Source organism: Malaya genurostris, chromosome 2, assembly GCF_030247185.1.
Source record: "Malaya genurostris strain Urasoe2022 chromosome 2, Malgen_1.1, whole genome shotgun sequence".
Classification (NCBI taxonomy): Eukaryota; Metazoa; Arthropoda; class Insecta; order Diptera; family Culicidae; genus Malaya; species Malaya genurostris.
The window spans coordinates 40,359,654-40,648,011 of NC_080571.1; the positions used below are offsets into that span (position 1 = coordinate 40,359,654).

The 288,358-nt window shown below is 37.9% G+C and overlaps 9 protein-coding genes across 14 annotated transcripts in view; 2 read left to right on the forward strand and 7 right to left on the reverse strand.

Annotated features, from left to right (window-relative positions):
- Nucleotides 1-2,659: 2,659 nt before the first annotated feature.
- LOC131431193 (unconventional myosin-IXAb-like) lies at nucleotides 2,660-172,650 on the reverse strand. 5 transcript variants are annotated; one of them, XM_058596758.1, is made up of 19 exons: nucleotides 171,951-172,650; nucleotides 119,914-121,202; nucleotides 80,448-80,558; nucleotides 76,038-76,159; nucleotides 63,852-63,988; nucleotides 63,520-63,755; nucleotides 39,553-40,506; nucleotides 39,350-39,492; nucleotides 39,154-39,289; nucleotides 38,822-39,087; nucleotides 38,530-38,577; nucleotides 31,811-32,251; nucleotides 27,536-27,725; nucleotides 27,387-27,470; nucleotides 12,658-13,191; nucleotides 11,230-12,589; nucleotides 10,139-11,158; nucleotides 9,946-10,034; nucleotides 2,660-5,259 (listed from the first exon to the last, which is right to left on the reverse strand). In XM_058596758.1, the coding sequence occupies exons 2-19, from the start codon at nucleotides 119,959-119,961 to the stop codon at nucleotides 3,355-3,357; spliced, it is 7,824 nt and encodes a 2,607-aa protein (XP_058452741.1). In that variant the 5' UTR covers nucleotides 119,962-121,202; nucleotides 171,951-172,650; the 3' UTR covers nucleotides 2,660-3,354. The 5 variants fall into 5 exon arrangements, with proteins under 5 accessions (XP_058452741.1, XP_058452739.1, XP_058452740.1 ...); XM_058596756.1 differs by lacking the exons at nucleotides 119,914-121,202; nucleotides 171,951-172,650 and adding an exon at nucleotides 95,587-96,119; XM_058596757.1 differs by lacking the exons at nucleotides 38,530-38,577; nucleotides 119,914-121,202; nucleotides 171,951-172,650 and adding an exon at nucleotides 95,587-96,117.
- On the reverse strand, nucleotides 163,004-185,364 carry LOC131428591 (uncharacterized). The gene is made up of 3 exons (XM_058592637.1): nucleotides 185,249-185,364; nucleotides 184,131-185,194; nucleotides 163,004-163,080 (listed from the first exon to the last, which is right to left on the reverse strand). Exons 1-3 carry the CDS (start codon nucleotides 185,362-185,364, stop codon nucleotides 163,004-163,006), a joined length of 1,257 nt encoding a protein of 418 aa, XP_058448620.1.
- A 7,456-nt stretch (nucleotides 185,365-192,820) lies between these two features.
- On the reverse strand, nucleotides 192,821-196,680 carry LOC131428500 (heat shock protein 60A). Its single transcript, XM_058592489.1, has 4 exons — nucleotides 196,540-196,680; nucleotides 195,461-195,626; nucleotides 194,544-195,401; nucleotides 192,821-194,478 (listed from the first exon to the last, which is right to left on the reverse strand). Exons 2-4 carry the CDS (start codon nucleotides 195,623-195,625, stop codon nucleotides 193,777-193,779), a joined length of 1,725 nt encoding a protein of 574 aa, XP_058448472.1. The 5' UTR covers nucleotide 195,626; nucleotides 196,540-196,680; the 3' UTR covers nucleotides 192,821-193,776.
- On the reverse strand, nucleotides 195,670-196,679 carry LOC131428501 (uncharacterized). The gene is made up of 2 exons (XM_058592490.1): nucleotides 196,540-196,679; nucleotides 195,670-196,149 (listed from the first exon to the last, which is right to left on the reverse strand). Exon 2 carries the CDS (start codon nucleotides 196,131-196,133, stop codon nucleotides 195,735-195,737), a length of 399 nt encoding a protein of 132 aa, XP_058448473.1. The 5' UTR covers nucleotides 196,134-196,149; nucleotides 196,540-196,679; the 3' UTR covers nucleotides 195,670-195,734.
- An 8,888-nt stretch (nucleotides 196,681-205,568) lies between the features above and the next one.
- LOC131432619 (nanos homolog 2-like) lies at nucleotides 205,569-206,958 on the forward strand. Its single transcript, XM_058598995.1, has 3 exons — nucleotides 205,569-206,113; nucleotides 206,188-206,292; nucleotides 206,756-206,958. Exons 1-3 carry the CDS (start codon nucleotides 205,725-205,727, stop codon nucleotides 206,823-206,825), a joined length of 564 nt encoding a protein of 187 aa, XP_058454978.1. The 5' UTR covers nucleotides 205,569-205,724; the 3' UTR covers nucleotides 206,826-206,958.
- Nucleotides 206,959-207,134: 176 nt separating this feature from the next.
- LOC131428592 (uncharacterized) lies at nucleotides 207,135-207,944 on the reverse strand. The gene is made up of 2 exons (XM_058592638.1): nucleotides 207,499-207,944; nucleotides 207,135-207,429 (listed from the first exon to the last, which is right to left on the reverse strand). Exons 1-2 carry the CDS (start codon nucleotides 207,942-207,944, stop codon nucleotides 207,135-207,137), a joined length of 741 nt encoding a protein of 246 aa, XP_058448621.1.
- A 424-nt stretch (nucleotides 207,945-208,368) lies between these two features.
- On the forward strand, nucleotides 208,369-222,843 carry LOC131428594 (uncharacterized). Its single transcript, XM_058592639.1, has 7 exons — nucleotides 208,369-208,475; nucleotides 208,539-208,777; nucleotides 208,836-208,946; nucleotides 221,912-222,065; nucleotides 222,127-222,374; nucleotides 222,440-222,550; nucleotides 222,608-222,843. Exons 1-7 carry the CDS (start codon nucleotides 208,458-208,460, stop codon nucleotides 222,741-222,743), a joined length of 1,017 nt encoding a protein of 338 aa, XP_058448622.1. The 5' UTR covers nucleotides 208,369-208,457; the 3' UTR covers nucleotides 222,744-222,843.
- Nucleotides 214,704-215,920, reverse strand: LOC131429326 (uncharacterized). Its single transcript, XM_058593393.1, has 2 exons — nucleotides 215,163-215,920; nucleotides 214,704-215,105 (listed from the first exon to the last, which is right to left on the reverse strand). The coding sequence occupies exons 1-2, from the start codon at nucleotides 215,879-215,881 to the stop codon at nucleotides 214,898-214,900; spliced, it is 927 nt and encodes a 308-aa protein (XP_058449376.1). The 5' UTR covers nucleotides 215,882-215,920; the 3' UTR covers nucleotides 214,704-214,897.
- LOC131429325 (uncharacterized) overlaps nucleotides 222,807-288,358 on the reverse strand; it is an 83,953-nt gene continuing 18,401 nt past the window's right edge. The window contains exons 2-5 of one of the 2 annotated variants that reach the window (XM_058593392.1): nucleotides 234,885-236,697; nucleotides 231,792-234,822; nucleotides 223,540-223,694; nucleotides 222,807-223,471 (exon numbers count right to left, since the gene is read on the reverse strand). In XM_058593392.1, coding sequence (XP_058449375.1) covers nucleotides 223,145-223,471; nucleotides 223,540-223,694; nucleotides 231,792-234,822; nucleotides 234,885-236,697 — 5,326 coding nt within the window. In that variant the 3' untranslated portion in view covers nucleotides 222,807-223,144. Of the gene's footprint in view, nucleotides 223,472-223,539; nucleotides 223,695-231,791; nucleotides 234,823-234,884; nucleotides 236,736-288,358 lie in introns of those variants that run through there. The other variant, XM_058593391.1, reaches the window with a different exon arrangement.

Consider the following 288,358-nt stretch of genomic DNA (forward strand, 5'->3'; position numbering starts at 1 on the left):
TGAGTAGAGATTTCATTCGTGTGATGTCTAGACTCATGTCCAATCACTACACGTTAGATGCACATCTCCTTCGAATTGGGCTCTCCGAGACTAATCATTGTGCTTGTGGCGAAGGTTATCGAGATATTGATCATGTCGTTTGGACATGCGTGGAGTATCGTGATGTCAGATCTCAACTAATAAATTCTTTGCGTACCCAAGGTAGACTATCCAATATCCCAGTTCGAGACATTCTTGCTTGTCGTGACCTTTCATACATGAAACTTATTTATCATTTCATAAAGAAAACTGGAGTTTCAATTTAATAAAGGCCCCTTTCAAGACTTAGTTCTGATCCCAGCTGCGTCCATGAGTTCAACCAATAGCTAAATTAGAATAAAAATAATGTAATGATACAAACAAACTCGAAACAGTTTATGAAATTATTAACAAAATGTCTGAAAATAACAGCTTATTTTATAATTTATAGAAGTTAATCGTTTGGTTCAAATAATATTTCCGAGTAGATTTCATAATTAATGACGAGTTACCTAAGATGATATTTAAGTAATAAGAGAATATGTTTTAATAAATGCAAAACGTTGTGACTATGTTAGAATTAAATTAGGATAAGAATATTATGTAAAAGTGATGCTACGGCGAAGAAAAACTTATGTAAACTGCCTTAAGAAATAAACGTATTTATGAAAAAAAAAATGTCCACTTCTGCGGAAACGTTTTCTCAAAGATAAACTCAAAATTACAATGTCCCATAGGATTCATTGAAAAATGTTGGGTCAGTAATCGTGAACCAGTTGGTTTAGTAATAATGTAATTTTATTGACCTTCCGTTAATAAGCGTCGACTAGTTCCGACAAACTGTCATGGAAACAATACAAGTTAGAAAGAAAGCAAACATATGTTTACATTCAGAACATAATGATTTCTTGCCACAACTGACTTTAATGCTTCATGGGATGAGGCAATAACAAAGTACATAAATTATACGCAATGGTTCTATTCTAAGTAGTTTCTACTTTCTTATGTTGTTTTCGCTTGATGCCAAACCTAACCCAGTTTCCACCCTAACTGCTGTCAAACCGTTTGTTTGAAGTCAGTTTCGAACCTAGTTTCAACGTTGTTGAACTGAAAATCGAGTCAGTTTCCAACCTGGTTTTTAAATCAGTTTTACTCAAACCCCCGTTGCTAAGTGCGAAATCAACACAGTTTCGTGAAAAGTGTTTGTTTGATGAAACTACCCTGGGTCAGTTTCAGTTTTCTCAAGCGAAAACGACATTATTGTAAGAATCACTGGACATAAACAATCATTGTCATAGTTACGACGCATCTAGCGATCAGACGCCTGTTGTTTTGCTTCAATAGACTGAAACTGACAGTGAACCGAGCTCATCGAGGGGTCCTACTCAAATGATACATAAGAAATCGCAGACTACTCTATCTTGAGTTTTTCTTTGGTTTTCTCACCTACAGATGAGCAATATGAAATTTCAAACTTCGACATTGCAATCAATGGGGAAGAAAATATTGCGATGGATGAACTCAAACACATTTTATGTATGGGTATTTGCCAAATGACGACTTAAGCTAATTTTTGTCACATTTTGCAGTGCAAAATCAAGGAATACACATTTCCAAGATAGAAAAGCGTAATCAATGAATGAAAAGTTGTATTTATTTGGAAAATCCAAGAATTTTTAAATTGATTTTTAATTTTAATTTCAACCAAAACAAAAACAAATTACCGAGCCGTCCGTTAGTTGACATCACTGAATTTACTGAATGTTCGGTAGTTGTTTGACAGGTCAACATTTTTTCCCAGCCCCTGCTATGACGTCATGAAACTGTGGCCAGCATCATTCTGCAAAAACCAAAACAATGAAGAAGAATGACTAACAAAAAATTGGATATTACAAACTACTTGTATATTCAAGAAATACAAGATATCAAAAATTTTTAAAATTTTTAGCAGTAGAAAAACATTTCGGTCAGCTTGGGACAGCGTCTATTCTTTTCTCCGAAATATTTGCAATGATAGCAAAAAATGAACCAGCTGCACTGTAAGGTTTTACACGAATATGACATAACCTCACAAAGTTAGCTGAATGAACATCATTTGACTGCTAACAGTGTTTTTTTTACTACACTCATGTCGTTTTCGCTTGAGAAAACTGAACCTGACCCAGGACAGATTCATCAAACAAACAATTTTCACGAAACTGTGTTTGTTTCGCACTTAGCAACGGGGGTTTGAGCAAACCTGATATAAAAACCAGGTTCGAAACTGAGTCGATTTTCAGTTCAACGACATTAAAACTAGGTTCGAAACTAGCTTCGAACAAACAGTTTGACAGCAGTTAGAGTGAAAACTGGGTTAGGTTTGACATCAAGCGAAAACGACATTATTGTGCACTTCGATCGAATGTAAACATTTGCATACTTCATAGAATGATGCCCTTGTATGGAAAATTCGAACTCGGTTGATATACTCCTGTTATTGGAAAGTCACTCGCGGGTTTGCTTGTTTAAAAAGTGAACCCGCTTCACCATATTTGAAAGCTTGCTGTCAATTTGCCAAAGCCGTGTACCAATATGAAGCAGAACAAAAAAAACGAAAAAGTGAAATGGAACGCAAATTCGGAATGAAAAGAAAACAAAAGCATTTATCTAAACTTTAAATTCGTTTTCAAATATTTTTCTTGCTTAATCATTCGTTCGAGTAGCGTGATTATCATATATATATATATATAGTTTTCCTTGAATTTTTGTTATAATGATTCCTTCTGCACTATCTAAATATGTGAATTTATATGCGCTTGTATGTTATCATTCTTGTTGTTTCATTTTATAAGAGTAATGAGTTTTTTTTAACATATATATATATTTGACCTACATTTTACATTGTCACATCCGTTCGTATACATACATACGCACACATACACAACAAACCAAGCGCGCACGCAAGTTAACGTTTGAACACCGCCGCAGTTACACCACCTCCACTCACGCTTAGCTTTGTTTTTGCTCTATATATGATCACTTTTTAAATGTTACAAGTTCTTTTTTTCTGCGATTTGCGTTATAAATAAGATTATTATTAGTAGTAAATCATTATAATTCTATTACACATAAAAACTGAATGCGACTTATTTCTCTCTCGTCTGGTTTGCCTTCAACAATTAGGTTGTTTTTTTTTGTTTTGCATTGAGAAAAAAGAGGGGTATTTTGTTCGTTTAACATTTTTCCTAACTATCAACAGAATCGCTTTCTTTCTGTTTGAAGAAAACACAATTTAATTCGAACGAAAAAAAAACAAAAGAAAATAAACAATATAACTGAACTAGTCTCACGCGAGATTTAAACCATTATTGGTTCATCATCGCCGCCACTGCCAGGCGCGGCTCCGCCCGCACCTGCTCCTGATGAAGGCGGTGGAGGAGGTCCGCCGCTGCTGTTCTGCCGTCGACTGCCGGATATTCGTCGACTCATTTTCGGATCCTTGCTGTCTTTCGTCGCACTACCACCAGTGCTGTTGACGTTACCCAACGATGACGAACAGGACGACGAAGAAATTGGAATCGAGGCAGACTGTTGAATCAGAATTTTCTGAGGATTGTTTCCTCCGGCGCCACTACTAATGGCGGACGCAGATTCGTAACCGCCGGATATGCTACGCATAATGATGGGCTTCTGCCGCTGAAGATCCGACGTAGATGACGAGGAGGTGTTTCCGATTGCACCACCACTAACACCGGTCGAAAGGGTGACCATCGAATGGCTGAGATTCAACTGTTGACTGTCGGAACGTTTGCTCGAAGTGCTGTTGTTGCTAACACTGCTGGTGCTGCCGTTCTGAGATTTGATCATCGACGGTGCCGAGGAGGACGATGGGGACGAAGATGAAGCGGTGATGGTAGCCGTAGGTGACTGAGGAGTCGTTGCGGAGCCACTCAGCGAGCCGCTTTTCAGGAATGCTTCCCGATCCAGCAGCGTCTGGTGGGACTGAGATTTCGTTTTGCCTACCTTATGGAAATAGTCGATGCTTTGATCTCGTAGATTATAGCTCACAGCCATTGGTACGTCATTGTTAAGACTAACATTACTGCTACCGTGATCTGACGGTGGCTGGTAGCGAATCGAAATACCGCTATCACTTATCACGTTGTTGTAGCTACTCTCCATATCTCGGTCTTTACTGCTACTCAAATCGTCCAAACTGCCACCCTCGCCATCAAGATCCGTCGATAGCAGATCATCGTCCGAGCTTGCTCGAGCAAGACTCGGTAAAGTAGAGGTAAGAAGAGCTTTCTCCTTCTTGATCTCCTGAATGTGACCCTCTAGCAGCATTTCTTCGGTCTCCGTTTCTAAACTCGCTACACCGCTTCTGGAATTAGCAGCCATTTCTTCCTGGGTGAACACCTTACTGCTTCGCAGTGTGCTTAATCTCGTTGTAGCCGTGTGTGCCGCCGTGTCCAGTGTATCAATGTCCGCTAAAGTACTTTTCACGTTCAGCATCTTCTGCGTTATTAGAGTCTCCATGCACTTGGTCTGTCGACCGATATCGTTCAAACTGTCCTGCGCGGGAACGTATCGATTCGTTCGTAGCACACAGGGTGCAAAAACGATTGCCAACGAACTGGCCGACATTCGGTTGTACTGTTCCAGCTTGGCCACCAGTGCCAGGTGGAAAATCAATCTCTCGAGCAGACAATGATGCGCCGGTGGAATCTTCTTTATCAGAGACATCAGCGTCTGTACACGATCATTCCCATCGGATAGATCGGCTGCCCTTAGGAAATCATCGTACCTATCGAACGTCAGCAGCGGTTCCGGCATCTCCCTCAGGAACGATTTCAAAACATTCGTCAACACATGCACATTATAGCTTTCGTAGTCCATTTCGTCGGAACTGCCCATCCCTCGGTCCATCTTGACCTTCAATTCCTTAATCTTGGAACTCACACCACTCTTCCGGTAGATACCCTCCGAGTACAGTCCGTGCATTTCAATCATCATGATCAGACTGTAAATCTGGGCCGGAATCTTAATACCATCACTGCCGGCACACAGTGCAGTCAGTGGCACACCGAACAGCTTCGTCGGTTGTCCGCTGGCATCACACATGGCTCCACTACCGACCACTCCGGCACCACCGACGCCGGTCATACCCTGAACCAGCGGACCGGAGTTCGCAATCTTGCTGCACCCGGCCGACTTCAGGTAGCATCGCTTGTGGCACGTCAGTCGACAGTTTTGGCAGACCTGGAAGAAAAAAAAACAGACAAAATGAATTTCCATTGAATTTAGATAAATGGTCATCGATAACTGAACAGAAGTACATTATTTTGTACCTAAGAGCGAGGTTAGGTCGTATGAACAACATGATCATCCAAAGAGATTTATTTATTTACTTCTGTATGATCAACAGACACAATATTGATTTGATGATAATTACTAATAATATGGTAGGTGCCCGTCATATTTGTTGTGTATCGAGAGCGATTACTAGCCCGCGATATCCATAGCTTGGTAGTTGCGGGGGATTGTTCCTTGGCAAACGTCATAGAACGAAGAGAATGAATCTACGTTTCATCGGCTCGATTTTGTTTCCAAACTACAGAACAGTTACGCTCAAGGGTTGAATAAACAAGTAAACAGTTAACTGGATTCAGTGTAAGTCCCAATCTGCGAGAAGTCCCAATCTGCGAGAAGCTTGAGAAACGTTGTCCTACCTATTATGGACAGGGCCACCGAGAGAAAATTCGGGTTCGGGGGACTGCAATATTACGGCCCCCTAAACATGATCATATGAAAAAAAACATTATGAGCATGGGAACGACGACACGACCAGACACTCCGAAGAAAAATCAGAATAAAAAGTGTTCGTGAGCGATTTACCACCAGTTACCATAAATATAGCGACCCCTTGAAAATGACAAAAACTAACTATTCGAGCAACACTGTTTAAGTTGCTATGAACTAGTTACCATGGAGCACCAGAATAAATAAACGAATAGTTTGAAACAGTTGTGGAATAATTCCACATTTCATGGTTATTAAAAATCTTTTACAAAAAACTGCAAAAAATAACAATAATTCATTCGAGAGCTGAATTGTATATAAAGTTTGTCAAACACCGATGCTTGGTGAGTGTAAATGATATTCTAATTCGTATAAATGAATTTCTAATCGCTTTGTGTTTTTCTCGAAAAAAGTTGTCTGGAACCAAACACTTAGGCTGTAAACCATTTCACGGTTAATTTTAACTTTTGGTTAAAATCTGACACTTGAGTGGTTATTTGGTGTCGAGTAGTTAAATTTGACTAAAACTGTGGCCCATTTCAAAATTTGACGGACGGAAAGTTATTTGGGTTTATTTTCCACTGGAAATAATTTCAACTAAAGAATTAGTATTAGAATTTTCATTGCGAGATTTTTTTCAGTGTTGGAAAATAACTATCGATCTGTCAAAAATAACCATGCTCTCGAGCAGGGTTATTTTTGACAACATCAAATTAACCACTCGAGTGTCAGATTTTAACCAAATGTTAAAATTAACCGCGAAATGGTTCACAGCCTTAGGAAGCGAAGCTAAAAACTTTAAATGAGTTGATTGAAAAGTCCCGATTGAGTACGCAAATGCAGGAAATTCTTGGGACATATTTACTTTTAGAGCGTTATTTCATGGAAGAAAGCGTCCTGAAAGCGATAATTTTGTACAGCATTTAAACGGGGCAGCAATGCTCCAGCATGTTGGATGATGTATTTTCATTATTCGGAAGTGCATTCGACGTTCAAATGGAACGCAATCGCTAGACGGAGTGTGTGCTGTTGTTAATAACGCTGCTAGTTGCTTGGAACAAGATTTCATATATGCTTTGAAATCACCTCTGAAATCTGGTAACCCTACCGGTTACATAGATCTAGCCCAATCGGCACTTCAAAGTTCAATCCAGCAAGGGCGATTAGAAACTAGTGACGTTGAACAGGCACGTGCAAAACTTTTTTAAACCTCGTTTGCATCCATGGGTTGGCCAATCACAATCACAACCTCGCTGAGGAAGAGTTGGCATCGTATGAAGCTGGGGAAACATTTATACAATTCCTGATAGTGCAAGTCGACACCTTATTAACGGCGTTCAAAACTGCCCTCACACCAAGAAATTATGATGGATTATGATTATTCGGTTAGTATCATTACTAGTGAAGTCGCCTGAAGCGAGTTATCAAAAAATCTACATTCAATCGGCTTGGTGGACTAGTTTCAGTTTTTTTGCTTAGTTAGATGAATATATTTCTCCTGAAGATAACACCCGAGAAGTTTTTTATTGCCTTAAACAACCGAAATTAAATTTTTGGTACTGAATAATTTGCGTTTCCGGTACGGTACGCCACTACGAATTACATATTCGTTATGAGACAAGTACTCCAAAAGTGTCGAGAATACAACGCGTCATTGACTTCAAAGCGGCATACGACACAATCCCTATGGCAGATTATGCAGTTATGGCAGATCTCTGAAAGAATAAATTTAATACCTGCCAGCGGGCCAACTTCACTCAGTGGTTTCGTTTTAAGTGAGAATCTCTTGTTTTTGTTTACATTCCTTTTGTGGTTACCAAGGCTACTGATAACTGTTTTTCAAAATCAATAATTCACCAACTTGTGTTGCCAGTTCCAACATTTTTTCAAGCGATTCCATTTTGACATTACCAGTTACTGAGGAGTAGTTAAATTTGCGATACAGTTTTGATAGTCGAGTGGCAGGTCGTGTCGTCGATGGGAATATCATCGAATCAAGAGATTTTTGAATCTATTATTTTAACAAAATAATTCGCAAGCCAAATTTGTTTCGATTGAAATCTTCGAATTTCCGGGCCCCTTGAAAAAGTCCGGACCCGGGGGAATGCCTTCCGTTCCCCCTCCCCTTTACTCTGTTCTCGTGAACATACGGTTCACTTTATATCGCTCTGCGAATATAAACAACTACACTGAGGATAACACTGAGGATACTGCAATTAAGAATATCATAAGTCAAATCATATGATTGTATCAATTTTCATATTTTTGACTATTTCATTGCTGGCGTATGTAATTCATGACGAAGCAATGAATTTCATTTAACAGCTTTATGACCTGTATACGATACACGTGTACATATCATACGTCAACGCAATAAAATTCAAAATCTCGGTTAATTTTTCAAAAGGGCGTATAAGCAAGTGACAGTTTCTCTTTAATCACTCTCTCTTTCGATTATTGTGATGTGATTAAAAAGATTTTCTTTGATATCACTATTCTGTTTGAAAGTCGAAAGTTTCGGGTATCATTTCATGCAAAGAGTTGAGTGATAAACGTGGAAACCGCTTGGTAATTAATAGAAGAGAAAGTAAACAAAGAGAAACTGTCACTTCCCTATACGCCCTTTTGAAAAATCAACCGAGAAATAACATCTTGTGTGAAAAATCATAGTTGGCGATCAAATATAGTGAAAACATAACTTCCGCTGATGATTTGCTTCAGGATCTTTCGATTCCGGCTAGAATGTGGTTAGTATTTGGAGGTAGTTTTACCCAGTCTATATAATGTGTGTTGCTGTGTACTTATTTTATCTTTTTATGTTCAGAGTGCGGAGTGGATATAACCGCCATAATTTGTAGGACGAAAACTAAAATTATCGATACTATTTCTTCTGCCCAAGTAATATGGAATTACAATTTGTTTTGAGAATGCATTTCTAACTAGCGGAATTCATAAAACTAGATTCCATTGATGCCAACCTTTCACAGTACACTGTTGATAATAAGCATTTATTTAGATATAAAAAGTTTAGTTAGTTTTCTTTAAATAAGAGCTAATATAGGAGAAGGTATTCATTTAAGAAAATTAAATAGTAACTTGAAAATGTTAATAAATTCATTAAAGAAAGGAATGAAATGCTTTTATTAAAAAAAATCATTTTTTCCTACATTATTTATGTCATATAAAACACTTATGAATTTTCTAAGAAAATTTCTATGGCTTTCATTGTAAAATAATGGGCCGTATGAATAAAATGTACCACAGTACCATTCATTTGAACCTAAGTTTGTGAAAATCGGTCGCGCCATCTATGAGAAAAGTTAGAACACATATTTTGATTTTTTGCACATTTTACCCCATAACTACCGAACCTGAGGTCGGATCCAAATAATATTCAGGAATTTTGTATGGGATCACAAGACCTTTCATTTGAATCTAAGTTTGTGAAAATCGTTTCAGCCATCTCCGAGAAAAGTAAGTGCAAAAAAACGTGACACACACACACACACACACACACACACACACACACACACACACACACACACACACACACACACACACACACACACACACAGAGAGAGAGAGAGAGAGAGAGAGAGAGAGAGAGAGAGAGAGAGAGAGAGAGAGAGAGAGAGAGAGAGAGAGAGAGAGAGAGAGAGAGAGAGAGAGAGAGAGAGAGAGAGAGAGAGAGAGAGAGAGAGAGAGAGAGAGAGAGAGAGAGAGAGAGAGAGAGAGAGAGAGAGAGAGAGAGACATTTTGCGTACTCGACGAACTGAGTTGAATGGTATATGACACTCGGTTCAAAAGTCGGTTTTCACAGTGATTGCATTACCTTTCTATATGAGAAAGGCAAAACATAAATATAAAATACATACATTATTCCGCTCTTGAGCGATAGAATCGATTTTCCATCACTGCTTGGGAGAATCAATTTCGCGACATCGCTTTCTTTCGTTAGCTTACATGTGCGGTGCACCAATTATGGGGATTTGAATTTTATTGGTCGCGCAATAGAATTAAATCTAGCTTTCAAAATTTTATTAGAAACTATCCTGAGAACCATACTGTGTCACATGATTTTTAAGTAACAAATAAATAAACAAACAACGAATCACTAAGAATAACTGATGAAACAATATAACTTACCAATCCACGTTCGATTGGCCAAAGGAGAAACTGTTGGCAGATTTCGCAAGCCGTCGCGATGTTGATGATTGTCAGTTGGAATGTGTGACCTGTGAAAGGTGGAACAAGGAAACAAACCGGTTTGGCGAAGGTTAATCATCATCATCATCGTCGTCGTTAAAGTTACCACCGTCATCGTGGCATGCGCACTTACCGTTGTACGTGGTGTGCTCGTCGTGTTTCCGTTTCTTGTCTTTTTTCCGCTTTGTCTTCGGTTTTTCGGTTTCACGGGAATTCATAAACTCGTTCATGAAACCACGGAACGCATTCACTCCCATCGTCAGCGGGAAATCGTTTTTCTTGCCCGACGTTGTTTCAATGACCTGCTCGAAGTTGGCGATCAGATCCCGATATTTGATGTTCAGCAGATCGGAGTTTTGCTTGTGCGCTACACTGTACTGGGCCACCAGATTGTCCTTGAATTCCCTCAGGGCTTGCTTGAAAACCCGATCCACCTCGGACGGTTTTCCGCAAACGCTTTCCATCTTGCAGATCTTCTGCGTGATGAAGTCCTGCATCAACTGCAGCTCTTTGGCATCACTTATAATCTTATCCGTCGAATCGGTGTATTCTCTCGTGGCGGAAAATTTCGAATTGGGAGTGCTGGTACTTCCCATACCGATCGGAGCATGCTTGTCGTGCTTACCCGTTCGTATCCGTTTGGACCGCTTGGCCGCACACTGCAACGATTTGATCCCACCATTCTGAATACATTTGGTGTGCACCAGCACCTTACAGTCGAGACATCGATAGCCCTCGTTCACGAACGAATCGCTTTCCTGACAGCTGGCACACTTCTCCGCCTTGTTGATTCGCTGCACCTTCCGGAACTGATGCCCGGCAATGTTTATCCGCGTACTGGACTGGTACATGTCATTTCCCCGGTTCACTTCCAGCAACGGAATCTTGTTGGTCGGATCGGAGTTCCGTCGTTTCAGTGTGTCCGCACCACTGATGGCACCCCGCCGGCTCAGTGCCGTCTGACCCGAATTCCCGTTTCCACTGGTTATTGCTCCGGAAAAGTCATCACTGAGATTCGTTTTAATGCGACGCGATTTACTGGGAGCGACCGGTCCGGAGGGGGTCACCGTCGCACTCGATAGCGTCAAATCGATATCCTTACTGGGGTATTTGGAGTCTTCCGACTTGGTACCGAGCAGGGCTGCCGCTTTGCCTGTGTTGAAAGACGGAATTTATACGTTTAGTCTAGATTTCGTTTTTATAGAAAGCCATTACGGAACTTACCCTTCGGTGTCGTAGTGTTGTAGTAGTTTTGGACGAAATCGTCCGGATAGTTGCTCAATCCTCGCTGTAACAGAGACTGGTTACTCTGCGAACCGGCAACGCTACTAGGTGGGATATATTGCTGTTGTTGTGGTTGCTGCTGAGTAACGTAGTTGTACAGACTATTGGAACTGCCACTCATGCTGTTGGAACTGGAAGTGCTGGTGTGTTTTAATGTGTTATTGTTGTTATTGTTATAGCTATGCGGTTGTTGCTGTTGCTGATGTTGTTGCTGTTGCTGATGTTGCTGCTGCTGCTGATGGTAGGCAGTCGTTGGGGTCGAAGTGTACTGGACGTTCTGGTAGTTAGCGGACGACATTGACGACGTCAGTGGCGATGACTGAAGATGTTGCAGGTGATAGTTGGAGTTGATTTCGTCCCCTTGACTGCGACATAGCAGCTCCCGGCGACTGAGAGTGGTGGTACTGGATTGTTGTTGCGTTTGCGTTTGGCTTATCGAGTTACGGTTGAGATTCCGCTGAAGAGGATGTTTCTGCGGTTGGTCAGATGCGATAGCAGGGTTGAGTGAGCTGCTAGCGCTACTGCTACCGAGACCGCTATTGGCAATTCCGGAATTGGCCACTGAAGAAGAGAGACTATCTAAACCGGTATGTACAAGAACGATTTCAACGTTACTGGAACTAAAACTATTATTGCTGTGGTTTTGATTTCGAATCATTCCACTACTGAGGCCGGCGTTGCCACTGTTGTATCCTTCATACCGCAAGCGATTGCCCGGCGACGGACCGGAATCGACGCGTCGCACCGGCAATTTCCCACTGGCGCTCCGCGAACTTAATCGGTATTTAGCCAATTCGGCATCGTCAAATGTGCTCTTGCTCGCTCTTTCGATTTCGTATTTCCGTATTGGTCGATCCAACACGTCGTCCTGCCGATTGAGTGGCATTTTCACATGCTGCTGAGTGCCACTGTATCCATCCAGCAGACCACTATCCGCACTACCGCTGCTGGTGTTCTTCTCGAGCAGCAGTTCGCGTCTTAACGCCGATGACGCCCCATAACTTGGTTCATCTACCAGACCCATATCCTCGTAACAGTCATCATCGTCTTCGTCGTCGTCATCATCGTCATCGTCAATGAAATCCGCACTGCTCAGACTGTTATCGCTGAACAGGGCTTGATTTTTGTTGACTATATCGATGGCTGACTCGAAACTGATGCCAGCCGTAGAGGTTGGTTGCTTTTTACTGACACCGACAACCCTCAGTTGGAGAATCTCCGGTGTATCGAAGGAGCTCTCGAGGGGCCGTTCAGATGCGGGAAGGCTTTGGGTAGAGCGCAATTTGGCACGTTGTAGTTTCTGAAAAGCAAAAATAAAAACGGATTTAATACGACGAACAACAACATTTAATAAGTTCTTCTCCTTACCTTACTCAAATTGTATCGCTCCCGGGCCTGATTGCCCCGAATTCGGGCCTGTATCACCAGAACGCCACTCTTCAGCTTGTTGTACCAGCTGCGCACCGTGTAGCCCCGCCAGGCGCTCTGTATGATGGTGGCCGCCTCCGTTCGAAGTTTTTTCAGAAATTTGGCCTTCAGGTACAACCGCCAGTACGACTGGATCGTGCAGGCCGCCGAACGATACTGGCAGTACTTTTTGCGCTGCAGGATCGACCGAAACCAGCGCTGAATCGTGATGATACTGTCGATGATACGCGTGTGCAAACAGATGTCGAGCCGCATCTTCTGCGACTCCCGCATGTAGATCTTGGTCAGCCCGAGCTGGTAGTGCTGCTTGTTCAGGTCCATCGTGTTCATGAAGTCGCGTACGTCCTTCTGCGAACTGACCAACCCCTTCGGCAGCAGGATCCGGTACAGCTGGATAAATTCTTCGTACGTGAGCCGCACATTGTATCCCGCCCGGCGAATTCGTACCGTTTCCAACATTCCCGTATAACGGAGCTGTGGGTGAGCAAAATAAAAAGAAATCGGTTAAAAACCGTTTACCTTGAACATTTTGCCTGACAGATCGGCGGGTGTTTCCCCAACAGTTTGTTGTTGTTGGAAGATGTCTCCTTCCATAAAAAAACGTAGACAGTTTCCAATGAAAGACAAGTGCGGACAGAAACAAATTTTCCCACAGTTTCCAAAGCGACAAACTCTTAGGAACGGAAAAAAATTAGCATTAACCAGCACCATAAACAGACTAGTTTTATTGCAATTTCGCCATAAACAGTTGCCTTTCCTTTTTTTTCTTTGGTTGCAATATTTTACTGGTGCGTGGGGTCTGCACTTTTATAACCTTCTAATTTACAACCCCGCTGATTGGACACTCCTGTCCTTCTTCCGGTATTTCCTGCCTAACTTTTTTTTTCATTTTTGCTTGCTTGCCATTTCGGTCTTGCCGTCAACGTCAGACGGTAAGTATGGGCAATAAAGCCAGGAAGAACCCCGGAGGAGGTAGGCCCGATAAGAGGATAAGAAAATCAACAAACATTTCAATCCGTGTCATCATTTCCTCTTCTTATTCGGCACTGATCTGCTAATGCATTTTGTCGGTACTCTGCGTTTTTAGAATGCGCACGATTCGTCAGGTTAATTTTTTTGTTGTTTTTGTTGTTGACCTAAGTGTTTTTTTTTTGTCGGAATTCGGTTTCAATGCTGGATAACAAATATCAGCAACCGAGTGGAAAAGAAAAAAAGGTAAAGGGATGATAATCTATGCCTAGGATCGGTACCCTTTTCCGCGTTGGTAAAGAGGTCAAATTACAAAACCTCGGCAAGATTGGATCACACCGGACGGATTATTATGCTGATGGTCTGGTCAGGTGCCGAACAGACACTGTGATGTATGCCAAAGTTTTAACCGAAAGTCGATAGGTTGGCAAGGTTGGCTAATCCCACAGGCGAAAAAAACTCGAGGTTCGACACACAACAATTTCTGATAGTGACCATGGATTTTTTTAATGTGGAACACATTTTTGTTTTCTATATAGGGGTGCAAATTGAAAAATTCAAGAAAAATACACGTAGAAATGTGGTCAGGTTTTGAACAATTACAGCTCAGTCAATTTTGTATCAATTATTAATATTATGTCACCATTTGATTGGAAATATTTCTACGTATTGATTTGAATGTTCATAGCCATGTATTTTTAATTGTATATCATTGAAATGTTGATTAATAGCTAGCAGTGTCCTATTTTGTCTGCAAAAAATCTCCGGCATACCGGATTTCCCTGCCATAGTCGACGGTTTTGAAGGAGTAAGCGATATATCTAGGGAAAACATCGCTCTGATTGGTCAATCGATGCAAAAGCGAAGCTGTTGGAAGCACGCGAATCTATAAATAGAAGCGAAATTATAGCTAACGTTTCAGTCCTACGCGTAGCATGCTAGAGGTAGGTTGTTGCTAGACAGCAAGACAAAAAGTGCCATAAAACGATTTGAAGCTTTCATTGGTATGCTCTGATCTTGAGTCATGCAAGATCGGATGAAATTCCATGTTATGTCGTTTCGCCTGAGAAATTGACAACTATCCCAGGGTAAATTTTGAGTGCATAAGATTAATTTCTAATTTATATAAGATGAACTCGATTGATAATGGGAAAAAGTTTATCGCTCTTCCGAAATCGCAGAATGGTAGTAATGGTAGAGAAACGCTATAAAAATAACTGCTTGCATATAAATTTTGAACACAAGCTTGGCGAAGAGAAGCTTAAATATCGATATCCGAATCGGAAGCATGTACAAACATATAATTGCATACATTTGTGCTATTGATGAAATTTCGTCGGCTACAAAACAAATACAAATCACGACAAATAGAGTCTATTTTCTGGGTTCGCGTATTCGGTGTTGGTTCCTAATAAAGATCAATCTAAGAAGACTCTCGTACATTTACCGATTCAAAAGTGTAACGATTAATTGAAAATGTCGATCATTAGAAATTTTTGGTTGCTTGTTCCACATTAATGGCTCGAACAACCTCATGGGGCTGATCCTTGTTGTTTTTCCGTGAAGTCGAAGCGAGCTAGAAAACACTACAATGTTACGGCTCTTACTCGAGACAACACCATTCGAAAGTTGGCAATGGTATAGTAATTTTTTTTGAGACATTTTTTTTTCGAAACTCGTCAAAGTACAACAGACGCTAGAAACATTGAGAAAAGATTTAAAGGCACACATCAAAAAATTTTCTCTCGGACGACAAAATGTTAGGGGATTGATGAGGGAATATGATTTTAAGCAAATATGTTCCGTTACATGACTAAAAGTATTTTCAATACTTCTCGTAGGGGCCACTCATACATTCAAATAAAAATAACCACGTTTGAATTACTTGAAATTTCACGTCAACTCGCTTGTAACATCGCATTGTAAAACATTGACTTACAACATTTGGTAAATGGGCTCTGGTAAAGTTGGATAAGGATACATTTTTTTATTGTGTATTTTTCATTTCTAGAATGGATACTTCAACAAGCAAAATTGCCGCATCTGGAGTGAAAACACCCAGAAGCATTGCAAGAAAGTCACTCGGGCCGTACTTCTTCAAAAGCGATGGGCGGAAAGTTACTGTAAATGGCGAGCGCTGCCGTGTGTTGATTGACGATTTTTTTTTTGCCGTGAATACGACTTACTTTACTATGGAGCGCCTATTCAAAATGTACCCTGTTCAAGAATTGGCAGAACTTTATCGCGAATATATCTTGATGTACTTAACCCTACAACATATTTTTTTTCTACAAGCTATGGGAAATATGATCAGGAATTTGTGAATAAATTTTCAAAGGTAGATAACCTTAATAATTTAAAAACAACAGCGGCTGTTGAACAGTCGTTCGCACCGCACGCGTATAGCTCTTGGCTCCTGGAATTTTTTCTGGCTACCTAGAGTTTCATTGGTTCAAGGCTTCAGTCTTTTTCAAGGCTACCTGAATAACTAACAGTCTTTTTAAAGACAAACAATTAGTCAGCCTTTCTCAAGGCTATGCAACGAGTGATATTCTAATATAATCAGTCTTTTTCAAGACTAAGAAATTATTCAGCCTTTTTTAAGGCTAACTATTCAAAGAACTATTCTTCGAACTAATCAGTCTTTATTAGGACTACCACAAAACCAGTCTTTATTAAGACTTTTCCAAACTAGGAGTCTAATCGAAGACTAATTTAGCCTAGTTAAACTAATTTCAAATTTCATTCATTTCAAAAATGCCTGCGTCCAACTGGAAAGGCAACAAGCCTAAGGCTAAAAATAATTCAATACGGAATAAATCACAATCCGTTATTCAACATTTTTCTAATAACATTCACGATCTTATAGAATCTGAATGTAAAAATAAAAGACAACGGACGGATTTCCCTTCCGTTGATCCTATGCCGTCTAACAATATTTACGAGATTCTTCCTGAATCCGATTGTAGCGACATAGAAGAAAATTCTTCAAAAATTCTCAAAATGGACGCTTGTCGTTCTGGGAGAAAAACAACAATCTATGCCACCAGTGACGGTGATGATTTCCGACTTCAAAGCATTCCGGATTGAGCTTTCTACTTTTCTCCCGGAAGTAAAAGTCTCATTTCAAATCGGACGAAGAGGAGAATGTCGAGTCTTGGTTGATGGATTGAAAGATTACGAACGTCTTATTCGATATTTGTCCGAGAAACTTCATAAATTTTTGTTCATATGATATAAAATCAGACAGACCTTTCAAGGCTGTCTTGAAAAGCTTATCAAATGATCAAAGTACTGATGAAATTAAAAAAGAACTAGAAGAATTGCTTGGTTTTGCCCCTTTCCAAGTGATACTTATAAAAAAAAGAGCGAATGGTATTTCTAAACCACGCTCTGGAATTTCCCATGAACTTTACCTAATACACTTCAATCGAAGTGATGTAAACAATTTGAAAACTTTAGAAAAAGTACGTTTCATTTTCCACATTAAAATACATTGGGAACATTATAAACGGCATAATCTTATTGCAAACTTAACGCAATGTCGTCGTTACCAAGGCTTCGGCCATGGAACCAAAAATTGTCATATGGATATACGGTGTTTGAATTGTGGTAAATCGCATTCGAAAGACGTTTGTCCAATGAATGAAACCACTGATAAATTTTCATGTTCAAATTGCAATGGAAATCATAAATCCAATTATTTGAAATGTCCTGTCAGTGGAAAAATTTTAAACGCTCGTTCGCTTCGACAACAAGTCAAATCAACGACCTTAAATTTACAGAACATACCTGAAAATCAGAAAACCGTTACAAATGCCACGCCTAATTCGGCACTGATTTCTTCGAAACAAAAAACAGGTACGCCTGCCAATTCGTCTTCTAACGAAAACAATTTATTGACAGGTAGATCGACATCGTCATCATCTTCTTCTAATGTCAGTTATGCTAGTATAACAGCTAGAAATCTACCACTTAATTCTTCTAATGTAAATAATCAAAACACAGGACCGCCTTGCAGTTCATCTTCTAACGAAAACAATGTATTAATAGGTCGATCGGCCATATCATCTTCTTCTAATGGCAGCTATATTTGCAGTCTACCTACAAATATTCCTTCAATGCCATTCGCTTCTTCAAATGAAGTTGATTTAGGCGATATAACTTAAAATAAAATGATCTACCTACAAGATCAACTTTTTCAAATGATCATCCGAATGAATTCGATGTCATAACTTTTTGAAGCATTTCAAATCGGATGGCAATTTGCAAATAATATTATAATGAATTTAAAATTTAACACTGATGTTAAATAATTATTTGAATATTTTAAATTGGAATGCTCGATCTTTGAAATCGAGTGAAGATGAATTTTATAATTTTCTCAAAGTTCACAAAATTCATATTGCCATTGTGACAGAAACTTTTCTTAAACCAAATGTCAAATTGAAAAGTAATCCACATTATGTGGTTCATCGATTTGACAGGTTTACTGGAATGGGTGGTGGAGTTGCCATTTTTGTCCAACGGCAAATTAAACATCGAATTTTACCTTCTTTCAATACTAAAGTTATTGAAAGCTTGGGAATCGAAGTAGAAACCATTCATAGAATTTATTTCATCGCTGGAGCATATTTGCCATTCCAATGTACCGGCGAACAATTAAATTTCTTTAAAGGCGATTTGCAAAAACTTACAAGATATCGATCGAAATTTTTCGTAATAGAGGACTTAAATGCTTAGCATGTCCAGGGGAATTGTAAACAAAATAACAGTAATGGTAAAATACTTCATAATCAACTCTCAGCTGGTTACTTCACAGTTCTTCATCCCAGTAATCCTACTTGTTTCTCTTCCGTGAAAACCCCTTCTACAATTGATCTGGTTCTAACAGATCAAAATCACATTTGTTGTGAACCGATTACACATGCTGACTTTGACTCGTATCATCTTCCTGTAACATTCAGACTTTCCAACGAAGCTATGATTAATCCAATTAGTTCTATATTCAACTATCATAGAGCTAATTGGTTGGATTACAGATCTCACATTGAAAATCATGTGGATATTCTAGAAAATTCTGCGGACATCGACACAGCAATTGATAATTTGAATTACTACATTATCGAAGCTAGAAATCTTTCAGTTTCCAAAGCTCAAACTAAATTAAATTCTCCTATCATCGATGGCAATCTTCAACTGCTCATTCGGTTGAAGAATGTTCGTCGACGAGAATATCAACGTTCTCGTGATCTTGCTATGAAAAACATAGTTAAGGATTTACAAAAAGAAATTAAACATAGATTTACTCTTTTGCGAAATGAAAATTTCGCTAAAGTAATTGAACAAATTAAACCATATTCTAAACCTTTCTGGAAATTTTCTAAGGTTCTCAAGAAAGCTCAGAAACCAATTCCTGCTCTCAAAGAAGGAAATCATATACTTCTTACAAATGGCAAAAAGCTCAAAAACTTGCTCAGCAGTTCGAGAGTGTTCACAATTTTTATTTGAACGTTGTGAGTCCTATTGAAAATAAAGTCTCACTGAAATATGACCATATTTCAACCCAAGTGTCACAAGATGACATTATTGAGACGAATTTTGATGAAATTAAGTCAATCATTAGGAAACTTAAAAACATGAAGGCTCCTGGTAATGATGGAATTTGTAATATTCTTATTAAAAATCTTCCCGATGTTGCTTTGAGACTCCTGGTTAAAATTTTCAACATGTGTTTTTGATTAGCTTACTTCCCAAAAAGATGGAAAAACGCTAAAGTAATTCCTATCCTGAAACCTGATAAAAATCCAGCAGAAACATCAAGTTGTCGACCAATTAGCTTACTTTCTTCTATCAGTAAACTTTTTGAAAAAATTATCTTGTTGAGAATGATGTCATATAAATGAGAATTCAATTTTTTTACAAGAGCAGTTTGGATTTCGTCATGAACATTCAACTACTCATCAACTTGTAAGAGTCACGAACATGATAAAATCAAATAAATCTTCTGGGTTATCCACTGGAGTTGCTCTTCTAGACATAGAAAAAGCATTCGACCGTGTTTGGTACAAAGGTTTAATAGCAAAAATGTCTGATTTCCAGTTTCCTGTTTATTTGATCAAAATGATTCAAAATTATTTAACTGATCGTACTCTTCAGGTTAGCTATCAGAATTGTAAATCTGAATTGCTACCCGTACGAGCCGATGTTCTGCAGGGTTCGAGCATAGCTCCAATCTTGTATGATATTTTCACTTCTAATCTTCCAAATCTACCCGTTGGTTGTCCGAAATCGCTATTCTGTGACTACACAAGTCTGTTAGTCACAGGTAGAAATCTAAGAGTGATCTGCAGTCGCCTACAAAGAAGTTTAAATATTTTCAGTGATTATCTGTCAAAATGGAAAATTAAACCAAATGCAGTAAAAACGCAATTAATTATCTTTCCTCATAAGCCAAGAGCTTCTTTTCTTAACCCAAACTATAATCACATTCTCAAATTGACTGGCTTGGAATTGACATGGTCTGATCAAGCAAAATACTTAGATTTGACGTATGACAAAAAACTCACTTTCAAGGATCACTTTAAAGGAATTCAGACAAAGTGTAATAAATATATTAAATGTTTATATCCTCTTATAAACAGAAATTCTAAGCTCTGTCTAAAAAACAAATTGTTAATTTATAAACAAATTTTCAGACCAGCCATGCTTTATGCAGTACCAATTTGGTCATGTTGTTGTTCCACCAGGAAGAAAACGCTTCAAAGGATTCAGAATAAAATCTAGCTATGGGTAATTCGAACTGAACGAGTAAACCTTTACAGATGTGTTGTCTAGCAGTCAGTAAAATTCGTGTTTTGTACAATATTCTCAACCGTTGATCGTTGTTGATTTGAGAACTCAATCCCTCCGAGACCTTCACCGGCAAAAGTACACACTTAAACCCAATTCTCGAGCTCGGTAAAGTAAAATGCCGAGACAGATCGGCAACACACAATTTTACTGATTGATCAGTAATCAATATTAAGTTTTCCGAGATTTAGAAAAATCTTGTGCTGAACGATGAGTTCAGGTGATTAACAATTTTCCCGAGATCAACAAATGCGTTTGCCAAAATTTCGAAATATGTGTTAGCTTTTGCCGAAATTCGGCTAGACATTCATGTTTACATTTTCAATTGTCAACCAACATATTCGGGGCTTAGTCCTCGTTCATAAGTAATGTAATGTATATGTTTTGTATGTTTCTACGGAAATAAAGTGAAATCTTGAACCCCAATCGAATGTTTACAATATAAAAACGAATTCGAATTGCTGAAGGCTCAGTAGTTAGTAAATCTCCCTCCTTTGCTTTTTCCAATGGTTATGCCGAACTGACAGTAAATTTTTTGCTTACAATTTCGGTAAGAACTGACGTTTGTCATATTTCAGATGGCCAAGGTGATTACCGCGTACTTGGCGGTGCAAATCTCGGCAATTATTTTGCCAAGATTCAGTAAAAATAAATTAGTGTGTAATATGAAGATTCGCAAGCAAATCATTCGAATAAATGAAAATGTAAGGAACTACATTCTATTACAAAGGAACACGACGCATCCATCGGGTAACGATGTTCGAGTCCAGTCTTCTTACAAAAAAAAGCTGTACTGGTATATTGTTTGTTGTTTATATGACCAATTGCTCGAATGAGTCTACAGCGTAAGGGGCAAATACTGGATGACTACGCTTCAAATTCGTCGAATGATCGAGTCTCAATTCTCATCGATTCAAACGTTTCAGTATCATTAGCGGCCCTTACACGAACATTATTTTTGTCATTTTGAATGATGACTAAGTAATGATGTATTTCAAATTTGATAGAAATCTCGTCATTACTGCACTATTACACGTTCATTAAAATTATATTATTTTTAGTAATGACTCGTGTAATGGCCGCTATTGGTTGTACTTCCAGTTGAAACAATTGATCTGTTAGGGCGTCTACTGTCATAGCTAGGTATGTAGCAGAAGGTCAAAATATGGTCTTCTATGAAGACTAATGATAATTGTAAACGACAATTGTAAACAAAACAATGAATAAATAAATAAAATTATTTCAATTTCAAGTACGTTTACAATTGCCGGAGCAAAAACGAATAGTATTATTGCAAGTGCTCGAACCGATGGCTGTTTAGAATAGTATTACTGTCTTTTTAAGTTGATCCTATATGCCACTCTTGGCAGCCGACTGCCTTGAGTTTAAAACATTCGTATATTAGATATCAAATGTCTAACACGAATAAGTTATTGTTTTCATTCTTGTGGATTATTCTTGAAAATGAGAATTTGAACTTTACATTGTGTTTTTCATCGAAGTGGATATAAGACTAAAAATATTGCGCTTCGTTGCGTTGTGAATTTCGTGCATTTTTTAATCGTCACCAGTTAGTAGTCTTCCTCTATAAGAAAGTTATACAAGTTACACAAAATTTTATGAGTAATACATAGATGAGAAAAAGGAATACATCGAATTTCAATTATGAAATAATTCATGTTCCAGCATTCGACTTTTAGTTAATAGATCAGAAACTACCGGAAGAAGCACCAAAAGGGGTAGATGTCATTTTTGCCGTATGCTAAATCTAACGCAGTTTCAACCCAACCGCTTTTCCATTTATTTGTTTTTTTTATTAACCCTCCACTCTCCCCCACACCAAAAGGCTCGCATTTGAGCCCCCTGGTAATGGGCACCATTTTCAGCCATTGGCAACAACAATTATAAAACAAATATTGAATTACTATTATACTATATCTAAAATGGCTGAAAATATTAAATTTCTTGAAGTAACATTAATGATTAGAGAGATATGATAAATATGACAAAAACTAAAAGTGTGCTTCTAGTGGATTATTTGTCCTTTTAAAGAAGCACATATATTAACAAGAATAGTTACAATTTAGGTGATTCTAACGCGTTGAATTAATAATTACATTTAGCTGTTTGTAGACGGTTTACATATAACACATAGGAATAAAAGACACAAATACATAATTAATAACTTAGATTAGTAATTGGCGTATACGAGTTCTTAAGTAGTTTTTGATGCTGGATTTGAACAAGTGACGATGTGTAATGTTCTGTATTTCTCTTGGCAGTTTATTATATATTGCTGGACCAATGAATGTAATTCGTTTCTGACCAAAATTTGAAAATGCACGAGATTGCGAAAGATGATTAACTTGCCTTGTGTTGTGAATTCGAGGTGTTGTATTTATTGTTATATTGTGAAAAGTGTCCGGATTATGTATTATGTTGTGGATTAAGATTAATGTTTGTTCATCGCAGATAGCTAGAATGGGTAAGATTTTATGAGGAAGATCTGTATAAAGCTGAACTGTAGGAAATAGAAAGGGTAGATCGAATATTATTCTGATACAACGATTTTGCAATATTTGCAATCTCTTCAATTTTGACTTGCAGGCTCTACCCCAGACAACGATGAGGTAACTCAAGCGAGGATGAATATGAGCGAAATAGAACAGAATAAGTGTCTTCCGTGGTAGAAAATGGCTTACACGTTTTAAAATTCCGCACAATGATGAGATTTTTTTTTCGATTTCCTTTATGTGATGTTCCCAAGACAACGTAGAGTCCAGATGGATTCCCAAATATTTAAAAACTTCCACTCTTTCTATAACATTTCCTTCCATAATTAAGTTGGGAAGAGTGGGAAGAACTTTCCTAGGTGATCGGAACATTACACATTTTGTTTTTTGTAGATTCAAAGAGAGCAGATTTTTAGAGAAGTATTCTTTTAAAATCAGCAAGTCGTTATTCATGTTTGTTATAATAGAACTTGTATTGGCATTCGGATAAAACAAGGCCGTATCATCCGCAAATAACCTTGGAGTACCAGAGAGATTAATCTTGCATATATCGTTAACATATAGCAAGAACAGTAAGGGCCCGATATTACTTCCCTGTGGTACGCCAATGCTTACTAGTTTTGAAGAACTTGTTTCTCCATCGATTGAAACATATTGGATTCTGTTTTCTAAATAGCTTCGGATTATGTTATTAGCAATTCCTCTAATTCCATACTTGTCCAGTTTACGGAGCAGTATTTCATGATTCAGAGTGTCGAAGGCCTTTTTTAAGTCTAAAAATAAAGCACCCACATATCTGTTGGAATCCGTTATTTCTAGAATATCCGCTTCGGAAACCATATTGCATGCTGTAGAGTATTCTGTGATCAGCAATTTTTCGAATATTTTGTTAAAGACTGAAAGTGTCGCTATAGATCGGTAATTATCGGGTATTGCAGAGTCACCTGATTTTAAAATTGGAACAACTTTAGCAACTTTAAGGCAGTCTGGATAGAATCCTCCTTGTATCATCAAGTTGAATGAGTCAGATAAGATCCGAGAAAAGGATTCGGCATTGTTTTTTATTATTTTTGCTGGAATAAGATCAGGGCCAGGACTTTTGTTCGTTTTCAGTTCACTGATGAGAAGTATAATCTCATTTACCGACGATGGTTGGATGAAAATTGAATTTGGAATTGGATCGATGTGTTGCAGTGGACAAGAGCTATTTGGGGTTATATTCTCTGCTAACTTGGATCCAACTGTAACAAAGTTCTTGTTGAATGCTTCACAAATTAGTTTCTTGTCAGTAATACAATTTCCGTTGACGATCAAAGATGGAGTTGATTTGGTTTGCTTTTTACCTAGTAATAGGTTTATGTTTTTCCACATTCTTGAGTGCGGTGTGTTGTTCAATAGCCTCTCAAAATAACTCCTTTTTGCTCGCTTTTTAGCTAAGTCCAGTTTTCTAGAAATATGCTTCAGCAAGCCCGCTAAGCGAACATCGTTGGGATCTCGACGACATCGTTTTAGGTAGTTGTTTTTAATTTTTATTAATGTCCACACATCAAAGTTTATCCATGGACATTGTGTGTCTTTGATGTTAGCATGCTTCGTGACTACCCTGGTGCAATCTTTTAATATATTGTTATATTTTGCTATAATGTTTTGTAGGCAGGTGTTCACATCCTGCACATGTTCGATAGCATCAACGTAACTTTTGAAATCATTGTTAAGTTTATCGTGATCAATAACTCTTTTGGATATCTCAACCAGATTTTTGCCGAGCTGTAACTTAGAAAATGTCAGAACCATGCTATGATCGCTTAGATCACTAAAAATAGTATGATTTTTTAAACGATGAGCATCGGACATGGTACATACAACATGATCCAAAATGTTTCACTGCAAAAGATATTTATATTTCAAGACAACATTGTTATTAGATAAGTTGATTGGGACATTCATGTCTCCGAAAATCAAACAGGGACGATTACTACAACTGTTGTTTAGCCACCTTTCGATATTGTCGTGAAACATGTAAAAATCATAAGACGGTGGACGATAGACACCATGAACATCAATCACTTCCCCGGACAGTTTTAGTTCTGTATTTATATGATGGAAACCATCACTGCAGGTGTTTTCAACGACGTTGTATTCAATTGTATTTCTAATATACATCACTAAACCACCGGAGGAGTTTTCTCGACAGGAAAAAATACAATTATAGCCATTCATATTGTATAATGCAGTATTTTTACTTTTTAGCCTTTTTGCAACCAGTTTCAGCACAATTGAACTGTAAGTCGAGTCAGTTTAGAACCTAAATCTTTTATCGGTTAGAAGATACTCGGAAAATTTCAGCAGCATCTCCTAAAGTAGATGGAAATGCTGCTTAGTAAAATGAAAATAGACAAATAAGATACCATTTTCAAATATGCAAACAGTATCTTTGAAGAAAATTCAATCAGGATTATTGAATGTCAATATGATTGCTACTGATATTTTCATTCATAATATATTCGAACGTTTCAATTTCCTTGAAAGGAAATTGTACCAATGGCCATCTCATCAGTGAAGCTACCCTATCATTTTGCTGACTAATCAGCCTAAAAACATTACCATTACATTACCGAAAAAAATGATGTCTTTAATGCCTTTAATAGTGACGTGAAAACTCGAAGCGAATGTTCCAATTTACATCTTATCCTTTGAGCCAATGTCTTAAACAGAGAAATCAGATCTCATTCTAACTGGTGGTTTCAATAAATAATTGTAATGGTTGAACTGAGATGAAAATTACTCCAATAGTGTAAGACTTGATGCTGAAATATATAACCAATGCGTTGTACACCGATCGCGAAATGTATCACAGATAGATCGATGTGTTTCTTGTGCCTGAAAGAATTCTGTATCCTGGAAATTCCTGAATTTGATTAATTGAATCGTCCTTTCCATTGGACCAAATGCCTACCACTCCGATGGTGACGATCACTTTCAGCTTCAGCATCATTCCGGTAACGAGCAGCAGAGCAATCATCAAACTGTTAACCGCAAACAGTATCAACACAAATGCCACTCTAACACTAACGGGCGTGAACATTATAAACCGGAACTGAACACTCATGGCTCATGGTGCATTGAATTAAAACACGTTTGCCTTACTGACATCACTTACTGTTCCATTGATCGATCGATTCACAATCGCTACGAAAGCCGGAAAAGCCTGATTTTCAACTTTAACCGTCTCAGTCTTTGCAACATGTATTAGGAAATAGCGATAGTTTTGGAAAAGATTTGCAACCGAACCGAACCGTTCCGGGATAGAATAATAACTGAAGAGGGGTGTAGAAAATGTGCTAGGTAAAAGGTTGTCAGATCAGCGAAGAGGTCAAAATTTCTACGGCATTTGTTTTGCTGTTGTGCGAGGTAAGTAATTTAAGTGAACAAATGACAGCTGAATTCGTGCGTTTATGACTTCTTCCTGTGCTAGGGTATGTCATGATATTACGAGCTTCAGTCGTGGTTTCGAAACTGGGTGAAATTTACACTTTCAATAAAACAGAGCTTTTCAAACTAGCATTAATTGTTAAAAAACGATTGTCTTATTGTTTTCGTAAGAACATTTTAAGTCGTGTGGCAAGGCACCAATCATAATCGAAGGTCTCAACTCTCAAGACAAAACTATATACCCGTACCCTAGCGAAGCTGTCTTTTTGCCGTTTCTTCTTCGATCATATGTTTTGGATTACCTCAACTGCCAAAGCCAAGAGCGGTAGAAATATTTCCTACACATTTCTCTGTGTTTCCAAATCCAAAACTGCACAAATACCTTCGTGGTTAGGTAGACAAAAGTGCAATTGAAATTGTCGGTACTCCAGCTGCGACCGTACATCCAATAAATACAATACGTGAGAGAAATCATAACTCTTTTCTTATAGCATGGTAATGAGTAGCCCACTTGAGAACGATTTATGCAGGCAGTGCCTTAGCAAAGTCCAGCACAATCTAGACTTTTGGAAAAGGATTACCAATTTCCCATGGAGATTATGTCACGTGTCGAATCAGTGATGTTTAGAAGATTTGAGCTAAGCTTTTACCAACAACTTCAAAGATGCTATTAAACTTAAGTAACATTTTTTCATAACTTGGAATGCGTATGACAAAAAAAAACACCTCAATTGAAGCTTCCAGCTGCTTTCGAAGATAAAGGCAACCAATTCACAAGGAAATAATAAATTACGAACAATTCCCACAAAGCTGCAGCGTTGATTTCTTCATTCATATAAGAATTTCCCCTCAAAACGTTCGACCGTACCGCTGGAAAACGGTCAACGATGTCGCTTCGCTTACCTGCCTAGTGATGGTGGCATCATCGAATTGGTTCGGTACTTTATTCGGGTTTGACTTGATGCACCGAATGAAGAATGGATTCGCCTGCAACGGATAGATATATTAGTTTGTGTTGTCACTACAACGAAGAAAACAAAATCGAAACTTACCTGGTTCAGCGTTTCCATCAGCGCTATCAACGAGATCTGAAACTGGGCTGTCACCGTTAGTGGTTGTTTGCGAGTTTTCACTGCGGTCTGGTTGTTGCTGAGATTCTGTCCGGCGGAAAGGGTCTTCACCGATTGGAGGTTTTTCAGGCCCTTCTTCGGACGCTCACGAGGTCGAAAAGATTTGTTCTTCCTTCAAGGTGGGGAGGAAAAGGAGTACAACAATCGAAATGGTTAGTGTCAAATTTTTACAGCAATCAGATTTGTTGAATGTAGTTTTTTTTATGAAATATGTTAGAACTTTTTCATAAGCTATGATAGGATATGTTTCATTCAGTGAGCACAATATAATTTATATTCATTGAACAACTGGAACAATGATAGATATTGTTTGCACAGATACAAATTTCACTAATATTAAAGTCAAAACATATCACTTCATAAATAGAGCGATTCAAAACCGATAACGCTCGTATAAATAAAAATCGAAACAACAAATTATCAGTGGTGTCTGACCAAAGATTGAGTTTTATTCTTTGTAAAAGTTGATCGCACCAAGATCTGGTAGCACACTTTCAGATTTAAATGAAACTTTCTGGACATGTAGACTCTATCACAAAAAGCCACTTTTCATACTTCGTTTTACCAGAATTTGTCTAGACTGTCCTTTGGAAAGGGACAAACATTTTTAACCATTTTTTTTCAAATAATTCTAGTGGGAAAACGGTAAATACTACAAAAAACTATTGTGATTTACGCAAAATCATCCAAATATTCGTGCAAAAAAACTGAAAAAATTTCTTAATGAGTTCTACACTGAAAAAATTGACTTTCAAAATTTAAAAACGATTGCCAAAATAAAATGTTTGATTTTGATAAAATTTGGTCACAAGATAACCGATTATGTTCCCTACCATCCATTGCATGGTGGGCACTTTAAAGAAAAACAAATCTAACAAAAACTATTTCGTGTCAAAACTGAAGTTTTTATCTGGTAAAAAATAATAAATGATATTTTCAGAAAAACTGGAATATTAACAGGGAACATAATTATCTATGTTCGGACAAATTTTCATTCAAATAAAATAAATGTATTTTTTAAATTTGACTTCAAATTTTTAAGATTGAGTTTTTTACTGTAGGATTCGATAAGTATTTTTTTTCAGGACAATTTTTTGTAGGATATGTCATTTTTCGACTATTATTTTTTGTAAAAAATAAGTTAAAAAGGTTCGGCCCTATTCGAAAGACCTTCAAGATAAATTTTTGAAAAACCAAAGTAAGCCAAGTGGCTTTTTGTAATAGAGTCTACATGTCGAGAAAGTTTCATTCAAATCTGAGAGAAATCCGAATACGATTTGGCGCGAAATTCGTCTATTCGAATCCTATACGGGAAAAAACGATTTCCAAAATTTAAAGTCGATTTAAAAAATAACAACACCAGTTCGAATTCAATGAAATTTCGTTCCGAGGTAAGTCAATATGTTCCCTTTCAACCGTCCATGTGTTGTAAGACGGGAATTTTTGAAAAAAATGTGTTCGCAACTAAACTTTTTTCTTGTCCATTACTGATACTTTTTGCAACTAGAGATAGACTCCAAAAGTAGAGCTCACTTCGATTTCTCAGCGATGCTTGAACCGATTTTCACAAATCCTAATTTAAATTAAAGCTCATATATGTCTGAAAAGCTACTGTGAAATTTCATCCGAATCCGACTGCCGGTTCCGCTGAGTGTTTTAAACCACCATATAAAATGATGATACAAACCAGCACGCGTTGGCACGGAATAAGAAAACACAACACGCTATTACAAACTATGCACACAGTGTGCTTTGTTCAATTTCGTGCACGCTATGAAGAAAACGAAAATCAACACCGAAGCTGATTACTTACTCTCTTTACTCAGATATAACGTATCCGATTTTCAAAAACTTAGATTCAAAAAAAAAGTTCTTTTGGTCCCATACAACTTTCGGTTCCGGAATTACGGGGTGAAGAGTATTAAAAATGTATAGCGTCACTTCAAGCGGCAAAACCAAAATCGTGAAAAAATTCTAAACTGGGCTCGAAACTATTCCAACCGTTAGTCATAGCCTATCATATTGATTCCGGCTATCCTGGGTCCCGACATCCGATTCCGAAAATAGTGTTGAAACACTCCAAAATAAAACACAGACTATTTTCTCCGAGATGGTTTGGCCGATTTTCACGAACTTGGGTTCAAGTAGAAGGTCTTACAATCCCATCCCAAAATTGTTCCCGAATTTCATCTGGATAAGGAGTGTATCGAATATAAGCTATCCACATACATTTGTGTTGTACTCATGTATTTGTGATGGGTTTTTATGCTCAGATCACAGCATGCTGTGTGATTGGCGGTCAGTTTACGTTTGGTTACTTGTTTGTGCGGTTGAAATTCTGCGTTTTCAAAATGTCGCGTATTGAAAAGGAAGTGAAAATCAAGGTTCTGGACACATGGCTAAGTGAGAAGGGTATTACTATGCGAAAATTGGCGAAGCGGCTTGCCATTCATCATGCCAGTGTTAAAACAATTATTAATAAGTTTGGGGATTTACACAATACAAGTAGGTTTAGAATTTTCCCTACACAAAAATCTCAGAATTGCGGAAGCAAATGATGTCTTCATGGTAATAACCAAATCATATATATATATATAACAGGGCTGAAAAGTCACCACTTGTGGCTGAACACCCAATTTAAATCTTAATAATTTAATTTTAACTCATATTCCAATAAATAGTTATTAAAAAAAAAAAAAAAAAAAAAAAATAAGTTTGGGGAACACTATTCTTCGGATGAGCCACCAGGAAGAGGCAGAAAACCCGGTTCTTCCAATTCGAAACTGGACCAGAAACTGGACTCTCTAATCATGAAGAACAAATCAATGTCAATGCGTGATTTGGCCAACGTGTGGAACGTGTGTCGGAATGATCCAGCGTATCAACAGGCGAAATCACCTGATGATCTACAAGAAGCAGAAAATCTCGAAACAAAGTGTAGAACAGAAGAAGCGAGCAGCAACAGCCCGGAAATTGTATTCGCGTCCTTTGCAGTGTCCGGATGCATGCGTTTTGATGGACGATGAGACGATGACGATGAGGAGGACTCAAAAACCCATCCAGGTTCATAATACTTTAGGCTGTGAGTAACCCTATAGCCAACGTTTCGTGATAGATTAAAGTCAAATGAATTGGAACAGTGGTTGAATATTCGGCACATGCTGGCAAAAGGCTCGTTATACCCATAATTAGTTCTAGCATAGGGGGTCCTAAGAAATGAATAGTTTCTAAGATTACGGCGATGGATATCTATTTGTAAAAGCTGCAAGAGCTCGGAGCTGTGTATTCTTGATTGGAGGAGATCAGCCACAAAAGTTGTCGCGACGGACAGATAACGAATCGAGGTCAATCAGCATCTGGCATGGTAACTTGGGAGGTTCCAAGGGTTTCTCCAAGGAAGCCGACGCAGAGCAAATCAAACAAATTTTTGTTGAATTGCTTCAATGCGTTGAATATCGTTTTGGTAGTACGGTGACCAGACAACCGAGCGTATTCGAGCATAGAGCGAACTAAGACACAATATAATGCTTTCAAGCATTATTACGGCCGCAATGCCATGGGAATGATTCAGAAACAACCTGGCTCAACATGATGCATGAGATGTGGAACAACGTGTATTTACTTGCAAGCAACAATTTCGTGCTTCATTCTTAATGGAGAACTTGAGTCCGCAGACCTATTTTCAAGTTTACAGACTTTTACGACTCTGCTTGAAGATATTTGAAATTTTTACCTGTCATCTCTGCTTCAGTATGACAATGCCCTACCTTCACATTCAAAAAATGAATAAAAAAATTACGTCTGTGGACACTCCGCAAATATATCATTTTTATACATTCAAACTTAAATACTTTTATAAAAAACACATTGCTACTACATTGAAAATTAGAAAATTTTATATTCATTGCTCCGCAATACGATAACAGCAAAACCATGCATAGAACTAGAATGACACAAAGAATACAATTTTACGAACGGAAACAAATAGTTTTCGTACAAGAAATTCGATTAGAACAAAAGCTCTTGAAAAGCATACACACTACTGATTATACAATTAGAGCAAACGATTGATTCGGCGAGTGATCAATGAGCGGGTGAGTGAGTTTGTCCAATCGAAAAGAAGCGTGTGAGATTGTGGTGGAAAACCCTATAGATAATGATTTGAAAGAAAATAAAAAATAAATTAAAAAATCTTACATCACAATTTGCGAAGCGCGTGCCATCACGTCTTGCGTCGAGCGTTCGAATCGATTCCGCGCGGCCAGCGATGAGTTGTAGCCCATCTTGCCGCCCCCGGTCACGTTCCCCGTCTGTTGCTTACCACTATTACTATGTACAGAGGACAGGGAACCGGAACCTTGATGTTGGTGGTGCTGGTGCTGTTGCTGCTGTTGGCACTCGTAGCTGAGCTTACCGTCCGGGAAATTTTTATTACTAAAGGCGTAACTGGACCAGGATCGCCGGGGTGCACCGCCATTATTGCCACCACCGGTCACACCGAAATTGTTGTTGAGCGTTGAGGTTGAGGTCATCCCGGAGCCCAGCGACTGTCGGTAGCTGACCCCACTGGCACTTCCACTATGGCTGTTGTTCGTTACATTTGAGGTAATATCGTGCATGGCATTACTGATTCGCTTACTGTGCTCGCAGGACCGCAAAACATTCGTTAGGATAGTAAGTGCGGTGTTTTGTTGTTGTTGTTGTTCATGATGATGATGGTGCGAATTTTATAGGTGTTTGTGGTGGTGGTGTTGATAGGATCAGTTTTTTTACACAATGAAATCAGACAGTATGGAGCGTGATGAAAAGATGAAATAGAACCAAGAAAATAAAACAAAACACATAAAGTAAGGAAGTGAACATTCATATAAAAATATTTAGGCAAGAAACAGAATACACAAAAAACACACACATATTTATAAATATAATGATCCCAGTAAAACGCTATGGTTATATATGGTAGACATAAAGTTCAACTAGTAAAACATCACATGTTTGCAAAACTAAAATAATAAATCAAAAAATAAACTTAGAATGAGCTCACAATCGTAAATAATATTATCACTCAAGACCGTTTCAACTTTCGAATCGAGCTGGTCTTGGTATACTTTAATGAAAGAATTTGTTGTGTAAGTTTAATATATTTACATAATTTTGGATAAAGAAACGATAGCTTATGTATGAACAGCATGAGCAGAGCAATAAAGCCGGAAGCTTCTTTTTTTTGCTTTTTGATTTTTTTCATAGAAGAAAGTACTCGTTTGTTAGCACTAATCTCAAGTTTTTTAACATACGCATACGAACAAGCAACCCGCGAAAATTTTATTTTTCCTAACTTATCCTAGAAAAGGTGTATCAAACAATGCTTCTTGCATCACTGTTTACTACCACATTTTTTGTGATGTCTCTGACGAAACAAAATGACAACTTACTAGTGATGATACATGGGTTCCTGGCAGCAACTAATTGTATTGTACTAAATATATAAAATCATTTTTGTTTTTTATACGTTTCACCTAACAACTGCAACTGCAACTTGGCAAATCAATTTGCCAAGTACAAAACGATTAGTTGCTTACAAAAAACCCATATATCATCACAATCTGACTAGCAAAAGAAAGCTGTCATTTTGTTTCTTTCGAGATATCGGAAAACACAGCATATATTGGAAAAGTTTTCGAAATTTTGATACATAAAAAGAGTTAATTTATACGAGAGTTACTCGATAATGTTTGAAATATGACAACACCTATTCCTACACGCCGAATCTGACATCATCATCGTATAGTTGAGTGTTTTGAATGGTATGGGTGCTCAGAACACTTTGTCATTCAAGCCTATTCCAACGTAAATATTTTAAAAAGGGCACACAAGCAATTGACAGATTCTCTTTGTTTGCTTTGGAAATATTGGCTTTCATTCTACACGAATATTTAGTAAATAAACGTGAAAATTAGGGAGTTATCAGCAGAAAAAAAGTAAACAAAGAGAAACTCTCATTGTTTCACGTCAACCTGTGCTAATTACTAATTGCTAATTAATTCTGGCTGACCGTCAACGAAATTACAGTTTCCAATGGTTTATATCAACAGAAGTATGTCACGATGTTTCGTGATGTTGATGCTGTGCGTTATTTGATTTTGAAAGTTCGAAATATGATTTACCGTGAGATTCAGACATTCATTGACATCAACTTCACTTCCATACATTAAAAACCGCATTACCATTTGGCCTAGTTTTGCACTGACTGAGTGGAAACATATATTAAAGAAGCCAAATGAATGAGAACATTTGGCCGTTGAACAGATTTGTTTTGCGTTCAATACTACATAATTTGAATAACGGTCGTCAAAAGGTGAGATACCTAAGTGCTCACAGGTTCCTATCTCATGCCGCCCCGTGAGTCTATGATGACATTTGGTCAATAGAACGGCGTTGATTGGGTGCTATCGCTTTCTGCGTTAGTAGCAAAATGAGAGGGTGTGAATTGGTTTTTATGTAATAATTCATTCAGAAGACTGAAGGTTTGGAAGATTTAGATACGGTATGAAATGTAATATTGAATGCAAGAACTCGAGTATTGATAAGATCGAAAAATGTTAATTTTTCATACAAAACTGAAGAACATAAACTAAATATGCGTCGATTGCTTGCCAATTGCAAAGGATCAACAGTCTTTCTGCAATGTTTGAATCCATTTGATGCAAACACCTCATTAAGGCGGGGCTGGCACGATGGAACGGTGACCTCGGAACATGTTTTACACTGTATACGAAATGGGCCATCGGAATTCGATTGAGTCAACACCTCCCTGAGTCCTGAGCTAAAGTTATTTGCATGTATAAACAAAACACATGGAAACATCTTTTTTCTGTAAACCGCTGCCAGACAGTGGGGCTTAGGATAGGTTAACCACACACACGCACAGAGCCGAAATTTTTCAAAATATTTTTTTTAGAAATAACAGAAAATCTCGACGTTTCATGTAATTCTAAGTCATTTGGCATAAAAACATCGATTTCGGAAAGGTCAAATACCTGAGAGTCCCATTTAAAATTTCGAGATGACACTAGATATCGACGTTTCAGATAATTCTATTTCTTCGATTTCGAAAACCTCGAAAAAAAAATGTATGTCCCAGAGTCGAGTTTTCTCAAAAAAACTTTTTTCGAGATGATACTAAATCTCGACGTTTTATGCAATTCTAAGACATTACAAACAAATTTTTCAAGATCGAACATTTCCAAACTTTGACCGCCTGGCGGCGCCCCTTACTCATATCTGATTGAGCTTAAATAGTTCATAAGGACTTTTTTGAGGTGCATAACCGTTTGAGCACTACCGCTTAACGAAATTAGAGATGACCCTAGAATATGGGCACCCTACTGTGTAGTGTCGATATGCAACCGAAGATTCGAGAATCGATAATGACAGAGAACGTTTCATATTGATTCTTACCTGTTGGCGCTAGTATCTATAGTCGTTTTTGTTTCCAAAGAAGTTCTGAGATGTAATTACTTCGATCTATCATATTTTAGACACTCTTTAAAGCCAAATGCCACATATTTTCATTATATCGATGAAAGAATGAGAATTGAAATTCGACCAATTCTCCTTGCAGACGTTATTTTGATTTCGTCTTGTATTTATGGAAAAAAAAAAAAAAAATTTCGTCTTGTAGTGGAACGAGTAACGCAGGTAATGATACTCTCTTTTGGGAGCGGCCCGTTTGGCATAATACCGTTTGGCATAATGGTTATTTGGCATAATGGCCATTTGGCACAATGACATTTGTCATAATAATAATTGGATTCGTAATATTTTAATCTAATGTAAATTTTCGTTTATTTTTCGATCGAGTGATGTTTTGCAAGGAAAACTCGAACGAAATGTGTTTATCGATATATTCGGTCCGAATATTTCGATAATATTACGTGAAATAGCATTATTATTTTTTATTTCTATAATTCTGTAGTAAATAGCAGACTGTCATTTTATATAAGCAACTCACTTAGTGCTAGCACAATCTTCTGTTCGTCATAGGTGATTCAGGTCGAGACGGCTGAAGGCCGCGAGTGCACGGGCGACCCGCCGTCGGAAGCGCCGGCCCCTGCGGGGGGGCAACGCCCCCGCAGAAATCACCTCTGTCTAGTTGCGGGCGTTTGCCCGGGTTACCCAAAGCTAGGAGCTATCCCTCAGTTAGGTCCGAACGAGCGGCAGCGAGCAGGTCATTAAACACGATGAGGCGTAGCCGCATTAGACCTTACAAAATTTCAGTAAAGAAAAACAATTTCCATTAAGCAGCATGTTCATCTGTTATGCCAAATGACTGTTATGCCAAATGACCATTATGCCAAATAACCATTATGCCAAATGTCGTTAGGCCAAACATGGTAGCCCCTGTAAAACAACGTTTGAAATTTCCGTAGATGTGTTGGCGATCTTGAAAAAAGTAAAATTTTACAAAACTTCTGCCGAGCTCGAAATGAACCCTGGAAAATGTTCCGCAATCTAGAGTTGGGTTCTCTTTGCTTTGTGAGCCGGTGCCGAGTCCTGTTCGCGAAACCCAATAACTAGAACCTAAATGACGACGTGTCCACGGTTCAGCGACGTTTTGTAGAACTAATTCTCGAGTTTTCGTCCCCAGGTGGCCGTTAGATCGCCGGCATAGGTTCGTGTTTTTTTTCTAGTAATCAAACTCTGGCGAATTGTGTATTCATGACCTGCTGTACGGTGAAGAGCTTCTTGGTCGTTGAACACGATATTCTGAAACCTTTCTTCTGCAGGCCCTCTTCAACAGCACGCACCTTCGCTCTTTTATTCTGGATTTTAAACAACTGATGTTCATCTTCCAAGATCCAAAGGAGACTTCTTCTATCTGATAGGTTGGCATCCTCCCCAAATTAGTGACGCTACGTCAAGGTTTCCTCTTAAGGCGACTCTTGGCGATCCTCACCATGTCATGTTCCACCACAGACGCCCCAATATATTTTGATACTTTCAATTTCGGGATATCTTTTTACTGTACGGTGTACAAAACCTTTTCAAATATGCAAATGAGACAGCTCATGAACTATATTCTTCTATTGATTTCCTGTTTAAAACAAGGCAACCACAGTACTAAGTTTGTGTTTAAGATCTACACACTTAAATTTTATTGCTTAATCACGGCAAAAAATGCCGAGTGCTCGGTAGTCGTCTCGGTAAAATGTATAGTTACTGAGAACCTCAGCAGCACTATTGCCGAACTTGTCAGAGGAACTTTTTTTGTTACCTCGGCAAAAGCGATCAGCAATTGCCGAGTAATCAGTAATCGAATGACAAAAAGAATTTTTCTTTAATATTGTATGAAATAAGTATCACAAAATCTGAGGTTGGCGAAAGGGAGTATTGTATTAAGGTTTATTTTAAATCAGCATACAGGAAGAAAAGTAACACATTCATCCACTGACAGCCAATATACAATGTCGGGGTCGCCCAATACAGTTACGTGAGTAACGTAAAATGACTGCTGGAAATGATGTAACAGTTGAATTGCTGGAATTTGTATGTTTTATGAATACCTTCTGTATTAGTGAAGTTTGGGTAGCATTGCCCGTCTCTACTCAGTATTGGTTGGCAAATCATCATGAATAGGTTAACCTTAGAACAACGCTTCCAAATCATGAAATTTATTTTCAAAATCAGTGTTCAATTGAAACTGTTTATAGCCCAAAATACTCTTCAGTGATGAGGCGCATTTTTGGTTGAGTAGACTGGCCAAAACAATCGACTTATTGAAAGAACATTTCAACGACATTATTTCGAGAAATGAACCGGTGAATTGGCCTCCGCCTTGGTGTGAATTGAGGCCACTAGAAACATCCTTTTTATGGAACTTGTCAATAGAATATCATGGCTTGGGTCCGTCGAATCCCTTCATACCGTTTGATGAAACATTGACAAAAGAGAGCGCGATAGAAGACAAGATCTATGGAATTCCAGTCTGTTTCGATCATTTTTAAAAATAGATACCCAAAGACCATCGATGATTTAGCTTGACACTGAAATAATATTGATAATATTATGGCTTTGATATCATTCGATTAATATATTCATTTATGTTAGTTCAACTAGAATTACTGCATACTGTTTGTTCGTTTGGCACTCCTAATTAGATAATGCTAATTGCACGAATTGTGTATGGTTACGATACTTGTCACTGTGCTCCCAGGGATCATTTTCCTTAATTTCACTGGACACCGGTTCAGTAGCGTTTAGTGAAATTAAAGACTGAGTGCACTGTAAATACATTTAGTTTAAATAGCAAGTAAATGCTGTGACCGCAGACTGTTCATTTTACGTACGTTTCTTGACCGAAAAAAAACATTTTTGCATTATTGATAACACAACTAACATCCGAAGGAATCATTACTCCTTCAAACCGCTTCCACCTCGATAACGAAACAAATGGTTCCAAAACAAAGCACATTTCGAACAAGTCAATTAACAGTGGTAGAACAAGCAATAAATTATGTCATTTTTCAACCCTCTCCCTCCTAAACTTGACTTTGTTCAGGAACAACGTGACATTGTCAATCCATTTATTGTTTGCTATGAACAACTCGAAAACAAAACAATTTTAAATTCCAATAACCAAGCAGGATATCATTCAGGCAAAATCACAACTAAGCTCGATGCCATAGCGGCTGATTTTTGATAACTAAAACACGTGAAAGCATGTTTAACATATTTAAACAAATCAATATCCCCGGAACCAGACACAACAGAAACACTATTCATCACAAGACACGAGAACAAAACAACAACATGTAGAATCATGAAAAGCAATCGCAGAATCCAGAGACGAAAAGTGAAATACAAATAAAAAAACAAGAACATAAATAGCCTTTGACAATCAAGGTGTCTCCACTTACGCGATTCGGTTAATAGTTAAGTTCACCGATGAAACCGTCACTAGATGGCTATGGGAGGCAAATGAACGTATGCACGTTTACGGAGAGAAAAGAAACAATGGAAAACAATACATTGGTTGGAGACAAGACGTCACGCTGTGGAAATTCAGAAAGTTTCACCATAGCCCCCCTTCACAACAAAATGAGTATGTAGTAAATGACTGCGAGGGACTGCACATATCGAACTAAACGACGGCATGGATTGCACAATATTCTAGCAGGGATCGCCCACAAAGGACCAGAAACCACTCACCTTACGATGCTCTCGTTCGGAGCACGGTAGCGACTCTTGGTGGAGAGCTTGTTGTAGGACTGATCGGCCCGTTCCTTGCGGTGTTTGATGCCGGCCGACCTAAATGCAAAGTAGCCACGAAAAAATGCACGCAGAATGGCCCACCGGAACACGGCAACCGGATCGGCACCGACCAGCTCCCGTACGAACGCCATGCTCGAGTTTTTCAGCACACTGACAATATCCTGCCGCATCAAGTCGAGATTCTTCTCGCGCATTTCGGCCACCTAAAACGGAAAATCACAGTTTGAGTCTGTGTTTTTTTTAGTTTATCTAAATTTGTAACAGTTCACCTGATATTTGACTTTTCCCGCGTAATGTTTGATGATAAATGCATTTTCCTTTCGTTGGGGTTTCTCGTAGAACTGATTATCTTTATGGACACTGTTGAATTTTTGCAGTAACGTTTCGTTGGTAGCTCCGGGAAAGCTGATAGTCAACGGTTAATTAAAAATTTCTAACAATCAGTGAAAAAAATTCAGAACTTACTTGCATAAATCATCCAAAATGCAAAGCAAACCCGACGGTTTTGACTCGAACAGTTGAAGACATCCTGAGTTATCCAAAAATTCAATATCAGTCCACTTGATACCTTCCCGCTTATACTCCTTTTGCTCATATTTGAACACGTGCTAAAATGAAAAAAAAGGTTATGAATAGGGTTTTCTACAAATCCTGATCTTACTGCATACCAAATTGAAATAATACTGTAAATGCTCATTGGCGTAGTTGATGCACAACTGCTCGAAGCTATTCTGCAGTCCAAAATCTTCGAATCCAAAAATGTCGAGCACCCCGATTGAATGGCCGGTGTGCATCGTCTGGTCCTTGTTTAGCAGTGCGTGGTTCACCTGCAGAACAATCCAATCGAACAGTGCCCCGTACAGACACTTCGCCAGGGCATCCCGGGCGGCGATCGCCTCCGGGAGCTTGTACTGCATGATCAACGTTTCCCCGCTGGCCTTCACCCGTTTCGAGGTCAGTGCCGACAGTAGCGTTTCCTGCTTCACCCGCAACAATTCCGATATCAGTCCGACGACCTCCGGGTTTCGAACCTGAACACTTTCATCGTGGTGGTAAGTGGATTTCTTCGGGAAGAATTCCACGTTTCCCAGTAACAGAACAGCCGACAGAACAGCAAACAAACGTCTCTGTTTTTCTGCCGAAAAGCCCACCATTTCCATGCTTTGCTTTAAGCGAGAAAATTCATACTTTTCATCGCAGTTCTCCAGCGTAAGATTTTTTGCGTTCAGGTAGTGATACTTATCCGCCGGAAGCAGATGCAAAGCGATCCGTTCCTGTTCCGTCGCCCCCGATAGCAGATAGTAAAACACATGGTAGTTTCTTTCGTAGTAACCCTGGGACACTATTCGGCTCTTTTCCAGTAAATATTTTTGCACTACCGCACCCTGAACCATCCCATTCTCCCGGTAGTTCACCTGAATAAACTTTCCGAAGCGACTGCTGTTGTTGTTGTGTGCCGTTTTGGCATTGCCGAATGCTTCCAGCACGGGACCGGCACTCAGGATCGTTTGTTCCACACCCGAACCGTGGGCTCCCTTCTGGGACAGTGCCGTCAGATGGTGCAGCAGAAAGTTGGTGCTTTCGGTTTTACCGGAACCGCTCTCGCCGCTGATTACGATGCACTGTGTGGAAGGAAAAATAAAAAAAACGAAACGGAAACAGTTTTATGAGTTATGATTGTAATGGAAGTTTTACATATCGGAAATGATCTCGTATCTAGTGCTAGTAAACAATCCGATTTCAAACGTGTCATGAGAAACTTTTATAAATATATTGATGATTTTAAATGATGGATGAAATTAAATAGTTCATACATTGTCAAAACATTATTCATCTTCAAAATCCCGATCCTAACTCACTCCACGCAATATGAGAATCGATCCGTTCAACGCCAGAACTGTGAGTATCAGTAGTTCTCAGAATGGTCTACAGCCGGTAGACCACAGCAAGCAGACAGCGAATTACTCACTGTCAATTGTGAATGTTTTAATTCGAATTCCAGCTGCGGGGCGGTTTCACGTCACGACCAGAAGAAGCAGATGTATTTTCACGGATGGCCTGATGCCAATCTCGTCATCCGGAAAAGTCTGAGTGTGTACTGAGTCTGACGTGACGTCATCGTCATTGAATGAAAGTGAAACGAACATTTTCATTAGACGTTCTGGTTCTGGTTGAATTTTTGTCGATATAATCAACATTTTCAAGCATCCTTCTGCGTCATCATTTATTATGCTAAATTCCGATGCACGGTATGTGATACACACCCGAGTGCGGTTTCTCGACTTCCCGGCAGTCTTGGCACGAACGAACATGGGAACAAATTTATTGCCTAATAGGATTGTCGTCACTACTGTCGTCATATGCTCAGGGTATGCAAGTTGAACTAGAATCGATGTAATGAGTTCATCGGATGGTGAAGTTGAATATTTGACAAACTTAGAGCCTTTGTCTTTTCCTTTGCCGGTACCATGATTAAGAAATTATGAAAATCATGAAACGTGTCTTCTCTGGAGATCAAACCTATTATTAATGATATTATGAACAAAATGATTTAAATCATGTCAATTTTCATGGAATTTACTCACAAAATCATCAGTAATAGGCATGGTGTCATGAAAAGTAATGTTTCATGATTTTCTTGATTTCTTAATCATGGTAACGGCGATGGATTTGTATCCGTGGAGAGTTATTGATCCAGCGATACTATTTTCGAACGTTCCCATTGTTCTACTTCAATACTTGACTGAAATTATACTGGAAATAATTTTATTAAGCCGAAATGATGAATTTTCGCAGGTTAACTATAACAATTATAACGAACTATCGGTGATTGAATATAACACCGTTTCTCACCGAAAATATACACCTAGTGATGTTATAATACCTTTCACTTGCCATTCAAATAGTCACATAAAACATTTTTTCATCAAGCTAATTTTCGACACAACTTTACATGCACAGCAAAAAAAATCATGGAACTTAAAATTTACTCAGGAACTATAAAATAACTCAAACTGCAAGAATATTGTATTATTACAACTGTAAAAATGTGTCATTTTCGATACTCGAATATGTCGGTCTTTGGAGACGTAAGTTTACATGATTTTTTTCTAAATGTGTAGATATATTTGGGTCCATTTAGAATGATTCAAATAAACGTACTTCAACGCTTATTCGACAACATCCGCTAAACCGAAAGTATTAGCAATAATACACACTTCGAAAAAACCCTGTCATGTTACATCTTATTAGATGCACATAAATGGAGCGTCGCAGTTCACGCCAATTTACTTGGAAGAACATTCAATATTGTGTCTTGAATTCCATGACATGAAATTTAAACAATACGGGTGTGTAATGTCAGAGACATAACTGGATGTCGTGAATACGAATAAAAATGACACGATTTCTTTATACTTCCGAATTGTGTAACTTTCCCCCTTTTCACTACTAGAATTTTGAACGTTTTTTGACGTCGATTATCTCATTTTGGATTTGCATATTTCATTGAAAGAAACTATCAAGATGCTGTACAGGATTCATTTCTGCCTTTTAGAAGGTCCAAATTGTGAAATTTTCTACGATATTTTGCACAGTTCGGAATTTTTTCCTCGAACGATCTTCGCATAGCGAAAAGTGGACGAAGGAAATCAAATTATTTTGGATATTCGCTAAACTGATGATTTTTACCTTCGATTTGCAAAGAAGTTATCTTAATAGTTCTTTAGATAACATTTAGAGCCATTAGAACGGCTGATTTTATATAATGTTGCCCACTTTTCGTTTTCTTTCTCTCAAATGCAAACGACCAGCAGCTCTGTTGCATGATGCAATCGCTCTTGTTTTAGTTGAAACTAGCTTTGCGTACAAACCGCAACACATTCGCTCGCAGTGTCAAATGATGCGAAACTGGTTTAATGCGTCTTCTCACCTTGACGACCGGAAGGCAAAGGAGAACTACGCGCTCTCCGATGCCGCTGTTTGAATGCGTCTTCTCGCCCCAACGTCTGCTTCCATCCAGCGCATAAAAAGAAATGATCGATTTTCGACCACGGTTTCCCTTTTATAACGTTGAAGATATGTGCCTGACTACCTTAAAATCGTCGTCCTTGCGCGAAAAACCCAAGCAAAAGTAAGGTGTTTTCCGCGTTGTTTTCAAATTTTGAGAAAACTTAATATTTTAGTTGTTTGTGGTTATCTCACACTGTTCAAAATAGTATCCTAAATTCCTGATCATATTTTTGATGAAATAGTGAAAAAATTATGTTGCTGCAATTAATACAAGTTGAGATATTCACGATTAAGTTCTGCCCATTCTTCCATATGGCAAATTTTGAAAAGGCGCCCCATAGTAAAGTAAGTCGTATTCACGACAAAAAATAAATAAATAAATAAATAAAATGAATACTGACTGATAGCCCTCGCTAAGACTACCTCGACTTGAACCGAGAATCATTGGATCACGAAGTACGTCTGTTAATCGACTGAGTCACAAAAGCACACATATGCTTGACTGGTAAAAGGTACATTTAAATTAATACAGTCGCACTTGATAGCAGAATGCAAGTTACAGTCCAAACCAGTAAAATTCATGCTAATCTACACACCAAAAAAATTTTAATGTTACTTAATCCCTCATTAGATTTAAATCATGAAGACCTAATTGTCAAGTGATGGAAAATTTCATTTCTAATGCCTGTACCTTATGATCAAAAAAGAACCGGAATTTTCATTTTAAAATTCCCGCGCTTGTTCAATCGGTAAACTTGTATTCTCTCAACGTTGGCAACACTTTTATACACATTCTGTCAAATTTTGACGAGTTCAAGTTTGTTGAAATCGGATTAGCCATCTCTGAGAAAAATCAGCGGGAAAAAGTTCATTTTGTTAGTTAAGCCATTTATACCATTAGTTTCATTTTGGTCTACTTTGTTTATGAACGGTCCCTAAACTCTTTTCAAAAACAGAATCTTTTTTATGAGAAAGGCAAAAATGCCTTTTGAAATGGCTATATTTGATCGGTCTATTCTTCTATGCAATATATTATAAAATTAACGAAGTTTATATCAATCATATCGAGCTAAATAACCTCAAAAATAACTGCTTCCATAGAAAGTTTTCACACAAATACTTCTCAGATTTCTACCATTCGCCTCCATTGATATAAAACGGACTGCAACACGCAGTCCTAAATTGTATTGTAATATTTCAGAAATAACAAACAAGTTATCTGATTTCACATATTCCGATCTGGATGAAATTTTGCACACGTCTCATACAGCAAAGGATATGTTCTGCAGGTATGGAGAGACTAATTCAACTCAAGACTGATTTTCAAAACGGCGTTAGTATTTTTGCAAGCACTTTCTTCAAAACGTTGTAACTCGAAAACTGTTACTTGTATAAAAAATCATGTCCAAGACGAAAGTTCAGAAATTCAACCAAGCACTATGTACTGGAAAAAGATGAAAAATATATAAAATTTTCCAGTAAAGACTGAAAAATAAATCGCATTTTTTATTTATTTTGAAATATTTTTCATGAAATAAAAAGTTACAGATAAAGCAAATTGAAGGCATTTACAAAGCTTTATGTTTTTGATGAGAAAAAAGCATTTAAATACCATTTGTTTTGCACGGATGGAGAGACCAATTCGACTGAAGACTAATTTAAGGAAAGTGCGTAAATATTACAAAATACACTCTCTTCAAACCGTAACCAAAATGAAATTGCCGGTAATCAACTGGGTACTTTGAAAAAAATAAACACTGATAAAAAATTGAACGCATTCTCAAAAATAAGACAAAAAAAACGTAAAGTTGAAAAAACACATCTTCAATTTTCTGCAATATTTTCATTCTAAGGTATTGTAGGCTTCCGCCAAACTTCAAATTTTTAATTAAAAATATTTATATTTCATCAGTGTATTAATTTTTTTTATGTGTACATTTTTAGAGTGCCGGGTTGATTTTCTGAATTTTTTTCTTAGACACCATTGTTGTACAAACAACAGTTTCTTAGTTACCACGAAATATATTCGTCTTTTAAAACGTATATAGGCGATACGTTTGGGGACGGGTATAGGCGTGAAAGGTAAGTCGATGACTTCCATGCAGCCAGCCTGGGTTCGATTCCCAACCCCGCACATAAGATCAGAAAGTTTTTCTGGCCCGAAGAGGCGAAAGACCTTAAGGCTAAAACCTCTATAACGGAAACAAAAAAATAATGATACCTCCATTTGTTCAACACAAATTGTTTGCCATATTGCAGACATGTACAAAGTTTTATCCAAATCGAAGCAAGTCAATCCTGATTTTGTCATATTTTCTGGTTTTATTATTTCGAATTGCTCCTCATTCATCTATTCAACACGACTTATAATGCGTCAGCGGCATCTGGCTCAATTAATCCGCGTTGCTTATCGCATTTTTGCCTTTCTCATATAGAAAGGTTATGCAATCACTGTGAAAACCGACTTTTGAACCGAGCGTCATATACTATTCGACTCAGATCGTCGAGTACGCAAAATGTCTGTGTGTGTATGTGCGTATGTGTGTACGAGGTCTGTTCAAAAAGTTCCCGGAATTTTTTAATTGCGCGCGTCTGGAGAGTCCGGTGGTCAAATTTTTTTTTATTGTGTTGGTACATATGTCCCTAATGTATGGTGAAATTTTCAGCTGTATTCATTGTTTACATTCTGTCTTGTAGCGACTGGTGTAGACGTGTTTTTTTGAGCTCGGCGATTTTTGTTAGTTTAAACAATGGAAGAAGTGAAGAGTCAAAGAATTTGTATTAAATTTTGCGTGAAAAATGAAATAAAGTGTAACCAAGTGTGCAAAATGTTACAGAGAGCCTACGGTGAGTCTGCTATGAAAAAAAACAAGTGTTTACGAGTGGTATAAGCGTTTCCAAGATGGCCGCGAAGACGTTGAAGACGACGAACGCTCCGGTCGACCCAGCACGTCAATAATCGATGAAAATGTGGGAAAAGTGGAAAAAATGATTATGGATGATCGCCGAATCACTATTAGAGAAGTTGCTGATGAAGTTGGCATATCAGTTGGCTCATGCCATCATATTTTTTCAAATGTTTTGGGCATGAAACGAGTGGCAACAAAATTCGTTCCAAAACTGCTGAATTTTGATCAAAAAAACAAACGCATTACAAGACTTTAATCATGCCCCAACCTCCTTATTCACCAGATATCGCTCCGTGTGATTTTTTCCTGTTCCCAAAGTTGAAGAGACCCATGAAAGGACAGCGTTTTTCATCGATTGAAGAGATAAAGGCAGAATCGCTGAGAGTGCTACAGAGCATTACAAAAAGTGACTATCAGGGGTGTTTCTAAGACTGGAAAAAACGCTGGCATAAGTGTATTATATCTAGGGGGAATAACTTTGAAGGGACCATATAGATGTAGACGAATAAATAAATATTTTTTTAGAAAAATGAGAATTCCGGGTACTTTTTGAACAGACCTCGTATGTAACGTTTTTTTGCACTAACTTTACAAACTTAGATTCAAATGAAAGGTCTTGTGGTCCCATACGAAATTCCTGAATATTATTTGGATCCGACTTCCGGTTCGGGAGTTATGGGGCAAAATGTGAAAAAAAAAAGAAAATATGTGTTCTAACTTTTCTCATAGATGGCGCGGCTGCTGAGACATGTTTCCTAAGATGTTCCTTCGTTAATGCCCAAAATTCCTCAATCGGTCGAAGTTGTGGGCAATTTGGTGGATTCATGTTTTTTGGGACGAAAGTGACAGTTTTGGTAGTATAACATTCTACCGTTGATTTCGAGTAGTGGAAAGAAGCAAGATCTGGCCAGAAGACAATAGGATCCTTGTGGCTTCGAATCATGGGTAGAGATCGTTTTTGTAAACATTCCTTGATGTATATTTCGCTGTTCATTGAAGCAGTGGTGATGAAGGGTTTCGAAATCTTACCGCAGCTACAAATTGCTTGCCAGACCATAGCTTTCTTACCAAATTTTTCGGTTTTGGTTTAACACTTGCCCTTCTCGCACCGTTTAATATTGTGGTCCCGGCAAGGATTTGTTATCGAGTTTCACGTAGTTTTCGTCGTCCATGATTATGCAGTTCAAATTTCCAGCAAGAATCGTATTGTACAGCTTTCGAACCCTCGGCCTGATCGATGCTTCTTGTTTTGGACAACGTTTGGGTTGTTTCTGCTTCTTATAGATTCGAAGATTCAAACGTTCTTTAGCACGAAGAACATTTGACTTCGAAGTGCCCACTTTTTTGGCCACATCCCGACTTGAAACCTCCTTCTTTTGCTCGAACACCTTCAGTATACGTTTATCCAACTAAGGGTTAGCAGGACCTCTTTTTCGACCCGTTTTCGGTTAATCCTCAAAGGTGTTATCCTCACCGAACTTCCTGATTGCATTTCGCACGGCTTTTTCACTTACTCCTACCATTTTTGCTTGTAAAATTTGTACACAATTTTTCGACGTTGTTCTGCTGAAAGTCCACGCATTTCGAAACAAACTAATGAACACGAATAAACAACTGCACAAGTGGTTAGAGAAGAGTGTAAATAACAGGACGCAGCCACAAAAATTGATAGATTCTGAACCATTGCGAAATGGCAGCGGTTTTTGGTTGCGTCCATACTTTCTGGGACAGTCTTTATGAGAAAGGCATCATTACACAACTAGGTGGATTAAAACAGGGTTTTTTTTATAATATTGCGGCAATGGTAGCATACAAAATGTTCCGGAAAAATAATGAGCGTAATTTCCCAAATAACAAGTACTATAAAGTTCATAGCACATGCAATTTTTTTAACATATTCTTGAATAATCATGGAGATTTCTAACAATTTTCAATTCAATAATCAATTCTGTCTCTTTTAATGTATGTATGATTAATTGATTTTTTTTCAAGTGCACATTTTGAGCAATCTGTGAAAAGTATCTATAATGCCATTGTAGAGGAACTATAATCCATCGGATTAGTAAGAAATATAAATGTATGAAACGCAAAATCTCTAGACAGCCGGCTGTCTGTAGTTTTAAGGAATTCCAGAATCAGCCGTTTCGTGCACTATTATTTCCATTGACAGAAGCATATCACCCATTCATACTAAGACAATTCTTCTCTTGTGAATCCCATGAAGATGCAGTGGTACCCGTTGTGTCTAGAAAAAGGCAATTACGGGTTCTCTACCTCCGCTCAACTCTGGATGTGATACTAGAAGTTAAACAGCAATAGTTATTCAACTCAAAGGGTTTTTTTTACCCTTTTGGATATCCTGTCAGTATACCTCGTTTCTAAATAATCATGGTTTGATCATGAAAAAAATCAAACAGATCAAAAATAGAGTATTGAACTTTGGAAGCATGAAAAATTTGCATCAAATAGCATACGGGCGTCATTACCTACATCAACTTCAAAGGGTAACAACTACTGATGAGAGATGAGCTGGTTAGTTCCTTTTCAGTTTCATTATAGGGTGTCATATAGCCGTGTGGCGTTTGTTGGGAAATGATCGAAACATAAAAGTGAAAACAAACTATAAATTTTGCAATCAGACCTATTCACTAAATTCGAAGCATTTTTCCACATTAACCCGAGGAACATTGGAATATTTAGTAAATTAATTTGAATAAAAAGTTAATACCTGAGTTTTGGCACTGCACGGGTACCGCTTTGTGCTAAATGCATAAACTATTTATTTTATTTTTAACATTTTTTTCTTCATCTGAGCAGCGCATTAACAGTTTATGTTGAGCTGCTAACGCCACCAGATAGTAGTTACTTAGAGGTTTTGGTACTGCATGTGTCCCGGTTTGTGCTGATGTTCAGAAAGCCGTCACTAAGATTCGTTTTTTCGGCACTTCAGTGAAGACATGGCACTTTCAGTTTTCTTAGCGGTTTATGGTGAACCGTTAAGTGGTGTTCGCAGTTCACCAGAGACTGCTGATGCACTGATAATTCGAAGATGACACGTTCAATAAAACAGTTTCCATAACAATGATTTTAAAATGCGTGCACGGCTTAATGAAAATAATTGAAAATGAGCAATAAATAAATGGCTAAGCTCATCGACTCGACTGATTGCGAATGTATTGATGGAACCAAAACGATTTTATTCATCAGTGGAATTATCATTGAACGCATCTTCGCGGGAGCCGTTCCTCGAAATTATCTGAACCTTTCTCAAACAGAAACAATTCAACTATATACGAAACGCATTCAACGGCACTTCGCACAAATTGATGCATTCGGTAAGAAAGACGAACGGCCGGTCATACAGCACTTGTGTGACACTTTGCTACAAAACAAGCAAACAAACAAGGCTGTCCGCTTTGCGTCGTTTTGTAGTGCAACTATAGGCACAATTGTACCCGATGCATCATAAATTCAACCGAACAGAAATTTTAACAAGCGCAATTAGATTGAATCATACATGGTTAATTTGTCGTACACAGTGAAACCAATTGCCGTAGCAGTGAAGTATTCTGCGTCAATTAGCGTTCCACTGGATCCGCGCACACAGTCACCGATCATGCGAACTCAATTACGATAAAGTACTAGGGGCTTATTTTCGCACCAATAATTGAAGACTGCTAGTTGCTATTACTCCTTGGGACGGTGTTTGCAACATCAGTAATTACCTCATCACTCCAAACAGTTGTCAGTTTACCTACGAATGTTTAAGGACAACATTTTGACCAACCGTCAGTTACCACTGTGCAGTGCTAACTCAATTCATATACCGAATGGTTGGCTGATTTTTTTTATATATCATGTGACCCAAAAGGGTGAAGAGACTTTCAGCATGTCGTCATTGTCGTCGGCGTCGAAGCTGTTTAAGCAATGACTGCTGTTGCTGCTGTTGCTGCTGCTGTTACTACTATTCGGATGTAGACGTCAAAACAAATTAATTTTGCCATGTTTGTTGACAAACTCGCGCGAGACAGAGCAAACGAAAGCAAGAGTAGGAGAAACCGTAGAGGTGTGTAGTAGTCATAGTCACTGGGCTTGCTGTGGTTCGGAAGTAAACTTAAGCATCGTGTGTTCGTGAGATATTTATGTCGAATTGGACAGTTTACGATTGAAAATTCTTGTAGGGTGTTGAGTGTATTTTAGGTCATGGCCAGTTTTGAACCAACTAACAACAAATTGTACATGTTCTCACCCACCCGAACATGACTGGCAAAAGCGGGGTTTGCATTTAGTTTAAGCGAGCCCCCTTGATTGTTACCTCGTTAATGATCGGGGTTAGCTGAAATTGTAGAAAGATTTTCAAAATGATCAGACCGGTGGCAATTCCTTCTCCAATGTACATCTTCTAGCAACCCCAGAATAGCTCCGCGTACCGACGTCGGTCAGGCCCGAATTTGGACCGGCAAAGGAATTGTAAGCGATGTTAGTCCAACACTTGCAGCTTAAAAAAGTCAGATAATTAATTCAGATAAAAAACAGATAATTACACGAAGAGACACTTTAAATAAAAAGAACCAGTTGCGTACCCAGAAAACATTTTCGGAGGAGGTTTCAAAACATGATGATTAATTTTCATTCGCATGGAAATATGCATATAATTGAACATTTTTTTGATAAAGTCGTTTGTTAAAAATTTTTCATTTTATAAGTGACTTAAATATGACGAATTTCGCACTAAATTATATTCGCAGTTGGCAAAATTTTCTCGGCCGGGGGGCCGAATATCATGTGTGTATGTGTGTCTGTATGTAACAAAAATATGCACTACTTTGGTACACTGATGGCTTAAACGATTTTCACAAACTAAGATTCAAATAAAAGATACACAGATAAAAATATTTTGTGAATTTACATTTACTTTCAGGCACATATTTGGAGCAGGTAATTGAATGGAAAGTTACATTACAAAACTAAGCGATTTGTAAATATACAGCCTTGTTCAATGAAAAAGTAAATGCATTTCAATGTAATTTTACATCAATCATGGTTTTAAATCAGATTTTCGTTTCAACTGACGTCTGTTTAATAGTACTATTGGTTTACATGTCGTGTAAGTTTCATCTTTTCTTTCTGTGTAGTTCCATGGTCTGCTAATGAATTTCATTTGGATCCGACTTATGGTTCCGAAGTTACATGGTAGTATGTTACATGGTAATAATTAGAGAAAAAGTGTGCACTTAATTTTCTTTGACACGGCTCAACCGATTTTCACAAACTAAGATACAAATGAAATGTCTTATAGTTTCCTAAAAATTTCTAGAAAATTTTATCCGGATCCGACTTTCGGCTTCGAAACTGAAGCGTGAGAAGTGGAAAATTACCATTTTCATTAGTATTTTTTTCACAAATCATGGTCCAAAACAGGTACAAATCCCATAAAACTGTCTGATAAATTCTTCCAGTTGACAGAGCTTATTTGTTTGTGGGCATAAAAGCTTATTTCGGCACTACTAATCCCCCCTTTTCTTGCTCCGGAAGCACCGAAAGTGGTGCAGAAAAACTTCAAAATAGAACTCACTTCGATTTCTCTGCGATGCTTTAACTGATTTTCATATATCTTGATTTGAATTAAAGCTCATATTATCTTTAAAGCTACTGTGAAATTTTATCCGGATCCAACTTCCGGTTCCGCAGTTACGAAGAAATCGAAACGGTTACGGATGTCTGCTACCGGTGTGTAATATTGTTTAAAGACAGTTCTGCGGTTGATAAAAATTTAGCTATTCTATGATGAATGCTACCAAAAGAATAAACGAATGTCATTGAATTCAAATTTATTTGAAAAAATATGCAATTTGCACAGTCGGTAGTGCAGTAATACCGTTCCAGTTGTGTAGTGATGCAATAATAATAATAATAATCATAATAATAGTAATAATAATAATAATAATAATAATAATAATAATAATAATAATAATAATAATAATAATAATAATAATAATAATAATAATAATAATAATAATAATAATAATAATAATAATAATAATAATAATAATAATAATAATAATAATAATAATAATAATAATAATAATAATAATAATAATAATAATAATAATAATAATAATAATAATAATAATAATAATAATAATAATAATAATAATAATAATAATAATAATAATAATAATAATAATAATAATAATAATAATAATAATAATAATAATAATAATAATAATAATAATAATAATAATAATAATAATAATAATAATAATAATAATAATAATAATAATAATAATAATAATAATAATAATAATAATAATAATAATAATAATAATAATAATAATAATAATAATAATAATAATAATAATAATAATAATAATAATAATAATAATAATAATAATAATAATAATAATAATAATAATAATAATAATAATAATAATAATAATAATAATAATAATAATAATAATAATAATAATAATAATAATAATAATAATAATAATAATAATAATAATAATAATAATAATAATAATAATAATAATAATAATAATAATAATAATAATAATAATAATAATAATAATAATAATAATAATAATAATAATAATAATAATAATAATAATAATAATAATAATAATAATAATAATAATAATAATAATAATAATAATAATAATAATAATAATAATAATAATAATAATAATAATAATAATAATAATAATAATAATAATAATAATAATAATAATAATAATAATAATAATAATAATAATAATAATAATAATAATAATAATAATAATAATAATAATAATAATAATAATAATAATAATAATAATAATAATAATAATAATAATAATAATAATAATAATAATAATAATAATAATAATAATAATAATAATAATAATAATAATAATAATAATAATAATAATAATAATAATAATAATAATAATAATAATAATAATAATAATAATAATAATAATAATAATAATAGTAATAATCCTTCTATAGGTTTTATGCTGCTAATTCATGCTGTTTAGCTTGACTTACATATGCAGAAGTAAGAGAAACGCATGTTCGCTTCGTTGGTTAGATTTCGTTTAATTGATTTAATCGAAATAGAGCTCGAAGTTGTAATAGTAAAGTAAAGTTCGAAAAACGGAACTCACTTCGATTTCCTAAATTCACAAATCATGATTCAAATTAAAGCTCTCAGTGTCTCAAAAGATACTGTGTCATTTTATCCAGATCTGACTTCCGGTTCCGAAATTATAGGGATATGAGTATCAAAACTTTCAAACTGTCACACAAAATTATGCAAAACCGGTATGTGCTGGTATGGAAGAAGAAAACACCACCGCCTACTACACAGCATGCTTTGTTCAATTTTGTACAGCGTACAGGGTTGCCATATTAAAATCTATATTCACTTGACATAACTGTTTATAAATTGAAAAGGTGATGGTAGTTTGTACCAAAAAAAGTTTTTGATTTTATTCAAGTTTGAAAGAAAAAATCTTGACAGAATCTTCTAATAATGGTTTTGTTAATACACACCTAGAAAAAATCGTGTAAATTTACGTCTTATGAGACCGACATATACGCGCGTCAAAAATGACTCATTTTCACAGTAGATCTAATGCATATTTAATGCATTCTGACATATTGCTGAAGCATGTAAATTTACAAGTCTGCTTCGATAGTAGTGTATGTTCGACACATATGTAAATCATTATTGTAAAACTCAGTCATTTTACAAATCACGTTCTCATGATTTGAGTCGTATGCGGATTTAAGTCACAGGTAAATTTCACAACTTTTTACTGTGTAGGTTCAAAACTGTTCCAATTTTTAGGTCATATTTGTTGCTGGCAAAACAAAACAACTTCGGCTATACCGATCATCTGAACCCGGTTTCGGAAGAATTGGAAATGGTGATGAAAAACTGCACAAGAGTCTCACTCATTTTCCTTCAAGATGGCTAAATCGATGTTCACAAACTTATACGTTCAAAGGAAAAATCTTGCAGTTTCAAACGAAATTCCTAAATTTGCTGTGGATTATACTCCCGGTTCCGGAACTACAGGATAAACAGGATTTGTAGTTTGTTAGATTAAGTCCGAACAAACTTTCCTATTTCTATTCAATGAACAGTTGTTTTTACAAATTCCACATTAAAATTTGTGATGTAATGAGTGATATGAGAAAGGCATCATTACATCACTAGGTGGATTAAAACAGGGTTTTTTTAAAGAAATTTTACAGTGTCTTTTTATTTTATAAACTAAACTGAAAGTCTTTGTCATCCAAAAATTTTATGAAGCTCAATTTGAGAGGATATATCACAGAATACTGGTTGCACGATATTTGCAAAAAGTATCAGTAATGGAAAAGAAACAAAAACTGTCCGCCTTACAATACATGGACGGTTGGAAGGGAACATAATAACCTACCTTGGGACAAAGTTTTATTGAATTCGAAAGTGGTGTCCTTTTTTGTAAGTTGACTTTAAATTTTGAAAATCGATTGTTTTAGTGTAGGATTCGAATAGACGAGTTTCGCACAAAATCGTATTCGGAGTTGGCAGCATATAAACTTTATCACAAAAAGTCATGCTCACTTTAACTTTTCTAAATAGATCTAAACTATCTTTAGAAAAGTTTTAGGCGTTTATACCATTTTTATGCAATTAAAAAAATGGAAATTCTTCAAAAAAATTTTGTGCAGGTGATGTTCTCAAAATAAGTCTAATTTTCGAGTGAATACACTAAAATAAATACTTATCGAATTTTACACTGAAAGAAATCTTAAAAAATTGAAGTCAAATTACAGAAAGAAAACGCCAACGCCGAAATTTCGTTCAAACATAGATACTTACGTTCCCTGCCAATCTTCCATATATTGTAAGATGGGCGTTTTGAAAGGAAAAAAAAGTTTTTCTAACAAAGACTTTTCTAATCCAGTATTGATACTTTCTGCAAATATCGGGCAACTAGCGGTGAAATTTTCCAATTTTCTCAGAAATCTAAATTCATTGGAAACGTGAAACCAACAAACCAACAGAAAACTTCGCATATTTATGATTTGATTTATCTGCACCAGAACCACAGTTCTGAACAAGGATTCGGGAACTGAAACTGAATTCAAGAACTAAATTCGAAATATGAAACAGGTTCACAGAATTCGGCTGCTGTTCGGAATCCAGCTCAGGATTTCAGGTCATTTACAATTACGAAACTGGACTCAATTCTGAACTTGAATTTCGAACCTGAATTAAGGAACTGAATTCAGTTCCAAAATCTAGTTCCAGAATCCAAGTTGCGAATTTAGGTTCTGAATTCTGAAATTGAATTTAGGAATTAAATTATGAAACTGAAGTCAGGAATCAAATTCAATTCCAAAATTCAGGCTCAGTTCAAAGTTCAATTCCCGAATCGAGTATTCAGAAACTGAATGTGATTACTAATAATTGTTGCTGCTTTTTTTTTTGTTTTTGATTATAGAGGTTTTAACCTTAAGGTCATTCACCTCTTCGGGCCCGAAAAACTTTCTGACCCTATGTGCGGGGTTGGGAATCGAACCCAGGCGGGCTGCGTGAAAGGCATCGACTTACCCATCACGCTATATCCGTCCCCAATTGTTGCTGCTGTTGGTGGAAGGTCCTCGACACGACGTCTATTTCTAGGTAAAGCACAAGAAAAAATGATCGATTTTCGACCCATCGTCCAGTTGAACGTAAAAACAAGAAAATTAACTTCAAGTTCTCAGTCGGTGTTGAACAGTCGTTCGCACCGCACGCGTATAGCTCTTGGCTCCTGGAATTTTTTTTCTGGCTACCTAGAGTTTCATTGATTCAAGGCTTCAGTCTTTTTCAAGGCTACCTGAATCACTAACTAAGTGACTAAGTGATACAAAGAGTGATATTAGAGTGACTAAGTGATACAAAGAGTGATATTAGAGTGACTAAGAAATTAATCAGCCTTTTTTAAGGCTAGCTAGGAGTCTAATCGAAGACTAATTTAGCCTAGTTAATTTAATTTAAAATTTCATTAATTTCAAAAATGCCTGCGTCCAACCGGAAAGGCAACAAGCCTAAGGCTAAAAATAATTCAATACGGAATAAATCACAATCCGTTATTCAACATTTTTCTAATAACATTCATGATCTTATAGAATCTGAATGTAAAAATAAAAGACAACGGACGGATTTCCCTTCCGTTGATCCTATACCGTCTAACAATATTTACGAGATTCTTCCTGAATCCGATTGTAGCGACATAGAAGAAAATTCTTCAAAAATTCCCAAAATGGACGCTTGTCGTTCTGGGAAGAAACATCAATCTATGCCACCAGTGACGGTGATGATTTCCGACTTCAAAGCATTCCGTACTGAGCTTTCTACTTTTCTCCCGGAAGTAAAAGTCTCATTTCAAATCGGACGAAGAGGAGAATGTCGAGTCTTGGTGGATGGATTGGAAGATTACGAAAGTCTTATTCGATATTTGTCCGAAAAACTTCATAAATTTTATTCATATGATATAAAATCAGACAGACCTTTCAAGGCTGTCTTGAAAGGATTATCAAATGATCAAAGTATTGATGAAATTAAAAATGAACTAAAAGAATTGCTTGGTTTTGCCCCTTCCCAAGTAATACTTATGAAAAAAAGAGCGAATGGTACTTCTAAACCACGCTCTGGAATTTCCCATGAACTTTACCTAATACACTTCAATCGAAGTGATGTAAACAATTTGAAAACTTTAGAAAAAGTACGTTTCATTTCCCACATTAAAATTCATTGGGAACATTATAAACGGCATAATCGTATTGCAAACTTAACGCAATGTCGTCGTTGCCAAGGCTTCGGTCATGGAACCAAAAATTGTCATATGGATATACGGTGTTTGAATTGTGGTAAATCGCATTCGAAAGACGCTTGTCCAATGAATGAAACCACTGATAAATTTTCATGTTCAAATTGCAATGGAAATCATAAATCCAATTATTTGAAATGTCCTGTCAGGGAAAAAATTTTAAACGCTCGTTCGCTTAGACAACAAGTCAAATCAACGACCTTAAATTTACAGAACATACCTGAAAATTCTTCTAAGGCACCTGCCAATTCGTCTTCTAACGAAAACAATTTATTGACAGGTAGATCGACCTCGTCATCATCTTCTTCTAATGTCAGTTATGCTGGTATATTAGGTAGAAATCTATCTCCTATTTCTTCTAATGTAAATAATCAAAACACAGGACCGCCTTGCAGTTCTTCTTCTAACGAAAACAATTTATTAATAGGTAGACCGACCAAATCATCTTCTTCTAATGGCAGTCTACCTACAAATATTCCTTCAATGCCATTCGCTTCTTTAAATGAAGTCGATTTAGGCGATATAACTGAAAATAAAATGATCTACCTACAAGATCAACTTTTTCAAATGATCATCCAAATGAATTCGACTTCATCACTTTTTGAAGCATTTCAAATCGGATGGAAATTTGCAAATAATATTATAATGAATTTAAAATTTAACAGTGATGTTAAATAATTATTTGAATATTTTAAATTGGAATGCTCGATCTTTGAAATCGAGTGAAGATGAATTTTATAATTTTCTCAAAGTTCACAAAATTCATATTGCCATTGTGACAGAAACTTTTCTTAAACCAAATGTAAAATTGAAAAGTAATCCACATTATGTGGTTCATCGATTTGACAGGTTTACTGGAATTGGTGGTGGAGTTGCCATTTTTGTCCAACGGCAAATTAAACATCGAATTTTACCTTCTTTCAATACTAAAGTTATTGAAAGCTTGGGAATCGAAGTTGAAACCATTCATGGAATTTATTTCATCGCTGGAGCATATTTGCCATTCCAATGCACCGGCGAACAATTAAATTTCTTTAAAGGCGATTTGCAAAAACTTACAAGATATCGATCGAAATTTTTCGTAATAGGGGACTTAAATGCTAAGCATGTCCAGTGGAATTGTAGGCAAAATAACAGTAATGGTAAAATACTTCATAATCAACTCTCAGCTGGTTACTTTACAGTTCTTCATCCCAGTAATCCTACTTGTTTCTCTTCCGTGAAAAACCCGTCTACAATTGATCTGGTTCTAACAGATCAAAGTCACATTTGTAGTGAACCGATTACTCATGCTGATTTTGACTCAGATCATCTTCCTGTAACATTCAGACTTTCCAACGAAGCTATAATTAATCCAATTAGTTCTATTTTCAACTATCATAGAGCAAATTGGTTGGATTACAGATCTCACATTGAAAATCATGTGGATCATGAAACTATTTTAGAAAATTCTGCGGATATCGACACAGCAATTGATAATTTGAATCATTATATTATCGAAGCTAGAAATCTTTCAGTTCCCAAAGCTCAAACTAAATTAAATTCTCCTATCATCGATGACAATCTTCAACTGCTCATTCGGTTGAAGAATGTTCGTCGACGACAATATCAACGTTCTCGTGATCCTGCTATGAAAAACATAGTTAAGGATTTACAAAAAGAAATTAAACATAGATTTACTCTTTTGCGAAATGAAAATTTCGCTAAAGAAGTTGAACAAATTAAACCATATTCTAAACCTTTCTGGAAACTTTCTAAGGTTCTTAAGAAACCTCAGAAACCTATTCCTGCTCTCAAGGAAGGAAATCAAATACTTCTTACAAATGGCGAAAAAGCTCAAAAACTTGCTCAGCAGTTCGAGAGTGTCCACAATTTTAATTTGAACGTTGTGAGTCCTATTGAAAATGAAGTCTCACTGAAATATGATCATATTTCAACCCAAGTGTTATCACACGATGACATTATTGAGACGAATTTTGATGAAATTAAATCAATTATTAGAAAACTTAAAAACATGAAGGCTCCTGGTAATGATGGAATTTTTAATATTCTTATTAAAAATCTTCCCGATGTTGCCTTGAGACTCCTGGTTAAAATTTTCAACAAGTGTTTTTCATTAGCTTACTTCCCAAAAAGATGGAAAAACGCTAAAGTAATTCCTATCCTAAAACCTGATAAAAACCCAGCAGAAACATCAAGTTATCGCCCAATTAGCTTACTTTCTTCTATCAGTAAACTTTTTGAAAAAATTATCTTGTTAAGAATGATGACTCATATAAATGAGAATTCAATTTTTTTACCAGAGCAGTTTGGATTTCGTCATGAACATTCAACTACTCATCAACTTGTCAGAGTAACGAACATGATAAAATCAAATAAATCTTCTGGGTTATCCACTGGAGTTGCTCTTCTAGACATAGAAAAAGCATTCGACAGTGTTTGGCACAAAGGTTTAATAGCAAAAATGTCTGATTTCCAGTTTCCTATTTATTTGATCAAAATGATTCAAAATTATTTAACTGATCGTACTCTTCAGGTTAGCTATCAGAATTGTAAATCTGAATTGCTACCCGTACGAGCCGGTGTTCCGCAGGGTTCGAGTGTAGCTCCAATCTTGTATAATATTTTCACTTCTGATCTTCCAAATCTACCCGTTGGTTGTCAGAAATCGCTATTCTGTGACGACACAAGTCTGTTAGCCACAGGTAGAAATCTAAGAGTGATCTGCAGTCGCCTACAAAGAAGTTTAAATATTTTCAGTGATTATCTGTCAAAATGGAAAATTAAACCAAATGCAGCAAAAACGCAATTAATTATCTTTCCTCACAAGCCAAGAGCTTCTTTTCTTAAACCAAACAATAATCACATTCTCAAATTGAATGGCTTGGAATTGACATGGTCTGATCAAGCTAAATACTTAGGTTTAACGTATGACAAAAAACTCACTTTCAAGGATCACATTGAAGGAATCCAGGCAAAGTGTAATAAATATATTAAATGTTTATATCCTCTTATAAACAGAAATTCTAAGCTCTGTCTAAAAAACAAATTGTTAATTTATAAACAAATTTTCAGACCAGCCATGCTTTATGCGGTACCAATTTGGTCAAGCTGTTGTTCCACCAGGAAGAAAACGCTTCAAAGGATTCAGAATAAAATTCTGAAAATGATTCTGAAGCGTCCTCCCTGGTTTAGTACAAATGAGTTACACAGACTCACAAATATAGAACCATTAGATGTAATGTCACATAATATTATAAGCAAATTCCGACAAAAATCGATGCAATCTTCAATTGAATCGATTCGCTCTCTGTATTAGTTAGTAAGTTAGTATATAAGTTCCTTTTCCCCATTACACAATACAAGTAGGTTTAGAATTTTCCCTACACAAAAATCTCAGAATTGCGGAAGCAAATGATGTCTTCATGGTAATAACCAAATCATATATATATATAACAGGGCTGAAAAGTCACCACTTGTGGCTGAACACCCAATTTAAATCTTAATAATTTAATTTTAACTCATATTCCAATAAATAGTTATTTAAAAAAAAAAAAAAAAAAAAAAAAAAAAAAAAAAAAAAAAAAAAAAGTTCTATAAAAAAAGGAAATTAACTTCAAGTTCTTGATGAAAAATAGTTAATTGAACACCAGAATATGATTTTAAGGATTAAAAGCAAGCAATAATAGAAATCCTTCTCCTAAATGAATTCGTTCTCGAGATATTCAGACATGAAACTGAAAAAAACTTAAAATTGTGCCGTTTTTCATTAAATCTATGTAATTCAAACACTATCTACTGCTCAGAAAAACTACTGGTGTCCAAAAAGATGACACAAACCTCCATATAATTGATGTCACTTCCCGATCAACAAGAGAGAACAAAATTGTATCTGGGGTTGTTTCTATCTAAGCTAGTCATAATCTTGGCCTCGTTAATAGTTAAAATAACAAAAATTATTACTCAATTTACCTTGATATGTAAATATCAATATTATATCTAAATTTGTTACAAATTTAGTACGAATTATAAGCCTTTTTTGGGGGGGAAAGGCTTTACCGTGCAATTCTAAAATTAGATTTCACGAAGTGAGATGAAATTGCATACCTTTAGGCGATTTGATTTGCCATAAAAAAAAGTCATGCACGGTTAAGCGACTGGTTCCGAACCGGGAAGTTTTGAGTTGCCACCATACGCTACGATTGTATCGGGGCATGAAAACCAACTGATGTTGGAAGGATATATTGGCATCATATAATAACTAGTGTAAGTCCATATTGATACAAAAATAATCTATCGCTCTTCTCGCTCCCTCTTTCGTATTTCCATTCCAACCGGCATATGAATGACAAAGGGGCTATTTTAGAACAATGAGCAAGCTTTCTTTTGGTACTAAAGAAAAGTTGTGAATGAACGGAAATGACTAAATTCAGTGAAACAAAACTACCTTATAGAATCTGAGGAAATTAATTAATAAATGATAGTTTTCCAGCTTTTTCTTCTTTGTGCCAAGCGGGCCTACTTTCCAGTAACATTCGATTCAGTTCGCTCGTTCAGTTGAAGTAGTGAATTTTCTGTCGGTGAGTGTGTGTGTCGTATGTGTATGTGTATATTGGCGGGCATATTTGATTAAAATGTGCACATTTTTTTGCGGAGATGGCTGAATCGATTTTCGTAAATTTAGATTAGAATAAAAATTCGTTTGAAAGACAGTGAAAAATCAGAAGAAGTATATATAACATCGATTCGAACAGCAAGTTTTTATGATTGATCATCAACCAATTGCCTAGTCACATTAGTTTGCGATATCCGCAGCCAGAAGCCCAGCAAGTAATGTTCAAAAATCATCAAAATTTAACGTTCATTCTGGTTTGATTGTGAAATATCTACTTAGATGAATTCAAATGATTCAAATGGAAAATCTCATAATGCGGGCCGGTTGCTTTAAATTCTAATTGCAAATTTCGAATCCCAGCTCGTGGTTCCAAATTGGAAGTAATCAAATTACTATGAAATGATTCTATCATAAATTTATCAGATATGGATAGATTGAACGTTTCAAATCGAAGGTATTATGGTGCGATAAATCGTTTTTGTCTGATTCATGATTCAGGCCCGTACCCAGGATTTCTTTTCGGGAGGGGCCCAATAATTCAAAATAATTTTACCGAAGATTGCTTATGTACCTAATTCTCGGTGTGCCTTTTACGGGTGTTGAACTTTAAACTTTTCCATTTGAACTGATATTGCATTACATTTCATTGCGTTTACTGTCTTGTAATTTGTGTAACACATGTCTGAGACCTTCTAAATAATTATATATCTGTTTTTGATTTAGGGAGGGGCCAGGGGCTGAGTTTAGATTTTGGTTTTGAGCCCAGTTTAGATTTTGTTTTTCGTTTATTGCAGCGTCACTTTTGAAGACGTTTTGAAATTTTTGACACTTATCACTCTGTGTTTTCGGAAACAAAAATCGGTCACCGATAATCCACTTTTTCCAATATTTTTAGTCGAGTTTTAAAGTTTTTGCCTTACCTTTCTTTGTTCGTAAGAGAAAAAGGGAAAAATCACCTTGAAGAATATTTATTTTCAATTTTAAATTAATATTTGAATAAAAACTTTACACAATTTAAGTATTAATTACTTAGGAACGTTCTCACATTTAAAATTTAGGCCGTCATTTTGAAATCAAATATCAAATTATCTTCAGGGATGTGAAATTGGAAATGTTTGTTACTGCTGTTTATTGAAGTTGAAAGTCAAAAACATGTTCGACAAAAGTGTTTGAGCTCTCTTTTTCTCAATTCTCTAGTATAGTTTTATCTGAAATATAACGGCCCTTAATATAATATCTGGACTTGTTATAATCTTAATAAAATCTGAATGTTTGCTTCTGATTTGGAATCTTATTTATAACATAATGAGATATAAATATCAGGATCATATATAATTTTGATAGAATCCTGTTATGCTCTGTTGATCGGGTTGAGCTTATTTGTTTTGAACTTTTCATTTGATAATTTAATTGTAGCATTGTTCCGAAGCATGGGTTTCTAAAAGTAAAGATAATTTTAAAGCTGTGGAATAATGTATTTCGAAGGCGAGTCTAGAGTAATAATAAATAACTGTTACTTCACACAAGGTAATTATGGATCGTTCAATCGATTTCTTAATAAGTACCTAATTTTATAGTGTTTTCAAGTTGGTTTTCGGATAAAATGACATCAGCGTGATCTTATCAAATCGCAAAAGAGTAATAGCGTTGGGGGAAAAAAGGGAAGAAATTATAATAGATCAAAATCGTGCACGCTTACCCTCCCATTTTCACCGGTCCGAATCCCAATATATTTTGAAAAATTTTCCTTTTCCACATCGGAATTTCGGATCGGTCTCAATAGCAGAACGATCACCGCCTTTACCACGCTCGAACGGCGGCATGCTTTCTTTGTACTGTCAGGGACACTTATTTATTTCTATTAAACGCGATGAATTATGACTGTTTTTCCCTCGGTTCGCGGGCCCGTTTTACCCGGCGGCGACCGATGCAGAAACAAAGAATCGAAACGACCACAACCGTGCCGTGCCGTACCGTGCCGGAATGAGGATGGATCCCATGCCGGTTAATGGCGGATTGAGACAAATTTTATGGAAATAGTTTTCGTCAATCTACCGCAGCCACTAGGCGTGACCGCCGCCGTAGTGTGAAACGGATTACCACACTTCATTCGCTGCGATGCTGTGGCAACATGTGTCGCAACTTATCCGTATTGTTAGAAACAGTGCAAGAATGAGTCGCGCGAGATCGAACACGTTGCAAAGGGATCAGGAAAATATTTGGGATCCATATTGTGTGAAATCTTACCTGATTCCGTTTCTCCTTCAGCATATTGTAGTACGCATTATCGGCAATCGCAAAGATATGCGGCGGTAGAATCGGGCCGATTCGCTGATTCTGGTACAACCGCACATACTTGGGATTGTAGATCGGATGGAACTTGAACGGGTTGACAGCTATCAGGATACTCCCGACGTATGTGTAGATATGACCGGCATCGAAGCGCTGGCGCAGGTTCTCCAGTAGTGTCGATTCATTGAGGTCTGCATTAGAGACGTAGACGAAAAACAAAAAAAAACGGAATGTATATAACGAATCGTTTTTTTTTTTTTTGAAAAGGGATTTCGTATCAAACTTACCTGGCAATTGGCACAAATCAGGATATTCTCTATTGTCTTTCTGACATAAAAATGGTATAAAGTCTCTTAGTATCTGTGGATCCAGTCCGTAATTATCTAGCCAAGGAACATCGCTTTGTCTTTCGCGCAAATAAAACCTGAAAGCAGAAAGGATAAACGGACAGTTAATTTTGATGCAGGTTGTAATTAAACGTGAGCTTTGCTACCACAACACAAGTAATAAACTTCTGATCACGATCAAAGAATGTTGCATGCGAAGAAGCACTTCACACCACATGCGGTGCGAATCAAACCTTTCATCTGGGCGTCAAATTCGATTTGATAAACAAGCCAAATTTAGCCGGCTTCGCTATTTCCGGCGACTGTACGAAAAGCTAGGGTGGTTCCGGTTCATTTCATAAAAAATTCGCCTCTCTTGCGTAAATGTAGAACCTTGCAACCGGAATGCAGGGAGTCAATTTAAAAATTTAACAATATCAATCAGTTACCATTTGAAAAAGATAAATGGAAATAGAAATAATACATCACTCAATAAAAAGTGTGACTGCCGCACAGATGGCGTTACCTTTGCCAAATCCATATGACGTTTATAAAGTACCAACTTTCAAAAGACTATGTGTGAAATTTCATGACATTTCGATTAGTTAGAAAAAAGTGACAACTATTTAAATGAAGCTACATTTGTCACTTTCGAAACAATGGATTCCAAACAATTTCTTGTGTTAATTAATCATTGTTTCTGTACGAAAAAAAAAACATACCCTACAGGCTCTGGAATTACTTCAAAAGTGTTACACGTACTCTGCTCCATTGAAAAAAAAACTATTAGTTATTGGTTTGCTGAATTCAAACGTGGTCGTATTGACACCGAGGATGGCTAACGTTCTGATCGTCCAATGGAAGAGGTCACTCCAGAAAACATAAAAAAGTGGGAACCGTGTTTACTCAAAAACGTGTTCATGATATAGAACTGTGTTTGTCCATATTTACAAACAATACATCAGATTTTTTTGCGTCGATATGTGACAATGGATGAAACATGGATCTATCATTTCAATTCGGAATCATACGGACGGTGAACCGCGTACGAAAGATCCAAAGGAAACACAGTCAGCTGGGAAGGTTATGGCTTCAGTATTCTGGGATGCACGTGAACGGCTGGATTTGTGGGCAAACAATTCATGAATTTTACACCACGATAACGCGCCGTCGCATTCTAGCATGATTGTGACTGAATTTTTGGCCAAACGCGAATCGAAAGACATTGCTCAGCCACCGTATTCGCCAGATTTGGCCACCTGTGGCTTTTTCCTATTTCCAAAACTAAAATATTTACTCCGGGTGACTCGATCGCGGATAAAGAAATGTACTAAAATCTAAAAAATATTTTTTTCTGGTTTAGTCCGCGTCAATTTTGATCATAAGGTATAAATTAACACGACATGAGAATGCATCTAAATGAAAGTCAGCTTGACTAAATCCTTATGTTTTCAGTCTATATCTAAATCTTAAAGTTTACAAAAATTCGTCAACTGTTGTCCACATGAGTCAATGCCAAAAAAATAAAATTCTGAGGCGAAGTATAAATAAAAGTTAGATTCAAAGCTCAAACCCATCCAAATCGGAATGTTTATTTATTCGGTAATTCCGAAACTACAAGTCAGATTAGTAATTTTGCATGAAACCAAAAGACCAGCACTTTAAATACGTGTTTTTTTTCAATTTTAATACGTGTGTGGCAATCGATTAAGCATTCTATACATGTCGAAGTGAGTTCCGTTTTGGAATTTTTGATTATTATTTCCGCTAATTTCGGAACCTAGTATATCCGAAAATGATCATCAACTAACACGGACAACAAATTTGGATAGATTTGACCTCAATTTAAAAGATTTTTGAATCTTCATTTTTTATTACAGATTGAAAATTTGAAAACTTATCACTCTGTAATTCCAGAACCGGAAGGATTTGGAAAAAATTAGAATTTTTTTTATGGCACAATAATCTGAATCTGAATTTTAGTTTATAAAATTCGGATTTATCGTCTCTGAGAAAACGAAGAGTGCTTTATTTTGGAGTCTTTCTCCACTATTTCCGGTACTTCCGAAAACCGCTCTGCCCGAAGTCCGTAAAAATTTAACAGTTACAAGTAATCGGTCGTCGATTACTAAAATCTACAAACCAGAGAAATTTATCACCCAATTTGATGGAATTCGCTATTTGTCACATGATCATTTTGGAAAAGTCTGTTTCAATTCATATAACGGTGTGATGATCTGTCGTGTTACTCATATTTTCATAAATATTAATAAAGGGTTCTTAAAAAAACTTGAAAAATTAAGTTTTTGACCAAATTTTCAATACTTCCGGAACCGGAAACTGGAAATCGATAGGTACGTTTGGCCAGCTGTTAGCATAAACTACGATTTGAAACAGTTTGAAGCAAAATTTGGAAGTTTTCCGATTTTTGAATCGTCGCTCTAATTGACGGTATGAGATTTTAAGCGTGCATTTTACTTCACTCTTTAATTCCGGTACCGAAAGTCGAATCCGGATGAAATTTAATAGATATGAGACCTTGGAACCTTTCATTTTAGCCTAACCTTGTGAAGATCGGGTTTGCTATTTCTGAGAAAATGAAGTGAGTTCCGAAAACTGGGAATTGATATATCAGGAAACAATGTTTTTGATCATTAACTAAAAAAATATTCTATATGAGAAAGTCACAATTAGTTTTGAAATCGACATTTTTACACCAATTATCCTATATCTCCAGAACCGAAAGAAACTTTTCATGCGATCTTAAGACCTTTCATTTGATTCTAAGTTAGTAAAAATCAGTTATTTGCTAAACACATACAGACAGGGAGAGAGTTGTTTGCTGACGCTCCTGGCCTTCGCCCACAAGTCGGTTATCATAGTGATCACCTTTCAACATGAGAAAAACAAAAAGACTTTTGAGCACCTGAAATGTGAGAATTAAACAAAATATTTGAAAAAACTCTGATTTTTCAAGCGCTGTGTTCCTGTGGATTGCAATCTCAAGTATAACCCAGAAATTACTTGGCAAGTGCCTCGACAAAGGTTTATTATCATCGTTAGAAAAATATTCATTTTGATCAATGCTAACTACCAAACTGAGCCACGATGCTAATGTTTCCAAGGAATGCAAAATTCAACAATTTATTCAAATCTTTCTTACTGTACAATTATAATAAACAAAACCTGTGCCAAGTGCCAACAGTTCTAGATCAAAGAATAGAGGGAAAAATGTGCGCCAATGACATGAGTTTTAATAATTTATTATGAAATTGTGCTGATTCTTAAAACTCCTTTTATGGGAAAGAAATAGTTCGAGTTTAAAACATCAAAATGTTCTGTGTACGTCCAGATTTATGTGTGAACGATCTTCATTCTTTAACGAAAAAGACTACAGCAAGGATACTTTTTCTCTTCCACAAATATCACATCTGTCTACGTTTATTTGTTCTGCCGGATTGGCGGTGCAATGCATAAGGCACTGGTCTTACAAGACAGTTGTATGTTCGAACCCTGACCTGGAAGGAGTCTAACCGTCAGTAGCGTATCGTAGCACCACCCAGTTCGAAGTTTAATTAAACACAGGGTTAAAGAAATTTATGAATTTTTATGCAATTTTTATTTTGTATCAGGAGCAATTTTATCACAAAGATATCATTCCATACACTGGATTGTAATTATTCTATCTTTTGAAAACGTAATCCTTGCAAGTATTCTATACATTAAGAATCGTCTGCGGACTCCGCCGTAAAGAATGATCGAGTTTCGTACCGCAATGTACTCGACTGTGCTACCAGAAACATAATTTTGATGGAATTCTGTTACGATATTCTACCTAGTAGGTGTTCTCTTGAGCTATAAAGTAAATAAAAAATTTCTCAATAAGGAGATGCACAGGTTCGAGAAATTTATTTAACGACGGACAACTGGAACAGCCGATGACGAAATTTTATAGATGTGCTCAAGCAAAACAAATGATGAAAGGTTCGGTTTAACGGGGTTTTTTTCCGCTACTGAACGTTACCACAACAGGAAAAAAATAAACGAAAAGATTGAACCCATAGAAAAGCTTTCGATATAATTAGATGATTGCGAAACATTTGTCCGTGTGATGAGACAGTCGGTGAGCTAAATATACACTTTTAATGTTCCGACTTTGAGGTGTGGAAAATGTAAAAGGTGAAAAGGTCAGTTTTATGGTTTTTCGTTAAGACATACTGAATTACTACGCCGAAGAACGTTCGGTGGGTCTGAACGTTTGTTGACGTAAGTTTTAAATTTTTTAGGGAAATATTAGTCGCATATTATTGTTGAAAGTGGTCAATCATTGATTGGACGTTCAAATTTTATCCATATATCGATGTACTTATGGAAGTGCAAATATAAGCGGATTTATAGTTTTATTTGTGTTCATAGTGTTTAAAAATCCGTTGGGCAGAATCATTCAGATCTAATCTCTAGCCATCAGGGTTACAGTTTGGTCCATAAGGAAGGAGACGTGAATGACTCGAAAATAATGATTGTATTATTTACAGTGAAACATATATAAAACTCTATTGCCGGTATCATGTTAAAAATTCATGAAAATCATGAAACATGTCTTCTCATGGGATCAAGCCTATTATTCATAATGTGTTGAGCAAAATGATTTATATTATGAAAAATTTCATGGGAGAAGAGTTATTGTTTATGATATGAATAATTTTGCTCATGAACAAGAGGCATGATCTCGTGAGAAAAATTATATTATTATTTCAAGATTTTTTTTCATGGTTCCAACATCAGGAAATCTACAGATGGAGTTGATTTCTCTCATCCTGATATTGGATGAATCGAGTTTTAAATATAAGACTTGAGTCGGTAAAACTGGACAAAAAGTTCCCCGAAGAATCGAAAACGAAACGTAAAAAATATAAAAAATTGCACTTTATAGGATAAATAGCGATTATTCCGAAGTCTCTAACTTTTCTTCTGCTATCACTCATCATATGTTGGCCACTCTGCTCATTAATCTGAGTGTCTATTTTGTTCCACCATTCAGAGACAACATTTCTTAATTAGGTGAAATTAATACAGCTGGATGGATTGATGTCGTTTTCGAAGAAATCCATACCTTGTCTCCATACAACTGTAGCATTTCTCAGCTGTATTGCCAGCTTACCAAATCGGGCCAAAAATTTACAGATTTATTCTGAGGGAATACTGATTCTACCTTGTAACGAAAACGTGTTTTATTTGTCCGCAGCTGCCAATACCTTGCCAGATTATATGCTATATTATGAATTTGAGCTTGCAAGATACGTCACTTTGACCAATGGCTTTGTCCGGGAAGCTACACATTAACCATCATGTATGTTTCGTCGTCAATGAGAATGCATCCTTCGTATTTCGTAGGAGTCCCATCGTACATCTTCTGGGTGCGTCTTTAAGGCGCTCAATATTATTTCAGTGTCCTCGTTCCAATTTTAGTATATGTCCAGCCGAAGCTAGGACATTTCAGTGTCCTGTTTGACTACTGCTGGTCATTCTGACGGTGCCTTGACTGGCACTGATTTTCTTGGCGATATCATAATACGAAAGCCTTGGGTTTGCCCTAATTGTTCTCAATATCTTCAAATGGAGCTGCCGGTTCTCAGTAGCACTACGTCCGATTTTAACGAATTCATGAACGATTCTGCAGCCTAACCACATCAGATTTTTGAAGTGGGAGTCCAAAATTAAATGTCGACTTTGGAAAAACGTTATAAAACACACTGCTATCAAAATATTTCAGATCCTGAAATTAGGAAAGCTATAGTAAAAGGCGGGTGGGTAATGTCAGAGACATAACTGGATGTCGTGAAGCATTTTTAATACTAATAATAATAATAATAATAATAATAATAATAATAATAATAATAATAATAATAATAATAATAATAATAACAATAATAATAATAATAATAATGCAGATTAATTTGTATATATGGCAACCCTGTTTCGCATGGCATATTTTCACTAGACCCCATACTAGTAAAAAGATGTGCTCAACATCATCACTTTCGCTTTCGCATTGCCGTTCGTAATTGAATGTGTTAGTTACGGTACGAATTATTTTATTTCCTTCTTAATGAATCTTTTGGTAGGAAATATTGAGATCTGAGATGGTTCTCGTGTGTGTCTTGTTTCGGTAACAGTTGTTCAGAAAATGGTTGGAAAGCGACAAAATTCAACTAGTTCTTTAGGATGATCTGTGGCACTTAAAAGTGCTTTGAATGGGCCTTGCTGGACGTTTTGCTGCCTTTCTACAGGTTTTCGGTGTCATCGTGCTGACGGTGTCTCGTGCGTTCAGAGTAGCTGCTTTAACTTAAATGACGCTGTTTCTCACATCACATTTCATTTTATACCTGCTACTGGCAGCGGTGTACGGACAGCCCCTTTGCTAAAATTCCTTTCCTGTTCGCAGAACGGAAAACAGTGAGACGACAGGTCCTCGACTTGCTCTCGTGTGTCTTGTTTCGGGAACAGTTGCTCAGCAAATGGTAGGAAAAATAAACCACTCAACTTTTATATAGATGCTCTGGTATAGATGCAGACATCTCGCGTTCTGATTGGCTGGTGCTGTCATGAATTAAATCAAACAGGTTTTTCAATAGTGTACTATTGAAAAACTTCAATGTTCAACTTCAATACACGTTCAAGTTGAAAATTTTCGATTCTATTGGTGGTTAGATTATATAAATCCTTCTACGGATCACTGAGCTATGAGCTTTCAAAATACAAGAAAGGCAAACGCGCCTTATAAATTATCATCTTTGACACTCGTTTATACCAAACATTTCAGAAAAGTTTAATTTTGAACTATTTGAGATTATGTCACACAACTGAAAATTTTATCAATTGTGATCATATTTCCGATGGCATGTCGCAAGAATTATGTTGATTCGTTAGATACAACAGGAGATATTCAAGATCAAAAACTTATCACTCTCTCAGAGGCTAAATTTTGAAAAGGCGCCCCATAGTAAAGTAAGTCGTATTCACGACAAAATGAATAGTGTGTATAAATGATCAATGATTCAAATTTCACTTTAAGGCTAGTTCGCGACAAAATCTAGATACGTATATCTCTGGAGATACTCATCAACGCGTGAAATATTTCGCAGACTAGTGAACGAACTGTTTATTTTGTAAAAACATTTTTTGGTAATACTACAAGCTTTCAGATCGAAGATGGCGTCGAAAGAAGAGCATGTGCTAAAAGCTATTGAATGCGGTCGCAATGAAAATCCGGATATGTCTGTAAGAAAACATGCAAAAAAGCTGGTTGCTCTTAAATCTTCCGATACACGTTCGACAACAGCCAGAAAGGCTGGGAGCGAAACGAAAACGGATCTCAGAAACCACCAGAAGGACGCGATGGTGAAGCGAATATTGTACGTACTTTGACTAGAAAAATAAAAATGAACCGTAACGATAAACCGTACGACGCAAATTGTATCGCGAATATTTGACGAAATTTTTCTGCGAATGATGAACGATCAAACTTATGTGCTGGAAGACTTTAAGCAGGAACGGAACGTCACAGAGGACAAAGCGATTCCAAAAAAAAAATATTTGGTTTGACAGACATTATGTAGCTGTGGTCGAGCAAGTCAAAGCTTCATCACTACCGGAACGGGAAATAAGGAAATTTAGCGCGGAGAATGCCTAAAGAAGGCATTTTTTCGTAAGTAGTCACAGTGGCAGCAGTCCCTTGTTTCAGTTCTACACTGGAGCCCTGATAAGATCTGCTTCTATGAGCTTCTATTTTAAATCAACACACAGGCGTTCCTAGGCTATGATGCCCACTTGGTCACTGTTTTTTTTGTGCTGATTCAAACAGATTGTATGAAACTTTTTTTAAGTGTGTTCATGTTTGTGTCTTATGATTAGTATTTGTTGTTTTTTTTATATAATGTATATTGTACATACATACATACAGGGCTTTTTGCGGAGGATATACAAAAAATTGTGTATTAGCGTGTCCCTTAGAGAGAAGTGAAAAAAGCCCTGCATATATACATACATACAAACATTCATATATAAATAAATACATACATACACACATTGGATTACTTTTTCTATTTTAATAGATTCTAAATAGGGTTAATGTACTAATAGTCATTTCATTGGTAGAATCACCATGTTATTTTACAGAATACTCGATTTTTAATCAATGAATTGTCATAAAATCGAATTCGATTCTCATAAGTAATACTGCAAAAAAAGTAGTTCGAAAATTTGTCAATATTGTTGTTATAGCGACGCGAGAACTCGAATAAAATGCTCCAAAATTCATTGTACTTTTCAAGTCAATCTATCAAACATAGACAACAGATCTCATTCTAAATAATGGTTTTCGTATATGAGATGACTAATGGAGGTGAGAAAAAAGGGGTACCGTTATCCCACTTTAATCTCTATTACTGGTCGATCGTTAGTCCTGAGCTGAAACGGTGACCTTTATTACCGTTCTTGCATGCACTTCCTCTTACATTTCACTCACAGATCATCTCATCTATCAGGTCCCACACGAAAACGACACAACCTCACAAAACCAACTGGATGAACATCGTTTGACATCTATCAGTGGTTTGCTCATTTATTCAGTCATTATTATTTTAATTTATTCTACAATATTCTATCTCATTTCACCCAGTAAACGACCAAAATGGTTAAAGGGTTAAAGTCGGGGTAAAAAATATCTCATTCCACAGTATTCCATAGTACAAAAAACCACTAATAAACATCAAAGATGAACTTGATTTACCGTTCATCTGCTGCCATCGTGTGAAACCTAATTTGGATACGTTCATTCCACTTAATTTCCACTTCACACTTGCAATAAGGACCGGTAGTATGAAAATGAAACATAAAACAAAGCTTAGTTAAGCCCTACCGGCCTCTCAAATCCCGGATATTGGAGTATAATGCAATCAACATCTTGTTCAAGTTGTTCCATATCTCATTCATTTAATTCAATAATGAAGCGAAAAGTCTGTAACCCATATCTTTATCAAATTGTAACACTAATGGGTTGTATCTGATGATGTTTGCAATTCCGTCAAGCCCACCAACAATGGGAAGGCGAACGCCTAAAGAAGGTATTGCTATTAGTCCCTGCTGCAATGACGCTCCCTCGCAATTCTGGTATGATTTTGCATCTTGTCACTACGCCAAAGATGTTTTGGAATGGTATAAAGTGAATCGAGTCCATTTTGTAACGAAAGAGGTGAATCCATCTCTGAGTTGCGATCGAGCGATATTGGGGGTTCGTGAAAAGAGAACTCTCTGAATATAAACTACAAGCTAAAGACTGTCCCAGAAAGTATGGTCGCACTTTGATTTCGCTGTAAATAATTCACAAGTGTTAGATATTCAAATTTTATTCGATATACTGATAATATTAGACTACAACAACAGAATATTATTCTCAACATTTGCTACTTAGGCATTGTAGACTAGCTGGCGCAACTTATTGCGAACGTTCCTCATTAAATTCCGTACAGACTTCTTGGCGACAAGTTTTGGCACTTTTTTCCAATCTTTTCGAACTGTTGAATGGTTTCGGCTGCCGAGACGTGTTTCCTAAGATGTGCCTTCGTTAATGCCCAAAATTCCTCAATTGGTCGAAGTTGTGGGCAATTTGGTGGATTCATGTCTTTTGGGGCGAAAGTGGCATTTTTGGTAGTATACCATTCTACCGTTGATTTCGAGTAGGGGCAAGAAGCAAGATCTGACCAGAAGACAACAGGATCCTTGTGGCTTCGAATCATGGGTAGAAAACGTTTTCGTAAGCATTCCTTGATGTATATTTCGCTGTTCATTGAAGCAGTGGTGATGAAGGGTTTCGAAATGTTACCGCAGCTACAAATTGCTTGCCAGACCATAGCTTTCTTACCCAATTTTTCGGTTTTGGTTTAACACTTGCCCTTCTCGCACCGTATAACATTGTGGTCCCGGCAAGGATTTGTAATCGAATTTCACGTACGTTTCGTCGTCCATGATTATGCAGTTCAAATTTCCAGCAAGAATCGTGTTGTACATCTTTCGAACCCTCGGCCTGATCGATGCTTTTTGTTTCGGACTACGTTTTGGTTGTTTCTTCTTCTTACAGGTTCAAAGATTCAAACGTTCTTGAGCACGAAGAACATTTGACTTCGAAGTGCCCACTTTTTTTGCCACATCCCGAACTGAAACCTCCTTCTTTTGCTCGAATGCCTTCAGTATACGTTTATCCAGCTGAAGGTTAGCAGGACCTTTTTGTCGACCCGTTTTCGGTTTATCCTCAAAGGTGTTATCCTCACCGAACTTCCTGATTGCATTTCGCACGGCTTTTTCACTTACTCCTTCCATTTTTGCTATCTTTCTCAGTGACAGTCTGCGTTCTGTGCACCATTTGTACACAATTTTTCGACGTTGTTCTGCTGACAGTCCACGCATTTCGAAACGAACTAATGAAAACGAATAAACAACTGCACAAGTGGTTAGAGAAGAGTGTAAACAACAGGACGCAGCCATAAAAATTGACAGATTCTGAACCATTGCGAAATGGCAGCGGTTTTTGGTTGCGTCCATACTTTCTGGGACAGTCTTTAAAACTATAGGAAAATTTCGAAAATCTTGAACTGAAGCAGCTAAGTCGGTTGCAGAAAAGTCTGCACAGACCCTAATGACTGGAGTGAACTCGAAAGTTCGTAGTTTCTTCAGGCAACCTTATTGAGTAACTGGAATTAATATCAAGATGACTTGTAATGCGCAATTAAACGAATAAAACATGCATCTTGAATTGAACTAACAGCAAATTTGTTTTATTTCAAATTTAACCGGTCCAGATTTTATCGCAAACAAACCTTATTAGTATAAAGATAATTTTCATTAATTTTTTTAACTTATTACAGAATCAATCTGTTTAACATAGTGGTGAAGTATTTTAGCAATTATGAAGAACAGAGGATAAACTCTGACAGGAGCCTTGATCACACTGGTAACTAGCCAGTAGTCACGATTGACCCACTTTAAGCACTTTCACCGATGATGACGGTGAAACCACATGTTTCATCATCACTCTGCAACCAATCCGTATGACAGCTGTTCAGGATGTGATCTTCACTTTCCTGAAAGATCCTCGCCTTTCCTTTACTTTCCATCTTGCAATGGATTACCGAGCGTCGTAACTCCGGATGGGAACGAAAAATCCAACAACCAAATTGTTATGGACCGCGTGGTGAGAAATTTTTGCTAAATATTTTCTTTTTATGATCGTGTATAGATTACTACCCTGTGGGAGGTTCGCGAATCTGGCATGGCAGTCAATATACCGACCATATGGAAGTATTCAGGATGGAAAGTGTTTCGGTTATAAAACAGATGTCGAAGGAAAATTTTCAACTACCGTGAGAACGGAATTGTGGTTCGCAAAATTTGGAGCCGACGGCGAAATAAACGAAAATAAAAAACACTAGAGATGAACAATTTATTGCGGTTGAATGACATACAGATGACTGCTGCCTGACATCTGTCAAGCTCGATTAATGACCGCACCCACCATAGTAGATTGGTCTAGGTTGGTTGTGTGATCAATTGAAGTGATGTAAAATATTTTTCCGTTTGGAAATGTTCTTAAAAACTAACGACTAACGAATCGAGCGCTGTTTGTTTGCATTCGTACACCATTTGAATCAGTTGTTATTGTACGTACGTACGTACGTACACATACCGCAATTTGCAAGACGGTCCCGGACTGGTAGGAATGTGGAGGGGAAATGGAATTCCTCTCGGCAAGTGAGGCAGTACTGTTTACGCTTTTCGAAGATGCGTGAAATGATTGGTGAGTGGACGTTGGACGCGCAAAACAATAATAAATGTATTCATTACACAAACATGCCAAGTCCAATGTGAGACATGACATACCCGTTGAAATACATTTGCAGCGAAAGTAGGACCATGCAATCATAACCCATCAATGGTTAGGGTTGATGTTACAAAACAAAAGGACGAAATGTGCAATTCAAGAAATCTCCCCGTAAGCCAAAAAAAAGCTGATACCAGATACTTTGTAAAGTTGAGCTTAAAACAAATACCGATTTACCATAAAGCAGTGCAACGGATCTGTAACATACTCACCTATGAAAATCTTTCTCCGAATGCATCGGCCACAGCAGCATCACGGAGACGGGTTTCTCGTGGGACGAGAGTCGTCGTTCCTTACACTCACCGGCCACCTCGGCCAGTTCATAGTTGTTGCCCTAGAAAAGGAAAAGAAAAAAAAACAATAAATCAATTTAAAAACTCTAGGTAGATATCCAAGGCTAACAACAAGCAGCAGCGTCGAAACCACGGAAAAAAACGATGCCTGCGATTTGTTTACTCGGCCGCTAGCCGTCCGGTAATCTCACCAGCTCACCTGGCCGGAACGGCTCATGGCTGGACTACCGGGCGTGACTAGCTAGCCAGTATATCGTGGTCAGTACGGACGGGTAAACAACACGCCTGTTTTGTTTGTTTTCGCGAAATACTCGGAATCATAAGGCGGATGAAGAGATCAACTTTCTCTCGAACATCTGTTTTCAATTGCACCGAGCCGTGGCTGGGCTTCGAACAGACAGAAAGTTTGTAAAATATGTCAGTTTAAAGATGCTGTCATCCGAAAAATGCAAGAACGATGACGCGAGAACACAGATTGGCCGGGGCTGGAATATTATTCGCGTATTATATTTTTAGGCTACCAAATATAATTCAGAAGTTTGCCAATATATCTTTGAACACCGTTCGTATTTCTTTTAATTCCGGCTTGAAGCTTTGCTTTGCCTTTTTATGAATTGAACTAAGTTGAAAGCAATCGATAACGAAGCTGTGTTGAAGTTGCAATGAAGTCAAACACATCGCTGACTGAAGGTCGAACTAGAAATTGCATGTCCTCGATCTGCTAAGGATTCGAGCCTCAAACAGTCAACAACGATCTTCGAAACATGAACGGCTAGATTCTTATTGAGAAGAACATTTGGATCTTTGTTCACAAACAACAAAAAAGAAATGGTCCTAGTATATTCCTCTCAGAAACTCTCAAAGGATTCAAATAAGCTTAAATCGTTTTTATGCGGGGGATAGGTACCGCATGAAAAAAAGTCCACAACAAAAAACGCATAACTTCAAAAATTCGTATTAAAAAAACCTTTTCTAATCCACCTAGTGGTGTAAGAATGACTTTCTCATATTACTTATACACAGCAAAAAAAAATCAAATTTACCGGTGACGTAAATCCGCATATGACTCAAATCATAAGAACGTAATTCGTAAAATCACTGAATTTTACAAGATTGATTTACATATGTGTCGAACATACACTACTTTTACAGCAGACGAATAAATTTACATGCTTCAACACTTAAAAATGTATGCCAGATCTACTGTAAAAATGAGTCATTTTTGACGCTCGTATATGTCGGTTTGATAAGACGTAAATTTACACGATATTTTCTAGGTGTGTATCAGGTGGACAATTTTGCTTCCGCCGTTTTTTTCCAAAATTAAAAGCTTTATTGCGAAAAAGTGCTTACAGATGTATTATTCAAAATATTCTCCCATCTTTCCGGCAATTTTCTCCCATCTTTCCGGCAACTTTCTCCCATCTTTCCGGCAATTTTCGGATCCCGGTTCGAATAAAGGAGTCCTCTTTTGACGCTATCCATGAAGCAATCCATTTTTCCAACTCTTCGAAGGATTGAAAATGTTGATCTGCCAGGCCGTGTGCCATCGAACGGAATAGGTGGAAGTCAGAAGGGGCGACATCTGGGGAATACGACGGGTGGGGCAAGACTTCCCATTTCAGCGTTTCCAGGTACTTTTTGACCACTTTTGCGACGTGAGGCCGAGCATTGTCGTGTTGGAGGATGACTTTGTCATGTCGCTCTTGATACTGTGGCCGCTTTTCTTTTAGCGATCTCCTGTGATGGTTTCACCCGGTTTTAAGAGCTCGTAGTATATCACACCGAGCTTATCTCACCAAATACAAATCATAACCTTGGCGCCGCGAATATTCGGTTTTGCCTTCGACGAAGTAGCATGCCCGGGCTTTTCCCATGATTTCCTGCGTTTAGAATTATCGTATCAAACCCACTTTTCATCACCGGCTAAGATTCGATGTAAAAACCCCTTACGATTTTGTCTTTGAAGCAGTTGCTCTCATACAAATAGACCGCGCTCGATGTCCCTCGGTTTCAACTCGTACGGTACCCAGTTTCCTTCTTTCTGAATCATGCCCAGGGCCTTGAGACGTTTTGAAATGGCTTGCTGACTCACTCCCAACGATTCGGCAAGCTATTCTTGGGTTTGGCACGAATCTTCATCACGCAATGCTTCTAGTTGTTCATCTTTTCTCTTCCTCCACCATGTTTGTCTTCGACATCGAAATCACCACTTTTAATACGTTGAAACCTCTCCCGACATGTTCTTTTACTCAGAGCAGCATCACCGTAAGTTTTTGAGATCATTCGATGCGCTTCAGCTGCAATTTTTTTCGAATTGTAACAGAAAAGTAAACAGACATTTTCGAGCATGAATAACACGAAAACAAGAACAACTGTCACTGAAACGGCGATGACAATTCGTTAGGCACTGTACACACTCACTTTAAAGGCATTATCATCTATGTATTTTGACCAGCCTCAGCCGGTACAGCCAACTATCGGAAAACGGCGGAAGCAAAGTTTTTCATTCCATCGAATTATGTTTTCAAATAATTTTGAAAGATTACAAAAAAGCTCATTTTTTCAGTGCTATTTTTGATAAGACTCGGAAAATCCTCAGAATTTTCCAGCCATTTTCACCCTGTAAATAGATAAAAGTATTTCAAAGGTCTGTATGTTTTTGGTTTTGGCAAGTTTTTCAAAATTTCCATCGAAAACTTCCTAAAACCACCCGCGCGCATGATACTTGGACGATGGCCTTAAAAAAATTTTATTCAGGCCTATTTGCGTACAAGCTTTACGTGACCCATTTAGCTTAGTTTTTAGATAATTTTTTTTTGTATTGGATTTCGTTGTCACCCTTTTTCTAGGGGGAGATGAGCTTCCATTTTTCTCCTGCGAGGATTGATGGGCAGTTTGTTCGCGGTTCGTATCGTCATTCATTGCCGCATCGGTGGTATTGTTGTCGATTTCCGTCTTCTTTTCGTTGCTAGTTACTGTAGATGCGCCTTGTTGTACATTGTTTGCAGTTGCTGGTTGGTTGGATGGTAAGCTGTTAACTGCAGCTGGTGTACTTTGTTCTATAGGGGTTATGTTGGATGGTTTCGTTGAAGGGGATGCTTCACTGTTGTTGGTGACTGTCACAGGTGTACTGGGGTTGCTTGGGGTTGATGTGAAGGAAGCACCGTTGTTCTTTGGTATAGTTGTCTCCTTGTCCGGTTTATCACATGGCTTACCGTAGTGAACAGCTTTTTGGCAATATTGACATGTGGCCATCTGATTGTCATAGGTAACAAGTGATTTGCACGGGATTCTTGTATCCTGACCGAATGTCACATAAGAAGGTATAGGCCTCCTCAAGCGCATGTGTAACAAACGTACACCATTTAGAATACCGGGGAAAAAAATTTTTCACTTTTCTTTTTCGATAGAGAGAATCTCTCCGTATTGGGACATAGTTTTGCGAATATAAGGATCGATGACACTTGAGGTTGAATGTTGTACTTGATATTTTCATGCTCCACATAGTGCACATTATTATTGTCTTTAGCGAACTGAATTGCATCCAACTCTTTATAGAACTGGATATAAACAATATTATTGGTCTTGTTGCATTGAAGTAAATGCACACGTTTAATGTCAAGATGCATTTGCTCCTTAAGCAAACATTCAAATTCTCGTATCGAAGGTCGAATTTTGCACTGTCTGAAGTCAACAACAATTGTAATCTTTCGTGTCGGCGGTAGCTTTTGTTCGTTTGGTTCACTCATTTCGAGGTCGTTCTATTGTTCACTACACAATACTGTACTTGGTTTCTTCTGTCCCGAACGTAAGCGGTTTTGTTTTATCGGCTGACTTGGATGAGATGAGAAAGCGAACTGATAGATCATATTATTATTCTTAGTACAGCACAGTATTGTTGTTTCTGTCGTCCCGGCCGTAAGCGGAATATTTTGTCGACTGTCTTGAACGAGGTACGAAAGCAAACTGGCACCGGTACTATTCACCTAATTGATCAGTTTAGTTAATTCGATTCCCTACCCCGCACATAGGATCAGAAAATTTCTCTGGCCTGAAGAGGCGAATGGCCTTAAGGCTTAAACCTCTATAATTAAAACAAAAAACACAAATCATATTATTATTTACAGTACAGCACTGTATTGTTCGTTGTTTCTGTCGTTCCGGCCGTAAGCGGTATATTTTGTCGACTGTCTTGGACGAGGTACGAAAGCAAACTGGCACTGGCACCATTCACCTAATTGATCAGTTTATATTTCAAGCCAGTTTAGGTTTATTTTCTGGTATTTTAGAGAAACTCACGGCTAAATATCGACAAAAAAAACTTACCGTCAATCCTAACCGCTCGACAATGCAGGAAACGATTTCCTCTGCCGTGGTTTGCTTCGAGGCCTCCACGCTAAGCGCTTCATAGTGGAGAGAAAGTGCTCCTACGTACACCTGCAAAGAGACCGAAAGAAAATTTGGCTTTAGAACATGGGAAATGTTTTGTTCTATAGAAAAAAAATTCCTAAAATTATATAACTGAAAATAAAAATGTTTGGAAGGTTATTGGTGAAATATCGACACAACCGGAGGAACCCACACTGTAAAAACAAGTAATTGTTCTAAAATTAATAAATTATGATGCAGAGTAATAGGGAACTGGAAATGAGCTGGCGCTCATGTTCACTGATGGCTAGATGCCATGTGAGCAGTGCTGTTAACATATTTCACAGTTGGAATGACAGCCCAATTACGTCAACCGATCGCTCACTTCAAGCTTACGATCCTCCGTTTTCCAGTTTTTTACTGTCTGCTAATCCGCTTAGGATGGTTCCTTAAATGATATTGTATCACGCACCAAATGATATCATATAGCAGGTCATAAATCGTGCTCAACACTACTCGTTCAGGGGTTTTTAAGCACGATAAATAGTGAACGTTGTTTGAAAGATTTTATCTTCGGTTGAAATACCTCAACGTGTCAATTTATTAGTTGAAATCCGAATGTTCGGATGTTATTCGTTCGATTAGCATCCGCTCATCAGCGGAGCTACAAATTCCGATCCCTAGTACAAATGTAACGCACTTCATGGCCAGAGAGCTCATTAACGGATGTAAATGAACAAATAAATCGTCAGTGGGGTAGATAAATGTTTACTAAACCCGTCATAATAAACCACTTCAATTAATCGCTCAGATCAGCGGAAAATTGCGTCATCAGTCAGCACAGACAAGAAAGGGAGTAAAAATCCATAACTTTTCAACTGGTGCTAGTCGCGATGGTAGTACATACCATTAACTAACTAACTAACTAACTCTGCTGGCAAAGTTCTCGATTGAATCAACTTGGAAAATCACATAGATACGATCACAATCAGCTAGTGTACCAGTAGGTAGGTACATTAGAATTGATTGTAGATCACGCCAATCCAATAAAGTAAACTACCTATCGAACTGCAACTAGAAGTCAATTAATGATGAACCGATCAAAAGTGTACCGAGATAAAATGTTTTTTTTAAAGATCGGACAATACTTTTGTGAGGCAATAAAATGGAAATCTTCGATCATGAAAAAACGACTGAGAACGAACGGGCTTATTTGCAAGAACAGCCAACTGGTAAACTACTATTTTCTTGTTACCTTCAGTAGTACACAACCAGTCAACAAACGATAAATACTAACTGACTATAGTCTAGCTGCTGACACCGATATCCCGCGCGAAGTGTCAATCGCCCTGAGCGCGCTGAGCCGCCGCGGCGGTAATCAATAAATAGTTTGAATTTCCTGTCGCTATTTTGCAATTACTGGCTTCTTAAGTACTTCACCAGTACCTTCGTATGCTGCTGAAGTACGCCGCCTGCTAGAGAGGAATAAAAACAAAAATGAAAGTGCCGTAACGTGTTTCGACGCGTGCCTGTGTGCGTGCGTGCATACTCTGGTTTCTCCAACGGAGCCAACACCGCCCCCCGCTCCTAAAAAGGTACTGCGGTTCTGTGAAACTCTTCACTGGCTACCGTGGCCATCGGTTTATCTTGGAACGGGACGGGCAGTGTGGCGAGCAAGGGAAAAGAGGAAACTAACCGGCAGGCTGTACCTATGATACGGATAGAAATTTGATTTTATTTTTCTTTTCTTATGATTTCCGGACCACCGTAAGTAAACCGTCAGGATCAACTCCGAACCGGGTTGATTGGTGAACGCGAGCATGGTTTTGTAACATCCGTTCGATGCTAATACGAGGGTTGTTACGATAATTGCGAATTCACACCATTGGAAGTTTATAACTCTTGAGCTAGCATATGAAATCTAAAGACTTGCTGAAAATTTTCTGATCAAGACCTCTCTTCCGAGTTACTAAGAAATTTATTGTTAGTATCATGTTATTGAAAGGGAGCTAAAGGAGTAAATACAGTTTACTTTCATAGCTTGTTCGAAAAATGAATTGTTTTCGACCAAAACGGCAGAAACAAAGAAAAACACGAAAAAATACCGTTGTGGTTGGCTTCAAACGAGCTCTGTTTAAGAAGTAAATGAATTTGGTCCAGTGTAATAAAAGAAATAGTGCTATCTACATTCAATTCTATGCGGAGTGCGAAGCAATTGAATTTGCTAAAGACAACAATACCCACTATGTGGCACATGAAAACATCTTGTGCAACATAACATAGTATGTGGAGAGCTGTGCTGATGAAGTGTATGAGCATGATCTGCTCTCAGCCACTAACGGGTGGTGGTGAGCTCACTTCGTCCGCGTCCCATGTCGCTAGTTTTGCCTTTCTCATAAAGGTTATGCAATCACTGCGAAAACCGACTTTTGAACCGAGGCCCGGAGAGTCGAGTGTCATATACCACTCACTCAGTTCGTCGAGTACGCCAAATGTCTGTATGTGTGTATGTATGCATTTAACATTTTTTTGCACTAACTTTTCTCGGAGAGCATCAATCTTCACAAACTTAGATTCAAAATTTGATACGGTCACTTAAAACGGCGAAACAAAAAAACATAAATCTATTTCTAATCTAGTCTCGACACTATTTCAATTGGTAGCTATTCTCAGTAGACAATTAAACATATCGATTTCGGTTATCCTGGTTCCAGTTTTCCCATTTCAGAAGCACCGGAGTAGTGGTTATATATTCCAAAATGGATTTCACTCACTTTTCTCAGCGATGGCTTGACCGATTTGCACAAACTTAAAATCAGGTTCAGGTTAAAATGAAACGTCTTATAAGTCCCATATTTAATTTCTGAATTTCGTCCGGATCCGACTTCCGATTCCGGAATTACAGGGTGAAGATTGTTAAAATATGTATACCGTCACTAAAAGCGGCGAAGTAAAACACGTAAAATAATTACTAAACTCGCCTTGAAACTTTCCCAATCGGTAGTCAGTATCAGTAGACGGCCAAACAAATCAGTTTCGGTCTTCCTGGTTCCCGGTTTTCCATTAACGACCGAAGTACTTTTTCTCGAACCGACAACGATTATACCGGCTCCCGGATTCCTCCGGATCTAAAATGATGCGAGTATGTGATAAACTCCACAGAATAATAATCATATTAACTTGAACGGTGACTCCTACTTCTACGTTTGATTGCAGTCTTGGTGACTGTTCTTACGTTGATTTTGATTAAAAAAAATTTTTCAATAGTTTACAACATTTTCATCAAGTACATTCAAAACATTGCCCCAATGCTCTTTTCTCGCTTGACCATCGGAATCTCAATTTCGATACTAAATATCAAGAAAACAAGATCGGATTTGTATTCACCAAAAGTTTCACTTGGAACAACAGTCACCTGATATTATTTATCCTAATAAAAAATGGCTTAATTTGAGCAGACAAAGAACAATAACTGCTACTATGGATACTCGAGTTTTAACATATTTGTTTGGCGAAGCTGAAGGAGATCATAAGGGACCTCTTCCCTCACCACGACACGTCCTCGTGACCGCCAGCACCGCTACCAGCAAACGAGCCTGCGTGGTGGCCAGCACGATGCCTGTTGGACTGCTCATCAAGAAGGACACGGAATGCTATGACATGCGGAGGGACAGGAACGCCCGAAGGACTGCTAACGCAGCCGCAGTTCCTTACAGACCACGGTTGCTTCAGGTGGTACCTACCTGGTGGTACCTAATTTGGCCACCTCCTGCTTGCCATGGCCGCCCAAATGAGCTTGAGACAGCAGAACACGTCCTGTTTGCCTGCCCCCGCTTTGCGACACAAAGGAACGGTTTACTGGATGTATGTGACAGAGAAATTACAACAGAGAACCTATTCCAGAGGATGTGACACAGTGAGGAGAACTGGAACGCAGTGTCGACCGCGACCTCGCGGGCATCTTGCAGCGGAATTGGACTGCAGAACAACAGGCAGCGGCGACCGCTAAATCAAGATGGATCAGCGAACAAGCGTCGGTTCGGGAGTTTTTCCGTCGACGGGGAACTCTCCATCGGTGTAGTCTAAATCCTTCGTCGGGGATTAGACGAGTTGATTGGGTCGAGCCCCGGTATGGATCGTTGGAGCGTCAGTGAACCGGAAGCTATGCTTCAACCGGAATCACTGGAATTGTCCCTGGCATCCTGCCGATCGATCCGTTCACGAGTATCGGAAGCGACGGTTACGGGAGAACTTTCATCGTCGAGCGATTCTTCGCCGGTGTAGGCTAGATCCTTCGTCGAGGATTAGCCGAGTAGAAGCCACAGCACCGAAGTCGAGTCGTCGGGGCGCCAGTGAATCGGAAGCTATGCTCCAACCGAAATCACCGGATCAACCTCGGCACTCATTCGAGTGTCCTGTGTGGCATAACAAGAGATTCAGTGTCGAGAGAAATTCTTTCATCGGGGAGCTCACCGTCAGCGCAGTCTAGATCCTTCGACGGGGATTAGAAGAGTTGGAGATCCAAGGTGTTTTAGTGGGTAGCTCCAATTATACAGTGATAGTCCTGTGGAGAGTCCCACACTCTGTACTGTGCATTTCGCCTTGTAAAAATAAAAATAACAAAAAAACCTTCTTAATCCACCTAGTGGTGTGAAAATGCCTTTCTCTTTCGTCTCATGATTTTTGTATCTTTTTATGAAATAATTTCTAACACTAATTTTTGATTTTGATTTTTGACTATGAGAAGAGTGGTGCAAATCGCAAATCTAAAAAAACCCTTCTTAGCCCACTTAATGGAATTTTCATGGATCTTGAAAAATCACCCTTCTATTTTTCTAAGTCCCAGAAACTCGATTTTTCATTTTTTTTAGGTGACACTTAATCTCGACGTTTCATGCAATTCTAAGACGTTTGGCATAAAAAAATTCGATTTCGGATGGTTATTTTTCAAGATCGAAAATTCTCAAACCTTAACCGCCGGGTAGCACCCCTAAACCTATGCACCTATGTCCGATTTAGCTAAAATTTTGAACAATAGCACTTTACGTAATTAGAGGTAATCCCAACATATTGGCAACCTTATATACATTAGAGCGATAAAAAACAACGTGTTACGTCACTTATACCATTATATCTCCGGAACCAAAATCCACAGCCATTTGATATTCGAACTTGATCAATGGCCTAATAGTAGCGTTCAAACGAGCCTAAGCTTGTTAAAATACACACACAGACATTTTCCGATCTCGTCGAACTGAGTCGAATGTTATATAACACTGTGGGTCTCCGAGGCTCCGAGTCGGGGTTTCCAGCAATTCTAATACCTTTCTATAGAGAAAGGCAAAACATGATATTTTTTGTTGTAACCTACTATACAGATGACAACTAATTTGCTTCAATAATTCCAATGTAAAAAAATTAAACAAGAAACTCTTCTGTTATCGTCATTCCTGATATCATGAGAGCAGAAACCCAATGGATATTCTTCAGGCTTTGTTTTTCTAGTCGATTGCAAAGGAACCTCCAGGCTAACTTCACCCGGAAAAAGATAATATTTTTATAAATAAGTCACCACCAATATTCAAACGGTTGCTGACGTTCACTTCAAGATTTATATTTCCTTCGAATTCGATCAAATTACTCTACCAATCATAAAAGCATATGCGAAAATTGATGCAATTTTTCATAGTTCCTTATCCTAATTTTCAATCATCACCAATTCATCTATCTATCTATCTATCTAACGCACCTTTCCCATACCGGTTCACAGTTTGGCAATATGACAACAATAACCCCGGTCCGATTTCTTCTTCATTCTAACCAAATGTCAAATTTATTCAAATCCTCTCGCACCATGATGAAGTACCCGCCACAAAGTCCTACTCGGCAGTAACGATCCGGTCGAAAAGACATGGTCACACGCTGTTTGGGACTCTCCCCTTTACGGTCGGAGGGCACATGCATGCAAATACATATTCGGATCGGTGCGAAATTCCCGGCCTTGGAGGAAGATACTGTTTGGGGGCAAAGACGGATGTTTGTAGGTTATGTTTAAAAAAAATCTACCGATATCTTTCGGGTAGATTCACACGAATCGTGTTGAGTCAGTACCAATATGCCAAATCATATTTGAAAGTTTGTTTGGATTTTGTAGTAAATTATTCTGTGATGTTCATATTTCAGAAAGTTTGCACAAATCAAAACATATCCCGTTTATGTAACAAATCTCTGATCGATGCAACTTCAATATCTAAACTATACATCAATTTTTGTTTTCAACTCAAATTTAAGAGGTTGGCTTAATTTTGATTATTCAGAAACTTTTAACATCGACATTTGGTTTAGTATCAGAAAATTTATGGCATCATTAGAATTTTATTTCGTACTAAACTCCACTAATTGCGACGCCCTGGCCATATTTTTCTCGGCACCCGTCTGAACTGTCAATGACCTATGTCTTGGCGCGACCATTTTTGCATGTAAAACATGAGCAAAAAAAAAACAAAAGCAAACAAATAATCCAGCAGAAGATGTGCGCCTACCAGTTTTAGCAATTCATGTAAAGATTTAAATATTTTTATGAAGTTTAGTTACTATTGTCGCTCTACGTTTTTAGTCCTGCTAGGATAGCGACTGCTTTGAATTTAAATGATGAGCAAAAATAAGGGCACTCCAATATTTTTGCACATGTTTTATTAGTTTTTCAATTCAACAGTTATCATGACTAAAAACCATTTCACGAGAAAAAATATTATGTCTGAACAGACGAATCACCTTATTTTAGCCCAACTAGGTGGGATAAGCATCTGTGGCCGTTGAAGCTAACGGAAAGTCATCATTTATTCAGCTCGTGGTCGCCGGACGAAATTCCACCTAATAACCTGATGATGGTGCGCGATTCCTTTGGCGTGGTTATCGATGGATCGAAAGCGATTTTTTGTTTCGTTCAAATTATTCAAAATTATCTACCAGCACTATCCAGCCAGGCAGCGGAAGAAAATTGTTTTTAAATAGCCAGTCGCATGGGAATTCGGTTCGTCGTGATCAAGCGTGGCATGGCTTATGGGCGCTCACTGGAAGGCGCAACTAACTAACAACAACAAAAACCGGTCCGGCTCGTCAAGAACAGGCGACTTTTGCCGGGATGAGTTCAATCGGAATTTACATATGGGGATATTAATGTTGTCGTTTGGATCATTTCAGTTTTTTTCTTTTTCTCCGCAATTCTTTATTATTGGTTGAATTGAATTCCGGTTCGGTTTGGTGTGAAATCCGCGTGGTGTTGAAATCTTTTTTTCTCTCACTCCGATGGATATCGCTGAAGATCACAGCGACATTCTCCATAACCTAACCTAACTTAATGAGTTTAATGGAACATTAACAGCTAGTCGACGCAATACTGAAGTACATTTGAATTGCCATAATTCCCATTTATTTAATTGTAATTCACGCGATAGTTCAGAATCACCTCTCTTTTCATCTCCATCAGTGAAAATAAAATATTCACTAACTTAACCCCGTTTTGTAGATCCCAACGAAAACTACCATCAAATTTGCATTCCACAGTCTGCTGGCTCCATCTATTTTGAATAAATAGAATTCAGTTCCGACCGTGCGGTCATGGGAATGAGATTTAATCTGGTAAAAGACGCTGTCATAGAGCAAAGCTAATTATTAAATTATAGAGTTTTGGATTCAAAGCAAGTTAATATGAGAAATGATATTTTCAATAGCATCAAAAAGAGCAATAAACTTAACTGCACTGAACCACCCAAAGATGAATTTGATAACCAAGATTGAGATCTTTTATCATGAATGACTTTTCTACTAAAATATCAACAGCTATCTTTATTCATCAATCCAAACCAGGAGCTACTTGTATGATACAATACAATAACCCTACGGGTTCCATTTTACAATTGCAAACAGCAATGTCGAAGTTTTCCGAAATTGTAGAGTGGATTATCACAGCATTCAATACTATTTTTGAATCTTCTGACAGTACCATATAGCTAGAACATTTTTGAAGCTGTCAAAAATTAAATGGTCAATTCTCTCACGATTTGTATCATTCGATGGATAATTTATTATTCGTCGATTCAATCATTGTTCTTCAGTGGAACTATCGAAGTATCATACCTAGATTGATTCATTTGAAGTTTTATTACATAGTCGAAAATCTGATGTTTTTGCTTTGTGCGATGTATGTTTCATCTAGAAGTATTGTTATTGTATGCGTAGACTTGTTGAAACGATGTAATTCGTAAAAACATGTTTTAATCCACTTAGTGGTGTGATGATGCTTTTCACATATCAATCATATGCAATACTGTGGTAGTCTTCAAAATAATTTTCTTCGATTCTTGAAAGAATAACCGGAATCGGTTGGTTTGGCCGTCTACTGATAATGACTACCGATTGGAGTAGTTTTGAGGCCAGTTTAAAATTTGATGGTGATGGTATGAAATTTATATCATACTTTACCCTATAATTCCAGAACCGAAAGTCGGATCCTGATGAAATTCAGTAATTCCTTATGGAACCATAGGACCATCATTTGAACTTAATCGGTCAAACCATCGCTAAGGAAAGTTAGTGAGATCCATTTGGGAAAATATGACTACAATTTCTGGTGCATCCGGAATCGGAAACCGGGAACCAGGATAGCAGGAATCGGTTAGTTTGGCCGTCTACTGATAACAATTATCGAATGGAGTAGTTTTGAGGAGATTTTAGAAATTATTTTACGTGTTTTCTTTCGCTTCATTAAGGGGGGGGGGGGAGGTTAGGTTCTAACACTTTTGAAAAATCATTTATTATTTTCTTTTTATTTTCTTATGGTAAAACATTTGAAGAATTTCATTTTCTGTAAAATTTTCAAGCCTATTGGAACGAAACTCTGGAAGTTATGGACCTTCATCTATGGCTAGCTCATTCTACAAAGAAGCAAGAGCTCGGCGCACAGGCCCAAGATTTCTACTTCGATTGACTTGACTTGACTTGACAAAACATTCTTGAAATGTTTCATTATAATAAATTATAAAATAATAAATGTTAGACCCTACGAGATCCCTGGAGTAATTAATTGTTTCCATTGATTTTATAGACAAAAACCTTTAAACGCGTTTTCCTCGAAAGCAGGTTTTGAAAGTCCGTGTCCATCATCATTCCAAAACTACTGCACCAATTTTTTTCAAATTTTGTACATACTTTCTACATACAAAAAACCAGACCCCAACGTTTTTCTTTTCGTTCTTTGTTACTTTGTGGAGGTTTAACAGCTACAAAATGGCGGATTTTTTCGTGAAAAATCGTAGTTTTCACTTGGAACAACCACCAAAAATTAAAAACATTAAAAAAATCAAACAGAAACGTTGGGGTCTAGAAAAACTTCTACTCTAACTATGCTGCGTTCGTTTGTTCACTTCTGATTAGTCTGCGCTGAGATACAGTGGACACCGCAAATCATGATTTTCAAGAAACGTTCTCGAAAATACCTCTTCACCGACTTATTTCTCAATATTTTTTCACGAAAAATTTACAAAATGTTGTTCGAATGATGCTTTTTATCATGCAAAACATATGAATTTATTTTGTTGAACGATAATTTTGGAAAAAATTCGCAAAAAATGATGATTTTTTTCATCGTTTAGACCCCCCCTTAAGTGATGGTGTAGAATTTTTAACACACTTTACCCCATAATTCCGGAACCGGAAGTCAGATACACATGAAACTTAGAAGTTTTGTATAGGACCATAAGGCCATTCATTTGGATCTAAGTTTGTAAAAAACGGTCACGCCATTTCTGAGAAAAATTAGCATACATAGTTTAATTTTTTTGCACATTTTACCTCAAAACTCCGGAACCGGAAGTCAGATCCAAACAAAATTCAGGAATTTCGCATGGGCCCACAACACCTTTCATTTGAAACCAAGTTTGTGAAAATCGGTCCAGCCATCTCCGAATTAGTGTTAGTGCAAAAAACATTACATCCACACAAGCTCATGCGTACTCGACGAACTGAGTCGAATGGTATATGACGCTCGGCCCTCCGGGTTTCGGTTAAAAAGTCGGTTTCCACAGTGATTGCATAGCCTTTTGATAAGAAGAGGGCAAAACTTGAAAAAATAGACTTTCGGAACCGGAAAACTTTGAAAATTCACACAACAAAATCACGTAACTTCGGAAACCCGTATGAAAAACCGCGTAGAACAAGACCTGTGTACTTCTAGGAGGGAGGTCACTATGATAGAACTTATAACTTTTAATAGGTAAAATCGCATTATATTGTTGCGGTGGGAAGAAAGGGAGGGGGAGGGGGTGGGTTTTGTATGTGTGTTGTTAACAAAGAGTTCGAGATCTCAGAGATGACTTGGCCGATTTCGATCAAACTAGTCGCAAATGAAAGATCTTCTCGTCAGCCTGAACGCTATTGAATGTTTACTTTTTGAGTTATACGAAGTTTTAAGTCAATTTTTTTTAAATATCTGTCACAATTGTCCTTGTTAACAAAATATGGCTTAGATTTCACATGGTAATAGCTATCCAACAAACCAAAGATTGATCAAATCTGTCAATTTTTAACGGAGATATCGATATTTTGTGTGTCTTTTCTCCCTATTCCTGTAAAAGGATTTTTGTGCTCAGCGATGTTTGGGAACAAAGTGAAACACGATTTTTTATACTGTTGTATGCAATTAAGCACCTAATATAATGAAATGATAGCGAGACACCTCTCGCCGATACCGCAAATAAGTAAATAATTTGTTGCTAATTAGTTGCAAACTAGTCGCAGTAATTTTGAATTTATTGCTCAATTTTTAAAAGTTATTTGAGTACTTCGCTAAAATTATTAGAAGTTAATGAAGCACCCATCCCAAATAATCTTCAAAACAAATCAAAACCAAGCGGATATTTTTCGCAAATAAGTTGCTACTTAGTTACGGTAATTTTGAATTTATTGATCAATTTTGAAAAAGCTTTTGGAGTACTTCGCTAAGTTTTGTTTTCAAGCTTATTTGGGAGGGGTGCTTCGTTAAATTCATATGAACTTAGCGAAGTATTAAAAAAAATTAAAAACATTGAGCAGCAAATTCAAAATTGCCGTGATTAATTACCACCTAACATCCACTGGGTTTCGATTTGTTTTCAAGCTCATTTGAGAAAGGTACTTCGTCAACTTCAAAGTTGAACTTAGCGAAGCACTAAAAATAAGGAAAACAAATTCAAAATAACCGTAGTTAAAAAGCAACTAATTAGCAACAAATTATTCATCCTATAATACTGTGTATAGCATCCTCTTCCATGACGTTTCGATTTTAGCGCGGGTTGGCAACATAATCGTTCGAATTTGACATATGTATTAGAAAGATGGCAGTATTTTCGAAGTCAAAACATATCATATGTATATTGATTTCAACTGCTTACAGCAATAATCGAATCAGTGAGTCGAGATTAGAGATGAGCGAAACAGCTCATACCGGTGAGCAGCTCCGAACCGATCAGCTCACTAAAGTGAATCGATTCAATGTATCTGCTCATCAGGTCATTTAGATTGAACTGAAGGTTAGTTTTGACTGCCGTTTTTCTTGCGCCGTTTTTCTTACTCCATTTTTCTTTCATATGCATGATTGATACGCAAAGAACAATGCTATGCGAACTAACTTGTCTGCGAATCATTATTATGTCACATTTGTAGAATATTTGCAAAAGTGACATCCCTGAATGTACCTTAGCCTACTGAGTGTGAGGTAAGATTTCGTATTGACAATGGCTCATTCAATCTGTTAAAGAAGAATAGATGCACATTTGGATGAACGAACGAAAGCTCATGCACACATTTCTTCTCATTTATAACTCGCTCTTCTATAGCCGAAGATCCGTTCTGCTCGTAGCTTGTTTCCACCTCACCAGTGCGGGTTTTTTATTTTACTGGTATTCGGTTTTCGACCCCGAAAAGTACCCAAAATTTTTATTTGGAACGCACTACGATTTCTTAAAGATAGTGGCTACATGGATTTTCAAAAATTTTAAAGCCCAAAACGAATTTCATAAACAAAAATTCAAATTAAAAGACTTATTCCGCAAATTTATTTAAGATACCAAAAAAGTACGGGTGTGTAATGTCAGAGACATAACTGGATGTCGTGAATACGAATAAAACTGACACAATTTCTTTACACTTTCGAATTCGAATTGATAATTGATCGATTGTGTGAATTGCAAAACTTTCCCCCTTTTCACTACTAAAATTTTAAACGATTTTTGACGTCGTTTATCTCATTTCGGATTTGCATATTTCATTGAAAGGAACTATCAAGATGCTGTACAGGATTCATTTCTGCCTTTCAGAAGGACCAAAATGTGGAATTCTCTACGATATTCGGAACATTTATCTCGAACGATTTTCGTACAGCGAAAAGTGGACATCAAATTATTTTGGATTTTCACTAAACTGATGATTTCTACCTTCGATTTGCAAAGAAGTAATCTTAATAGTCCTCTAGATAACATTTAGAGCCATTAGAACGGCTGATTTTATATAATGTTGTTCACTTTTCGTTTCTTGTTTTCTTTCTCTCCAATGCAAACGACCAGCAGCTGATGCAATCGTTCTTGCTTGAATTGTAACTAGCTTTGCGTACAAACCGACACATCCGCTCGCAGTGCCTAATGATGCGAAACTGGTTTAATTCGTCTTCTCGCCTTGACGACCGGAAGGCAACTGAGAACTACGACCTGAGCGTTTGAGGTTTTTAACCACGCAGAAGGTGCGCTCTCCGATGCCGCTGTTTGAATGCGTCTTCTCACCTCGACGTCTGCTTTCATCCAACGCACAAGAAGAAATGATCGATTTTCAACCACGGTTCCCCTTTCATAACGTTCAGTTGAAGATATGTGCCTGACTACCTCAAAATCGCTGTCCTTGCGCGAAAAACCCAAGCAAAAGTAAAGAGTTTTCCGCGTTGTTTTAAAATTTTCAGAAAACTTAATTTTTGAGTTGTTTGTGGTTATCTCACACTGTTCAAAATATTATCCTAAATTCCTAATCATATTTTTGATGAAATAGTGAAAGAATTATGTTGCTGCCATTAATACAAGTCGAGATATTCACGATTAAGTTCTGCCCATTCTTCCATATGGTTAATTTCGAAAAAAACGCCCCATAGTAAAGTAAGTCGTATTCACGACAATATCTATAGAGTTGAGCTCAAAACGATTCCAATTTATTCGTTATGTTAATTCATGACCATACGAACCATTTTGTGTTATGCTGGTCCCTGAATGCCGATTTCAGAAGAACCGAAAATTATGATCAAAACCTCTAAAGTGAAACTTACTTCGACGTCTCATGGAATGCTTAATCGATTGTCACACGTTTAGATCCAAAAGAATAATTTTATAGTTTGAACCAATTTTTCTTCTTGAGTGATTAAAATTTTAAACTATCACTTAAAACAACTGTCATTGTAATAATTTCATGAAAACTAAAAACACCGAGGAATAGTCATGCAAAAAACATGCGGAATAATAAAAATGGGCACCGACTTCGAAGAATACTGTAAAATCTTTTGCAAGGATTGGCACCAGTACTAGTGGTGATTAAACCTTAACATGCTACTGATAAGAGTAATTAAGTTAGTCAGATAGCTGTTAAGTGATGCACTAACAGTTCGGCTGAGAAGTTCGTATCGTTTAATAGAAACACACATTTTTTTGCCAAAATTCGTTTTTATTATTCAACATAATCGCCATCAGAGGCGATACAGCGATTATAGCGATCTTACAACTTTTCGATACCATTTTTGTAGTTCGATTTGTGCTTTGCCTCAAAATAGGCCTCAGTTTCAGCGATTACCTCTTCATTGCTTCTAAATTTTTTACCAGCGAGCATTCTTTTGAGGTCTGAGAACAGGAAAAAGTCACTGGGGGTCAAATCTGGAGAATACGGTGGATGAGGGAGCAATTCGAAGCCCAATTCGTTCAATTTCAGTATGGTTTTTCGTTGTTGTTTTTGATCGATTGTGAGCTCACGCGGCACCCATTTTGCACAAAGCTTTCTCATATTCAAATATTCGTGAATAATATGTCCAACACGTTCCTTTGATATCTTTAGGGTGTCAGCTATCTCGATCAACTTCACTTTACGGTCATTGAAAATCATTTTGTGGATTTTTTTCACGTTTTCATCGGTAACAGCCTCTTTTGGACGTCCACTGCGTTCATCGTCTTCGGTGCTCATATGACCAATACGAAATTTTGCAAACCACTTACGAATTGTTGCTTCGCCCGGTGCAGAGTCTGGATAACACTCATCAAGCCATTTTTTGGTATCGGCGGCACTTTTTTTCATCAAAAAGTAGTGTTTCATCAACACACGAAATTCCTTTTTTTTCCATTTTTTTCACAATAACAAAAGTAGCTTCACTCAAAATGCAATATCTCACAAACTAATAATCAGACAGCTGTCAAATTTATACACGTATTTTTTGAAGGTTGGTACTAATTGAAAATGGTATGGATTTAATTCTAGTGGCGCCCTCTCATAGAAACGTTACGAACTTTTCAGCCGATCTGTTATATCTAGCTTTATTTGGTATTGGAACATTCTTTTGTGACATAGATCTGCTAAAATCGCAGCAGCGCTAGCGGATGCTTTCAAAGCGTCTATCACAAATAACTACGGAATGTTTCAAAATGACAAAGTAGAACATTCAATAAATAGTTAATTAAAGTTCAAAGATCCGTGATTTCATATTTTACAGCATGGCAGTAACCGAATCAGAATGATCAAAAGCACCCAATAAGAGCTGCAATAATAAATTTACAATTCGAACCAGTCGCTGCTTGGTAGGCACATCGTAAAGGCTTTCCGTGGAACCGATACCCAACTGTGCTCCTGAATTAGAAGCCTGAGGCGAATCGCGAAGAGAACATTAAAAAAAACGAAACCATTCTAACCACCTTCACATGTATTGGCAAACCAGACAGCCCTTTTAGCCGCTTGCTGTAAGACGAGTACAATCTGGGGCAGGGCATCATTCGCTTCGATTTTTTTTATTGTGTTGTGTCGCTTTCGACGCCAATTTCGTTACCTTTATCATAACCGTCGAGTCCAGCGTGACGAAATCGTCGTAGTAGAGTAACCTGCTTCGTCGAGCGCTCCCACGATTATCCCTGCTATTGGCACCGGTACCAACACAAGCGGTTGCCATATCTGCGTTTTTTCCCTTCTCTTATCTTTCCGGAAAGATGACGATTTCTACTCCGATTCCTTCTCACAGATCTGTTCCATTCGCTATGGCATCATCGCGGTTGACTATCAAACTGTGAAACCTTCACTCACACTCACACTCACTGCACTATCGCGGAAATGTCGGAATACTATCACACACAGCAAGTATTTTGCGAGACTTTCGGAATTTTGTTTTTTTTTGTTACAATCATTTCTTCGTTTTGCTTCTACACGACTAATTTTTGCCGTCTTTACTGAGAGCCGGCTGACGCCCCGCCATCGACATGGTCGTCGTTTTTTTTTCTTCGGTTTTGCTTCTTTGATCACTCTCACTTCCAGAGGTTTCGATTCGTCGGGCCTTGCCACTGATAGTGTATTTCAGTGTCACCAGCAGGAGGCGCCTATTCACGCAGTGAATCGGATGACGAGTTTGTCGGATTTGGCGGCTGGTGGATGAAGACGGTGGATGATAAATGCATTGTAATCCAATAACGTTTTTGAAGTGGTCTTCAAGATTTAAAAATAGTCATGATTATGCTTAAACTTGATACTGCGCGAAGCTGTGGTGAACGAAAATTGTTACAGTATGTTTCACGTGAAATTCTTCCTGCGTGCAATACTTAAATTACCGAACAAAATCAATTATTCTCGTTTCAATATTTCAAACGAAACCATAAAACACTAAATTCTACTGACATTTCTTCCAGCACTTTCCAAACGGCGTTGTACTGTTCGACTGCTTCGAACTGCCGAGCCGCGATGTCAACACATTCCGAAAAGCAACAAAAAAAAATACCCTCCGCCGGCACCAACACTAAATTTCACATTGGTCACACTAAACATAACGCTCATTCAATTGTGATGGTAGCAGCCGCAGCAGCTGTTCACAGCAAGCATGTTCGCGGCATCACCCGACACACTTTAGAACTTCGTGACTCAGTTCCCTTCACCGGAAAAGCAGCACGAGTACCATGGATTCAACCAAATCAACTGGAATCAATTAAATTGTAGCACAGCTACAGCTGCTGGCACCACAACAGCTAAGAATCGTACACCGATGGATTCACTGGCACTTGCTGTCACGCTTGTTTTGCCGCTAGTCAAAGGATTTCCTATGTACCTACTAACTATTCGTCATGTAAGTAACAACTGAATTCACACTTCACGTACGATCCGAAACTCGGTAGTTCAGAACTTCACACGGCATGGTTATGGTAATTGACGTTCTTGACCCGCACCGCCGCAGACAGAAACAGCAGCAGCAGCAGCATCAGCACCTTAAACAGTCACAGGTAGAATCAATACTGATCCCGCTCGCTGGTGAAGGATTTCACGATTCCGATGGTTTGATAGCCCCTCGCGCACACGATTCTCACGGCTAAATCTATAAAATTCAACACTCCACCGGTGAAGGTCGACGACGACGACGACGAAGGGGGATCCTGTTGGAGAGGGATTTGCACTGGTAGCCCCCTAACCGAAGCACCACTTGATCGGGGAGTAAAAGACGATTGTAGGGTAAAATAACCATGACCAAGAGCAACGGTTTCATCGAGACAACGATTGTCGCAACTACCCTACAGGCCTGGCTATTCGACGTATTTCACCGTTGTGTCTAAATCAGCAGGAAAGGGAAGCGTTCCTCTCCGCTGCTTTTTTGGGGGCTACGCGCAGAATTAATAATAAGTGGGTGAGAGGGATATAGTGCATGTTTGTACGTACTATACACTAATTGAATCAGATTTTGACGGCAGACGTAAACAACACCACTAAACAAAATTAAACCGCCAATGTTGGAAAGTTCAGTCTGGGCATACTTTATGGCTTCGCCGCAGTTGTTTATGAAAAATTTAGCAAATTTTTGCAAGATACGCATGATATATTTAGCTAGGCAATGGATGAGTCATACCCGGGATATACTCATGCGTAGAATAACTGGAAGGCAAGATTTTAAGTCATCTGTGATTTATTGCTTGATGTCGGTGCGATGAAAAAATAATTCAGAAAATACCAGATGACTTGAAATATTAGAATATGATCGAAACTTTGGAAGGTGATGTTGTGACACCACTTATCTAGCACGACGAGTGGAGCTCTTACGATCGTCACAAACAATATAATTAAAGGCTATACTCAAAAAAAAAAAAATTCAACACATTTGGAGTGTACTATAAACATATGTAACATTCCATCACAATCCGTCGAGTGGTCACCGAGCAACGCTCTGCTACAGACAGAGAAATGAAGCTTGTTTAAAATAACAGAACAATTTGAAGATTTTTAAATTTGACTTATGTTAATTTCAAGCTAGAACATGATTGCTTCTGTTTGATTGGAATCAAAACCTTACTCCAGTCAAACGAAAAAAAAGCGGGTGGGTAATGTCAGAGACCACTGGCGAATCTGGGGTGGGGGGAAGAGGGCACTCGCCTCGGGCGTAACGGTTTAAGGGGGGCGGAAAACCAATCCTTGGGACCTTTATTTTTGCTCGCCCAAGTCATCTTTCTGCAGATGGAGTTCAGTTTTCTTTTACTCACAAAACTAAACAATGGAGACGACAATCTTCTTTTGCCCCGGGCGCAAAAATTCTTTGGTACGCCACTGTCTGAGACATAACCGGATTGACGTGAATACGAATAACAATGGCTCGCTAAAACTAAAACTGCCCGGTAAACGAAAAATGCAGTTCAAAATTGGGGCTAATATCTCTTGTTGTATCTAACGTATGAACATAATTTTGCTACATGCCATTGGAAATAGAGCAATTCCAGAAATGAGTAGACGAAAAAATGTCAAAATCAGAATCGACCTTCTCTGATTTGGATGAAACTTTGCACATGGGTTCAGTATGGCAAACCATAAGTTTTTGAACCGATGGAGAGGTCTATCCGACTCACGACTGATTTTTAAAAAGGGCGTATGTATTTTTGCATTTCACAAAAATTGCCTTTTTCAAATCGTTGTAACTCGGAAACCGTTAATTGTACAAAAATGGCGTTCGAGAAGAAGTTGTAGGGAATCGATTGGGCACTCTAAAAAAATATATACAGAAAATTTTTTTTGATTTTTTTTTAATTAAATAGTTAAATATCCAAGTATCTCAAGAACAGCTACTTTTAGAAGAAAGGATATCATGAACAAATTTATTGCCTTTAACCTGTAGAATAATATTCTACTTTTTAAATGATTAACTTTCAACGAGAACTTGAAATTTCGAATATATCTGTAAATTGTTTTAGCTGTAACTTCTTCATTTTTCAAAAGGCACGGATGGGATAGCCATCAATCTGTAGGTTTTAATAAGAGCTTTAAAATAAAAATTATCAAAAAAAAATCGAACCCCTGACTTTTTTTCAATTTAATTTTTTTGGTTTATTTTGAAATTATTGAGAAAATAAATATTTTTTTCAGTGTATATTTTTTAATAGTGCCCTATTGATTCCCTACAACTTCTTCCTGGACGTCATTTTTGTACGATGAACGGTTTTCGAATTACAACGAGAATAACTTGATCATTTGCATGCACCCGTAAAATGTTTTAGCTGTAACTTCTTCATTTTTCTAAAGGCATGGATGGGATAGCCAACAATCTGTAGGTTTTAATAACAGCTTTAACATAAAAATTATCAACAAAAAATTAAAACCCTGATTTTTTTTATTTAACTTTTTCGGAATATTTTGTAAATATTGAGAAAAATAGTCTAAAATTTTGTTCAGTGTATTTTTTCTTCCTGAACGCCATTTTTGTACAATTAACGGTTTCCGAGTTACAACGATTTGAAAAAGGCAATTTTTGTGAAATGCAAAAATACATACGTCCTTTTCAAAAATCAGCATTTCTGGAATTGTTCAATATGATCATAATTTTATGATAAAATTTTCAGTTGTATGACATAATCTCAAATAATTCAAAATTAAACTTTTCTGAAATTGTTGGTTGGTTGCCTTTCTCGTATTTTGGAAGCTCATAGCTCAGTGATCTGTAGAAGGATGTATATAATCTAACTACCAATAGGCTCGGAATTTTTCAACTTGAACGTGTATTGCAACAACATTGAAGTGTTTCAATAGCACACTATTGAAAAACCGGTCTGATTTAATCCATGTCAGCACCGCCCAATCAGAACGCGCCCTGAGGAAGAGAACAAAATAGCTGCTGCTGTACAATTGCATCGATATAAAAGATGAATGTTCCACCTTTTCGCATCATATTCTGAGCAACATTTGTCGAAGACCTCACGCTTTTGGAATGAAGCGAGCACCGAACAACAGAATTGTGCAACAGCCGGGTACACACCAAAAGCCTGCCAGTGCCCAAGTCTTTTGAATTTTGATCGTTAAGTTGTCCGGAATTTGTATCAGAATTCATTGTGAGTTCCAAATGCACCTACTGATTCCGCCCAAAATGGATTGTTTCATCTTCTCTGGAATCCAATTGGAAATCGAAATGAATTTTTAGTCGAATTTCGGACGATTTTACCAAGTGCACACGCCAAGAGCTATCTCAAATCTAAATGCAGATCCTGTTGGTCTTGACAATTCAAGGCAGTCCCACAATTAATTGAACCAAAATAATCAGATTCATCAAAATGAAAGTTGAAAAAGTTTGCGCCGTCACTAAGGAGTGTATCGAAAAGTAGTTATCAACATTGATTATTGAATAAAAAAGCGAAAAAAAAACGTTTTGACATCAGTTTTCGATATATTGTAGAAAAATTACATTTTTATGCATTTCACTGATTATATTGAAGAAAATCCTAGTTTCTGTGAAACGCTCGCACTTTGAACTTGACATTCTTCATTAAATTCTGCACAGTTACTTTTGTGACATTCCTGGTGGCAGCTGTCCAGTTTTTTAACTCCTGCATGTTTTGGGACACTGTACCTTCCTTCCGAAAGTGCCGCTTGACAATTGCCCAATACCTTTCAATTGGCCGAAGATCCGGGCAGTTCGATGGGTTGATGTCCTTTTCCACGAATTGTACATTATTTTTTGACAACCACTATAGAACGGAGTTGGCGTAGTGGGCTGAAGCCAAATCCGGCCAGAAGAGAGGAGGAGCCTTATGCTTTCTGTACAGTGGCAGCATTCTCTTCTTCAAACATTCTTCCTTGTACACCTTGGCTTTAATTGTGCCATTCGTGAAGAAAATCGACGACCGCCAGACCAACACTTTCTGCTCAAACTTTTCCATCGCCACCGTGGTGTCAGCGTCGTCCAGGTCCTGGTACACCGATTTCGTATAATATTGCGGTCCGGGCAGCGCTCAAGAGTCTTCCTTGGCGTAGGTTTCGTTATCGATCAGGATGCATCCGTCTTTATTCTGTAGGTGTTGAACTGTTTGGCCAAATCCCGCGTCGACGCCGATGGGTGTTTCCTGATGTAAGTAACGGCCGGGCTGGCTGGGACCCGTTTTCCTACCGGATCGGGGCAAATCCTTCATGGAAAGGGTCTTACCGAACTTCTCGATAATATTTTGGACACTGGTGTGGTGCACTTTCACCCGTTTTTGCAATTTCGTTGTACGTGACACCACTTTCTGAGCACCAAGTGTGCAGAATTTTCTTTCGCGTTTCCGGATCAATTCGACTCATCATTGAAACGATAAACCGTACCGAAACCAATGGTTTGCGCAGCTGTTATTGACATGTAAACAAACATGTCACCGCAAAACACGCTGCAAAAAATTAAGCCATTTCAGAGTAATAACTGTTTGAATGTTGCTAACTACTTATCGATACACTCCTTAACACATCCAATTACTACAGCAACCCTCCACGCAATGCAAAAATGAAAGTATTGATGTAGAACACACCTACATACTAGTATGGATATCGTTTCGAAATATGCCGTGCGAAACAGGGTTGCCACATATACAGATTAATATGAATTTTATATATCCTGAAAAATACATATTTGAATGTTGCGAAAGGAAAGAATCTCTTAACACCGCTGAACATCCAATGTTAAAAATGTTTTTTTTAAATACATTTCACTCTCCTCCTTCACAAGCTACTACGCTTAGAGACACATGTATTGATCTCATATTTGCTAGAAATATCAATGTACAAAGCCAGAGATATGTTTCATATTTTTCATATCGTAGGCCTATTGTATCATTGATTAACCCAGCGAATCAATGTTTTCTTCATTGGAAGATTATAATCGGCTGTGAACGCTATACCTACGCCAAACATATCAATATCTTATCCATGGACAACAGGTCAGCTTAGAAAAAGATGACGGAAGTCAGCGGTATCCATCGGAATTCGAATTCAACTCGTCACTCTCTAACACGAACGCCTTCATTAAAGGTTTTTTTTTCAGAACCATCATTATTTTATTAAAGAACTATAAAAATTACTTCGTACTATTTAATTGTGCCTCAGAATGTTCGATGTAACTTATCCGTACTTTAGTGTAGGTGCATCGTTTCCAATTCTAGTACTGGAGAAGGAAAAGGCTTGCACAATTTACACAATCGATCAACTAACTGATATTCGCAAGTGTGAAGGAAGCGTGCCAATTTTATTTCAGTTATGTCTCTGATATTACCAACCCTCCCTTTTCTACAAACAGATTCTTTTAATATCTACATAAAATTGAACATGATAATTTGTTGAAATTTTGCCTAAGACATCCTCCCTGCCATGGCGGTTCCATTGCACAGTGGTCCGGATCCACAATTTAGGGGGACAAAAACATTTGTGGCTTAGCCTTATACTTTAGAGCTATGATGTCTTCGGAACAAATGATCAGTGAAAGATAAGCCATATTTTGAAGCATATGGTATTAGGGTGGTTCTAATTATTAGGGTGATCCAAAAATTATTTTCCGTATGTGTTGAGATAGAGGACTGCATCCTTCGGCAAAATTGTAGGAAAACTTATATCAAGCAACTTTGCCGAAAACACTATTGTAGTATCTCTAACGGTTTTAGTGTTACAGCTATTTTAATAGATCAACTTAGGGTGTTCCTAAAAAAATCAGATTTTTTGCTCTAGCTTTCTTAATATTCACTTCTCGATTTTGGTGTCTTTGAATATCTTTTAGAGTTTGTTGAAACCAATTTTTTCATGACTAGCGCATTCAGGTAGCGTTTTCTGAACCGAAGTTATGAGCAAAACTAGTTCAAAAACAGATCATTTTTAAACTGCTATATCTAACATTGGAGCAAACGAAAAAAAATCGGTTTGTTTCATTAGATAGAAAATACTTTCGAGCATGTTTATAGAAAAAATGGCGGAGGAGATATTTTTTAAAATTTTTTAAATTGTGTTCAAACATTGGGTTTTTTCATTGAAAAATGCCCTTTCATGTAAGACATTTATTAGCTATACATATTGAAATAAGGTATTGCTGTCTTCTAGCGTGTTAAAATTAAAAATGTTAATTCAGCTGCATAATCGGGAAGATGGTGTACACTCACGTTGGTTGTTACTCTGTTCGATAATGCTATTACAGGATCAGACGTTAAAAGAAATCGTTTGAATACATCCTCTAGATTCACTAAACGATTGAAGTTCTGTGGATGGAACTGCCTATACTTGCGAATTGATTTATTTCGACTCTCTTGCGCTTCCTTACTGTACATTATTTGCTATCTGTTTGGTTCCTTTGCGATTGATTGTTGAGCAAGAAGGCTGGATAATCTGGAACAACAATTATACTTCATCTGTTTCCCTTTGCTGCCCAGAATAATAATTTTTTTTTTGTTTTTGATTATAGAGGTTTTAACCTTAAGGTCATTCACCTCTTCGGGCCAGAAAAACTTTCTGACCCTATGTGTGGGGTTGGGAATCGAACCCAGGTGGGCTGCGTGAAAGGCATCGACTTGCCCAACACACTACACCCGTCCCCCTAGAGAATAATAATCTTTCAAAAGGAAAACACGGAACTAACAGCAGGAAGTGGACAAAGTAAATGCAGAAATTGCAGAGCTTTCTCCCACAGTACTGGGGAAAGTATTTGTATCAACGAAGCTAGTGTTCTGCCTGAACGATACGAAAGTGTTAAACGACATAACAGGCATACACTCCCAAGCTTGGTACATATGCAAGCGCTCAGGAAAAGCTCTGAATTTTTCAAGAAATGAAACAAATGAGAATAATCCAAACAAATATCAATTTGGAGTTTCGCTTCTGCACGCAATGATTCGATCTATGGAACTTTGGCTAAAAGTGAGTTATTGTTTGCACATTGAGAAACCGACATGGCGCGTGTCCCGACAAAATCAGCATGTCAAGGAGCAAGAGACAAACATTCTAACGGCATTAAAAGAGCGGCTAGGGTTACGTATTGGCAAAGACATCATTTTTTTTTTCAATTATATAATTTATTAAGGCACACTGCTTAAGCTCTAAGATGCCAAGGGCTTTTTCTAATTTTAATTAACAAATAACTTAAAACTAGGATAGTATATTAAGATAATGTAATGACTTTGGCTCAAAGACATCATATTAACAAGATATCCAGTTCGCACATTTCTAGAATAAATCTTTGGAAACATCCTTTTTTGCGAGCATGGTGCCCTCAGGTGAGTCCGCATCGAATCTCGTACATTGAAGTAGGGAAGATAAACGTCAAAATCTTGCGCGCCAAAATAGCAGCACTGCGCACCCACACAATTGACATGATATGTTGAATGTGATGCCGTGTGATGGCGTTCCTATACTGAAGATTGATTTCGCTCCAAGCTGACAGGTTCTGGCATTGGTGAACCATTACCTGGAGGCGGCAACTCGAATGATGGTATCTGGGCCCGTAGATTTTTCAAAGAATATAACACAGTAGCGCAAATCATCGAGTTAAATGGAAATATACTTGAACGGTTTTTTATAATCTTAACGTTGATAAACAGCAATGTGAAGATTTCGGTACCTGCTTTCCAGGAGAATTCGTTTTGTGGAGCTGTATGGATGGTATGCTCTGTCGCCAACCGTGCATAAACTTATGGTGCATGGGACTGCAATTATAAAACATGCTTTGCTTCATGTTGGTATGTACAGTAAGGAAGTGCAAGAGAGTCGAAATAAATCAATTCGTAAGTATAGGCAGTTCCATCCACAGAACTTCAATCGTTTAGTGAATCTAGAGGATGTATTCAAACGATTTCTTTTAACGTCTGATCCTGTAATAGCATTGTCGAACAGAGTAACAACCAACGTGAGTGTACACCATCTTCCCGATTATGCAGCTGAATTAACATTTTTAATTTTAACACGCTAGAAGACAGCAATACCTTATTTCAATATGTATAGCTAATAAATGTCTTACATGAAAGGGCATTTTTCAATGAAAAAACCCAATGTTTGAACACAATTTAAAAAATTTTAAAAAATATCTCCTCCGCCATTTTTTCTATAAACATGCTCGAAAGTATTTTCTATCAAATGAAACAAACCGATTTTTTTTTCGTTTGCTCCAATGTTAGATATAGCAGTTTAAAAATGATCTGTTTTTGAACTAGTTTTGCTTATAACTTCGGTTCAGAAAACGCTACCTGAATGCGCTAGTCATGAAAAAATTGGTTTCAACAAACTCTAAAAGATATTCAAAGACACCAAAATCGAGAAGTGAATATTAAGAGAGCTAGAGCAAAAAATCTGATTTTTTTAGGAACACCCTAAGTTGATCTATTAAAATAGCTGTAACACTAGAACCGTTAGAGATACTACAATAGTGTTTTCGGCAAAGTTGCTTGATATAAGTTTTCCTACAATTTTGCCGAAGGATGCAGTCCTCTATCTCAACACATACGGAAAATAATTTTTGGATCACCCTAATAATTAGAACCACCCTAATACCATATGCTTCAAAATATGGCTTATCTTTCACTGATCATTTGTTCCGAAGACATCATAGCTCTAAAGTATAAGGCTAAGCCACAAATGTTTTTGTCCCCCTAAATTGTGGATCCGGACCACTGTGCATTGGGTCACAAATATCATCATTGGATTTATAATTGTTTCAATAGATGAAACTTTGAATAGTACTGTTCCATGTAAAGAAAAATATGATTGGCAGTATTTGCTCAAATTTCATTTGTTTACTAGAAGCTCTATCGTATCAAATCATGTAAGTGAACACCGAAATATTTTTTGATTTCTACACTTGATTCAATACACACATTTAGCTTGTTTTTTTTATTGATTTTTTAGGTGTTGAGGCCTTCTAACGTTTTTTTCCTAAAGGGCACAATTCACAAATTTGAAATATATTTTGCAACACTCGAATTGTAATGATATCTGAAAAATTATATTCTCTGGTACGATATTCACTGCAAAACTGAAGGAAAAAACTCGCTGAGAAAAGTGAGATCGTTCCATTTTAGAATTTGTAACCCCTATTTCCGGTGCTTCTGGAATCGGAAGCCGGGAATTGGTATAGCCGGAATGTATACGTTTGGTCGGGAACTGACAAGGCCTATCGATTGAAACTGATTTGAGCCCCAGGTTCAGCCATTTCTGAGAGAACCTAGTATACATATTTTCATCTTTTACACATTCTATCCCATAACTCCGGAACCGAAAGTCAGATCTAAACAATATTCAGGAATTTTGTATGGGATCACAAGAAAAACGTTACCCACACTGACATTTTGCGTACTCGACTTTTTCTTGCCATTTAAGTAATCTCATTATAATATTTATAAAATTCTATCCTCGGTCATTCGTATTGTGAGATTATCAAATAACCTAATAGTAGCTGTCAAACGAACCCAAGTCTTTCGAATTCGATTCTTTCATCTCCGAGAAATTGTGGTGTCCAAAACCACTGGGACATGTCGGTTAAGTCACATATAGGATTACATCTATCGAACCGGAAATGTTTGCCATGATCCTCCCAAATATGATTGACATTGTTAACATTCAAATAAGCCTAAGTATATCGAAATTCGTTAAGGCCATCGTCCAAGTACCATACGTGCGGGTGGTTTTAGGAAATTTGCGATGGAAATTTTGAGCAATTTGCCTAAACCAAAAACATACAGACCTTTAAAAAACTTTTATCTATTTGCAGAACAAAAATGGTTAAAAAATTCTGAGGATTTTCCGAGTCTTATCAAAAATAGCTCTGAGAAATGAGTGTTTTTGTGATCTTCTACAATTATTACACACATTCAAACTGAAGCGGATTTTCTTCGTTCATTGAAAAATTAATTTTATCCTGTGGAAAACTTAGATAACTATACAAAACCAACATTATTCCGTTTATAAATTGAATGCATCGTTGCAAAATAATTTGTATATCATTTAGTACTTTCAAATCGTCAAAATACAACGACATTTGTTATATGGAATTCATTGATTTTCCATGAAAAGCGAGAAAAGCTTTGCCAAACATGTGCCGGAATGTAATCCTTGTAACAAGCATTATTTGAAAAAAAATTGATGTCATCGCATTATTTTTCCAAATAATTGTGAAAGATCGCAAAAACATTCATTTTTAAGAGCTATTTTTGTTAACACCCGGAAAATCTTCCGAATTTTACAGCCATTTTCACCCTGCAGATAAATAAAAGTTTTTCAAAGTTTTTGGTTTTGGCAAATTTGTCAAAATTTCCATCGCAAATTTCCTAAAACCACCCGCGCGCATGGTACTTCAACGATCGCCTTAAGCCATCTTCGAGAAAATTCAGCCGATGGAAAAATGTGCAGTTAGGCGGTTACGTCACTTATACACTTATATCACCGGAACTAGAAGTGACAGCCATTTGATCTTTAAACTTGATTCACAATTCTATAGTAGCTTCCACACAAAAAAGAGTCCAGTGCAACATCATCTTCGAGTTACCCTAGACACACAAACAGTTTTTTGTTACCAGGAGATACGCAACGCGGAATAACTGAAAAATTTCTAAAATTTGCATGACTCGGAACATCCGCCTGAAAAGTCGGGTGGGTAATGTCAGAGACACTACTGAAATGAAGAGAATACAAATAATATTCTCACGCTTCCTCATATGAATAATGCCACATCTCATTTCAATGGAAGAAAATATCGAATGCAAACTGTTCTTCAGAAACTGTTGAACTTTCTCTATATTTTACAACGTTTTACTGAACATTTTGCTTACAACATTTTGATATTTTCTTCCATAATTGCATCACGCTATCAAATCGGCGTTTACGAGCTGTACATGGTACATCACAGTTCAATACTAATGCTGCTGGCGCGGAAGGGTTCTATTTGAATATTAGCATCATTACACACGGTCACCAATAAGGGCGGGGCTAAGGAACAAAACGAAATGTTTCCTAAATAGTTATTTTTCTACAGATTTTCTTATTTCAATGGAAGAAATTATAGTAAACCGTTTTTTGAGAACGATTTATTGGTCGCAAATCCGTATTTAATCTACCTAACGGTGAGATGATACCTTATAATATCAATCCATCGCTCTTTTCAAATCAGTTTTAAAGTTAATTAAGATAAACAATTCAAGTCAATCGCAACAGAAGAGTCGGCAAAATTCCGATTTGGGTAAAAGTTTGCACGCGTCTGCATCATCAGTACGTTGGTAGTTTATGTTGAACTACTGCCACCTCCCGGTTCAACAAAAGTTTGCTTAGCAAACGAGAAGTTAATGCTATTATATACCGAATTGTTTTAAAATCCTTTTTAATTTAATTATATTTGTGCGATTTTTTCCTGTCAGTAATCCAGAACAACTTTAAATGATAAATCAAATATCTTTCTTGTGGAATCCAAATTCCAAAAATAGTCTAATAACTCTAATTAGGAAGAATATCAGATAATTAACAAAGCAAACATCATCCAGGGCGTCGGCTCAAATAGTCACCATTCGTAGAAGTAACTGTGGGGTGTTTCAACCGTCATCTATGGGAATGAAATCAAACAAATTGAGTAAAGAATTAGATTATATAAACGTTGCCAATAATTTCAACAAAACAAAATCTGTTCCACACACGACGTTTGTCACGATTTAGAATCAACCATGAATCCATATGAAAACATTCAACTAAAGCTTATCAGTTGAAACGGTCATGAAACGGATATCAAAGCTAATCATTTTTTTTCTCAAACCAACACAATGTCGAAAGGACTAGGGTAACCACACCAATGTTTAACACTGCTCATCGAACAAATCTTTTTTTGCATCATTTAATAGAGAGGTTACTCTGTTCAAAGTGTTGGATCAAAAGATAGGATGACTTCGACATTTCTTCATTCGTATACCAAGAGTAGTCACTAAAAATAGGATGATTATAGACACAGTTGCCCTATCTGAATGCTATCGACACCAACGGGCAGATTTTTCTTCGCATTTTGGAACGGTAAACACACATACACACACGACGAATGTCACACGAGGCAAGGCAAGACGACCCTCGCGAAATAGTCGAAACCCGTGCACACCTGATGGGTCGCAACTTGACCAACTGATCGCGTAGTTCATCGTTGAAACCGATATCCTATCGTGTTTCACCATTGATTTGTTATCTGCAGTTTCGTATTTGTGGGACGGAAATGAAACAGAAAGAAAGAGGGAGACAGGAACAGTTTCTCCGTTATCAGTGTCGTGGGTTTCGCTGAAGAAAACCGCTATCACTCACATGATCACTGATAATGATTCGATTCGGATTGCCCGGGGCAGCGGAGAGTGATTGTGCAAAATGTTTACTTGATTACTATGACTTCGTAGTAAGTTACGTACGGATTTTCTTTTTCAATAACACGTAGAGGATTGCAGCTTTTGAAGCGTGCCGGTTCCGTTATAGTGAATCATATTAATTGCCATCACACGACATGCCTCTGGTAGGTTGTTTTCCGTTTGCAACTAAATGCCAATAGATGACTAGTTTTATTCTACAATCGTAAGTTGAGGTTTATCTGATTCACTAATAGATAATAATCGAACAATTGCTCATTAGTCGACCTGCCATGTTGGGATTGGTAATTTGTCGCAGTGATGGCAGCAGGACAATGAATCTACCCGGTGAGTGACAAACGGGAGTAAATCATGTCATTTTCCGATAGTTGTTTTCTTTGGCAACTGGAATGAATGGGATTCAAGCAACGTAAAGCGTGAGAAAAAAAACAACAATCCTGGACTCATGAAAAGATATGCAATTTGTGCTTGGAACTAGAAACCTTTACTGGGATTATTTAGTAGTATTTTTTTCGGGATTGGCAACAAATATTTATTGCATTTTATTAATGTCATGGAAATTGTATTTTGCCTACATCTTCCATTCACAACTGTATACACCGTGCCAAATCATGATTTTCTTCGCAATTTCATTAGCAAGCACGAAAATGCATTTTGTCCTAAAGAAATGTCACGAATGGTTTCTTAACAGGTGACATACAAAGAAAAAAAATTTATTGCATATTCTGAAAGTACATACTTTCGAAAATATCTGTACAATTTCAAATGACAGTAGTTCGTAGCGCATCCATAGGCATATGGCAAGAAAAACTTTAATCGCGATTATCTCAAAAATTATCTTAAAAAAAAAAGCACGCTTCAGTGAACGTGAAATCTCAAAACTTTTCAATCCCCTTTTCAAAAACTTTGTTCTAAATTGTTTTTACTTACATGCTTGTGTATTTATTGGAAGAATTTCTTTTGGTTCGATTGTACTACCGACGAATTGCCTTTTTCTTGTTCCAATAAAATTTGCAATTCCTAAACTCTTAAAAATAACAGCAAACTTAGCTATTTTCTTCCTCTCAATATTTGTAATGTCGACTTTGAGTAAAAGCTGACTGGTAAAAAAAACCTCGAACGTTCTTCGAGCTGAACGGGTACTATCCAGTGCCACTTTGATTGTTAACTGACACGAAAAGACCTGCAGGTCAACGGTTGCCATTTGTGGTAATATGTCAGATGGCATTACCAGCATTATTTTAAAAATGTTGTAAAATCTCATGACTAACTAGTCATCCTAATAAGGGTTACCAGTTACACGGATTTTTTCAGCATTCTACTGATTTGGAAATGAAAACTGTCATATACCATTCGACTTAGCTCGACGAACTTAGAAAAAATCTCTCTCTCTCTCTCTCTCTCTCTCTCTCTCTCTGTGTGTGTGTGTATGTGTGTAACAAAAATATGCACTCACTTTTCTCGGAGACGGCAGAACCGATTTTCACAAACTAAGAATCAAATGAAAGGTCTCATGGTCCCATAGCCTGCTATTGAATTTTATTCCGAACCGACTTCCGGTTCCGGAGATACAGGATGATATGTAGCATATACCATACCATATGAATATGATATTTTAACACACTTAGATTCAAAAAAAGGACTAACAGTCCCATAGCCTGCTATTGAATTTTTTTTGGATCCGATATCCGGATCCGGAGTTACATGGTAATATGTGAAAATTAGAGAAAAAGTGTGCACTCCTTTTTCTCTGAAACGGCTCAACCGATTTCTCCAAACTAAGATTCAAATGAAAGGTATTACAGTTTTCTAAAAATTTCTAGAACATTTTATCTGGATCCGACTTCCGGTTCCCGAACTAAAACATGATAAGTGGAAATTACCAATTTCATGAGCATTTTTTCACAAACGATGGTCAAAAACAGGTACATATCTCATAAAACTGTTTGATAAATTATTCTAGTTTGCAGAGGTTGTTAGTTTGTGGGCATAAAAACTTAATTCGGCACTACTGGTCTCCCCTTTTCCTGTTCCGGTAGCACCGAAAGTGGAGAAGGAAAACTCCAAAAATAGAACTCACTTCGATTTCTCTGCGATGATTGAACCGATTTTCACAAATCATGATTTGAATTGAAGCTCATATTATCTTTAAAAATACTGTAAAATTTCATCCGAATCCGCCTTCCGGTTCCGCAGTTACAGGGCGATGAGTGTCAAAGTTTTCAAATCGCCATATAGATTGACAATATGTACAACACCGAAAGAAGAAAAAACACAAAACAAACAATGCTTTGTTCTATTTCGTACACGCTATGAAGGAATCGAAACGGTTACGGATGTCTGCTAATGGTGTGTGATATTGGAAAAGGCGGGGCTGTGGTTGATAAAAATTTTAGCTATTCTATGATAATTGCGTTTGAAAGAATAAACGAATGTCATTGAATTCAAATTTATTTGAAAAAATATGCAATTTTTACAGCCAATAGTGCAAAAATACCGTGCGGGTGGTGTAATGATGTCAAAAATAATAATAATAATAAAAGTAATAATCCTACTACATGTATTATGCTGCTGATTCATGCTGTTTAGCCTGTAAGTCTAGCAATGAAAAAGCAGAAGTAACAGAAACGCAGGTTCGCTTCGTTTGTTAGATTTCGTCTAATTGGTTTAATCGATCGATAATCTAAATCCGGTTTTGGAAGATTTGGAAATGGTGATTAAGAACTGCAAAAGGGTCTCACTCGCATTCCTTCAAGATGGCCACATAGGTTCAAAGGAACAGTCTTACAGTTTCATACAGAATTCCTAAATTTGTTGTAGATACTACTTCCGGTTCCGGAACTACAGGGTAAACAGGATTTGTAGAGTTTGTTAGATTGAGTCCGAACAAACTTACCTATTTCTATTCAATGAACAGTTGTTTTAATTCCACAGTAATATTTATGATGTTATGAGTAATACGAGAAAGGCATCATTACACCACTAGGTGGATTAAAACAGGTTTTTTAGAGAGCAACCAATGATCGAATTCACATGTATTATTGCTGATACTTTTGGTTTCAAGAATGTTTTAAATATACGACGTAAGCGTTGAGTTATGCTTTTCTGTTCTAACCGAAACCATCTGGATGGATTTGTGTTCAAAATAGTCCAAATTCGTGTCTGAAATTAGCCTAACAGAAACAAATGTTTTATTGAGACTATTTGAATGACAAGAGAAAGGCATTATCACACCACTAGGTGGATTGTCCCGGGTTGGTGGTTCAATGCATAGGACGCTGGTCTTACAAGCCAGTTGTCGTATGTTCGAGCCCCGACCTGGAAGGATTCATAGCGTCAGTAGGATCCATAGTACTAGCCATGCAATGATTCTGTACACTGAGAATCGGCTGCGAAGTCTGTTGAAACAGAAAGGCCAAATTCCACAAAAGGAATGTAATGCCAAGACTTTGCTTTAGTTGGATTGAGAAAAGGTTTTTCATTTAAATTGTGCATGTTAAAAGGAATAGCATATACAACAGATGAAATCATCATCTGCAATCACTCAAAAGTCCGTAATATGATAAACAATACAACAACAATCTGATGTTATATTTTGAATTCATCTCCTTAGCACAAGATTGTTTATTTACCAAAACTTCAGCGATACTGTCTTGGCGAAGTATTATTATTAAGCCTATTTTTATGGGTACTGATAAGATACACAGTGCCAGGAGATTGTTCTGGCCCGAGAGGCGAATGACCACGATTTTAGAGCCTCTACAATCAAAATAAAAAAATGTCCTTGGTTGTAGTAGAATTTGTATCGATAAAAATCTACACGATAAGATGAAGCCACATACCGTGTTCTTGTTACAGTACAACTTTGACTCGTTCGCAGTGTGTAAATTTGTGTAACCCATATTTATTTACTCTGCAGCAAGATACAACTTTGACAAACATAGCTATCAGGTAGTATTTTGATAACAGTTGAAAACAACGCACGATACAACTGTGAAGTAGGTACGATAAGATGAACAACATACGCGCGTTTAGAGTTACTCCACAGAGAACAGACATTCGAGTAGAGATTTCAATGTGTGTAACAAATCTAACGGTTTGTTTTGGTAAAGTGATCACCAAGTAGTAATTCGCCTACAGAGGCGCTTCGAGCAGTCCAGCAGTCACTTATGGTGATTTTGAACGGATTTTCACTTGTCTGCTTTACACAGTTTTTTTGTAAAAAGGTTGTACTTGCTTGGATGTCTGTTCTCTGTGGTTATACTCAACAGTCAGTGTATGAGCGAAGACCGAATAGCTACATGATAAAAATAAAAATACAGATCAAATCGACCCGAATCTTTTTGTATTTTGTAAAACGTTGTACAGAAGATTGCATCAACCTCTAATATGCCTAAAAAATAAGGTTAATACATTATTTTAAATTAAAAACAACAAGAAAACACCTTGTATGTTTGTTTATAGATAGCTACGTACATTACAGTGTATATGTGAATACTATTTATTGTTTCTATTGATAATATTACCACACACTGAACTTCATTCGATATTTTTTTCCATCTTTTAACGAGTTTTAGAACAGCCGAATTACCGAACATTTTCATTCAACTGATATATCAGCACAAATGAGCATTTGTTGACAGCAGTACCTTAAGGTTTATATATCCACAAACTAACAGGATAGGCAGTTTTATAAAAATTTGCACCTCTTTTCGTCATCACTTGTGAACATTTTTCACTTTTCCTGCTGCAATTCCGGAACCGAAAGTCGGATCCGGATCGAATGTAGGAGCTTTATGAAGAATTATAAGATCTTTAATTTGTATCTTAGTATGTGAAAATCGGTTAACAAATTTCCGAGTAAATTGAGTACTCAGTTTTTTCATAAATTTGCACATATTTCCTTGTAATTCCGGAATCGAATATCGGATCAAGATCGGACTATTCAATATCAAACACCTTTCATTTGAATTTAAATTTGTGAAAATCGGTTCGGACATCTCTGAGAAAAGTGCGTACATATTTTTTTGCATTTGTTTGTCGCATATTACCCTGTATTTCCAAAACCGGAAGTCGGATCGGAATAATATTCAATATCAGTTTAATATATGAGAAAATTGAGTGACATTATTTGTCACATACACACCGACAGTTGCTCAGTTCGCCGACCTGAATCGATTAATGTAAGACTTTCGACCCTCCGGTTGAGAAGTCGGTTTTCACTGCGATTGCAGAACTTTTCTACATGAGAACGACAAAAAGTTTTCCTAACAAAAAGTGCTTCTTTTCCGAACTGTTTTTTTCAGTATCTTTTTGTCGAAAACTACACTAAACTAAAAGTCATTATCATCCAAGATTCCAATGAAACTCAATTTGTGGTAAAAGTACAATAAAAATCCTGATAACGAATTTCGCGCTAACTCGAACAAATGATGGCAGCACCCTCTCTGATTTTAATAAAACTTGCTGTACATGAAGACAAAAAACACTTTGCATACTTTGTTTTTCCAAAAATGATCTAGACTGTCTTTTGAAAAGGGCCAAACAATTTTTACCTGTGTTTTTCAAATGGCTGTAATCTAAAACTGACAAATCCTACAAAAAGTGTTTTATGAGTGAATTTTACAAAATTAGTCAATTTTTCGAATAAAAACAAGAAAAAAATCCAAATTGACTCTAACACTGAAAAAAGTCGATTTTGAAAATTTAAAATTGTATGAACAACTCATACAACACTTTTTTGTAGGATTTGGCAGTTTCCGACTATAACCAGAGCCGACGAGAGGGGGGAATCCCGCCGGGCCCGGACTTTTTCAGAAGGCCCGAAAATACGAAGATTTAAAAAAGTTTCTTATTCTTCATAATCAAATCATACCTTGGGACCTATAGTTTTTGCTCGTTCAATTCGTGAAGGGACCCGTATTTGCTCTCAGCGGTTCTGATTATAACCATTTGAAAAAAAAATGGTAAAAAAAGTTTGGCCCTTTTCAAAAGCCTGTCTAGATCATTTTTGGAAAACAAAGTCTGCAATTTTTTTTTGTGACAAAGCCTTTATGTACAATAAGTTTTCCTAAAATCTGAGGCGCCAAATTAAAAAATGTTCAAGCGACGGAAACTACGAATTTACCGCCCAAAATTAAACGACGTCAACCGATTGAAGCGCCATCTGCTTGTCATTGTCGGTGTTGTCTGATTATCATATTTATATGGAGCCTGTGAAAATTTACAAGTCAATCGGGTGATTCAAGCTGAAAATCTAAAATTGGTTTGCAGCAAACTCATCCGCGAGGGTTTATTTTATTTTATTTTTTTCAGTAGTGCAATGTCATCTCGCGTTGTTTACAACAATTCGAATTAGAGAAACAGAATACTAGTGAGATCGTTCCATAGAGATATTTCACATTTTTCTCAGTGGCGTCTCGTCCTTATGTGCACCTCGTGCACTGCACAACCGGTCAAATGGAAGGAATGAACCGCATCCCATTCGTTTTCTATTATTTATTAGATTCTCTATCTCATATGTCATGACAATAGCCAATACGTGGCGCTCTGAACTCGAGCATTTTGTCTTTTGCACCGAAATTGCGTGTATTTACACGTATCTCATATACATTCAACATAAAAATTCAAGTAACTCTTGTCGCAGTATTAGTGTCTTTTCCGTGCATATGAGATCAAGACGAGAGGGAGCTCAGCACTGCGATTTGTTGTTCTCTCTGTAACATTTGGCTCAGTGAGAACTTGTATGCACACTTTCAGGAGATTTTTCAGTGGCTTATGCTTATGGCAGTTGAAAACAAATTGCTGTCTCCAGAGATGCAAGGTTCACAGATTAAAATTGGTGCTTTTTTTACAAAAAGCACAAATTTTAAAAATGACACAGACTCTCACAGATTTCTGAAATAGATGACATACTTACAATGAGTCCCTAAAAGCCTTCAAATTGCTAGGGTAAACAAAGTTTCTTACAGAGTGTTTGAAAGTAACGGGACCTTTTTTATCTGGCATCCTTGGTTGTCTCAGTTGCAACGTCGAAGCGGTTTTATTGACAACATTATTGACAGATTTGCTCAATGTGCTGCTCGCGGATTTCTTCTAATGTATCGATGATACGAAATGAGTCCAATAAAAAAAACCTCCATTTCATTGTATTGAAAAACAGAAGCGAATATCAACTCCTCTATCTTTAGTTTTCACTTACTACGAACTGTTACATCTGATATAATCGGTGCACAACCCGTAGATATTCCCACGAAACGCCACTGATTTTTCTTATTTACAATGTCTTATTATATTTCTCCTTACTAAAAACTGGGTTAGACTGAAATCCGTCGATTATTCGGGGAACGTTTGATCAATGGATCTATTTTTCTTCGGATTAAACGCTAAGTTTAAGGCGCACGCGTGACGTTTATGCAGATATTTCTTGCGATCGTGCTTAACTAGGACTTGTGTAAATATAATTTAGATTCATTGGGATCCATTTGGTATTTTATTATTTTGGGTAGGGAGTAGATATTGACATTACTTTGCATCGCGTAGGGCGTTCAGGTTCGATTGATGGTGATCAAGTGATATCTTGCATTACGGCAGTCTATTAAAAAACAGAACACAAGTAATTAAATGTATGAATTGATAGCGAACCTGCCGGCTGTCCAGAGTTTTACGAGTTTCGGAAAGAATTTCGTATTTTAGTAGGTAGCAAATATTAATACAATACACGACAGAATTGCGACGTATTATCGGTAGCCAGGTACCCAGAGAAATAAACAAATGACAATATATTATTCGAAAATTTACTAACAAACAACTCCTTCTAACAAAGCTATCTTTTCTCCCCATTCAGACGTGGTCGGCGTCAGGGAGCAGGGATCAATGCAGTTTACACAATGTGAAACTACGTGCCATTCCCAAGCAAATTGTATCAGAAAAAATTTGCAGGCTTAATTGGTTCTGATCAATAACGAAGTAGCAACACACGGGGGGTCTTTTATGCTAATTATGAAAAAAAAATTTAGCCAGTTTTTATGATAAAATTTATATGTGGAGCAAGTTTCATTTAAGGTTTGAGGCCAGTTTGTTTTAGGGTGTTTTAGAAGGCTATTTTCACGCTTCAAATCTGATTTTCTCAAAAACGGTGACGAATATCAGAAAACCCAACTGACAATCTCTTAGAAAATTAGTTTAGATTATTCTGTGAAAATTTCAGAATGATTCATGGACTTTAGCGGTCGGGAAAGTCTTTTTTCTGAAGGAAGAATTTCCTAGCTGAAAGCGGCAACTTTCAACTTGTTCATTGAATATCTCGTCTTCAAAAGCATGCATCAAAAATCTAGTCTGACAATGTCTAGATAATTTAATTTAGATGCGACTAGTGCATAACAACATAGGTGTTGACGCGATAAAAATGAAGTGAATGTTATTTTTGTGAAGGTAGGTCGATTTCTATGAACGCGCCATTTTTTCTGTAACGAAAAATGAGAGAGAAATAAAATCAGCTCAGAAAGGCTGCCAAATAAGCAGTAGCTTTATTGGATTTTATGTGATGTAAGTACAACTTGTAACCAAAAATATCAAAACTTTCTTGGCCACCCGGCCCATCGAGAGTCATTTTGCACATTTGCGAGAGAGCATCGAGAGAAATGTAATGCAAAGCGAGGCACGCGGTTATACGCGACCTACTGTCCTCAGCCCTTAAATCTGAAAGAGTGTCGAGTTCGAGTTTTGTCTGCTCGAATCCTATACTAAATAAAAAACGATTTTCAAATTTTAAAGTCGATTTACAAAAATTAAACACCACTTGCGATTTTTTCGATACACGTTTGATAACAGCTAAGAAGGCTGGAAGCGGAACAAAAATGGATTTGAGGGACCACCAAAAGGACGCGAAAATATTGCAGAAGAACCCAGATTCTTTGGTACATCCGTTTCGATGAACATGAAATTTGCGAGGCACCTCTCGCCGTTGATAACGCAAATAGGTGAATAATTTGTTGGTAATTAGTTACGGTGATTTTGAATTTGTTGATCAATTTTTTTTGAGTACTTCGCTAAGTTCATGTGAATTGAACAAAGCCCCCTTCCAAATCTTCTTCAAAACAAATTGAAGCACAGTGGATAATTAGTTACGATTTTTATGAATTTGATACTCAAGTTTTGTTTATTCTTTTGAGTACTTCGTTAACTTCATATGAAGTACTCAAAAACAAACAAAAATTAGCAACAAATTCAAAATTACTGTAACTAATTACCAACAAATTATTCACCTATTTGAGTTATCATCGACGACAGGTGCCTCGCAAAGTTTATATTCATTCCGTTTTGGACTTAACTTTCGTCCATAGTTTTCGGGTGAAAACTGTACCAAACCGTAATGATAAATTAGAATGTGACGGTTGAAGCCCAAGCTGGCCAGTTTAAGCAGCTGCCCGAAATGCATTCCAGGATGAAGAAAAAGGCTAAGTTTTTCAAAAAAAAAAAATGGTTTGGCAGGCAATATGCAGCTGTGGTCGAGCAAATCAAAGCTTGACTGTTTTGTTCCAAATTTAATCTGTCTAGATTTTGTCGCAAACAAGTCTAATATTTTAATTTCATTATGAAGTTCTTAATTCCCATCTAGACTAGAAATTTTCATTACTTCCAAAGTCTACCAACGTAAATCCTTTATCAGAGTTCCTGCGACGTAAAACCTAAAGTAGCTCTAAAGTCTACAGTCAAAGCAACTATTGACCGATGAATCAAATCAATTTAACGTATTACACTACGGAAAAGTAAGCACACATAAAGCACATTGAAGATGATTCGTACGACCCAGCTTTGCCAAGCCCCGTCGTCGCAAAGTCATTAGCAGAGGCTACTTAAAGGCTACCCTCGAGTCGACTGCAACCTTCGTTGTTTACATAAGGGTGGCATGGGTCCGGCCATGTGGCACTGGTGGCAACAAAACCACTTCGCGATTATGCGACGACGACGATAACAAACCGCAACAATCAATACAAGATTGCTGGATGACCAAGCCTTTGAGGTGCTTCCACTTCGCACCGATGACCGCTTCACAAACAACGGGCAAAGGGCGTCCCTGTTGTGGTGTGAATATCGATATCCTCGAATCGTACAGTACCTACACACATGTGAGGTTTGGATGTGCCGAGTCCAGTGATAAAGGTCAAGATCGTGGAACGCGTTTAGTACGGAAAGATAAGATTGAAGCTTTTTCAATTAGGGCTTTCAATGTTTGTTGATGCAATCGTGAAGCAGTGCCAACAGAGCCAACAGATGGCCCGAACCTGCTTGATTGACTGATTCGATTTACTACATATGTCCGAGTGCTGTGCGGATTAACTGCCAGTGACAAATTAGTACATGCTCCCTGTGGTAAAATTTGCAGGTGCAACATTGCCATAATTTGAACCCACGACAATCATCTAACCGTTTGCTGTTCAACAAAGGAAAACCAGCCGGACAAAATAAATCAACCCGCAGCTATGCAAATTCCATACCTAGCCGTAAATTGACATGTTAATAAAAATAAATCTAATCTGCAAACTCACCTGCAAGATGTAACGAGAGCAATCGCCTATCGCGTCCTGGGACTGCATTGTTGCTGTTGCTGTTGTTGTTGTTGCTGTGGTCGTTGTTGTTGTTTTCGTTTCTGTTGCCGGCAGCCGGACAGCGGCGGTTGCTCCAATATGTTATCGCTAACTTCTGGTGGACCAGACACGGTTGTCAGTGATGTGTCAGTTTCAGTTGTTACAAGCCGATTGACCGAAACGGTTCCAATCATTCTGGGCACTGATTCGACCTTCGACGGCCACGTGCAGCATCAGATCTCCTTCGGGTTACGACGGTCCCAACCACGTCGGCATCCCGCTTCGAAGCGATTTAGCATTCGGAATGTCTTTTTTTTCTTTTCTTGCACTCGGTCAACTTTTGCAGCAGATTTATTATTTGTGCATTCACGTTTGCTGCTACACGACGACAACAACCATTAACTATTTGGGTTAAATTGGCATTTTTCACATATTTCCCGCGATCGAGCCGAGATTAATGTGGGGTTCCCCGTTCCGTTTCCCCCCTGACGCGACGGATCACTCGACACCACGGGGCTCAGATCCTTTCGGCTTCTGTTATTGCTCTCTTTCCACTTTTCAGCCTCTACACATACATACACTAACCCTTACATTACATACCTGCTGGGTTGCGCTTTCTCTTGTTATACGATTGTGTTGTTGATTTTGATTTCGATTACAATAAATTTTTTTTTCACGCTATGTTCTTCCCAACCAAACCGTGCATGTATTTATATTTTCTACCCGGACACACTTCAGCACACTTCTATTCCAACAATAACTTCTTATCTGCGGATCAACTACTCGGTTAATTCTAGCTTCTGTTGTATCATATTCTTCTTTTCGTCAGCACTGGCACAAATCCAACATGAACAGAACAAAAAACTACAAAACATCACCCAGAAACAGTGATAATCAGCACTAGCCGGTTGCACACACTAACTGGTGCTGTTGTGAATGCTGCTTTCACATCATCATCAACATCATAATCATCATCATCACTAGCACCCAAGTGCCGAAAAAAAAGCCATCCGTTGCCGGGGGTTGCGTCGGAACTGGATACCGGAGCTCACTGTAGACTGCACACAAAACTTGATACGGATATCGTCGTCGCGTCGACGTCGGGTATCAGAACTGCTGCTCGCTCAAAACAACACACCCCGCGCGCGCACAAACACTCGCACACACTCCTACAAACACACTCACTTAAACGCCGAGACTCGCCTACGCGCTCGACCAACGATCGTGGAATACCCCGGGATTGCTTTTTCCTGAAACGAAACGGAGAAGAGAATGAAACAGAAAAGAAAACAAGAGGTAAAATTAGTATTGCCTTGTGTGCTTTTGAGAAGGAACTGGGGATGATCGAAATATTGTTTTGCTATTTTTGAATCAAAAAATTAAATTTTTACTTGATAACACATTTCGTAGATTAAAATATTGAACATTTAAGAATACATGCAAATAATTTTTTTTCCATAGCTTTTAAATAACGCATAAGAAGACCTGCAATACGGGATCCAATCAGTTTAAAAATTTCATTAATGGTTGCTTTATAGTACTCCAAAGTTACAGCATTAGCTGATTACATTACATCACAGTTCGACTAAATTTCGAATGAAGCCCATCAGTGTTCGAACAGGACGGGGAATCAGCGCATTACTTCCTTAACTGCTCCCCTGTTTACGTCGAAGTCGCTGATTCAAAATTGTCCAGGATTTTTCAATCGTTCAAAGTTCCGTGCAATTCAGAAGATTAATTAACTTGGGGACAGAATCGATCTTGATGGCAGCATACCACTGCAGAACCTTGGAATAGTGGCAGCTGGCTAAATTGTACCAAAATATGCCTTTTGGATGCCCCTATACTTTCGGATGAAGGACCATACACGCTCTCGCAGGATTTCTTCGATGTCAATTAAAAATGTAAAGATCTATACACTACTTTAGACGATCTTTTTTGTCGTGAATACGACTTACTTTACTATGGATCAGGAATTTAGGATAATATTTTGAACAGTGTGAGATAACCACAAACAACTCAAAAATTAAGTTTTCTTTAAATTTGAAAACAACTACGCTACTTTCGCTTGGGGTTTTCGCGCAAGGACGACGATTTTGAGATAGTCAGGTACATATCTTCAACTGAACGTTATAAAAGGTCCGTGGTCGAAAATCGATCATTTCTTCGGGTGCGTTGGATGGAAGCAGACGTCGGGGCGAGAAAACGCATTCAAACAGCAGCATCGGAGAGCGTACCTTCTGCGTGGTTAAAAACCTCAAACGCTCAGGTCATAGTTCTCATTTGCCTTCCGGTCGTCAAGGCGAGAAGACGCATCAAACCAGTTTCGCATTATTTGGCACTGCGAGCGGATGTGTTGCGGTTTGTACGCAAAGAAAGTTTCAATTCAAACAAGAGCAATTGCATCATACAACAGAGCTGTTGGTCGTTTGCATTGGAGAGAAAGAAAACGAAAAGTGGACAACATTATATAAAATCAGCCGTTCTAATGGCTCCAAATGTTATCTAAAGAACTATTAAGATTACTTCTCTGCAAATCGAAGGTAAAAATCATCAATTTAGTGAAAATCCAAAACAATTTGTTTGCTTCGTGCACTTTTCGCTGTGCGAAAATCTTTCGAGAAAAATGTTCCGAACTGTGTTAAATAACGTAGAGAATTCCACAATTTAGTCCTTCTAAAAGGCAGAAATGAATCCTGTACAGCATATTGATGGTTTCTTCCAATGAAATATGCAAATCCAAAATGAGATAATCGACGTCAAAAATCGTTTAAAATTCTTGTAGTGAAAAGAGGGTAAGTTTCACAATTCACTCAATCGATCAACTATCAATTCGAATTCGAAAGTATAAAGAATTCGTGTCAGTTTTATTTGTATTCACGACACCCAGTTATGTCTCTCACATTACACACCCGTACTTTTTACGTGGGTAAATGGAGAGCAACACAAATTTTGTTTATGTATGCTTTTATTCAACTTTCCTACTTAACATTATTCGATGTGGCTACCGTTATTCTCTATTACATTCTCGGGAGAATACCTTCGCAATGTATTAAACAGACATCGAGCTCCATACTTTGGAAAGGGGATTCCCAAAGCATCGACACTGGAGTAAGCTTTTTCACAAGCTTTTGACTGAGAGCAATTCCACCACAAATGACAGATTGTGATTTGAAATCTTATTTTTGTATTTTTTGGTTTGGCTCAAATTTTTGATAAGCAATGCAAAATTATCGTTACTAATTAGCAACAAATTATTCACTGCGTTTCGATTTGTTTAAGGCTTGTAAGAGCAGATCAGTTCGTCGAAAGTCGTTTAACCGAATGCCATTTCGCCACCGATTAGGTCAGTTCGCCGAAAGGGTATTTTCGAATACACCATATTATTATTATTTTTTGTGTTATTATCAGGTGTACAACTTTGTTTCCGCCGTTTTCCGATAGGTGGCCGGTACTGAGGCTGGTCATTATACATAGATGATAATCCCTTTAAAGTGAGTGTGTACAGTGCCTAACGATTTGTCATCGCCGTTTCAGTGATAGTTGTTCTTGTTTTCGTATTATTCACGCTCGAAAATGTCTGTTTATGTGCCCAATTCTCGCCATTTGCGGGAAGTTTTACTTTTCTGTTACAATTCGAAAAAAATGCAGCTGAAGTGCATCGAATGCTCTCAGAAACTTTCGGTGATGCTGCTCTGAGTAAAAGAACGTGTCGGGAGTGGTTTCAACGTTTTGAAAATAATGATTTCGATGTCGAAGACAAACATGATGGTGGAAGAGAAAAAACTTTCAAAGATGAATAACAATTTACTACGAGCTCTTAAAGCCGGGCGAAACCATCACAGGAGATCGCTACCGAACGCAACTGATGCGCCTTAGTCGCGCGCTAAAAGAAAAGCGGCCACAATCTCAAGAGCGACATGACAAAGTCAACACGACAATGCTCGGCCTCACGTCGCAAAAGTGGTCAAAAAGTACCTGGAAACGCTGAAATGGGAAGTCTTGCCCCACCCACCCTATTCCCCAGATGTCGCCCCTTCTGACTTCCACCTAATCCGTTCGATGGCACACGGCCTGGCAGATCAACATTTTCAATCCTTCGAAAAGTTGGAGAAATGGATTGATTCATGGATAGCGTCAAAAGAAGACTCCTTTTTTCGAGCCGGGGTCCGAAAATTGCCGGAAAGATGGGAGAAAGTTGTCGCTAGCGACGGACAATATTTTGAATAAGCACTTTTTCGCAATGAAGCTTTTAACTTTGGAAAAAAACGGCGGAAGCAAAGTTGTACACCTGATATGCCTCCTGTATAACTGATGTGGCACAGCCACATAACCAAAGCCAAAATGGCTCGGCGGTATAAAGCCGCCGAGGCGACACCGGCTGAGTTGGCCGCCGACCCGCCGTCGGAAGCGCGGGCTCTTGCATACAAACCTGTAACCGCCATGAATGCCCGGTCTACTAAAAGCAAGGTTAGGTAGCGAGGTCGGACAGCACACGAATCAAATCGATATGGCGAAGCCGCATTAGATATTTTTTCACTTAGTAAACGGAAAATACCACATACATTTGCTTGGTAGGTACACCTTTGCAATTGCTTTGTGTTTATTTTAAATCAATTCCAATTACAATATTAAAACAATTGCAGGAATCGGCGAAATGACTTTCGGCTTCCGGCGAAATGACCCTGGTCCTAAGCTTATTTAGTAGAAGTGCTTCGTTAACTTCATATGAACTTAGTGAAGTTCATGTTTTTTTTTAAATTGAACAACAAATTCAAAACCACCGTAACTAATTAGCAACAAATTATCCACTGCGTTTAGGTTTGTTTTTAAGCTTATTCAGAAGAGGTGTTTCGTTAACGCCATGGGAACTTAGTGAAGTACTTGAAAAAATTTATAAAAAAGTGAGCAACAAATTCAAAATTACCGTAACTTATTAGCTGCAAATTATTCACCTATTTGTGTTATCATCAGTGAAAAGTCCTTCGCAAAGTTCATGTTCCTAATTTAAGTCATCTCTGATCAACGGTTCCATTTAAGTTTTAAAGATATTGGCATCTTTTTCCAATTGTCGAATGAATCGTACTGGAATTCGTCTTAGTTTTTCTTTCACGGGTCTAATCACCCTTAAAATGCGAGCCTCCCACTTTCTGGCTTCCTGGCACCCCAGTATTCTCAATATGTTTTGCGGATTTTGTCGTGTGAAGCAAACTAAACACTACTTCCTTCGCGAACATCGTACACAATTTTGTCTTGAATAATCATTGTTTTGTTTACATCTCTTGGCAGCTTGAATCCTAAAGGTTACACACATATCCGAAATGAGTAAAAGTATCGTTTATATGTACCCAAAATCAAACTGAAAACTTTCACATTTTTTATGGGTTCATACTGTAGGCTTGAAATGGCATCGTCGATGTTCTGACGAATGGCTCCGTTTTCGGGCCACGAATGCAAATCGCTTTCCAAATTGCAAACACGAATTTGGATCTTCCCGGAGCTTTCCCATGTTTAGTCAAAACGTAAAACATTTTACCGGGAAAAGATCGAAGCTGAGATCGAATTTGACGTATGTTCCGTTATCGGTCAAATTGCAACTCTTGTGTTTCGTCAAAAAACGGTCGGGCGAGGGAATTCGATGATCGTTCACACGTTATGGGAAAGATTTAGAAGGTGGAAAAATGGGTTACTCATGAACTGAATGATAAACAGCAGAAGAAGCAAAAAAAAAACGATTAACGAAATATTGCTTTCTCGAGAGGTAAGGAATGATAATCCCAAGCGCAAGAAATCATAAGTCGACGTCGACATCAACAGCAAAACCCGATCGCTTCGGAAAGAAAGAGATACTATAATGTGGAAAAAATGGCTGGATTGCTTCAAAAGATGAACAGTTCTTTCGACGTGGTACTCGCGAGTTGGAGAAAAACTGAAAAAATGCACAGCGTTCGAAACTGCATAGTTTTGCAATTCAACAAATCCTGGTAAGTTTCCAGTTACTGATAATCCTAAACTTTGGAGTTTTTCATTATGAAAAAATTGTTTACAATATTTTCTATCGAAAGCTTCAACTTTTTATTATTTTTAAAAATTCATGAATTCTGGACAAACACAAATCCCGTGTGTTTAATCCAACAAGATATCCAGTCAATTTTTGATTCGATCGACTGAAGTGAAGAGTATTCCAGTAAGAGCATTTCGCAATAATTCCTTTCGCAGTTTTACTCATTTACCTTTCTCCTATCTTCCCTTCCTTGGCCAATGACTTGTTCACGTCATAACAAAAAATGAAAAACTTTTCGGCTGGCTAAATTTAAAAGTAAAACTTCTTGTGAAATTTTGAAAATAGTTATGAGACTTTGTAGACTTTTAACTCAAAGCTTGCTTCAGATAGAATTGGAACAAAGACAATTGCCTGTATTTCAGTTATTTATTATTGAATTCAAGATCTTTTTTATACAAATGTAGCGTTTTCTTCATACTTTTAAGAAAAAATACGGACAAAATTATTCGTCACGGTTTCGAAGGAATTCTCGAATTTTTCCCGTAACACGGCTCATTAGGCTGCGCAAACTTTCTTCGTTCATCATTTTAGCTATCTTATTCCACCAGGTCGTCATCTGATTGATGTCTTTGACAACCTGTTCCTTTGCCTTGAGTCTCCTCTTCATGATTGCCCAGTATTTCTCAATAGGGCGGAACTGGGGGCAGTTGGGTGGGTTAAGGTTTTTCGGAACAAACTGGACCCCTTTCTCTGCATACCATTCTTGAACGACTTTGCTGTAATGACAGCTTACCAAATCTGGCTAAAACATTACGGATGGTCGTGGGATCGAATGAAAGGCAAAATTCGTTTGCCTCACTCTTTTTGGTATAGTTCCGATGTCATTGTCTTATTTTTAACGAAAAGTTTCGTTTTTTTGCCACAGCTGCAAATGCCCTGCCAAATCATAAATTTTCTTTCCAAATTTGTCGGCAAAAACAAATTTAAATTTGGCTGGAACATCCCTCCGAGCCGTTGCCAAGTAAAATTTTTGACCTGGGATTTGCCCGAAGTCAGCCTTGACATAGGTTTCATCGTCTATCAGAAGACACCCGTCGAACTTGGTCAGCACCTGGTCATATAGTTTCCGAGCACGAATTTTGACCACACTATTCTGTTTTATGGTCCGATTTGGCTGTTTGCTAGCTCGATACGTCTTGATTCCTTCCCGGAGTCGAGTTCTCCTCACGGTACTATGGGCAGCACCGAATTTTCTGGCCAAATCACGGTCCGACAGATTAGGATTCCTCTTAATCGTCTTCAAAATCTTACCACGCAGTCTCCGGTCGACAGTTCCACTCCGACGATTGGCTTGAGGCTTTCGAATCGTCGTCAATGTTTCCTTATACCGTTTGATAACGCGCCATACGGTATTTCTGGGCAATTTCAGCTGTTCAGCTAGCCTAGATGCAGACCACAAAATGATTTTTCAAATAACTGTGCACAATTTTTTCCCTTCTTTCGGCTTCCATGTTTATTGTTTACAAAGTACAGTCGATTTGCGGAATGTCAAAAATTATACGTGAAGCTGACAAAATTCCCGACACGTGGGCACCAAGAACTTCCATATCCGTCCACCAGGAGCGCCACAATATGAGCAAAAGTTTTTTCCAACAAACTACAACATAAGAATAGACTTCCTTAATCATGTGCACAGTGCACATACGTCATGTTCGTTCTGTGCCATGTTTATTCGAACATAAAGCTTGATAGCTATCATTAGGATGCCGAATTGACCGTTTCCATAATCGACAAATATGCATATTATCATTTTCCACAGCGAATTTTAATGTATCACGGAACTGCAAAAACATCAAGCTTCTAGTTTTGTTGAATTGAATTTGTTTCACATTCAATTACTGTAAGTAAGTCGAACAAGGAAACGCTCGGAATCAATGATTGATTAATTCGATCACGGAAGTACATGTGCTGTATTCATTTAAGATTTCCTCATATCAATATTGTTTCTTGATTTACTATACTGTCTTGTTGAAGTATCTATTTATTGAAGTTGTCGTCCCGACTGAGGAAGGCTCCAGACTATATCAAACGAGAAACGAAAGCGAACGGATCGAAGGACAATTTTTTTTTCAATAGCCTCTAATTCAGAGTTGCAAAATAGCACAATAGTCTTAAGTGAGGGTGCAGGAACGTTTAGAAAACAACTTTTCGAATAATTCAAAAATACAAGCGGAACTGTATTCGTTTGTCACCCAAATAATTCGATTCAAGACATCCCTAGCTTTTACTAGTCAACGGAAGACATGCAGATCGCCACATTTCATTATAAACATAGCTATTGCGGTTTGACGAAGACAAATTTTTAATTTTTAATAACAAAAACGAAAACGGACGGTTTTTTTTTTTGTAACAAATCAGCAAATATTGTTCAACATTTGCTCTTCTTGGAACGAACAGTTTTGGGTTCTGACTCTTCGAAGAACACGAGTAATTATACAAACTTCAACAAAAATCAGATCAAGGTCGTTCGCTTCGTGGAATACCGAATTTTTGACGGCACCCTGCGTGCAGCTGATCTTCTCAAATGCAGTAACAACAAAAAAAACAGGGAATCAACTCAAGGACCACCGTCGATGAGTCATCGACGCTGCATCTTCACCGCAACAGACGACTGCATCTGCCGACATCTTGCATGGGCCTCATTTTCCGTCTATTATATTTCCTCTTGTACCGAAAGAGCTGCAGATTTTTTTCTCCCACTTCCCCAACAACTCCCCCGTAGCAACCCATTTTCCCCATTTCGCAGTTGCGCTTTTTCGCTTGTTTCTTCTTTTCTCCTTCCTTTCGTATAGGCTTCACAGTTCACAAACGGAGCTGTGTCTTACAGGCACAGACATTTCCGATGATCAGTTTGCCGGAGATACCGGGAACCTGCTTGTCAGCAAAACACCACGACTCGAAGAATGATGACGATGATGATGGCGTTGATGACTGTCATCACTCGGTTGTCTGATAAGGATGAAACTCGATTCGTGAAATCCACAATCCGGTAGGTGTTTCTGCGGAGTTGCAGTTTGTGTTGCACTCGCGTGGATGGTTCACAATTTTTTTTTATTCAAATGTGATAGGATCGTATAATTTCTACCAATATCTCGAGAGAGTTCCCAGTAAATGATCATCAGTAGTTAGTAGAGCAGAGATCTAATCAGTTTTAATTTTGAAGTTTTCCTTTGCTCCATTACGTGCTTCAAATAGCTCCTCCGGAGACTGCCGGTTGCGGGTGGGACTAGACAGTTCATTTGTTATTTCTTTTCCACTTTTTCATAGATTTGGATACGCTCATCGTCAAAAAGTGCACGTTCCGCAGCAGGCTGACAATGATTAATATGGATGTTGTTCCTTGTCTTGCTAGTCTTATTTATAGAAGTACAACACATGTGATCGTAGCTAGCTAATTGTCCGGCTTTATTGTTTTGGTTGCTGCGGTGCAGCTTGAAACAGTGAACCGTAATTGTAAAACAGCATTTTTGTTTTTGTGATAAGCGGGCGTTCTTATCAGCGGCGGATTCTTGCGGCTGTGCGGGTAGGAAACGTTTCCTATTCGACTTGTTCGATATTGCAAACGGGAGGCGGTTCTGTTGTACATCGAAAAATATGACAAGGTCGTTCTTTATACTACTCGAACCTTCCGATTCAAGTTAATGTGGTATCCCGTTACACAAAACAGAACAAAAAGCTGGTTATACTAATAGTGCAAAGATCGGAAATTGATCTGATTTAATTTGACGAAAAATAACATTTCTGAAATAATTATATATTTGTATTCACTTATTTTATTTCAATTTTAAGGGTTTGTATACAAAAAATTGAAAAAAAATATTGAAGAAAAGTTTTTTGTGGTGTATTTTGATTAGTTCGGTTTCTAAACAATCGTTCATTTACACAAGCATGTAAACATGAACAATTGGACAGAGTTTATAAAAGTCGAGTGAAAAGTTATACAGTAATACCTATCCAACAAGCCATAGATTGTTAAAATCCGTCCATTTTTAACGGAGATATCGAAATTTTTCTGTAAGCGACTTTTTTCCCTATTCCAGCAGAAGGAGTTTTGAGCGCTGTATGACAAAGAAATGCTTGGGAGCAACGGAAAACACGATTTTTTATACTGTTACATACAATTGTTTCTAAGTACCAAAAGGATTGTGAACAGCATCCTTTTTCATGACATTTAGCCTCGGACCGATTTTAGCACGGCTCGTTTTTGGCAACATAATCGTTCGAATATGACATATATAAACCAGATGATGGCATATTTTTTTTAAATTATTTTGTTTTAAACTACTTACAGCAATAAATGCTGGAACAACATAACATCCATATACCATTCGAATCAGTTCGTCGAGATCAGCAAATGCGTATGTGACAAATAATTTCACTTAATTTTCTCGGAAAATTTCTTTTCTACAAATTCAGATTCATACGAAAAGTCATATGCTCCCAAACAAAGTTCATGCATTATGTTTGGTTCCGACTTCTGGTTCTGGAACTACAGGATGATATGTGAAACGAAATCAAAATTGTGTAACTCATTTTTCTCGTAGATAGCTGAACCGATCTAAGATTCAAAGGAAATCTAAGAATCATCTAAGATTCAAATGAAAAGTTTCAAGATTCTATAAAACATTTTGCTTTTCAGTCAGATCCAACTTCCGGTTTCGGGGATAGTAAAAAAATGTCTATTTCACATAAATTAATCAGGTTTATCGGGTTAGCAGATTTGGATAGTCGATAAAAAAAATTAACTTTTTTCAGTTTTAGTGCTATTCAGTTGTCGATCAGAAGGCACCTAAAAATTTAATTCGTGCTATGATCTCTCAAAGATGTCTTAACTGATTTTCAAATATTTTGAAACGAATGTAAACTGTACAGCTACTCAGGTGAATTTATCTGACTTTGGCCATACCGCTTTTAGAATTCCGGTTCCAGTATAAAATCGTTTCTCAAAGCTCAATCGTTTTCTCAAAAAAAGCCTAATCAAATTTCAGAAACAAAAATTCAAATTAAAACAAACTTATATACAAAAATTAATTAATTTTATCCAATTATGACTTCCGGTTCTCGAATTACATGATGATGAATTTTTAAAATTCAAACCGATATAGAAGATGACAATCCCGAAAAGCTTCAAAGTTGGACTCAAAACTGTTGTAATTTATTCGTCATATGGCCATACGAATCGGTTTGGGTTATGCTGGTTCCTGAATACCGGCTCTGGAAGTACCTTAAATTACCGTAAACTCTAGAGTGGAACTTACATATCATGGCATGTTTAATCGATTATCACACGTCTAGATTCAAATTCGATCCGATTTGCAGTTTCGACATTACAGAGTAATGACTGATTAAAATCTCAAATTGTCGCTTAAAACGACGGTCATTAAAATAATGACATGAAAACTTAAACACCGAAGAATATTTATGCAAAAAACACATGCGGATTGATAAAAATAGGTATCATCTCACTGCTAGGTGGATTAAACACGTTTTTATCTTCAACTTCGTATGCATGCTGGGGAAAACGGGGCTAACCGGACCGGATGTTTTCATTAGCGAATTTAAATTGGTAAAAAAACCAAATTGCATTCAAACATATCAATGCACTTTGCAATGTTTTCTAGTTTGAAATGAAAACGTTCAAAGTGTACAATTGGAAATTTGAAAAATCACTGGATTAAGCTGACCATTACTACTATATACGTTAGATAACGCCTTAACCAGATAAAATACGATTTATTAATTTTAGTTGTTTGATGTAAAGCGGCCATAACTAAGTTCAGTTTCGCAATGACTGAGCGGAAACATATATTGGAGAAGCCAAATGAATGAAAAACTAACAGAAAAGATGAAAACGGAAAATCAAACCGCAATTTTTGCGCACGGAATGCATAAGAACGCAGGTTGGAGTCCTGTCTCTGAGCGTATCTTTTTCCAAAAATTCATCTTTTCTGTTAGTTTTTCATTCATTTGGCTTCTCCAATATATGTTTCCGCTCAGTCATTGCAAAACTGAACTTAGTTATGGCCGCTTTACATCAAACAACTAAAATTAATAAATCGTTAAAAACAATTGCGGTTTGATTTTCCGTAACAATCTGCTTCTGGTAGGAAAGGGCAGACAATCAATACTACCTTCATAGGGGTCTGTCTTTAACGTGTCCAGCCAGCGACTGGCACCATTAAAGAAGGTGACAAGCGATTATAAATACACTCTTCTACTCAATGTTTGATCAGAGAAATAGGTATAAAGCGAGAAGACTAGTGTTTGATGGACAGAGAAGATGTTTGGATATAAGGTATCGGTCGGGTGACGGCCACGATGTAGACCATGTTCGATGTACGCGCTATTGTGTCTGACTGGCGTTTTAGGGTGACTAAAACAAGATTCAGAGTGACGAAATGGTAGCGCGTATGCACGGAATGCATAAGAACGCAGGTTCAAGTCCTGTCTTCGAGCGTATCTTTTTCCAAAAATTCATCTTTTCTGATAGTTTTTCATTCATTTGGCTTCTCCAATATATGTTTCCGCTCAGTCATTGCAAAACTGAACTCAGATAAAATAGTCTTTTTTGGGTCAACTTGAACAAATGTTGGCAACAAATGCTGAACATGTAGACGTTGCCCTAAATAACACAACATACTTTGTTTTTCCAAAATTGATCTAGACTGTCTTTTGAAAAGGACTAACAGTACTTTTACCATTTTTTTTCAAATAGTTATTGACAAAAGACAAATCCTACAAATAAGTGTCGTACAGGTGATTCTCACAAATCCAATCATTATTCGTTTATTTACACCCGGCTTTAACCTTTTGGTCGCTCGCCGGCTAAAATACATTCAAACTTTAGAAAAAAAGATACTAGAAAATTCTTAATCGAATTGTACACTGAAAATAAATCGATTTTAAATGCTTAAACTCGATTTGCAAAAAAAAACACTATTCTTGGTTTTTAGGAAATTTCGTCCCAACATTATGTTCCCTACAAAATGATTTTGTTCCCTACCAACCTTCATACATTGCAAATAAGCACTGTTGAAGAAAAGTTCTTCTAACAAAAACTTTTTCTTGTTTGTCTTGTAGATCTGCTCAAAAATTGAATTTCATTGGAATGTTGGATGATTGTGACTTTTAGTTTAGTTTAGTTTTCGATTAATAAACACTGGGAGAAAAAGGATTAGTTTGGGCAAGAAAAAGTTTTTAATAAAATTATTTTTCTCAAGTGCCCATCTTGCAATGTATGAACGGTTGATAGGGAACATAATCACTTATCTTGGGACAAAATTTCATCAAAAACCAAAGTGTTTTGCCTATGGATTTTTTATTCAGTGTTAGGATTTTTGACGTAGGACTACGACTTTCTTTACAGGTTTAAATATATCGTACGGAACTGTTCAAAAACGTCTTGAATGGGCCATGGTGTCGTGACCTTGGAATGGCTCTCTCAGTCGCCCGATGCCAATTCAATTGAGACTGTACATTAATTTGATTTTATAAAATCGATTGTTAATCAGAATAAGTGTCGTCACTAATACATACGAAATCCAACTTCATGGGTGTCACGACTCGGTGCGGAACGTAGGCGCTATAGTGAAGGGCACACAAGCATGTGGCAGATTTACTTTGTGCGCCGTTCGCCAAACGGTGATTTAAACAAGTTTTTGGAATAACTTTTCATCAGAAAACATCATTCTGCATAAAAAGATCCGAGGTTCCCAATCTTAGCCCTAAGAAGCATCTAAAAAAATACACTTTTATCGCATTTCTGACAGTGTATTGAACGAAATCGGCACTGTTTCCTAATCAGGCACGTTTCGGGTGGAACGATCCTACATTGTTTCTCATTAGTAGAGTCGCCATATTATTTAGTAATGTTCCCCATCAACAAATTTTACACCTGTATTTCTTTATTGAGGTGACCAGTTCTATACTCAGGGTGGCAAGTGAATTGCCGATTTGAATTTGCCGGTTTTTCCCGGTTTGCGAGAACAAAATCCCACTTTTTGGAATAGGCTCAAATCGCCTCTGTTTAGTTTTTTTCTAAATATTCCTTTGATTCAAGCTTTAAGCAAATTAGTGGTCGTTTGTCTCGATTCTCTTCAAAAAGTACTTAAAGTTTATAAGTTTTGATCTACTTGACCGATTTCACGAATTATTAAATGTTATCAGAAAATGTCTATAGTTTTGAGGAAAAATATGTGAAAATTATAAAGTTGTGTTTGAAAATGTCATTTGAATATCTTTCCAATGGTATTCATGGATTGAAGGAAAGGAGCGCTGGGTTATATTATATATTTTTTTTATTTTGAATATTATATATTTTTTTATTTTGAATACATATTAAAAAATAAACGATGCGTTATTTTTCGTTTAAGAGTCGACCATGTTTAGTTAAGAATTCACTTTTGAACTACTGAACCACTATATTTTATCGAACGGAGTAGTTTTTTTTATACTTTTTTTGTTTAGCCCCTTTAAGTGATGGTATAAATTTTTTAACACACTTTACCCTATGATTCCAAAACCGGAAGTCGGATTCAAATGAAATTTTGTATGGGACCACAAGACCTTTCATTTGAATCTAAGTTCCAGCCATTAGCGAGAAAAGTTAGTGCAAAAAACGCGTACTCGACGAACTGAGTCGAATGGTATATGACACTCGGAAGGCCTCGGTTCAAAAGTCGGATTTCACAGTGATGCCATAACCTTTGTGGGATGATTGAAGATTTTTTGGGCTAAAATGGATGAATTGGACAAGCCTGACATGTGGTTTCAACAAGACGGTGCCACATACCACACGGCATGCGAAACAATGGCCAACTTGAGAGCCGCCTTCGGTGAACAGTTTATCTCACGTTTCGGGCCCGTCACTTGGCCCCCTAGATCGTGTGATTTAACGGCTTTGGAGTATTTCTTGTGGCGCCATGTTAAGGCTCATGTCTACAAGGGTAAATCAGCAATGATAGACGCACTGAAAGCCAATACTGAAGCATTCATTCGTGAAATACCGGCCGATATGTTGGAGAGGGTGGCCAAAATTTGACCTTATGTATGGGCCATCTAAAGCGGAGCAAGTCTTTTTTTAAAAACGTCGAGAATAAAACGATTTTTGGTCACCTTAATGACAAAATAAGCGGTTTAAATTTTTTCGATAGAGAACGATTTTACATTACGAAATTCTGAGAGAGCGATAAAACCAATAGTAATTTCATTAGTAGAATCACCATATTATTTTACCGATTACTCGACTTTCAATCGACCAATTGTGATAAAATTGGATGCAATATCTTTGCTTTGGTTCTAAAAAGCAATATCGCAGAAAAAATAGTTCGAAAATTGTTCAATACCGCTGTTATAGCGACGTGGAAACTCGAAGCTAATTCACTTATTTTCATCTTACTTATAAGGTCAAGCTATCGAATAGAAAGCAGATCTCACCATAACTAATGGTTTTCGTATATGAGATTAGTGATATGAGAAAGGTATCATGACACCACTAGGTGAATTTAAACAGATTTTTGGAATAACATTTCATCAGAAAACATTATTCTGCGTGCAAAGATCCGAGAAGCTCGGCTCTAAGAAGCACCTCAAAGCATACACTTTTATCGCATGTTTAACAGTGCATTGAACGAAATCGGTACTATTTCTCAACCAGGCACGCTTGGAGTGAAACGATGCTACATTGTTTCATCGAGACTGTCATGAAAATCATAAAACATGTCTTCTCATGAGTTCATACATATACATAGTTAATAATATAATGAGCAAAATTACTAAAATTATGAAAATTCTTACGACAGAAGAGTCTTGTCTCACAATATGAACCATTTTTCCCATAAACTCATCAGTAAAAAGCATGATTTCTTAAGAAGACATGTTTCATAATTTTCATGATTTCCTATTCTCGGTACCGGCGATGAATTTGTATCCGTGTAGCGACACGTCTGTTTTGATCAGATGACGAAAGCGAACTGTTCCAGAAATTTTATTTCTGTTTGCCTCTTACAGATACGTTATGTAATTGATGCACTTGTAAAATCGATTAGTGAAAATTGTACAGTTGTATAAATATCCGTTCGACTCAGTTCGTCGAGTTGAGCAATGTTGTGTGTATGAATGTGTTTGTTAGGGTGCTGATATTTTGGGGTCATCCATAGTTCCTTAAAGCGGTAGTGCTCAAAAGTTTCAGCACTTTAAAAAAACGTCCCTATATAAAATTTTAACTAAATTGGATATGGGTAAGTGGTGCCGTCCGGCGATAAAAGCTTGAAAATTTTCGATCTTGAAATCACCAAAGGAAGAGGGGTACATGACATTTCCGAAATCAAAAAAAAAAAATGTTTGATGCCATATATCTTAGAATTGTTTGAAACGTCGAGATATAGTGTCACCTCGAAAGGAAAAAAAAAATTTTATCGCGTTTTCTACAACTGGGAACAAAATATTGGCACCCTAATGTATGTGTTTGCGTGTATATATGTCACTCATTTTTCTCAGTGATGGTTGAACCGATTTTCACGAGCTTAGGCTTATCCAGGGGACAAGTATATCGTGAAGGATAAGCCGATACATTCCACGCAGCCCGCCTGGGTTCGATTCCCAACCCCCGGACATAGGATCAGAAAGTTTATCTGGTCCGAAGAGGCGAATGACCTTAAGGTTAAAACCTCTATAATCGAAACAACAAAAAAAAATTAAAACTTAGGCTTAAATTAAAGGTCTTATGACCCCGAAGGTTGCTATAGAACTTCATCCGAAACTGATTTCCGGTTCTGTAGCTACAGCTAGTGAAGTGTGCTTAAAATTACAAACCGTCTTTTGAAGAGACGAGGGAAAACAGGGATTTTTTTAAAAATTTTACTCATATTGAAACTGCAAATTACAAATTGAAAAGGTAATACGAGAACAATACTTATTTATATTGTTTTCTTATGGCAAATACCAACAATAACGAATACTACATAGTTCATGAAAATTTAAAATACAACATTTCGGTGTATGTTAAAGAAGGCGCAATAGAAGCGCGCGTGCATCCATTCTTCCGTTTATTCAAAAAGCTATGTCTCAATATTGAGAGATTATGTTCATCGAGAGGAAATGGCAGAAAATATTTTTTCCCGGTGTAATTAATGGTGTACGAGTGTCACGCATGCGCTTAACGAAACATATTCCTTCTTACGTGACTTGCGAACATGACGGAAGGCGGTCATGTAGATCGCTGGTCACCTACGGAAACTAGCAAACTACGTGTTTGTATTCTATCAGCAAACCACCCACTATGGCAAATTTTGCGAGAAACCGAACACTTCTACACTCAAAGCAAACTCCAGTAACAACACTAAAACACTTTTGTTAACGTTGATTATCTGCAACAAATTTATAACAAAGTATGCCTGTTTCTGCTAACAAACGAGCTCAACGTTTAGACAAATAACAGCTATAAGACAGAAAAAACCTATGTCGATGTTTCCAACAACAACAACATCAACAGCGACGCTGAACCTATAAATAAGGGCGTAAATGGTGGACCATTTCGCTTAAATAATTCGCTGGGTAACAAATAAAGTATGTAATAATAACAACCAGATCCAATGATAAAAAGACACGAACTTCAAACGAAAATGTGCATTCAATCACGTCAGGCTCACGCAATTTTCAAAATAAAAATGGGAACTTACGGCTCTCATCCTTGTCTTTTTCCACTAGACAATCGTAATTTCAGAAACAAACAACTCGTCTAATGGAGTGTAATGGTGACTGAAAAAGTCGTGGATATCACTCAATTTTGGACCGGGGTGAAATAAAGCCACATTAATAATAATTACTTCACACAATTAACAATTTCGATCGTTAATCCAAAATATACCTGCCGACAAAATTACACTAATAGACTACAATTACAACAATCTGCGAGATTGAATAAGTAGCTGAAGAGGGAATGAATTAAGTATCAAAGTGTGATTTCCGATTTATGTAGCCGATGGGTAGTCCTTGCAGTTGCTTTCCATCCGTTACACGGTTTAAATGCATCAGCTAAAGTTTTCAGTTGTCAGACCACCTGATAGGAAAATCTCAAAACTGATTAGACCGAGCAGATCCAATATGCACAGCGGGATCGTTTTCAATTTCCACGAGCAGTGACTTTTTTCCATGCAAAAATTTCATCAGACATGGTTTCAATTTGCTGATCTGAATTACTGAATCTAACGGAAGGGGCGACCAAAAAGGATTATTGATAATGAAATTTCAAAATTAAACAAACAAAAGTTTCAAGAGTCACTGATGTTAACACTAAGATGCAATCCGCTGGAATCAAAACTGGAAGAAGTGATCGTTGCCAACAGATTCAGCCAATTATTCTAACATAGGACTTCATTTTTCATAACGTTCTCCTCCACCCCAACCCCAGTACGAATCCACAACACAAAGCGACGCTGCTATTTACCAACGTCTCCGTATGTCATGCAACGTGGCGTAGTTCAGCATCCAATCATCCAGCAATGTAGCCAACCATTTTCGAACCATACACAGATGGATTAAGGGTAAACCAGATAAGAAGGTTTACGGACCGAGCGAGACGGATGGACGGACGGACGGACGGACGGATGGATTGGAGAAAGAGAAACTGCTCGCGATCGAGACTGGTACCTAGCTAGTAATAGTAATAAACTTCCACTCAATTACCAATTATAAACCCGCTTTTGAAACTATTACAAATTGTGAGCCGATTGCCGCCGCCACCGATGATGACCACTTCAATGGACCACTAGAGATATGGTGGCCGGCTAGTTGCTGCTCTTCTACTTAGGCCCGGCACTCGCAAGCCGTAAGATCGGATCAGGATGGGATCTCGGATGGACAAGGGTGTGTTTAAATTATCGCTTTCGAATGTGGGAGAAAATGTGAAACACTTTTCACCTCATCGTTTTTCGCGCAACGTCTTGCAAAATCTATGGACTGGTGAGGTGGTCGGCCGAACGGTGCAAAATTCATAATCAATCCTGGTCAGGTGGTGTCGGGGAGGGGTGTAAATCGGCAGAAAATCGCAAATTCCAGATAGTTATGGGATCACACCCTTGAAAGGCTAAATTTAGCAATCGATCGTTTGAACTGAAAAAGAACTCGTACCGGTCGTCGTAAAAGCCGTTAACAATTTACTATCATTGTTCGAATGTGTTTGCTTTTGAGTGAATCGGCCATTGTACCAATTCCCACGTGATTGTTACGCGATGCGATATATGAATGCAGGTGTAGGTGATTCGGAGGAAAACAAATTCGAGTCCTTGATTAACTGGAAGGTCCGAAACGATTGATATTACGAGTAGTGCGAAAGAGGCCAACGTTTAGCGTTGATCAAAGCAAGTGCGTAAAATACATAGTTTGTGATTGTTGCAATCTTGAACCTCTTTCAATCGAAACGACAATAACAGCCTTTACGTTTCGTCTTCTACTCATCAGTGCATTAGCCGTTTACTTACTTTACATCTGCTTAGCAGTGCATGTAAAACCGTTGGGTAGCGTTAGTAGTGCATCATAAACAGCTAATGCACTGATGAGTCAAAGACGAAACGTAAAAACAAGAAAAAATTAAGTTCATTTTGCTCAAACCGGTACCCAAGCGGTACCAGAACCTCTAAATGACAAGTCAATAACATTTGTCTCCAGCAAGATTATGTTATGGACATGAGGCAATCTAATGAACAACCCGCACCGGTGTTTCCTCATCGAAGGTCAGTCATGATCGATTTCAAACGTGTCGCTGGAATTTCGATATAAGGAAAGTGTAAAAATTTCAACTAAACAAATTTACGGATTCGGTGTTCATACATGTACTACCGCAACACGATGTAGAACGTTTAGCATCTAATTTCTTTTAATTTGTGTCAAGTCTTTTTCTATCCAGGGAATCTGCATAACTTTGAAGGTTCGCATGAAAATCCGCAAAACTGGAAACTTGCTTAAAAGAATCCACATAACTTTGAAATGCATAAAAAGCGCAAAAATAAGGAAAACATGTTTTTGTTGTCAAATGTCTTAAAAATGTATTATACATTGAGATCTAGTACTATCTAAAAAAATATCGGCTTGGGGATTTCCGGGATTACTTTCTTATGCCAAATGTTTCAGAAATACATGAAACGTCGAGATATGGTGTTTTCTAGAAAAAAAAACTCCCTGAGCCGGCCAGAATTTTTTTTCGAAATACTACCTTAATCAAAAAGTTCCCAGAATGTATTCAGAAAATTAAAATTACAAGATTATTCATCAAAATTTTCTCATATAGAAAGGTTATGCAATCACTGTGAAAACCGACTTTTGAACCGAGGCCCGGAGGGCCGAGTGTCATATACCATTCGACTCAGTTCGTCGAGTACGCAAAATGTCTGTGTGTGTATGTGCGTATGTGTGTATGAAACGTTTTTTTGCACTAACTTTTCTCGGATTGATATGAGAAAGGCATCATTACACCACTATGTGGATTAAAACAGGTTTTTATATTCAGTTTTCAGTATGGCCATCAGAGCCATCTGTGATTTTTCCATCATCTCATCTCGGACGCTGAAACGCGTTCCACGAAACGATTTCTTGAGTCGACCGAATAGAAAAAAGTCGCAGGGAGCCAAATCAGGTGAATTTGGTGGTTGCTGAATGGTATTCGTTTCGTTTTCAGCCAAATTTTCACAGAGAACGATGGCTTTGTGTACCGGAACGCGTTTCAGCACCCAAGATAAGATTATGGAAAAATCGCAGATGGCTCTGATGGCCAACCGAAAACTGAATATAAAAAATGTTTCGAGGATTGGCATAAGTGTGTCGCAGGCAATGGGGAAGGGGGCAATATCGATTTTGATGAAGAATCTTGTATTTTTATTTTTTAAATAAATTTCGGGAGCTTTTTAAAGGATATAGTAACTCTAGTTCTTGACGTTTTGTGTTTTTAAAAACGAAACAAGAAAACCGCATAACTTCAAAAAAGGCGGGTGTGTAATGCCACTGACATAATTGGAATTAGTTAGTTGATTGTGTGAATTTAGCAACTTTGACTGTTTCGCTTCCAGAATTGTAGCGATGCATTTATACTAAAGATTACACAATTAAATAATGTGGAAAAAATGAGAGTAAAAAATAACAACGTACAGAATTTTAATATCGATTATTTCATTTCGGATTTTCATATTCCAGTGGAAGAAACTATCAAAATGCTGTACGAGATTCATTTTTGTCATTCAGAAGGGCCACATTGCGGAATGAACACTGTTTGGAGCATTTTTCTCGAACAGTCAAATGCTGGATTTATTTGCACTCTTTTGGTGCGAAAATTGCACAAAGCTTATCAAATTATTCTGAATTTGCACTGAACTGATAAATTTTATCTCCGATTTGCAAAGAATCAATCTTTATAGTTCTTCGGATAACATTCGGAGCCATTAGAAGGGCTGATGTTCACCATCGTTGTCCACTTTTTGTTGTATTTTGCTCCAATGCAAACAACCAGCAGAAGGATGACGCAATCAATCTTTTTTGAAAAGAAACTGGTTCTGTGAACGTCAATTGCAAATATATATAAAGTGTTAACCTTTTATTCCTACCCAAAACGTGAAAGGCGTCACGAGTTTCGATACTTGTTGATAACGAACATTTTTTTGAATTTTTGAATTATTTGTAATTATGTCATACAACTGAAAATGTTATAATACATTGATGATCATATATCCCGATAGCATGTAGCAAAAATTATGTTGATACGTTAGATACCACAAGAGATATTCACGATCAAAAACTTATCACTCTCTTAGAGGGTAAATTTTGAAAAGGCGCCTCATAAAAAAGTAAATCGTATTCACGACAAAAAATCAACAAAACTCGAAAAATTTTCATTAAAAAACCACACAAGTTTGAAAATTCGCATAAAAAAGTTACATAAAGGTCGCATAAAAAGAGTCTTAAGTGTACTTGACATGTTCTCAAGTCAATGAGTTGTAGGATTATCAGAAGTTATCGATGATATACCAATTCCAGGTTTGAACCACAATGCAAAATTTCAACTGATTTCGAATAGTTACGGAATAGCAATCAGAGGTGGTTCCACCAACTCAAGCTCAAACATATTCTCACTCATTTCAGCTCAACCATTCATTCATCTAAATGAAAATTCAGTTCGTTTTCGTGTTTCGTTTGATAAAGCCATAAACCAGAATTGCTGTTGTGAGTAATCAGAAACAAAACTCACAGCAATAAGTAACAAATCAAGTTCAATCGTCATTGAATTAAATAAAATTGTAGTGTTGCTAAAGATGCAAATATGTGAAGAAAGTTCAAGAGCTGAGTGAATACAAAGAAAGGATCAAACTCGCCAACGTAAATTGTATTGTAGTACACATTGACCATTATGCCAAATAACCATTATGCCAAATGTCGTTATGCCAAACGGTATTATGCCAAACGGCTTTACGCCAAACGTGGTAGCCCCCATTTGACCAGCAACGACTATAAACTACAATTTGAAACAGTTTTGAGTCAAAATTTAGATGAAGTCTTTCATTTCTTACATCGTAGCTCTAAATGATGGTTTGAAATTTTAAATACACTTTACCCTGCAATTCCGGAATCGGAAATCGCATCCAAATGAAATTGAATATCATCTTATTGATTGATTTGAGCCTAAGTTAGCAAAAATCGACTTAAGCGTGTCTGAGAAAATGAAATGAGTTGCTGTTTTGGAGCTTGCGACCACTATTTACGGTACTTCCGGAACTGGGAACCAATCGGCTCATTTGGCCAGAAACTTAGACAAACTGAAAAAAGTACAAACCAAATTCAGAAGAATTTTCCCGCGTTTTGCATCATCGCTCTAAATAACGGAATGAAATTTTAAACACACTTCATCATGAAATTTCGAAGCCGGATGATATTTAACAGCAATTTATAAGACTGCAAGATCTTCCATTTTAAGTTTTTTTTAAATCGGTTCAGGCATTTGTGAAAAAATGAAGTAAGTTGCGTAGTTGGAGTTTTCGACCACGCGGTTTTTTTTATCAGATTTTCGAAGTTACACAGTTTTTATGTGGATTTCCAAAATTTCTCGGGTTTCCAAAGTTACGCAGATTTCTGAAGGAACGCGTTTTTTTCTACGATGATTTCCGAACTTGCGCAGATTTCCGAAGCTACGCGGTTTTTTAACGCGGATTTCCAAAGCTTGTGCGATGCGTATTCCCCGCGCAAAAAAAGATTTTAGTGTATAACTATCGACCCTCCGGATCTCGGCTCAAAAGACGGATTACCCAGTGATTTAATTTTTCTGTTTTGAACAATATTTTTTGTTTGTTTTTATTATAACGTAAACATTGCACAGTTTTTACACTTATTGAGGTACTAATAACAAAAACCTGCTACCTACACTTTTGAGAAAGAAATAACAATGATTTTGAAAATAGTTATTCAGTCCTATGTCAACAATTCGAGCAACCCAATAGTGCTTATAGTTTGATACAACTTGCCTTCCTCGTCTCCGTAAAGCGCGTTTTCTGTTCTGCTTCCTGATTTTTGGAAACTTCTCTGTAACAGTTAATGGAAATTTGATTGCAGATGTCAACTGTTATTAGACTTTGAACAATTAATTTCTTCCGAACCAGCGTTTTTTGTCGCAGGACTACGTCTTTAGATACAATACTAATTAGAGTGCCTTTCCAAAAATTTCATAAAACGGACTCTGAATGGCCCGGAACGAACAGTACGCTTGTTATGTTTGTTAAAAGGCATATCGTGACGTGTTGGAACGAAAGTTTCACGACTTGGCGACGAAATAAGTTTGAATCAGTGCCTGCATTCCAAATTTTTACTTTCACGCTAGTAGTAATTCTGTAATATATATATTTTGCATGGTATTCTCAGAAAACATTCCATTGATAATGGAATTGATTTTTTTAAGAGCTTGATGATTTGATATTAAAATAAAACACACACAGCGCCTGCTGTGTGTTCAAATCTTGCGCTCCTGTTACTACTTTAAATTAAAAGCATGTCAAAAAGTGTATTATTGTGTCTAATCATGCACTATATGAGCATCATTATCAGCGTCAACCAGCTGGAAGAGAAACAAAGTTTTTTGTCACTCTAATCATTATGTGGTGTGAAATATTTTCTTTTACTAATTTTGGATTGCGTATTGCTATTGCGTAGTGAATGCTGTCAAATTAACAATATCAATGTTATTACGATCCATACTTATTGTTTTCATGACACTAGCATTTATTTCGCTTAATCTATGATTTATTTTATTGCGAATCACACAACCGGTTACGAAATCGTACACGGTGTGCATCAAACGAAAATATATGTTGAAACAACGTAAACCATGCCGTAACGAAACCGGTATTTTTCCAACTCTGGTGATAAGGAGTGTTGAAGGAGCATTTCTCAACGATACAAAATAGACAATTTTCCATGAATTTGGAAGCTTCATTTGCACGCGTTATCCTTAGTTATAGATTCCTGTAGAATTATAGTTGATTTCAGACGTAGATCATGCTTGATCTTGATCATATGTAGTTTTCCTCCACCAAAATCAAAGCTGATCAAAGCATCCAATGGTTGATCTTATATGAATCAAGAATCATTTTGGCTCACAGAAGATAAGTACTGATTTTGATTGATAAGATTTAAAGATCGCTGTTGAACTAATCTTAAAAAGATCAGATCAGTGGTGATCTTTGCTGGGAAAGATCACTAGCGGCAGTGATCTCGATTTGACGAATTTTTTAACTTGATTTTCCCAACTCTGCCCACAACTAAAGTAACTGGATTAATTTAACACGGAATGGATCAAAGTCCTACGTCAAACTCGCCGTTATGTAACTGTTATCCTAGTTCTGAATTTACCACAACACGGTTAATGAGAACCAAAACCAACGATCTGGTAGTGACCGCCAGTATCGTTAATTTTGTATCGACAGTGTCAGTCCAAAGGACAGAAAATTCCTGTAACCAAATTCTTTTCTAGTCAGTTTTACAAATATCCGCAATATTTTTTTCGTTCCCAATATATTGAGTTAAACTTTCAAAGTTTCAGTCGTGCTTTGAACCACCGGCTCTGGACGTTATTAATTACCGGGTCCGGGTACGTTGAATATTTGCACGAAAAGGCTTAGTAAAACACATCCCAACGCGTGTATGCTACTTTAATCACTATCTTTCATGCACTCTTTCTTCGATGCAACAGATATCGTGTGTGTGTGTGTGTGTGTGTGTGTTTGTGTCAGTGAGACCACTAGCACACGAAGTTCATGTTTCGCGGTTTTCTTTTCGTTACTAAAAATGTAGGTTGATTCAATGGGTCAGCCAAGTAAACAAATCATTTTTATTAACCGAAAGCCTTGCAGACCGTGGTGATCGCGAATTCATTCCGTTGCTCTCTTTTTTTCTTTGTTTTTGCGAGTCAATCGATTGAACGCGGCGAAGTGTGCTCTCCGGGAAATTAGCGGTAACTTATTTACCGGGTTACTTCAACACAGAATACCATTTGCTGTGAGTCGCGTAATATTTTTTTCTATTCAAAGCAAAGTTCAAACAGTAAATGTGTGGCTATTTTAAGTGCTGACTGTTGACAAACAAAATGACACTCGTGGAAGGAGTTAAGATGTTCTTCAAAGCAATTATCAGCGAAAAATTTGGTAAATCTGCTCAGTGCTATTTTTGTCGTTTTGCCGAAACCGAACCGTTGTTTGTCGATTCGAACGGAGCAAGACTCCCGGAAACCGTCGGTGAAATTTCTCATGTACCTTCTCTTGGACAAATCAAAAGACAAAACCCCTTCAGAGAAAGTGTGCCGCGACGGCAAGTGGCAATGCACACCACTCGGCGATACTTTTGACATGTGACGCGAAGACGACAGCCCAGATTCGGACGTGAGGCGTTTTAAAACTGTTAACACGTCCGTCCTCCGGCCGATTTAATGTTCCCGGTCTCCGCCTTGTTGTGCCTGCTTCAGTTGGAAATTGTAATAAATTTTAGTGAAAAGTAGCATGCGAACGATCGCACTCACATGATTCAGCCCACTAAGCGCGCGCATACACGCACACACAATCCGCCCCCGAATGCTGACTGACTGGGGGAAAAAATAAACGAAATAGAATCGACACCATATTTTTAGAGAATTCCGCACCACTGTCTCATTAATGTCTGACAGCTGCCGTTGCTGGCGTGGATGTCGGCGGATTCCGACGGGCGGAGATTTACTCCATCAATAGACCACCTTTACGACCATCCACTTGTTCTTCTCAAAGTGATACCGAATGAAATAGCCGTTTAACAAATAACATGGAAAACATACGGTTCTCGCACCTTCTTTAACCAACATCAACAACAGCAGCAGCAGCGAAAATGTAATGCGTAAAATTACTGTGAAATGCGTGATTCAGAAGGCGTTAATGGAAAAATGGCAGCGGCTTTCGGTTGACGACGGCGACGGCGGCAGCGACGGAAATGATGACAACCGCAGCAGCACCGCGCGGTGGAAAATTTGAGATAATTGTTTTTCTGTTTGCCAAAGAAAATAGTACATTTAGAGCGCGAGAGAAATAAACAACTACGGGCTGACAGAACCCGATGACGGAATGACGGTATTTTTTGAAAGTGAAAAGCATCCCGAATGTGAACGAACGCGCACTCGCGCAACAAAGGGGGCAAATATCGCGGTGTCAGTGCGACGAGATAAACCAATCCTCCAAATGACGCGTCGCGCACCGGATTGATTGATAACATACCGGGCTTACTAATCACGCATCAGGACATTCGCATTGGTCTAGCAAAAGGTGAATCCCAAAATACTCGAACAGTCGCGGAAAATTTATCGTTTGTTTAGTCGCACCAAAAATATAAAAGCGCGACTGCGTTTGAGACTTATTTTTAAACAATTGAAAGCTTGATTTATTTTTCACGAAATGAAATTGCGTCAGACAGATGCTCTTGGATGGAGGTAATGTTCTGTGCAAAAACAACTAAATTTCACTAGTTTTGAAGTTCAGAGTTCTGTTTATGTGTTTTGTTGTAAAAATTACTAAAAAACTACAAGGATCAGCCCCATGGGGTTTTTCGAGCCGTTGATGTGGAACAGGGCAACCAAAATTTCCAATGATTGACATTTTCAATTAATCGTCACATTTTTGAATCCGCAAATGCACAAAAGTCTGCTTAGATTATCCTTATTAGTAATTAACACCGAACACGCGAACCCAGAATATAGACTCTATTTATCGTGATTTGTATTTGTTTCGTAGCCGACGAAATTACATCAATAGCCCAAATGTATGCAATTAAATGTTTGAACATGCTTGCGATACGGATATCGATATTTAAGCTTCTCTTCACCAAGCTTGTGTTTAAGTTTTGTATGCAAGCAGTTATTTTTATAGCGTTTCTCTACCATTACTACCATTCTGCGATTTCGGTTGAAGCGATGAAATATTTCTCATTATCAATCGAGTTTATCTTATATAAATTATAAATTAGTCTTATGCACTCAAATTTTACCCTGGGGTAGTTGTCAATTTCTCAGGCAAAACGGCATAACATGGGATTTCATCCAATCTTGCATGACACAAGATCAGAGCATGCCAATACAAGCTTCAAATCGTTTATGGCACTTTTTGTCTTGCTGTGTAGCAACAACCTACCTCTAGCAAGCTACGCATAAGACTGAAACGTTAGCTATAATTTCGCTTCTATTTGTAGATTCGCGTGCTTCCAACAGCTTCGCTTTTGCTTCGATTGACCAATCAGAGCGCAGCTTTCCCTTTGATATATCGCTTACTCCTTCAAAACCGTCGACTATGGCAGGGAAATCCGGTATGCCGGAGATTTTTTGCAGCCAAATTAGGACACTGCTAGCTATTAATCAACATTTCAATGATATAAAATTCAAAATACATGGCTATGAACATTCAAATCAATACGTAGAAATATTTCCAATCAAATGGTGACATAATATTAATAATTGATACAAAATTGACTGAGCTGTAATTGTTCAAAACCTGATCACATTTCTACGTGTATTTTTCTTGAATTTCTAGTTTGCACCCCTATATAAAAAACAAAAATGTGTTCCACATTAAAAAAAGCACTCGAGATTATTTTTATCAACCCACTTCGTCATAACTCGAGAAGTACTGGCCAGCCAGGGCATGCTTCATCGACCGGAGCAAATATTAATCGGAATTCCAACCCGAAATTGGACCAGAAAGTGGCATCTCTAATCATTAAGAACAAATCAATGTCAATTCGTGATTTGGCCAAAAAAGCAGGAACGAGTGTCGGAATGATCCAGCGTATCACCTGAAGACCTACAAGAAACAGAAAATCTCGAAACAAAGTGTAGAACAGAAGAAGCAAACAGCAACAAGGGCCCGGAAATTTTATTCGCGTCATTTGCAGTGTCCGGATGCATGCGTTTTGATGGAAGATGAGACTTATGTAAAGGAGAACTCATAAACCCTTCCAGGTCCACAAAACTTTACTGTCGTCGTTTGGGAGGACGTGAGCTATGCGGACAGGCCGATTCAAGTGAAAAAATTCGGTCGACATATGTTCCTGTGGTTTGAAGTCAACTATTTTTTACACTCCCGGGACTATAAATGCAGAAATCTATCGATCTGAGTGTCTCCAGAAGAGATTGCTGCCTTTGTTTAAGGAGTATAGTACACCACCAGTTTTGGCGGGATTTAGCGTCAGCTCACTATGCCAAAACCACTTTCAATTGGCTTGCGGAAAAGGGTATAAATTTTGTTGAGAAAAACATCAATCCATCAAATTGCCCTCAGCTTCGACCCATCGAACGTTACTAGGCAATTATGAAGAGGGTCTTCAAGAAGACTGGCAAGGCAGCTGGGATCATGCAGAAGTTCAAACAAATTTGGGCTCAAGCGTCCAAAAAATGCGATGCAACACTTGTCCGGAACTTGATGAAGAGCGTTCGATCAAAAGTTCGAAAATTCGTGAAGTAATAACATAAATTTCATCCGATTTTCATTATGCTCAAGTTTAAGCTCGTACAATAAAAGATCAATTTTTAGTTTGAATAAAATATTGTTTTTTGATCATAATTTCAAAGAAAAATTTGTGGAAAGCTTATTTCCGATACAATCCTTATATCAGTAGAATAAGTATGTTCGGTAGTTCGGCTGTTCTAAACTCGTCAAAAGATGTAAAAACTACCGAATGAAGTTTAGTGTGTGTATGAAATTCTAAGTGTAGACGATCGAAACCGTTGGCCGTTGACGAAAAATCAAGAAATGACATCATTTTGGTCCACTGTGATTGATTCGTGAAAACAGATCGATTCAAATTAAGTTTTCAATAGTATGCTATTGAAATACTGAAAAGACGTTGCCATACATGTTTAAGTTAAATGTTTCTAAATTGATTGGTTGTTAAATTATGTTATCAATCCATCAACAAATGACTGAGTTATTATCGTTTAAAATTATGACGGAAAAAGGTTACGCGGATATTTTTGGGGCGTTTAATTGACACCCGGCTTCGTAGAATGAAGAGTAAATTGAACAGCAACCTATGAGACTATAGGAACTTTCATTTGATCCTGTTTGTGGAAATCGATCCAAATATCTCTGAGAAAATTGAGTGAGTCTCGTTTCAAACTTTTTGACCACTGCATCTGGTACTTCTGGAACCGGGAATTTGGAATCAGTATAGCCAAAGTCGGTTAGTTAGTAACTAATATAGCCTACTAATTGAATCAGTTTTAAGAAAAATCTAGAAGAATTTTACCCTTTGTCGCTCTAAATGACGGTGTGATATTCAATAGCAACCTATGGGACTATGAGATTTTTTATTTTATGAGTGACATTATTTGACACACATACACACACGCAGACACATACATTGCTCAGCTTGATGAACTGTGTCGAATGATATAGAACACTTCGGGCCAATTTCCACTAGTCAATTTTTCAAGTGATTGTTTAAACTTTCGATATGAGAAAGGCAATAAATGTACTTTTTATAGAAAATCATCGTTATCATGATCTTGTTATAACACTAACAAGTAGGTACAAATTGAATAAAAGGATTAGAAATTTACATATTTTTAATCAAAAATATATAAATTTTAATGTGGCAACCCTGCACACTATACGAAATTGAACAAAGCACGCTGCGAACGGAGCAAAGCTGCACGTACCGTCGCGTACCAGTTTTGCATCGTCATTTTTTTCGATTATAGAGGTTTTACCATTGTTGTCATTCACCTCTTCGGGCCAGAAAACTTTTCTGACCCCATGTGCGGGGTTGAGAATCGAACCCAGGTGAGCAGCGTTAAAGGTATCGATTCACGCTATACACGTTCCCTTGAATGATCATTTTGAGTTTGAATGTTTCGACACTCAACGCCCTATAATTTCGGAACTGGAAGTCGGATGAAATTGCCCGGTATATTTAAAGACAATGAGAGCTTTATTTTGAATCATGAATCGTGTAAAAACAGCTTAACTGTTGCTGAGAAATCGAAGGGAGTTCCATTTTTGGAAATTTTCTTCACTACCTTCGGTGCTTTCGGAAGCGGAAACCGGGGACTAGCAGTCCCAAAGTAGTTTTATATATTCACTAACAAGATCTGTCAACTAGATCAATTTAGCAGTTTTATAAAAATGTGTACCCAGGGGTGCGAAAATTTGACATTTTTTTTAACTGTCGCTAAGCACAAGACAGCCACTACCAACGATCCGCTCAGCTGCTACGTTTAACAGTAGCCAACACGCAATGACACGATAGCTAGGTGCAGTCGTGAGAGCCACGACACACGACAGCAACATTGAGAACAGTTTATTTTGTCGCACTCTCTCACAGCAGTCAAAGCCACACCGTTCGCTCTGCGGTAGTGTACGTACATTCTGGATAGGTAGCTGCTGCATTTATTTTCGTTCAAGATTTTTTTAAATGTCGCGAGCTCGAAATGTCATGACATTTCTATAACTGGACAGTCATATCGGTTGTGACTGCTCTGGACTGCATTAGAGTGGGAGCGACGCTGTCTATATTGCTTGACACCGCAGCGGGCAACCTGGAATTCTGGAATAATTATAAGATCATGTACAAAATGAATGTTTTTTATTTAATGTAATTTATAATAGCAAATCGCTTGGTAAAAACAGTATTTAGATTAACTTATGAATTCCGACATACATATATGATATTCGAAATGTATTGCTACGGCAAAGAAAAACTTATGCAAAGCAAAGTCTTGGCATTACATTCCTTTTGTGGAATTTTTCCTTCCTGTTTCAACAGACTTCACAGCTGATTCTTGGTGTACAGAATCATTGCATGGCTAGTACTCCTTATGAAACAAACGTAGTTATGAAAAAAAACGCAGCGGCCAGCGGTTCAACGCGATTCGACAACCGGAGCAATATATATATATATATATATATATATATATATATATATATATATATATATATATATATATATATATATATATATATATATATATATATATATATATATATATATATATATATATATATATATATATATATATATATATATATATATATATATATATATATATATATATATATATATATATATATATATATATATATATATATATATATATATATATATATATATATATAAATATATATATATATCACCGGTGTAGTGCCACCGTTTAAAACTAAAATGCCTTTAAATCTGGCTTAGAAGTTTTCAACTAAAACATCTGGTTTTCGTCATTGTTAACGATTAAATTTTGTGATTTCACAGCGTTTATTTTCGAATGGAATTATTTCACAAAGTTTGGAAGTAGTTTTGAGAAAAATACACACGAATCGTTTCCAAAAAACACTTCGAAGGTATCAAGCCATTATTGATGCTGAATGTGGATGAATTTACTATTAATGCATTTGGCTGAAGGTAATCTATTCAATGAAACAATACTTGAAAGAAGTTTCGCTTTGTTGCAACAGCGTCAGTGATATTAAGTACCAGATTGTATTAGCATTTAACTCAAATCTTATTTTACACGTAAATAAAGTAGGCTCAATAAAATTTCCACACAAAACAGCTCGTTGCATGCCAAACGATTTTATTAGTAATCTATTATCCTGTAGCAAAAAAAAAGTTAAATCTCTAAATTTATCGTTGATTTCTTCGAAAATGTGAGTACACAGTTTAATTAATGTTGAGAAACATATTGATTCATGGTCTTGATAGATTTGCGAAATTGCAAAGCCGAAAGATCCTGCAGAAAGATAATGTTACTGCAAGAAGTATGTTTGAATGTTTGAAAAAAGAAGTTTCACTAAGATGGGATGCTTAATACTATTTTTCCCTAATACATAACTATATATATATATATATATATATATATATATATATATATATATATATATATATATATATATATATATATATATATATATATATATATATATATATATATATATATATATATATATATATATATATATATAATACATTATGCACCAAACACCTACAAATTCGTGCCACCATCCCGGCTGGAAATCAAAGCATTAGTTAACACTGCTTTTCAGCTTTGCTCACCGAACCGCTTCCTTCCAACGAGAGTGCGGTGCAACAAAAAAGAATGCAGAAAAACCGTCTGCATAGCGGACCAAAACTTACATGTGTATGTCTCCATACACCCCGTGAGAACAGGCATAAAACGAATTTCAACGTTGAGCCTTGTTGGTGGATGTCTCTCGAAATTTGTTGAATTTGAAAGGAGAAACTGTTCTCTGTGGTAAGCCATTCTCTGATTGAAGAGAGGAGAACAGCTACCGATGCGAGCATACGGGTACATCCACGAGAGAAAATGTCAAGAGAGCTATGACATTTTTATCCGCTGCAGTCACGGCAAAGTTCATTTGGCGACAGCTACCATTTGTGCGGTTTGACTGTCTGCTGTTTCGTGTCATTCTCCGGTACCGTTCGCAACCCTGTGTGTACCTAGTTTCGCCATCGCTTGTTTAAAAATACTCATGAAATTGAAAATTTTCACTAATCGCACTGTAATACCGGAACTGGGAGTCGGATCTGGATAAACTTTTCGGGGACTTTTTAAAGAATTTCAAAGCCTTTTATTTGCATTTTAGTTTGTGAAAATCGGTTGAGAAATTTCCAAGAAAATTGAGTGCGCATTTTTTCATAAATTTTCAAATATTTCCTTGTAATTCCGGAACCGGAAGTCGGATCCAAATAAAACTCAGAAAAACTGTATAAGGTCATAAGAATCTAAGTTTGTGTAAATCGGTTAAGCCATTTCTGAGAAAATTAAGTGACATTATTGTCACAACACGCGCGCGCGCGTTCGACGTTTTGTGATCTCGACGAACTGAGTCGAATGGTATATGACACTCGGTTGTAAAGTCGGTTTTCACAACGATAGCGATTTCATAGCCTTTTTATATAAGAAAGGCAAAATCCTTATAGAGCTCTTTATTGCAAAAAAATGAGTTTAAAAAATTAAAACCGATTCACAAAAAAAAAACATTTTTAATTCTGATAAGAAAATGTCTGAAAATAGGTGAATTATGTTCACTAAAAACCGTTCGTACATTGCGAGAAGGGCACTTTTAGTTCTTACAAAAAGTATTTCTTGTTCAAACTGTTTTTTTATTATGTCTCTTTTTATCGAATATCAAACAAAACTGAAAATCATTATCACCCAAGATTGATAACTGATGAAATACTCTACTCAATCTAGATAGGTTATACAAAGAGTGACCAAAATATGACGGGATTTATAATACGTTAAAAATTAAAAAACTAGAAAAAAGTCAATAAATACAAATACTGGTACCGATTCGTTAACGGCTTGCCGAAAGAATCATCACAATTACCGTTGTTTTAAAATCACACCTTTCGAATACCAAACCGTAACAAATGGGTAAAATTAGGGAAACGCAGCAATGAGTTCATTGCTTCATTACGTAGATAATAATGCACTGCGCTTGCTCTTTGTATAGTTCCCTGTTCAAGTAGACATATTCAGTAATGCATCATTTTCAACAGAATACATATGGATGGCGCTTGCTCGCATTGATATGTTGATAAGCGCTGTTTTCATGTAGTAATATGTTCATTTCAAATTAAGCTGGATTTGTTACGCAGTAAAGCGTTCGAATACCGAGTTTCGTGTCTATACATTATCAGTTTCATTTGATTGAAATTGTATTCAATGCTCTCATTGCGTGCAAGTTACTCATTTTGAGCTACTCATTTGAGTTTTGTGTCATTTGCCTTTTCGCGAACTCGTGTTAGGCACCATCAAAAATATATGTTGAATAATTCGACATTCAACTAATTGGTTTCCTTTAACTGCATTTGGACCTTCAACCAATGAAGGATTATTGCAGGAAAGTTCGATTCAAAACAATTCAGTAAACTTCAACGAAACTTTCTGATTGTTGAATATTTATTTTCTTTTTTCCATTCATGACGAAATACTGAGCCTTACAAAATATTACCTCGAACATGAAAGGAATGTTTTTCTAACAAATTCATTCATAGGGTCAAAAATTCTCCGAGTCATCGCCATCGATCCTGACCATAGGAGAAGAAACATCAACCTATAAGTGGATTCGTATTAGTATTTCCACAGCACATAACTGCACGAGTCTTGTAGAAAGCGAAACACATCAAATCTTCCGATTGGTATCGCCTATCGCCTAGTAAAATCGCCCATTCCACCGCATGACTCATAATAATCGATACCCCGATAACAAAAAAACCCTTTTACAATCGTAGAGAGAGATCGCGCGATGGTGTTCGACATGCAGTTTTCCTTAGCGTTTGCCCCCCCTCCGGAGGTAGTGGTGGTGCTGCAGCAGAGTGTTGTTATGCTAGTGGAATAATAGACCATCGCTCACTCATTCATTCATTCATTCATCCATCCATGCGTCCGTCCGTTTGTCCGTCCGCGTTCGGAGCCTTCCTTGCGTTGTGGTTTGGTCGGTTGGTTGGTTAGTTGGCTGCCAGGCTGGCTTAGCCGCTTTCCTATGTGTGACCCCGATCCAGACGTTTTGCTCCAAATGTTTTCACTCTCTTCTCACGTTTAAATCAGCCCCATTAGAGCTGGTGACGGACGGAGTGAGTGGTGATCGGGAGAAGGACCGGCGAAGAAAAGAAAACGCAGCAACATCTACTACATCATTTGGTAGTTGGTTTTTTTTTCGTAGTTTTTTTTTCTACTGCTACTAATACTACTCATCAAACTGATGCTGTTGTTGTGTAGTTTTTTTTCTTCTTCTTTTTTCTGTTTGTTAGTTTCGTTTCTATTTCTGCAACTCGGTTGAAGTTTTTTTTCTACGATTCGATTCATTTGGGTTTGCTCTCTTTGGAAGATGCATATCCGCCTCAGAATGCAGGAAAAATCAAAACCGAACCATGTCCCATTGACATTAGCAAGGAAATGATGTGTTTGTTGCTCCGTTGGCGTTCCGATCATTTCGGATGTGATCTACTTATTGACAAATATTCGGTTCAAAGCAAACTCTCCATGAATTACTGTGTTTTCTCGTGGAAATACTTAGGGATGTGATCGCATCCCTCGCCGTCTACATTTCATCTTATGATAAGTGAACTGTGTAAACTGTTTGCCAATATATTAGCTGACAATTCGATAGACGCCTTCGAATAGAATCGCACCCAAATTGGCACCGGTCCAACTGCATTACAATGTCGACTACTCGACTAACAGATTGTAGTCTCTTCTCGCGCCAAATCTACTCGGTTGTTGTCAACAGTTGCATAAAATGTGTTGAGATCATATGCGTAAAGGGAAAATTTATTGTTTGTTTGACGTGAATACATCTTACTTTTATTAAAGACTGTCCCAGAAAGTATGGACGCACTTTGATTTCGCTGTAAATAATTCACAAGTGTTAAATATTCAAATTTTTTTCGAAATACTGATAATATTAGACTACAACAACAGAATATTATTCTCAACATTTGCTACTTAGCCATTGTAGACTGGCGCACCTTCTTGCGATCGTTTCTCATTAAATCCCGTACAGACTTCTTGGCGACAAGTTTTGACACTTTTTTCCAATCTTTTCGAACTGTTGAATGGCTGCCGAGACATGTTTCCTAAGATGTGCCTTCGTCAATGCCCAAAATTCTTCAATTGGTCGAAGCTGTGGGCAATTTGGTGGATTCATGTCTTTTGGGACGAAAGTGACATTTTTGGTAGTATACCATTCTACCGTTGATTTAGAGTAGTGGCAAGAAGCAAGATCTAGCCAAAAGACCACAGGATCCTTGTGCCTTCGGATCATGGGTAGAAGTCGTTTTTGTAAACATTCCTTGATGTATATTTCGCTGTTCATTGAAGCAGTGGTGATGAAGGGTTTCGAAATCTTAATGCAGCTACAAATTGCTTGCTAGCCCATAGCTTTCTTACCAAATTTTTCGACTTCAATCGATGTCTCGGACTGGTTTAACACTTGCCCTTCTCGCACCGTATAATATTGTGGTCCCGGCAAAGATTTGTTATCGAGTTTCACGTAGGTTTCGTCGTCCATGATTATGCATTTCAAATTTCCAGCAAGAATCGTATTGTACAGCTTTCGAACCATCGGCCAGATCGATGCTTCTTGTTTCGGACTACGTTTTGGTTGTTTCTGCTTCTTATAGGTTCGAAGATTCAAACGTTCTTTAGCACGAAGAACGTTTGACTTCGAAGTGCCCAGTTTTTTGGCCACATCCCGAACTGAAAACTCCTTCTTTTGTTCGAACGCCTTCAGTATACGTTTATCCAACTAAGGGTTAGCAGGATTTTTTTTTCGACCCGTTTATTCTCAAAGGTGTTATCCTCATCGAACTTCCTGATTGTATTTCGCACGGCTTTTTTACTTACTCCTTCCATTTTTGCTATCTTTCTCAGTGACAGTCCGCGTTCTGTGCACCATTTGTACACAATTTTTCGACGTTGTTCTGCTGAAAGTCCACGCATTTCGAAACAAACTAATGGAAACGAATAAACAACTGCACAAGTGGTTAGAGAAGAGTGTAAAGAACAGGACGCAGCCATAAAAATTGACAGACTCTGAAACATTGCGAAATGGCAGCGGTTTTTGGTTGCGTCCATACTTTCTGGGACAGTCTTTATGGGGCGCTTTTTCAAAATTTACCCTCTGCGAGAGTGATAATTTTTTAACCATGTCACTATGTCATGTTATGTTTAAGGCATTAGCATAATGTTTTCTTCGGATCATAATGAAAACTATAGGTTATCAAAAAAAATTAAAATAATTTTTTCGTCTTCGACTTATGAACGTATAACAGTTCAGGTTGGGCTGTCACGCCACACGGCAGATAAACATAAACCGCGAAGAAGACGTATCGAAGTGCAGTGACTTTATTTATTTATTTATTGACGTTGGACTGCTTGTTTTATTTTTATTAATGACACTTTACCATCTTTGTGGCATTCGTTTCAGTTGGGTTTCCTGGCAAACCGATATTAAGTCAAACGATTAGTTGTGTTTGCTTAATGATGCTTCTTTCTCACTGTCGTTTGATAACACATCAGCGATCGATCCAGTGATGTTACGCTCCCTTCGCAGTTGGGCGTAGCCTTGGCAATACACGAGAATATGCTTTACAGTGGTTTGATCTCCGCAGAAACGGCAGATCGGCAGTGCGCTTCGTTCCATCAGATAGGAGTGGATGAAGTTTTTTTTACAAGGTGAAATGCATTTACGCACGAAGTGTGGAACTCTCCACAGGACGACCCAACTGTTAATTGGAACTACCCACTAAAACACCTTGGATCTCCAACCCTACCTCCCCGGCACCACCGCTAGGTACTACATCGGGGTGGAAGGCTATTGGTGCTCCTCCCCTCCCCATCATTCATCAGCATCCTGCTCTCGAGGGATCGACGAGGTCGGTCCAATGATGCCGGTTGGAGGGTAACTTCCGGTTCACTGGCGCCTCGACGACCCAAAACTGATGCTACGTCGCGAAACTACTCGACTAGTCTCCACCAAAAGATCTAGTCTACACCGACGGAGGGTTCCCCGACGAGGGAAGCCTAAGTCGATCCAATGATTCCGGTTGGAGCGTGACTTCCGGTTCACTGGCGCTCAGACGATCCTAGTGGTACCACGCCACGATTTACTCGTCTAGTCCCCGACGAATGATCTAGACTACTCCGACGGAGAGTTCCCCGGCGAAGGAAATTCTCCCGACACCGAGTTCTCTGTTACACCACACGGGACACCCGAAGGAGTGCCGAGGTTGGTCCAGCGATTTCGGTTGGAGCATGGCTTCCGGTTCGCTGACGCCTCGACGACTCGAATCGGTGTTGTGGCGACTACTCGACTAGCCCCCGCCGAAGGATCTAGCCTACACTGACGGAGAGTTCCCCGACGAAGGAGGCTCTCCCGAAACCGACGCTTTCGATACCCGTCAACGCCCGACCGAGAGGATGCCTGGGTCGATCCAGTGATTCCGGTTGGAGGATAGCTTTCGGTTCACCGGCGCCCCGACGATTCGGTTGCACGCGGAGTGGGTGAAATTAGTGTGCCCGATTCGCAGTCTTGTCAGGATTCGCTGATCAGAGGCTTCTTCTATCAACAGGTCTCCCTGTGTTGGGTTTGATTTCTCGAAGATGTGATGTGGTTCGACTCCAGTCTTTCTGCCAGACTCTCCATAATTTTGTCGTGAATACGACTTACTTTACTATGGGGTGCCTTTTCAAAATTTATCCCGTACCAGAATGGGTAGAACTTAATCGTGAATATCTCTTGTTATACTTACAGGGTTGTTACGAAAAATTTCAAAATCAAAACGCGCGAAGTCGAAAACTAAAACCCGCGATATTCGAGCGAAGCGTTAGACAACTATTTTTATGCAGGTGATACTTTCCGCATTACTTGAAAATTCACTTAAATATAAGTGAAAAATCTGCATAAGTTTGTCATATGAACACAATAAATAAGTCCGCATACAACACGTCTCTTCGATAAACCCCATCAAAACGATTTCATTTTTATTCTCCATCTTCTTCGATGTCCTTAGTTAATTAGTACTCTCTGATGTACGGAAAATGTTACAGGAAAAATAAAAATTCTTACAATTGTGATTACTTTTTTTTTTGCTTCAACATCTTCTTTCTCGGCTAAAATTTCCTTCTTGGTAAGAAGAATTTTAAGGTAGACCATATCAGAATGATCTGATTCACTCTTTTTAATTTCAGTTTCAATTATAATAGCGCCTTCTTATGTTGTCAAATTTTACTCTGAATGTCTTTTTTTTCCTGCTCATCTTTTATTCTTTTATTTGGATCAGGGAAAAGTCCACTGGAATTAGTTTCTGTCAAACTTGTTCTCCAGCAGGTATAAAACCTCCTCATCTTTTGCATCAATAGATCAAAATCATCCAAATGATGCATTTCCCTAAATCTAGTGCTTCTATAGTAACTAAATCTAATGAGACAGTAACATAAGAAACGATTTTTTGATAAATTAAAGTCGAAAGAATTGAACCATTTGTTAAATATGCGGCACATGCTAGCAATGGGCTAGTTATATCCATAATTAGTTCTAACATAGGGAATCCGAAGAAAAAAATAGGAAAACTACGACGTAACTATTGCAAGCTCTATGTGCTCTTAAAAAATTTATTTTTGTTTCCAGAACACCCAGGTCCTTAACAGACGATGCGCGTTCGAGAACAGTTTGTGGTATAGTCGAACTTGAATACACACATTTTGCTACTAAAGAGATGACGGAACCTTTAGTGGCATTTGAACCGTTTTGAAATATGAAACATGAAAGTCATCGGCAAACGATAGTTTCATACACTTGATCGAAAAGTTTAGATCGTTAAGATACAATAAAATAATGAACGGTCCAAGGTGACTTCCTTGAGGAACTCCAGAGGTAACAGCACATGGTGAGGTTTTACAGTCTCCTATTTTCACTATCATTTCATTACCAGCCAATTAAAAAATGGTCCGTTTAATCCCAGTCTACTTAACTTAGTGATCGTTATGTCAGGATTGATTTCGTTGAACGCAGCAGGGAAAGTTGAAAGCTTGGGATGGATCCACGCTGAGTCTCAGATATATAGTCAAAGCAACTATGTGCTATAAAATCCAGAACTATAATTTCTAACAGCTACGATACAACGCACAAAGCCGCAATTCCACGATAGTTTGATACTAAACCATTGTTCACATAGGATTTCTTCCATATTTCAGGAAAAAATCCAGAACGCAAAGAACAATTGAAAATGTTGGATAGTGAAACCAACAAACTAATAAAACAATTTTTTATCACCACAGATGGGACCCCAGAACTTCCTCGTTTCTTTTCTTGTCAGACTTCGCTTCGTAAGCATGTCGTGCAAACTTTGTTTAAGATTGCCATTTTTATCCTACACAAAATTTGTTACCATATCGCATTCCATTTATTACGTTCTTTGTAATATTGAATGTGTTTCTACTGAGACGATATCTTCCATCCTTCCTGGTAACAGCTCTGTTGAAATAGCAACTTGTATCACTCGAGATCGAAGAGCATAAAATCGAAATTTTGTCCACTGAAGAAAACATTTGCCAGAACCGCATTCTAGTAAATTTTAGTTTTATCAAGGTGAAAATTCACCAATTCGGCCAGCTCGACCAATTGCTGAAACGTTCGCCCATGTTTAATTTTTTCGGGTTTCATAAAACTCACAAGCTTCAAAAATCGGCAAAGAATTTTTTTTTATTCGAACAAATGATTCACGAATGTGGAATGATGTTTTTTGAAATTCGCGCGAAATCCGCGCCATAGCATCAAAATTTTAGCAGAAACCGCGCTAAATCCGCGCGACCGTAACAACCCTGTACTTGACTCATCAACATATTTTTTTCACTAGCTATCCGAAAAATGGTCAGGAATTTGTGATTAAATTTTCAACAGTCTAAGATAACCATAAATAACTCAAAAACAAACTTGACTAAAACTTTTGAAAACAATGAGGAAAATTCATTAGGCTCGCTTGCCTTTTTCGCCCCGGACGATGGTTTTGAGGTAGTCACTTTCAATCAGCAGTAGTTAAAACAGATCTTCTGTAATGCTCAAAAGCTCAGTTTGAGCTATCATTCGCTTGTAGAGCCTCATTTGGATTAGATTTTGGAACTGAATTTTGACCCGAATTACACCTGAATTTTGAACTTAATTTTTGAATTTAGTTCCAGAATACGGGTTTAAAAGTTAAAACTTAGACTTCGAAACATAATCCTAATTTTAGATTCTGGAGCTAGATTTTTGGAACTGACTTGACTAGAATTGATTGCCTTAATCAGAATTCAGAATCCGTATCAAAAATTCTCATTCTGAAACAAAAATTCCGAATTCCGAAACAAAATTCATGATATGAGTTCTAGATCTGGATTTTGAAACTGACTTCAGAACCTGAATTTAATTCCTGATCCCAGTTTCTGAGTTCATACCCTCATTAAGATTAAGCATGCTGGAATTGAATTCAGGAACTTGGGTTCTGGAACAAGATTTTGGAACTGGATTCAGTGCTTCAAGTCAGGTTCAGAATTTAATTTTCAGTATTCAGTTCTAGAATTAAATTTGGATCCTGAATTGTGAAAATGAATTCAGTTCCATACATCTAAAACTAAATGAACATTCGTATCCGAGCAGTCGTCCGCGATACACTTGTTTTTTTTCTGCTCCGTATCAGGACGGTATTAATTACAAAATCTCGAGTGCGAAGGTGTTTCCCTAGCAAGGGCTAGCGGAAACATTTCTGTTGTGAGATCTTTCTTAGATCTAATAAGTGATCGGCAGTGATACACACCGGCAGTGATACACACCGGCAGCAGACAGTTGTGTGCTTCAGCGTTTCTACCTGTCGCTTGAATAGCATCGGCACCAGCAGTGGTTGATTCATCAAGGTCACGCGAGGGAAACAATCGAAGCGAACTCATCTATCGGCTCAACAAACCATACCGGTGAAGTAGTTTTTTCCTTATTTTTATCTTTCTATTTCTTACTACCCTATCTATTTGCTCTATTTATCTTGTTGTTGTGGGAGATATGTCTTCCGATGGGGGGAACCCCGGGGAAGATGATGATGTACCTGAAGAGGTGGAACATTTAGATGAATACTCTTATGGTGACACATCTTACATGGATATCCCCGCAACCCCTTTGGAAAAACCACCCCTCCGTCGGAAGGCCTATCAGGATGACGGATCGGTTGGCCCGTGGGTGGTATACTTCCGACCCATAGCTAAATCTCTTAGAGTCCTTAATATAGCTCGAGATCTGTATAAGTACTACTCGGCAGTGAAACACATTGACAAGGTGTCACCAAATAGACTGCGCGTCGTCGTGACTGATCTGAAACAAGCAAACGATATTGCTAGCAATGAGATCTTCACGAGGGAGTATCGCGTCTACGTACCTTCTCGGATGGTGGAGATCGACGGTGTGGTTCGCGAGGAGAGTTTAACGGTTGAAGATCTTATGAAGGATGGGATTGGCCGCTTCAAGAATGTCGATCTTCAACCAGTGAAGATATTGGAGTGCAAGCAATTGCACTCTAAATCGGCACAAGATGGGAAGTACTACCCATCAGACTCTTTTCGTGTGACCTTCGCCGGTTCTGCACTTCCGAATTACGTTTTAGTGGGAGGGGTTCGTCTACCTGTCCGGTTGTATGTACCGAGGGTAATGCACTGTTCGAACTGCAAAAAGATGGGACATACGGCACCATACTGTTGTAACAAACCACGGTGTGGTAAATGTGGCGAGGGACACGGGGATGACTCATGCAGGAAAACGACCGAAAAGTGTATTTACTGTGGCGAGAATCCGCATGATCTTTTTGAATGCTCCAAGTACAAACAACGCGAGGAAAAGCTTAAGCGAACCGTAAGGGAGCATTCTAAACGATCTTACGCGGAAATCCTCAAACGAGCCACTCCCCCTACCCCTAACAATCCGTTTGCTCTTTTGTCGACTGACGCTGATGCTTCTTATGACCCCGGCGTAGGACCTTCTTCTCTTCAGCTAGGAACAAATAGGAAAAGACCAATTATGTCCTCTCCTAACCTTCCTCGCAAAGGTCTAAAAGTACTACATCAAAATGAAAATAAAACATTAAAGTTCAACCAGAAAAATTCCGTTGAACCCAAGCCAATACCGCCTGGATTTCTAAAATACAACCAGGAATTTCCTGCGCTTCCAGGGACACCGAAAAACCCAGGTGATCCCAAAACACAACCAGAAAATCCGACAAACTCTGGATTACTAAAATTCTCTGATATCGTGGACTGGATATTAACAGCCTTCAATATAACTGATCCTCTTAAAAGTATTCTAACGGCTTTATTACCAACAGTAAGAACATTTTTAAAACAGTTGACAGAACAATGGCCCCTCCTTGCAGCGATCGTATCTATCGATGGCTGAAATACCTACAGAAATCGAGAATATGATCACTATACTGCAGTGGAATTGCAGAAGTATCATCCCAAAATTAGATTCTTTCAAATTTTTGATAAATTCGCGTAACTGCGACGTATTTTCATTGTGTGAAACATGGCTCACTTCAAATATAAACTTTGACTTCCACAATTTCAACATTATACGCCTGGATCGAGGAGACTCCTATGGAGGGGTTCTTTTAGGGATCAAAAAGTGCTATTCGTTTTATAGAATTAACCTCCCCTCGATCCCGGGCATTGAAGTTGTTGCTTGCCAAATCAGAATTAGAGGCAAAGATCTTTGTATAGCTTCTATCTACATACCTCCCAGAGTCTCGATAGGGCATCGACGACTGGCAGACATCATTGAGCTTCTTCCCACCCCGCGGTTAGTTTTAGGAGACTTTAACTCGCATGGTACGGGGTGGGGCTGCCTATATGATGATAACCGTTCTTCGTTAATTTATGATCTGTGCGACAACTTCAATATGACAATTTTAAATACGGGTGAAATGACACGCAATCCAAGACCGCCAGGCCGCTCTAGTGCGCTGGACTTATCCCTTTGCTCGACATCACTACAGCTAGATTGCAAGTGGAAGGTAATCCCTGATCCCCACGGTAGTGATCACTTGCCGATTTTGGTTTCAATATCCACTGGTGCACAAACACCGACATCAGTCGATATGACATATGATCTCACGAAAAACATCGACTGGAGTTCCTACTCGACCGCGATATCCCAAGCTCTCGAAACGAAACAACCAGATTCGCTAGAAGAAGAATACAAATCCCTAGCTGACTTGATCCTCAACGCCGCGATTCAAGCCCAGACCAAACGAGTACCCAAAACTACAATCACTACGCGACCCTCAAACCCATGGTGGGATAAAGAGTGCTCGGAAATATATAAAACAAAATCATCCGCGTATAAAAAATTCGGGAACAGTGGCAAGCGCGAAGACTACGAGAAATATGCATCACTAGAAAAGACCCTGAAAAATCTGATTAAAGCAAAAAAAAAAGGTTACTGGCGTCGGTTCGTCAATGGCCTATCTAGGGAAACATCGATGACCACTCTGTGGAATACAGCCCGTCGTATGAGAAATGCAACCACTAATAACGAATCCGTAGAATATTCAAATCGCTGGATATTTGACTTCGCCAAGAAAGTTTGCCCGGATTTTGTTCGCGAATCGAATGTCTATCGCGTCGCGTCCTCTCGATACAGTGAAAACGATTCCCCCTTTACGATGACGGAGTTTTCTCTAGCCCTCTTATCGTGCAACAACAATGCCCCAGGGTGTGATAAAATTAAATTCAATTTGCTTAAAAATCTTCCCGATATCGCGAAAAAACGTCTGTTAAACTTGTTCAACAAGTTCGTCGAACAGAACTTTGTTCCTCAAGACTGGAGACAAGTGAGGGTTATCGCTATTCAGAAACCGGACAAACCAGCCTCCAACCACAACTCGTATCGGCCGATTTCAATGCTTTCCTGTATTCGGAAACTGCTGGAAAAAATGATTCTGTTTCGTCTCGATGAATGGATGGAAACAAGTGGCTTGCTTTCAGATACACAATTTGGCTTCCGTAAAGGCAAAGGAACGAACGATTGCCTTGCGCTGCTTTCTACAGAAATTCAAATGGCATTCGCTCACAAGAAGCAAATGGCATCAGTATTCTTGGACATAAAGGGGGCTTTTGATTCAGTTTCCATAAAAATTCTCTCGGAGAAGCTGCACAAGCATGGTCTTTCCCCACATTTGAACAATTTTTTGCACAACTTATTATCGGAAAAGCACATGTTTTTTACACATGAAGACTTGACGACCTCACGAATTAGTTACATGGGCCTTCCCCAGGGCTCATGCCTCAGCCCCCTTCTTTATAACTTTTACGTCAATGACATCGATGAATGTCTTGAAAATTCTTGCACGTTAAGGCAACTTGCAGATGATGGCGTGGTGTCTATTACAGGATCCAAGTCTACCGACCTGCAAGGACCATTACAAACTACCTTAGACGCTTTGTCTACATGGGCTCTACAGCTAGGTATCGAATTCTCCACGGAGAAAACTGAGTTGGTAGTATTTTCCAGGAAGCGTGAACCTGCACAACTACAGCTTCAACTAATGGGTCAAACCATAGCTCAGGCCTTCACATTCAAATACCTCGGAGTCTGGTTCGATTCCAAAGGTACCTGGGGATGTCACATTAGGTATCTGAAACGAAAATGCCAAAAAAGAATCAACTTTCTCCGTACAGTGACCGGGACTTGGTGGGGAGCTCACCCAACAGATCTTATAAGGCTGTACCAAACAACGATATTGTCAGTGATGGAGTATGGATGTTTCTGTTTCCGTTCAGCCGCGAAGATACACTTTATCAAGCTGGAGAGAGTCCAGTATCGTTGCTTGCGTATTGCCTTGGGTTGTATGCAGTCGACTCATACGGGGAGTCTCGAGGTACTAGCGGGAATTCTACCGCTGAAAAACCGTTTGTGGGATCTCTCATATCGACAACTCATTCGATGTAGCGTCTTAAACCCGTTGGTTATCGATAACTTTGAACGGCTAGTCGAGCTTAATTCTCAGACCCGATTTATGACATTGTACTTTGATTTCATGTCACGTAACAATTATTCTTCTTCATATAATCCTCACAGTGTTCGTTTCTATGATACTTCTAATTCTACGGTGTTTTTCGACACATCCATGAAAGAAGATATTTATGGAATCCCGGATCACGTATGCCCTCAAGTGATCCCAAATATTTTTAATGACAAATTTAGAGAAGTCGACTGTAATAAAATGTTTTACACTGACGGATCACATCTCGACGGGTCCACTGGCTTCGGTATTTTTAATGAAAATTTCACCGCCTCCTATAAACTCAGTGATCCGGCTTCAGTTTACGTCGCAGAACTAGCTGCAATTCAGTATACCCTTGAGATCATTGAAACTTTGCCCACAGACCACTACTTCATTGTATCGGACAGTCTCAGCTCTATCGAGGCTCTTCGCTCAGTGAAGCCTGGAAAGTACTCGCCGTATTTCCTGGGGAAAATACGGGAACAACTGAGTGCTTTATCTGAAAAATCATATCGGATTACCTTGGTTTGGGTCCCATCACATTGTTCCGTAAGGGGCAATGAGATGGCGGACTCACTGGCCAAGGTGGGCGCATTACAAGGTGAAACCTATGAAAGACCAATCTGCTTCAATGAATTTTTCAGTCGTTCTCGTCAAGAGGCACTCGTCAGCTGGCAAACCTCCTGGAATGATGGATATCTAGGACGGTGGTTACATTCCATTATACCGCAGGTATCGACGAAAGCTTGGTTCCGAGGGTTGGACGTGAACCGGGACTTTATTCGCACAATGTCAAGACTTATGTCCAACCACTCTTTGCTCAAAGCGCATCTTCATCGTGTTGGCCTTAGTGAGAGTAATCATTGCGTTTGCGGAGACGGTTATCATGACATCGAGCATGTTGTTTGGGTGTGCTCCGAGTATTGCGACGTCAGACTCCAGCTAATTGATTCCCTTCGGGCCCGAGGTAGACCACCTTATGTTCCAGTCCGTGACGTTTTGGCAACCCGAGATCTCCTTTACATGACCTACCTCTATAACTTCCTCAAAGCTATAAACGTGCAAATCTAGTGCCCTCTCTTTCTCTTTCTTTCTTCTACAGTGGTCCTACCCCAAATGAACTAAACACTGGTCAAGCTGAATTGCTGGAAACCATCCATAAATGACACACCGACATCAAAGTACACCAACAAAGCATCCGAGTCTAGTACAGTCTCTTCCTCGTTACAATCTGGAGAACGTCAAGAACTCGGAAATGAAAAGTGTGTTAAGAAGATGCAAGCTATTAATGAATGATTTGTAATACCAAAATATGTTCAAAATCAATACAGTATAGGTCCCACCCTCCTGACACTCCTTTACTAACTTTAGGGGAGCAGGTCGCCCCATAATACGGCTTCCACTCATATCCACCTAACAACAAGATAATCGGCCACGTTAAGCTAACGCAAATGAGCCCAATAAAAATTTTATTATAAAAAAAAAAAAAATAAAACTAAATAAACTGAATTCTTGATCTGGATACCGAACCTACATTTTGCAACGGAATTCGTAACTAGTCCCATGCTTCGAATTCAGTTCTAATTATACTTCAATATAGAAGCCGTAAAAGTGGCACAATTCACACAAACAATCAATCAATTAATATGAACGATTATTGATGTTCAAAAGGTTTCACACCATGTCACCAAGCATATTTGTATTGTTCATATTCACGTTCTCCAGTTATGTTTCTGACATTACCCACCCGCCTTTTTCTTTTGTGAAGCGGACAACATCTTACGACGGAATCGGGAGGGTCATTGGATTGCCGTTTTTGCTAGTTTATCAGCTTACGTATTGCCTTCGTTTGCTAGTTTATAAGCTTACGTATTGCCGGGTATACCGGCGTGTCCAGGGACCCAGCTTAAGGTTATATTTCGCACTTCTAATTCAGCTTCAATTGTTTGTATCCATGGATGTCTGGAATGGCCACCGGCAAGAGCGTCTAGACAGCTAGCTGAGTCAGTAAATATTATTGTCAGCATTGGAGACAAAGAATGCGAAAAGTGGACATCTTTACAAAATCAGCCATTCTAATCACACCAAATGTTATAGTACTAAAGTACTTCTACGCAAATTGAGAATAAAATCATCAATTTAGTGCATATCAAGAATAGTTTGTTTAAATTTGTGCACCAAATGAGCGCAAATAAAACTGGTATTTACTGCGTTCGAGAAAAATGCTCCGATCAGTTTAATATCGTAGAGAATTAAACAATTTGGCCCTTCTGAAAGCCAGAAATAGCATTTTGATAGTTTCTTTCACTGAAATATGCAAATTCGAAATTTAATAATCGACATCAAAATTCCGTATCAGTTCGCTTTCAGATCTCATTCAACTCAGTCGATAAAACAAAATCGCTTACGTCCGGGACGGAAGATTGTGTAGTGAACAATAGAACGACCTAAAATGAGTGAACCAAACGAACAAAAGCTACCGCCGATACGAAAGAATACAATTATTGTTGAGACGCAAAGCTTGCACTATTTATGCAATTCTTAAATGATATTGCACAGGTGAATTATTATTTCTGCGTCTATTTGGTGGTTTGAATTGAACTGCTAGGTGCGAAATGGAGTTCAATTTGAACTGCTTTAAGTACTGACGAGCCGAAGGCGAAACACGAAGAAATTGAAACAAAACATGTGCTTTTGACACAAAGCAACAAAACCCCTAAATGTTCACATTCTGCGATGGTCAGTAATAAGCCGTCACTCGTTTACGCCTGAGATGTCAAACAATATTGCACTTGTGCAATATTATTTGAGGGTTGCATAAATAGTGCAAACTTTGCGTCTGTTTGGCGGTTTAAATTGAACTACTTTAAGCATGCGATCTAAAATTTCTGACTTTTTTTTTTTTCTTCAAATAAAATTTTTATTAGGCTCATTTGCTTTAGCTTAACATGGCCGATTGTCTTGTTGTTAGGGAGAGAGAAAGGGATGCCGTATTACGGGGCGGCATACTCCCCAGTTAGTAAGGGGACATAGGGAGGGTGGGACCTACACAGTATTGAATTGAAATTTGAATACATCATTGGTTTGTGGCATACATCTTTTACACATTTTGCGTTCGATGAATCTTCATGTTTTTCAGCTTGTAGCAATGAAGAGATTATTCTGGATTGGGATGCTTCGTTGGTGTGTTCTGACGTTGATGTGACGTTTTTGGGTAGCTTCCAGCAACTCAGTCAGTTCAAGGCAGGTGCATGCTCCGAAGCATCGTTTACACAGGCCATACTTCCAGCAACGTAAAGAAGAGTGCGGTAGAGCTGTAGACGAGAAAGAGATAGGGAGAGCACTAAATTTGAGCATTGATAGTTTTCAAGAAGTTTTAGATGAGAGTCATATAAGGAAGATTTCGAGTTGCCAAGACGTCGCGGACTGGTACGAAGGGTGGTATACCTCGGGCCCGAAGGGAAAAAATTTCTGACTTGAGTTTGTTCCTAAATTCAGAAATTAAGTTCCTAAAACTCAAATTAAGAAACTAGTTCCGTAAATATAGTTTCAGAATTTTAGGATTCAGTTCCTGAGTCTAAACTAGTGAACCTATATTCTGAAACTAAATTCAGAAACTGACCCTTGAAACTGATTTCTAAATCGTTAAACTAAGTTTAGAATTCAAATGGACCAGAATCCAGGTTATGAACTCAGTTTTAGAATTCTGTCGAAAATTCAGTCCAGAATCCAATTCAAATTAGGCTTTACACCACCCAGATCTGTTTTAATACTACTGGTTTAATTCAACTTTATTTTTGAAACTAAATTCAGAAACTTCCCATATGATCTAGTGGCTAGGATATCCCTTATAAAAATATGTTATATTGCGTACATGGTAATAGTTGTGGTTAAGCGTATATCGATGATTGAATCGATTATCCAAGCTAACCGGAGTACCTTCACATGGAATACAGCCTATGACGAAAGATTTTAGCTTGTCAGAACAACGAAGAATGCGCCGTTTAGTTGGATAAGTAAAAGTTCACACCACTCTCAGCGTCTGGATTTCAACAATGTCATCCGGTTGAAATGTTCAAACTGGATCGATCAGTATGTTTCAGTCAATCTTCACTTTGCTTGCTAATAAATCAAACAATATTGTATGCTACAACAAAGCGACTTAGGATCGATTGGAAATAGGAAATTTGAAAATCTTTGAATGGATTAACAAGTGTTTCTTCAATTGCTGCTCGAGTAAAGATTTTTTAACCACCAACGTAATTCTGAACAGAACGTTGACGGCTCAATGCATATAGCGCTGTCCTTACAAACCTTTTGTCATATGTTCGAGCCCTGGAAGGATTCTAAGTGTCAGAATGATCGTAGCACCAGCCATGCAATGGTTCTGTACGCTATGAATTCGGACACGAAGTCTGTTGAAAAAGGTCAGATTTCACAAAAGGACTTATTTGCTTATTTTTGAGTAAAACAAATTTGTTAGTGATCGGTTCGCAACAAAAAATTCGAGTAAACTGTTTCAACTTGTTAGGAATGAGTTACCGCAACATAATGTGTTACTAGAGTAAACGCTAATTTAGCATAGCACAGCGGCACAATAGACGCCCTCCAAACAAATATTGTAACGTTAACGAAAGTCAAAAATAAAATAAAACTCTGCAGTCTGAAGACGATTCCGGAGATATTTCTCTTGCTGAAACAAGGGATCGTATTTGCATCGCCTCTGTTAGATACAAATGAGACCGTAAAAAGGCGATGGTGAGTCTGGTCCAGGAAACTCGAAAAAGTGTGAAGCTTTGGTGATCCATCAGATTGGACGCTCGGCACATCAGTAAGGACGATGCATTTCGGAGTGTTTTGAAAGTTGCAACTCAAGAAGCGTTCGAATTGCGGTTTATGTTGAACTGCTAGATGGCATAGCAGTTAAACTTGTGTACTGGCGAGCCGAAGACGAAACAAATAGAACTTCGTATTTCTTTCTTTATTGGCGTTTGTATTAACTTAAGCAATGGTTTAATTTGAAAACCCAACTACATAGCTTTATTTGTTAAAACATGGGTATAAGAACATTTAATGTATGTGTAGAAAACCACGTTTAAGTTGACGAAATATTCCCATGATATAACTTCGAAGCAAAGTTAGGGTACTACATTCCGATGCGGAGCTTGACCTTCTGTATTCACAAACTTCGTCGCCAACAGTAGTTGCGTGAACCATTTAAGGTACAATTTATAAACTTAAGGAAACAGACACAAAAATGGCACCGTCGTGCAGAGAATTAAGATTTAGTACATTGTTGTGAATACAATTAAGTTTGTTTACTAAGATACTTCCTTGAAGTGATCGTTTAAGAAAGATGTGATGTGATTAAAAAGTATTTCAGGAATATGTTAAATTCAAACACAATCGCAAACAGAAAGGTTTGTTTGTTTGATGCGAATGTGTCTGATTGATGAAAAAATGTTTGTTATAATTCAATTTTAAGCCTATTTCAGTTGGAAGACTTTCCATTTGAAAAAAAATCAGAATTGTAAATTTCAATATAATATGGAACTGAAACTTTCACAGAAAAGGTAATCTGCATTGCAACGATATTCAGTGTTTCTGGTAATCAGTAATACAGGCTTCACCCGAAGCAGTGCAGATTAGGAGCCACCACTGTTGGCTCGATTGGCCCAACAGCCCAACACACAGATTTCTGGAATCACTTTCACAGCTTCACACACACACGCACACACTCGCACCGTCTGTCCGCTCACTTTCCTCCTCTTTCTGCTTGTGCAATTCTATCGTGCAGCCCTATTTTCCCAATATGAAATTAGACAAATCCCGTCAGGAAAAAAAGAAAAACATTATTCACCTTTGCCCGAAGCTGACCGTGCTTCCTTCGATTACTGTTGTACTGGCCGCAACGGACAAATGCCTGCCATCTTCACTGGTGTCACTTTTTTTCCAGACATATTTACACAGCAGCAGGCCTCCACAAAGCGAGAATGTATGGATGTCAAAATGTCGACAGCGAAAATCACGGCCGCCTGCGTTCCATTACTGCCACCATTGGGTAACCCACGTAAATCGCACGGTTCAACCTGTTTATTCCACTCGAATTTCTTCACGGATTAATGTAAATTGGTTTGCTGGTTCACTGGGCACTCGATTTCCACCGCACGGAGGTACACAACCGTCCACGACGACAATACTTTCGGAATCGATTCCACCAAATCTTCCTCTGCACAAGATGTGGCTCACATATTTCGCAGAAAAATCCACCTTCTCGAAAAACAACGGCCACGATTCACTCGCCAATATTGCTTCCGTATTCCGACTAATGTTTCGTTTCTGTCACCCGCACTTGGTGTCCTCGCGGAAGGCCACTATCGTTATCCGAATATGTCCAGGAAGTTCCACTGTTTCTCGCGTGAAAGATTTTTTTTAACGCAACTACTTCTTCTCGTTGGCCTCCTGTTGGCTGACTATGGCAATGGCTTTCGCGAAGCTAAGCTGACACGACGACGTCGTCGAATCGAACAGAGACCAACCAAGACCAAGACCACGGAGGAATCTCACCCACCGCCGTATCATAAAATAGAGAGTTCACGCGAAAGAAACCATTCAGCTCACCATGTTCTGCCATCTCCACCATCGCAAACTGCTCACCGCTCATCGTTGTTGGGCTTCACGTGCGATGGTGTGTGTGCTTTATTGTGCTGTTTATAATACGCATCATGTGAGCTGAGCTGAGAGGGAGTAACAAGTCGGCACAGCAGTCAGCATCGGCCAGTGCCTTTTCCGCAATGGCAAAGGCACTAAACGAAAAACGATCGCTGGTGATCCCGAGAAAACGACAACCAGCTGAAATGAATCCAACAGGTGTGCTTCGTGTAATGCGTCTGGAAGCTGTGCCATTGTTTGAATTTTAAGGCGAATTGTTTGAATTTAGAAAGATTTTGCATTCCTCTGTTCATGTTGTGTTCTGATGTGGTATAGAACAACGATAAATAAAATTCACTCAGAATACAAAATTTATTCAGTTTTTTCTTAACCAATCTAGTGCTTTATTCACATTTTCTTGATTTTATTATACAATTGTATTTATTCTGGTGACTAAATCGACGATACAAAAATTCTGTGTAGAGTTACCATAGTATTGGGCATCCTCTTGTCAATAACAAATGTTATCATTTCAAGCAACACTGATCAGATTGCTACAATTTGGTTACCAAGAAATTTAGATAATAATGTAAATAAAGAATCATTTTATGGCAATCCGCTCAATTGCCGATTACCAGTGGGGCATAAAATGCGACGGAATCGCCACACAATAGCGAAATAATGAACGTCAGAATCACAGGTGCCAGGTTGCTCATTTGCCTGTAAATTTGTCGATTTCAATTGTAAGAGCAAATTCAGCAGCTGCAAGATTCATATGGGTGGTCTATAATGTAAATGAAACTGAAACAAACGTATCCCCAGCAATCCGTTTTAGTTTTATTTATTCGACCAGTTCTACTGTCAAATTTAAAACTGGTATACATTGCCGTTCTATTTTTTCTATATTTGAAACACAGGTAAAACGCTGCTGGGGCTGCCAGTTTATTTTGTTATAATTTCTAGATTTAAATTTTAAAACTTACATAAATTATGCATCTAGAACTAGAACACTCCTGAATATGCCCTAAGCAGACTCTGTAATTTTGCTGACTTTTTACAGGTTTTTGAAACTTTTATATACAATCCTCAAATTTGCAGACTTTTGAAATAGCGGGCTTCTTGTTTGTTTTTTTTCTCGTCACACTTAAGAAATTTTACACTCGCATTGGAGGATTACTAGTATGCAGGACCGCTGTGAGGAGAGGGGGAAAGGGAGAAATCCCCCCAGGCCCGAACTTTTTCAGGGGGCCCGGAAATTCGAAAAAGTTTTTTCATTTTTCATTACAAAACAAAATATCAAAAATCGAAACAAATTTAGCTTACGAATTATTATGTTAAAATAATGTACTTAAACATCTTTTGAGATGATGATATTCTTACGCTTAAAATGTTTTTTTTATTTGCATGTTTACGGGCCCGTAATAATGCAGTCCTCCCGGGTCCGAATTTTCTGTCGGCGGCCCTGCTAGTATGCACACTTGAAAATGTTACCTGCACACGTTACTAGTATGCACACTTGAAAATTTTATCTGCCAGGAGTTGGACAGTTGTTTTAACCCTTTCACTGTCTGTTGTACTGAAGTTTACAGCATTTTCATATCAAGAATTAGAGTGAATAGAGAAATAAATCGACTGGTTGATTAAATGTAATTACAGATCTAAAAGGTAACATTATCTAGCAACAAGAATTATTTGTTTGTTCACTAAATGCATCAACAAATATGTATTTGTCAAACGACAATTTACAATTTTTTAGTAGTTTATTTTTATAGTTCATATTGACAATGTTTCGAGTGAAGCACGAGGTTTTGAAGATAAAGACGCCGATTAATACAACAATGATATCAGTGTTGATTAAAGAAAAAAAAATCGGACACAGACTTTTTCGGAGATTGACAATAATACACAATACAAGATCGACAGCAGAGGAGAATTGCCTTAAAAAGTTCCAATCGAACAGAAAACCCAAAAAATATAAATCCGTATCTCTACTAGCCAGAAGTTACATTTCACAGACCGTACATACATCACATATACAAAGATTGTAATGGGCAATTTGATCATTTCATTCATTTCAACGGCATTTATTCATACACAAGGTGAAGAAGGGCTTAAACATATTGCGATATCTTCTATACGCTTCTTATAATTAATCAAGGAATGTACTCTGAAGCGGCGATCATAAGACGCTTGACAAAGACACGAGCTAATTTGAAGGTAAATGTTTCAGCAATCGTCGAACAAACCAAGTACATCTGAGTTTCTGAGTTATTTTTTTTGTACCACATAATAATGTATGTTTTTCTCGTCATGACATTTGAATTATCACAAAAACAACGTTGCGTTTACCAAATATGTTTTGACACTTCCCAAAAGGTACCCATAAACTTCAAAAATACGAATAGGTACATAATTCATTCAAACTATTCAAACAATTTCCAGTACGGAAAAATATGTTAGTTTCATTATTATTCTCGTCATCCAGTTATGTCTCTGACATTACCCACCCGCCTTTTTACCTATCTCATATATAAAGGGTTTTAGCCTTTCTCATATAGAAAGATCATTGTGTAAAGTGACTTCTGAGCCGAGATATCATGATGGGGTATCAGATCTCTAAAATCTAACTTTTCTCAGCAATGGCTTGACCTTTTTATACAAACTTTGGTTCAAATCAAAGGTTTTACGATTCCATAGGGAACTTCTGAATTTCATCCCGATCTATCTTCCGTTATTTCAAACCGTTTTAGAAATCGTACGTAAATGAGGTGCTACGGAAGGAGAAAACACAACACCGTCTCAACGAACGAAGAACACTGTGTGTGGTGTTCGATTTCGTAAACGCGGTATAGAAAACAAAACACACACTTCGGCACCGAGCACACATGAGCATGAATTTTCAACCGTTTTGAAGAAATAAGAATTACGGTGCAGACACGAATACGTTACTGAGGAAGAGACAAATCATAGACACCTTACGAAATGTACGCCCAAAAGAAAGAAAGAATTTCATGGATTTAAGTTTATTTGAAAAGATGTTTGCATCGGAACTGCATGCTTCGCAATGTATATGAAATTTTTACAGTCTATAGTACAGTTATATTCTACCGGAAGTGTAGTGATGTTAGTGAAAACTGTAAATATTGTTTTCATGTGTGCTGTGACTAAAATTGATAACAAAATTCAATCACAAAGCACGTTTTATTAAACTGATCATTGGTTTAATCGAAATTAGAGCATGTGACTATGTCTCTATAATCAATATTCAATAAAATATTGTTTTCCTTGAATTTATTGTTGGTGGAACAAATTCCATGAAACTTGCCAGTAAATTCTCTTAGCATACTAATCTTTTTAGCTTATGTCCAAACAAATTAACCGTGACTGAATCAGTTGATCATTGATTCAAATAAAAATCCTATTATCGCTATTGAATGAGGTTGAATTTTATCCGGGCTTTCCGACTTTCAGGATAATGAATGCTAAAAATATTTAATCTTCATATAGTTTACGACACAAAAAGTATGAAATTTTTGAAAACAGATCGTACGAACTATTTAAACTTGTAGACCTGGCTATTTACTGGCCTAAGCTTACTGCAACCGCGACAGTCTCCCGATTTCGTTTCCGGAAACAGTTATTCAAAATGTCTGAGATGAAGCTTGCATAGATTTCTCGTGAAACGTCAAAAATAATACACCATTACACCACTGGGTGGATTAACAGGTTTTTACCATAAAATCGCAGTTGTAAACTTTTCTAATCTCTTTAACGGTAATTACCCTTCTGCTTCATCAAAAAAACGCTATTCGCAAAGCTAGTACGACGAGTTTATTGATACTAGGAATCAATTCTGAGTAGTACTTGATAAGAACCTTATCTTGGTATTATCATATCAGCGACTGAATGATCCATTCTTTAAAATGTGCTCCTGAAATTTTATTGACACGAGTAGTTATCGCTGGTTACATTCGCAAAAGATAAAAAAGATTCGAGCAACTTGTTTCCCTGAGATGCTAAGTAAAACCTTAACCGATACGACAGATTTCTTTATCTTATCGAAAATGGTTTGCAAAGTTATCATATGGCAATGATGAAATGTTGACTTATTGATTATTCGGATTGGCAAGTTGCCTCAAAAAACCAACCAAATTTTAAATCAACTGAATTTTACTCGGCCAAGTTTATAACCAAATCAAAGCTTCTTTTTCTCGGGTCACCAAAACAGTATTATAATAGTATTTATCTTTCGTGTAGCGATTGATTCGCGCGAGAGATAAAGAGAGGGAAGATTAGCAGCAGCCATGGCGAGTATGAGACTGTGAAAGCAAAACATGAACGAGAAACATCGAGTCGCACTAGTGAGTGCTATACTTTTGCATGAAGCTCACTTATCACTACTCATTGTACTTGTCATGTTGCTTGTACACCATTCACTCACCACCACCTATCGTTGATCAGTTGCAACCGTGGCGACAAGTGTATGGGAATGTATGTGTAAATCCATTTGTCACCCCGTGAAGCAGATGAAAGAGATAGAATATGAATATACCATGCACATACACCATCGATTCGTGATTTGTCCTGCGCTGACCGTCGGTTACCCTTCACCATAAACTGCCAACCAAAATATAAGCAGGACTTGGGAGTGGAATACCGATGCTTTTCGATCATGCCGCGTGATAAATTCGTCGCTACCATAATAATATGCGAACGTGATTGTGTTTGTTCACTTGCTACCTGCCAACAAATTGAACAAAAATTGCCCAGGTGGTGAAGTTCAATATAAATATATACGTTAAAATCGGAATAGTAAAGGTTTATTATAAAGTAGAAATAATAGAAGCTTTTTATACATTTTTTTGAGATGAATTTGGTACTGCCGAGAGTTATTTATAATAAGTACTTCATATAGTGTCAAAGTTAATATTCTATTTGAAATAGTTTACCTGTAGTTCCTCTTCTAAGGGTATGTTGACAGATGGCTTATCGACCGTTATAAAACAAACTCGAAAATAGCTGAAAAATTCCAGGCGAGTTGACTGGGTGTTTTTGATTTGATTTTGAGGGGGGTGGTAAATCAATGGGAAAATTTTACGCACACGTAGAGAAATAGAACGCATTAGATTCTAATATATTGAGTTTTCAAGTCAACTTCAAGTATATTAAGATATGGATTCAATTTTTGAAATATTGAATCAAATGAAAAATTTATTTGATTCAAATGCTTGTTACAGTTCATTAAATGTATTTGAATCAAATATGTCGTATCAGAATCAAATTGGAATTTAAAAAAGTGTTCGACTCTAGAATTAAACTAATTCCAATATACTGAGTAACTTCAAATTCATGGATGTTGATTAAAAATTTTGTTCTTGAATCAAATGCCAGAGATTATTGATTCTAAAATTTTATCAAACATTTTTATTACTTGATTTTGTGATATTTAACACAACTTTTACTGAGATTTCATTTTGTTACATCGTTCAAACGGAAAACGTCGTTCGAGGAAGTAATAACATTCGAAGCAGTTGACGAATTTAAATCACAGACTAAAAGACAGGACACTCAAATTGGACTCTTTAATCATTGTAACGGTCATTTAGAATATTCCTTTAGTTGGGACAGTGCTCGCATATGTTATGATGGCACCACGTTACCCTATCAAAAACATCCAGTCTGTCATCTAGATTCTGTTTACTTTTTTATTTACCAACAGAGTTTTCATTCATACAGAATTCTCTGCAATGTACTGATTTGTATACGTCCATGCGAATTTCATGCAGGATATAGATTTAATACAGATTGCCAAAACTAAGCACATAATTGTGCCTACTTCCCATCCTCCAACGCAATACAAAATCAAACCCATGTTTTGCTACGATATTTACTTGCGTCTGGTCTGCCCCCACTTAATTTTGAGTGAAAATTATCAACACAATCAAAAATAGCCTAGATGACTACAGGTTCACTTTACATCGGGCCCGATAATGAACATTTTTAACATTCCGTGCGAAAAACTAACTAAACGGAATAAACATTACAGCAATGTATTTACCACAAACCAATAATCGGTTTTACCTAACTATGGAGTCATTTTTGTGAACAACGTTGAGAAAAAAGAATCGTTCCGTTCAAACATCGCTGAAAAAGTTAAATATATTATCAACGTAATCCCATCATTTAATGTGACGATTCTTTTTCAAATATTGTATCAAGCCTGATGAAATCAGACATCTCTGCAAGCAGCTGATCTATGTTGACAAACGGGGATTAGCCATCCAGTAAAAAAACGTATACATAACACCGACCGGGTGTACCGATAGTAAATAGTTCGCGCAGTTCAATATTGGTGGAACTAGTGTCCAACGAAAATTTATTTTCAGGAGAATTTACTCATAGCAAAGACACCATATTAACAAGATAGCCAGCTCTCATATTTCCCGAACAAATCCTTGGCAACATCCTTTTTTGAGAACATGGCACCCTTAGACGAGATCGCATCGAATCTAGTACATAAAAGAAAGGGAGAGAAATGTCAAATTCGTGCGCGCCAAAATAGCAGCACTGCGCTGCGCACAATTGACATGATATATTGAATGACAGGGTCTGCTCATAGTGTCGTATCTGTTAGTCTGTCTGTGTTTAAACTATCTGCACTATTGAAGAATCCAACCAACTCTTTTGCGATCGCTGCGCTGCCCGAGTGGCGAGCTTTGAACTAAGCGATGGTGGTAATTTTCAGATTTTGCTTGAAGATTCTAACAAAATGCAGAGTTTTTATTTTTTTTTCTTATGATTCGAGTACTAATATAATAAAACGTGTGAAATTTTGCTAAAACAATCTGTCATTAATGATTCAGTAATTTTCCGTGGTATGTTTGATTGATATTTATGGAGAAATCGTAACATGAAATACAAAATTCGAAGAAGTGAGGCTGGGTACTGTTTTCATATCTGAGATATTCTATGTTTTTTGTGTTGGATTTTGAGATTAAGGTCTGAGGACACAGGGCCACGTGTTAAGTTTTAAATCGACCACGTGGCTCGCTCAATTCCCTTTGCGCATCGTATTTCTCTTGTACTCTCTCGTATATGAGCAAACTGTACAGGGTTGCCGGCATACATTTTTTTATTTTGATGAGAAGTTTTATCACATAAATCTATCGTATGGGTTGGACATTACATGGATTCCAATGAACAACGAAAAAATATTCAACTTTCACAAAGATTGAATCTGTGTGTTTGGCAGCCTTGTCGAGCACATTTTATTTCTCTCTCCTTTTTCAGAATGCTATCAGGAAACCAAAGCGAAAAAAATGGTGGATGCATTGAAACTGAATTTGTTTCACAGAAAAATACAAGACTTTATTTTTATCGCGATAACATATATGTTTTTATGTACTAATCGCATCTAAACTAAATTATCTAGACTTTGTCACGGTAGATTTATGATACAAGCCTTCAAAGCCGAGATATTCGATGAACAAGTAAAGGTATGCATTTCCGAGCGTTCCAATTTTCAGCAGTTCTTCAGTCAGAAAAAAATACAACACGACCGCTAAACTCAATGAATCATTCTGAAAATTTCACAGAATATTCTCAATTAAATTTCGAAGACATTGTGAGGTGGGTTTTTCTATATTCTGCACCGTTTCCAAGAAAATTTAATTTGAAACGGGAAAATAGCAAAAAACCTACTACTTTACGGTACTGTCCTCAGCCCTTAATTGATAAATTATGATAAAAAGTTTTATGACTAGTCTATTTACTCTTGTTTTACCATCTAAATCAAATCTGTATGTGAATTTAGATCTCAAATTTTTATCCGAGATTGTCAAGAGTATTGAAGAATCCAACCAAATCTTTTGCGATCGCTGCGCTGCCCAAGTGGCGAGCTTTGAACTAAGCGATGGTGATAATTTTCATATTTTGCTTGAAAATTCGAACGAAATGCAGTTTTTTTTTGTGGAAATTTGGTAAAAAAATCGATCATTAATGATTCAGTAACTTTCCGTGGTATGTTTGATTGATTTTTATGGGTGAGGTTGGGTACTGTTTTCATATCTGGGATATTCTTTGTTTTTTGGGTTGGATTTTGAGATTAATTGATAAATTATGATCAAAAGTTTTATGACTAGTCTATTTACTCATGTTTTATCATCTAAATCAAATCTGTATGTGAACTGAAATTTTCAAATTTCATCCGAGATTGTCAAGAGTATAGGACAATTTGAAATCATATGTTTGATGACAACACGTGAATAATCGTTTTTCTTACCCATATTTGTAAGGTTTTGCCATCTGCATTCGTTCAAACTCAAGTAAATTGGAAAATTCGTCCAAAATTTGTCTAAATACATGGGATATGTCAAAACAATCACCATAACACCATCTCGTGGTGATTGGATTCTTCAATTGAACGAAAGGAAGCCGAGGAGTCAATACTGCAACCGTACTTAGCTGAGCGCACAAAACGCAATCAATAAAAAATTAAAATTTAATTTACAATAATTAGTCGAAAATAAATAACAATTTATTGAATTAAAAAAATCCATTAAATCTACACACAATCGAACGAAATCCTGATTGTAGAAACAAAACTAATTTATTTTGAATCAAATAACAATTTATTTAGTTCTGTGCGCGTAGGAATAAAAAAAATAATTGCTTTGAAGTCAATATCAAATGTATTTGATCCAAAAGGAAATGAAAATAAGCGCTGAGTCAAAATAAAATATTTTTGAATTCAAAGTGTTATATATTAAAATAAATTTTTCTGTGTGTATATGTCAGTAAAAATTTACATTTACAATTATTAGCTAATAGAGAATTTTGGTGTGCAAATCGTGGTTACGATACACAGAAGTAAAATACACCCAAAAATCTGGAAATTAAAAAACAGTAAAAAACGTACACGTTTTAACACGAACACGATTAACGCCGAACTGAATTGACTCAGCGTCATTTAGCTAACTGACGTCTGCCTGTCACATGAAACCGCGTTTACAAAGCCAATAATTGCTGGTTCATAAGCTGTCCGACCTAGGCCCGTTTTCCCTACGTAAATAGGGATGAGCATATTTGGTGATGGTGATGCACTGTTGGTGCACTGACGAGTCGGAGATGAAACAAAATAAGTAGTTATGGACGTTTAGCACAAACCCATATGGTACCAAAACCCCAAGATAACGAAAGTACACTGAGAAAAATACTATAGTAGCCGTAACCTGTTTGTTATGGTCATTTCAACTATATGCTTAAATAGTAACAACGACCATGATATGAGATTGTTCACTATCTGTAGGCAAAACAACTTATAGTAAAAACGAACTGGTATATTGTCAACATCAACTAATGTTATAGTCAGTTGAAAACTACTATACTCGCATGGTCAAATTAACCCCCTCAAATAGTAACTGTTACCATAATATTCTTCTGAGTGTAATAGTCTGGAGAAACATAGTGGTGCATTTTAAGCCAAAATCGGTCATTATTTATTTATTTATTTATTTACAATCAACAGACACAATTTGGTCCTAATGATAATTCCTAATAATATTCAGAAAATTTGTACGTATTCTGCTTCGTGACACATTAAAATCATACCCAGATGAAACGCGGTTGAACGATCTCTGTAAACCAATAATAGAACCGTTTGCGCCATAGTTGGTACGTCGTATAGGAAGTCGAAGAAAAGCACTGTTGCGGAGAGCTCTGGGTCGCACATTAATATTAATTTCGTTGAGCAAAACGGGACAGTCGATCCTACCGTTGAATATATCTGCTATTATCAAAGCGCGTGATAATTCTCGTCGCACTTGGAATGTGTCGAGACCCATTAATAACCCGCGACTTTCATAACTAGGTAGTTGATGAGGATCGGTCCACGGCAATCGACGAAGAGCGAAGCGAACGAATCTACGCTGTATTCCCTCAATTCTATGAGCACCGTTCAGGTAGCATGGGTTCCAAACTGCCGAGCAATATTCGAGAGTTGAACGAACAAGCGAGCAGTAAAGCGATTTTAGACAGTGTATGTCTGTGAAGTGCTTAGTTATTCTCATTAAGAATCCTAAGCTACGGGAAGCTTTAGCTACAATGTAACTGATGTGATGCTTGAATGTAAGTTGCTCATCGAGATGGACGCCAAGATCCTTAACGCTAGTAGATCTTCCAATCGAGGATCCATCCAGAAAGTATTCGACATGCAATGGCATTTTTCTCCTCGTGAACGTAATGGCCGAGCATTTGTCTGGATTTACAATCATACGGTTAACTTTACACCAATCTGCGAAGATTAACAATTGCCGCTGGAGAAAGGCTACGTCTTCTAAGTTGCGGATGATGTGATAGATCTTGACATCATCAGCAAACGATAAGCGAGGACCTTCCAAGGCAAAATTGACATCATTGAAGTACAGTAAAAATATTAACGGTCCTAGATGACTACCCTGTGGTATTCCGGATGATGCGAGGAACTCTCCGGAAGTATGATCGTCAATTTTAACTGCTAAACGACGATTCCTAAGATACGACTGCAACCAACGAAGAATGTTCGAACTGAATCCAAGTCTGTCCAACTTAGCAACCGTGATGTCGTGGTTGATTATATCGAAAGCGGAGGAAAGATCTGTGTAGATAACGTCCGTTTGTAAACCGTTAGACATTGCATCAAACACATAAGACAAAAACGATAGTAAGTTTGTGGTTGTTGAGCGGTTAGGCATGAAACCGTGTTGAGTATCGACGATATATTGCTTGCAGTGATTGAAAATTGGTGTCAGTATAACCTTTTCGAACAGCTTTGGTATAGCGCTAAGGGAAGTGATACCGCGGTAGTTGTTTATATCCTTTTTATCGCCTTTCTTGTGGACTGGGAACATAAAGGAAGCTTTCCATAAATTGGGGAAAACTTCTGGAGCGAGAGACATTCGAAACAATTTGCAGAGGGGAGCGATTACTCCACGCGAGCACTTTTTAAGAATAACTGCCGGTATTCCATCAGGGCCTGGAGAATTTGAGGCTTTCATTCCTACAATTGCCGTCCGTATTGAGTTTTCGTCAATATTGATGCAGTTCAATGAGTTATTAGACAGGGGAACGTTAAGTGCTGCGGCAGGAATTTGCTGCTGAGTCAGGATTTCATTTGAAAAAACCCTAGAAAACTTTTCCGCAAACATCTGGCAGATTTCCTGTGTGCACGAACCAGTACGATCTCCAAAGCTCATTGACGAGGGCAACCCAAATTCTTTCCTTTGCTCATTCACATGTTTCCAGAAATACCTTGGATTTGATTTCAGTTTTCGTTGTACGTTGTTCAAGTAGTTGGCATGGCAGCGCTTAACGGTTTTCTTGTACAACTGATTTATCTGCACGTAGTGATTACGGAGGGAAAATCCTCCATGTTTAGAATACCTCTTTAGAGCGGCTCTTTTGGTCGTTTTCAGATGTCTCGCTTCCGCAGTCAGCCATGGTGGATGCCGGGTCTGCCGTCTCGATCGTTTCGGTACATAGTAGTCGATTGCGTAGCTCATAACATTAGAAAACGTCTGCACAGCAGCATTGACATCATCGTTGTCGAGAACTTCATCCCAGTCGATTTGCGTCAAGAAGTCGGTCATATTGGTGTAGTCGGTTCTACTAAAATTATAGCAGATGATGTCCGTTGGAATGCAGGCGTTCTGTAAGCGATTTGAATCGAGCACAATATGTAGTGGAGGATGATGACGAGCGGAATTGACCAGAGGGAACGGTGAAGCACTAATCTTTGGTGCAACATCTTCTCTACTTGAAAAGCAAAGATCCAACATCCGGTTATTTTCATTAACGACAGGATTCGACTGTCGAAGAAGGTTGAGGTTGTAGCCGTCGAGCATGGTTGTAATGCCAATGTGGAAAGTGGAGAGCGCCGGATCAGGAAAGAAGAAACCACCGGAACTTGTTTGCCATTTTATGCTGGAAAAGTTGAAGTCTCCCACAATCAAGATTTCATCTACGGGTAGTACATGAGTGGAAGTAATTTCTTGCAACGATTGTATATGTGCATCGATTAGCGGTAGATCGCGGCATCGGTCCGGAGGAAGATATATCACACAAAGGTAAAGGGAAAAATTGACCAGTTTCAAACGCACCCAAACCTGCTCGACGCATTTACCAGATGCGGTTTCGATCAGTTGCGCCTTCATACGACGATGCACTGCGATAAGCACCCCGCCTCCAATAGTTTTTGAGTTATTTAAGGGGCTGTGATCGGTACGGAAGACTTCGTAGTTGGATCCAAAACCTTGAACGGAGAGCGTACAATCACTGAGCCACGTCTCCGAAAGAGCGATGATGTCGAAGCAATCATCCGAACAAGCCAGCAAAAAGTCGGTGATGTGCATGTTCATGCCTCCAACGTTCTGGTAGTACAAGTGCAGCGGTTGACTAGATTGATCGTGCGATGGATAACTGCAAACGACGGGAAGTGAATCAACGCCTGAATCGTTTGAGATTGAATTGTACTTGCCGTCTGAGATGGTTTGGAAGACCCCTTCCGCGTTCCCATTCACAGGGCCGGGACGACTGATGACCGCTGGCTGCAATAGCTCGACTGTGGGGAACGTATCAGGGGCTTCCATGGTGCGAACATCTGTGCATCCCGGTATCCGATTCAGAGCGAGAGGAGGACATCTATAAGTGCGAGAGAGATCAGCACTTGGAAAGGACGGAATATGCAAATACTTGCCGAGATGAGACATTTGGAAGACTCTTTCACCACACCCACGCACAGGACCAGGACGACTGGAGAACGCTGGCTGCTGTGGCACGACTGTGGCGGTGGGTTCTAGAGCTTCCAAAATATCAACTTCAGTGCGTCCCGGTGTGGTTCCATTGTACTCTCATAACGTTTGCCGGGGCGGTGTTCTCATCAAACGGTGCGGGCTGGGTGTTACTTCGTCTACATTCATAACGGTGCTGCATCCATTTTCGTCGGGAATCGGTGGAGAAATATCGATTGGAGGATACCAGATGTTTTGCTTTTTGTTGTCTTCGAACTCGCGAAACAAAACACCTTGTGGCCAGGTGTCGGGATTAAGAGCCGCTTCCCGAAATTTGGGCAGTATCCCAACTTTGAAGGAGACAAAGTTCAAAGTATTTACGTCGACATCTTTTTTCACCAGCGGGATGACCGTGACATCTTCGCTGCACTGTAAACCATCTTTTGTTAGCTGCGAAACCATCTCCTTACTAACGCTGGGGTGAAAACGTGACAAGTAAATCCATACGAGGGAGCAGGGCGTTGGAACTGTGGCGATATTACAGTTATCCGATGGTTTCCGGCAACCTTCCAAGGTTTTACTTGGCTCAGAACTATCTTCCCGACGACGCTTCGCATTGGGACCAAATCCGTCGGGCTTCGGCGGCAGCGGCGACGAAACAGGCACTTTGCGCGAGAGACGAGATATTTGCTGGCTATTCTTTTTAATTTCGGCCTTCAGCTCAGCAAAAATCGATTCTGTTCTCTCTGCGATAAATGCAAATGCGCTTCCAAACGAAGAAACCGAGTCGCGGAAACGAGCAAGTTTGATCAGTTTACAACACTCATCGCATATCCAAAACAGGTTGGGATTTTCTTTTTTTTTTTTTTTTTTTCAATAGTATAATATATATTTTCAGGCACACTGCTTAAGCTCTAAGATGCCAAGGGTATTTCCTAATCTTAATTAACGACTAACTTAAAACTAGAATAGTATCATTAGATTATGTCGTCTAGAATTTTTGAAAAAAGCTTTTAGCTGGTATTCGGCAGGTGTCGGTGAATTGAATATTGCATGAATTCCAAATGGTGCTATATATGGCCGCTTCCTTTCGGTTCGTGTGGGTCCGCGGGAAACACCCCCAGGCTACGAAGGCCCGGCGGGTGGCCCGCATACTGGTCATCGTCTGGAGCGTAGGACCGTAGGCGGTGATGGTGATGTTACGAAGAGATGAGAAAATAAAAAAAGTAAATATTGTGAAAACCGAGGTAAATAGGGGGTATGGAAACAAAATGTCTGAAAACTACAGAGATCTAATTAGTTGCCATCGAGATGGTGAAGAGACATGGAAGGGGGGAACGAAAAGTTAGTGACAAAAAAAGATCTTGTTAGTTCCAATGAAGATGGTGGACAGGGACGGTGATCGAGAGAATCGAGCGGATGTTAGTGTCGAACCTGTAGGTGGAGATTATACTTTCTGAGCGAGGTATAACAGATTACACTTGGATATTAATGTGTTTGAGGTACTGGTATATAAGAAGCATATAAGAGATATCCCGACTAGCCAACACATCTCGGACCGGAACTTCAGGTGGTCTACCTCGGGCCCTTAGGGAGTCCTTTAATAAAGACCTGGCGTCACGATACTCCGTACACGTCCATACGACATGCTCGATGTCCTGATAACCGTCACCACAAGCGCAGAGACCGCTCTCCACGATTCCAATACGCCGGAGGTGCGCGTTGAAGGTGTAATGGTTTGACATGAGCCGAGACATCACACGAATGAAGTCACGACTCACGTTCATCCCCCTGAACCAAGGTTTCGTCGATACCCTAGGGATAATGGAATGCAGCCATCGTCCCAGTTCGCCATTGCTCCATGAAGTTTGCCAACTTTCGAGAGTTTTCTGACGAGAGATACTGAAAAATTCATTGAAGCAGATTGGTCTTTCATAAATATCACCTTCTAATGCGCCCACCTTAGCCAATGAGTCTGCCTTTTCATTGCCCGGAATGGAACAATGCGAAGGGACCCAGACTAACGATATTAAATAAGACCGTTCAGATAAAGTTCTCAAATGTTCCCGTATTTTCCCCAGGAAATATGGGGGATACTTTCCTGACTTCATTGCCCGGAGAGCTTCTATTGAGCTTAGACTGTCCGTGACAATGAAGTAATGGTCTTTGGGCAAGGTTTCAATGATCTCGAGGGTGTACTGAATAGCAGCTAATTCTGCGACGTAGACTGAAGCCGGATCACTGAGTTTGTACGAAGCGGTGATGTTCTGATTGAAGATTCCGAAGCCTGTGGACCTGTTGATGTTTGATCCGTCAGTGTAAAACATCTTTTCACAGTTGACTGTTCTAAATTTATTATAAAAAATATTTGGGGCCACTTGAGGGCGCACGTGGTCCGGAATTCCACGAATTTCTTCTCTCATGGATGTGTCGAAAAACACAGTAGAATTAGTAGTATCCAAGAAATGAGCACGGTTGGAAACAAACGAAGAAGGATTAATATTCTGAGCCATGTAATCAAAATACAAGGACATAAAACGGGTCTGAGAATTGAGCTCGACAAGCCTTTCGAAGTTTTCAATCACCATCGGATTTAAGATATCGCATCGGATTAGCAATCGATATGAGAGATCCCAGAATCGGTTTTTCAACGGTAAGACGCCCGCGAGCACTTCGAGACTCATCGTATGAGTCGACTGCATGCAACCTAAGGCAATACGCAAACAACGATACTGAATTCTTTCCAGTTTAATGAAATGGGTGTTCGCGGCAGATCGGAAGCAGAAGCATCCATATTCCATTACGGACAATATCGTTGTTTGGTACAGCCTGATCAGGTCTCCTGGGTTTGCACCCCACCAAGTTCCGGTTATTGTGCGAAGAAAATTGATTCTCTGCTGGCATTTTTGTTTCAGATATCTAATGTGACATCCCCAGGTGCCTTTGGAGTCGAACCAGACCCCGAGATATTTAAATGTTTAAATGGTTCCACCCCCTAGTTGAAGCTGTAGTTGTGCTGGTTCTCGCTTTCTTGAAAATACGACCAGCTCAGTTTTCTCCGTAGAGAACTCGATACCCATTTGAAGAGCCCATGTCGACAAGTTGTCGAGGGTATCTTGTAATGGTCCTTGGAGATCGGCAGCTTTGGGTCCTATAATGGACACAACGCTGTCGTCGGCAAGTTGTCTTAGCGTGCAAGATGTGTTGATACATTCATCAATGTTGTTTACGTAAAAGTTGTATAAAAGGGGGCTTAAGCATGAGCCCTGAGGAAGACCCATGTAACTGAATCGTATTGTCGACAAATCACCATGTGCAAAATACATGTGTTTCTCGGACAATAGATTATGTAAAAAGGTATTCAAAACCGGCGAAAGACCATGCTGGTGCAGCTTCTTAGATAGGATATTTATAGAAACTGAATCAAAAGCCCCCTTGATATCTAGAAATACTGATGCCATTTGTTCTTTACGAGCAAATGCCATTTGAATTTCGGTTGAGAGCAACGCAAGACAATCGTTCGTTCCTTTACCCCTGCGGAAGCCGAATTGTGTATCTGAAAGTAAACCATTAGTCTCGACCCAATTGTCTAGACGGAAGAGAATCATTTTTTCGAACAACTTCCGGATACAGGAAAGCATAGCAATCGGCCGATACGAATTGTGATCGGAGGCTGGTTTCCCAGGTTTTTGAATGGCGATAACTCTCACTTGTCTCCAGTCGTGTGGAACAATATTACCCTCGAGGAACTTGTTAAACAAATTCAGCAAGCGCCTTTTGGCAGAGTCAGGAAGCTTTTTCAACAAGTTGAATTTAATTCTGTCTAACCCCGGGGCCTTATTGTTACACGACAAGAGCGCAAGTGAGAACTCTACCATCGAAAACGGTGTTTCGTTTGTATTCGAAGTCGCGGCGCGGGATATCTTCTGTTCCGGAACAGAATCAGGACATACTTTTTTAGCGAAATCGAATATCCAGCGGTTAGAATATTCCTCGCTTTCGTTCGTTGTGTTTTGGTTGCGCATTCGTCGGGCTGTGTTCCAAAGAGTGCTCATCGATGTTTCTTTTGTTAATCCGTCAACAAACCGTCGCCAGTAACCTAGTTTCTTTGCTTTAACTAAGTTCTTCATTTGCTTATCTAGCGCTGCGTAATTTCTATAATTATCAGGTGTTCCATATTTTCTGAACTTTTTGAATGCTAAAGATCTTTCCGCGTTCAGTGATGAGCACTCTTTGTCCCACCACGGGTTGGGAGGACGAATGTTAGTATTCGCGCCGGGTATACGTTTCGTCTGAGCTTGAATCGCAGTGTCGAGAATCAAGCCAGCCATAAACGTATACTCTTCCTCCGGAGGAAGTTCTTGTGTTGTTTCTAGTTTCTCAGATATCGATATTGCGTAGCATTTCCAATCAATATTTCGTGTGAGGTCATACAAAACATTGATTGTTTCCGATGGTCTTAATCCGCTGGCGATTGAAATTACGATAGGCAGATGATCGCTACCGTGGGGATCAGGGATTACCTTCCACGTGCAATCCAACCGTAGCGATGTCGAGCAGAGGGATAAGTCCAGCGCACTTGGTCTTGCTGGTGGTGCGGGAATTCGTGTCATTTCTCCCGTATTCAAGATTGTCATATTGAAGTTGTCGCAAATATCATGGATCATAGCTGATCTGTTATCATCATGCAGACAACCCCATCCCGCACCGTGAGAGTTAAAGTCTCCTAAAACTAACGTCGGTGCGGGAAGAAGTTGCATGATACTGCTGAGCCAGTGGTATCCAACTGAGGCTCTAGGGGGAATATAGATGGAAGCAATACAAAGGTCCTTGCCTTTAATTGTGACATGACATGCGACAACTTCAATACCTGATATCGAGGGGAGGTTAATTCGAAAGAAGGAATAGCACTTTTTGATCCCCAAAAGTACTCCTCCGTAGGGATTATCTCGATCCAGGCGAATAATGTTAAAATCGTGGAAGTTTAGTGATACATCAGAAGTTAACCAAGTTTCGCACAATGCAAATGCGTCACATTTCAGATTATTTACTAAGTATTTAAAAGGATCTATTTTCGGGATGATACTTCTACAGTTCCACTGTAAAACAGTGATCGAATCCTTGACCTCGTTCGAAAAATTAGCCATCGAAGGAAACGATTGCTGAGAGGAGGGGCCATTTTGCAGTCAGCTGCATCAAAAACATTTTAACTTTTGGCAGGAAAGTCATCAAAATACCTTTTAGGGGGTCAGAAATGTTGAAGACGGAAAATATAAAGTCCACAATGTCACTGAATTTTACAAGTCCAGCACTTGATGTGTTTTCTGGTTCCTTGGGGACTTTCGGGGTTTTGGGTGTCCCCGGAAGTGTTGGATATTCTTTCTCCGATTTCAAGTCTCCGGAACTAGGAGCTTTTGGCTTCTTCTTTTCGTTTTTTTTACCAACACTTCCTTCTGCTGTTACTTTTGGAGGGCCTTCAAGAGATATCTTCGAACCCTTTCTAGGGAGTTTAGGAGATGATATATTTTTCCTCTTCCTAAAACTACGAGGGACAGTTGAAGATGTACCTTCTTGAGGATCGTCAGAGTCGCAATCGTCCGCAGACAAACAGGTGTAGGGGTTCTGTTCAGGTGGTGTGGCGATTTTCAGCATTTCTGCGAACGAGCGGTTTGATCGTTGCTTGAGAGATCGTTTCAAATGATCTCCACGCAATTTATACGCAGAACATGCTGTGAGGTCATGCGGGGCCGCCCCACAGTAAAGACACTTTTCAATGTCTCTGTCGCAAACGCCATCCGCATGACTCTCTCCACACTTCGAGCAGCGGGGCCGATTTCCACAATGGGAAGCTGTGTGTCCTAGTTGTTGACAACTAGTGCAATTCATTACCCGTGGTACGAAAAGTCGTACAGGTAGACGAACCCTGGCCAGGAGAACGAATTTCGGCAAAGCCGAGCCGGAGAAGGTCACCCGATACGAGTCCGAGTGGGGATAAGACTTTGTCCCATCCGCGGCGATCGATACTGAATGCAAACGTTTGCAGTCCAGTATCTTGACATTCTTAAGCAAGGGATCTTTAAAACATCCGACCCCATGTTTGAGAATGTCCTCGCATGTCAGACTTGGATCCGTGATCACTCCGTCTATCTCGACTTCGCGAGCTGGTATATAAACGCGGTAGTCCCGCGTAAAGTGATCGTTTCGAGCGATCTCATTAGCATGTTTCAGACTGGTCAACGAGACCCTGAGCTTATCGGGACGAATTTTTGAAATAAATTTCAATGTTGTATATTTCGACTCCAAGTCTTTAGATATTTTCAAAATATTAAGCGGTTTATTCTTCTCTTTGGTCCGAAAATAAACCACATAAAGGCCGGCCGAGGGTGAAGGCTCTTCGGGATACTGTTTAACCCGGTGAGTCTTACTATTTGGGGCAGATTTAAAATCTGTTTCCATTTTATCTTCGGGGGGCAGGGGAGAATTTAATGGACTTGCCATAGCGCGGTTGAGGTTCCGCGCAAATTATAGGGGGAGTCAAAATATAAGACGATAAAGGGACACGAAGGGAAAAAATATTATACTTAGCTAATGATCCGTAGCAACTCGGCCGCTGAGGCCAAGCGTTAGTTACAACGACCTCCGAGAATAAATATGCACACAGCACCGGTTCACGGCACCACACTAAACGTCGGTTCACTGTTCTTATTGTTTTAACACAATAGCACCCGGCACTGTCTAACGGTATTTATTGTTTATACTGTATTGATCTACTGCACAAGCTCACGAACAAAAGATCTGATATTAAATGACCTTGAAACGGATTAGAATGGATTAACGCACAGCTGCTCTAATGCAAACTACCATCCGATCGATACGACGGTCACGAAAGGAATGGGGTTGGGATTTTCGTCCAAAACTTTCAGAAACGGCTTGTTGAGTTTTGCGCATTTCATATGTACCAAATGATGGCAAAAACCTGAACACTCAACGAAATCTTCCTCCGATTTTACAGTTTTGGCACAACGATCACAAGCATTAGCCATAGTGAACAAATCTCAGCCAACAGTGAAATTCAGATGGCGCTTCGGTCGGGTGAGAAAGAGCGTGAAACTGAGTATCTTGATAAAACGATATCTTCGATAGGCGTCACTTCGCGATACGATAGCAAAAGAGCGGCAACGAAACTGACCGAAAAACACCACAAATTATCTTCACTTCACCACGACACAAAAAACTGTCCAATTCTTATCGAGACTACGAGTAACGCAGGAAATAAATTAATATAATTATTAACTCTAAACATAAAAACAAAACGATTTTTTTTTGTATAAAACATGTATAGTTATATTCTCTTTAGTAAATGCTCTGTTGTTTGTGTGTGGCTCTTCGTACAATACGCTCTCAAAGCAAGATTTGGTTGTTGACATTTGTGTCTTTTTTACTGTCTCCTAGGACTGTGATATTGCAACTATCTATCTAGCTGTCTGTTCGGCCTAGAGTACGATTCTGTCTACTTTCCGACTACCAGATAACCTACGCTAACCATAACTATAATCAAACATTGTGGTGATAAACGTTCACAGAAGGAAAAAAAAGAAATCTTTACAACTACTCTCTGACTAAGTTCGCACTCTTGTTCGGTTCAATTCGAATGTTACTAAACACTAGAATTTAATTAGAGTTGTCGGAAATTGATACACTAGTTAAACAAACTTACTCAACAAAAATAAAGAGGGAACGCAATTGAAACTTAAACTTACTATTTTGCTCATTTTTTTTCATTAGATTTAACACCTATAATATTCGTTCCGTGTGAATTTATTCTTCCTTTCTTCAATGATACTCGCTCCGCAAGTTTCCTGCGCAAAATGTTCTGTTGGCATGCTGTTTTAATTTAAAACAATCACTCTCTATCAGACGTTTAACCGTATGAATTCACAGTTTAATCACAATCGCGCTCCTGGTTACTGATAGAAAGGCCGCTTTATCGGGAGGAAGATTGGCTTATTCTTATTAACTAGTGTAACGTGATTTACGTTCTGCATCGTTTCGTGTAAAATGCTCGAGAGATATTCAAACAAGTTACTACTCTGTTAAATGCGGTTCCGTTGGTCGGCGAAGGTACCCGAAAGGATAGCGGGGAAAAGTTTTCAACTTGCTAGGTTTTGCTTTCCGTGGAAATCCTTTCCGGTAGCTTCACTGGTTCAAATGACTTAAACACATAAATAGTCTTTAAAGTTACAATCGATCGGAGTTTAGTGCCAGGCCGCATTACATCATTCCGCCCATACCGCCCATACCACCCATTCCACCCATACCACCCATACCAGGCATGGCACCGGCACCTTCCGCTTTGGGTTCTTCCGTCACAACACATTCGGCAGTGGAAAGTAGCGAGGCCACTCCGGAGGCATCAGTAAGAGCTGTTCGTACGACTTTCGTCGGATCGATGATGCCCCGTTCGATCATGTTGACATACTCGCTGTTCAGTGCATCGTACCCGAAGTCACCCTGCAGATCCAACACCTTGGCAACGACCACCGCTCCATCCATTCCAGCGTTCTTGGCAATCTGTGTGCACGGTTGACGTAAAGCCCGTCGCACAATATCGATTCCGGCCTTCTGGTCATCGTTGGCAGCCGTCAAACCTTCGAGACTAGCGATGCAACGCAACAGAGCAGTACCACCTCCGGGAACGATACCTTCCTCGACGGCAGCCCGGGTAGCGCACAGAGCATCGTTTACCCGATCCTTTTTCTCGTTGACTTCGACTTCGCTTGATCCGCCAACTTTCAGCAACGCAACACCGGAAGACAGCCGTGCCAAACGTTCCTGCAGCTTTTCCTTCTCGTACTCGGACGTTGTCTCGGAGATTTGATCGCGGATTTGTTCGACGCGAGCTGCAACGTGATCGGCACTGCCTTTGCCTTTCAGCAACAAACAATCATCTTTGGTGATGGTAATTTCGCCGACCTAAAACGAAAGTTGCGATTAGTGCTAAATGTTTACTAAAACCCAAGCCTGATTCGTGCCAGTACCTGTCCCAGATCCGAAAGTTGTACGTCTTCCAACTTGACCAGATTGGCGTCATCACCGAAAACGATTCCACCTGTGCTGATGGCCATATCGGACAGAGTGCTCTTGCGGTTGTCTCCGAAACCGGGTGCTTTTACGGCTGCAACCTGCAGTCCAATTTTCAGTCGGTTCACAACCAACGTACTGAGCGCTTCCCCATCGATATCCTCGGCAATAATTACCAACGGTTTGCGCTGTCCGTTAGCCAATTCCAGGGCCGGAATAATCGACTGAACGGTAGAGATTTTTTTCTCCGAAAACAAAACAAGCGCATCCTGGAATTCGACTTTAGCTCCCTTGCTCGAATTGATAAAATATGGCGAAATGTAACCGCGGTCAAACTTCATTCCCTCGATGATTTCCAGCTCATCGTTTAGCGTCTTGCCGTCCTTCACGGTAATGACGCCATCCTTTCCGACACGCTTCATCGCTTCACTAATCAAATCTCCAATGGCTCGATCACCGTTAGCCGAAATGGTGGCTACCTGTGCTATCTCTTCCGGCGTCGTCACCGTGCGGGACATCGCCTTCAGCTGATCCTTAACGGCATCGACGGCCACCATCACACCGCGACGGATCTCCACTGGATTGGCACCTTTCGAGATCTTTTCGAAACCCTCCTTGGCAATGGCTCTGGCCAAAACCGTAGCCGTGGTCGTACCGTCGCCAGCTTCCTCGTTGGTGTTGTTGGCCACATCTTGAACTAAGCGAGCACCAATGTTCTGGAATTTACACTTCAATTCGATACCCTTGGCAACGGTGACACCGTCCTTGGTGATTTTCGGAGAACCCCAACTTTGCTCTAGAATTACATTGCGACCCTAGGGAAAGCGAAGCTTTAATGCCGATGACAAAAAAACAGCGACTAGAATCGAATTACCTTTGGACCCAGCGTCACAGCAACTGCATCGGCCAGTACATCAACACCCTGAAGCATCAAAGCCCGTACTTCCGGCCCAAAGCGAACATCTTTGGCATAACCTCGATAACCGGCTGCGACCTGGCGAGCGGCGGCACAACGTAGCACTGTCGGTAGGCGGAACATTCTGCGAATATTTTAGGCAAATTCGGATGAAAAATCAAGCAAAATTCAATGCAAATAAATCTCTTAAATTAGCTTTAATTCTTAAAAGTTGGATTGAATTGTTTGGCAGCTAAGTATTAGCTCTTAGGGCGGAGATCTCTTCACTACTCAGAGGTTTCAAATCGAAGCCCCTCAAGGGAGTGTCATGTTCCAGATCACGTTGTTTGCTGACCAGAACTTTTTGTTCGGCTCGTATCCGATTAATCTCTTTTTCAATTTGTTCTGCATCTTTCGCTAGAAGCTCCAGCGCTTTCGGCCGCTTCATCTTCATCAGCATGGATCCCACTGTGATCCAAACTTTGGCATCATCTTTGGGAAAGTTGGTTCTTATGACACGACTAGCCTCCCGGGTTTCCTGGCGACGCTTATCGAGTGCAATCAACTCTTGTTTGCGCATCAGTATTTGGTCACCGATCCGTTCCGATTCTTGTAGGATTTCAATCATTTTCTGCTTATCAGAGACGGACATTTTTCCCTGCAGTCGTCTACCGTAGTCAAAACCGAGAAAGACAGACGGTAGTTTTAGATTAGTCTTCACTCTTTAATGCTCCGAAACATAATATCCGAAATTGCATCATATGCCCGGGTGATTACACGATGCGTTACGTAACAACCGCAAGGCGGATGCCGTCAGTAAAGTATGTTCATAACGAGCAATAATATAAGTCCTTGCCCAGAGCAGCAAAAGATTGTATAGCACTTTTTCTATTTTCTGCAATTTCTTATCACCGATTGGTTCAATGCATTTCGATTAAACTATTAACTTATCGAACTAGTCCAGGGACAAGTGAAATTTCTGGAACATAACCTAGATTTTTCTTGCTCGTCACATACGGTTTTCCAATCTCAATCCAACTTTGTAGTGCACCACTCACCTGCTTTTTCGTCAAGAATATATTGTATGCCGGTTGATTCAACTATTCACTACTTTACAACAGTTCGCTTATTTTTCTTTAAATGATTGAACAAAAGCAGCGTGACACGTTTTTTCACTTCTTGAAGGAGACTCCTGCTTGAAGCTGCAAACTCTTCGCCACGAGAATGATGAATGAAGAAGCAAAGCAACCGTCGTGTCGTCGACGAGTAGTTTGCTTTGTTGACATTCGCCGGTGAACTTTCTGGAAAACGAAGCGGTGCTGTGTCTGCGGTGTTGGCCTGTTACGCCAATTTCACGACACCGCTGTGAGAACGTTTTTACGCCTAGTTTTAGGCTGTGATCCTTTCGCAAATGTTTTTAACTTTTGGTTAAATTTTTACGTTTCGTTTGTTTCCGATCCAGTAGTTAAAATAGGATTATTTTGGAATTTGACAGATGGATAGTTAAGCGGATTCATTTTGTTGTTCTACTGAAACGAGAAGAAAGTAGAAAAGCAACAGAAGTATCTTCGAAAATTGTCTTAAGCGAACAGAGAGTGAATTAGGATGAAGCCAAACAAAAAGCAACACACAACGCGAAGCTATGCGAAATTTGACAGATTGCATCGAGTCGCGCGACAGATCTAGTTCCAGCAAAAAAATGTCATGAATGTTATGTAGTTTTCGCTCGAGAAACCTGAAACTGACCCAGGGTAGTTTCATCAAACAAACACTTTTCACGGAACTGTGTTGGATTCGCACTTAGTAACGGAGGTTTGAGCGAACCTGATATAAAAACCGGCATCGAAACTGACTCGATTTTCAGTTGAACAACGGTTAAACTAGGTTCGAAACTAGCTTCAAACGAACGGTTTTACAGCAGTTAGGATAGAAACTGAGCTAGGTTTAGCATTAGGCGAAAACGGCATTGGAGAAAACTCGATGCGTTACGAAAGAAATATCTATTTCAAATTTTGCTTTTTATTCAATTTGTTCTTTTCTTTATCAAGTAATTCTTCGTAAAGTAGGGTATGGTACCTGTAAATGGTATCTGTGGATTGATATAGACTTTCGAAGTCTTTGTTTGAATCTTTTGGTCATAGAATCAAATTAAACAATACTACATTTTCAGGTGAAAAATATGTAAACTTTTAAAATCTTTTTTTTCAATTTGTACCTACATGTTAGTGTTATTACAAAATCATGATAACGATGCTGTCTCATAGGTTGCTATTTAGTTTTATTCTGATCTGACTTTCGGTTCCAGATCTATAGGGTAAAATGTGTTTAATCATTTAGTGCGACGATGCAAAATAAATAAAAATTCTTATTCACTTCACATAACTCTTTACAAATTGAAAAGGTTTTGTTAGTTCATACCCAAAGAAAGTTTCTTATATTATTCAAGATTAAAAAAAAAATGTTGATAGAATCTTCTAGTGATATTTTTGGAAATCTAATATGAGAAAGGCATCATTACACCACTAGGTGGATTTAAATGGTTTTATATTCAGTTTTCGGTCTGGCCATCAGAGCCATCTTCGATTTTTCCTTAATCTCATCTCGGGAGCTGAAACGCGTTTCACGGAGCGGTTTCTTGAGTTGAAGGAATAGGTAAAAATCGCAGGGAGCCAAATCAGGTGAATTCTTGTTGCTGAATGGTATTTGTTTCGTTTTTACTCAAACGTTCACGGTTTCCGCTTCCACGAGACTCACTCAATTTTCATGTTCCTACACGTCCGAAAAGGGAACGGTGTCGTTCAAGCTTGAAGCGTAGTGGGTAATTAAGTGTACTGATCCTAATTTTTTGGGTTGGAAACTCTGTAGTTTTAACTCTTCTAACCTTGAAAGATACGGTTACATTCCACAAATTCATCAACAGCACCAACTCGATCGTCAGCGGACTGTAAACACTACTTGACTACTGCTTAGGTGACGACACGACCTGCCACTCGTCTATCAAAACTGTATCGTAAATTTAACTACCCCTCAGTAACTGGAAATGTCAAATCGAAAACGCTAGTGAATTTTTTTAAACTGGCAGCACAAGTTGATATATTTATTGATTTTGAATAACAGTCACCATAACCTTGGTTACTGCAAAATAAAATAAATTTCAGATCGGTTATTATATTACGGAACATTTTAATGGATTTACCTGACTCGAGCGGAATGTAAAAATTGAGGAGTATGAGTTATGTCTTTTATAAAGCCAAGTTCAAAATTCAGGCCTTGACTTGAAACCGTTGTGTGAGAAAGAAGACATGGAAATGACCGACAACGAGCTGAGCGAGGCTAGTGCTCTGCGGTTTCTGCATAACGTACGGTAAAATGATTTCTTTGTGGAATTCCACTAGTAATCCTCGAATAGTGGCCAACAAGGTGAAATACTGTTTCCACTGCTGCGCAATCAACCAACAATTTTGACACCGGCATATTACACCGAATCCTATTGCCCAGAAAAGCTAGCAGTTGAAGTGTACGGATGAATCGCTGGAAGCAGATCATTGTCCTCGTTCGTTGGTTTCATCCATAGTTTCGATTAAATTCCGAAAATCGAGTTCATTTAAATGCATTTCTGCTTAATTTGGACAAAGTTTAACAATAATAGAACTATCCCACTGCTTTCAAAACATGTTTATTTGTTTTGGGGTTCCTTGGTAACTTGTCCATAGCAACTTAAACAGTGTTGCTCGAGAAGATTATTTTTATCATTTACAAGGAGTCGCTAGATTTGTGGTAACTGACGGTGAATCGTTAGCGAACAGTTTTATTGCTGATTTTTCTTCGGAGTGTCTGGTCGTGTCGTCGGCTTAGGTGAACTGCTTTTTCAGAATGTAAATATATTGAAACTTCTGATAAGAAATTTATTAACATTCATAAAGCAATTTGTGTTCATTATTTCCAGCTAAAAAAAGTACGGTCGTGTAATGTCAGGGACATAACTGGATGTCGTGAATACGAATAAAACTGACACGATTTCTTTACACTTTCGAATTCGAATTGATAGTTTATCGATTGTGTGAATTACGAAAATTTCCCCCTTTTCATAACTAAAATTTTCATCGATTTTTGACGTCGAATATCTCATTTCGGATTTGCATATTTCATTGAAAGAAACTATCAAGATGCTATACAGGATTCATTTCTGCCTTTTAGAAGGCTCGAACGACTTTCGCACAGCGAAGCAAATCGAATTATTTTGCATTTTCACTAAACTGATGATTTCTACCTTGGATTTGCAAAGAAGTAATCTTAATAGTTCTTTAGATAACATTTAGAGCCATCAGAACGGCTGAATTTATATAATGTTGTCCACTTTTCGTTTTTTGTTTTCTTTCTCTCCAATGCAAACCACCATGCTTGAATTGAAACTAGCTTTGCGTACAAACCGACACATCCGCTTGCTGTGCCAGATGATGCGAAACTGGTTTAATGCGTCTTCTCGCCTTGACGACCGGAAGGCAAATGAGAACTACGACCTGAGCGTTTGAGGTTTTTAACCACGCAAATGCCGCTGTTTGAATGCATCTTCTCGCCCGACGTCTGCTTTCATCCAACGCACAAGAAGAAATGATCGATTTTCGACCACGGTTCCTCTTTTATAACGTTCAGTTGAAGATATGTGCCTGACTACCTCAAAATCGTCGTCCTTGCGCGAAAAACCCAATCAAAAGTAAAGAGTTTTCCGCGTTGTTTTGAAATTTTCATAAAACTTAATTTTTGAGTTGTTTGTGATTATCTCACACTGTTCAAAACATTATCCTAAATTCCTGATCATATTTTTGATGAAATAGTGAAAAAATTGTGTTGCTGCAGTTAATACAAGTCGAGATATTCACGATTAAGTTCTGCCCATTCTTCCATGCGGCTAATTTTGAAAAGGCGCCCCATAGTAAAGTAAGTCGTATTCACGACAAAATTATTTACACAGTCCGTTTCCCGCAGTACACACATACCCCAACTAACCAAAAGTTCGGATAAAAGGGACTGATTTGACTTAAGCAGCTCTCAAAGTTAATCAATAGCATTCTAAGCAGCCCATTTTTAAGTAATTATCCACACTTGAAAGTTCTCGCGACGCAACGGAACGAACTTCTAAGCTGCTTCTAGAATACATTGTTCAGCTTTTATGCAGCGAAAAAGTTCACGCGGAACTTGTTCTGTACTTTCAAGTTGCTAAAAGTACCACGTGCACTCTTAAGCAGCGAGAAAGTTCACGCGGAACTTGTTCTGTACTTCGAACTGTCAAAAATTGCCACGTGTTTTCTTAAGCAGCTAGAAAGTTCACGCGGAACTTGATCTGTACTTTCAAATTCTCAAAAGTTCCGCGTGTACTTTTAAGCAGCAAGAAAGTGGACTTTTTAAGTAATTGTGGAACTTCTGGTTGCTTGGGACCTCTCTGAATTTACAGAATTCTGATTGATACAGATATTTGAGGATTTTACTTTTTATCAAATGTTAAAATAATATTTTTGAAATTTACATCTTTAGAGAAATTGAAAGTCAAATTTCAATTTAGCTCGCTACTGAAACAATTTTGTTGCATAAACTTTTTGAAATCTGCTTAAAAATTTAATGATGCATCCCTATTGTGAACATAATCAGACAGAGAAAAATATTGTAATAAGAAATGCAATTTTCATTGGCTGCTAGAAAAGATTGCGATGCGATAAGATAACGACAAAATGCCGCAAAGATAGCGAAACTGTCATTCGCATCGATTCAGCCCCTTCGAGACCACAAGCCAGAAAAAATATTTTTCAAATTGACCGTTATAATGACAAATTTCTATTAGTAGAATAATTATTAAGTAATCTTCAATCATAATGAATTCATTTTAATAATGCGTATGTGATCTGCCATCGGCTACAACTTGCATGGATTTCAAAAGCGTGTGCTATTTATTTGATATAATGGTTATTTTGTGCTTTGTATGTTTCCGTTTCATTCATATTTCGTATTAATCGATTTGATTTGTTGATGCTTTCAATGAACAATGAAATAACACTTGTCGCTAAGGAACTTTAGCAGTTGAAACTGCATTTAACCTCAATCCACCAGCCGATTAATTTTCCGTTTTGGCTCTAATGCTAGTTTATTTCAAAACAACAAACAGTGAAGGGGTTAAAACCACTGTCCAATATTCTGGCAGAGATGCCAGGCTAAATTTTGGGCGTCTGCGTACTCTAGAATATGCTCCTATTCGAACTCAATATTTAAAAGTATGACGAGAAAAACCAAACTAAAACCCTACAGTATTAGCGAAAGTAATTAAATTGAACGATTGTTTATAAAAACTTCGACAATCTGCAAAAAAGTCTGCTTAATTGCAAAGTCTGCTAAAAACGAAATTGTGAATTTTCATACCAATCTGCATCTGTGGTTCTGACGCTCATTATTTCGCTATTCTGCGACGATTCTGTCGCATTCTATGCCCAGCTGAAAACCACTATAACTATATTTTGGTTCCACGCAACGATTTATTTTATTGAAATAGTGACAAAAGAAAATCTGATTAGAAATTGCAAATATTGTTACTTGAAGCTACAAAACAAGATATTCGACTTTGCTCAGTGGATTAGTTTGTTTCAATAAATATTTTGTTAAAAATAACAAATATTTTACTTGCGTGTTCCTGTCAATTTCTTGACAAACAATTTCATGGTAAATTTACCTTTCAAAATAAGTTTAAAATGAACTAACTTTAGATAAAGGTAATATTATTAGTGCTTTGAATTTATTAACTTGGCAGTTGAAATGAGTGATAAGATTTTAACCTGAAATAATTAGTATTTCAACATACGATTTTGTTTGCTCAAATCATACATTTTTGTTTGTCATTATTATTAAAAAGAGATTTCTTTCAAACTAATTTTCAAGGTCATTTTTTGAACTAATTTCATTCCCGTTATTTATCTATTTTCAAATGGTTAATTGCTTTCAATAGCAGTTGCACATGCCTCAAACAAGCTCCTGGTGTATTAATTTTTATTGTAGCAAATGATTCGGTACTCCAGTCTGGTCACTGTAGAATTGCAGCATCAGACATTTTCTATAAAAAACGTATTATGTAATGTAATCCAAGTTTAATAATATTTTGAATTATCCATACATACACATGAACCGTTAAAAGTTCCCAAGGAAACGAAAGAAGCACATAAATTTTCCTTCTTAAACACGTGCAAAGTTTTTTGATTATCTACGGAAGAGAAAAATTCTCTGGTTTATAAGAAACAAAACTGATACGGTTAATTCAAATAATAAATTTAGTTGTATCATTACACAAATAAGATCATAGATTAAATGAACCAAAACATGATTGAATCAACAAATACGTTGCCAATAGCATCAACTCAATTTTGTTGACAACAAATCAATGGCTAATTTATTTCAACAATAAAATCTGCCTAAACAAACCATTTTTTCGTTAGCCAGGATGAGAATTTTGCTACAAATCAAATTGATATAATTGTTGATGTAAAAGGTAGAAATTGGTTCAAAACAATCATATTCTAGCTTGAAAAACACAGAAATCAGATTTAAAAATCTGTTTTGTTATTTTAAACTGTTTTGTTAATTTAAACAAGCTCAATTTCTCTGCGTGATGTACGATTCAGATGGTCCACCTTCTTTCGTCACCGTCACCGGAACGTCAGCTTCCGTCAAAATTAGTTCAATGCTTTCTTTACCGGAACGTTCACACGTCACAGTAGCACCTGTAACTTGTTCATAAAAAATAAAATAAAACAGATGTTGCATAATGGTCGCATGTCGTACATGACGAAACAAGTCGTATTATGATGGTGACAATGAAGTCAAAATAATGTTACGAATTCACATCTCATCATATTAAGTTACAATAAGTTCCGACGTAACTTTTCGGTAATCTAACTCATGCAATGTGTTCGCATTGACTCTTTTTGGTCGCCAACTGGTCACCGTAACAAAATGTGACAATGAAAAAGTGACACACTACAAGACAAAGTTAAGTAATGATCTCATATCGATTACCGTATTCGTTGTGATGCAACAAAGAAATACGAATACAGTGTCGGCTGAATGCTTCCGTACATTTTTCGGGCAATAATCTTAAATTAATCAGTAGAATAGGTAATCAATTGCTTTAGTTTCAAGAAATTTGGTATAGTTAATTCTGCGCTTTTGGGAAGTAAATTCTCTCTACCTGAGTAAATATTTGTATGCTTTGTCATGGTAGTGTATGCTTGGAAAAACTTATGCAAATGGCTACCATTATAGCCAGTGAAAGAAATATGCATTAAATTTCAACTATTCATTGTCGATGTATGGGGACGGGTATAGCGTGATGGGATAGTCGATGCCTTTCACGCAGCCCGCCTGGGTTCGATTCCCAACCCCGCACATAGGGTCAGAAAGATTTTCTGGTCCGAAGAGGCGAATGACCTAAGATGTTAAAGCCTCTATAATTAAAACAAAAAAAAAATTGTCGATGTTCTAAAACCCAAAATATTGGAGTCGCGCACGTTTTCAATAAGTACAATGAACAACTTTACCATAAATATAGAATAGTACGTAGATTTTGAGTAGATATAGGGTAACAGAGGTATTTTGGCCCACTTTGTAAAAATATCCACCAAATGTTGTAATATCTTTAAAAAAAACCCTTTCGCAATAGGTAATTTAATATGATTAGCTTCAAATTGATGCAACATGGGTTAACATCGATAAAATCTATAAAGTTTGTTAGGTGACGGAGGTTGACGGTTACGGAAGGTGACGGACAGTCTTAATCGTACTTAATAAGGCAAAACCGTTTTGAATTGGTACTGCATTTTTAGTGCTTTAGGCTTTTTTTTTATTAAGAGTATATATGAAGTGCAATAACATTGTTTTCTCACTATAAAACATGATATGTTTTTCTACATCTCTCAAAATATCCATATTTCATTTACTTCATCTCAAGATTCCTTTTTATGTTCGTATGTGCATGCAGTATTGACGAATATCAAACGAAGTCGAACAAAATATAAAGAAAGAAAAGCGAATAAGTGAGACACGTTGGGGAGACATTTCACCTGGTCAATTTTGACAGCAGCCGGAATGCAGCCCGGCTTCTGCCGATTGCCAGAGTTCCTCTCAAGCGGGTTGCCTCCAACATAGAAAATTAAAAATTTATACAGGTTTCTGAAAATTTTTGTTCGACCCTGTATATCTGTAATCTGTGGTCTTACTGAGATATACTAATGCTAAAAAGGATACTGGAACTGGTTTTCTTATAACGTTTTCAAAAATTTGTTCGAGAAAATTCTCGGTTAATTTTTCAAAAGGGCGTATAAGCAAGTGACAGTTTCTCTTTGTTTACTTTCTCTTCTATTAATTACCAAGCGGTTTCCACGTTTATCACTCAACTCTTTTCATGAAATGATACCCTAAAGTTTCGACTTTCAAAGAGAATAGAGATATCAAAGAATATCTTTACATCACAATAATCGAAAGAGTGAGTGATTAAAGAGAAACTGTCACTTGCTTATACGCCCCAATGAAAAATCAACCGAGAATTGCCATTCTGTACGGTAACGTAACTTAACAGCTTATTATTATTATTTATCGTTTATTTAGACCCGGCTTAAACCAGCTTATTCGGTATATTGTAAATTCGGATATGACCAAAAGGACAACAGCCAATAAGATCAACCGAAACGTTGAGTTATTGTTTTATAAACAATAAAAGAATGTGGCGTGGAACAATAATTCATCATATAACTACCATCTCTATGAACGTACAGACAATTATTCGGAACTATATCTACAAAAATATATGTTTAAATCATTCGTTTTTTAAATTGTGTTTCTGCGTGTACCACTGCCAAAAAGTATTAATGTTCCCACCTTTTTACTAATCATTTTGGCTTTGAATAAAAATTTTATTGTCACGCTCATTTCTAAATTCATTCTAGAAAATTTCCCCGATCAGTTTAAATTCCAGTGATGATCAAGGTTGATGAAAATTTAAAGGCCAACTCAGCTGATTGGAATAGTTTCTCCGCTCGTCTCGCTCTTGCGCTATCCAGTTACAAGCATTTCCAGGAATTTCTGAACTGCGTCAGCGCATTTGCGCGCGAATTTATGAATGAACAGTGGAATTCATTCATAACCGTTCCGCAACTAGTCTCATTCTTGTAACGTCCGCCTCGGAGTGAGAAGGGTTTCTTGATAGTGCACGATGTCCGTCAGTCAGGAAACGCTGGAAATGATCAGGGCCGCCGTTAAGAACGGGGCCAATCCTCAGGGAACTTTCGTTCGTTCGAAGTTAACAAATCGTCTAGTGTGGCAAGCAACAGAGCATGACGAGAACGATCCGTACAAGGAATATCTGCAGATGGTCGGAGTAGCATTCAAACCGGCGGAAACATCATCACCGGTCGACAGAGGACGCAGTGTCCTGGGCGAGATGCATGTTAATGGTCAATCGAATAAAGGAAATTTTGAAGACAAATGTTTCGAAAAGAAAGGTAACCGCAATCGTGACAAGGAAAACTGGCAGGATCACTGGGAGATTTTGAAGAAAGCTGGAAAATATTGTAGTTTCTGCAAAGCCAACCAGGAAATATGGTGAGTTTTAATTGTTACATTAAATGTGCGTTTAATTTTTTTTAATTTGGCATCTAATCACGATTTCGTTGCAGTGATATCTATTTGTCTCACAATTTGAAAGGACCGAACGGCGAAGTCACGTGCCCAATTCTGCGCAAATGCTTATGTCAATGTTGTGGACAGCGAGGACACACGATGTAAGTACACCGGTTTCTTGGGAAAAGGATCGTGGTCGATGGACTCTAGTTTAGAAGCGTAAGGATACTGGAAATTGAAATGGTGTTTTGACAGAAAGAAAGAATGACGATTCCAACAATGATAAATTTCAAATGATTTTGTTACAAATCAACCTTATTATGTTACTTAAATTACATGCCTTTGAATTGAAACTATTAAATGCAATGCTTGGATTTTACTTCATGCGAGCGCCTCTTTTTGTTATTGGTTTTGTGGTTCGTTACAGGTTTCAAACTAGCTTAGTAATTTCAAAAGGTTAGTCACAAATGTGGTAAATTTCCTTTAGTTTCTTTTATATAGGAACGGATATCGAGGTTCGAATAATTTAATATAATTGTTACTCTTAAGAATCTGTTCAAAGGATATTTCTGACAAACAGATAGTTAATCGCCGTTTTATTTTTATTCTTTGTTTATTTTTTAGTGCGTACTGTCCAGGTAATAGAACAGGAACCAGCATTCTCAAGATGATTAACCACCACAATCGAATTTAAACAGACAGATCGCAGATCACTGCCATGATTTCAGCTACAACCCCACATTCATCATAAAACGTATATCGCATTCGTGTTATTTATTCTATTTATTTATTTATTGCTTATTTTATTTAAAACATTTGCTACTAACCTTTACAACATTTGATAGAATTTTTATCGTCAATAACACTACCTAAGCTAAGTTTTTTGATACAAAAAAAAATGCTTGTAACGAACCATTAATAACTACGTTAAGTAAAAATTGAATTCAATATTCGCCTGTAAGGATTCACCGGTTAATGTTAAACCGTTTAATATAATTACTATTCAACCGAAACCGTTGTTCTTCACACCAGTAAACATATCCAAAAGTGACAGAGGACATTCTCTGAACATCTCCGAACACACTGAACGACCATACCGGGGACTGGTATGTTGAGCCACAAATTCCGCACTCCTGTAATCATTGTGCCCTGAGCTGTCGCCCGCAGGTTCGTTGGTTGTAGACGGTGTAAAAAGAATGTGCAACAGTTCGCCCAAAATTCCACTGGAGTGTGTAAATTTCGCCTCTGCAACTTCGCAAATTGTTCTGAGTAGACACGTACGACCGTTGAAGCCTTTGCTGTTGGTAAAAAATTGAAATTATTGATATACTTATTGTTTAAACATATAAGTTCTCTCAGCGACTTACTGTTCCACGATGCCCTCGAGGGCCTGATAGATCATCCATCGGGCACGATCAGCCCAGTTGTAGTTCTTCTGGGGGATTACATCGTCGGCATCGATTTCGTTGTTCACTTCCACAAAGTTCCTCCTTTGTTGTTGAATTTCTTCTCCTGTCGGTTCGAATAGCAAATCCTCGTCGCGTCGAAGAAATTGAGGAATCCAGTGAGATGCGTTCCAGGGAAGAAAGTAAACTGCTTTGAAGACGTACCCGATAGTGATGGATTCTAGAACAATGTCCACCGGGATACCAAATCCGGCTACCAATTGATGGCGGGTCGGATTGCCACGTGGAAAAATAAGTGCTCTTTTCTGGCGTGGAAGCAAATCATCCTTCGGGTTAGTATTGGATTGTTTTGCGTAGGTAAGAACGAATAAAGAACATACTAAAAGGTAAAAGTTGAGAAAATTCATGTTGTTCGAAATGAGTTTGTTCCGATACTGAAGAAAGACAATGCACATATTTTGCCAAGTGGTTGCCTATGCTCTAATTAGCACTTGTTTTTTACGGAAGCTTATGCAGTTCATACCAAAGAGTTACTGTTTTTAGACGAGTTCACGGAAAACTATTGTTCGGATTTGACCGCTCATAGAGAATAATGGATTACTGAACTGAAGCATGGTTCCTTGTTTGAGTTGTGGAGATAGTTCCAAACTGAAACCAGATAGAAACGGAACAGCAAACTGTTAGTAAGGTGTTCTACTATTAGTTAAATATTTCACACCTACGCAAACGGGACTTTTGCAGTTCCTCTGCCAGAGCTCGCTTGCATTATTCAGTCAACAGTTCTTACCATGATGTACAACAAGATGCAACTTGCTCTACGATTATGTGCAGTTATACTATTGCACGTATTTTCAACGGTCGCCGTTTTCAACAAGTTGGATTCCTCTCAAAGTTCAGAACGAGCGATCGTGTCGTTTCCGATGGGAGCATCTAATGGGGTAGAGTTATCGCCAATATCGGGTGCATTCTAACTGACTCAAATCGTAACAAATTGGTTCTAGTTTCTCATAGCAATAGCCATCCCGTTGGATATCCCCGGACGGAATATCTATTTGTCGCACAACTTTGAAATGAACTACGGGCTGCCAACGAATGCTTCTCAGTACCGACTGTGGTATACTCTGTTCAAAAAGTCCAAGTACAACATTCCGGAAGCGATTGCCAGAAAGCGACGGATGGCGGATGCAACGAAGTTAAGCCGGAAGTTTGTTTATGAACTCATAGCTGAACGTATGAATATGTAGGTTTTTGGAATCTGTCGGTAAAGAAGAGTTTTTAATGTTTTTCCAATATTTTAGGTACGGGTACAATGGTACGGCTTGTGTTCATAAGGCCATTTGTGAAACAATGGAATTACCTTTTCATACCAACAATGGCGTATATGGAGACGTAACCCATATTGTGTTCAGGTGATTTATAGTCTAAAAATCGAATGTGCGGTCAGGGCTTTTAATTTTGTATCTTATAGCCCTTCGAGCTCTCGCAATGAAGATATACCCTTCTCCTACTATGTTGCAGAAGCGGACGGCCTCGAGGCGAATTGTTCCAGATATCAAAAGTTTTGCCCAATCGGAATATTTGATTTGATTTCGACTGTTACGAGTGCTTGAAGAAAGTTAAATTTTCCTTCAAGGTAGTCTAATCAAATTCACAAAATATTTGAATAAATTTCGTTGGCCGAAAAGAAGAATTACAATTTTTTCATTTTCGAGAACTAACTTTTAGTAAACTTTATTAATCCTTGAAGAATCTTAGCGATGAGTGCGTGATCTTTCGTGAATCTGAGAATAGAAATAATAGTCGCTGGGGATTAAATCTGAGGAAGATGATGGATGTGGTAGTTATTAGAATTTGTATTTATGGAGCTAAGCCGCCGTCTCCTTCCGTCACCGTCACGTCAGCTTCCGTCAAAATAGGTGTGATACTTTCTTTATTGGAACGTTCATACGTTCCGTCCGTCAATACGTTCCGTAACGGTGACGTTATGTGTGAATGTTTTCATAAGAATGCAGCACCCTGCTATGACGTCATGAAACTGTGGCTAGCATCATTCTGCAAAAACCAAAACAATGAAGAAGAATGGCTAACAAAAAATTTGATATTACAAACTACTTGGTTATTCATTACCCTTTACCGCACTTCCCCACAAATTATTGATCAGAATATCATCATTACAATAAGAAAATTAAGATTTAACTCGATTTGAAATGCTCGAATGTTTGTTTACCATACTCTGAGCGCTCTGATTGCCCACCAAATGCCCCAGATGTTGGCTACGGTAGCACTTGCTGCAGCGTCCTATCCTTGCCACCGGGCTGTAAGAATGCATTTAACTAATTTTGACGGTGACAGAGGTTAACTGTGACGAACCGTCTGAATCGTACTTAAGTGATCAGCTCTGAGAAACCGCGTCTTCGTCTATTTTTACATATTCAAGTGCTCATGCAAAATTGTGAATACAGTAGTTTTGATATGTTCACGATGTCAGTAATCTTCTGGCCCATTTGGACCACCAGAGCGTGGATGAAATTTAAGTCATAAGACTTTTTATGCAAATCTCTACCACTTGAAGGAATTGTGTTCTCATTTGTTCATAAATCTCATTTTGATAAAACTTTTGATTGCCTCAAAATTCGATGCGGACTCGCCTGAGGTCGCCATGTTCGCAAAAAAGGATGTTGCCAAATATAAATATAAAATATAAAATCGATCCGGTAAATCGTGAAAGAAGAAGAAAACAAAGAGAAACTGTTATTTGCAGTTAGGCCCTTTTGTCGTGGTACCGTCGTCGAAATTTCAAATTTGTGCGCGCAAAAATAGCAGCACTGCGCACCCATACAATTGACATAATATGTTCAATGTGATGCCGTGTGATGGCGCTGCTGAACTGAAGATTGATTTCGCTCCAAGCTGACGAGGTTTGTTCAGGGTAAACATTCTCCTATATATTTTTGGCGTAGGACTTGATAACCTTTTTTGTTCGATTATTTGAAGTTGTTAAAGTTGTAAGATTGTTGTCAATATCACCCTTATCACGTAAACATTTTTAGTTAGACGAAAAAACCTTTTTTAATCCACCTAGTGGTGTAAACATGTCTTTCTCATATTACTTATATTTCCAAAAATATCACTAAAGACTGTCCCAGAAAGTATGGACGCAACCAAAAACCGCTGCCATTTCGCAATGGTTCAGAATCTGTCAAGTTTTATAGCTGCGTTCTGTTGTTCACACTCTTCTCTAACCACTTGTTCAGTTGTTTATTCGTTTTCATTAGTTTGTTTCGAAATGCGTGGACTTTCAGCAGAACAACGTCGAAAAATTGTGTACAAATGGTGCACAGAACGCGGACTGTCACTGAGAAAGATAGCAAAAATGGAAGGAGTTAGTGAAAAAGCCATGCGAAACGCAATCAGGAAGTTTGGTGAGGATAACACCTTTGAGGATAAACCGAAAACGGGTCGAAAAAAAGGTCCTGCTAACCCTCAGTTGGATAAACGTATACTGAAGGCGTTCGAGCAAAAGAAGGAGGTTTCAGTTCGGGATGTGGCCAAAAAAGTGGGCACTTCGAAGTCAAATGTTCTTCGTGCTAAAGCACGTTTGAATCTTCGAACCTATACGAAGCAGAAACAACCAAAACGTAGTCCGAAACAAGAAGCATCGACCAGGCCGAGGGTTCGAAAGCTGTACAATACGATTCTTGCTGGAAATTTGAACTGCATAATCATGGACGACGAAACCTACGTGAAACTCGATTACAAATCCTTGCCGGGACCACAATATTATACGGTGCGAGAAGGGCAAGTGTTGAATCAGTCCGAGACATCGATTGAAGTCGAAAAATTTGGTAAGAAGGCTATGGTCTGGCAAGCAATTTGTAGCTGCGGTAAGATTTCGAAACCTTTCATCACCACTGCTTCAATGAACAGCGAAATATTCATCAAGGAATGTTTACAAAAACGACTTCTACCCATGATTCGAAGCCACAAGGATCCTGTTGTCTTCTGGCCAGATCTTGCTTCTTGCCACTACTCGAAATCAACGGTGGAATGGTATACTACCAAAAATGTCACTTTCGTCCCAAAAGACATGAAATTGTCCACAACTTCGACCATTTGAGGAATTTTGGGCATTAACGAAGGCACATCTTAGGAAACATGTCTCGACAGCCAAAACCATTCAACAGTTCGAAAAAGATTGGAAAAAAGTGTCAAAACTTGTCGCCAAGAAGTCTGTACGGAATTTAATGAGGAACGTTCGCAAGAAGGTGCACCAGCTAGTCTACAATGGCTAAGTAGCAAATGTTGAGAATAATATTCTGTTGTTGTAGTCTAATATTATCAGTATATCGAATAAAATTTATAGATCTAACACTTGTGAATTATTTACAGCGAAATCAAAGTGCGTCCATACTTTCTGGTACAGTCTTTAGAAGATTCTGTCAAGATTTTTTTTTCAATCTTGAATAAAATGAGAAGCTTTCTTTGGGTATGAACTAACATAAACTTTTCAATTTGTAAGCAGTTATGTCAAGTTAATAAGGATTTTTCATTACTTTGCATCGTCGCTCTAAATGATTAAACACACTTTACCCTATAGATCTGGAATTGGAATTCGGACCAGGATGAAACTAAACAGTAGCCTATGAGACTATTGGAATTTTTTTTGAGCCTATTTGTGGGAATCGATCAAATCATTTCTGAAAAAATTGAGTGAGTCTCGTTTAAGAGTTTTTGACCTACTTCCGGTACTTCTGGAACCGGGAACTTGGAACCAGTATAGCCGAAGTCTGTTTGTTTAGTAAGTAACTAACATATCCTACAAATTGAATCAGTTTTGAGCCATATCTAGAATAAGTTTACCCTTTTGCATCGTTGTTTTATTAAAGAAAACAACCTGGTAGTGATCAAGTGATTGCGTAAACTTTCTATGTGAGAAAAGCAATAAGTGTACTTTTATAGAAGAGCATCGCTATCATGATTTTGTTATAACACTAACAAGTAGGTATAAATTTATTGAAAGATTTACAAATTTACATATTTTTCACCGGAAAATATAGATTTAAATGTGGCAACTCTACACGCTATACAAAATTGAACAAAGCACGCTGCGAACGGTGAAAATCGGTTAAGAAATTTCCTAGAAAATCAAGTGCACATTTTTTCATAAATTTGCACATATTTCCTTGTATTTTCGAAACCGGAAGTTGGATCCAGATGAAATTCAAAAAAATTGTATGGGGCCATAAGACTTTTCATTTGAATCTAAATTTGTGAAAATCGGTGCAGTGATCTCTGAGAAAAGTGTGTGACTATTTTTTTAAATTTTTTTTGGTGCATATGGGACCATAAGACCTTTCATTTGAATCTAATGTCGATTTCGTTTGAGAAAACTGAAACTGTCACGGGGTAGTTTCATCAAACAAACGCTTTTAATGAATCTATGTTGATTTCGCACTTAGCAAGGGAGGCTTGAGTAAACCTGATATAAAAACCGGGTTCGAAACAGACTCGATTTTCAGTTCAACAACGTCAAAATTAGGTTCGAACCGGACTTCAAATGAACGGTTTGACCGCAGTTAGAGTGGAAACTGGGATAGGTTTGGCATCAAGCGAAAACGACATAAGTTTGTGAAATCGGTTCTGAAATCTCTGAAAAAATTGTATTGCAACTGATTCCACATATGAACATGTGCACTTATTTACATCGTTTAGTTTTGCACTGAAGGAAAATGGCTACTTTGATGAATCGCCGAATTTCGTTTGTCTAAAAGCTGTTTACTAATGTCGTTTTCGCTTGAGAAAACTGAAACTGACCCTGAAACTGGGTAGTTTCATCAAACAAACACTTTTCATGAAACTGTGTTGATTTCGCACTTTGCAACAAGGGTTTGAGCAAACCTGATATAAAAACCAGGTTCGAAACTGACTCGATTTTCAGTTCAACAACGTTGAAACTAGGTTCAAAACTGGCTTCAAACAAACGGTTTGACAGCAGTTAGAGTGGACTGGGTTAGGTTTGGCATCAAGCGAAAATGACATAAGATTTCGACAAGTTTATATCATTAATTTGCTGATTTCGGTTAAACGGCCAATTGCTGATAAACACGGTAGTTTACATAACCGAATATCAGTATAACATTTTGAAATGCCGAGAAATCGGAAATAATAAACCGAATATTTTGGAAATGCGATCACTAGATTCGGTCATGAGTTCTTTGCTGAAGTGTCGATTCTCTGCTGAAGTGTCGTTTGTATCCCACATAGAATCGCGTAGATTTCTGCTTGGAACACAGTATAGTACTCACCAAGTGAATGAGACTGATCTAGTATCCTATCACGACAGTAGACACCAGCAGCAGCACGACCATCCAACAGAGAAACGTCATGAAAGATAATTGTTAAACTCTACATGGTTATAGTATAGTTGCACTTCAATGTAAATAAATGTTTGTGATTACGGTGTCATCTCATCGGTTTTATGTTACAGTACAATACTAATCTTAAACTTAATTTAATTTGAATTGTTTCTCACTGAAAAATTCGCAAGAAATTAATTTTTTGATGAAATAATCGTGAAACAAATTTTTTCCAATTCCATCATATTTTGTCGTCTTATGGATGTTAGCAACCGAGGGGATCACCTCACCCTCACTACGACACTGTTAATTAAGTATAAAATGTATAATTAAGACCATATAATTAAATTTCAAGCAACAATATTGGCAATATCAACCACTATTTGTCACTATTTCAATAAATTATTTAATTGTGTGAAACCCAAATTTGGTCATTTTAACATTTTTTTGTCGTATAGAATTCGTTAAAACTTTAGAAAATTTTTTCGATGTGGGGAAAGCATTTTTTATTTGCGTATATGATTCTAAAATCTTAACACTAAAAAACGTTTCTAACATTATCACTATTCTATAATAACCTATTGAGATCAGTCACGTACCCAGAGGGGGGGGCCCGAGGGGCCCTGGCCCCTCCCGAAATCAAAAATAGATATATAATTATCTAGAAAATCTCAGACATGTGTGAAATAACAAGAAAGTAAACGTAAAGAAATGTGATACAATAACAGTTCCAGTGGAAAAGTATCTGTTAAAAACACCCGTTAAAGGCACACAGAAAATAAGGTACATAAGCAACCTTCAGTAGCATTATTTTTTATCTTTAGGCCCCTCCCGAAACGAAATCCTGGGTACGGGCCTGATTGAGATCAATCTGAATTTTCCTATCAAAGCATCTTTTTTGACAAGTTGTACGACAATTTCATCTGCTCAAGGAAACCATTTCCAGAAGGTCGCGTGAAATAGTTCATTTTGTTGTCGCAAGACATTGATTTCTACCGGACAAGCTACTTCTTCATCGCTTGCCGGAACTTGTCATGTGCCACGTTTAAAACATTACTAACTGGATCATGAACCCCGGTGAAAACATCCAGAATTGTGTTTTTACACTCATGATACACCTGTTCGCAGGGGGCGCCTTCTCGTCCTAGTTGTTCAGCTCGATAATACTCGTTATCACCATGGTCCGACATTGGTTCCGCTGTTGTTGATGGTCTGTAGAATACAGGAATTAACAAAACGATCCTTTAATCCGGTACCCAGTATACTCACGTAAACACAATATGGAACAGTTCTGCAAACACTCCTCCGGTATGGGTGAATTCCGCTGCTGCAGCTTCGCATATACTGCGCAGCATACAGGCGCGCCCTCCGAATCCGTAATTTTCTCCTGCTTTCTCCATCATTTTATAAGTAGTCCAACGAGACAGCTCGGCATTATAACCGTTCTCCGGCGGTTTGGAATCAACAGGAAGAAACTTTTCGTTCACTTCCTGAATTCTTTTCTCTTCTTCCTCATCTAACCAGTAGTTTTCGTCACCGTCATCGAAGTCATCGTCGTATCCATCGCCTTCATCAGCTGTTTCCTTCAAGTCGGGTAACTGTTCCGTTTCTACTTTTACATCCGTTGCCGTATAGTTCTCGTAGTGCTGACCAGTCATCATGGTTGCCGTTTCGCGTTTCTCCAGCGACCGTCTGGTATCGTTCCATCCTTCCCATAGGACCGGTCTAAGGGCGTCGACCGTCGTTGGCAGAAAGTACTGTGCCTTGATAACCCAGCCGAATGTGACGGATTCCTGAGCCGACAACGGAACGCCAATTCCGGAAATGAGCTGGTGACGTGTTGGCGATGTCGGAGGAACAATCAGCACGGGTCTGCCCCAGAAAATAAATCGACCTTCCTCGGTTTCCGTTTCGTTCTCCGCTGTTGACGTCACGCGGATGTTGGTGAGAACGAAACTGACGAGAAAGATTTTCCATTTGGGAAACATGCTGTAAATCGCACTCGGATTACTGTGATCCGTCCCGGTTCTCTGTGTACTGATTTAGAGGTTGAATACAATGTACGACTGATCTACATCGGCCATACGTGAGCCTTTTTGATCCCGCTGGAATTGCTTGAGAATGGAAGAAATGATTATCGTTGATCGTCTGTAGCAATTAGCACCTTTTAGTCGGTCAGGTCACGCTGGTCTGAGACTTTTGTCCGATTGTCCTCTTCAGTGAGGTAGTGATGAGCGTGATCGAATTTCAATCCCGTAAATAAAACTTTCACTTGATAAACTGTCCCAGATAAATTTTTCTACGCTAGAAATAAACACTTTAGGACTTTCACTGAGAATTTGGTGATGGTCCGGTTCAACCTGACTTGGTTGGATGTATATAATACACCAATTCTATCATGTTTTATTATGGCCACATATATATTTCACGCGCCATATAAAGATTTCACGCGTTTTTTTAGAACGGCCAATAAGCCACCTGTAAACTTCCACTTTCGAAAGAAATTCCAAGCGATCTATGAAAGATAGAGTACTAAATTGAACACCAGACGAAAGAGAATACTTTTCTCTGTCGTTTACTATTATGACTTACTCTCAGCGAGTGCCGAGTCATTCGAAATTACTCTTCAAAGTGAATGTTGATGGATGGCTTATTGGTCGTTATAAAAAAAAACGCGTGATTTTATGAAAGGGAGCTTCAACATGAGCCCTGAGGAAATGTCGTCGAATCATCATGTCCAAGTGCATATGTTTATCAGACAATGAATTTAGAGAAAAAAAGTTGTTCAAAAATGGAGAAAGACCATGATGATGCAACTACTCAGATATAATATTGATGAAAACTGAATTTAAAGGTCCCTTTGATGTTTATAGGTCATTTGAATTTTCGTTGAAAGCAACGCAAGACAATTGTTCGTCCTATTGCCCCAGCGAAAAAAAATAGTGTATCTGAAAGGAATCCATGTTCAGTTCGTGCTCGCATCTCATCCGACACAGTCGACAATTGCTTACTGTCGAGACGATAGAAACAAAGACAATACAGTGTCGTGAACAATAGACTGTACGAAATGGGCAAATACGATTTAACAAAGCCTGAAACTTGGCCTACAAGGCTAAATTAAATTTGTATTGATTTCAAGCGCTGCAAAGTTAGACCAACAGAAACCGAAATTGAAATCTTGCTTAAGGAACGAATGCATCTAAACGTTAATGATGTAAGTGAGATTCAATTCAACAAGGCGTCTAACTGTGTGTACATTATGTTCAAACGTGAAAGAGATGCAATTGCATTCGCTTCGGTTAACAACGAGGTGCATAGTGTTGATCATGATAATGTTAAATATAAGATCCCTGTGTACATGGTGGACAATGCAATAGAAGTACGCGTGCATGACCTTCCCCCGCAGACCAGTGATGGGTTCGTTCGTGAAAGTATGTCGCAGTACGGTGAAGTTCTTTCCATCGAAAGGGAAGTATGGCGTAATTTTTTTCCGAGTGTCCGGAATGGCGTGCGAGTGGTGCGTATGCAACTATGTAAAGCAATACCATCTTACATCATTTGTGATCAAGACGGGATACATCCGTGTAAAACGCTGATTGCGCATGAAATCAACTGGTTACATGTCAGTTTTGTGAACAACCTGCTCACTACGACAAACCTTGCACTGAAACTGCGAAAAGGACATCTTCAAACAAAAGCAAGGACAACCGCCCAACAACGGAAACTAGTGAGCGCAGTACTCCTGTTGTACCATCAAACCAACCAGCAACTGCAATAAATGCACAACAAGGCGCGTCTAGAGCAACTAACAACCAACCCAAGAATGCAAATTACAAGGAAAACGAAGAAAATACGGAAACCAACAACGATACCACCGATGCGGCAATGGAGGACGACACGAGCCACGGACAAAGTGCCCCTTAATTCACCGCAAGATAAAAATGGAAGCTCCTTTCCCCTAGAAAAAGGGTGACAACGAGTTCCAACGGTAAAAAAATTATTTCATCTAATAAAAACATGGCTCATTCGGCCACGTAAAGCTTGTACGCAAATTGGCCTGAATAAAAAAAAATTAATATTTTTATGTTCGACCCAATTGTCTAACGAAAACGAAACATTCCGAACATTCTTCGGATGCAGAAGAGTAAGAAAGTATATGAACCGGCCGATACGAATTATGATCGTTTTTCTGGTTTTTAAAAAAACCTGTTTTCGCTAAATTTCGGGCACTTTTCTATCAGTGTAGATTTGGAATTGTATCACATTTCGGTTGATTTTTCAACATTGGAAGTGATTTTTTTCAGTCACTGAGTTTTCTAGAAAATATCTTGAACAGATTTTTTCATGAGTGATATTGAAATGAACTTTCTCTGATCATGATTTTCGCAACACTGGTCTATGCAAAAGCGACCTTCCCCTTTGCCAGAATTGGTAAAACAATTGTTGTATTGATCCAATTAGTATACTTAGGTTTGAGTTCCAATGTCTTTCCGAAAGTCCGTCTGCACTGCCCGAAAGCCATGTCAGCTCTCTTTATTCTAAAATCAATGTTACTAGACCAGTTTAACTTTGGGCCAAGAATTATTCCAACATACATCTCGGGTAATTTTTCAAAAGGGCGTATAAGCAAGTGACAGTTTCTCTTTGTTTACTTTCTCTTCTATTAATTACCAAGATGTTTCCACGTTTATCACTCAACTCTTTGCATGAAATGATACCCGAAACTTTCGACTTTCAAACAGAATAGTGATATCAAAGAAAATCTTTTTAATCACATCATAATAATCGAAAGAGAGAAGTCACGACTTTTCAGCTCTGTTTTCCATGATTTAGTCTCTCGATACTATGAAAAATCAGCCCTGGGGTAGTACAATATAAAAAAGGTCAAATACGTGACAAAAACAGCCAATTCACCACAGAGGTTCGCCCAATAGAGAAGTACTGGGCTCTGGTTAAGCTCAGAGAAACTCTTCGAAACTAAGGAGAAAGTAAATGATACCGATGATTTCAAGAGAAGTTGAAGAATCGTCCCGGGTTGGCGGTTCAATGCACAGGACGCTGGTCTTACAAACCATGCAATGATTCTGTACACTAAGAATCGGCTGCGAATGCGGCATCATTGGGTCATTTCTTGCCAATTTTATCACTTTCCTTCTATATCTACACACTAAGATTCCATTCCGTTGTTCGGTAATTTTTTTGACGAAAACTTTCGGTAATCAATAGAAAGTACCGACATTTTGGCACATGAACGTCATTTTACAAAAATTCTGCAAATTTTTACCGGACGGTCAGTGTTACCCAAGTTTTCATTAACGAATTCTGTAAATAGATATACAATTCATACGGTAAATCTGAATAGTCGCCGAGTACGGTAAAACTCTACAGTCCGTATGGTAAAATAATTTTCCAATAACCGAACTTCTGTAAATACTGATTGTCGTGAAAACTAACTGTCAAATAATTGATAAAATGTTCAGTAAGAGTCTTTTTATAAACTAAACGAAAAAAATCTTGAAGAGTTCATCGAATGGATTGAGGTACAGGTGCTAAAATTTGTGAAACTTTAGAATCCCTAAAAGCTTTTTGTTTAATTAAAGGCAGAAAATAATTTTGTATCACTTGTCCACTTGCTGCCTACACAAATCGTTCGAGGGTGATTTCTGGTGGACTCGACGGATTGTGCAGTGTTTTGGAAGGTGGAATAAAACCATAGCCACAACAGGTTGGAATCAATTTAAAAATTCAATTTTCTTCATTCATTTTTGTGAACATGTGTTGTTTTTTGAAATCATAAAATAAAAGAATGTTAACCAAAGGAAGACAAACAAACAACAAATTACCGAACAATCAGTTAGATCCATTTGGTTTACAGTTTACGGTAGTTGTTTGACAGTTCAGCAATTACCGAACGATCGGTAATCAATTGTACTACCGAACTGATTACCGAACGTTCAGCTGTTGAAAATTCGGTAAAAAATTACCGAATCCTGCGAAATTTTCTAAGTGTGTACTGAATAAAACAATATAAAAGGAGTTTTGTCCTTCTTCGATTTGTTTACTTTTATGCTTCCTGGGTGAATTGTGAAGTTATGCCCTTGCGTATTTTTCGTAAAATTGGTTGGTTTTCGCGACTAAGATAAATCTGCGAGTAATTTTATCGTCTCATTTACTATTTCCAGTAGTAAAAGGTTCGGAAACCATCTAAAATAAAGATAATAAATACTAGCGATTGGAGTATCGCCCTGTTTGTTGGCATGGAACACAGAGGGCGAAACTTACGTAAACAAATGGAATGACAGTTTTGGCCTTTATAGTTATTTGTATCACAAATATTGAGATTTTTGTAGAATCCGAATTTTTAGGCAAAATTGTTGGATTTTGAAGCATTTATTGGTAGGTGAGAGAAACTCGATTTGTTTACTTTTGTAAGATTCGCCCATCATTGAAAAACAGCTGATCTGTTAAAAAATGACCAGACTTTCGTGTAATTTAAAACTGCCAAAAAAACTCGAAACACGAACCCACATTATCGAAATGACGGAATGAGCAATGAATTCTTACTCGACTGCATGATTTTTTAGTGCTCGATCGGTTCAGTGCTAGAATTTTCGCCTGAGTTGGCTGCTCGATCAACCTGATTGACAGTGACATTATAAATGTCATTGAATATTCGCTCATTTTATGAATGTGTTAGTGTGAAATTTAAGCGACTTAAGCCATTTCACTACACTCCAGCTAGAGGAATGGATGATGTTGACTAAGGTAGGCCGTTTTGTTAATTTCCAGCGAATTTCAATAGTTTATGTTGGGATTCTAAGAAGAACTGGTTATTTACTACTTCTGTATATCCGAAAAACATGAAGATTTAAATTTGTATATTCAGTTATATAATGTTTTCGTTCAAAAATAAACTGAAAATCAGCTCGAAAACGTGCAAAATCAGGAAAGAAGAAGAAGAAGACGAATTGACAATTCAGTCCGCATCTTCTCACTCAATTCCGAATGATTTCCGAATCAACCGGTTTTAGGCGAGCCGGTTCATTCGGAATCGGTTGTTGCACTGGAGTTGGAATTGATTCGGAATCCATTATGATTTCCACATGAAATTCCGAATGAAAATTTCTCGCCGATTCGGAATTGATTCGGAATCCATTCGAAATCCATTCGGATCTGATAATGTGGGAAGGACCTAGAGTGCCTCTAAATGAAACTATATTATTCAGTGCAAAACATTTACTATTCATAATGACAATTTCAGAACTTTGACATTTCGTCTGTCAGATTTTGTTACACACTCTCACGCAAGAAAATCAAAACAGTGTTCTATTTGTGTTTCACATTTTTATTAATTTGAAACAAATTCGTTTCAAATTTGTATTTGAAAAATAGAACTAGATCTCAGCGTCGTAGCTTTAGTCGTAGCTTTAGTCGTAGATCTAGATCAACCCATATGAAATAAAACTACGTTACGAACAATCCAAAACTTCCAAACTAAATCGTATTTATGTCAAAATGTTCAAATTCTGCCAATGGAGCTACAACAAAGTTGTTTCTTTATGGTCTTTTTTCCAGATTCCTCGCACGTGGATTTACTTATCCATATATACTGCTGTTCTACGCTTAATTGTCCCATAGATATAGGACATCCCATGGAATATGGAACAATTATGCGTAGAACGGCAGTATAGGCCTACAAAATAACTCGTCACACCGTGTTGGCCATGCCTTTAGACTTGAACCGAAATGATCAGCTGTACTCGAAATGTTTATCTATGTAACAATAATTTTTGTTGACTTGGTTGAAACTCAGCAGAAATGTGTTAATTGATTAACAAGCATTAACCAGCATGATCTTTATATCGAGTACCGTTCAAGCCGTAGGCCTCAAGCGGAGCGATCGAGGTTGTAATTTACATGGACAAAGATTCATTCTCAGTTCAACATCGACCGTGTCGGATGTGTTTCAAATAGATCCGTAGTTTTTAAATTGAGCACTAGAATTCTAGATCAGCATGATTATCCAACATGTTCCGAACTTTGTTCGTTATACTGTTTTTGTTGTATGGAACAGCATCAGCTCACGGTGATGATCGAATCTCCAACTCGTCTGAAGGAAAAATTTTACATCGAGAAAAACGGATCGTCTTTACGTTTAACAGTGCCACTGGCGTAAGTTGCTTAACATAATAGAATTGGTGAAGTATGCCGTTGTTTTATATTCGTTTCGCAGATTTTAGTTGCCCTGTCAATTCCGTTGATCATACCGGGAAGAAATATTTTTATGTCGTACAACTTTGAAATGAACTATAACATGCCAACGGATTCGACGGATTACACGCAGGGTGTATTGAAACGAATCGAAACTCCTGAGATCAACACACGTGATCTGAAAGAAAATGAACATGTGCAGCAAGTACGGAGAAGTGCCACGTTCACTCGGAAAAAGGCCTATCGATCGCTCGAACTTCGACTGAATAAGTGAGTAATGATTGTTGAACACCTCAGTTTAGTGCATAATGTGTCTCACTTTTTGATTCGAACAGGATGGGTTTCAATGGAAAACGGTGTGTCCTAAGAGCGATTTGTGAGGCGTCCGATGTGCCAATGTATGAACATAACGGAATCTTAGGAGATCTTATTCAAATATTACTGACGTATGTTGAAATACTTTTGTACAGTGAAACCGTATATTGAAAGCAATTTCGTTTTAGCCCTTCTCATTCAGCGGATGAAAATTTGCCGCCGGAGTTCCATCGAGCAGAAGAATTGGGACATCGACATGACTGTAGCAAATATCGTAGGCATTGTTCCAAAAGTATATTAGATTTGATAAGCGTTCTGGTGTGAGTTTCAGCTCTGTAATTAATTGGGATTCATTGAACTAGTTAGTAAAATTGTACAGTAAAAGCATTCGTTTTCAAAGTGTCATTTATTCGTACCGTCATAAATAGATAGAATATTGTTTAAATATTTGGTATCTTAGAAAGGATCGACTCCGACAATGTCAAGAATGTACGAGTAATTATTATAAAATATTTATCACCATGTTTTTGTTAAGATTCTTCTGCTTTTGCGACCAAACGTGTCTAAATACTGTTTTAATATAAATACTACTATAGCAACTGTCTGTATAAATTCAGCATCGTGATTTGGTCATCTGTATTCATTTTGTATAAAATATACATTATTGTTCCCTTGATAGTTTTCGATAGCGGTGTAACATCTATCATCATACTAATAAAATTCAACTAATTTTCGTCCGGCACCGTTTCCGCTTCAAGGCATGTCGACGAAAATTCCGAGCCGATCGATTCCAGACTGGTTGGATTCAAATGAGCACATTTCGACAAAAACTGTTCCTCTTCATCTGCACCTTCGTTGCCGATCGACTCCGGTCTATTGTTCTCTTCGATATCCTCGGCGTCATAAATCTCCTCGGTAGTATAAATATCGTAGCCAAACTCATCCAAATAGTGCCCATCGTCGACGAATTCGACCAGTTCCATGTTGGCACCTAGATTGAGCCCCTGGCAGAAATCATCGTCAATGTACAGGTCCTCTGTTGATTTTGCATTCTACAAAGAAATGGAATAGGAATTAGTTGAACCAAATTTGATTGATTTAAGCCTTAAAAAGTTCTTACCGGCATTGCTGCGAGGGCTTGCCGTGACACTGGTGTACCAGGGACTGGCTGCTGGATGAAGCCAAGGTTGTCCTCGAACATAGATGCTAAACTTTCACGGGGAAAATTTAACTCGCTGAATGCGGCGGACATTCCGATGCGGCTTCCGGTGGGCACTTGTTTGACAAAAGAAGAAAATGATAATAATGAAATAGTCTGATAATGCTAATAATGATTAAAATAATAATGATTATGCTAGGTGGCATAACAGTTCAACGTAAGCTGTTATGCACCAACGAGTCGAAGACGAAATGTAGAAAAAGAATCCATTCTGTAGTATCCATTCTGCTTGAGAAAGAAATTGCAAAAGTAATGCCAGAAACATAATCAAGATGACGAGACTACAAGTGTTGATACATGCAATGGTTAGGGAATACGAGTGACACCCAGTTGAAATAAAGACGGGTGGGTAACGTCAGAGACATAACTGGAATGTGGAAACTCGAATTGTTAGGAAAAAGCATTTCATGAGATTGATAATAACTGATCGGATTAGTCAACTCATAAAGATGCAGTGCATTGTTATGAATGGCCAAAATTTTACTACTCGTATTGTCTGTGGGAACTACCATGTATCTGAGAATTGAAGAGTTTTTAAGGAATATAACATATATGTACAGCACTCGCATCATGCCAAAGATTTTGATCCGTTACAGAGTAAGAACAATTTCGCTATAGGCGAGAAAATCAATTATAAGAGCATTTTGGTTATAAATTGAATGACTGAATTGACCATCTTAAACAACATGCACAAATATGTCTCACTCATATTAGTCAATTAAAAATACTAAAATGTCTGTTTTTCTAGCAAACAAAACGTGTCGTAAGCCGACTGCGCTCAATTACTGAAAATATTCCGTATTTCTATGTGTCGGTTTTGCACGATACGCTTTGTGCGATGATTCATTCAATTTTGGAATTTGTAATTTTGCGCGCCTTATTTTGGCACTGAATTTCACCTTTATGCTCGTTCATACTAAACATTTTAGAAAACTTCAACTTTGAGTTCTTTTGGATATCCTATATTGCTAAAAATTTTATCATAAATTGATGAATATATTTCCGATGGTGTGGAGCGGAAATTATGTTGCTGCCTTGAATAAAACAAGAGATATTCACGATTAAGTTCTACCCATTCTTGTACAGGTTTGAATAGGAGCCCCATAGTAAGTAAGACTTACAGAATTCAGGAACTGAACCTGAGTTCAAGAACAAAACAGGCTCAAAATTCAGTTGCAATTCATTTCTAGAGCTGAATTTTGAATTTGGATTTCGGAATTAAATTAAGGAATTGAGCTTAGTTCTGAAATATAACTCCAGAATCGAATTCCAGAATTCTACTTCAACATGCAGGCTCTGAATTCTAAAGCTGAATTTTTTAGCTAAATTCTAAACCTGAAATTAAGTTACGAATTCAGTTCCAAAAATCAATGCAAAATTCAGTTCCTGAATCCAGATCCAGTATTCAGCAGCTGGATGCGATTTGCGTCCAAATGAGAGCACACGACTTGAGCGTTTGAGGTTTTGTACCACGCAAATGGTCTGCTTTTGCTGCTGCGGCGACTGCTCATCCCGGCGTCCGAAGTCCAAATAAAAGCACAACCTGAGCATTTGACACTTTATAGCAGGATTGTTGTTACTGATGTTGGTGGATAAAATAGTAGAAGAAACGAACGATTTTCGATCTCACATTACGTTTTATGCTCGTCCAGTAGTACATCGGGGACTGATATGTTCCTGATAACCTCAAAACCTTCGTCCGGGATGCGAAAAAGGTAAGTGTTTTTTTTACGTTTCGTCTTAGACTCGTCAGTGCTTCGCATTTTTGAAAGGAACTGTATGTGTATGGCGCCATCAGAATTGTTCAACTGCAGCTCTTGTACCAGGTTTCCATAAGGTCATTTTAAGGCAGAAGAGGTGTAGTAAGTAGTTACTAACAGAGGCAAGGGTTTCTAGGCAAAATGTTTCCAATTTTACCAAAATCGATTGTTTTCGAACACAAATGTTTTTTTTTGCAAGTAAGAGATGTTCGTTGAGATATTTTTTTGAGTCCAATTGTTTGTATGTTTCAACATAAATAACAATTCAGTAAATTATCATCAAACTTAGCACTGGTACTTTTTGCACTTCAGAGGTGGTCGGAAGGGATTTGTTTTTTGTCCGCGAATTTAAAGTTTTAGGAGATTATTTATCTGAACGCGAGATCCAGCATAACACCAGAGCTGCTAAACGGATCGCCACCATACCAGGCACATGTACATCTTGCACCTCTGAAGATGTCATAGTGATATTTTGTAGAAGGGTCAGAATGTGTAGCAAGTGTACTTTACCTAAGCGGTATATTAGAAAATTATCGAATTCGATGAGAATCGATACTTTTCTTACCACTAAGAAAATAATCATGGATGAAGGTTATAATAATTCTGAGGCATAATTGATCGGCTGCGACAAGAAACGTTATATTTTTATCAGCACAAATAACATTTCGGTCAATAAGTCCCCAGTCTGATATCCTTCAAATGTCATCTGTCAAAATTTCATAACATTGCACAGTGGGAAAAAATCTATGAAAACCCGCAAAGAATTATGTAACTCATGAACTAATTGAGATAGGTCAACAAACTAAAGCGTTTCTTATGTAAAAATGTCCAAGGAATTCAATGAAATGGTTTACAATGGCCGCACGTATCGCCAATCCTGCTTGTTATACCCCAAATGTACAGCAGTTTTGGGGTTTCCTATAACATTCGCTCTGTAACTTGAAAAGAAATCGAGTGCGGTATTCTGGAATAGCCTACTTTCATGTAAAAAAGTCTGGAGTATCGATTAGAAGAACCCACACTGGCCGCACGAAACGTTTTGGTGGCTATTTTATTCCAATTCCTCCATTTCATGAGATCCTTACTGTAAATCCTCGTTAAATCTTGGTAAAACTTCTTGCAAGTTCGAAAGATCGTTTCGTGCGGCCAGTATAAGTTCTGGCATTCGATTCTATAGACTTTATTACATAAGACAAGCTAGATTTAGTAAACTTCCAATAAGTTTTACCGAGATTTAAGGGCGATTTACAATAAGATATCATGAAATGGAGGAAATGGGGTAAAATAGCCACCAAAACGTTTCGTGCGGCCAGTGTACACTCTTCCATTCGATTCTCCAGACATTTTTACATAAATTCAAGCTATTTCTGTAGACCGCACTCGATTTCTTTTCAAGTTACAGAACAAATACTACAGAAAACCCTAAAACTGCTGGGCATTTGGGGTAAAACGAGCAGAATGGCGATTCGTGCGGCCATTAAAAAACATTCCATTGAATTTCTTGGATTTTTTTTACACAAGAAACACTGTTGTTTGTTGCCTTTTTCCATGCTTCCCGATTTCTTTTTGCGGGTTTCCTGGGTTTTTTCCACTGTGCATTGGGTTCATTAGTCATTGTGCTCTCAGGCCGTGGACCATCTCGCGAATTATTATCAGGGATGTCAGGTTATTTTTTCAAGAATCTGTGAAAATCTGTGACCGTTTTACTTACCCGGTTTTACCACCCATTTTAGCAGTGAGCAAAAAATCTGTGAAAATCTGTGATTTATTCAAGAATCTGTGAAAATCTGTGATCATTTTCAGAAATCTGTAAAAATCTGTGTCATTTTCAAAATCTGTGCAGAAAAATCTAAATCTGTGAAACACAGATTAATCTGTGAATTTAACCTTTTAATTAATTTTTTTAATGTACCTGACATCCCTGATTATTATAGCTTTTAGCTAGGACAGGACCAGACAACTGGCTTCTTTTTCCAGAAAAATATTTCTCTTCTTATTCCGGTTGCTCCCTGCTGTAAATAATAAATGCCTCGCGATCACTGTTGCCAGTAGAGATAATTGTTCATTCTGAAAACTTTCTCCCCTTATAACATGTAATTATTTATCATTTGAAAACACAGACAAATGTTATATCGGTCAAAAATATAGCTCTGGATTCATTTTGATCAGATGTTTTTTTTGAAGAAAACGTTTAGTTGAAACAGCTTAATAAAATTTTTCTAAAACACTCAATTTTGAGTAATAAATTTTTGCAGCTTTATTAACTGAAGTATTCAACATATTTTATTTGAGAAAAATAATAACATACAGAAGTATCCAAAGATTGGGTGCTATTCTCAACCAACATAATCAATATTCTAGTCCATATCACACTTCGTGATTTCAGGCTTTCTCTTTGTATCATCCAGTGATTGTTAAATGTACTCGTATACTTTCCGCATTGACAGAATTCAAAAACAAATTGAACTTAAATCCTATTGAAATCACTAATTTTGAAAAGATGACCCGAAAAATAAAGTATCCAATATCAAGCTACATTGTTACCGACGATACTGACAACACTTTTTCTACCACCCTGCAGTAATCTTGATTTCAACAACTTGTACTTGCTTATGTCAGTTTCAACCAATCACGAGCTGGTCCGAAATTGGTCCTAAAAGTGGATTAACAATTGTCAGGTCCTGTCCTAGGCTTTTAGTTAAAATTTGACAGTTGAGCAGTTATTTTGTCATTGTCTAAAATAACCCTGCTCGGAGGCGTGATTTTTTTTGACAGTTTGATAGTTATTTTGCGACACGGAAAAAAATCTTGTTGAAAAATTAAGCTCAGATCTTTAGTAAAAATTTCATTTATTTTCAGTGTAAAATAAATTCAAATAGTTTTCCATCCTTCAAACTTTAAAATGAGCCGCAGCTGCCCACATTATCGAAATGACGGAATGAGCAATGAATTCTTACTCGACTGCATGATTTTTTAGTGCTCGATCGGTTCAGTGCTAGAATTTTCGCCTGAGTTGGCTGCTCGATCAACCTGATTGACAGTGACATTATAAATGTCATTGAATATTCGCTCATTTTATGAATGTGTTAGTGTGAAATTTAAGCGACTTAAGCCATTTCACTACACTCCAGCTAGAGGAATGGATGATGTTGACTAAGGTAGGCCGTTTTGTTAATTTCCAGCGAATTTCAATAGTTTATGTTGGGATTCTAAGAAGAACTGGTTATTTACTAGTTCTGTATATCCGAAAAACATGAAGATTTAAATTTGTATATTCAGTTATATAATGTTTTCGTTCAAAAATAAACTGAAAATCAGCTCGAAAACGTGCAAAATCAGGAAAGAAGAAGAAGAAGACGAATTGACAATTCAGTCCGCATCTTCTCACTCAATTCCGAATGATTTCCGAATCAACCGGTTTTAGGCGAACCGGTTCATTCGGAATCGGTTGTTGCACTGGAGTTGGAATTGATTCGGAATCCATTATGATTTCCACATGAAATTCCGAATGAAAATTTCTCGCCGATTCGGAATTGATTCGGAATCCATTCGAAATCCATTCGGATCTGATAATGTGGGTGTAGTTAAAATTAACTACTCGACAAAAAATAACTGCTCGACTGTCAAATTTTAACTAAAAGTAAAAATATCTCGCGGCAAGAGTTGGAGTTGTCCTAGGCTTTTAGTTAAAATTTGACAATTGAGAATAACTGCTGTCATTGTCTAAAATAACCCTGCTCGGAGGCGTGATTTTTTTGACAGTTTGATAGTTATTTTGCGACACGGAAAAAAATCTTGTTGAAAAATTAAGCTCAGATCTTTAGTAAAAATTTCATTTATTTTCAGTGTAAAATAAATTCAAATAGTTTTCCATCCTTCAAACTTTAAAATGAGCCGCAGCTGTAGTTAAAATTAACTACTCGACAAAAAATAACTGCTCGACTGTCAAATTTTAACTAAAAGTAAAAATATCTCGCGGCAAGAGTTGGAGTTGGAATTGATTTGGAATTCCACATGATTTTCACATGGAATTCCGAATGAAAATTTCTCGCCGATTCGGAATTGATTCGGAATCCATTCGGATCTGATAATGTGGGTATTTGTTTGCAAGATTATTTCCAGTTTCCAGTGTTATTTTGATAACGACAAAATAACTGCACGACTGTCAAATTTAACTAAAAGTAAAATAATTCGCGGCCTCAGTTATGTTACTTCTTGCCCCAGCGACTGTTTTCTGTTCTTAGATGTTTAAAATCGAATGATGAGGTTATCGCTGAGATTGTTGCGATTTTTTGTCAATAAGGATAAATCGTGGTGTAGAAATCTTGGATCACTATTGGAACATGTAGGGAGGTATTTTGGTCCATTTAGGATTAATATAATTTTGCCCACTTTGTAAAAATTTCCACCAAATGTTGTAATATCTTCGAAAAACCCTTCCGCAATAGGTAATTTAATGTGATTAGCTTCAAATTGATGCAACATGGGTTACTTAACATCGGTTAAATCCATAAAGTTTGTTAGGTGGGCCAAAATATATGAGGTGGCCAAAATACCTCTGTTACCCTATATTCACCCTTAGGTTGCTGTCAGAGTGAATGCGATGCGATGCGAAAACAGTACATCGCATTGAATCGCTTCGGTCCGCGTTACGCGCTCACTCTGACATCAACCTTATTCTGAATAACGACGTATAGATTTTTCTATCGAATGTGGTTCAATCGAATCCTAGCTACCTTCGATTTTGCTAGCGTTATTACACTGATAAAAATTTGTACGATCGATTCATATGCAGACACTACTTCAATTTAATATGATTTTTCATATCAATACATAACCAAAGCGATTTGTTTCAAGATTTCATGTGAAAATTCACTTAGATGCGAGATTGGAATATTATTCACTTAGCTTTGATATGTTTTTCCTTTGGATGTGATGTGTTTTGCTATTGAATCGAACTACATGTGTTAAAACTTCATGAGTACAGCACAAGTGTTGGTCTTGAATCGGTCAACTCTATTTCAGTTGAAATCTGCATATAGAATCTAGAGGTAACGATATATCTGATCGTTTATGCATTTCATATAAGCGTAGCATGATTTCCACTAAATATCAACAGTTTTTACACTCATTTTATGAGTTAAGTGTATATTTTCATGAATTTCATGTGTTCTACAAGCAGTGATAGATCAAATCATCTGTTTTTCAAAGAACGGCGAATCTAACATTGACAGCAAATGGAGAAAATCATCGATGAATGTTTCGACTTCGGTTTCAAATCCACCACTTTCCTTCTATATCCACTGAATAAATCAACATAAAAAGAGTTTCGCCCTTTTTAGATTTGTTTACTTTATACTTCCTGTGTGAATTATAAAGATACGCCCTTGCGCATTTTTCATGAAATTGACTGGTTTTCGCTACTAAGACAAATCTGTGAGTAGTTTTATTGTCTCTTTTACTATTTCCAGTAATAGAAGGTAACCATCTAAAATAAAGAAAATAAATAGTTTCGCCCTTCCTTACCAGCAATTGAAGTATCGCCCTGTTTGTTGGCATGGAACACGGAGGGCGAAACTTGCGTAAACAAATGGAATGACAGTTTCGCCTTTTATAGTTCTTTGTATTACTAAGATTGAGATTTTTGTAGAATACGAATTTTTAGACAAAATTGTAGGATTTTGAAGCATTTATTGGTAGGAGAGAGAACCTCGATTTGTTAACTTTTGTAAGATACGTCCTTCTTTGAAAAACAGCTGAAATGCTTTGCACATGATGCTAGCGTGCAAATTATTTTCAGTGTAGGAATACAGATCGAAAAATCAATACGGCGTTATGCAAAATAAGGATGATTGTTTTTAAAGGAGAACGCATTGCGGAATAAAATCGAAATTTGTAGAAAAAAAGTGTACTTCTTGCATCTTAGAGGTTACTATGAAGGAATTTATAGCGAGAAAAATATTTCAAATGTTCCCAACAAAAGCAGTCAACGATAAAACTGACCCTATTTGACGAGAATAAGGTGTAAAATTTGACAAACACATATTGTAAACCTGAACGGGGGCACGATTTTCTGAAAGTCTGTACAGCTACTTGGTTCCACTGATGACATTGACATTATAGCACATACATTTGGGAAGATGGAGGAAACGTACATGGGACTTGAAACGGAATCCAGGCGGATTATATCAATGTGGCAGACAATGAATGGATGAGGCTTGAGAAAAGATATTGTCAGCCGCCGACTACTTGGGCTCACTGGTAACAGCCGATAACGACATCAGCAGAGAAATCCAGATATGCTGATAGTGAAGTTTCAGGGGAATTATTCTAATCGGACTAAAGTCTATTGTAAATAACTATCAGAAAACAATTATTCCCTACTGAACTTACCGTTCAAGCTATCAGCGGGCACCATGGAGTTACCACAGTTGCAGCATACAAACTTTTCCGTCCGATTGGCACCAATCGATTTCACCGGTGTGCACATACTCCTGCGTTCGACTGCCCGGTCATCCTGAATGCCCGCACTTTTCGGTCCATTCGATTCTTCATTACTCGGAACTAGGCGCAGCTTAGCAAAGGCTTTTAGCAAATCATTTCCACAGGAATGTCGTATCGGGGCCGATCCATTTGTTGGTGTCAAACAGCCGGACGAAGGTAGATCCTCTTCCAGATTAAGCGAATTGGGTCTCGAGTTTACCGGGCTAGTGCCGATATCCGAAGCTCGGCGCGAGATCTTGCGCATGTTGACGGTCACCCGCGTGGTAAGTTTCTTTTTGCGGGCACTTCCCGGAGGTAGTGCCGTGCTGGACGCTTGTGAAGTATTGGCCGTATCCAGCCCGGATAGGTCCGTACTGGAAACTATACTTTCGCGATATACTGTGCGTTGGATCACACTGGCTGCATTGTTGGCCTTTCGACGAATGAAAAGCTGGGAACTTGGATTGAATGCGACCGATTCTGGCAGTACCGTCGGTTGTTGATGTTGCAACAGTTCTTCCTTCTTGTTCATTGTATTGTTCGTAAGAACAATGTCCAATCTAGTAACCGCTCTTGGTGGTTCACTCTCGATTGGGAGTTGTTCGATTGTTTTCTCCAACTCGAGAACCTTCGTTGGAATCAGTAGATTCTCCTCTACAACCACCGATTCTTCGGAGATTAGTTTGGTTTCGGGAGGCTTTTTGAAGCAGTCTAGTTTTCTGTTGGGGCTGTAGTCGTAGCCAGTGTTCTCGAATGTGGTTTCGATCTTCCGTACCGTATCACGCACAGAAGTTAAATGCGCCGTTATCACACTGGCAGAGGTATCGACCTGCTCCTCGTCGATGCTGTCAGCCGAATGATGAAGTTTCGTTCGTTCGCAAATCTCCTTTTCCTTCTTCCACAGTGTACCTTCGAAAACATTGTGAACCGATTCCGCTTTGTTGGTATTGTGAACTTGCTGAGAAGTTGACTTGTCCAGATCTATGTCTACGATTGCGGGTGTGGTTTTGTTGAACTCCTGGCTGTGTGCTTTACGTTTTTCTCCCATGTCCGGAGTTCGGATAATATTTACACTGATGTTGATCCGTTTTGGTTTGATTTCTTGCATCGACGACGAAATGTTCAAACTGAGGGGAGTACTCAATCCTCCATGCGACCGGCTGTCTCGTCCTCCGGGCTGTCTCGAGTCTAGATCATTGAAAAACGAGCAAGTTCTGTGGTTTCTCGGTGTAGCCGGTGTGGAGGTATTTTCGTCGGAAATCACCAACTTCTGGTCGGAAAGCCAAGCGTGCTTTCGAATTTTGTTCTTCCTGGCGATCGGTGTATCGGGCAGCGTGATGTCACCGATAGTGAATCGCATTGAATTGGACAGTTTGGAACCGTGACTCTTTCGTTTTATCCCCGGAGAACTGTCACACGATTTGGTGGTGTCCGCCTGTTGGTTCTCGTTCGAGTAGTCGCATGCCGTTGGCTCATCCATAATGATTTGCTTCAGAAATTTGGATTTTTCACTGTTGATGTTGGCTTTTGCTGGACTTTCCTTCGAGTATGTCTCCAGTGGTCCAATGATTTCATGTTGTTTTATTCTAACGGGCTGTTGTTTTGCTGACGGGATTGGCTCCGAACTATCAGCCATTTCGGTAGCGCTCAGTCTGTGGAAGCTCTCACTGGGATTGTCACTGGTTGTGGGCTCAAAAAGTTCCTTTGCTGCCCGCTTGCCCGTCCTCATGGGTTTCTTGTGCTTCTTCACCGTACTGGTTCGCTCGTAGGCAACCTGTTTCGATGATCTCGGTGACAGAAACTTGCTGTTGAAATCGAATATTGTTTGATAGATTGCCGAATGCGACAAATTGAAGCTTGATCCGAACGGGGATTTTTTTGTTCTGGGCTCCTCTTTCAACACAATTTCGGTTTGTTTGGGTGTTTTGTTGATCTTCCGGGCAGGTTTCTTCGGTTGTTGTTTGATACATTTGGTATCAACTAAGTCATTCGTCGTTTTGTTAGTGTTTTCAGTATGTGCATTGGAAGGCTGGAAATATATTTTATCCGTTTTCTCCATCGCATTCTGTTTCCGAATGTCATTCAACTCATTCTTCTTTCTTATCTCGGAAGTGTTCAATTCTTCTTCGTAGTCTTCCGCAAATCCGTTCATTTGTCCGTGCTTATCCATACCGTTTTCAATCAGTAAACACTCCAGGGTATCCAAGATATCCGTAACGGTTAATTTTCGTCCATTCAGAGATGTAAGACCTTTTTCGAAAACTTGTCGGAATCTTTCGCAACGGTCTTTTTCGAACATGGGCAAATGTAAGCTAGCAGAGGCCTGCAACTTTTCCAATTCCTGTAGACTGTACACCACAAACGGAACGTAACCGTTTAATATTTCCCACAGAAGAAGCGTAAGCGAATAGACGTCCGTACCCTTCGTCGGAAAGACGAAATTACATTTTGGAATCAGTAGTTCGGGAGCGACGTAGTAGAACAGGGAAAACTTCTCTCGGTACTCCTTGCAGTACGGCAAGTAGCGACTGGTTCGGCAGTCATACGCCCCACTGTCACCGGGTGACCCGACTCGGGCTTTTCGATTCTCGGAAACCTCCTTGGACAGTTTGCGATATTTATCCCGCAGAAACTGTTCGTCATTTTTTATTAACCTCGAATAGGTGGTGATCTTTTTGAGTTCCTCATGCTGTGAAGATGTCATGGAGTTCCGCGACGATGAGGTACTACCGTAGCGTTCTTCAATTTCTTTTCGAATCGAGTCCGACGCTTCCGTGGTTAACTCAAACGACGTTAACTTCACCGTGTACGGGTACCTGCGCATCAGAATACAACCGCTGGATATGTTGGAGTGAATGTAACCACACTCCTGTAGGTAGGATACGGCCAGTGAAATCTGTTGAACGACGGTAATGGCGTGTAGCAGCGAAAGGCGCTTGTTCTGTGAAAGATACCGGAATTAATCACATGAGATCACTAAAAAAACCCCACTCCAATACTTACCATTTTATGAATGTAGTCAAACAGAGTAAAATCGAACGGTTCCAGCAGAAGGGTAGCCTGATTAAGGCCCGCATCGTAACAAACCGCCATTAGCGAAACGATGGCGTGATGTTTGATGTGGTTCAGTAGTTCGAAATCTTTTTTGCATGCCTCTTCGGCAAAGTACAAACAGCGCTCGACGTTCAGAGAGTATTTCCGCAGGGTTACCGGTGCGTTGCGGAATATTCCACACGAGAACTCCAACGGTGCCAGGAAACTGCTCCGCAGCGCTCCCACTCGGTAGTGAACCTCTTTGGGCCAACAGATCAGCAGTTGACTGGACACTCGCTGGAAGTATTCCAGTACATTCTTCTCGGCAAATTGTTTCTGCAGTAAGTCGTCCGACAGTTGGATGCTCTTACTCCACTTCTCCAGAGAATCCAGCTCCAGCAGGATATCGCGTGGTTCATGAATCGCTAGGTCAACTTCATCCAACAGTTCCGCTTCTCCCTTGACGGTGCTGTGATTCGATCGATCCAGATCGGTGATGATCTGTGGTGCCCGCTCCTTGAGGACACTGATCGGTTCGTTGATCATACTGGTACTGTCATCGATTATCAGTGTGGAAGGTTGAATGTCACTGTTCAGGAAGCGAAAGTTCTCGTTGATGACTTCCTCGCAGGCTCGGATGTCGTTCATCAGATCGTCGTGCCGGGTGGAGTTGAGCTCGGAGTGAGTATCGGTCGTGTCACTGAACGGCAGAGCGTAGTCGACAAGATCTCCGTGTTTGTTAACGACCGTTTGATAGGACGGTGACTTTCGTCGTTCCTTGCTGGCAGGACTTTTGGCGGTCGAATTGAGTGCTTTCATGTCACCCCGGTAGGCACGGGATGAGATCACGTGCTCGTCGTAGATGGAAGACGAGTTGATGTCGTACTTGCGGTAGGAACCGGCGAACGGAGACTCGGATCCGCTACCGAAGGTTCGGTTGTGCTTTTTCTCAACAACGACTACGGGTGACTCGGGCAACGGAAGTGATACTGATGGTGGTGGTGGTGGCGGCGGCGGTGCAGGTTTGTCCTTGTACCGCCGAGAGCGAGCTGCTTTTTGTAGTAAGTTCTTTTCTTTTCTCGGTGTCATGTCGAGAACCGATGGATTGGTACGACAAACCGAACTATTGTTGGCATACGGACTGGCATTTTCCTTATAGAATCTACTCGGAGGACTTTGAACGGTGTAGGTGTCTCCGAGTGTTTCGTTCATGTGCATCTGCTCAAACTCTTCGAGTTCGTTTTCGTAGATCGTATTGTTATTCGGCTTTGACAGATTGGAAATGATTCTTCTGGGTGTTCCCGAAGGCATAACCGACGGGAGCGAAAATCTCTCATGAACATTAATATTTTTACCGTTATTTAAGTTGAGTTCACCATTCTCCGGTATCCGGTTAATGTTTCTGTAGAATTCCACGGATCGTTTCGGTTTCTTCGGAACACCGGTGTCCTGGCGATGTCTGGTATAACGAGGACTTTTCGGAATGTCGATTCGACGGTTCAGAACTCTACGTTCTTCGCTGCTGATTTCAACGTCCGAACTAAAGTCACTAATTTCTCCACCTTCGGAATATTTTTCCTCCTCAATTACACTCGGAATCCGGCGGTCCGGTACCAGCGCACAACCCTCACTGATTCGTTCAAGCTTTTGCTTCGCTCGCCACTCATTGAATTTATGTAGTTTTTCCAAGTAAGCCGGGTCACGGTTCGCACTGGCAACACTGTCCGTAATGTTCTTGGAGACCGGCGGTGCACTCTCACGGCGCCGGTGCAGATTGGTGTCCCTGGAAAGATAGGCAAACGAAAGCTGTAAATATGACATTTTTTTGATAAGTAGCCATCTAATCTACGCCTACTAGATCTCGGTTATCTCCATACCCGCTAGGACGGAAAGACAGCAAGTGAAGAAAGCTAGAAAGCTATCCCACGACTAAAATGCCCAACCGATCTGGGGTTAGTTGGTCAGATTCCTCTTTGAAAACAATTGTTTTCCCATTTTAAATTCCACATGCGGGAGAAACGCTACCAACTACTAGCTGCAGCATGATAATTTTTCCGTTTTGCATTAACAAATTAAGGTGTACATGCGAAAAACAAAAGACATGTTTTTCCATTTGCTGCATTTGCAGAGGAAACATATTTCCATTTTGCGAGGTCAACTATTTCTATCCCATCGCGCCGGAAGAAGACTTCGGCTTCCACGTACATACAATGGTTCGCGTTACTGACAGCGATGGTAGAAAGTGGACGAAAATATGACGAAAGTTTTCACACTTTCATTTGGTTTTCCCGTCCACCCACGGCTGCACCCCCAACGGGGCAACGGGATTAATTGGATCGGGTTTTTTTTTCGCAGCGCATTTGGCTTGTTCTGTACGACGCTTCTGATTACTCCGTTTCTACTCGGTGCGCGTAGCTGCATTTCGAAGCACCGAATTGTTCGAATGCGTCACGCGGTTAGACTGTTTATGAAGCAATTGAAACGGAGTTTCTACGAGGGTGTCTCAGTTGTTCGAAAAACGAAAAAAAATAAACTCACATCGGAGCATTGCGAAGTTTGTTTAGATCTACCCTAACCGGATAGCATAATCGTATTAATCGATTTATTCGGCGTCTTTGAATCAAAGCATATCGCGAAGCCGATCCAATAATGCACAAGTTACTTCTGTGGAAACCGCGTAGTGCGCGCAGAGCAGAAATAAATGCGTCGCGGCAGGTGTAGCGATGCCGGCAGCATGTCCATCAGGGCGTGCGGCGGGATCACCGCTGCAGTGGCCACCAGACCGGTACAAATCTCTTGTTTGGTTTTGGTTTTGGTATCGCATTACGGCTGTGGGTAATCGAATTATCTGATTAATTTGCATTTGGTCTCGGATGAGAGTGGTGGGATCAGATGGCACGGGAAATTTGGTTTGCCATGATCTTCAAAATCACTGGCGATTGTGCGAAATTTTGCGAGTTTTTCGCTTCCTACTGTTTGTGAACTCTGTGCGTCTAACTAATTATAGACACAATTGGTCTAACAGGGGGTTACTCTTGGTTACAGCAACACTGGTAGATCGGTTAATTTTGATTGATAAGGTTGAATTCACGAAGAACTACTTGAAATACCACTGCTACGGAAACATGAAACCAGCCGTTGAGTAATCCGTTTGAAATTATATTGTACAAGAATTGATTGAGCGATTTAAAAGTTGTTGAGGTTGCTGTTTTACGTCATTCCGGTCGGTTAGTTATATCGTCTGGTTGTTACAAGTTTCTTTGTTATTTCAGTCGGTCATTTGTTTAGATATATTATTTGAACGGCATTGCAACAAACCCGTTTAGATAATCTGTACCTAAAAAGTTCGAATAAAAACTGTGAATTTATTTCACAGCTAAAGTTGACGACGCAGAAACCAGGGTTTGTTTTTACGTATGTTTTCCCGCTTTTCAAAATTTTTCTCTGAGGCAACAAAGAAGGCTCTATGTATTTTTTGACGTGAAAGTGTCTTACTTTAATATGAGGCGTTTTTTCAAAATTCGCTCTGTAGGAAAATGGGTAGAAATTAATCGTGATTATCTCGAGTTGTACTAAACGCAACAACATGATTCTTTCTCCACGCCATTAGAAATATGGTTAGCAATTTATGATTAAATTTTCAACATTAGGAAGACAGTTTGGAGGTAGTCTGGTACATATTAGTCCGGATAAATTTAATTTAAATAACCCTCCACTTGTAGTAACAAGTCTAAATGTATAAAAGTTCAGGGGCCCCTTAAGGATAATCTTAAAACAATTATTGATGTCTTCTCCAATTGAAACAGAAAAAGGTTTTTCAAATCTAGAGCCAGAGGAATTTGACTCTAATGAAAATAGTGAAGTCACTCCCAAATTACCAAAAAAGACACCTAAAATTACACCTTAAAAAAAAGAACCCCGTGTTAAATCTAAAAAGCCAAATTGAAAACCAAAAACTGTGCCTTCTGGTTCATCAAATTCACAAAACAATCCAGGAACTAGCTTAAGAAAAGACAATAATCCAGTGGGTAATCCGTTTCACATACACCAACAGGATTACTGAAGTTTTCGGAAATTGTAGAATGGATTTTCGCAGCATTCAATATTTCTGAACCTCTAAAGACCATCATAACGGCATTCCTTCCAATAGCTAGAACTTTTTTGAAACAGTTATAAGCTCAATGGCCAGCTCTCTCAGGGTTTGTATCATTTGATGGATAATTTATCATCCGCCGCAAATGATTCAATCACTGTCCTACAGTGGAATTGTCGAAGCATCATGCCAAAACTTAATTCATTTAAAGTTTTGTTGCATAGTCAAAAATGTGATGTATTTGCTTTGTGCGAAACATGGTTTACATCAAACATAGCCTTAAATATTAATGACTTTAACATTATACGTCTCGGTAGAGACTCTCCGTATGGCGGAGTACTTTTAGGAATTAAGAAATGTTATTCCTTTTTCTAGATTAAACATTCCTTCGACTTCTAGTATAGAAGTTGTTGCTTGTCAAATAAACATTAAAGGAAAGGACATTTGCATTGCTTCGGTATATATTCCTCCAAGAGCTCAAGCTGGTCAACGACAGCTTAAGGGGTTACACCACTGTAGAAAAAAAAGAGGACTTTTTTGGGATCCAAAAAATGGAGTAATCCGAATTTTGTATAAAGAACATTTTAATATGTATATTTAAGTACAAAAAAATGATCAGTTTGAAAAATTGAAAAAAAAATGGCGGCTTGGCGGCATTTCCGCGAAAGTGCTGCATTCTGACGGCCGGAAACATAAGTCAAATGAATCTTGACCAATCGATTCAAAAAAATTGGAGTTATCTCCACAGAGGTACGGGGGGAGGGGGGGATAGGAGCATAGCACTCATGTCTTGTAACAATAACGCTCCTGGGTTGGACACAATTGAATTATACTTGGTGAAGAATCTGCCCGACCTTGCAAAAAGACGTTTGTTGGAATTGTTCAACAAGTTTCTTGAGCAAAATATTGTCCCACTTGACTGGAGGCAAGTGAAAGTTATCGCTATTCAAAAGCCGGGGAAACCTGCTTCCAATCACAACTCATATAGGCCCATTGCAATGTTGTCCTGCATCAGAAAATTGTTCGAAAAAATTATACCCAAGTGTCGAGACGAACGGTTTGTTGTCAGATACTCAGTTTGGCTTCCGTAGAAATAAAGGGACGAATGATTGCCTTGCAATGGCAATTCGGATGTCAGACGAAAGTAATGTCTGACATCCAAATTGCCTTCGCTCAAAATCAACAAATGGCATCTGTATTTTCAGACATTAAAGGAGCATTTGATTCAGTTTCCATTGATGTTCTTTCAGACAAGCTCCAACAACATGGGCTTCCAGCTATTATAAATAATTATTAGCACAACCTTTTGTCAAAGAAGTACATGTATTTTTCACATGGCGATTTGGCAACATTCAGAATTAGCTACATGGGTCTCCCGCAAGGCTCATGCCTCATTCCGCTCCTCTATAATGTTTACGTGAATGACATTGACAGCTGTCTAGTATCCCCATCCACACTAAGACAATTGGCAGATGATGGCGTGATTTCAGTTACTGGACCCAAAGTTGTAAACCTGCAAAAACCATTGCAGGATACCTTAGATAACTTGTATGTTTGGGCTGTTCATTTCAAGACAGCATAATCCCGCGCAGCTTCAGCTTCATATGATGGGAAGAATGATCCAACAGGTTTTGACTTTCAAATACCTCGGGGTGTGGTTTGATTTCAAATGCACGTGGGGAGGACACATTAGGTATCTGATAACGAAATGCCAACAAAGAGTAAATTTTCTTCGAACAATAACAGGATCTTGGTGGGGTGCTCATCCGGAAGATAATAAAGTTGTATCAGACAAAGATACTTTCAGTGATGGAATATGGATGCACTTGCTTTCGTTCCGCTGCAAACTTTCATATTATTAAACTGGAGCATTTTATTTAATTTTATTTAATGTAATTTATAATAGCAAATCGCTGGATAAAAACAGTGTTTAGATTAACTAATATTGTGGATGCCACGACTAAGTAAAACTTATGTATGTATATTGCCTATGAAATAAACGTATTTATGGAAAAAAACCCTCCACTCTCACCCACACCAAAAAGATTGTATTTGAGCTCCCTGATAATGGGCACCATTTTCTAACCCTATATCAGTACTGTTGAAGGATCCAGTGGCAGAATATCTTTCTCATCTGCAGAATTTTACTCAACTAAGGCATGCTCGCGCATTTTCTCTTTCCTGTCGGCCAGCACAATTTTATATTTTATCATTATTGTCGTTTATTTCACCCCCGGTTTTATCCTCCATTTTATGTGGTTTTGAATCTGTACCACTGCGTGTTTTATCGGCAGTGTAGTTTTGACCATCACGCAACTCTCAAAACCTTTATATTACAGTGTAGTCTACAGAATCAACAGCCCCATAATATATCTCAAACTGATTTCAAATTTCGGGAGAGGCCAGGGCCCATTGCCAACGTTGAATCATGTGAAATAACATTTCAATTCACTGAGTACTCTCATATCAAGAAAAAAAATTATTGTATCCTTCATGGATAGAATAGAACAATTAATTCACTTAAATAATATTTCTGCTCATTTTCCTTCAAAATTAGATACAAGTTTTCGTTTCGATAAGATATGTCATTGTGCTAATTTTGATCAGTGTATTCCATGTCATGTCATTTCATAACTATGACATTTAGGGTAAAGTGTTATAATATGCCGCCCCCCCTTAAGAAAACATTGAGATGTTTCTAAATGTCTCCGCAACACGCCTGAGTAACATAAATTTCAATGATTCCGGTAGAAGTGATGAGAATTGATTGATACAAACACATTTTCCAAAACGACCACATTCTCAGTTTTTTCGCTTGCCGTAGGCATAATGGCCTAGCAACAGAGTTGCCATTTTAAAATCTGTGGTTCAACTCGAAAAATCTGTGTACCATCTTGTGTGGTTCTAGACCAGAACTTAGTTGCTACGTTTCACCTCATTCTGTGACCATTAGCTACCAGCACATCTTCATCACAGCAAAACAAAGTGCCCCTCAACCCTCGCAGGAGGGAAATGGAAGCTCTTCTCCTCCTAGAAAAAGAGTGACAACGAGATCCACTTCAAAACATTGTTTATTTAAAAAATCGGCTAATTCGGCCACGTAAAGCTTGTACGCAAATAGGCCTGAATAAAAAACATCTTTTAAATAAAAAAAAAAAATCACAGCAAACGTATGCGACGTTTGACATCTTCAACATTATCATTATTGGACACAGTAGAGAAAGAACGGTTTCGTGTTGCACTGGCCTTATTGGAGATTACAGGAACTCTGAAATCACAATGGCGATCCTGCCAGGAGACGAAAGTTAGTTTGATCATCATAGCAAGTTGACGAAAAATTTTCTTAAGAAAAACGCAGCATCTAGCACAAAAACAGAATAGGTATGAAAATGCATGTAACTTAATTATACATGGGAAAACAAAACGAGCATAGTTGGTCATTTTTAATGACGACCTCGATTTGGAAGACATTTTATAGCGGATCGGGACGACCGCTGAGAAAAATTTGGACGCGGACCGAGACGGCCGTGAAGAGTTTTAATGCGGATCGGGACGACCGCTGAGAAAAATTTTTACGCGGACCGGGACGGCCGTGAGGAGTTTTAGTGCGGATCGGGACGACCGCTGAGAAAAACCTTTACACGGACCGGGACGGCTGTGAGGAGTTTTAGTGCGGATCGGGACGACCGCTGAGAAAAACTTTACACGGACCGGGACGGCCGTGAGGAGTTTTAGTACGGATCGGGACGACCGCTGAGAAATTTTTTACGCGGACCGGGACGGCCGTGAGGAGTTTTAGTGCGGATCGGGACGACCGCTGAGAAAAACCTTTACACGGACCGGGACGGCTGTGAGGAGTTTTAGTGCGGATCGGGACGACCGCTGAGGAAAATTTTACGCGGACCGGGACGGCCGTGAGGAGTTTTAGTACGGATCGGGACGACCGCTGAGAAAATTTTACGCGGATCGGGACGGCCGTGAGGAGTTTTAGTACGGATCGGGACGACCGCTGAGAAATTTTTACGCGGACCGGGACGGCCGTGAGGAGTTTTAGTGCGGATCGGGACGACCGCTGAGAAAAACTTTACACGGACCGGGACGGCCGTGAGGAGTTTTAGTACGGATCGGGACGACCGCTGAGAAATTTTTTACGCGGACCGGGACGGCCGTGAGGAGTTTTAGTGCGGATCGGGACGACCGCTGAGAAAAACTTTACACGGACCGGGACGGCCGTGAGGAGTTTTAGTACGGATCGGGACGACCGCTGAGAAATTTTTTACGCGGACCGGGACGGCCGTGAGGAGTTTTAGTGCGGATCGGGACGACCGCTGAGAAAAAACTTTATACGGACCGGGACGGCTGTGAGGAGTTTTAGTGCGGATCGGGAGGACCGCTGAGAAAAATTTTTACGCGGAGCGGGACGGCCGTGAAGAGTTTTAGTGTGGACGACCGCAGAGAAAATTTTTTACGCGGACCGGGACGACCGTGAGGAGTTTTTGTGCGGATCGAGACGACCGCTGAGAAAAATTTGGACACGTATCGGGACGGCCGTAAGGAATTGCAGTGCGGGTGGAGACGTCCACTAAATAAGTATTAAATTGTTGGTTTTAAATAAAGTTAATAAAATCAAATTTATATCTTATTTTCTGAAAAAATATTATCCTGAGCATCTACTTTATTTGGAGATGGGGAAGGATGTGTGGTTCTAGACCAGAACTTAGTTGCTACGTTTCACCTCATTCTGTGACCATTAGCTACCAGCACATCTTCATCACAGCAAACGTATGCGACGTTTGACATCTTCAACATTATCATTATTGGACACAGTAGAGAAAGAACGGTTTCGTGTTGCACTGGCCTTATTGGAGATTACAGGAACTCTGAAATCACACACATCTGTGTTGCATATTTTCGTTCATAATCTGTGAAAATCTGTGAAAAACGTTTTGAAAATCTGCATTTTTATGAAATATTCATAAAAATCTGTGAATTTTGATAAAATCTGTGTTCTGTGACACAGAATATGCGTGGAAAAATAGGCAAAAAATCTGTGGTTTTACAGAAAAATCTGTGAACCATTCTGCCTAGCAACCATATAATATGCCTCACAACAAATCAGTGGTACGCCCCACAACAATGATGCAATATGCCCCTTGAAATGTCGATATAGAAGAGAAGCAGATAAAGAGGATATTATTCGCATCAGAAATCAATTGAATAATCAATTAATTACAATTGGAAAGCAACATATTTGATCCACCCAACGCTACATTTTGTTTTAAAAACCGTTATAAATCTTCAAAACAATGTTTTAATTCGAAGCATAATGTTGAATCGAAGGTGGGGCATAACGTCCGTTCAGTGACTGTTATGAGAAAATTCATATAGCAAAGAAATGGCTTTGTTTCTCTGGATTTTTATACTGTAAATAGAGACATTATCACTACTAAAAGTTAATTACTAAGTAGCAACCGACCATTAGACGTTCTATACGGTTAGAATGCTTGTTCAGTCGAAGCAAAACCTAAATGAATTTTCAGTTTTTTTTCATATTTTCCAGCAAACGACAACTGTCAAATTTGCGTAGCAGAAAGATCTTACGAAAAGATATTGTTAGTGATAAAACTTTTGTTTGAAAAAGACTTGAATATTAAGTATTTAAGACTTTGCCAAACAAAAGTTTTATCATTAACAATAGGAAGGGGGGGGGGGGGTATTTTGACCAGTAGGGGTGCTTTATAATACTTTTCCCTACGTTAGATTTTGCGAATAAGTTACTCTTCAATATGTTGAATTTTGGATGCCAATACTCTTGTAACGCTTTTTAACACCTATAAATTACAAAAAGTAACACATATAACGCTTCGTAACACACAAAAATTACAAAAAGAGTAACGGATGTAACGCTTGTACCTTTTAAAAATGTAACGCATGTAACGTTTTGTAAAATAAAAAAACTACAAATTACAAGTCACGAAAACCTAATGCATTCAACGCTTCAATACAGAGTAACACATGTCATGTTTCGTAACGCCTGTTACTTACAAAAAGTATCGCTTCATAACGCCTGTAACTTACAAAACGTAACACTTCGTAACTTACAAACGAGTTACGCTTTGTAACATCTTTAACTCATAAAAACGAATGCATGTAGCGCTTTGTAACACCCAAAACATATAAAAAGTATCACAAGTAACGCTTGTAACGCTTCGTACCGTAAGAACTCACAAAGAAGTAACGAATGTAACACTTCGTAACGTATATAACTTACAAAAAGTAATGCATGTAACGCTTCGTAACGCCTTTAACTTACAAAAAAGTAACGCTTCGTAACGCTTATAACTTACTAAAAAGTAACGCATGTAACGCTTTGTAACACCTATAACTCACAAAAAAGTAACGTATTTATAGCTTCGTAACACCAACAACTTATAAAAATTGAACGAACGTAACGAATTCAACATTTCGTAACACCTACAACTTCCTTATAAGTAACGCATCGTAACTCGTTTACCGCAAGAATCTAATTCTTATAACGGTTTTTAGCACTTATAATTTCCACAAAATAACTCATATGCTTTGTAACCTTCAATTTAAGAAAATTATCATATGCTACACTTTCTAGCTTTTTTAACTTAACGTAACGCTTCCCATCTCACGAGAATGACGAGTGAAACGCTTCTTGAAATGGAAGATTTTTCCATATTGAAAACGGGTACTGCGTGATGGTTAAGTCAACCATTCACGCAACCCGCCTGGGTTCGATTCCCAACCCCGAAAAGTTCAGGAAGTTTTTCTAGCCCGACGAGGCGAATGACCTTGAGGTTGACTCAGATAGGACTCAAAAAATTTCTCTACGTATATAGCTTCAAAAACGAAACTACTATTTTATGCATTATTATTATAATACTTGATTTCGACTGGGGTGATAATCGTGGAAAACTGTTGAACGTCAAGTTCTACGTCTAATAATACAAACGAATGTTGTTTACTGTCCGACGTTTCGGCCTTTGATGTAGGCCTTTTTCAAGGAAAATAAAGTCTATCGTTTATAGTCAAAATATGTCGATGTCTGTCGCTACGTTGTCTGGTCAATTTTAGAACATGCACCTCTATCTTACAGTGTAATCTACAGCATCAACAACCCCATAATATTTCTCAAACTGTTTTTTTTTCTGTTTCTGATTTTGGGAGGGCCCCTATTTTTAAAAAAAGGTGAAGACTGAAGACGTACAAGCGAAAATTTCCACGCAAAAAGTCGTGCTAAGGAGGATTACGTCATTTTTTGTACTTTTGTTTCTTGTGTCATAATGAACGATGAAACACACTTGTTCGAAGACTTTATACAGCTTCCGGTACAGGTGTTGCCGAGCAAAAGTATTTGATTTGGCAGGCCATAAGTAGTTGTGGTCAAATATCTGAAAGCTGCTGCACAACGGAAGCAAATGATTTTTCAATAATGATACACAGATTACGGGAATGGATGTTAACCCACTTGAATTCAACAGGTTCGGTTGGTTGCAAACAGATTGATGTCAAAAAACATAGCTGAATAGAAACGCTTTCTAGATTACGATAAAAAGTAATAGTAGGTATTTTTTCGATTAAGTAAGTTTGTGTATCATAAAAATACCTACTATTACGTTTTATCGTATTCTGATATACAATTTTGATCAATTTCTAGAGGAGTTTACCGAACAGACCAAGAATAGTTAGCACAGAAAATCAGTGGATAGCTGATTGGAACTTGATAATGTCAAAAACTAGTGTCTGGAACCGACAGTCTGAAGACAGTCACCCCTGTCTGTCAAAGATAGTTTTTATTGCCACCCTCAACGAAGACAAGTTTTGAATTCCTAGAATCGGACGCAAAGTTGATCAATCTTCGCGAGCTTCCGCCTGGAACGGCGAAATGAGGTAAAAATATGCAAACGTTAATTTAACGATCTGATATATGACCCAAGATATGGAACTTAACGAGTGGGCTGCGTAAATCCGGATTGGGAAATAGTGGTTCAATGGATTTTTAAGATGTTTGTTTTTTTCACTTTAAGAAATAATTATTTATCTACCCGATGTTTGCCAAGTTCAACTTATACTCGATTGTTTATGCCAAACCATCCAAAGGTATCGCAATTTCGCATACCTAACAGTACTAGGCAGAAGTAAAGTAATAAACATCCAGGTCCATAATTAAATTTTCTTCACCTAGTTCTTCATTGCAGCACCGTCGAGCGCGAAAATGCTTTTTATACACGAAACCAAACAGGCATTCTGTTTTTTTCTTCTTCTGCTTCGGTATGTTATGTGAGCCTTCCCCTAGGCCACCTCACCCTCACGGGGCGGGGAGTGGCAAATTTGCTCTCATTCTTCCTTCCGTGCCGCCACCGGCCATGGATAACCACATCGGAAATACCTGTCCGAACGAGTGGCCACGAAGAATCAAAACAAAAGAAATAAAGCTACCATCGCACTTAGGAAATTGTACTTAATCTACGCAACAGAAGTGTTTGCAACACAATTTAGATTAAAAAGGCTCATCTTTTGATTACCGTCGGCACGGTGGTTCCCATTCCGGTTTCGCAACGGTGCTGTTTGAATTGAGGATAGCTCGGTTGGGTCGGGGAGGCCAGCTGCAATCTTTGAGTATGATTAGGTTGTAGTTGTCATTCAAGTCTGGTTAAGAAATTGGCCCTTCCGGAGTACTAGCGCCGACGATTGAACGATGGCTCAACCAGGCGGCACGGAAATGTTGATGCTGTAACACGAGCAAAAAATTGCAACAGGTTAAACTTCTACTGGAGCCTCCAAATAATCGGCTAATCTTTTTCATTAATCGCCGCTATAGCGGTTTATGGGCTTGGCATTCCAACGCCGGCGAGGGAAGCGAAACAGAAGCGGAAAACGTGTTCACTCTAGCAGATGGAGAAGTCGGGAAGCATGCCAAATGATCCCTGCCGTTATCGTTGATGAAACGATTTCGTAACAATTATATTCTGTAGCACGCTCCGGTTTCTCCGTATATGTTCTACTTGATCATTGGTTGGAATAAACATCAGCTTTTTTTTTGTTGTTGGATGGAACTTTCTTCCCCAAGCCGTTCACTATTGAACGGGATTTCTTTCCCTTTCGTTTGTTGGTTATGTTTCTTTGTTTGTTGATTGGAGGTTACCGCGCAGACTTTGACGAAATTGTACTTTAAATATCGTGGTTCGATCGTTCTAATTCTACCGTAGCGGGTTCTAAGTTATGCAAATGCTTGAGCATTGTTTGTGTATGTTTCTTGGGTGGCATTAAAAAACAATTCAGCAAAAGTTCATCAAGTACATTTAGAATGTGATTTGCCTTGGAGTTAAGGTACACGTATTAGTTCCTTCGTACACTCAACAATGCTTCTGGCGGAAAAGGTCAATTTGCGAATCACGTCTTATAGGGATTGTGATAATTATTTGCGTCCGGTTGGTAAGTTTCAAAGAAAGAGATATTTGAACACCTTGCAACGTGGTGTACGTGGAATGCAATTAGTCTGGAATTGCTTGAGTCTATGCTCTGGTTTCGTATATAGGCTGTCAATCTTATCTAGCTTTTGATGAAAAATCAGTTATATAAATTCTCTTTCTGAATATATAATAATAATAATAATAATAATAATAATAATAATAATAATAATAATAATAATAATAATAATAATAATAATAATAATAATAATAATAATAATAATAATAATTATTATTATTATTATTATTATTATTATTATTATTATAAGAATTTCAATAGTAATAATAAATCCAATCACTTATTTATTTATTCATTCGTCTAACAAATGTTGTCTTCACTTAATGGGTAGTGACATAATGGCTCTTACTTCTAATGTTTAGCTGTAACGTATTGTTTTTTTTCTGTTTTTCAAGGTACTAAAAATTATAAGAGAAGAAAGAACATGAAACCTGTATGTAGAGTCGTAGTGCTCAAAAATAGCAAGAATGTCCAGATAAAGAGGTGTGATGACGGTCATGTAAGTAAGCAGAAAATTTCCTGTTGCTAACCTTCTACCAGAGGGTGTCAAACTTAATCATCCCATCAATGGAAAAGCGTTCGAGTAAAGCATTGATAATTCTTGTCGTTCCTTGAGCGTATTGATATTGACAAGTATGCAATGTGCTTCGTATGGCGGAAGTGAAAATGCGGTGGGTCTACGAAGCAGAGTTCGAAATAAGAAAATTCCTTGGTTTCCAGTAAATAAAAACGTCAGTATTTTCTCAACATGTTACCTATTTATTGTTGATATAATAATAACTTTTGAAACGAAACAATTGCTCAATGATTGTTGATTAGATGAATTAGTATGTGTTGTTCACAAAGAAGTCGAGATCTCGGAGATGACTGGACCGATTTTAATCAAACTAGTCGCAAATGAAAGGTCTTCTCGTCAGTCTAAATATTATTGAATGTTTTTGAGATCAGATGTTTACTTTTCGAATTGTACGAAGTTTTATGTCAAAATTTTCAGTAATTTGGAAATATCTGTCACGATTGATCTTGTAAACAAAATATGTATTGTGGCTTAGATTACACACGATCATAGCTATTCGACAAGCCATAGATTGAAATCCGTTCATTTTTCACGGATATATCGATATTTTTCTGTAAGCGATTTTTTAGACCTATTCCAGCAGCAGGAGTTTTTTTAAAATTGGGAGCAAAGTGAAACACGGTTTTAATACTGTTTTATGAAATTGTTGCTATGCACCAAATGGACTGTGTATGGCAGTATATTTGAATTTAACAAAATTTCATTATTATATTGATTTGAACTGCTTTCAGAAATAATTACTTAAATAATAATAACCTCTTACAACCACATACTATTCGAATCAGCTAGTCAATATCAGCAAGTGTGTGTCGAGTGTGACAAATGTAGTAATATGAAAAGTTTTCTACTCTCATATGAGATTTTTGAATTTCATTTGAATCCGGCTTCTGGTTCCGGAGCTACAGGATGATATGTGTAACGAAATTAAAATAATGTTACTCATTTACCTAGTAGATGGTTTCACCGATTTTTTCCATCTGAGACTTAAATGAAAGGTCTTAAGGTCCCATAAAAACTTATTTCTTAATAAGATACTACTTCCGGTTCAGGAGATACACACGGAAAAGTCAGCGATCACAAAACAACTGAAATATTAGTTGTTTTTCTGAATTTGATTGGTTAAAATTTGGTATAACTAATCGATTGTTGTTTTAACTAAACTGTCATTTTTTATTTACCGTGCTAGCAGTTTAGCAATGACACCCTGCAAAGACATGCACCACAAACGAGTAATGAAACGCTGACATACACACTAAGCTAAAAATGAAACGTTTCAATGAGGTGTCATTCATGCAACTGAGGAATGACACAATCCCAGTAAAGTTACCTGTATGCATGAAAGCAAGAAATGTCTCAGTTGTTTCAACCAACGTTTTAGTTATTAGAACTTATTGCAATAAATATTGTTTAGCGTTAGTCTTCTCGGGGGGCAGCTAATCGTTTACCGCTTGAACAATGAAATTCTGACCAAGTAGCTGCTTATAGCTTTACCACTAAACTTACAGATAATATAGAAATGCAACAAAAGATAAAAATTCCCAAGAGTGAATTCACCAGCAAAATGTTTCACAGGGCATTAAGAAATTTTTCCTTCACTCGCAGAATGGCTCAGAGCTTTTTTGATTCAGCTTTCAAGAATGTTGCTGATAACCCTAACGCTACAGATGCACTTTCAAGAAAATACAAATAGTACCACTTCACTTTAGCAGCAAATTTTTTAGCGTTAAACTTTTTAAATAGCATTGACAATACTTTAATCGCAGATGACATTAAAACATTTATACTGTAGGAAACCTTGTTTTACAGTTAACTCTTATGTTCTTCTGCATACTTTCACTAACATGCACTGGCCACTGCGTAACTGACATAAATGACGTTCATTTGCCATTGCAAATTTTCAATATGAAACGTTTCTGGTGAAATGAAGGAGACTTTTGTTCTGCGTATTGCTGTCTTCGTTCTCCGCCAAGTGATACACAGATAAAAATATTTTGTGATTTCACATTTATTTTCATGCACATATTTGGAGCAGGCAATTGAATGGAAATTTACATTACAAAACGAAGCGGTTTGTAAATATACAGTCTTGTCCAATGAAAAACTAAATGAATTTTAATGTAATTTTACATCAATCATGGTTTTAAATCAGATTTTCGTTTCAACTGATGTCTATTTCATAGTACATGTCGTGTAAGTTTCATTTTTTCTTTCTGTGTAGCATTTGAATACAGCAATTTCGTTTACCTGAATGATTATGACTAAATCAACAGATACATAGGTTAAATCAACAACAATTCAGTTGAAACAAGCAGGGCGTAAAACAACAATTGCAATATTGCAATTTTGTTATCTGCAGGTTTTCCGTGCAGGGTTAGTAGTGTAAAAATTTTACATATATTTATCGGGTTTATCGGGTTCAAAGATTTTGAGAGTCGACGACAAAATAAACTTATTTCAGTTTTACCGGCATTCGGTTTTCGATTCCGGAAGGAACCCAAAAATTTTATTTGGAACACACGACGATTTCTCTAAGATGACTTCGGCTACACCGATTTACGAAGTCCGTTCCCGAAAGTTTCGGGAATAGAGAAGCTAAAAGAAGGCCAAAACGAATTTTATGAAAAAAAAACCTGTTTTAATCCATCTAGTGGTGTAATGATGCCTTTCTCATATCAATCATATTATCATATATAATTTTGTGGTATTCTTCAAAATAATTTTCTTCGATTCTTAAAAGAATAACTGAAATCGGTTTGTTTGACCGTCTACTGATAAACTATCTATTGGAGAAGATTTGAGGTCGATTTAGAAAACTTTTTACGGCCCTTTTCAGTGATAGTATAAAATTTTTAACACACTTTACCCTATATTTCCGGATCCGGATAAAATTCAGGGATTACGCATGGAACCACCAGACCTTTCATTTGAACCTAAGTTTGTGCAAATCGGTCGCGCCATCTATGAGAAAAGTTAGAACACATATTTTCATTTTGTGATGATGATGGTTCCACCTCATACCCCTACAAAGGTGTGAGCAGAACGAGTTATCTAAATGATAATTAATATTTTTGCACATATCTTAACCAGTAAACAAAAGAAAACGATCTGATTAATCTAGCAGGTATTGATTCTTCTTCGAAAGAACGACTGTCCACAAAATAACATTCAAATATTTCGGATTTACTATCCAGGGTTAATCAAGAAAATTTCCAACCCGGAAAGATCCTTGATCACATCAGGAATCGAACCCGATATCGTTACCAGTATCAGACAGTAATTAACCTGGCCCCTCCCGCCGGAAAAGTTCATCGCTACACACATCAGCTACGATGGAGTAATGAGACTGCGAATGAGCAGAGCCAAGCCCAATTCCATCAACAACTGTCGATCCCAATTAGTTTCCCGAATCTATTCCTTAATTTATTAATCAAACCTTGCGATCAAGGTCAAGAGCAAACTTAACACACTGAATGCTAAGTCCTGTTCGCTTTCCAAATAGTCATTACCTGCTTCGCGCGCGAGGCTCAAACGTTTGTAGACTGCTGATTATTTTTAACTCTCGAACAAACTAAAAATCCATCATCATCATACCGAACACAGTAACTTAATACGTCTCACAATAATATATATTAACAAAAAGAAAAAGAAAATACAATCTTCGTAATACGTAAAAAAAAAATTAAAAAAAATCAAAAAAATTTTAACTAACTAACTAAATATTTACTTACAAAGCGGAACCTATGTGTGAAATACATAACTTTTTGAACTCCACCAATGTCGCCGCGCGCTTGATTTCTCTTGGCATCGAATTGAAAAAAAAAACAAAACAAAAAGCTTGGTGTTCTAGCATCAGATGCGTTTCTAGTATTGTACCTATGCAAATCAGTTCCTCTTTCAATTCGATCACACAAATATCGAGGCAGCATGCCATTTAATATCTTGAAAATAAATACCATGGTTAAGTAGTAAATTCTCTGTTTCACTGAAAGCCATTGTAATGCGTTCCAGTAGAAAATCTGAGGAGGTATATCTACTACATTTTAGAATTAATCGCATGATTTTATTTTGCAGTCGCTGTAATCTCAAGATGTGTGTGTTATTAGCAAGAAACAGAACGGATGGGCAAAAGTCAATGTGTGGTGAAATGACTGTTTTATACAAAAGAATCTTACTATGGGTCGTTAAGTAATTTTTCAAACGACATAATACACCATACTTGTTGGCAATCTTCTTGATGACGTTATTGATATGAGATTTGAATGTTAACTTTTCATCAATTATGACTCCAAGATACTTCATTTCTCTAACGCGATCAATAGTTTCACCATCAATTTCCACATTGGCGTCATAACCGGTGCTAACAGAAGAAATAATCATATATTTAGTTTTCGCGACGTTTATTTTCAGTTGCTTAAATTTTAACCATCGAACCAGCGAACTTAGATCCTCGTTTAAATGTGTAACAGCTTCATTGAAATCTTTAGCCGTAATGAACAGAACAGTATCATCAGCAAACAAATTTATATTACAGAAACGTACATTTTGTTGTATATTTTACGCCATAACTTCGGAACCAAAATAATATTCAGGAATTTTTTATGGGACCATTTGAATTTAAGTTTGTGAAAATCGGTTCAGCCATCTCCGAGAAAAGTTAGTGCAAAAAAAAAACGTTATATATATATACACACACACACACACACACACACACACACACAGATATTTTGCGTACTCGACGAACTGAGTCGAATAATGTATGAAACTCAGCCCTCCGGGCCTCGGTTTACACAGTGATTGCATAACTTTTCTATATGAGAAAGGCAAAAAAAACCTATTTTGTAAATCGATTTTAAATTTTTGAAGTAAATCGAAAAACAAGAAAGTGTTGTTGTAAAATGTAAATTTTATTTTTTGATTTAGATTTAGAGTTGTCTTGAGCTAGTTTTAAATATGATCAGTATTTAACGGGGAAACCAATGTTACTGTGTCATGACAGTTCGAATCTTTTTAAATCGTTGGTAGCGTACGAAACAGTTAAGTTCACTAAAGTGAATAGATTTGTCGCCATTGATCATAGAAACAGTTTATCAAAAACAGGAAGGTCACGTTTAAAAATTTGTCTACCAATTTACAGTTAGCTCGTTGGAGAGGCAGTTTATTTGACTGAAAATTCGCCTAACCATCGTCGTATGATTTCAAGACTTGATTACATTTTAATTAATGTCTAATGAGATAGATGCTAATTCCCTCATATTTCCTTAGATGACATCTTAAGTCACTCAAAATACGATTTTGGCTTCGGCATTTCCATATGTATTTCAGCTCAGACTTTTGGCTACCTCGACAAAGAATAACTGAATGTAATACGAAAGTCATTTGAAAGATCTTTTCTTCTACAAGCCATTAAATTCAATTGAAAGTTACGCAACAGAAACTGATGACTCATGTAGCGCCAACCTCCAACTAACCTGCTGAGCGGACACTCGACGCATGGTTATTATGAAGACGTAGTCGTCCGGCCGGTGCTCCACTAACTTACTGGTGCCGGGCAGTTTGGGTTGGGTTTCATTTCAGCAGCACAGGTAAAGTTTTAATAAGTGCGAAATGAGCTTTGTTCAATGGGTTGAACAGCGTCGTAAGTCAGAGCTTTCATTTTAATTCATAATTGTTTAGTCGGGCTGGTGTCGTGTGTGTGTGAGAGAGTGTCTTAGTTGGGCACGTTGTTGGGATGGTCAGAAGGATGTGGTGTCGGGTTTATGATGATAGATTTCAACTCTCTCTCGAGTTCCCATAACGCACGTGATGCTCCGGAAAACGTGATCAACGCCTCGAAATGGGCATATAATAAAAGCTCTCGTTATGGCATACGTAAGTACCGATTTTTTTTCTCCTCAATTTGATCATAAAATGAACAAGTAGGTAAAGGTAAAAGTAGAGTGCGTTCCAAACATGTTGTAATGAAATTTGTTCCTAATGAGCTAGCGCTCAAAAAAGGATTTCCCCTTTGAAATTTGCCGTTGAGTTAGAGTATTTAATGTTAATTGCTGGGCGAAATTTGTTTCTAAGTTGAACCCCGGCTGGAAGTTATGTAATGTCTTATTACCGCAAAACGATTCGTGTAAAAAAATCGGCTTTTGTTTAGTATATTCAAATGTCTGCAAAGTCACCTGAATAAATATGATTATTAATTTAAATTTATTTGCTTGGCGAAAAATACTTGTGTGTTTTAAAAGACTAAGCGAATCCCGCTGTCTTCAATTCTGAATAATAAAAATTAGGAGGGTGTCTCAAACTGAGAGATGTTCTAAAGTAGACTGGAGCTAAACTTAGGCAACCACTCCAATGTTGTTGATTGAGATCAAAAGAAATTACATAAGTTCATGAAGACTTTACGTTTTCACGAACAAACATGAAATTAGTGATGACGCTTATCTCAACAAGCCGTGTGACTGACACACAGATGACTAAAGACTATGTGTGAAATTTCATGAAATTTCAATTAGTCAGAAAAAAGTGATTATAACTTAAATGAAGCTATTTTTGTCATTTTCGAAACAATTGCGGGGGTTAATTTATCATTAAATATGATGGAAAAGTTGACATGCGAATACAATTATGCAATGAAAACTGCGAAAATGTTTCCGCATAGACGGGACTCGAACCCGTAGCTAACTTCTATCCGAGGAAATAGTTTTGCCAATTAAACTACCCTGCATATGAAAACACACTTGCAGTCCTATATTTACGTAAACAAATTCAACAGAACACACACACACTGATCACAAGTTTATTTTTTCTCCCTTCTACTTTGCCGCCGACACTGATTCGAGATTTTGGTTTTGTCTGTTTTGCTATCTACGGATACACATGTGTTACTTTTTAAGTTGTGAAGGTTGTGCGACCACTTTGTTGTAATTTATTAAAATATGGCTTTTTGGTAAAGTGTTGCTTAACAAAATATTCATTTTGCGTTAAAAGTCGACGTTTCGAAGGAATATCCCTTCATCTTCAAACGTCGTTTTGCCCTGAAGATGAAGGGATATTCCTTCGAAACGTCGGCTTTTAACGCAAAATATATATTTTGTAAAGCAACACTTAACCAAAAAGCAACATTTTAATAAATTACAACAAAGTGGTCGCACGCAAATATTTTGTAAAGCAACACTTGACCAAAAAGTCATCTTTCAATGAATTACTTTTTAAGGTAAAGATGTTATGAGGCATTTTATGCGTTACTGTTTTGTAAATTGTAGGCGTTATGAAGAGTTACATGCGTTACTATTTTAAGGTTAAAGTTTTTTGAGGTTATAAGCGTAACGAGGCGTTACATGCGAAACGTTACATCCTTTTTGAGGTATTTCATGCGTTACTTTTTTGTAAATTATAAGCGTTACGTTCTGCAAGGTATAGGTGTTACGAACCGTTACATGCTTTTTTTTGTAATCTATAAGCATTATCAAACGTTACATGCGTTACTTTTTCGTAAGTTACAGGCGTTACAAGCGTTACTTCTTATAAACAAGCGTTACTTTTTTGTAAGTTATAAATGATACGAATCGTTACAAGCGTTATAGACGTTAGAAGTGTTACGAAGCGTTACATGTGTTACTTTTTCAAGGTTAAAGTGTTATTAGGCGTTTTATGCATTACTTTTGTGAATTTTTTAAGTGTTACATGCATTACTTATTTTGTAAATTATAGGCGTTACAAGCGTTACTTTTTTGTAAGTTAAAGACGTTATCAAGCGTTAAATGTGTATTTTTTTTGTGAGTTACAATCCGTTCTTTTCACAAATAAGCGTCACTTTTTTGTATGTTATAAGTATCACGAATCGTTACAAGCTGTTTTTTCGCAAGTTACTTTTTCGTAAGTTATAGGTGTTACGAAGCGTTACATGCGTTACTTTTTTACTATTTTTCATCTGGAGCTGTTAGTGGAATGAATTCAACAGTTGCACTTTTTCTGTACCATTTAATTCCACTATTTCACTGTCACGTTAATACACTTTCACAAAGTCACTATACTTTAATGAAGCATAACAAACGTTACAATACAGATACGCGTATTTCGGAATGTTACTTACATCCTTCTTCAGTGTATAAAACCGATACACTGAAGAAGGATGTAAGTAACATTCCGAAATACGCGTATCTGTATTGTAACGTTTGTTATGCTTCATTAAAGTATAGTGACTTTGTGAAAGTGTAATAACGTGACAGTGAAATAGTGGAATTAAATGGTACAGAAAAAGTGCAACTGTTACTATATTAGGTTAAAGTATTATTGGGAGCATTAATTTTTGGAAGTTATAGGCGTTACTTTTTTAAGGTGAAGATGTTATGAGGTGTTTTATGTGTTACTTTTCTGTAAATTATTAGAGTAACATGCCTTTCACTTATTGTTTGTAAATTATAGGCGTAACATGCGTTTTTTTAAGGTGTTCCACATCAATACTTTTATTTCTGCATTGCGTGTGAGCGTTGCCTGGCTTTGAATTTGTTAGTTTCGATGCATACTTTTATTTGTGCTCGTTTGGTACAAAGTTTGCACTGCAAAAAGTTCAGTGAACTGATTATTTTCAATTGCGATGTGTATATTTCAACAGTTGAATAATTCTTATAACTCTTTTGCAAACTTTTAAATCCATTTAAAGGACCGTACTGTAAAATTTCCTCCGTCGCTGCTCACTTTTCGTTGTATTTTGCACCAAGGCAAACGACCAGCAGCTGAATGCTGATGAAATAGCGCTTGTTTGAAGCGAAACTCAAACTTCGAACGGTGCATAAAATAAATTTCGCCGTAATTTTATTCCACATCAGAGCAAGTACTGAATGAACGAAATATATCAAGTGTTAACCTTTTATACCAGTTTAACCCTGTAGGTAATTCTAAAATTAAATGTCACTTACTACATCAAAACCCTCGTCGCAGGATTGAGAAAAACAAACAGCTGTCATGAGTTTTCCTCTTTGATGCTCGTTGATACAAAACATTTCAGAAAACTTTATTCTAATTTATTTGGGTTATGTCATGTAACTGAAATTTTTATCATAAATTGATGATGATCATTTTTCCGACGGCATGTAGCAATAATTATGTTGATATGTTAGGTACAATAGTTAGTTATTCACAATCAAAAACTTATCACTCTCCCAGAGAGTAAATTTTGAAAAGGCGCCCCATAGTAAAGCAAGACGTATTTACGCCAAAAATTCAAATATCAGTAACCAGCGGAGATAGAAGGTAAAATTTGTGTTCTTTTGCAAAAGGTTATCACAAAGGGGAGATTTAAAAAATAAGAGTTTATGCTAAGTTGAAAATGTACAAAGTTCTGCACAGTTACAAAGCATTCTGAGTTGTGTTTCATCACATTCAGAATAGCCCGAGTCCGCTCTCTCAGCTTTTTTTTTTCACAAAATTAATATATTCTATTCTATAGTCTCTTTCAAACCAGCTTCTGGCTGTTCATGGCTGCTTTAATCATCATAACGAAACAAATAAAATTATGAGCCGTATCTTGATAACTTGATTTTCCAACAGAGTAGTGTTGAAAAACATAAATACTTTATTTTTCATCTTCGACTTGACAATGGAGAACAGTTTATGTAGAATTGTTATGGAACCCAGCAGCAAATATATTATATATCTATATGGATCACTTTAACGAATTCAATACAAACCGAAAAAGACATCACAGTTACACCATTTCGTGACGAAAAAGGCTATTACTTCAGTCATGTTGAGTATTTTGCGTTTAAGGAGTGTATCGAAAATAAGCTATCCACACATTTTTCTTTCAAATTATGATAAAAACGATATTTTATTCAAACTAAAAATTGATCCTCAATTGTACTAGATTAAACTTGAGCATAATGAAAACCGGATGAAATTTAAGTTATTCCTTCACGAATTTTCGAACTTTTGTTCGAACGCTCTTCATCAAGTTCCGGACAAGTGTTGCATCGCATTTTTTGGACGCTTGAGCCCAAATTTTTTTGAACTCCTGCATGATTGCCCAGTAACGTTCTATGGGTCGAAGCTGAGGCCATTGATATTTTTCTCAACGGATTGATATTTTTCTCAACGAAATGTAAATGATTGATATTTTTCTCAACGAAATGTATACCCTTTTCCGCAAGCCAATTGAGAGTGGTTTTGGCATAGTGAGCCGACGCCAAATCCACCCAAAACAGTGGAGGTGTACTATGCTTCTTATATAAAGGCAGCAATCTCTTCTGGAAACACTCAGATCGATAGATTTCTGCATTTATAGTTCCGGTAGTGTAAAAAATGGTTGACTTCAAACCTCAGGAACATATTGCTTGCCATACCAGTACCTTTCGACCGAGTTTCTCCACTTGAATCGACCTCTCCGCATCGCTCACATCCTCCCCAATGACGACAGTGAAGTATTGTGGACCCAGTCGGTGTTGAACAGTCGTTCGCACCGCACGCGTATAGCTCTTGGCTCCTGGAATTTTTTTTCTGGCTACCTAGAGTTTCATTGATTCAAGGCTTCAGTCTTTTTCAAGGCTACCTGAATCACTAACTAAGTGACTAAGTGATACAAAGAGTGATATTAGAGTGACTAAGTGATACAAAGAGTGATATTAGAGTGACTAAGAAATTAATCAGCCTTTTTTAAGGCTAGCTAGGAGTCTAATCGAAGACTAATTTAGCCTAGTTAATTTAATTTAAAATTTCATTAATTTCAAAAATGCCTGCGTCCAACCGGAAAGGCAACAAGCCTAAGGCTAAAAATAATTCAATACGGAATAAATCACAATCCGTTATTCAACATTTTTCTGATAACATTCACGATCTTATAGAATCTGAATGTAAAAATAAAAGACAACGGACGGATTTCCCTTCCGTTGATTCTATGCCGTCTAACAATATTTACGAGATTCTTCCTGAATCCGATTGTAGCGACATAGAAGAAAATTCTTCAAAAATTCCCAAAATGGACGCTTGTCGTTCTGGGAAGAAACATCAATCTATGCCACCAGTGACGGTGATGATTTCCGACTTCAAAGCATTCCGTACTGAGCTTTATACTTTTCTCCCGGAAGTAAAAGTCTCATTTTAAATCGGACGAAGAGGAGAATGTCGAGTCTTGGTGGATGGATTGGAAGATTACGAACGTCTTATTCGATATTTGTCCGAGAAACTTCATAAATTTTATTCATATGATATAAAATCAGACAGACCCTTCAAGGCTGTCTTGAAAGGATTATCAAATGATCAAAGTATTGATGAAATTAAAAATGAACTAAAAGAATTGCTTGGTTTTGCCCCTTCCCAAGTAATACTTATGAAAAAAAAGAGCGAATGGTACTTCTAAACCACGCTCTGGAATTTCCCATGAACTTTACCTAATACACTTCAATCGAAGTGATGTAAACAATTTGAAAACTTTAGAAAAAGTACGTTTCATTTCCCACATTAAAATTCATTGGGAACATTATAAACGGCATAATCGTATTGCAAACTTAACGCAATGTCGTCGTTGCCAAGGCTTCGGTCATGGAACCAAAAATTGTCATATGGATATACGGTGTTTGAATTGTGGTAAATCGCATTCGAAAGACGATTGTCCAACGAATGAAACCACTGATAAATTTTCATGTTCAAATTGCAATGGAAATCATAAATCCAATTATTTGAAATGTCCTGTCAGGGAAAAAATTTTAAACGCTCGTTCGCTTCGACAACAAGTCAAATCAACGACCTTAAATTTACAGAACATACCTGAAAATCAGAAAACCGTTACAAATGCCACGCCTAATTCGGCACTGATTTCTTCGAAACAAAAAACAGGTACGCCTGCCAATTCGTCTTCTAACGAAAACAATTTATTGACAGGTAGATCGACCTCGTCATCATCTTCTTCTAATGTCAGTTATGCTGGTATATTAGGTAGAAATCTATCACCTATTTCTTCTAATGTAAATAATCAAAACACAGGACCGCCTTGCAGTTCTTCTTCTAACGAAAACAATTTATTAATAGGTAGACCGGCCAAATCATCTTCTTCTAATGGCAGTCTACCTACAAATATTCCTTCAATGCCATTCGCTTCTTTAAATGAAGTCGATTTAGGCGATATAACTGAAAATAAAATGATCTACCTACAAGATCAACTTTTTCAAATGATCATCCAAATGAATTCAACTTCATCACTTTTTGAAGCATTTCAAATCGGATGGAAATTTGCAAATAATATTATAATGAATTTAAAATTTAACAGTGATGTTAAATAATTATTTGAATATTTTAAATTGGAATGCTCGATCTTTGAAATCGAGTGAAGATGAATTTTATAATTTTCTCAAAGTTCACAAAATTCATATTGCCATTGTGACAGAAACTTTTCTTAAACCAAATGTAAAATTGAAAAGTAATCCACATTATGTGGTTCATCGATTTGACAGGTTTACTGGAATGGGTGGTGGAGTTGCCATTTTTGTCCAACGGCAAATCAAACATCGAATTTTACCTTCTTTCAATACTAAAGTTATTGAAAGCTTGGGAATCGAAGTTGAAACCATTCATGGAATTTATTTCATCGCTGGAGCATATTTGCCATTCCAATGCACCGGCGAACAATTAAATTTCTTTAAAGGCGATTTGCAAAACCTTACAAGATATCGATCGAAATTTTTCGTAATAGGGGACTTAAATGCTAAGCATGTCCAGTGGAATTGTAGGCAAAATAACAGTAATGGTAAAATACTTCATAATCAACTCTCAGCTGGTTACTTCACAGTTCTTCATCCCAGTAATCCTACTTGTTTCTCTTCCGTGAAAAACCCGTCTACAATTGATCTGGTTCTAACAGATCAAAGTCACATTTGTAGTGAACCGATTACTCATGCTGACTTTGACTCAGATCATCTTCCAGTAACATTCAGACTTTCCAACGAAGCTATAATTAATCCAATTAGTTCTATTTTCAACTATCATAGAGCTAATTGGTTGGATTACAGATCTCACATTGAAAATCATGTGGATCATGAAACTATTTTAGAAAATTCTGCGGACATCGACACAGCAATTGAGAATTTGAATCATTATATTATCGAAGCTAGAAATCTTTCAGTTCCCAAAGCTCAAACTAAATTAAATTCTCCTATCATCGATGACAATCTTCAACTGCTCATTCGGTTGAAGAATGTTCGTCGACGACAATATCAACGTTCTCGTGATCCTGCTATGAAAAACATAGTTAAGGATTTACAAAAAGAAATTGAACATAGATTTACTCTTTTGCGAAATGAAAATTTCGCTAAAGAAGTTGAACAAATTAAACCATATTCTAAACCTTTCTGGAAACTTTCTAAGGTTCTTAAGAAACCTCAGAAACCAATTCCTGCTCTCAAGGAAGGAAATCAAATACTTCTTACAAATGGTGAAAAAGCTCAAAAACTTGCTCAGCAGTTCGAGAGTGTTCACAATTTTAATTTAAACGTTGTGAGTCCCATTGAAAATGAAGTCTCACTGAAATATGATCATATTTCAACCCAAGTGTTATCACACGATGACATTATTGAGACGAAATTTGATGAAATTAAATCAATTATTAGGAAACTCAAAAACATGAAGGCTCCTGGTAATGATGGAATTTTTAATATTCTTATTAAAAATCTTCCCGATGTTGCCTTGAGACTCCTGGTTAAAATTTTCAACAAGTGTTTTTCATTAGCTTACTTCCCAAAAAGATGGAAAAACGCTAAAGTAATTCCTATCCTAAAACCTGATAAAAACCCAGCAGAAATATCAAGTTATCGCCCAATTAGCTTACTTTCTTCTATCAGTAAACTTTTTGAAAAAATTATTTTGTTGAGAATGATGACTCATATAAATGAGAATTCAATTTTTTTACCAGAGCAGTTTGGATTTCGTCATGAACATTCAACTACTCATCAGCTTGTCAGAGTAACGAACATGCTAAAATCAAATAAATCTTCTGGGTTATCCACTGGAGTTGCTCTTCTAGACATAGAAAAAGCATTCGACAGTGTTTGGCACAAAGGTTTAATAGCAAAAATGTCCGATTTCCAGTTTCCTATTTATTTGATCAAAATGATTCAAAATTATTTAACTGATCGTACTCTTCAGGTTAGCTATCAGAACTGTAAATCTGAATTGCTACCCGTACGAGCCGGTGTTCCGCAGGGTTCGAGCGTAGCTCCAATCTTGTATAATATTTTCACTTCTGATCTTCCAAATCTACCCGTTGGTTGTCAGAAATCGCTATTCTGTGACGACACAAGTCTGTTAGCCACAGGTAGAAATCTAAGAGTGATCTGCAGTCGCCTACAAAGAAGTTTAAATATTTTCAGTGATTATCTGTCAAAATGGAAAATTAAACCAAATGCAGCAAAAACGCAATTAATTATCTTTCCTCACAAGCCAAGAGCTTCTTTTCTTAAACCAAACAATAATCACATTCTTAAATTGAATGGCTTGGAATTGACATGGTCTGATCAAGCTAAATACTTAGGTTTAACGTATGACAAAAAACTCACTTTCAAGGATCACATTGAAGGAATCCAGGCAAAGTGTAATAAATATATTAAATGTTTATATCCTCTTATAAACAGAAATTCTAAGCTCTGTCTAAAAAACAAACTGTTAATTTATAAACAAATTTTCAGACCAGCCATGCTTTATGCGGTACCAATTTGGTCAAGTTGTTGTTCCACCAGGAAGAAAACGCTTCAAAGGATTCAGAATAAAATTCTGAAAATGATTTTGAAGCGTCCTCCCTGGTTTAGCACAAATGAGTTACACAGACTCACAAATATAGAACCATTAGATGTAATGTCACATAATATTATAAGCAAATTCCGACAAAAATCGATGCAATCTTCAATTGAATCGATTCGCTCTCTGTATTAGTTAGTAAGTTAGTATATAAGTTCCTTTTCCCCATTACACAATACAAGTAGGTTTAGAATTTTCCCTACACAAAAATCTCAGAATTGCGGAAGCAAATAATGTCTTCATGGTAATAACCAAATCATATATATATATATATATATATATATATAAAAGGGCTGAAAAGTCACCACTTGTGGCTGAACACCCAATTTAAATCTTATTAATTTAATTTTAACTCATATTCCAATGAATAGTTATTTAAAAAAAAAAATAAAAAAAAAAGTATTGTGGACCTGGAAGGGTTTTTGAGTCCTCTTTTACATAAGTCTCATCGTCCATAAACACGCATGCATCCGGATCCTGCAAAAGACGTGAATACAATTTCCGGGCCCTTGTTGCTGCTTGCTTCTTCTGTTTTACACTTTGTTCTGAGATTTTCTGCTTCTTGTAGGTTTTTAGGTGATTTCGCCTCTTGACACGCTGGACCATTCCGACACTCGTTCCTGCTGTTTTGGCAAAACCACGTATTGACATTGATTTGTTCTTCATGATTAGAGATACAACTTTCTGGTTCAGTTTCGGGTTGGAAGAACCGGGCTTTCTGCCTCTTCCTGGTAGCTCATCCTAAGAATAATGTTCCCCAAACTTTTTTTTTAATAACTATCTATTGGAATATGAGTTAAAATTAAATTATTAAGATTTAAATTGGGTGTTCAGCCACAAGTGGTGACTTTATATGATTTGGTTATTACCATGAGGACATTATTTGCTTCCGCAATTCTGAGATTTTTGTGTAGGGAAAATTCTAAACCTACTTGTATTGTGTAATGATCCCCAAACTTATTAATTATGTTTTTAACACTGGTATGATGAATTCCAAACCGCTTCGCCAACTTTCGCTTAGTAATACCCTTCTCACTTAGCCATGTGTCCAGAACTTTAATTTACACTTCCTTTTCAATACGCGACATTTTGAAAACGCAGAATTTCAACCGCACAAACAAGTAAAGAATCGAAAGCTGACAGCCAATCGCACAGCATGCTGTGATCTGAGTATAAAAACCCATCACAAATACATGCGTAAAACACAAATGTATGTGGATAGCTTATTTTCGATACACTCCTTAGCTTGCACCTAGAAGTGAAATGTCAAAGTAATTGAGCAAGATGCCCACATAGAGGTGTGAACTTTTTTTTTGTATTTAAGTGTGTTTTTTTTCTGACGAAAGTAAATATCGCCTGTAGAATTACGCTTTTTCAGACCTATCGTCGTCACTTGAAGAGTTATAAAGTAGTATTATATATATATAGAATATATCAACAAAATTATAATGAAATGAACGGTTTACATATTACAAGTTACTTTGATTGCGATATTTTTTACATTGCGTTCATGACATTGAATTTAAATTAACTGCATCGTTTTCTCTCCGGGAAAGTTAGAATGTAAAAGAAAATTATCATTTTTATAAATCGTCTATGAATTAAAAGTTCATATACTAAGCGATCTGCCCCTTGCTGTGAGCTGTTTTGCGAATAGTTTAAACTTTCAGTCAAAATTTGAAATTTCGATACTTATTCTCGAAAAAGTAGTTGAATTTCACTCAACAGACGAACCATTCCAAAATTTGGCAAATAAAAAGTTTGTTTTAAACTATTTTGTTTTGAGACATTCATTTATTTATTAAACAACCTAATATTATATGCATAATCACTGGAACCGTAATCATTTTCACAGTAAACATAAATACAAATGGATTAATTTTTCAAATCAAGAAATTGTAATACTTAATTCGGAAGTGTTGGTAAAATTCTGGAATTAGCATTAAGATTAATTTGTTCAGTTCTGCGTGCAGATTTCACTCACATCTATATAAATAGGGATTTTTATAAAACAATCTCTTCTGAGTTAGTATCAGATTGCAATTGTGAACCGCATTTACAGCTTATTTTTTCGTGCAGTGTACATAGAGAAATATTCCATACATTTGGAGTTGTTTGGTTCAGTGTACTGATTGGGAAATCAGTCATATGTGCATTAAAAAATTTGTAGTGTATTAGTAACCTTTTTTTCCACGGCACTTTACTGTGATGTCCCTCGTGAAAAGCAAGAGTGATCCATATTGATATATAATGTATATTTGCCAGCAGTTCAACACCGCTAACCAGATATAAAGTTTCTGCTACTGTCTGCAAACGGCTGATTTACTGATGTGCCGAACGTAAACGATTTTCGTCATATGCTGGTAGTGAAATAGCATTAACTTTACGTATGCCTAGCGGTTAATGTTGACCCATTAGATGGCGTTAGAAATTCAACATAAACTACTAATGTACTCATGAGTCGAAGACGAAACGAATTTTTACTTGATAACCGACATTGTTTCGTTTTGCACTCAATCTGCAACATTACTTTCTGAAACCTATTTCCATTCACCTACCGATTACTTAACAAAACCGAACTTATTTCTGGGGATGTCTTTTGGAACATATTATACAACAATTGCAACCTTGAAATGAAAATTTTGATTTAACTGAATCCAATGTGTCTTGTTAACAATCAACTGGACTTTAGAAACAATGCCCTAGTATATAAGTCAGCATTGTGAATTATTATGTGTAGTCTACATTTCTTAGACGTAGGTATAAATAAACTGATTCGGTGTACACTGTCCCAAACAGAAATCGATTCCTACTCTGAATTTTATGTTCGGGGTTGCAACTAAAGCAAGCATAAACAAGCTGAACACTGTATGTTGGCTTCTGAAAGTTGAATTCCGCATCAAAATGAAATGCCCAGACGTTCCGTTGCTAGTTTTATTGCGGACGTACAAAACTAACTATTCGGCCATCTTTATCGTCATCGCCATCATTTCGCTAATCTACATCATCATTTGACCTCTAAAATCAACTCATTTGATCTATCTTTCCGGATCGATGATCCCGTTTTACCCGTTTTTTTTCTCTCGAAACAAAACACAATCCAAACAAAAATTGGTTACCAAATCCGGTCATTCATGGGGCATAGAAATTCCTCAAGTCAGTTCAATCGAACATATAATTGAATAAATCGAACGCGGTGGAAAGATAATTCATTCCAAATCACACATACACATACAAACACACCGTAGCAACCAAACATGGAAACATGGCACGGTCCGGTCTAATCAATGGGCGATTGAATTTCCGTTCCCCAAATTCCCAGATAATGTAAGTACATATGCACCGCACTGTCCGAAATGGGCCTGGCGCTGTGTTCTGTGCCCGACTGCGGGTTGAAAAATGTATCTCAAATTATAGCCTTGAGTGAAGAGATCCCCCGTTCATACTATCGGATTTCTGGCAGAGCTGGTAGGTTCGTGTGGTTTAAATGTGCCTCGTTCTATTTGGAATTCGGAATGAAAGTCATTGCCATGGGTGATTATGGAAAATTCGTAGAAGCTTCATGCAGAAAAATCTAGCCTACTTGATTATCCAGCGTTTGACGTTGGGTTATTTGATTGACACCATATTTTACCTCTGCCTGACACATTATACCTGTCAGCACCGAAAACGAAAAAAAAAACGTGAAACTGTGTAATGTAATTAACCAGTAGATCACCGCATAAAACCTCCAGGCGGAAAATGAAAATACACAAGGTAAAAAAGTGAAATTCGCTTCTCACAGGCCTTAAGGCACACACTGCCAACCAACCAACTGTTGTCCAACCATGGGTTTCAGGGCTTCTGCGTCCGCCTGCGCACTTTCGGTGCCTTTGGTTGCAATGTGTAGTAATGTGATGTATAAATGTACGAACATCATCCACTGGGCTAGGTATAAATATTAAACCATCCTCCTGCACGAATTGCCATCACTCGGGCTAAGGTTTTGTTTGGATATTTAGCACTCCGCTCAGTACCAACTTCGGTGTCCGGGGCGATACCGCGCTGCGAAATGGGTTTATTATGGAAAATTGAAACAGCTCGAGCGATGCGATTCGCTAATGGAGAAAAGTAAAGCGACTCGCCTCTTTCAAGTGGTTTCACCGATGGTCATTTTCGGATGAACATCCGTACATCATCTCTTAAGTGCATGGCATGACAGACAGACAGACAGACAGACTGACTGACTGAGCGATCAGCAACCATCACATTTAGACCATCGTATTTAGTAATTGGAATCCAGCCAGCAAGTTTCGTGGAAAGAAGGATTGTATTTGCCACTGACTGCATCTATTATCAGATTCATGAAATTTTAATATACGGCTTTTACGGTCCAAATCAACCGCTGTGAAGTGTTTCGAAAACTTTTAACAGAGGATTAAAATCGTCAGCCTCTTCAGAATCATTGGTTCAATTAGTTATGCTTATATTGTAGTAAAATGTTTTATCACTACCAACCTGAGAACACGATCTACAGAGGCAATAGTTAAAACCAACCATTTTCAGGCTATAGCAGTGCTCTGCATTTGAGCTACCCTAGAATGTGAATGAATCACATTCGCGAATTTAAACAGAACAAAATCCTTCTTAATCCACCTAATGCCTTTCGCATGCCATTTGAAAAGTCTTAATAAAACATTTGCAAGATTTTATCCTCGGCCATCAGTATTGTGAATTGAATTGAATTGTTAAGACAATAAAAAATGTATTTCCATAGTTTTGCAGAATTTTTATGCATTTTTATGTGTAAAAAAGATGAGTGTATAACAATTTGTGCACGTAATTAGCCTTTTTTTCACTAAAACAGCAAATAATTTACCATAGGTCGAACATGGCAATTTTTGAAAATTTAAACTGTTCATGGTGAAATTTGATTGCAGTATTGCAAATTTCAGCATATTTAAAGTTTATCTGGAAATCGTCTTATTTTTCTGAAAACTATTTTGTTTGAGAAGAGCGTTCTTCGTTATTGTCGTCCTGACTAAAAGAGGGCTGTATCGAACGTGACACGAAAGTAAACTGATCCAAGTAGAACGTATTCTGCGACGAGTTTCTGGTTTCTCAAAAGAAAAACTTATTGAACATCGTGCGAGCCTCAGCGAAAATCAATATAAAGAGCCGACATCGAGCACTTTTATTTAGGTCTTCAGATGAGTTTCACAAGCAGCACATGAACTTTTACAAATTTTTTTTTATTCCAACAACCTGAAGTGATTGTAAAATATGAGTTACACATTCACGTGTACCTGACATATTTATGAAAAAAAAAACAATATGTGACATAAAAACATTTTCACAAGCTGAATTGTAATAACTTACATTTTTATCAAATGTAGATTTGATGTAGATCGAAATTTGATATAATTTTGAAAAAAAAGTCGGATGAGTACCAGACGTATTAGCATATCATGACCTGAAAGAGTGATAGTGACAACTTCTCATAAAATTGCTTTTCACTGTTTCTTTGCTAGCGATTTCTTGTACATTAATATTTCATGAACAGCTTCAAGTGTATTGCAAGATGTGATATAATAAATATTGCAAACTGCACTGTCTTCGAGCTCTCTTGACACATGATGGTATTGGTGACAACGTGTTAGCAAAACTGAATAGCAATCGAGAAATACACAACATAAAAGGTGAGTTAGACAACAGAACATTTGTCTTACAGTATTTGACAATGAGTTCGAGAAATACGATCTCAAAATCTGAACAGAGACGATTCCTTGGACTAAAGAAAAGCATTTTGATTCAATCGGCACTAATTCCAAAAATCTTCATCCCATCTGGCCAATATGTGGCCAAGCATTGTCGTGTTGTAAAATTACGGCCTAATAAAACAGTAGTTATATGTTCGATACCCGAGTTGAATGGACTCCTAGTTGCACTAATGGTATTTTCGATTGAAGCTAAACCCAACCCAGCTTCGACCTCAACAGTTGTCAACTGTATAAATTTGACATCCATTCTAGATCAGTCGATCATAACTGAATGTTATGAATACTGTATCACGCTTTGTCATTTGTTAGAAATTTTTGATCGTACAAGACTAGTTCTAGTTTTCATCAAGCTATGGGAACAGCCGCACCAGCGCATTCATGCAAATCTGGACTATAATTCAAAAATACTGAAGCCATATCCTTCCCAGCTGGCTGTTGTGCCTTTGGACACTTCGGACGTGGTTCACTTTGATGATGATCGTTTTGATTCCGGAGTAAAAGGCTGGATCCATGTTTCATCCATTGTCACATATGGACGCAAAAAAAATCTAATTCATTACTTGTAAACATTGCTAAACACTGTTCTGAATCACCAACACGTTGTTGTTTTTGATCGTCTGTGAGTAAACGCGGCACCCACGTTGAAAATAGTTGTCTCATGGTCAAATGTTCAAGCATAGTTGTGAAAACAGTGCCTACTGATACCTTTACGGCCTTAGCTATCTCACGCAATTTAAATTTACGATTAGATATAACCATTTTGTGAAATTTTTTGATGTTTTTGAGAGTAATCACCTCAATTGGGCGACCAGAACGTTCACCATCATCGGTGTTTTTACGACCATTGCTGAGCTTGTACAGTATTTTTTTGCATGAAGAAGCCATGATAAATCAATACACGAAATTGTTTTGAAAATTATTTCTATAGTGGTAAGCTTCAACTAGCATTGATTTTTAATACCATAACTATAGAGTTTACAAATAGTTTGGTTAACTTTGCTTGAAACCATCGATATCGATATGAAATCAGTTTGACACATTTTATCCGAAGGATAATACCGATTGAAACATACCGTCATATCTTCTGTAACAAAAACACCTGCATGGCTAGTGAACAAAATGTGATCTTCACAGTAAATGGAATCTTAAAGTTCGTCGTATAAACACAAACCTTTCGTGGTGATTTCTGTAACGCTTAAATTCGGAACAGAGTCGTAAACACTTAGCTTCTGAGACCTGACCTGGAACTATACTTTTCCTCTTTCGAAAGCAATTTATGAATTACGTTCATATTTGAAGTGCAGACTGTTTTCTCAGCTAATTTACCGGAATGAAGTTTACAAAATTCTACCCATTCATCTCTTAAGTTTGCATTGTAAGGAAATTGAAAAACAAAGAACAGCGGTAAACGTTCTATCAAAACGATTTTTTTGCAAATTTTTCTAGAAAATCATACCAAATACCGGAACGAATCCAGGTTTTCTTTCAAATCATGAGTCATTTGAAGTTCACAAAATAAACTTGATTACCAAAGCAAGCAGTGGCCGGGGCAGTTTGACGAATTTTCTATCCGCGTGACTCTAATGTCGTTTTCACTTGAGAAAACAGAAACTGACCCGGGGTGGTTTCTTCAAAAAAACACTTTTAACGAAACTGTGTTGATTTTGCACTTAGCAACGAGGATCTTACCAAACCTGACATAAAAACCAGGTTCGAAACTGACTCGATTTTCAGTTCAACAAACTACGTAACAGACGTAACTTCAAACATTCCGTAATTTCATCGGTGATTATTACATCTATTACATCTATTAACATGAAAACATAAATTTTGCGTCAATATCGATGTAAGCTTCAGCTAAACTAACAGTGAAGTTAATGATATGACTTATCTTTACATGCTTTGAATTGTAAATGTAAGTCAAACCGTTTGTTTGAAGCTAGTTTCGAACCTAGTTTTAACGTTGTTGAACTAAAAATAGAGTCAGTTTCGAACCTGGCTTTTGTATCAGGTTTGCTCAAATACCCGTTGCTAAGTGCAAAATCAACACAGTTTCGTGAAAAGTGTTTGTTTGATGAAACTACCCTAGGTCAGTTTCAGTTATCTCAAGCGAAAACGACACAATAAACGTCATATGGGTTTGACAATGCTAGCACCAGAGATGCCAGATTCACATATTTACCTGTGTTTCACAGATTTTAAAAATGATCACATACCGTAATGAGCCTCAAAAAGTCTTCAATTTACTACACGGATCCGCAAAACAACCTAATTTTAAGTACATTCCACCCCATTTGGGGGTTCCGTTCAATAACCTATTTTTAGGTAAAGTGGCTCTAGGTAGTTTCCGTAAGGCACATGAAAAAAATTACTTAAATATGAGTCATATTTACTCTACAGTTTAATCGTATTGACTCTATTTCAGGTTGATACGGTTTACTCAGTTTTAGCTTATTGAACGAAACTTTCGTTGTTAGGTGGTTTTGCTCTTTGTATTTTTACAACAGAGGAAGGAGCGAATGAAAAAAAAAGGATTCAAAAGAACTTAAAATTAAGTAAAAAGAAGTTAAATAATAGGTAGTTTTTATTTTCCGTGTAGGGAAAACTGAGAGAAAATGAATATCTGACAGAGCGGTTGAAAGTATTAAGACCTTTTTTCTGTTTACCAAAATGATGATTCCGATCAGCTATTATAGAACGGGAAACGTGCACAGATTTTGTACAGAATGGTTTTTGGCTCGATCACAGATTTTTGAAAAAATAACCTGGCATCCCATGCGTATGTTAGTCACAAGACTTATTGAGTGGTGTGTTAAGTTAAAATAAATGATCTTACGGTCTAATAAGTTGTTATTGAATTGTATCCGGATCCGACTTCTGGTTCTGGAATTACAAAGTGAAGTGTTACAAACCATTAAAATTTCAAACGGAGATGTAAAAAACGGAACAATTCTTCTAAATTGGCCACGAAACTGAATAGAGGTACAGCGTGGGCATATTCGAAAAGGATTCATAGGAGAACTAGTGTCGAAAGGTGGTCTTTGAATTTATTTTAATTTCGACTTGCGACTGATAAGATAATGTTTAGATTATCTCGAATAACTTATTTGAGCTTCTATCAAATAAATATTTTGAGTCTTATAACGAACCTGTCCCGCTGAAAAAAGTCTCAAATCATGAACAAGGTACGTCTTAATTTATTTATTTATTTCTTTTGGAGCAGGGAAAAGCCCGATGGAGATGAAATTTGGCAATCTCTCTCTCTTGCAGGCATAAAACCTCCTCATCATTTGTATCAACATATTACAATGATCCAACAGATACATTAGGGCTTAACACTAACAATTAAAACTAAATCTATAACCCTATTTATAACTAGTTGATGACACCAAGCATTACAGGGCAGTAATAGCGCTCTTGCTTGAAAGGTGAAAGAGAAGAAAAAAGTGGGTAGGTAAATGTTATATAAGGATTGGTGAGGGGGTGGGGTGGTAAACGAGAGTGGGCTAACGACGGTGTTAGAATCGGCATGTAGATCTAATTAGTGACCAAAAAGATGGTGAAAGACAGAGAAAACGACGGGGTTAGAATCGGCATGAAGATCTGGTTAGTGATCGAAAAACGGATGGTGAATGACAAAGAAAAAGTAGAATGGACGAACGAGTTAATTTCGACGAGCGAATCTAGTTAGTTGCAAATGGAGGTTGTGAAGATACGGAGTGGGAAAGATAACAATAATCCAGCAGATACCATGTCATATACTTATTACTGATAATTAAAATTATCCCTATTACTAACCTCAATACCTAAGAAGTAGAGAAGTAATTCAGAAACAATTTTTTTCCGGTGTTGCGAGATAGGTGTAAATCGAACAAGTGAGAACATTGATTAAATAGACGACACATACTAGAAAACGGTTCGTTATAGCCGTAATTAGTGCGAACAGATTGAATTCTGAGAAATAGATGAGATCGTAGATTGTGAAAATTAATAGCTAGGTTCAGTTTATGTAACAATTCAAGGCAATCAGTTTGAGATTGTAACAAATCCGACACGAAAATAGCTCTACAGATGTCTCGGCGTACGGATAACAAGTCTAAATCGAAAAGTTTACGGCGCACTATAGCTGGGAAGGTTGTTGGATTCCCTTCAAGGGAAGACTGCGAAGGGCAAACCGAATAAATTTATGCTGAATAGCTTCTATGCGTTGGACGTCGAGTTGATAACAAGGAGCCCAGACAACTGCAGCATATTCGAGTATAGAGCGAACCAGTGCACAATATAGTGCCTTAAGACAATATATGTTATTAAAGCTCTTTGTAATGTGAAATATGAAGCCTAGCATCTTGGAAGCCTTAGAGAACTCCTAAATCCTTGACAGTCGATTCTCGATTGAGAATAGTCTGGGAAATGGTATAGTCGAATACACGGAACATTTTGAAGCGTTCAGGACCATTCTATTGAGGTCGCACCAACTGGAGAAGATATCTAACTGTTTCTGCAGGAATCTGACATCTTCCAGGTCTTTAATAGGATGATACAATTTAAAATTGTCGGCGAATGATAGTTTTTTACATTGCAGCGCATGGTTCAAACCATTCAGATACAGCAATAATAAAAAGGGTCCGAGGTGACTACCTTGAGGTAGTCCCCCGAGTTAGTTAGAAAGGGTGCGGCTGTGCAGTCACCGATTTTAACTATCAAATAAGACTGTTAATCAAATAAGACTGCAGCCAGTTCAAAAAAGGACCGCTAAATCCAAGTCTTTCTAGTTTAGCAATAGCTATTTGGTGATTTATTTTATCAAAAGCAACGGAGAAGTCAGTATATGTATATAGCGTCAACCTGCTGTCGCGCCTGTAACGACTGAATGACATAGGATGTATAACACACAAGATTCGTAGATGTAGATCGTTTTGGCATGAAACCGTGTTGAGTTGAAGATATATAATTAGAGCAATTGTTTATGATGAAATTCAAAACGACTAATTCAAAGAGCTTAGATACAGCACACAGAGCGGCAATTCCTCTGTAGTTCGATATTTCACATTTATTGCCTTTTTTAAATACGGGGAAGATGAATGATTTCTTCCATGGTTCGAGAAAAATTCCAGAGCATAAGGATATATGAAATAATAACACCAATGGAGCTAATAAATTTTTCGAACACTTTTTGAGAACTATAGACGGAATTCCATTAGGCCCAGGACTTGTTGTTTTTTTCAGTTTAGTGGGTGCAGCATATCCGATAGTGTATTCTTGACGCATTGAATTACGGTTATTTAATGAACGAAAATAATGCTAACTACAACTCTTTCAATCCTCCGTGCACTTAACCCAGATCAGCGATAGTTCACATCCATGAGCATATAGTTTAATTTGCGTACTATTTTCGTTATATCCATGGATCCAAATCTGATTACCGCGACTGGTTCCGTTTGACTGAGTGGTGGATCTCGACTGCATAAATCACATAAAATTAGCCCACAAGTGTAAGACAACGGTTGCAATGGAAAAACGGATATCCTACCGGTAGATGGTGTCATACGAGATGTCAACGAAACTTCAACTGCTATTTTGTTACGTCATTTTTCATTTGACTTTCAAACTAGGGCATCATATCGAGAATCGTTTATTAATTGGGTATGATGATATAAACTGTGCCGATCGTTAGCCGACATCAAAAATTTGTAATGACTTTCAATTGATACCCACTGTTATACTGTCATGCTGAAGATCAAATCACAGCGGCGTATTTCCCGTTAGGTGATGATCTGATCAGATTGTATTTCGCTATACGGGCCGCCATGTGAGGCCGGTGGATATCGGGTGGGTTTGGCTTTTCCGCCGAAGAGTTTCCGTTGATTCATCTACTGATGCTGTAACAAAGGTTACCATGTCGAGTTTCGAGTACCGATGCGTTAAAATTGAATGTTGAATAGCAGTGGAACACCATACGAAAGCATTGAAAAGTTTTTGCTCCGGGGTCGCGATCGCGTAGGTTGGTAATAAAAAATTGAAATTTATTTTTTCCGATCTATTGGGACTCTGAAAAAATGTTCACATTCTACACCAGACCTCGTCAATTTCGAACGTAATTACAAATCTCCATCTTAGGTCACAAGTTGCGCCAAAAACCGTTCCCTCATATACGGCTCAATCCGAACAATTATAACTGCCGTCTCAACTTGTTCTTGAAGGGCTACTCACACGGACAAGGTATTAATTACTTCTTCATGTAATGTCCGGCAATTTGTTGGGGTGCGTACATGTAATACGCATTCGAATCGAAACCAACGAATCCACAGACCAGCCTGTTGATGCTGATTCAAAACGCAAAACAGTAATCAAGCTCCAATCACCGGAGTACATCACCGATGTTCAGCAGTTAAATCCTTTATTGAGACATTCACAAGAAAGAGATAGGGAGCGCGCGAGAGAGAAAGAGAGACTGAGAAACAACTGCGCAGTAGCCAACCCGAATTGCACACGGAACAAAAGTAAAAGTTTCGTACCATTGCAAGGTCCAATAAATATGTAGATGAACAAACCTCGAAAAGACCCGAAAAATTGTGGCAATCAAAGGCACCAAAAATCCATTTCACTTCTGTTCCGCCTGGCGATTCCGTACCGTGCCTATGACCTAGAGCAGCCATCAATCGAGTCAAAATAGATTCCGGTGTGGTGTGAGGCGACGGCGGACGAGTCGGTTCAGCTCTCTTCCGCCGGCTGGCAATAAGACGACCGGCTTCTTCTGGCATTGCCGTAATTGAATAAATGTAATAACTCACCCAAAACTGACAGACTTTCGATTCCCCGATGACGGATGGAGCAGTCATCAAGCAGGGTGATTTTGCTCCGATTATCTGTTCATGCGTAAGTCACGCATCATGGTGAACTTTTTTGCACATCGTAAAGGGTTTTGCTTTCAGATTACAAATGAAAGGCCAAACAAAACGCAAGCTTGTCTCTGATTTTACACAATGCAATGTGATGGCAAAAACGGAGCTTTCGTCTTTATATCGTCGGTGCATAGCAGCTCAAATCGAACTGCTAATGCATCTTTGCAGGTCAGTTTGAAACGTCAGACAGAAACAAAGTTTAATCCTACTTGGGATATCCGAATCAGAATGACTTTACTGACATTCCCGAAAAATTATTAGTCGAACAGCCTTGGAGCAGGGATAGGAGAGACCGGAAAAAATACTCCTACGTTTCGTAAAAAAATATTTTTCAACAAGACATTAACGATGCTGGAATCAAATCTCATCATCCCATGGCACAGTGAGCTCTAATTTTATGATTGCATTGCATGGTTCTCATTAACGTTTCATGCGAGTTTTCAAGAGAAAAGTATGTATTTTTCATAGCTTTCAAAAGACGTGTTTATTTCACTTAACAGTGAGATAAGATTTTTTATTCACTTTGCATTAGATTTGACGCATTCACATAACAAAATATTGCAGTTGATTCTAGAAATATTACCTACCAGGAATTCAAGAAAGACCGTTTTGGGTTGCACATTCATTTAATGTTTCATATACAAAAACTATTTCAAATACAAATTCATGGCGTTCTTAATATTATATACTCCATATATTTTTGTGCCAGGTTTTGGCAACCATTTGTCAAGTAACAAATTTTTAAACTTTCCAACTTCTACGAGAATTCTTTTTTTTGTTCCGATAATAGAGGTTTTTCAATTTCTATTATACAACTTACTGACCCGATGCGCGGAGATAGAGAATCTAACCCAGGTGGGCGGTAAGAAAGGCACTCGTCCTCACGAGAATTCTTGAAATACGCATATATTGTAAAATTTTACGCTATTATCAAAAGATACAAACGATGACTTCGGAACTCCCGCAATCATACTCTACCCGACGAAGATTATTTTTGGGCATTCTATCCTGAAGATGATGGAATAAATTTTCGAAAAGTTGACCAGCAACGCAAAACTTTAGGTGAATCGAGCATTGTTTTATATAATATCAAGATGGAAATATATTAGGTGATCTAAATATATTGATGGGTAGCAATTAAACAGATAATTGTTGAATTTTTAGGGATTTTGCTGATAACTGGTATAACTGTGCATCGTAATTTAATTTCTGTACTTCACTTTATCAGCAAACACACGAGTAGCAACCTCTAGAGCTACCTACCGAAAACTTGTAGTAAATACTACAGTTTGTAGCATGTTTTGACAGGAACGTGATCCACACGTAGCATTTACTACCGAAATTCAAGCATGCTACGTTTTATTCATACGGCCCATTGTTTCGATAGTCTCGGATGAAGTGTGAATATGAACTGAAACAAAAACTTTATCCATCACAATTTTACTTGTTACGACTTCCTGTAAAGTTTATCTGTAATTCAATTAACAGTGGACTTCGTGACAACGAAAATTTCATTCTAATTGATGATCGGAATGTGACGGTTTTTATTAAGTTAAAGTTAAAACGTGCTAGTTTTCATTCTGTTTTGGCAGGGTTTGGCTCTTGTCATTACGAAAAAGTGTCATGGTGTGGTAATCCGCAAACAACGTCCAGGTGATGCCCAAGGACATGAACATGCCAGAAAAAGAATTAGATTATCGTCAAGCAGAACCTCATGAAGAAAGATAGTTGTCGGCGAGATGTGATTCAAGGCAAACTGGCATTCTGCGGTCAGGAAAAGTGAACAAACAGGCTGTGCACAACTTGATGAAAGCAGTCAAACCAAAAGACCGAAAATTCTCATTCACCTCAAAAGAAGATCCAGTTAACATTTTGCCATTGTTTTTTAATAATTAATTTATCGTAACACCCTTTAAAAGTTATAGATGCCGTTGTGAAAATGAATAATGTGGGCAAATGCGTTGAGTCACATTTTAACTAATATATCTTGTATGCTATTTATATATTATAAATTAATAGGAATCTCCAGATAAAAGGATAAACAGCCAAAGTTTCACATGAAACGGCGAGACATTGTTTGTTTAAGGGGCGGGTAGGTAGTCTAACACTTTTGAAATATCATTTATTATATTCTTTCTATTTTCTGATAGTAAAACATTTCAAGAATATTCTGTGAAATTTCAAAGCCCATCGGAACAAAACTGACAAAACATTCTCGAAAAGTTTCATTATAACAAAATACAAAAGAAAAAATATGGCTTTTTTAGAATGTTAGAGCCTACGTGCTCCCTTGAGTAATAAATTGTTTCCTTCGATTTTATAGACAATAAACATTAAAAGCGTTTTTCTCGAAAGCAAGTCCGTGTCCATCGTCATTAAAAAACACTGCACAATTTTTTTTTTATATTTTGCACACACTTTCTACATATAGAAAACCAGACCCCAACGTTTTCCTTTTCGTTGTTTGTTACTATGGAGAGGATTTACAGCTACAAAATGGTCGATTTTTTCGAGAAAAATCGTACTTTTGAATTTAAACAACCACCAAAAATTCAAAAAATTAAAAAAAAAAATCCAACAGAAACGTTGAGGTCTAGAAAAATTTCTGCTTAAACTATGCTACTTTGATTTGTCCACTTCTGATTAGTCTGCGCTGAGATACAGTGGACACCGCGAGTCAAGATTTTTAAGAAGCGTCCTTAAAATTGCCTCTTCACCGACTTATTTCTCAATATTTTTTGCACGAAAAAAATACAAAATGTTGTTGGAATGATGCTTTTTGTTATACAAAACATTTGAATTTATTTTGTTTTAGTTCTGAAAAATTTGGCAAAAATGATGATTTTTTTCATCATTTAGACACTTAACCCCAGCCATAAGGTTCTGCACGACCAAATCTGTCTTTATTTCTTCTATATTTTTCACGAATTTAGGTTGCTTAAGAAGGTACTGCTTCATAAGGGCCCAGTAATTCCCTGTTGGGTGCAGTCCCGGAGTTTTTAGGGGGCTCAGATCTTTCGGTACGAAATCGACAGGTGTAATTGGCATGATGCCAATTCAGGTCAGAAGATCGTCGGACCGTCGTGAGTTTTCCGGGGGAGGAAGAAGCCGTTTTGGAGATACTCTTTCGAATACACCTGTCCATTTTAGGGTCCTGCGATAAGGTGAGGGGTTCTCCGTCTCCCACAAGTACATATCGATTGCCAAATTAGGAACTTCTTGGTGAACTTTGACAGTTTTTGTGTCCGGAGGCTCTCGGGAACATCACACTTGTCCTAGGCAGTCGGTTTCCGTTTGAAAAAGTTTTATGACACCACAGCCAATTCCATGATGTACGACATCCAAGAAATTCGTAATATTTGGTACAATCCTTCTCCATCGAAAAATATTAAGCCCGTTTTTTTCATTTTTCCGTTAGGGTTACTATTTTCATGTTACACCCTTGATTTTTTTTGGAAAATCGGATTTAAAAAATTTTTTTGACTACGTAACTACTAAACCGATTTTTTAAAGTTTTGGATATGTTGTCCAGAAAGGCCAATAGCTTCTTGGACATGAATGCATAGACATGATAACGTCATGATAAGTTCTGTAGTTGAAAACGCTAATTGTATAAGTTTTCAGTGGCTTTTATAATTTATGGAAAGAAGGAGCTACATATTTTCTTTTTTAAGTTTTAAGTCAAAATTTAGTCGATGAATGCAAAGTTTTATAACTCAAAAACAAACAAAAAAAATAACAGCTTATTTTTTTATATGTTGTATAAAACTAATAAAACTAATTTCTTATCGAAAAAATTCCATGAAAAGCATTTAAAATTTATACAGGGTTGCGCAAAGCAACCTGATAAATTTTGTTTTCCGGTTACACTGGAACCAAAATTGTCATTATATCGTGGAGATTAATTTAAAATGTTTTTCAAACTCACGAATAGTTGTAACGTACGACTGATTCGTCAAAAACGAGTTATAAAAACAAACGCGGTGGGCGACACTCCAGTGCACTATGGTCCGAAACGGGAAATTAGCGTGACAAAAATATTTTCACTATTAAATATTGGTTTTTTGAAGTTGGTGTTTTCACAAAAGTTGTTACTAGGGTAGTCCTCATTTAGATTGAAATCTGAAATCTAACTTTCTTAATTGAACTCAAAAATGGTTTTGTAGTACAATAAAGTTGTAGGAAATTTTATTTTGAGCAACTTTGCTGAAAACAGTACCTCTCTAGCTTTTCATTTCATCGAATTACATCAATTTTCCCGAATAAAAGTAGGGTGGCTCCTGAAAAATCACTTTTTTTTGTCCTAATTGCGCACAATTTTGCTCAACCAAGTTTTTCATATGAGCAACCAGTAAAAAGTTATGATTATTTTTTCATCAAAAATTAGTCAAGCTTCAAATATCAATATTCATTAGATGTCAAATCGATAAAAATGTATCCTATGTGGTTCCTGAGAGGTCATAATATAAGCGAAAATTTAAGAGAAAACAGGGTGGGTGTTATTTTTTTAACTTATTTAAATTAGTTTTAAAAATACCTTCAAAAAACTCAAAAACATTGCCTAACTCTTAAACGCCTCAACGTATGAACATACTTCCTTCAGCAGAATAATAGTACCAAATTAGTTCTACAAGTGTTCCATACATTGTCTTTCCGAGAAATGAGACACACAAAAACTACAGCCGATAAATAGATTTGTTGTAAGTCAAAGCACTTCCTGAAACCCAAAAAAATCATTAGTTTGTTGAATTGAGTAGAATGTAGGGTAAGGGCTCCCTATTTCATCTCATTTGTAAGGACGTCGCCTTCAAACCTCGATTTAGCCACTAAAATCACTATAACTATTTCATATTACTGCTTCATTCGCCTTGCTCCACATTGAGATTTGATTCATATTCCTTGGAAATTAAAATAATGTTCATAAAACAGCAAAAAACACTTATGAAATGTTCACTACTCTGCTCCTAATTTCATCTCAATGGATTTTTATCCATCCTATCGTTGATCCTTTATTCATCCTATAAATTAGCAATGGCGAAAGCAATCAAAACGAAATATTCCACTATTACACCCTCCTAATTTTCTCCTAAATTTTAACGTATATTATGACCTTTCAGGAACCGCATAGGATACATTTTCATTGATCTGGCATCTAATGAATATTGATATTTGAAGCTTGACTAGTTTTTGATGAAAAATAATCATAACTTTTTACTAATAGCTCATATGAAAAAGCTTGGTTGAGCAAAATTGTGCGCAATGATTAGTACCACAACTCTTCTGAAGACAACTTTTCCGTAGAACGTTTCACAAAAAAAGTTAGAACAAAAAAAGTGAATTTTCAGGAGCCACCCTTCTTTTATTCGGGAAAATTGATGTAACTCGATCAAATGAAAAGCTAGAGAGGTACTTTTTCAGCAAAGTTGCTCAAAATAAAATTTCCTACAACCTCATTGTACAACAAAATCATTTTTGAGTTCAATTAAGAAAGTTAGATTTCAGATTTCAATCTAAATGAGGACCACCCTAGTAACATCTTTCATCAAAAGGAGCGCCATTCAATTACAAACAACTTTTGTGAAGACACCAACTACAAAAAACTAATATTGAATAGTGAAAATATTTTTGTCGCGCAAATTTCCCGTTTCGGACCACTTGCAGTGTTCTATGATGGAAAACTACTGGATGAAAATAAACCTTCATTCTTCTACTTTCCTATACCGCGTTCGAATTTTAGGTTACAGTGTAACCAGTGAATAAAATTCTGACAGGTTTCTTTGTGCAACCGTTTGAGCGATTTTCAACTAATAACATTTCTAGACAACATATCTAAAAATTAAAAAAATATTGGCTGTTCGATTTTTTGATCTGCTCAAACAAGGAAATGGTCACCCTAATGGTAAAATGAAAAAAAAAAAAAACGAATCTAACGTATTTCGATGGAGAACGATAGTACCAAAAATTACGAATTTCGGAGAGAACGTATATCTTTTTGCCTTTCTCATATAGAAAGGTTATGCAATCACTGTGAAACCCTACTTTTGAACCGAGGCCCGGTGGGCCGAGTGTCATATACCATTCGACTCAGTTCGTCGAGTACGCAAAATGTCTGTGTGTGTATGTGTGTATGTAACGTTTTTTCGCACTAACTTTTCTCGGAGATGGCTGAACCGATTTTCACAAACTTAGATTCAAATGAAAGGTCTTATGATCCCATACAAAATTCCTGAATATTATTTGAATCCGACTTCCGGTTCCGGAATTATGGGGTAAATGTGCAAAAAAATGTGAAAATAAGTGCACTAACTTTTCTCAGAGATGGCTGAACCGATTTTCACAAACTTAGATTCAAATGAAAGGTCTTGAGGTCCCATAAAAAATCCTTAATATTGTTTGGATTCGACTTCCGGTTCCGGAGTTATGGGGTAAAATGTGCAAAAAAAAAGAAAATATGTGATCTAACTTTTCTCATAGATGGCGCGACCGATTATCACAAACTTAGGTTCAAATGAAAGGTCCTGCGGTCCCATACGTAATTCCTGAATTTCATGCGGATCCGACCTCCGGATCCGGAAATATAGGGTGAAGTGACCTTAAAAAGTTTTCTAAATCGACCTTAAATCTTCTCCAATTGATAGTTTTTATCAGTAGAATAGAAGAATACCACAGTATTATATATGATTGATATGAGAAAGGCATCATTACACCACTAGGTGGATTAAAACAAGTTTTTTTTCATGAAATTGCTGACCAGACACCATGGAATTCACGATTCCATCTTTTTTCCGATGGCGTGATGCGACAGATTGCTATTCTCGAAGTACTCGTGTAAATCTTTTTTTTGCACTCCAAAAACCACCCAGTGAATGAAACTTTTATCGAACTGATTATCGAAAACTGATTGAAAGTTAGTAAAAAAGCATTACCTACTGCCATGAAAAAATTTGATGTGCTGGTGTCACGCTAGATTACGAGCACAAATAATGGGATTACGTTTAATTTCCAAGTTAGTCTTATTACTTGTGACAGCCGATAAAGCTAGCTTGAAAAATTGTTAAAAGAAATAAAAGTGATTAATGAAGTCACAAAAGCAATTCGATTTCAAATCATTTCGGTTAATTATTTTTCCTATTGAACAAATCATACCTTCGAATTACCCTACTGCTTCGAAGCTACCACATTTCAACCGGCAAGTGCCGCAAATGATTTTCTCTTCGAATCAGCTCCCAGCCACCCAGAGGGGCTTTTCGAAAGGCTGGCTGAAGATCGACCTTCGCGTACTCGTTGTTCGTTAGGCGATTTTCACCTGATCGAAACATTTGCAATTGTTTGCACGGAAATAGTGAAATCGCTGTAATGAGCCTTTCCGTCCCGTCCTGTCATCACACCACCAGGCAAGATAAATAATTGGATTCAATTGCTCGCAAAATTAATGCTTGCGAAATCATTCAGCGACCCACAAGGTCTTTTGGGCCAGTTTGAGGTGTCGATTGTAATTACAATAGTAAAATTCGGAAAAGACATACATCACTTGGTAGCATAGAATTCTAATTGTCTAAATTGACGAATTGCTTCAAAGATTCTGCACTGGCTATTCGATTATTCGAATGTGCATTAGTTCAATCTCGTTGAAGAAGAAAGACTCACGAAGCTTGATCGTGATGTTGCAGTTTGCCCTTGCAAAAAGTGCTGGGTCCAAGAGGAGAGTATAAAAGTTAGAACCAGTAGAAAGAAGATAATTGAGCTATAATTCGTGTACTGTTTACGAACTATTTTCTAAGAACACAACACCGATAGTGAGATTGCAGAAACTACAGTTTGTTGAACTTGCGGTGATTTTTTTTAGTTCAAAACTGCTTTATTTTATAATAGTCAAGAGCACAAAGACGATATCAAAGGGTAGCAAAGTAATTAAAAACTGTGCGCACCACGAGCGTACGAAATATGGCAAAACACGGTCATCGCGATGTTTTTTCAGTGTTCTCTGATATGTGTGTTCCAAGCTATGGCGAAAAAAAAACTTGATTCGCATTTTTTTATTATTTTTTGGGGAATGTACAGCTATGAGCCCCGCGCTGTTTGCTCTGTCAGTAGTTTAGCTACAGATTACCTTTGCTCTGTTTAACGGATATCCAGCATCTACCGGTCATTCTGGGTCTGGGAACCGTTATGGCAGTCGGTGATTGGGCACAATTTAACGGAGCCACATGTAGTATTAGGTCAGATAATACTGCTTTTCAGTTCTACTGGGAGAACGAATCTAGAATGAGCAATTATTATTATAGTGTTTTATATTGCAATTTGCGTAATTTTTGGCACCGTTATTCAGTATACTAATGCTTATGCTTTTTATTGAATGAGCGGTCTACAGCACAATCAACTGGATGGATAGTTGCGGTTGGTTGATTACGGCTATAGAACAAATGATGTATCAATTTCCACTTGAGTAAGCACTACCCGAAAGCTTTGGAATAATTTGAGATCACTCGAAATGATAAATGCCACAGTTTCGAATGGATCTGATTGTTGCAATAAATGTTCACGACCCGGAATGGTCGTTTTGTTGCATATTAAGCATACTTTTTTCTGTTGTTTTGAAATGAACACGTCTTACTTTGCTGAGGGGCACCTTTTCATAATTCGCGCTGTCGAAGAATGGGTAGAACTTAATCGTTAAATTCTCGAGTTGTACTAAACACCACAACATAATTCTTTCTTAATACTATCAGAAATATGATCAGCAATTTATGATAAAATTTTCAGCCGTATGAGATAATCATGAATAACTTAAAAATTAAGTTTTCTCAAGCTTTTGGAAGCAATGAGTAAAACCCATCATGCTTGCTTGCCTTTCTCGTACCCGCGACGACGGTTTTGAGGTAATCACTCCCGATGTTCAATTGTACTAGTGTAAAATCTATACCACGGCGGTTTAGTTTCAGAATTTAGTCCCAGATTACAGGTTTAGAATTAAAAACCTAATCCTAATTCTGGCCTCTGGAACTGGTTTCGTGACTAGATTTTAGAACTGAATTCAGTTCCTTTGTTTAAGTTCGGAATTCAGATTTAAACTAAATTCGAAACCCAGATTTAAATATTCCCAGTGGATTATGAGAAGCTTACCTCTACTGTCGAAATCTTCATTAGGTAATGCCACCGACTTGAAACATCAAAGCCATTTCGCCGAAAGTCGTTTCGCCGAATGCCATTTCGCCGAAAGTCGTTTCGCCGAATAGGTCATTTCGCCGAAAGTCGTTTCGCCGAATAGGTCATTCCGTCGAAAGTCGTTTCGCCGAAAGGGTCATTTCGCCGAAAGGGTAATTTCGCCGTAAGGGTCATATCTCCTGCATGTTATGTCTCCGGCACAAAGCCGCCGAGTCGACGCCAGCTGAGTCGGCCACCGACCCGCCGTCGGAAGCGGCGGCCTCTTGCATACAAACCTGTAACCGCCTCGTTTGCCCGGTCTACTCAAAGCTAGGTTTCTTTGCTTTAGTTAGGTCCGAACGAGCGGTAGCGAGGTCGGACAGCACATGAACTAAAACGATGTGGCCTAGCCGCATTAGTATTTTTTCATTTTCACTTAATAAACGGAAAATACCACCTACATTTGCCTGGTAGATACACCTATGCAATTGCTTTGATGCTTACTAGCTAATAGTCAACAAGTTTTCTAGGGAACTTCTTTTCTAAGGTTCATGAATCAATCTTTATTCAAGAGTACAACAATCAATCATTATTCAAGAAGTACAATGGTAAGTTAACAAAACGGGCGTTAACGCTATCATCTTTCGTTAGTCTTTAATTTAAATCAATTCTAATTACGATTTCAAGACGATTTCAGGATTCGGCGAAATGGCTTTCGGCGAAATGACCCTGATCCGATTGATCAGTTGAAGCATTATCACCATAAACATCCGCAAGCTTTTGATGCGCTTCAGTTGCTCTGTTCAGAAAACTAAAGGGTGATTTTTTAAGAGCTTGAGAACTTTTTTAAACAATAAAACGCATAAAATTTGCAAAATCTCATCGGTTCTTTATTTTAAACGTTAGATTGGTACATGACATTTACTTTTTGAAGATAATTTCATTTAAATGTTGACCGCGGCTGCGTCTTAGGTGGTCCATTCGGAAAGTCCAATTTTGGGCAACTTTTTCGAGCATTTCGGCCGGAATAGCCCGAATTTCTTCGGAAATGTTGTCTTCCAAAGCTGGAATAGTTACTGGCTTATTTCTGTAGACTTTAGACTTGACGTAGCCCCACAAAAAATAGTCTAAAGGCGTCAAATCGCATGATCTTGGTGGCCAACTTACCGGTCCATTTCTTGAGATGAATTGTTCTCCGAAGTTTTCCCTCAAAATGGCCATAGAATCGCGAGCTGTGTGGCATGTAGCGCCATCTTGTTGAAACCACATGTCAACCAAGTTCAGTTCTTCCATTTTTGGCAACAAAAAGTTTGTTAGCATCGAACGATAGCGATCGCCATTCACTGTAACGTTGCGTCCAACAGCATCTTTGAAAAAATACGGTCCAATGATTCCACCAGCGTACAAACCACACCAAACAGTGCATTTTTCGGGATGCATGGGCAGTTCTTGAACGGCTTCTGGTTGCTCTTCACTCCAAATGCGGCAATTTTGCTTATTTACGTAGCCATTCAACCAGAAATGAGCCTCATCGCTGAACAAAATTTGTCGATAAAAAAGCGGATTTTCCGAATGGACCACCTAAGACGCAGCCGCGGTCAACATTTAAATGAAATTATCTTCAAAAAGTAAATGTCATATACCAATCTAACGTTTAAAATAAAGAACCGATGAGATTTTGCAAATTTTATGCGTTTTATTGTTTAAAAAAGTTCTCAAGCTCTTAAAAAATCACCCTTTAAAACTTTCCGCAAATGCTGTGCAGTTAAAACAATACTGCTTTTTTAACACAGTAGAAAACAAAGTGTTCTTTAAAAAACTCGGAGCAATATGAACTGAATATTAATAACAGATGTATAATCTCTTGAAATTATCGATATTAGCTGTTACTGTTCAATATTCATAACACCCAGAGCCTTCTTCTGAAAACGGGCCGAACCAATGTGTACTCCTAATAAATGAAAACGCGGTGACTACTTTCCGATACCGTTTTCGGTTTCTTCCTCCCTTGTTTGGTTCACGTGTAACCAGAGAACCAAATGTGTCAGGTTCTTTTGCGCAAAGACAATAGAACGTACTTTATTATAGATGAACCGTTCAATTCTGCAAGCGAAGCAATAAAAGTTCCAATATACACACAATCTTCTAATAGTCGAAAGTGTAAAAGAAGCATGTCAGCTTCATTCGTATTCACGTCCTCCAGTTATGTCTGTGACATTACCCACCCGCCTTTTATAGTATGATAGAATGTACCGATGTAGAGTGTAAACATTCGATTAACTTCAATATGTGGTTGAGTATTCTTATTTTGGCTTTTCAAGTATAATACTTGACAACACTGCCAACGATAAACAGATCGCGAGGAAATATAGATGAATGAAATCGTGAAAAAAATTTCGTCTTCGACTAATGAGTGCATTTGCAATTTTGATGTTGACCTGCTAACGCCACCTAACGGATCAACTTAAATCGCTAAGCAGACGTAATGTTATTTAACGTAAATACTTTTTGCGTCGAAGTACCATCCCGCATACGCATGGCTGCCAGATGGCTGACTAAACGCTGCCAGCTGGAAAAATATGGCTGGCAGACATTCTGGTGACCGACTGCCTCACCGCTGCCAGATATACAACTCTAACGATACAACCGTATCCACCAGGATTTTTCCAGATTGAAATCTTTGA

Coding starts and splice junctions, on each gene's coding strand:
- LOC131431193 (XM_058596756.1), bottom strand. CDS start 95,706: ATGGCAACCGCTTGTGTTGGTACCGGTGCCAATAGCAGGGATAATCGT. Junction 80,559..95,586: donor ACTCGACGGTTATGATAAAG/GTAACGAAATTG, acceptor GTCTCTTTGCAG/GTGTACGTAGGAGCACTTTC. Junction 38,578..38,821: donor CCGAACGAGAGCATCGTAAG/GTGAGTGGTTTC, acceptor TGCCTCCCATAG/CCATCTAGTGACGGTTTCAT.
- LOC131428591 (XM_058592637.1), bottom strand. CDS start 185,364: ATGGAAGCCCCTGATACGTTCCCCACAGTCGAGCTATTGCAGCCAGCG. Junction 185,195..185,248: donor CAAACCATCTCAGACGGCAA/GTACAATTCAAT, acceptor CGTCGTTTGCAG/TTATCCATCGCACGATCAAT. Junction 163,081..184,130: donor ACATGGAGGATTTTCCCTCC/GTAATCACTACG, acceptor ATTTGTTCCTAG/CTGAAGAGAAGAAGGTCCTA.
- LOC131428500 (XM_058592489.1), bottom strand. CDS start 195,625: ATGTTCCGCCTACCGACAGTGCTACGTTGTGCCGCCGCTCGCCAGGTC. Junction 195,402..195,460: donor CTGTGACGCTGGGTCCAAAG/GTAATTCGATTC, acceptor CGCTTTCCCTAG/GGTCGCAATGTAATTCTAGA. Junction 194,479..194,543: donor AACTTTCGGATCTGGGACAG/GTACTGGCACGA, acceptor CTTTCGTTTTAG/GTCGGCGAAATTACCATCAC.
- LOC131428501 (XM_058592490.1), bottom strand. CDS start 196,133: ATGTCCGTCTCTGATAAGCAGAAAATGATTGAAATCCTACAAGAATCG.
- LOC131432619 (XM_058598995.1), top strand. CDS start 205,725: ATGTCCGTCAGTCAGGAAACGCTGGAAATGATCAGGGCCGCCGTTAAG. Junction 206,114..206,187: donor AAAGCCAACCAGGAAATATG/GTGAGTTTTAAT, acceptor ATTTCGTTGCAG/TGATATCTATTTGTCTCACA. Junction 206,293..206,755: donor GGACAGCGAGGACACACGAT/GTAAGTACACCG, acceptor TTTATTTTTTAG/TGCGTACTGTCCAGGTAATA.
- LOC131428592 (XM_058592638.1), bottom strand. CDS start 207,944: ATGAATTTTCTCAACTTTTACCTTTTAGTATGTTCTTTATTCGTTCTT. Junction 207,430..207,498: donor CTCGAGGGCATCGTGGAACA/GTAAGTCGCTGA, acceptor TTTTACCAACAG/CAAAGGCTTCAACGGTCGTA.
- LOC131428594 (XM_058592639.1), top strand. Junction 208,778..208,835: donor ATAGCTGAACGTATGAATAT/GTAGGTTTTTGG, acceptor CCAATATTTTAG/GTACGGGTACAATGGTACGG. Junction 222,551..222,607: donor CTTATTCAAATATTACTGAC/GTATGTTGAAAT, acceptor ATTTCGTTTTAG/CCCTTCTCATTCAGCGGATG.
- LOC131429326 (XM_058593393.1), bottom strand. CDS start 215,881: ATGTTTCCCAAATGGAAAATCTTTCTCGTCAGTTTCGTTCTCACCAAC. Junction 215,106..215,162: donor CTGTTCCATATTGTGTTTAC/GTGAGTATACTG, acceptor TGTATTCTACAG/ACCATCAACAACAGCGGAAC.